Below are 288,358 nucleotides of genomic sequence, written 5' to 3'. Positions count from 1 at the left end.
CCACAGTGTAGAAGTACTCTGTTACAAGTAAAAGTCCTCCATTCAAATAAGTATCTAAAAGCACTTAAAGGGGACCTATCATGCAAAATGCACTTTTTTATGTCTTTTATACATAAATATGTGTCCCCGGTGTGTCGGGGAACTCAGCAGCGTCAGAAAATGAAATCCTTTCTCTTTTCCTCCGTACCCAAATCTTTTAAAAAACGGGGGTACAACGAGCGGATACAGATTTGCTGCCGATATGACGTGAAATTGGAGAGACAGCAAGCGCATTTCGTGGCATCTGCAGGCAGTGGCAAGTCCTTCCGGCATATGCCACAGAGGCCGCTACTCTGTGGTATCTGTGGCAAGTCCTTCCGGCATATGCCACAGATGCCACAACTTGCCGAGGCATCTGCCGCTGCTCAACGGGAGTTGCCACAAGATGCCAGAGTAAGAGAAGGTTTACGGTAGCTGCCACTCGCCTTCCGTGGCAAATGCTGCTATTTAAACCTGTATTTATCGTGTAAAATGCCGCTGTTTTGGCATGACTTTATCGAACTGATCTGTACACAGGACTGATTATCTGTACACAGGACTGATGGTCCGATCTCTATTTTTTTTTAAACATTATCATTTCTATTCAATTTTACTTGGAGCATGGTTTGCTAAAATAAACAAACGTGCTATATTTATGATGAAATATTGGCGAGTGAGGGTTGCAACGCCCTTGGCAATTTTCGCTTCTCGAGGGGAGTTTCCACTGCTTGCTACGATAAACCAGGTGTATGACTAGTAAAGACAAATAATTAACAAATACATATCTGTATTGACACAGCAACGTGTACACTGGTGTTATTAGACTTGGCTACAGACTTAGGGCAGCTGTAACTGATTGCAGTTGCCACTGATAGTGAGATGCTAAGGTTTACTTTATAAATTAGGCAAAGGACTTATATTTGCCCCATGCCTTCAGCAGCAGCAGGCCATTCACTTTGATTTGATCCAGTTATGAAATGTCATAATTTCGACAATAAAGAAATGCTACATAAATGTTATCTTGCACGTTTTATCGAACCATCTCCGTTTCTAACTTTCAATATATTTAAAAAGAGATCTCTCTCTCATCTGCGTGCGGGGGCGGGGCCTCACAGACATGCTGCTGCGCTGTGCACACAGTTCTGCCGGTAATGAATATTAGGATACAATTTGTGAGGAAACTTTTCCACCAATAATTCCAATATGTATTCCAAAATGTATTCACTTCAGGTTTACGAAAGTAACTGTATTCGAATTAGTTGTTTTTCAAATGTAACGCGAGCTGAATACAGTTAGGCTACTTGGTTTTTGTATTCTGATTACGTAACGCCGTTACATGTATTCAGTTACAACCCAACCCTGTGCACAGATCATCAGTCCTGTGTACAGATCAGTTCGATAAAGTCATGCCAAAACAGCGACATTTTACACGATAAATACGGGTTTAAATAGCAGCATTTGCCACGGAAGGCGAGTGGCAGCTACCGTAAACGTTCTCTTACTCTGGCATCTTGTGGCAACTGCCGTTGAGCAGCGGCAGATGCCTCGGCAAGTTGTGGCATCTGTGGCATATGCCGGAAGTACTTGCCACAGCTACCACAGAGTAGCGGCCTCTGTGGCATATGCCGGAAGTACTTGCCACAGCTACCACAGAGTAGTGGCCTCTGTGGCATATGCCGGAAGGACTTGCCACTGCCTGCAGATGCCACGAAATGAGCCAGGGGCCCATTCCAATAGTCCATTTAGCTTAGGAACCTTCCTAACCAAGTGAAATGACCCGGAAGTACGTCACTAGCAGCCATGATAAGTGCCATTCCAATTCTCCAAATGAAAGGAAAGGAGGTTTCAAACTTCCTTTATAACCTCCTTTAGCTTAGGAACCACTGGACCTCCCTAACCGAAAGGAGAGGAGAAAATGCTGCCTCACAATGCATTGCAGCCGCAGCATTTGCCGTCACTCAACAGTCGGCCGTTCACGGACACAAACGATAATGGGAGAAATTATATCATGAAAGTTACGGTGCTTATTACGCATTTTAAAACGTAGGCTATGTGGTAAGTTGCCAAAGTGCTTTGTTTTGAACGTTCATCAGTATTATAATCAAAAAGAGAAATATGAACATTAGTTTTTACTGAAATGATCAAATAAAGTCAACATTTCACTGAGCTGTGTGGGGTTGTTCAACTTTTAAAAGATGTTTGAATGGTGATATACACAGTGATAGGTGTTAAGGACTAACGTTTATAATAAATACATTTGTATTGATTTTAAGATATTTTCATAGTTCATACGTATTGGGATCATTTGTATTAATGTGGACCGGAGGGAGAGGGTGATGAGCATAAGTTTCATTTTTTCAATTTTTATTTCAATTCCAACTTTGGTCATGAAGAATATGTTTCTCTGTTGTCCCCGTTCATAAAGCAAAGCAACAGCATCAGAGCACGGTGCAGAGTCTCTAGATGAGTTTACAGTAGTCCCTCGTTCTTATTATACATTCATGTTGTAGTCCGCTGTATAGAAAACTGTAGTTTCCATAGTTTCCCCACAGCAGCAGACGCACATTCATGACGTCCGCTGGCGCATCATAAACATGTCGGATAGTGAAAGTGCATTCGGATTCTCTAAGCACCGCAGTCTCTTCTAAATCTTTTTGAATTCTCCTATCCACTATCCCTTAACCCCGTGACGTTTCACTCAGAGGTCAAGGAATAGGAGATAGGGTTAGAATTTAGGAGCTAATTTTTGGATTATCGGAACGCAACCCAGGCCCTACTGTGAAATTGGCGGCGGACCCACAGCACTATCAGAATCAATGCCTGACGTGTTTTGGACGTAATCTCGTCTTTGTTTACATTAGCAAGCCTCGCTAACACTCAGAGCTAACCTGTACTGTAGAGCACATGTGTTTAAAAAGCAGGAAATAAAGAAAGGAACCTTGTGGTAAACCCGCAAGAGAAACAGAATTTGAGCTCCATACTGTTTCAGAAATAATCTTTGATGTGGTTTAGAACAGGATGGCGTTTTATCACAGCAGAATTTAACTTTATCTCCGGTAGAATTCTGATCAGGCAGTTGCCTCTTTTTTTCTTTTTCTTTTTTAAACTAAGGACCAAAAATCCACGTTTCTCAAGGCTTTTCCCGTTCTAGCTCCGTGCTAGAGCTTTTCTTGTTCGGAACCGGTTCTTCGGTTCAGCTCCCGCTCTGTTCACACCGCTCAGAGCCCGACAGGTGCTGCGTCATTGCGTCATCGTTTGCGTCATTACGTAACCGTTTGCGTGCCTGCTTCAGAAAGCCAAACCGCGCGGAACCCCCTCACATCGACAACAACAACAACAATGGCCGATTGTATTGAAGCGCTATTTTCCAATATAGCATAATAGCTCCCCTTTAAAGTAAAAAGGAAAGGTACACGTCATGCAGAAAGGGCCATTTCATAATGATGAAGACCAATTATTGCATTATAATCATTAATAGATTATTGGGTTAATCACTCTTAATCTTTGCAGCTAGAAAAGGAAAATATATTTTGAATAACTTTAAAAACTGCTTTTTTATATATAATAATACATCATATATTATTTGAATACATTTTGTATTCATACTCAGAGCCTGTAAAGTAACTAGTAGAAGGGTCGAAAATAAATGAAGTCGACTTAAAAGTAGGTGCCTTTGAATTGAAGTGAAGTACAAATTAAACGTAATAAAAAGTATGAAATCTTCAAGTAAATTAACTCAATAATGTATTTAAGTACAGAACTTGAGTAAATATACTTAGTTACTTTCCACCATTGTTAATAATTGAGCAGGAAGTGTACATACAAATATATCATCCTTCTTCTTTCCTGCTTTATCAAGCAGGTGAATAATTCACCCCAGCAGCCGTTTAATCATGTGAGTTTATTTAACCTTTCAGAGACGCCCTGCAGCCAACAGGTCGGTGTCATAGGTGTGTGTACACTGCAGGGAAAGGCATGCGCTAAGTGAGTGTGCGTATAGAATTAGAGTCAGCAGCGAATCCTGTTTACATTCACACGGCCCACTCCCATACGCTCTGTAGTCAGGTATAGATCAAGATAATGTCCCCTCCCTTCTTTCCTTTGTTGCTTTTAATCAGCTTTACCTTGAGTTTTATGGCTTTAATGACACAACACGTAATACAACTCGCCTCGGATGACATTGCATCGAAATAATTCATAATGTCAGAAATGCAGATTTGCCACAGGTGACACACTTGCAGATTTGCACATCTCAAAACATTCTCTTGCACTATTTTACTTGTTTTATTTGTTTTATGTCCTATATATATTCATGTTGCATTTGGAGGAGCCTGTGACTTAAGTTTTTCATTGCCATGTCTACACTGTATGTGCCCATGACAATAAAGCCTTGAATCTTGAATCTTAAACAGAGGATAAACTATGGAGATGCTATTGAACCAGAGACGGGGCAGTCTGTCTGTCTTATAGGTAATTGTTTTATATAGCATAAGCTGGTGTACGCTATTTTATTGTGTTTCCTGTTATCAAAGTAGAAAGTGGTAGGTTTGAGGTCCTTCTGGTTAACAGTTGGGCAGTTAATATGTCTAGGGCTTTTATTTTGAAAGGTAAGAATGGATTTAGTATAGCTGGCTAAAGTGTATGTTCTTGACTTCGAAGCCTCCATGTGTTTGTTTTTTGTTGCTTCCTGTTTCCTGATAGCGTGATTTGCTAATGCTTTTGCAAAAGTTCCAGAAAAAATACATTAGTGTTATGTTAGTTTTTTCTTGCAGTAATATTTGCATTTTGTGGGGCAGTATTCATGGAAAGATAACAGTTTGAAAACTACATTGAAGTAAAAAGGCCTTAAAAGTCTCTTGAACACCCCTCACGTCATCGTCACTCCACCTGTTCTCCACACAGCGTCCATTTTGTGCCGAAACAGCAACTGTTGTGCCGCAGGGGGATTGAAATCCCTCTGAAAGCGGCCCGCCGACCTTCTCCATATGAGAGGTGTTTATGGCAGCAGGTTGGAGTTTAGGCACTTGAGCTATGTGACCCCTCCTGATCCCACACTCGTATTTAAAAACACTCCCTTCATTCCTCGGGCCAGCACCCCGACCTTCACTAATCCGTGGTTTGAAATCTTAGATTGTGGGAATACACCAAACAAATGTCCATCTTTCATCTTCGAGCGAGTCTCACAGTGTAAAAGTCTCAAAGGCTCTTGTGGTTTGATGGTGATAAATGTGTGGCTTCAGATGATTTCCCAGGAAATATGTGAATGCAACAACTGCTCATGTCTCTCCATGGATCCCTTTGTTCTATTTCAATCAGTCCGCGAGCTGGCAGGCGCTACCTGGAAAAATTAAGAGAGTCTGATTGAAACGTCCTCTACTGAGCCACTACATTACATGATGTCAGGCAGTTGTTGCCAGATAGTGAGTTCAGGACCTTTGGCTCCCATACTCTTGACCACTTTTGAGACAAGGCCTCCTCTGTTGGTGCAGCGGCTCTGCTTGATGAGAGCAGACTTCAGCTGCTGATAACGCTGACTCGAGTCATGTGTTTCAGGATGAAAGCAGACACACTGAGGGCAAAGTTAAAAGTGGAGATCTCCGGATTCCTGTTGCTTTGATTTTGGTGACATCTGTGGAGCTAAACGGTCATTGCCGTGGTGTTTTTTCACAGCATTTCCCAGAAATCACTTGTAGTAAAGTGCTTTTATTTCCATTTGATGTGGAGATTAAACATTTGGAAATGATTTATAAGACTTAATGTTCCTTAGTCTGTATTGTACCAACAGAAAAAGTTATTTAGCCTGTTTTAAGAGGCCTTATTTTGCATATTTGTATTTTGTTCCTCTACTGTGACATGTCTCCATGCTTTAATGTTCAAAAAGCTCTTCATTTTTCTCGTACTGCCTGTGCTGCAGCACCTCTTTTAACCCTCTGTCTGAAACCAGAGCCCAGTCTGCTCTGATTGGATAGCTGGCTGGCTGTGTTGTGATTGGTCAACAGCGTAGAGATTTCTCGCCCCTTAGCCTATGACGTACAATGTCTAAAGTTGCCGACTGCTTGCCAAAAGCCTTCACCGTAGCAATTCTCTTAGAAAAAAAGCTTACTGTACATGACAGCTACTGTGTTTTTATCAGTTCTGCTGCCCTGAAGTGGCCAAAAAAAGCTTTACGTTTTTGTACCTTTTTCACAGAGGCTTCCCTGTTAGGTTGCATAGAAGAGAAATCATCCAATACAAAAAGTAATTTGTGTCTAACGCTGTTACGTTTCTAAAATTGAGTTTGAATTACAGTTATCAAATTGTGTCTTCTCCTCGAGAGCTTTTGTTTGTTGGTTGAGGGTCATGGTTAGGTGAGGCAGGTAAAAAAGGGTTATGTGGGAAATCCTTGGCTTCACCACAATTAATATCAATTACAAATAAGATAAACGAAAAAAACATTGGGAGAGTCTTGTCTATCTGTTAATATATTTTAACAGTGTCGTTCGGACATGTTGTCTTTGTTTCTTTTGTTAACAAATTAAAGCCAGTCAGCTTTTCTCTTCTTCCTTTATTTCACTAATGATAAGGGTGTCAGTATTATTTTTGTGTTATTAGATCGGAAATGTACTCAAATCAAATCAAAATGGCGTTTTATTTTTACCTGAGATGATCCAGACATTTGCAGCAATGCTGTCTGCAGACTCTCTAGGGCAGGGGTGTCAAACTCAAGGCTCATTTTATGTGGCCCCACAAGAGCTTATAAAGAATATAATATGTTTATTATACGGTTACATGCCGATTTACAGAACAGAAGCATGTTGCCCATAAACTACATGTCCCCCAATGCATCTCAAATTTGCCTTTTTTCTCAGAATTTTACAATTTTTCTTCAAAATATTCTTTTTTTTCAGAACCTGACTTTTTTTTTCAAAATGTCATTTATTATTATTTTATTTTGACTTTTTTTCCAGAATGTGGCTTTTCTTTTTAAATCATTTTGTGACATTCTCACTGAAGAGACTTGCAATTATTTTCCCTAGACTTCTGCTTTCAGACGTAGTTAATTATTAAGTTATTACCCTGTCCGATAATAATCCAATGCAGAGGCAATAATGTAATATAATACATTATTTTATATATATTACTTATTTATATATGTATTTGTATATAGTCTTATATATAAAACTGGCCCTTTGAGTGCAACCATGATGCTAATGTGACCCGAGATGAAATTGAGTTTGACACCCCTGCTCTAGGGGGAAAATGAAGAAGGACCACCAAAACCGCCCCAGAAAATATTACAATGCAAAAAGACAAGCGTTCAAAGCTCACACCAACACAAGAGTGAACTTGGGATATTGTTTTAAAAAACGCTAACTGATAAATCATACTCATGCTCATATTCAGTGACATGTAACGTCTATGACGGTTTCGGCAACCGACTCCGAGAGTGACGGTCGGAGTCTTGCAATGTTCCTTAGATGGAAAAAGGCCGATTTGGTCACAGACTTGACGTGGGAGTGGAAGGAGAGGGTGGAGTCGAGGATGACACCCAGGCTTCAGGAGATGGAGCAGCTGTCAACCTCGAGGATGAAGTCACCAACCTTCTGGAGCAGCGCCTTGGGTGCCAAAACCATGAGCTCTGTTTTCCTGCTGTTTAGTTTGAGATAGTTGCATGACATCCAGGAGGGGGCCAAGCACAGAGCCCTGGGGTACACCGTGGTGGACTGGATATATAGGCTATAATGTCCGAATAGAGAATCTACCTACACCTGAAGAATGCTTATTGTACTTTTATCCATGTTGAGAGGGAATGACACACAGCACAGGCACAATCTGGCAGTGGGGTGCACTGACGCTGATAGTGGATCAATAAGTAGGTGGACAGCGCGTGGTGCTGAAATAGCCAATATGCGGTTTGTGGTGTGAAAAAAATAACACCAGCTCACTAAATCATTCAAACGTAATGTTTACTTATATGTGAACAGTAACAAAATCGGAGAAAGCCGCTTGATCCTGGAGGGCGAGGGGTGGTGGTGCATATGCTGCCACCCCAGTTGGCAGCTTTGTTTTGAACGAAAAGTTGATTCAAAACGCACTAAAGCTTTGGATCTTAATAAGCTTGTGAGCAGTGGCGGACTGGCCATCTGTAGAATCACAGAACGGCACCGCACGCATTCGAACGTGTCACATGTTTTAACAATCAATTACTTAAATAAGCCTTTGAATATGTTCCGGCCTGCCATCTAGTGGCTCAGAAAATAATTGGCCCAAGGCCAAACTTAATTGCCGACCCCTGGTCTATGTAGTGCTCTTATTGGTTAGCGCTCCAACACATTTTACGTGATAGGCTAAGGGGCGGGACATCTCTAAGCGGTTGACCAATCACAACAGAGCCGGCCAGCTAACCAATCAGTGCAGACTGAGCTCTGGTTTCAGACAGAGGGTCTTTTTTTTTGTATGAGAAAAATAAAGAGCTTTTTGAACATTAACGCATGGAGACATGTCACAGCAGAGGCACTAAATACCTATCTGAACCTGAACATTTGCATAATATGACCTCTTTAAGTAACATTTTGCATGCAGAGTATCTCTACACTGTGGACTTACTACTTTTATCTAATTAAAGATCCGATTACTTCTGTAAACACCCGCTGAGGAAAAAGCCCAGGGAGGCTCACGTACAGGAACGTTTCAACACAGCTATGGTTCTGTGTTCCTCAACCGCAGATTCCCTTATCATGCAGCTAAATGAGATGTTTGCTTCACCTCTCTCTGCTTTGACAGGCCCTTTATGATAATATTGTCGAGTAGTGCTGGGCAGTGTTAGTTACTGAAAACCAGTAACTAGTTACCATTACTAGTTACTTCATTTCAAAAGTAACTCAGTTACTTTACTAGTTACTTACAAAGATGTAATGCGTTACTGTGAAAAGTCAAGTTTTTGTTACTTACAAAAATGTCTCCCAATAATGCCCTTATAGCTTTAATTTCAGTACTGTTATTGCATTGGAGAATAATACAATCTGTTGATCAACTTGACATGCATTATATGCAATCTGGATTGCATCGATATTAGCTGGCTTTCCATTTTTGTATATTCTTTCTCCAGGTAGTTGGAAAAAGTGTTCCGTCCCATATGCCGTGTGCCGCCCGGACTTGGTATCATGCTAACTAGCTCCCTGAAAGCGGGTGACTCCACTGTAGCAATAGCCTGCATGTGTTCTACAACATACCGTGCAATGGCTTTATCGACTTTTCCCTGGCTAGCAGTCCCTTGGTTAAAATCCAGCCGCTGTTGCTTAGGTGGAGGTGGAGTGGCGTCGGCTGAGTCTCTGTGGTCTTAGCTACTAGCTTCGTCCCAGCATGTTGTTTTTGCAGATGTTTTAAGAGATTTGAATGACTGGTTTGGGCAGTAGATAGGATCTTTGACCCGCCAAGACACAACTTACATTTAACTAAAACGTTCTTTTCTTTGTGCTCGACAAAAGTGAAATAGTGAGAATATCTCCAGGTGGAGAAACTAGACTTGAGCTCCGCCGCCGCCATGATAGTCTTGTTAGTAAACAACACAAACACGCCCACAGCGCGTCTCCGCATGTGACACAGGAAGTATCTAAGTACATTTACTCAAGTACAGTACTCATCTCTGTTCGCCTGGCTGTTGACTATATAAAAAAAACGAACGGAGTAACGCACCATGTAGTAACGGTAACTGCGTTACTGAATAAAAAAACCAATGCGTTAGAGTACTAGTTACTGCCAACAATAACGGCGTTACGCGTTACTGTGTACCGCGTTAGTCCCAACACTGGTGCTGGGTAACGTACCCTGGCAACATGAAGACACACATCTGAAACACAAGTAGAGGTGCTAGTAGAGAGAGTTCTCTTTAAAAAGTGCGACCCTCAGGATGTGAGAAGTGGGAGAAGACAAGAAAGTGGGCCGTCTTTAACCCGAGTCACGTCTGGAGACGATTACATTTAGAAATGTATCTGACTCTTTCAAGAAGCTTCAGTGAAATGCAATTTGTATCATTTCTTATGGCATGCAAGTAAATCAAGGCTGCCTACGCCGAACACAGGAATCTTTCATAACTGACTACAGTGTGAGGTCGGGGGGTCGATCACTCATAGCCCATCACGCTTTAAACTCTGTGTTTATGTGCCGGGTTAAACGCTCCACCGGGGATTCATCATTGATTCCTTATATGTTTAAGTGGAAATACAGCTTTATTTTCTTTGGAAGAAGGCTAAGAGAAATGTGTATTTTCCTAAATAACTAGTTTATTATTTTACCATCTAGCTCTATTCTTTGTGATAGATTTTTTTAAATGTATTGTCAAGTCGATTGGGATAATGCTTCATGGTGATTCATTCTGCACTTTAAATTAATGTATTGATTTCTGCCACCTGCTTTAGGATGTCTATTCAACATGTGATCATAATTATGGAAATGTAGTTCGGAAGTAAAACAGGATTTGGATTGGATTCATTTAGATTTAATTTGTAATTTAAAATCCCTAAACTGCATTGTTTTTTAATATACGTTTTTAGGAGGAACCCAGAGAATTTGGATCTGACAATAATCTTGATATAATATGATGGTTACAACACTGTTGAAATCCAATTTCATCAGTCAACATAACCTTTAATCATGTGTTAGGTTAGGGTGAGGTTGGTAAATATACAGGCAGGTGAAAGACTTATCTGAATAAACAAAGAGAACATGTCATTAATAATGTGATTATTATTTTCTGTTGTCAATCATATTTCAGATTTAACTGCCTAAATATGGAAATATATTAGTCTAAAAATGGTTGCATCTCTTAATGACACAGTGAACCCCAGCCATGTCCAGCAACTTAAAACCATTCTAAAACATATGAAAGCATTTCAAAATCTGTACTTCCTTCCCACAGATCACCTGATAAATAATGACCTGTCCCATCAGTGTTTGTTTGATGGTTAAACTCCATTATTTAATAACAATCCACATTGCATTTTACATTACAGAAAAGCCATACAATGAGGTTTAAAAAGCCAATGCACTGAATACATTTAACAAAAAGCCACATCTATGTGCGATTAAAGACACAGCTGTAGTAGGATATCTGAAGGTCATTACAAGGTCCCCTTGTTATACTTTCTATGAAAACACGTTTCATCACAAAAAAACAGGAATCAAATCTGCAGAGGAATTTCTTTGTTTTCCATTTTAACATCTTTAAATTACTTAAAATTGTCAAAGAAGTTATTCAAGTAGGATATGACATGTTAAAACACCAGCTAATTGCTGAAACTCAATAGACCTCTGCAGGGTTTAACACTGAGTTTTGAAAAGATGAATCTAAAAAAGTCTTGTCATTTGCGTAACAGATTCCAGGTCGAGGCAGATAACAGACAACATTTTTTATAATCAGATTACAGCTGCTTTTCCTTTTCCGTGGCCTCAGCTACTCCCCAGATGTGGTGTCCAAACAAACGCTGCTTTTAGATCCGACAGTGTGATCACCGGGGGAATTTCATTAGAGGGAGACCTTCATGACTGAAGCTGATAACAGCAGAGGAGGAAGGAGGGGAAGGAGGAGAAAGAGGGTACTGTGTTTTACCAAAGACAGTTGTTATCTGTGTAGGAGAGAAGAGAGGGCAGCAATGAAAGGAGAAGATGAAAAATGAAGAAGAGGGTAAAAGAAGAAGGGATGGAAGGAGGCTCTGGGAAAAGAGGAGAGAAGGGGATAGGAATGGAAACGAGAGGGGCAGTAGGGGAAGAATGAGAGGATAGGTAAGGAAAGCAACAGAAAGGAAAGGCAGGAAATGGTAAGAGGAAAAGGAGAGAATAGTAGGGGAGTAGTATGAAAATAAGAGAGGAAGGAGTAGGGAGGGAGGAGACGAGAATAGGGAGGATGGGGAGAAGGCTGTGGAGTGGAAAACATAGTGGGGGATGGTGGGTAAAGGAGGAAATAAGGAAGTGGAGAAAATGAATAAGAGGAGAGCAAAGGAAAGCGGAAAGAAAGGGTTGGAGAGGATGGAGGAAAAAAGGATTAGGGGAAAGGAACGGGGAGATGAGGAACAAGGAAAGGATGTAGAGGAAACAGAGCAGGTGGGAAAAGTAGACCATAGACATAAAAGAGTGGAAAAGGGGGACGTGGGAAAAAGGGTGAGGAGTGAAACGATGGTTATCTCTCAGCTGGAACATCTGCAGCCTCTCTCAGATGCTCTGATAACCTGCTAACAGTCTGCAGGTCAGCTTCATGCAGATCAACAAAGACGCACCTTGTCTGAAGACACACCAGCTCACAGTTAAGAAACCTGCTCCTCTGTGGTCTGATGGGAACGGAGGAAGCTGGTCAGATAGGAGCTCCTGTGTTCAAGGTGATGAGTGAAACCTCCGGGACACATTCCTCTCAGATGCTCTGAAGATGAGCTATTAATCGAGTTATTTGACCCTTTTATCATGCTCTAAGTGTTGCCTTGTAAAGATTAATGTAAGATGATGTTTTTAGGCTTAAGATGCCTTGGAGATCTGATTAAGAATATAAAATGTCTCAGGAAAAGACACTTGGGGACAGAAAGACCCCATGAGCATGACGTCCTTATGACTAAAGGAATTCCAGATGGTGCTCAAGTGGAGGACACATCAGAGGAGACGCTATGGCTCATGAACGTCAGCAGCTCTGATTAAAAGCTATTCCGCATGGGGAACAAACGGCTGGCTTTGCCTTTCATGCCCGTTGCGTTTATCACATGGAATTGTTTGTATACAGTTGTTTTATTCTCCCCGAGTGTGTGTGCGTGTGTGTGTTAGCGAGAGATGAATGTAATTAAAGTTTTTTAATTAGACTGTGTTCTTTTCTGGGAAGCCTGTGGCAGCGCTGGGTGGAGCCAGAGTGGAGACAGGAGGTTTGTGGTCTGGCTGAGGGAACCACGCCGGCCAGGGTAATGGAAACCGGGTGTTCACTGTACACACACACATGAACATGAACACGTACACACACACACGCACTTGAGCCCACACACACACAGAGCGAAGCTGAAAAGGGAATAAACACACACAAAAAGCCACATAAAGTTATGCAGACATGAATTTGAATGCACAGCCCCCACAATGGTAATATATACCACACACACACACACACACACACACACACACACACACACACACACACACACACACACACACACACACACACACACACACACACATTCAAAAAGAGAAATTAATTCACGTGACCTGCATTATAGAACTCAGCCTGCTGACACGTAAATTCTCTAAATAGTGATGATGTGTGCATTTGCATGCACAAGCATGCGTGCAAGCTCATGCATAAAAACAAATAGACTTTTACACACACACACTCCTCCATACTGATTCACAATCCTCACGCACAGGCACGGATGAGCACAAGCAGAGCGGCTCATGCGTGAATGCACTCTCCCTCGCTGCCTGTCACTCACTCACGGATGTGCGTGCACACACAGAACTCATTATAGATGCATATAGTACACACACATACCATGTATACATCACTTCAGGGGACATTACATTGACTTACATGCATTTCCTGGAGACTTATCCTAACCTTAACCATAACCAACACATGCCTAACCCTAACCCTAACCCTAACCAAGTCTTCACCCTAAAATTAATGATTCCCCTTATGGGGACCTCGAATTTGTCCCCATAAGGGAGGCGAGTCCCCACACGTGACTGTGTAAACAGATTTAGGTCCCCACAAGTATAGTAATGCCACACACACACACACACACACACACACACACACACACACACACACACACTCTCTCCGATGCCTGGCACATACACATGAATGCACACTCTCACTCTCTCCACCATATCTACCCCCACAGTCATTGCACATGCATACACACGCACACACATGCGTGCACACACATATAAATGCGCTTAGCCACATGCTCCAGCACACACACAATAAGCCTTCTCAAATCCCTTGGCACGCACACACACACACACACCCAATATAATTCATGCACACATTACATGTCAAACCTCTCAACAAATAGAGTGTACACACCTAGGCAGTCACGACACCCATGCACACACACCCAGCCCCAATCAGTCTAACAAAGAGATACAAAACCATATCCTGCATCATTCACCGGCTTTAATGCACTCTCTCACACAGAGCAGGGCCAGGAAATGCAGAAAACAGATCTCAGGCATCTGACATCAGTGAGGGGAGGCCCTCCTTTTCCATCAGACACTGACGTCAGTATTCCACAAAAATGTTTCACCCCAAATTACAGACGATCAAATCCTTCCTCTGTTGACAGTTAAGAATAGATCAATCTTACATACATGCAGCATACAGGCTCTCCTGTGAGGACCCCTCCCCCCTCCCCCCTGTGTGGGCAAACTCTCAGGAACCGAGTAAAACAACTCTGTATCCCTGTCAATGCAAACAGAGAGGCTAAGAAGCCCCAATTCTTCACTGGCCCCGCTCCAACCACTGGAGTCAGATGTATGTAAATATATGGAAAACACTGAGGTGTGAGAGCGCATACATTTGACAGAGCCACCATATGTGCTTTTTCCAGTGATGCTTGCTTCTTTTGATAAACCCAGGTTACTCGTATCCCACTGAGCCGTCAGTGTGTATTCTTCTAGCCCTGGTCGGTCAACATCAGCAGGTCAAATTGGGCAGCAACAGGTCAATCACTATGAACAGGGCACCATCTAGTGTCGCATGCAGAGTATGAGAAGTTCTGTATTGACGGAATAACACAGCCACGTTGGGTGTGTGTGTCTGCTGGCTGTAACTCGCATGCAAAGTGTTTTTCCCCCTCATGAAACGCTGGGGTCACTGAGAGGTTAGTTTCACGTTGGAGTCGAAGTAAAGAGCTTAAACAGAGCTGAATAAACCCAAAGGTGCTGTGGACTTCCTGGTTTAGTGAGGTGGGGGGTGCTGGGCAGCAGATGTGACGTGTTTGCACGGTACGGGCTAATAAACAAACCAAAGCCTGCGGAACTGCTTCACTGGAGAGGAAGAAGGTTTTAACTAGAAGTAGCGATTCATTATTCAAAGCAGAGCTGCAACTATCATTTTCACTGTAACATTTATGATCTAATGCTGAAAAGCGCACACAATCAAAGACTTCAAATGTATGGTTTTGTCAAAATAACAGTCCTAACCCTTCAGATTTAGTGTAACATCCCATAACACAAAGAAAGGTAACAAATCAGTCATCAATGTACAACTTTAATTTTATAAATCCGTTATTATTAGAAGTGCAACAATTAAGTAAATGGATATAACATTGATTTGAAACTATTTAGATAAACGTCCAACACCTTTCTGACTTGGTTAAGCAAAACGAAACAGTTAACGATGTATGTTTTGGACAATTTAAACACCAAACATTTAATCAAGATCGATGATGGAAATGATCATAAACCACAGCCCGGGTTTTTATATAATGTTCCCAATTTTATTTTTGTTCTGCCCTTATGGTGTAGACACAACTAAACCAAACATGGAACCTTTACGTGCAGCGTCTCTAATAACTTCGTCTGGACTACTGTTCTAACTGTTCAAAGCTCAGAATGGAACTTTAATTCAACTTTTTTTAAATCCAGAAGGTTAAAAATGTGTTTTGCATTGACAGTATTGCTAAGGTGGGAAATTAAGTTTTAAGCAAACCTCCCACTTCAACCACAACAAGCCAAATAACATTTGACCCATCCAACCAAAAGTGGCAGCTGCAGGAGACTGATATCTTTGAACACGTGTTTTCTGCACACAATCCTTTATAGAGCAAACCATTCAAAGAGGCAGCTTTTGCTCCTCTTGTATACGTCTTCATTTGAGTCATAATGGAGAAGGTTAAGAAAGGAGAAGTTCTCCCGTGTTAACAGGTTGTGGCAGAGATATATGGTTGATACAAAAGTGAGTCTGCAGGGAACACATCCTGCTCAATGAGCTCTCCAACAAAAACCAAACTTTGCAAAAACAATAAAACACAGCAAATGGTGTTTATTGTCAAAGTGTAGGAGTAGGACAATGTTATATGTGCATATTCAATATTGTGTACTCTAATTGTGCAACAAACTAAGCTACAGTATATACAGACATCATTAACTGCTGATAGCTGGATGACAGTTATACTGTATAACAGTAAATCTAGTTGGCCGGCAGCTTGGGCAGGACAGCCTTTAGAGAAGACCCTCAGAGTGCCCAAGACTTTGGTATCATCTGCATCAAATGCAAAATGGTGACTCTTACTCTTACAGTGTAATATCAATCAATACAACTAAACACATCCATTTAACATCCACATGAATATACTCAATGCAACAAATGTTATCCAGAACAAACTCCCCCCCCCTCCCGCAATCCTTTTCTCTCCATAAAATCCAATAAAGGTTAAACAAACATTTAAATGTTACATATCCCATTAAAAGTAAGAGAATAATGTTATGAGACCCCCCCCCCCCCAAAGTCTAGATAGCAACGATGCTTTGTGAAAAATATATGTAGAGTGAACTAAACATTTACATGTTTTTACAGGTGGAAAGAAAACAATCGTTATAGACATAACTCTTTTCAATAATAATAATACAGTCCCACAGTCTTATGAACATGCTATGGTCTCATGTTACTCACTCCGATCACTGTCCATGTGACGCCAGGCCCTCAGCCTGTCACAGGGTTGTGGTTGTCAGTGTGTGTACATGTTTCTAAGGGTGTGTGTGCATCTGTATGTCAGTATGAGTGTGTTTTCAGGCTCAACAGTCCCCTGAGTTGTGCGAGTGTGGCCCGGTCTCCAATTTCCAGTCTCTCTGGTCGGTGGCCTCTGCCTGGCCTGATGTGGCGGGGGACTGGGTCATCTGTCTGCGGGGGTTTCCGCTGTGCATCGTGTTCCAGTGGCGCTTCAAGTCAGACGCTTTGATGAAGGCCTTTTCACACGAGCCGCAGTTGAACGGCCGCTCGCCCCGATGCTGCCTTTCGTGGTCTTTCAGGTGAGATTTGTGCTTGAAGGCCTTTTCGCACATTTGGCACGCAAAGGGCCTCTCGTTGCTGTGGACCCTCTCGTGCCTCTTGAGGTCGGGGCCCCTGATGAAGGCCTTGCCGCACACAACGCACCGGTGAGGCTTGAAGCCGGAGTGGATCTTCAGGTGCTCCTTGAGGTGGGCGGCGGTAGTGAAGGCTTTGGGGCAGTGCTCGCAGGCGTAGGGCCGGTTGGCCGTGAGAAGCCTCTCCTTTTTGGCGTTGTGGTCGATGGGCTTGGCCCCCGTGGTCTGGCAGGTGCCGTGGTCGCGGTGCCCGTAAAGCAGGTACTCCAGCTTCATGTCGCTGGAGGAAGTGGAGCCCCAGCCGTGGCTGTGAGGGTCTTTGCTCAGGTTGGCGTTGTAGTTGTGCGGCTGAGACACGTGCGAGCCCCCGGCGCTCATCCCATCCATCCCCTGGTCGTAGAAGCTGTTCTTCCTCACCTCCTCCATGGCCAGCTCCTTCAGGATGGCGTCCTGGGCTCGCAGCCCGTGGTCCCAGGAGCCTGGTTCTCCCGGGTCTTCATGTTGGTCAGCTCACGCTTCTGGGTGCACAGGTTATCCAGGAAGTTGATGCCCAGGATCTGTCCGGATGACATCATCATGTTGATGTCCTTCTTCCTCACTGCCAGCCTGGCTGTGTACATGTAATTGAGCACCTCTTCAAAGATGTCAGAGCGGATGAAGTCTAACTCCACGATGGAGTTGTCCTCTTCGGTCTGCTTCTTGAAGAGCTTTTTGAAGTAGTTGCTGCAGGCTGCCAAGACACAGCGGTGAGCCCTGAACTCTATGTTTTCCACCACCACCACCACATCACAGTGCTCACCTTCCATCCTCTGCTGGTTGAGCATCTTCAGGAAGGTGGCTTTGTGGTCATAGTCGATATATCTCATTAAATCAGACATGTTGCACTTCGAACTGGAGCAACCTGTGGAAGAAAAACAGAATAAAGTCAAATATGTTTGCCTTGCGCAATGAAGCGGCATGCATACACCGCGCACAGCTGAGGGGTGGAGCTCTGTTTGCATGCTTCTTATGATAATACATACAGGTTGGCTAGATAAGCAAACATTTATACACAATTATAATAGTTACTTGCAAACAATAATGCATTTTTCTTTTTGCAAATCGTACAAAAAAAAGGCAGAGCGTAAACAAAAGTAGCTAAATCAATCATGCAGAAAATATCTGGAAAAAAACACGAGAGGCCCGACAGCAGTAAAAGCCGCAGTTACGCTAATAAAACATATACACGGCAACAGAAACAAACAGACGCACTTTGTTTAACTTCAGTAACGCGTTTTAGCCGCTCGGATCGCGTGACAGTCGCGTCGCGTGCAGAATGGATAACCTTATCAGGAATATTTCACATTTCACTGCGCCCAGCCATTTTGGTCAGCAGCAAGCCTCCATTGGCATGTTTCTTTAAAAGCAGTTCGCAAACAAGCGGAAAACACGGGCGGCGGCGAACAAAACGGCGTAACGAAAACGCGCCGTGTGGTTTTCCTGAGCCGTCCAAAGCCACAAAGTAGAAAATAGGAAATGTTAATACCCGAAAGCACTGAACGCGATCCCTGTGTTGTCACGCAAGGCAGTCGACGACGATCCAGAGCTGTCGTTTTTCCTCTTCCTCCTCTTGTTGTGACTTTAGGGTTGCACAGGAAGCGCCGCGTCGCTCTGCCGCCACCTGCCGCACCGGAGCGAGAACTCCAACGAGATCTTCTATTCACGAGAGGATGAGTCACTCACAGGATGCTTCATTTTAGATTCTGCATAAAAACTAATTAAATTATATTCAACGGTTTAAGTGTCATATGATATGCACACAAGCTGCAGTGTAGAAACGGTGATGAAAATATGATGTCCCGAGCTCCTCCAACAATGCAAAAATAGTAATATAAGATTTAAAGATCCCATGTAGCCTAATGCTTTTCCGGTTATTACCTGTCCCCTTTTGTGTTAGGTTTTTATGCATGTAAACGGTCTGCAGAGTCAAAAACCCTCAAAGTACACCCTGTAGCGAGTAAAACTCTAGGGGGGGGGGGGGGGGGGGGGGGGGGGCAGAGAGTGAATACCGGTGAATACACATACTATACAGAGATGCTGTATGTGAAACCAATGTGAGTTTGGAAAATTGCACAGTATACATCCATTTTAGTAGACCTCAACAATGGAATTATGATCAGTAGAAATGGCCATGACATGGGACCTTTAAACAATAAAACAAAAAAAGGAAGGAGAAGTCTGTATACACGTAAAATGAAATTAAACACGGTTTATTATGGTGATAAATATTTAGATAAAGAAAGAAATTGCTAGATGACATTCTGCATCAAACCAAATATAAAATGGTCTGTCACTATTTTATCTAAATATAACCCATTAAGTAAATCACAAATAAATTAAACGTTTTATTTCAGTTGTTGACAGCAAATGTACTTGACTGAAGAACAAAGTGTGATTCATATTATTTTATGATTGCACATTTTGATTTAGCCTTTAAAGACTTAAATAAATTGAAATTGGAAGGTGTAATAGTAAATAACAAACTTTTCAATCTCATTAGAAACATTTAAAAGTGATGAGACTAATTTCCCCTTTTTTATATCCTATCTGCAAAACATTTCTTATATGTAATTTAAAGACTTTGTTACTGCTTGTCTTGCAACAATAATAAATGCATATTACTGACAACATACCTAATTAACTATTTTAGATTTGCATTTGATCTATTGGTGGTTTAATCTCTAATGCACATACCCTACATGTGCTTAAATTATCAACACAAATACAGTAAGTCCCCATATACTCAGTTTTTGGAAATAGGTTCGTCAAATGAAATAAAGATGACTGATATTAATTTTGTTCTGACTTTTTTCTTGATCCACATCTTAATGAACATATTTATTATCCAACAAGTACCATTATCCTTTTAACCTATGGACTTGTGCACATCTTTGGTCAATAAAGTACATTCCTGCTCAATCCTGTAGAGCACTTCTGATATACAAAGCATTTATATCAAAGCATCTGTTGTATTTTTCACATTTTCTATCATTATTTTATTTTACATTATACCGCTTTGTATTTATCTTTGTCCTCTAAATCACCAAGACAAATTCCATTCAAGTGCAAACCTCTGATTCATATATGTACATTGATCATTATCTTACCAGCAACAGAAACAGAGTGAGAGCTCTTCCTGTGTTCAGCTCTTTGATCCTCGCGGGCACACACGCACGTACACAGCAGGCGGAGCTCTGCAGCCCACGTGCCTTCACCATAATTACCTATAGCTTAATTACCCGAGGGCGCTTCAAACAGAACAATTAAGCGATCCGAGCATTTCGTTTAATGAATAATAGACGGACTGCGATTTCCAAATTCAACCCCCTTCCATTAATATCATGATTTATTTAAAAAATGATGTCTGAGTTTATAGATTATAATAATCACATGTTGTACATCAGGTTATTTCAGTGCCTGAGGATAAGAAAACTGCTCATGCTCCAACAGTTAGGTTGTTCTAGATTTGAGCTTATTTGGAGTTGATTCAAATATGAACAAAATAGACTACTTTAAAATGACTCAGTGCCACATATCATTGCTTTTTAAATCATAATATGAATCCATGGTATTTCATGGATTCTTATTAAAAAAGGTCACAACTGGTTAGTGAAATTAGCAATTATCCCTCAAAACTAACTGACTCTTAAAAAAGTATTAATACTCAATCAATGGGTCCAACGGTGACAAGTTTTGGTACTGTGGTAAACATTTTATTATTTGAGAAGGAAACGGCAAAGTAAAAACAAATGCATTTTCCACTTTTATTTCACCACTTTGAGGAAAACATGGCTGTACAGGAACACATCTTGGTTATTCAGATACAGTTGGACAGATGAGGGAGGCGTAAAGTTGACATGTTCGAGGTGGGCGGGGGCGGGGTTACAGATCTCTCTTGGCTTTGCTTCTAATTTGGGCAGCGCTCGGCAGTCTGAGCCCTTTTCCTCTCAGTCACACAAACCTGGGACTTGCGTGGCAGCCGATCATCGACCCTGTGAACATTCAACGCCCCCGCGCAGGCGCATTACTATTTCTTTCACCGAAATATTGATTCCTTGGCGTTTGCCAAAACAGACCCTATTTTAGGTGGAATCAATAAATTAGAAAACAATTAAAATGCTGAAATTATCTTTAAAAAAGAAAAATGCAATTCAAGTAGACGTGAGAAAAAAATCAACCGTGAAAGATAATTTGCTATTCTCCTAGGAAAGCTTTGATATGTACAGAACCGGGCCGTAGTGATTTCTGTAGTGGCAAACCTGGAAATCATCATGTTGTTGGAGTGAGGCGATGCTTGCTGGCAAATGAACGTGGCACTTCTACAGCAAGGTTAAATAGTGTATGCTCCGTATACAGCCTACAGCGATTTCTGGAGTGATGGCTTTATTTCATAAATAAAACGTCGCTACAATAATTATTCTCAATAATCATAACAATGCATCAAAGTCATAAGGCAGTGAAAGCAAACCGTTTGCTTGCCGCGCACACAGGGATTCGGCGTGCAGGCGGGATCGAGAACCATTTTTTATTTTTTTTTAATCGGACGGCTTTCAGTATAATCTTGCCGTTTGTTTGATAATGCAACGTTGCGTCCTTCTCATGCAAGATGCATTCATGTATTTTGCAGGTGATGGTTGCGACAAGCGGAGAGCTGCAGCATTCGGAGAGTAGGAGCCGTTCTAGTCTTCTGAGAGTCTCGGAGTATTATGTTGGAGGTGGATTCTGGGAGGTTGAACAGAAAACAGCCCTCAGTGTTACTCCTAGAAGAACAGAGAAACAGCAGTGAGTACATCATGAATATTTAATCACAGATGACCCTTCAGCCACAGTGCAAGCTGCCAAAGACAGGAAAAGACCCTGATAAATGTTTATGGCAATGTTACCACCATAAACAGAGGGACTACAGAGTCACAGCAATGCACACACAACATAGATACACACAGGCTTCAGGATGAGGTTGAAACTAACACACTAAATAACTATGCTCCCAGTGGGTCTACTATTCTACTGCCAATTCACAGCCGAGGAATAAAGCATCATTCTCTTATCTCCTACTATGCGCTTTGAATTGTAATAGTAGCCTACTAGTAAACCATGCTTTAAAAATCCCAATGAATCTCATATGTGGCCTTCATAAAATAAAAAGATTTGGAGAATTTGCTGCTCAACATGGAGGGATTCTAAATTTCAGCACTTTATGCAAAATATAATTATTCTTTTATTTTAAACAATTGGAAATGTAGTTTATCTGATGGATGTGTTAAGTTATATAGACTTTGAGATTAGTTAGGGTTATTCATAAATGTTATGTGATGCAAGGGATATACTGAATCATGTGGCAAAAGAATAAATGTATTTAAACCGGATATTAAACGTATAGATGTGATTGACTGTGCAGCTTTCGAACCCACTGTAAAGCCCTCATTACTTGAGTATCATTGCGTAATTCAGTAAACTAACGACACCTCTTGGCTGGCATCTTATATGTTTTGTATCATTTATTTTTTTAATTAGAAGTTCTGTATTTTTAAAACAGGGATGTTGTTCCATAAATATAGTATTTCTGCTGATGAATTATTATCATGAGTGATCAGTTCGGGATGCTGACAGCCTGATGAAGGGAAGATGGCTTGAAATGTTTGGTTAATAAAGCTTGGTATGCTGAAGACGTGCTTTCATTTTGAAGGACTTGGAGCTCACGCAGGTCAGCACCTCGCTGCGTGTTTGTTCTCAAAGCAAGAAATTGTTTGATTTAAATGTTTACTCTTGACTACTTAAATGTTGTTTCTGATACCCTTGATCCCCAACACACTGTGTGCATCTACGGTGGACACGCATCCAAATGAACAGAAAAACACATTCAGCATCCTGTTAATAGTGGTAGAAAAAGGAGTTCTGACAGAAATCAGACACGACTGAGAGCAAGGCCGCAGAAACAAAGCCAAGCATTCCCATGTGGTGAGTCACACAAGTACACACATGCATGCCCTTCATCCCAAACCCTGCGCCTTGGGATCTCTTAAGTTAAGAGCGAATGAAATAACAAGCTTCAGAGCCAAAAAGGTGAATTAGAATAAACTGGACAAACCCAGTTTCCAGAGAAAAGGAGGCGAGGGTTTAACAACATGCTGTGGTGCCATGGAATGAGAGGGTCCCTCACGCAGCTGCCACACCTGAAATAATCCTCACTACACTGCCAGCGGGCAAGTTGAAACACAAATGGCTGCATTTGTGAAGTTTTCAGTAACACAGGCAGAAGGACTGCTGACCTATCATCCCCCCACCACAGAAAGGAAGAATGCAACTGAAAAGAGCCATATGTCACAAATAGTTTGAAACACAAGTGTCCTAAAGAGACAGTTTTAACTCTCAGATTCATTTTGCTCATATTATTGGTATACGTGGCCATGTATGGATCTGCCCAGGTAAGGAATAGGATTTCTCTTGTTTGGACTGAGTTGAAAAAAAGACTAAAGCTTGTCTTTGTTCACTCGAGATCAGATTTCAGTCGATACGCTCCTCACTGTCTGCAGACAGACAGTGAGGAGCAGGAGCCGGTTCTGCCGGTATTTAATCGCTCATCACTGTCGGGGCCCTTTGTGAGGAGACACAATGTAAACAAAACAATGTCGATCAATGTTTTTACAGAATATTGCATGACATGCAGGTACATCGTTTTCAACCTTACTAGTTTTTTTCTGTACTGTAAACACGTCTCCAGTTCCCACATGGTCTTATTTAGGGAAGCAGGTTTTACATGATTTGGTTAGTTTGTTTTAGAAAGCGACAACCCTATTGTCTGAACATAGGTGGGGGGGGGGGGGGGGGGGGATTATCCATGTTACATGGTCTGTCTACACAGCAGCTCTCTCTAAAAAGAAGCATTGTTTCTTTCCAGCAGGGGGCAGTGTTGCAGTCGTATTACAGGAGATTGCATGAGACTGCCAGGAGCATTGCTGTAAAGCGTTTTAAGCCTTGTCATTAGAGTGGAGACTATAATATCCGGTGTGCACATCAGCTGACCTTTTCCCTGCAGGGGGGGTGAAGCTGGGATGACAACAGCATGATGCATTAGCTGTGAGTGCTACAGGAGCAGGGCTGTCTGCAGCAGGAGGAAGAAGTGCTGATGGGAAAAGCAGCATGCCCAAGAATGGAGACCAGCTTGAAAAAGACCAGATTACAAACGGAGAGCCGGGACCAGGACTGGGACCTAGTGTTCTTACCTGGGTCAGTCCTCCCCCTCCTCTGGCGTGATCTCTGTCTCTTTATGAACCACTACTTTGGTCACTGACATGTCAGGATGCTGTTCTTTAGCCTCCTTTATGGCCTGAGCCAGAGCCTACATACGGGAGGGTGCAGTGCCAGAAGGGGTCACCAGGGGGAGACAGAAAATGGGGAAGGCGGGAGGGAGGGAGGGAGCGGGGATGTTTGATTGTGAGTCAATATGCCAACAGGGAAGCCACTTTTAGTTACATTTGTCATACTTCAGTATTTGTTAATGTCACATCACAAGTTAATGTTTCGTCTAAGTACTGTACTGTGCTCGCAAAGTATAAGATAACGTCCTGAGGGCTCACGGACATTTTACTAACATATTTCTTGTCCTCTTATTGACTGAGAAATACAGTAAAGATACAGAAGTATAAAGGAGGAACGTCATGGAAACTGACTGACCTCATCGTGGTCGATGTCTGAGTCTCCCGTGATGACGATCCTTTTCTCAATTCTCGTCTCCGATATTCCTCCTTTCACCATCTGGACAAGAGAGAGGAGAAAGACCACTTTAAAAATCAATGTATACATAAAAGATATGGAAACAAATATCATCGTTAAGCCTTATTAAACAAAGTTAAGTAGTACTACAATAATATACTTTTCAAGTCTAAATCCTTGAATGTAAATCCTTACACTGAAATGTGTAACTTTTGTTTAATTCATTCAAAGATCGGTTAAGCAGTTTAAAAGCAAACACTAACTGGTTGCAGCAATTGAGAATATATTTTTGGTTTTCCTATCTACCTTTAGCTTCTTTGCTGTTGGACAGAAAGGAAAGGCAATGTAGGAGTGATCTTGAGAACTTATAGTGGGTATTTTAAAATATTTTCCGCAATAAAAGGACGTTTGTTTCTGGATATTTCACAAGTTAACACAACTTTAATACGGACGTCTCAGGGGGCTGACAATGTGTCTCAAAGAGCACACACACTGCAGTCGTGTTTGCGGATTCAAGTGTGAAGAAACCAGGAGGGACAATAGACGACCTCTGACCTTTGTGATGTGTGTGGTTGTCGTGGTGCTGGTGGTTTCCGAGGTGATGGTCTGAGCACTCAGCAACACCCCAGGGTCTACGTCACCGTTAGTTTCACCCTGTTGATAAGACAAACACTCATTTTATATTTATACTCCAGATAAACAAACTACTATCTACTACAATCAGCGTATTGAATAGCCCGCGTTAAGGAGCCACTACAGGAAAGGGGAAACAGAGCATGATAGGCCCTCTTTAATATTATACACACAAACATATTCATTATGCTATACTAACTGCACTTTATTTTGTTATTATTTAACGAATGTATGCATTCTGCGTGTCTTTGTTGTTTGTTGTCTATTCTGAATGTTTTGATGGCACTTTAAAAAGAGTAGCTTTGCTCTTCTCGTTGTACTTGTATAATGAGAATAAATGCTTCTATTCTATTCTATTAAACAGTAAAAGTGAATATTGACGATACATTCAACAAGACACAAACATGACTTTAACTTAATGCTCATCATGCTATATGAATAAGCAATTAATACGAATCAATGATTGTTTCAGGGCAAATCAGATAGTATTCTTTCATTAATTTAATGTCAAATGACAGTAGCTTTAATTTCGTACCTCTGCAGACTCATAGGTGATAGTTTTTGTCTCTGTGTGGACAACAGGCACCTCTTTGGTTCCCACCTCGATGACATCGAGACTCTGATGGGCAAAAAGGGAAACACCGGGCACAAATGAATGCATGCACCAAAACCATCTATGCTTATTTAGCCGTCATGTCTGACACAAAGTGTTGCTGTAGGTGTTCACTGTACGCCTTTGTACTAAAAATATCCCCACACTGTTATACAAGAAATGTAATTGACAGAAATAAAAGCCGCATGCTAATGAAGTAAGCCAAAGGCCATCATTGAAGGGCTTACATCTCTAAACGAGCATGCAGTCATGCATTAGTCCCTGACCCAGTGAAGGAGTGGATGCTGGAGAATGCAAATCACAAGGTTTCGATCAAGAGTGAGCACCACATCATATTAGCAGGTCCCCCGAACAAACTATGAAGTTAGACGGGTATATCCATGCTTTTTGGTCGAGTTTTGGCCGTGATTATTAGTTGCAGATTGTGCCGGCAGGAGGGGAAGGTGGAGGTGAAGTTACAGGAGGAGGCTGAGCTGGAGCCGAAGCAGCGTTACCTCCCACTGGGACACGGCTGGCGGAGGCACGTCGTGTGGGCGGGACTCCTGCTCTGGTTCCTCTGATTCACGATTCTTCAATAGTTCAGCTTCATCTATTTCTTCTGGCGTCACAGTATCTTCTCTTACTTCTGAAAGCTTTTCGTCATCACAGTCGTCGGCCAGTTTCACATTCAGCTCTTCTTCATGTTCTTCCTTCTTTTCATCCATCTCTTCCTCTTCTGAGCTGTCCGCCTGTGCGTAGTGGAATTTATCTTTATCAAAGGACAGCGTTTTCACGATGTCTGGAAACATCTCTCGTTCTTCCTCCTGTGCATGTGAACATTCATCCTTCTCTTCATCCACTTCCTCAACACCATTGTCTACATCTGTTGGGAGCTTGTCTTCCTCGAAGTACTGCACTTCATTGGAGAACTTGACTCTCTTGCCATCTACTTCTGTGTGCTTTCCCTCCCGTTCATTTTTACTTTCTAACTCTTCTTCCAAAGCCTCCAAACTACTTTCTGCTTCACCGGGTTCGTCCTCTTTCAAGGTCAGTTTCTCTTCTTTTTCGCAATCTCTGATGTAGACAGGATCGTTTTCCTGATTTGACATCGACGCCTCCTCCTCCACTCCTGCATCCTCTCCCTCCTCCTCTAAGACCTCCTCATTTCCCTTTTCTGCCGCTGGGGTCGGCTCTGGAGACTCTGTTGAAGCCCTACTGCCACAAACACTCTCATCTAACCCTACATGTGCTGCCTCTGTCTGATGTCCTGCTACCAGCTCCACAGATGCACACTTTTGGAGCTGTTCAGTGCTTGAAATATCATTTTTTCCCGGTGCATCTTCCAGACTATAGTCACTAATATCCTCGTGCAACACAACTACATAATCTCCCCCCCCCTCGGCTGTAGTTTGCTCTGCCTCTGAGGTCTGGATATTCACCGTTGGCCCCGTCGACTCGGCTGGTGCTGCCTCCGTCTCCGTGGCAACGACCGCCTCCTCCTGCGGTTCAGCGGATGTCTGTGAATGATAATTGAACCATTAGATTATGTTTTTTCTCCAGTGTGACAAAAATAAAACCCATTCAATACACAGGGCAGGTTTCACATCTCACCTGATAGAGAAAAGGGTTAAGTGGGTTATTATTAGGGATGTAACAATACGCATGATTGGATATAACTCGAGATACTGGATTCACGATTTTCTCACAGATGTGTTTTAAACAATGAGATTGAAGACTGAAAATGTATAAGTGACAAACCTACAGAATCTTTTACTATATTTTCTTCAAATTATAGAACATCCTTTTATTTTTGAGGTAGAACTATGCAAAGTAAAAAATGTTTCCTTTGTTAAAGTGAAAATATATTTTGTCTGTAACATAAAAAAAACTAGATTGCAAATTTGTGTAGTTTATTTTCTGATTAATCTAAACTAAAATGCTGCCAAATGTCCCAATTAAAACATGATGGCACATCCTCAATGTATACATCTTCACCTGCATACTCTGCATGTCTCTGCATCTTGATACAGATGGTGACACGCATGATGAAACAACTCAAAAGAAAAATCCATTAACATTTGAGTTGATTTGAATCGTTGCATTTTTGTATTGCAAATTGACTGTCTTGTGAAGTATTGTTACATTCCTTTGTATTATACATTTTCAGATTTGTACTATAAATTGACACACAATAGGCACACATATTTAAAGACAATTAAAGTTTCAGTTACACAAAAAAACAATGCAATGTAAAAATCTGCGAGGACCAGAGAGGAGGGGTCACCTTTTCAGAGGAGGAAACCCATCCCAGCGTAGACTGACGGTACAGAGGGATGGACACAGACAGACAGGAAAAGAGAGGACAGTCAAAAGTCACAGTGAACACCAGACACGGAGCAAAAGGAACGAGGGTGGAGAAATAAAGGGTTGGAAAAAGGGAATATTATGGATTGTATGGAATACCGGTGTTTAACAGCAAATATCCTCTAATCTGCTGGATTATGGCAAAAATCATAATCTCGATTATTTGGGTCAATAATTGTAATTGTGATTATTAAATGCGATTATTCATTGACTTTGAAAACATCTATTTATTGGAGAATTTTTTTTTGAACAGCATGTTCTGAACAGTTGATTACCCTGAACTTAAAGTATAATTCAACTGGAAGAAAAAGGGAAAAAAAGTAATATAAATTAAAAAAAAAAAATCGTTTTATTTCGATTACGTTGTTTTCGTAATCGTTGCAAGTCATAATCGTAATCGCGATTAAAATACGATTGAGCAGCCCTAGTAGACCCATACAATGTGTTTTCTGACATGTTAGAGGGGCAGAGGGGGTTTTGGAAGATGAGGTGGGGAAAAGCTGCAGTGATGGCACTTAGCCAAGAGCTATGAAGTCACTGCTTTCAGCAAACAGATAAGAGCTGAAAGAAAGAAATGGTGCAGCGGAGCAAAACTGTGGGAAAACAAACCCATCTCTTTCCTTATCAGCTGCGGGAGCCAGCTGCTGAGGCAAGGTGAGCTGTTTTTAGCTGTCAACAAACTCAAAAACAAACCCAAAACAAAAGAAGCAGCGGGCCCGATTGCAACAGAAACCGGCGGTTTGGCGAGAGAGTAAACGCTGGGTGTTAAGGTTAGCCATGCAGAGCGTTTGGTTACACTGTTGTTAGTCTGGTTTGGCTGCTGCTGGAGGGAAGGCAATGGGGAAGGCTGAGGGAGGTGTTGATGGTGGAGGGATGGAGGGAGGCAGCCAAACCCAGTTGTTGTTTTTAGCTTTTATACAGTACCACTGCTAAGGACGTAGGAGAGGATTCAGAAATGGTAATCAGGCCGGACTTTGACTGCTTCGTTTGGGCCTCTTCGAAGAAATCTATCTGCTCCGCTTGGGCCTCTTCGAAGAACTCTGACTGCTCCGTTTGGGCTTCTTCGAAGAACTCTGTCTGCTCCGTTTCGACCTCTTCGAAGAACTCTGACTTCTTCGTTTGGGCCTCTTTGAAGAAATCTGTCTGCTCCGTTTCGACCTCTTCGAAGAACTCTGACTTCTTCGTTTGGACCTCTTCGAAGAACTCTGACCTTTTCGTTTGGACCTCTTCGAAGAACTCTGACCTTTTCGTTTGGACCTCTTCGAAGGACTTTGACTGCTCTGTTTGGCCCGCTTTAAAGATGAATATGTCTGCTTCCTGGTTTATGCCGTTAGTCATCTCTTTTACTCCATTTGTCACACTGATGACCTCTGAAGCCTCGGTCTTCACCTCCTCAGATATCCAGGATGCCATGGCCTTTTTAGGCGAGTCGATACCTTTAATCTGAGTCATGTCTTCAGTTTTTATCTCGATCCTCAGGCGCTGCATCTTGTCTTCTGCATCTATACCTACAGAAGTGTCTTCTTTTATGGTTTCTTTCTCTTTAGATGCAGATAGCATTTCATTCTCCTCAGCTTCATCCTCTTCAGGAATGATGGGCTCCTCTTCTTCATCAACAGGACTCATCTCTTTGCCCTCTGTGTCCTCTGCATCTTTCAAAATAATGAGCATCCCTTTCTTGTCACTGATGGCCTGGGACACTTCCTGTCTGACAGCTCCGGGGCTGACCTTCAGCTCCGCCCTCTCCGACAGCTCCTCCTGAGAGTCGGGGGTTTTCTCGTCCACCTCCCTGAGGGTCCCGTCCATGAAGACGTCGTCGTCCATCGTGGTTGACAGACTAAGACAGCGAGGCCCTGAGGAAGTGGCCAAATCTGTCGCCATACTATCCACCACGTATTTCACCAGATATCTTGCCGCCTGAGGAGACACTTGGCTTATTGGACATGGGTCGTTCAAGTTAATAGACAGAGGGCATCACAAAGGCCAAGACAGCGAAGGTAATCTCAAGAGACTATTTATCAAGAGATGGCACACATATTAATACTTGGACAAAGGTGCACTGTTTGGATGTAGCGTTTAACCTTGTTTCTCTGTCTTAACTTAAATACAAAGACAGTCCATAAAAAGATCAGTGTTACTTACATTTATTTTGGAACCTTTATGACCATACAATGTCTTCTTCTTGATTTTAAAGTTATATTTAATATGATTTATATCAGATATGTATTTTTAGGACTAGAATTATTCTAAAAAGCGATAGACCGATGAGAAAAAGCTGAATTAAGCACAACAATGGGAAAACTATAAATGTGAAGTAGTGTAGCTTTTAAAAAAGGCCTCAAAACCCATCTTTTCAATAGAGCCTTTGCCTCGACCTTTTTACCATCCTTTTATTTTATTTCTATTGTTTGTTTTTTATTGCTTTTTCAATAATTCTACCGTGTTGTGTAATGTTTATTTATACTGTTCATGCTCACTGCTTGTAGCACCTCTGGATTTGAAATCAAATATGAAGTGCTTTATAAATTAAACCCATTATTATTATTATTAGTGAAAATACCAAAAACTGTGCCAGTGTCCAGATACGTCTGGAGCTAGGTACAAACAGAGGGCAAAACACAACACCACATTCACAAAATACAAGTTTTCTTCCATGTGAAACAAAGAATGGAAGAAGTTTACCTCAGCGAGTTTAGGTTCCACCTCCCCTTTTGTCTCTTCTCCTGCAGGCAGCTCGTCTTGAGTCTAAAGGAGGAAGACATTTAAAAATTATGAATAAGTTCACACACATTGATACAGGCCGTGTCCAGTGAAAATTATTAATAAGTTCACACAAATTGATACAGGCCGTGTCCAGTGTGACCACATGATCAAATGGACATCCAGATCCTGAAACCCTTCCAGGAGACTAGCATCTTGTTATTTCAGTAATTAGTCGTCAGAGGATTTGCCGCTCATTTGTCCTGCGTTAGTTCGTCAGATTATGTTCGACAACACAAGAAGAAACTCTAATAAAGCTGCTCCTAACTCCAGCATGTCATGATGTCACTAAGCACAACAATCGTATTATTGATTAATGACTGCATCAACCAAGACAACAAGAGATAAATAAATATGTAAATAAGCTCCTAATGTTGAGAAATGGAGAGGAACCATATGACGGTCGTAACTTTAAATGACTCCCCAGATAAAAGTCTCAAGTGCTTCATTGATATGCACTAGAGACATTTGGAATATAAAATATATTGCACCAGGACTCATTTTGACGTAGAAAATATATCTCTCCAGCCCCGTTATGATTACTGAATTTACTGCACTATGACTCGTTATGCAAACACTGGGGATGGATGTGTTTGTTTTGGTAAAGGTCTCCTTGGTGATGTCATGCTTCACACACAAACACGCCGTCATTCAGTCGGCTTCAGCAGCTTACGTCCTCCGGCTCCAGCGGCACTATCATCGGGGGTTCGTCCGCTCTGGGTGAGCGTGCCGGGGACGAGGAGAGTCTCTTCTCCCATTCGGTCAGGCCCGAAGAAGTGTCCCCCGTCTCCAGGAAGGAGCGCTTCAGCTCGCTGATGTTGGTCTGGTGCTTGACCATCTCTTCCGGAGGCGAGGCGTCCTAGAGTAACCGGTCAACCATGACACAAGGAGATGAGGCCAGGAGAAGCGCGAAGGGGAACGACGGCCATGCTTTATGTACGCAACGATAGCTTGCAATAACCAATGATTTACCATAAAAACGTTGGGAAGCATAAAATGCAGCTCGGAAAAAGTCTTGATAAATTAATGCAGACTTTAATGAATTGCATTTTAAGCTTCATTATTCACGTTCAATGTCCACAGTACGCACAGCAACACTATGGCACAATGTTCACTTGCATGGCAGCTGTAACTAAGAGAGACGCAGCTTGTGCTTAAATGCTAAGAGAGCATTTAGGACCAGCTTAATCCAATGAAAATGAAGGATTTCATGCATAGTTTACAAGTTTAGTTAAGCACAACACTCCCAAATCTCATTAGAAGTTAAGACCTCTGCAAACTGACTTAATGCAGTTTGATTTGTGTCACTTTATTGATCAGAAAAGTTAATTTGGATGCTCACAGCAGAAATCTGTTAGATAAAAACTTACTAAACTATTCACACAGGGACTCCAGAAGAATCCAACACTGGCAGAGCTACTGGTATGTTAGACCTATTTGTTATCAGTTAGGATCCTTTAAAGGAAGAGTACCTGCATGCACATTTCAGTCATGCATCTTACCAACCTCTAGCATCAGATTACTATGCTTGATAAATAGGTTTTCCCCTTTTACTCGTCTTATGAAACTATACTGTAAAGACAAAAGAGGGGAGATGAATTGTAGTTAAAAGGTGTTTTGTATAGTTCATTTAGACTTGTTGCTGTGGAGATATTGGGAGCTTTGTCTTCAACTATATGCCAACAAATGATATGATGACACAACTCACTGTTAAAGCAAATGAGAAAAAACCTTGAACAAATGTGAAATCTGACTCATGGGTTCAGCAATGGGAAAAGAAACATGAAACCATCATTTACAAACAATGAGCTGGAATGGCTTTACAGCAGCAGTTTGTGAAGTGAAATCAGGCAAGAGCGAATTGTCAGTCTGGTGTGTGGTGTGATGGTGAGCAACAGAAGGGGCAGCAAGCAAGCCAGCGGATGGAGAGAGGACACAAAGCGACTGATGTCTGAGCGGCTCAGTGCATCTGGAGGCGGGGATGGAGTGATGCACTGAGCAGGGCCATGAAGCGAGCCCAGTGTACCTGAGTGGGCATCTCAGAGTCCTCATCTGCGTCCGACTGACAGGCAGCAAAGAGAGGAGGACAGAGAGTGTTATTAAAAGAGAGGAAACACAGAACGGTGAATCAGGGGAAAGAGAAAGTGAGCAACAAGAATTGGCAAGCAGAGAAATAAGAGAGGGTAAGAAGGGTGGTGGGATTCAATAGAGTAAAGCATTTTGTGACAGAAATTCGCTAAACCCCTGTCCAGTAGCATACGCAACCGTGACTAGGCACTTCAGGCCTGTCAAGCTTTACATTTCTCCACAGAGGTATTATAACAGGGATGCTTTCCAAAAGCAAAAGCGTGAGGTGCTGTAACGATACCCCGCCATCTTTAAGCCTGTGCAGCTAATTAGTTTACCACCCACAGCCGAGTGTTGCTTTCAAAGCCAAGGAGTCAACCAGCAGCTAAACTGCATATGTTTCTGGGGTTATGCTATGTTAAAAAAATACTAAAACAATGTCCTAATGTTTTACTGGGTGGAGGCCAGTCCTTGTTGCTATTAGAGGATAACATAGCGGCTCTATGCTGCTCATTATTGTAAGGATTGTCTTGTCTTGTTATTCAGGGAAATGTACACCAGAGCCCAATGTTACCAGAGATAGCATTACATCTGCAGTCTTTTCTCTAAATACCTTTGACTTGAACCCTTTTTAAGTAAACATTTTTAAAGTTTAGACCAATAAGTGTGGAAGCTGAGCATCAACTTATGTTGGTAAAATGAAATTATAGGCTGATCCAACAGTTTAAAAATGTATTGAATGTATTTAGCGTGCTATCAAAGGCGTATTTCAAAACCCTTTCACTAGATTCTCACAACAAAATGGAAGCTTGACAGGTGAAGAAACTACAGGGGTGAGGTTTAGGAAATAGTATATAGAGAACATAAGTGGAACAGCCTGGGATTCACAACATGACTTTGGCTTGTTAATAAGAAAGCTAGCCAATGGAATAGACATTCAAATACATATACAGTGTGTTTAAAAATATAAAAGAGAAAGGAAAGATCGAAATAGGCATATCAAGATGCATTGCATGCATCACATGCAGAAGTACACACATTCTCCTTATTGTTTCAATAAGCATTACATCTCTGATTCAGCAACACTTTATTCCTCTGCTCCATCAGTACTTGGTTCATGCCTTAAGTATGACGTCTTCCCTTAATGTACAAACCTCTGTGGCAGTCATATCTCCATCAAAGGCAAAGTCGGTTTGTTCGCTGTCAGTCTGCGTTCACAAACCGACCAAAAACCGTTCCGATTGGCAAGCAAGAAAACAACAAGAACCCAAACTGTAAACCCTTTAAGATGCATTGATCGTCAACAGAGATTCTTCATAACCACAGATGGAACGAATGGAAATGCTCAGGCTGTTTCTGGAAGCTACACACATATATCAGACAACCTGCAGATACGGTTAGGAAAAGAACAAAAGAAAGAAAGAAAGAATAAAAAGCAAATGAAAAGTAAGCAAGCAAAACAGACTCAGAGGAAGTTGAAACCTTCGGTCAGTCACTTGGACATCTAAAAGTCATATATCATTGGATTTGGATACGGTTGAATCCTGGTATATTTTTCTAGGTAAAGCATTCTCTGTGTTGTCGCTGGTCAAATTGGATTTGACGAACAGTAACCTGACTTTCAGGCCCTCCTCCCTCCTCTCCATGCATGTTGACACTGAGGATGATTTGGATGCATCTAACTGTCACCGTCTCTCTGCAACCCAGCATGCATTACTCTTTGATACAAAAGGGTGTCGCTTGAGGGACAAAAAAACATCTCTGCACTTTATAGTGGGCTAATTTTAGCCCTTTTCAGCAGAAGTTCTATTTAAATCATTCATTTCAATTTGTGCTGCTTTGCTTGACTCGGATAGTAATGCAGAGAGACTGAGTGCATGGTAACATGGAGGTGTTTTCATGCAGCTGGTGGAGCTCTTAACAGTCATGAAGGTTGATGAGAACACTGATATGGGTTAGGCACAAAGCTTAAATGTTTGTTTTTAATATAAGGCTTGGTGAGAGATTAGTGACTAAATGAAGACAGGTGAGTTCTTCAAATCCTCATTATATCTCTATCAAATGTTAAAATATGTTTACAAAGAACTGCAACATGACAGTGATATTAATTAATGGTGATTTGTTAGTGATGATGCATACTGTACAGCAAATGTTGTCAATGTATAAATGAGTAGTCAAATGTCAGACTTATGTTATTAAAAACTGCTTAATATTTGTGTCTAACCCTTTAATTAAAAAAGGTAGAGTAAATGCAAGCTGGTTACATATGAAACTATGACACTTGCAACTACATCTCTGTGTGATGCAGATGAGGATGTTCCTACAGGATTGTGGAGAGTGAGACGGGACAGAGATGAGGTTCTGAAAGTAGGACAACTGACAGACACTGGGACACACACAGTCTCCAGGTCGGCGAGATACAGGACGGGATAAGGGTTCTACTGTTTAATGAACTATCAGTCTAAGCCAGAGGCGGGCCCTGGAACAAACGTACGCACACACACCTCCTCCTCCTCTTCCTCTGAACTGTCATGGTCATGGTAGCCGTGGGCTATGGATGCGGTCAGGGAGGCTGCCTTGGGCTCCAGGTAGCAGAGGCACAGCGCCAGGGGGAAGGAGAGGGAGATGGCGTACGGGACGGAAAACGAAGTGGACAGCAGGAAGAAGAAGATGAAGAGGAAGCAGGGGATGAGCGAGGGTGACTTAATGGGCATGAAGTTCTGCGCGCACATGGGGAGGAAGCGCATCTCAGACAGATCGGGGAAGGAGATGTATCCGTCCTCGTCCAGGTAGGAGGACAGGTCGGGCAGGTGCAGGGAGAAGGAGAACAGCATGCCGCCGCGCCTCTTGCCCTGCTCCAGCCTCTGCTTTCGGGCAGAGAGCAGCAGCACCTGCTCGTCCAGCAGCGCGGCTTTACGGTCGTCGAGGGCTTGGCGGCGGCGGCAACTGTCGCTGCTCTTGGCCGGACTGACCGACGACGCCCGTTTGCGCGCGCCCTCCCTGCGCCTCCGCCGTACTTTGGTGGATGAAACGGGAGATGAGGGGAGGGAGAGCTCGGAGCGGAGGGGGTCACTCGAGTAAACATGAGGGGAGCACTGATGGAGGGAAAATGTCAACGAAGGGATGACGTGTGTGCGTAAATGGAGTGGAGCGAGAAAGGGGAAGAGACGAATACGCATGAGCACACACACGAGTGTATTGTGGGGTCAAAGGAAAGACAAGAAAAGAAAATCTAATTAGTAAAGCGCACACAAGATGAGAAGAAGCACTCTAGTCTGCTGCAGAGGGTTAAGCTGAAAGCAACTGGGAAATTATCATCAGCCATTAAAAAGTCTATTAAGAAAGAAAAATATTTTAAAAGATTGCAGCAACAACCTGGTGGCATATGACACATTTCATCTCTTTGAACCAAACACAATCAAAGCCTCTTAAAGCTTTTTTATCCACATGAAACGCAGCCCTGAGCCTGTTAGACAGCGCGTTACCTTTGTGTCGTGTCTGAGCGGTGTGGAGGGCTCTGGCGTCGCTGCAGCCATCTGAGCGTCTTCCTGCTCCGCCTTCTCTTCCTCTGCCTTCTTCTCCGTCACTGCGGCGATGATGTCTCCCGTGGCGATGACTTTGGAAACCCCGTCAGCAGCGCTGTCCTTCATCAGAGTCTCATGGCTCTCCGTGATGGGTGCTGCGGGACAGGAAGATGGATGTGACACGTTTTTAAATGTCGTTTTTTTTAAGTCAAAGGAAAAATGTGAGCGGTGGAATAAAGCGTTTGGTTTTTTCCTGCACATTGTTGTTATAATACCTATTGACAGTGCACCACAAAAGTGTGCCAGATATTTGATCTTTGCAGGCTTTTAGACAAAGCACATTTTTCTTTCTTTTTGAAGAAATAAAAAGAGGAAAGAATTCAGAGTTCTTACAAAAGGCTTCTGTCATTTTTGCACGTCAGAAAAAGTACTGTAGCAGCAGTTTTCTTTTAGTGAGAAAAAAAGTGTCCCTTAAAGGTCTCCTATTATACTGTTTTCCATCAATATATTATAGGTCTCATATATATACAAAACATGTCTCCGAAGTGTTTGGCTCGAAATACCAAACAGATCATTGCAGCATTACCCATAATCCCCTCTGTTTCAGCCCTGTTTCAAAAGTGCCGATTCTCTGTCTGTTACTTTAGATGAAAATAAGGAGCCCCTCCCCCTCTGAGAGACATTTGGTTAAGGCAAGGCAAGTTTATTTATATAGCACCTTTTAGCACGTGACAATTCAAAGTGAACACAACAAGAACACAATGGTGCTCTAGGAGGAGATTCAGGTGATAAGGTTGGGGGAAGGGGGGGTTACCTTGGTTGGCGATTGGCTAATGGTTAACCAGTTGAGCCCCAAGCCTGTTTTTCAGGCCTCAGGCTCAAAAACGACATGCCCAGAACAAATGACTATATCTTCACTTCTAAAAAGGGGTAAATTAATGATAAACCTGTGAGTTGGATGCAGAAGAGTCAGAATAAATATAGAATTTTTTTATTTTAAAGTAAATTCAGATTGAACATAGTAAAAAAATGTAAATGATAGTGTCTTGTCCAAATAAAAACCATTACTTATAGTGAAAACCACCCTTGAATGATGGGATAGTAGACTAAAAGCTTTAGGAATCCAAACTATAACATATAATAAGTACCCTGTATCAAGATTGATGCAAAACAAGTGACATTTGACCTTTTTAGAGAGGTTTAGCAAAAAGAAACCCACTTCTGGGGTCATTTGGGTGGATTTGCCATATCTCTGGAACCCATCGGTCGATTTTGATGATATACCCCTATTTTGAACCGTTAGAGCCAATAGAATCGAGGGGAGGTTCCTAAAATCCATCTAAACATTGCCATTGAGGAGTGAGAGTGATGCGCACGCAGTTTGCCCAAAACCGGAAGCTGGGTTGTAGCTATCATAGCAGCTAATAGGATATCTCTGTTTTTGACAAAAATGGAATGATGGATTATCAGTAATCATTTCAAAGTGACACAGACACATTGGATTAACCTATGGATTAACCTTCAGCAGCGTTTTTATCGTTTGAATGCCATTGAACACAACTTTTGATCAGAAAAACAGCAAAGGGAAGACATATTTGCCGTTTTGGCTCCGTAAAGCTAAATTGTGTCTTGTCTGGTTTCGCTGCCTGAGTTTCGCACAGTGATGATACTTATACCTTTAGAATCTGTGTAATCTTAGCTTTTATCTGATATCTGTTTGTGCAGATCCGATAAGTAATAAAGTATTTCTATCGTGAGTTCTGTGCTAAGTGCGTTAGAATTTTTTCGCTCAGGGCTAATTCAGAGGCTTGCCATTACCCTTGTGTTTTGTTTAGCTAAAAATGGTTCATATCGTCAGTTAGCTGAGTTTCTTCCCGTTAAGTGGGTATGACACATTCATAGTTTGTCAAATTTTAAGAAGCCCTCAGACGCGGTTTCTTGCAAGATGTTGCGTTTTGCCCCGGGTCCCGGGGGCTTAACTGGTTACACAAGCCAAAAAAAAGTGGCCAAAATCTGAACAGCTCATTTTCAGACAGGTTTTTATATAAATAGATCAGGACAAAAAGTGAGTGAATCTTTTTTCCTAAAATGTTCAGAGTCTCTTTACACAGAGGGGACACATGTTTATGTATAAAATACATGAAAAAGTGGATTTCGCATTATAGGTGACCTTTAACAAGTTCAGAAAACCCACAATAAACAATAATCTAAAATTAAGAACATCACAAATGTAAAAGGTGTGCAGTAAACCGGAATAAACTGAATAAAGGCTACTTGGGTGGCACTTTAGCCGGCAATTAATGAAACCTCTCAGCTGCTCCTCACCTCCGTCTAAGCTGCGAGACATGTTGTAGCGTTTGCTGGCGGAGCGTTCGAACAGTGGCGCCAGTCTTTGGATCTGAGAGCTCGCCCTGCGGGTCTGAGCCTGCGTTCTGCCGCTGTAACGAAACTTAGAGCCGAGGCTCATGAACTTCTTCGGTGGTGCTTCGGGGGATACAAGCCTGTCACAAGGTACAAACATTCACATTAATCAAAACTGAAATAACACAGATTTAAGCTGCACAATGTAAAACATAACATTTCCTACTCATTTGAATATTCTCAAGAGGGCCCTCAGGCATGGCTCGTTTTTTAAAAAGAGCTTTAGGGAGCTGTTTTTTTGCTTAAAGAAGCAAAAAGATAGATTAAAAGTTGCCAAAATGACAACAACTTACAGTCCAAACACTGTTTCTATTACACTACAAATAAATCACCTATTGGGATTATCAGTAAACATATCTTTACAGAACTAACATGGCAGTTACCAATAAACAAGAAAATATTGCAAAGTTGTTCTGTTAGCGAGTCCAGTTATGGACACGATACTGTCTCTTTTGTGCCAAGGGAGATGTTTTGTAATCACTTATCGGTAGTGAACATACACCTGACACCAGAACAAGTCAATATAATGGCATTTATGGAAAATTAGATGTTATTTTCAAAATGATAAGATACCTACAGCAGTTTCAAAGTTATTTTCTACCCCAGTCAAAGACCCTCTGTTTTTCTTACCTGAAGAAGGTGTGGTGCTCCACACAGACCTTCCACAGCCGCTTTGCAGCGCGATGATTTGGGAGCTTGAAACCAATTGTGCTTTCAAACTGCTCAAACTGCAAAAGAGACAAAACACCTTCACATTCACTACACACTATTTTAGTATATTTTATTAATATAAATGACATTGTTTCTAAGTAATATCTTCAAAATGTAAATCTTCAAAAAAGTAACTCCTTGTTTCCAACACATTTAATTATCCCCGAATCCATATTCCTATCCAATTCTAATGCTTTACTGAATTATAACAGCTGTACAGTGCCAATAAAGTTGATTTAAGTTGACATTATTAACTTGACTTAACGGTCAGGACATTCTATACAGGAATAGGAAGTTTAGAACTTGCTTAGTTTATTCTGCATGTCTTGACATCCATATAATGCATGGAGGAACAGTTATTTCCGACACTTTTAGGTTCTTACCTCGCCAGGACGGATTTTGATGTAGAAGTTGTTCCTCTTGTAGGAGATCTTGAGGATTTTGGGCCAGGCGAACCTGTTGATCCGCAACCTGTCCCTGTAGATGAGCAAGCCACTAGAACAGACTCCCAACATAATCTCCACGCCTTCAGAGTCCTGGGAACAAGAGACAACACAAAAAAGAACATTAGTTTAAGGAACTTCATTCAAAATGTGTACTTTTGAAGACACAGCATCCCTGAAGAAGCCACTGTCCAAAATATTACTTTTCTTTTTGCGTTCAGCGCAACGTAAACTTTACTAAACTCTACAGGAAACACAGGAGATCCAGGCGCCAGTGCACAGCAGGGTAAAGTCAAATTTAACAGAGCCAAGTTTGTGATAATAACAGGGTAAAGCAGGCAGGTGGCGAGTGGAATCAGGCACATGGTACTCTAATCTTCTCTATGCAGGCTGCGGTGACGCACTGTGTGGCTGAAAGCAACAGTGCAGACTTATGAAATGGTGGAAGAAGCACAAAAGGATGCTCTTCGCTGCGCAAAGCATGAGATGAGCAGGTGAAACCAATGGTGACGCTTCCAGAGGGAAGTCCAAAGCAGGAACAATCAGTCTTAATGGGATGTTTAAATAACATCTTGGTATGTAACCATGCACGAGTAGAAACCACACACGCACACACACACACACACACACACGCAGGTAAGCACATGAGATGCAGCCTCTTACCTCTCCCTCAGCTGGAGCCAAGCTCTCATTGAGACTCCCTACCAACTTTGCATTTAATGAGAGAGGAGAGAAGACAAAGAGGGATGCTGGTCTGACATGTACATATTTTTCTTGTGTATCAAAACTGACTCACACATCAAACACCGAGCATTGATGTCTACTCAGTTTGATCGAGGGCGCCTCCTCATCTCTGTCATCTCCATTTTTCTGATCTGTGGAAGCAATATCCTTTCCATCGCTCACATCTACCCCCATTTTGACTTTCAAAGCGCTTTTGATAACCGATTCATATCTAGACTGATGATGACTGTAATTTTCTTTTATGATGACGGCGGTCCTGTAGTTGTAATCCAGCGCTCTCTTTTGATTGCCCGTGTTCTGACTCGTTTGATCCCATCTGGCCGGCGGATTACAAACGGCCAGACGGAAAATCATTCAAGTCGAGCTGCCCCCCCCCCCTCTTTACCCCCTGATTCCACAGAGGCAGTAGTGACATAATGTCAGTCAATCAGCGACACACAGCAGTGGCATGTTAAACTGAGGCATTATTGTGGCAGCTGGCATGTTTGTGAAGCAGCGGTGTTGTGGAGGCAAGCGTCACGGTTTACTGCGTGAGTGGAATGCATTAGTTTCATTTTGTGTTAAAAAACTACAAACATTTAAGTTTATCAAATCAATTGCACACTTTTGAAATGAATCTTTGGAACACAAACCATCACATACGGAGGAGGATTAGGGACACGAGTGACTTTTATTTTTTAGTTCAGTGAAAAGTCACAATAGTGAGAAAAGTCAGAATTCTGAAATTTGTATTTGTTTGAATTCAACACACTTAGTAAAAAAACTATTCTTTTTCAACAAGTGGGATCAGCCATCAATAAACCTTATTTCCTATCACTAGATATTTCATTTTTAAGTGAAAGACAATACCTTTAGGGGTAGATTATTTCTATATGAGGAGTAAGAAGCTTGTAGTGACTCGTTACCTTAGCGTGGTGAAGATCCACGCCGTACATGGACAGCTTCTTGGCATTTTCCAGGAAGTGTATCTCAGCTTCGGCAGGTGTCATCGCCCTGATAGAGCAAACAGATCAGGGTAAATACGATTAGTTATAGCAAATAAAAAGCTTTCAGACCAATGTGAATATGCAACTCTTAAGAGGTAGAGTCCGATAAGATATCGGACTCTACCCACCTCCCATTTTCCCTCTGCTGGTCTATGGCCTTGTAAAGGGTAACGGGGTACATAGTCGCTTAGATAAGCGGGGGAGTGCATCTGACGAAGAGATAGGTTGGTGTGCTCCCTATCTCTGTTTCTTGTCCTATATCTAATAGAACTGCTCGGGTCTTGATAGATTGAGTGGGGAAGTTCATGAGATCTTTCTAGAGGGTTATCAAGAATAACTTTTATCCAATGACCTTTTCCCTCTCTGTCTGTGTCTGTGTATTCTCTTGTTCCGATTAACCCAGCCAAATCTTTTTTCTTGTTTTGCATCTATATCTACGCCGGGATCCGGAGTCGAGGCTGATCCTCTTGCTGTAGTCCTGTGTCTTGGATCCTCTATTCTGAGTTCTGGATTAAGTCGTGGACTTCGGGTCGTGGCTGAACCTGTCTCTGCGGTCCTGCCTTGGGTCTCGCCATGCTGCTTCCCTGATGGCTTCCACAGGATTGAAGCTGACATCCTCATGGATTCATCTTCTTATTACAGACACATGCATTTCCTAACATTCAGTCTATGCTGTAAAATGTATTATCTCTTCGATTTACACACGGCATCTATTGCACGTCTGTCCGTCCTGGGAGAGGGATCCCTCCTCTGTTGCTCTCCCTGAGGTTTCTCCCATTGTTTCCCCTTAAACTGTGGGTTTTCTCCGGAAGTTTTTCCTTGTACGATGTGAGGGTCTAAGGACAGAGGGTCTAAGGACAGAGGGTGTCGTTTTTCTCATACTGATATTCTGAACAATCTGTGCTGTGGTATTTGCTGTAAAGTGTCTCTACTGTAGGCTATTTTTATTTTATGTACAGCACTTTGGCTCGACCAAAAATCTTTATAAATGTGCTATATAAATAAAACCTGATTTGATTTGAAGATATAAAAACGGGGATAAATCAGAGATTAATTGTATAAAAGCTTTTGGAAAATGTTTTTTTTTTTTTATGGATGCTTTTAACCAAAGCAAAAAACAGAGTACTTTGAGTACATCTGTTTTAGCATAGCGGAGTCTTTGGAGAGACATTAATCTTTGCACTGTCATTGCCTTCCTCTATCCAGTGGGCTACACAGGACGGCATCAAATTACCCACAAATCATTGTAATACAGGGACAATGAAGGGCTCAGACAAAATACAGCCAGCTATAAACATCAAAAGGAAAACACAAATCCAACGTCTGGAGACACGCAGTCTTTCAGGACAGATTATTATTCCAGGCTGTAAACATTCCCACAGGTAGACTGTGAGAATCGGGCTGAAAATGCCTTTATTTTACGTATGGAAAAGGTTCACACGTGTGCAACAATGGCTTATTTGTTCTCAAATTGTTCAATCATTGTTAATAAAGGTTGAGTGGTGTACAAATCTTTAAAAAGAGATGCAGGATTATCATTACAATCTAATTATAACAATGTTTAGGGTTTGTTTGCCTACATGTAGTTATCATGCCACTACCAACTTCATCAAACCAGCATAGCTCAGATGAAGCAGAAAACCTCCACTTTTAGAGTTTTAAAATGTGATCTTGGTTATTTAGTCAAGGTATTTCATTGATTTACACATTGATCCATCCCTACATCAAAACATGTTAGAAATCAACACAACAACTGTTTAGTAAAAGGTTGCCAAGACTCACTTGTAGGTCTTGTGGAGCTCCATGACCTTCTCCTCCAGCTCTTTGGTTTGGTTTGGTGCGAAGCGCAGTTCACTGATGTAGTCGCTGCCTAACTCCTCTGGGTCGTAGTCTCCCAGCTCAGACTGCACTGTGTAGGACCCGAGCACCGTGTGGGTGGCGAAGGAGCAGGGCAGCCGGCCCGACACCACATCATCCCTCAGCTGCAGACACAGGTAGTACCTGAGAGAGGAAAACTAAATGGTTATTGTTGAGCCTTATTAATACTACTTGCTGGCATAATCTGTTATGTTACCTTACTAGACTAAATACTGAGCCATCCCTTTGACTCTAATAATTAGATTCAAAGTGCACTAATAAGAATTTTTAACCAGGGAAACTATTTAAAGTGGACCTATCATGCCGTCTTTCAGGTTTATATTTGCATTTTGTGAGATGCTTCCATCCTTTCATGTTCAAAAAGCTCTTTATTTTTCTCATACTGCTGCAGCACCTCTTTTCACCCTCTGTCTGAAACCAGAGCCCAGTCTGCTCTGATTGGTTAGCTGGACGCTCTGTTGTGATTGGTCAACCACTTAGAGATGTCCCGCCCCTTAACCTCCCGTACAATGTGTTGGAGAGCTAGCCAATAGAAGCGTGAGTTTAACATAGTGACGACACTTTGTTACAGAAGTAAACAAAGCAGTCCAATGGAGGCATTTCAGTCAGGGGGGGAAGTGTGTGGGAAAGAAACTCCCCCTGGAGGGAACAGTGGGATTTTAGCCTCTGAAGACAATTGACATGCACACAAACCCACAGGAAAACGAAAGGCCCAAAAACCACCATTAGGAAGCAAACGCCCAGCAGCCATCACATATTCTCCTAAATGAGTCGCTCACTGACCTTGTGATGTCCTCAGTGAGCTGTGCGGGGTCTGGAGGGTAAAACTTGACGTTGAAAGCAAAGTTCCAGGGACCGGCTGAGAGGCAGAGAGAACATTAAATGATCAGCATTTTATAATTGCATACTCCTCATTTAGCCATTCAGGACAAAATACTTGAGTGGCTTTATTAGATTACTCACTCCTGATCTGCTTCTTCAGCTCCTTGTTAGGGTCTATCCAGTTCTGCAACACACAAGCACAGACGCATGAATCATCACAAAATTGAAAGCAAATTACTAATAACCATTTTCCGTTTCTTTTAAATGACTTGCTAAATTAGATTTTATAGACAGACTTTACAGCCTCAGTCATTCTGCTTTTATTCTTCTTCTTAAAAACGGATTCTTAACTTTTCTTTTACCTTCTGATTCTCTACATCTCTGTATGTGACGCCGAAGTAGTCCCTCTCCATCAGATTGAGGTGGTCGCATACTTTATCAAAGAGCACGTGACCCTTGGCTCGTTTCTGTGAGAAAGACATAAGAAACATTTAAAACAGGGAACGCTTGGAAGTATTTCAATAATTACACATTCAAGTCCACATTAAGGACTTTTGAATCTTAACAACTTACAACTAGATTATCTGGGATCAGAAAAATGAAAAAAAATGGGTGGACATATTGATAAAACTACACCATATTCAATATTATCAACAAAAAACAACCTAAAATAAAAAAGCAAGACAACATAACTGTTTTGTGTCATGATGTTGATTCCAATGGCATCAACAAATAGCACAATCAATAACTCAAAGCCAGCTTCTGCCAAACAGCCACATGAAATACCAAATAGACTGTATAAAAACAGCGTCATGACGCAGCAGTATCACAGAGCCTCTCCTTCGATAGCTGAACCTCAGAGGTATTGCAGCTACTTTTGACAAACTGGGCCACTCTGTATCCATTCCTTCTATAAAAAGCACGGTAGTATAAATACACACTCAAATTCCCTGAGCTCAAGGCGAACAATTAGCAATGTGAATGCTTAAAACCGATCGATAGCTGAGTGCCGGATGTCATCGGCTGCAGCTCTGCCGTCTGCTCCACTGGAGGCAGTCTGACTCTCAGGAGATATTTTATGGTCATGGTGTTTGGCACAAGACAAACGCCTTCCTCCTGCACAGAGACAAAGCTCCTCACGTCTGGATTCTTTCAAAACCTCTGCCACAGATTATTCTAGCAGCAGGAGCAGAAACACACCTGAGCATCTGTCAGATTCATATGTAGTCGGTGACAGTCTTATCTAATATTTTAGAAGATTTCCTCAAACATGTTGGTCAAGTATGTTTCTTAAAGGTCACCTATTATGCAAAATCCACTTTTTTTATGTATCTTATACATAAACATCCCCAGACACAAAGTAGCAGACAGAGAATCAGCACTTTTGAAACAGAGGGGATTATGGGATGCTGCAATGATCTGTTTGGTATTTGGAGCTGTGTGGGATTTTGAACAGAGCCATAAAGCTGCTGGTGGCAGAGAATTAATCCCGCCTAACATTTCTGAGGGAATTAACACACACACACACACACACACACACACACACCACAACACACACACACCACACACACACCACACACACCACACACACACACACACACACCACACACACACACACACACACACACACACACACACACACACACACACACACACACACACCACACACACACCACACACACACACACACACACACACACACACACACACACACACACACACACACACACACACACACACACACACACACACACACACACACCACACACACAACACACACACACACACACACACACAACACACACACACACACACACACACACACACACACACACACACACACACACACACACACACACACACACATATTCTATTTCTCCTGCGGTACTTTATGAAATCAGAAGGAAATTGGAATGAAATGTGATCAACATCAATTTCAAGATTATTATTAATTTTAGAAACAACCTGAGTAGTTGCAGTGCATTTGGAGATGTACAATGTTTATTTTTATTATGATAAAAATGTAAGACCAATTTTAAAGTCAATATTGAGAAAAAGCCAAATCTTATTCTACACTTACTGAAGTAATTGATTACATGACTAATTGTAGCATGAATCTAATTAGAAGACAACATGCATTGCCATTTACTCTAGATGTAGGGATTTATAACAACAACACTGTGGGATGTTCTGTCTCCCTGCACTGAGGCAGAACAACCTCTGAAGCGGAGGAGGTTCAGCTGTAGGAAGAGGAGGACAATATTACTGCAGACATTTTTCCCACAGGAAATTGAGCTGAGCTGGAAATACGAGGTCAGGTGGATAAAAATGTCAAATCTTGACACTATGGAGCGGTTTAAAATGGGATTGGGAAGAGAAGAACTCTCTGGCAATTATCCCGAGGACCTTCTGACCTCAATTGTATCGCTGTGTCAAACACTGTAAGCTGCTCTCTCAGCTGTTTGGATATTTGGTACCACTTTACAATAAGACTAAGGGTTTATAAATGGTTTGTAATTCATTTATTAATTAGGTTGTGAGCACTTTATAAATCATTAATAAGCTTTTATAAGACATGAGATAAACAGGGCAACTGTGACCGGTTGCTTGCCAAATAGTGAGCCCACATTTATCTGTACTCATAAACCTTATTAGAAATGTTAGTAACTCGTAAATAAATGGTCATAAAGAGATGCCAAGAAACATCAAGATGGAAGGGGGGAATCAACTCAGTGAACAACAGATACCAAGGATGCTGGCTGATGAAGAAGACGAAGTAAGCTAGGTAGCCAATATAAGGCTTAGTCATCTTGCCAAATAGTGAGCCTGTGTTGATGTTAGAACTGGTTTATAAATGGTTCTTAAGGATTAATAAAGTGTTTACAACCTAATTCATAACCTAATTATAAACCCTTTATAAGGGTAGTCTTATTGTAAAGTGGTACTGGATATTTTAATGTCAAATGTTTTTGTTGTATTGCCTTATAAGAAGCTATGGCAACGTCTCTGGTACGCAATCAACTAATTAGCCACATTTTCGCTTCCTTTTTCATTGTTCCTTCATCAGTGAAGACGTGGTCTCTGTGATTGCGAGTATTGTTCCAGGACCAGCATCATCCAGGTGCGACTCGTGCTCTCTGCATCACCGGCACAGCTTGATTTCCTATTATCACTCTTTATAAAAATGTTCCTGATTGTCACGAGTCGCGGCCGTGTGAACAAATCTGAAGAAATTGCTTTTCAGACAGTGCTGTGTGACTCACATGAAAGTCTTTCTTAATGTTCCCTCAGCAGGACTGCATTTACTCACTTCTTCTATCCTGGGATTGCTTCTCTATTACACTGCAATCCTGACGGAGGGTCTGCACACTCAACTCTCAGTTCTCTTTCATTGTATTCTTCAATAGTTATGTTTCCACCAGCCGTATCTTCCCACACAAAGGAATTGAGGTCTTCTTTAGATTAACATTGTATATATTTATTTTAATTCCACTACGTATTTTGGATTTTTTGGATTGTGCACACAACTAGTCTTACTAAATATAGTTTAATTAAACGTTTTATCTATAAAATATAACATTACATTGCATTTAGCTGACGCTTTTATCCAAAGCGACTTACAATAAGTAATATTGGTAATATAAATAAATGGTAATAAAAGAGAAGCAAAATGTCCCACTGCCAATGATTTTTTGTAATTAACCTCATTGCATATCAGTTTGTGTGTGACATGTTTCATAAAGTGACTTAAATGTAATGTATTATTATTAAAATGTACAATTATTATGTTATTACTGCACATAGGTTTATATCTGAATACTGTGGGGGAAACTTCTGTGTAGCAATGCAGTGGGAGTCACCGACTCATGAAGGAGAAAGAGTTTCGGAAATAAAATTCCTTGGAGTAATCATAGACAATAATTTAAGTTGGAAACCACATATAAGCTACATCAAAGCCAAAATATCCAAATCAATAGCAATTCTGAATAAAGCCAAATACCTAATTAATCAAGCTTCTTTGTTTATGCTGTACTGCTCCTTCATACTTCCATACATGATGTATTGTGTGGAAGTTTGGGGGAACACATATAAAACAAATACACATCCTATCTTCATCCTGCAAAAAAGAGCCATACGAGTTATACATAAAACTACGTACAGAGAACCAACAAATACATTATTCATCAAACTAAAAGACCTGGTTGACTATAAAACTATTCAAATGATGTTCAAAGCTGCAAATCAACAATTACCTCATAATATCCAGGGACTTCTCACATGGAGAGAAAGCATGCACATGTTGAGAGGAAACTGCATTTTCAAAAAACCAACAGGCAGGAACAGGGAGACAGAACACAGAGCACAGCAGCCAAGGTTACAGGTGCGTGTGCTCAGTCATGACAGTTTGAACTCAAAGTTATGGACCTTGGAAAATATTTCCCCAACAAATACAATTAAAAGATATTAAGTTTACAAAGACATACAATTAGAAACTGGTGCAACTAGTGAACATGAGTTTTGTAATTGTTTTGATGATTTATGATGTTGACATAAAACAAATAAAAGGACTTATGAAGAGAATGGGAGCTTTAAGTTTAGCAACAGGTTTCTATTTTTTATAAGAACATTTTTTGAATATCTCAAGTTTTCTGGACAGATGAATACATATGTATATGTTTCTTTGCTCCTTCCTCATGCTCTCATCTCCTCTAAGGCCCTAGCCACACAAGGACGATAACGGTCATATCCGCTACAGTTCTCTATCATATAGACCAGTGGTTCTCAAACTTTTTTCAATAATGTACCCCCTTTGAAAAGAAAATTCAGCCACGTACCCCCTGATCAGCGCAAACACAATTTGTTAAGGAAAAAAAGCCTATATAAAGAGGTACAGTACAGCGCTGCACCATCAGTGTCTGATTTATTAAAACAACAACATTGTAACTGATAAACACTTAAATGCTACATTTCAAATGTTTACAATCCATCACTAAATGCATGGCAAACCAATTTTAGCATCATGCAATAACACTGAGACGACATTAGCTGCATTGAACTCATCTTTTTAATAAGTTGTACTTACAATGTAGTGAGACACATGGGCTTGTCATTCTGACAGGGAGGCAAACTGCAGTTATTACACTTCGCGTTTTGAAATATGTGTAACTCTGTTCATATAAAACCCACGCTGCTCAAACTTACGTTACTTTTCCTAAAATTGGTATATTTATTTATTTTGGGGCGTGGGGAACGAAGAGAACAAAATATATGAGCATTTTATGAGCATGGGATTTTGACCCCTCATTTAAACGTGCATAATGCATACTTTGCGGCCACAAGCCATTGCCAAGCAACGCTTATTGTTTAGGTGTCCTTTGATAAGCATGTAGTCAAATAATTTAACTACAACTAGCTAGATCTGATAGATTTGGACATAAACGCGAGTGAAGTATAACCGGACGCGAGAGAGAGATCAGATCAGATCAGCTGCTGCTGACGGAGAACACGCAGCTCTGCATGATCACAGCTCCGCCCGCTGTGACGGACCGTTGAGTGGAGCAAAATTAAATACACTAAGAGTTAGACCTAACCCACTTAGTTAGTTACTCTGGAACTAGCTAAACTAGTTATAAATATATGTATTCTTTACTGTCGGGTCACTTATTACAGGTTCAGCGAGCTGCACGAGACTGACGGGCTGTCAGGAGAGGGAGAGGAAAAGAGAGCACCACGTTTTCCCATTTTATTATCCAGACTTACTGTAAACCTTTGAATAAAGTTGTTAATCTACTATTAGTAGTTTGTTTAAATACATTACTTATGTTGTTTTTTTTCATTAACATAAAATAAATCTCACGTACCCCCTGCAGTACTCCAACGTACCCCTAGGGGTCCGCGTACCCCCATTTGAGAACCACTGATATAGACGGTTCGGCCACACGAGGCATGGACATGGAAACGCATAAAACGATAACGGGTGCCAAGGTTGGGTAGATCTGCAAATGAAACGGTCTGGGGGGGCAAACGGCTTCGTGTTTACGCCTATACGATCATTTCCTGATAACGATGACGCCATAGCCCCGCCTCTCCCCACCTCTCCTGCTCAGAGATCAGCTGCTGGGCTGTCAGGAGAGGGGGAGGAAAAGAGAGGCTCTGTATTTTATTCTTATATTATTATATAGTCGTTATCAATTTGTTTTAAAGCTCAATAAATAACAAAGACGACCTCTGACCGGCACTTTTCAAATTTTGTCCGGAAGATTTAAACTTTAACGGACATGTTGACCGGCGAAAAAAAATCTAACTGAAAATCTGCCGCACGGTCCCCTTGTTCCTTGGAAGAGGCGGAGAGGTGGGTGTTTGTCATCTGCTGGTGGCAAACCGAAGATATCTACAGCAGGAGCAAACGCTTGCCTCGAGGAAGGAGAAAAAGAGCCAGAGCGTCCACAGCGGAGAATAAACAGAAGGGCAACCATGGCAACCATGCGTGGGAAGTCTTCTTCGCTGCTTTTGTGGCAGGAGTACAGCGCCACTTACAGGCCCGGCATATGTACTACAGCGTCTCCAGCGGTCTCATGTGAACGGACATGTTTCTGGTGCCTGTTGCGTGTGGACGGAAGACTTTTTTGATATCGATTTAGGTCCATTTGCGTTAACGTCCTGGTGTGGCTGCAGCCTAAAAGCACTGTAATCCACGCTCAGTATTCCTCATGTCATGGTGTCAGTGTGAGGGTGAGATCTGTGCCAGAGGAGATTACAGGACAAACAGATGGGACATGGATTCAATTGTCTCATTCAATTGCTATTAGACACACTTATTTAGTGTAAAGCCGATGTTTGGATGTCTGCAGTGTGATTTGTAAGAGAGGGTCACATTACCAGAGATTAGTCACTTTAGTTAAAGTTATAAGGATAAACCCCTTGGGGTGTGTGATGTGGATTTGAAAAGGGGCCCCTAATAGATTCAATGATAATTAGGAAGGTTGTTGTGTTCAAAAAGGCAGATTGTAGATTTTCTGTCCAGGATAATTGAAACTATTTATTTAGATAATTCAGGAATCTCACTTTCAAATGAAAAATAAATGAAAAAGTTGTTTAACTAATTATATTTAATAACGTAATTTAATAAAAAATACTTTTTACTAACCAGATTAAGTTGCTTTCTGCTGTTATACCATTAAAAAGCCACAATCAATACATGGTATTTAATTTGTTCAATTGCAGATGAAGAGTTTTTGGAGCTTGACGGGGACTAAAAGCTTTTGATGAATTAATCTTTCTATTTATTTTTACAAGTCAATCTCTTAAAACGTAATACATAAAAAATATATTAATATATAATGTGCATTTTCAAGTGAAAGCAGGTTTTAAGTGAGTGATTTGAATCGTTTTTTTATTTCATTTTACATTCAGATAAACACACATATTGTAAGTAAATATATGAAATATTGGTAATGAAAACAAATCACTGCCAAGCAAAGTCTTTCCTAGCTTAGCCTAAATATGCTTTTGTACACTTCCTGCTTTATTTTATTCCTCTCAAACTCAGAAAACACACATTATCTTGTTGTACTTTGGTTGTGTAAAATCAAACTGTAAAAAACTAAAAAGATGGATCACTGTATGGATCAAACTGAAAATGACTGCAAACTATAATATACAATTCGTTGTGACACCAAATAATGAGTTATAAACAAGTATACAGAACAATTATTATTGCTGTTGTAAATGCCTATTGCTTGAATCTTTATGTGTAGTTATTTCACATCTTTTAGATTCATGAGTTCCCCACCTTTTGGCCATTTGAATGGCAATAAGTCCAAAGTGACCCCTAGTTCCAGACTCTGCCACAGCGGGACCCCAATCGGCATGCCAACACACAGAGAGTCAATGACACTGATTCCCTCCAACAAATGCTCCCATTTCACATTCTGAACTGTCTGGGACTAATCCCCCCCCCCCCCCCCCCCCGTCCAAACCCCTGGTGGGGAGGAATCTGCTCCGAAGAGATTTCAGGAGGAGGGTCTGGTACTCCTTGCTTTCTGTGTGCATACAAGTTGAAACTAATACTTTGAGAAGTGTCTCAACTTTCTATTGCAAACGAGGGAAATATGTCAAAGTTAAATGTCAAATAAGGTCACTATTCAGATTTATTCCTTCATAATTCATAATTCATAAAGTTCTAGAGAAAGAATGACTGTTGAAAGCAGAAAGAAGCTTTTATGTTGGGGAGCTGTGGCACTCATTTACAACAAAAATACATTTTCCTTGACGTGCATGCGCGGGGATATTTTGGAATCCTCGACGGTAAAAACTATAGATAATCAGAGTGTTTGTTCCACTCAAGGCTCACAGTGCTGTTTTTTTGGGGGAAAAAACTATAATTATTAAGCTACTTAACATAAAATAAAACCACCAAATCCTTATGAGATGGATTATTAAACGGGCCCTATTATGCTAATGTTCAGGTTCATATTTTGTATCTGTGCCTCTACTGTGGAATGATTACATGCTTTAATTTTCAAAAAGCTATTTTTCTCATACTGCCTGTGCTGCAGCACCTCTTTTCAGCCTCCGTCTGAAACCAGAGCCCAGTCTGCTCTGATTGGTTAGCTGGCCGGCTCTGTTGCGATTGGTCAACCACATAGAGATGGCTATGATGTACAATTCGTTAGAGCGCTAGCCAACAGAGGTGTGAGTGTTACATAGTGATGTGACTGTTACAGAAGTAAACCAAAAAGTCCAAAGGAGGCATTCCAGGCAAGGGGGGAGTGTGTGGGAGTAAAGAAACTCTGTGATTTCAGCCTTCCAGACCATTTACATGCACAGAAACCTATAGAGCACCCCAAAAAGCACAATAAGAACCCTTTAAAATAGCACACTGGCTGCCACTCTCTAGTGACATTCGTACCTATCTTGATCTTTTGTTACATTGGCCAGAAAATAACAAATCCATCAAACACTTGACCCTCCTCTCTGATTTTAACACATCGTGATTAACATGCTCCAATTCTTCTTTCTGCAACTCACCCCATTTCCATATTTAATTTTGACCACTTTAGGATGAAAGCCACACAGCTGGGGTGGCGGAGTTGGGCGCTACACATTTACAACACAAAGACACATGTTTTTCCACTGATTATTCCTTTTCCTCATTGGGTTTATTTCAGGATTGCGGATGAGCTTTGAAGTACGAACTAAACATTTAAGAAACGTTATAGGAATACTTTTTTTCTCTCAAGACTACACAGAGAAGCTTTGGAGGAAAAACAAATCCCACAAAGCAATTTGGCACAAAGCAAATTTGCAGTGAAATCCATGAAATCCCGACTTCTAAGAAGGGCGGTCAAAATAGCAGATTTGTATGATATTTGAATTCAACAGGCCTGGTATCATAAGACTGATACACACAGAAGTAATCCGAGCAGCAGAAGGAGAACGCTGTTATCTGTTTAGCTCCTTATGGCAGGCTCTTTGTGGGATACATTCATATTTAATGCTGAAATCAAAAGTTCTGGTCATCTGTCAAACATCATTTTAATATTTTTTAGTGTTTATCGAAAATGTACTTTTCCATGGACCCCTTCCCCCTTTTTGCAAAGAAAGGTGCTTATGCTTTAACTTTGTGGTCACGGAGCATAATAAGTAAATAAGTATGCCTTCAGACTTCTGAATAAACAAGCCAAACTGCCACTGAAATTAGAAAAGTGAATAAAGAGGCCAATTTAAATTAGTTTCATCCTGAAAAAAAAGGTGAATTTGCCCTTTGCACATTATATCTGAAGCATTCTTCTAACCCATTACACAAAGCTCCCCCTAATGGTCGCGGTTAAATGGACTGGATCGAACTACCAACATTCCAGGTAATGAAAGAATAATGTATTTTAAATTAGCATTGATGAAACAATCATTAACATTTCATTCAAAGTCTAATTTACAGACTGATGCTGTGCTGCGGCATTCCTGCAAGGCAATTGGAAAGGCCAAGTATGCTGCATAACATTTAATTTCTCACAAGTATCGCTGCAACAAATGATTCATTTAACTGTCGATTCACCTGTCAAGTACTGTCTCGATTAAAAAAAGTGTTGTTTGGTGTATAACATTTTCTAAAATGGTGAGAAAATGTCAATTAGTGTTTCCCAAAGCCCAAAATGAACTCTTCAATGGTCGTTTTTGTGCATAAATCAAAGATATTCAGTTTAATGTCATGAAGGACCAAAGAAACATTTAATAAGATGTAACCTTTTATTCTTGAAAATACTCTGATTGATGAAACTTTATTACAGACTCAGGGTCCAGATAAAAGACATTACATAGATAATGTAATAATGATTCATGAGTTATCCAAGTAGTTGGCGATAAAGAACATTTGCAGCTTTAATCTCAAGTTAAATGCGTTTGTATATCAGTTTACACAGATGTACTATTGCCATATTTCCCTTTAAGCATTTACGACCCTCTTGCAAAATATTCATCTTAAATCTTAAAAAGAGAACTCTGAAATAAATAACCCAAATAAATGAATAAATCCAAAATATAAACAAAGTACATATCAAGTAAGTTTCGCAGCAGTTATGGAGTCTTTAGCTCATGTATTTAAATAAGTGTGTTTGATGTTTGTTAAAATGTGTGTATACCTAAATGAATCAATATATGCGTGTGAAGTTGTACACGGTTTGTACTACTTATCATTCAATAAAACAAATATGTTTTTTTTCCTCTCACCTCCACGTTGACTGAGAAGTCGGAGCCGTCCAGCATGGTGACTTTGCACTGCATGATCTTCACCCCTTTCAGAGGAGACCTGGACAGACGGCTGGTGGACGACTGATGGGACACCTGGTCGTCCTCCTGCGTCTCCTGAGAGGAACCATTAACAGCTATTAGTCGAGTGATGCATTTACATTATTACATTATTACACTTTTCCACATGATTATTGCACTGGACATTTTCTCTGCATGTATTTTTGTTGCATGATTGAAAATATGCTGCTTTTAGGTTGAAAGTGTTCACAGAGCAGAAATGATAAATACCTCCTGTTCAACATTTATTTTTCCCCCAACTGCCTCTGACTACTTAGTGTAGTTGTCTGAGACAAAACCAGCAGTTCAGTCACATGTCCAGACCCTAAATATAGAGACTGGGACCCTGAGTGAATTTAATCGGGTCCCACTGAGAGGAGCTGGAGGTGTGCTGCCATTTTGTCTTAAACTGAGAAAATCCAATTTTCCACTTGGCTGAAAAACAAAGCCCTTCCCGACTGACTTCATGCAAGAAAAGAGATCTTCAGCTTCAAGACGTTTTTCATTCTTCCCCCTACACAAAGTGGATTCGATCCCCTGGCATTTTCATTTGTAAATTTGACATTTCTTATCTTGTTTCCAGGCTATATCCATCACATTGTACCTAATCTAGGTAGCTCATGCAGACCAACTCTCCCTTTTGATCCGTTCAGAAAAAAATTACAGGACCTTAGAAACTGAGAACTAAAGTGACAGTATAATTTTAGATTTAATGTAGCTAGAATTTGCATTAAATACCAAAGGATGTATTAAAAAATGTGCAGATGATTTGTGACAAATAAGAAATTATCCCCTCAGATATGAACAGAGTTGACAGTTTTACTACTTTTGTATGTGTGCAACCTGTTGGACTAGAGAAATCTCAGTTAGAGCTAGTGTCTCACAGGAAACACAGACAGTGTTGTGTCAGCTTGCTGTGATTTCTCTCAGTCTTGTTCACACATCTCGGACAATGCCAAGCATCATCCTCAGTGTGACGCTGTGAGGGTGTTTAATGTGGATACATGTGAAAAGTAAAAAGTATAGATGCACATAATGAAAACACCCGAGGGCCCTGGCAGCTCAGCAGGTAGAAGGTGTAGCATTGAGACCGAGTTATTGCTTTATTTCCCGACTCTCTTATGTTCAAAATACAGAAGAAATGTCCCCCCTTCTTTCCTTTGTCTCTCTTTCAAATACAAGCAACAGTGCTTTCTTGTGTGCCATGCTGGTGTCATGACTTTGGGGTACACTATATAACAAATATGAATCGACAAGAAATGTGACCCCCTTAAGATACCATTCTATAGTCATGCATCATAGTGGGTCATATTGATAAAATATATGGGTTATTTCAAATCACAACATCAACTTGTATCTTAATAAAATAAATGTTCATAAAACTAAATCAAACAGGATATTTGTAAATAAAACAACTAGACAGGAATGTCTGTTTTTGGCCTTATCCAATTAAAGAAACATTGAAAAAAAAATCCTATACTTAATCACAGTCCTGCAAAAAATCCTGTGAATCTAATAAAGTCCTAAGGCAGTTGTGACCCGATACAACCAGGACCATTAATAAGTAAGTTACCCCAGTACAGCACACATTTCTATAATCTCAAGGTAATATATCTTCTTTATCAGACAGCTCAAGTCATGTGAAGCTTTAATAACTACCAGCATTTTAATATATGTATGTTTGTGTTGCATTACTCAGCAAAAGTGATAATTAATCTATCCATCACCCCGCCCTGCGTCTGATGCTCTCTCATTACAGCCCATCATGATTCACGAGTAACTCATGCTCTATTTCTCCTCTTCATTAAACAATTCCATGTTTTTTGCACCTCGTGGTGAGAGCCACACTGCTGGGTCTGAGGGGTTATGAGCTCAAACATGTGAAAGATCATAAGGCAAAATCTCTTAAAAACTTGTTTCCACATCTGGCTGGCGTGACTTTTGACCTTTTGATATTGGGCTGTAAATGATAGAAATCAAGTTTCAACTGAATCCAATGTTGATCTAGTTTATACATGCTTAAGATGTCACGCCATTGTAAAAATGATAAAATAGAACAACTCGGAGCTAATCCCTACTACTCCATGCGGTCTGAATACCTTCATATACTGAACAGATACATTTCTTACAAACATATGGAAATTAAAGTTATTTCGTACTCTCTGGGTTATAGAGAAGCTTCAAGCTAGTGCAGGTCATTCAAACTTCAATATATGAAGAGATTTGTTTGGGATAAAACTGCACCTTGAACTAAATCAGTACCATACTTACTTACTTGTTTGCCTGTCCTTATTTGACTACCCTCCCTCATACTGTAAAGCGTCTTTGAGTTGTGAAAAGCGCTATATAAATAAAATGAATTATTATTATTATTACCCTTTTTGTAACTGCCAGAAAATTGCAGGCCAATACGTTTGCATACACAGCTTTTAACACTGTAGTAAATAATGTAAAAAGCATGATTCTGCCTCAAGTTGTAGACAGTCCCCATGCAGTTTTGAAGCCCTGGAGGTTCATTCTTCAGAGAGATTAGATAGTGAGCCCTGAACGTTGTACGGGCAAAGCACTTTGTGTTCAGATTACATCAGTGTCTGCTTGGGATGTCTGAAAGTTAACATGGACAGGCTGTAGTCGACACGCCTCCTTGTAACACAGACCTTTGCATTTCAAAGGTTTTTTTTTTAACTTATCTATAAAATAATATTAAAATATATACTATAGTCCACCAGCCTGCAGGAGGATCATGTTTTAAGTAGAATTACAAATAATCACAAAATTCAGTTTGTGTGCAATGTGTGTGTTGGGAAAACGGCATTGCTTTAAAAACAGTAAACAATAATGACTTGGACATATTTTTACTCTCAAACTATTTAAAAATAGTTAACCATGCCAGGCTCTCCCAGAACAATTAAGCTTTGCAGACATTTGGTTTGCAGATATACAATCGATGATGAGTGGTCTTAAACATTCAGAAAAACTAAATGCTCATTTCATAGCCCTACATCTCAAACCATGAACCACTAAAAGCCCTGAGGTTTTTCTTCAGTGACTCCAGTAGTTTACTCGTTCCTCCCGCAGCATGAAAGTGAATCTGTTCAATCAGCTGACCTAACACTTTTTTCCAACCCATTAACTGAACAACAGCACGGAGTACTGAGAGAAAGACGAGTTCACTCAACAATAGATGCATCTGCTGAGTAAACGTCATTGTGAACACTGAGGTCATGTAGTCCATATTTATTTTGTTCATTTCCATTTTTCACACAAAGACACAATTCATTCAGGAGTGGGAAGAATGGCCTGTATGTTTTCTCTAATTCAAGCTAATCTGAAGGAAGCTGTACATAAGGAACCCTGAATTAACATTACAAAAGTGCTTTAAAAGAAAGAAATGAACGATAAAATATGTGTGTTGAAAGTGTTGCATTGGATTGTATCTGTCAATAAGTACTGCAAGATTAAGAAAAGATAACTAATTGTGATATTTCTACTGATATTGTGATTCAGTACGACATACAACAATAGAGGAATTTACATTTTTGTTGCATTATTATTATTATTATTATAATAATTAAAAAGAAATTGAAACTATCATGGTTTGATTTTTGAAGAGGATCTGTGCCAAACAAATATGTTTGAATATACACTACCAGTCAAAAGTTTGGACACACCTCCTCATTCGAATTTTTTTATTATTAGAATTTTTTCTACATTGTAGATTTATACTGAAGACCTCAAAACTATAAAAGAACACGTGGATTTTTAACACTTTTTTGTTAACTAGATAATTCCATATGTGTTCTTTCAAACAAAACACATTGAGTAAGAAGGTGTGTCCAAACGTTTGACTGGTACTGTATTTCTTTAAAAAAAAAAAAAAGGATGTAGGCCGGGATAATTCTGTAGAATACAATTCATTCATAATGGTATTTTAACACATACAGTATACAGCCTTTAACAATTATTGTGCTTCCTGCGATTTGAATATTGCACCACATAATGAAAACATGCCCTAGTGTCAGAGGCCACTGTCTGGCTCTATCCTCCTTCTGTAGGCTCAGATATTTTAAAGGCTGACCTGCTCTTTCCGGGCGGGGGTGCTGTGTCCGGCGGCAGCGGGGAGCTCTGATTGGTTCTCAGGCTCGACAGGTTCGGCGGCTGCTTTGGCTTTCCCCTTCTCCTTGTTCTCCTGCGGCTGCTTGGCCTCCGAGTCTGCGCCTGATTCAGTTGTCATGGTTAATCACGCTGGAGTGGGGGAAAGAGGGAAAAAGGGATGAGTCAGCTGACTTGTTATGAATTGATGTACTGTCGCTTTGCAGCCCAGTGTAACGAGAAGCTCCTCTCTGATGCGTACGCAGAGATGAGGATATTGTTTGACAGCAGAGTAAGAAATGAAATGAATGTAAGTGGCGTTTGCGCACTCAAGTCCCGTTCTCAATAATGTCAGCAGCTGATAATGGAAAGTGCCTAGATGGCTAATGCCCTGACATCCACAATATACTGTGTGTCATTTCACATAAACTAGAGACGCCAAACGCTCACACCAGGGGCTGCAACCATCATTATCATTTTCTCTGTCAAAATCTTCCCCAATCCATGCTTATGTCTTGCTTGATCCAAAATACAAAGGAATAATAGGTTTATAAATAGTAAATATAATCGAAAATCAGCAAATGATATCATTAGGCTATTGAGAAGCCTCAACCAGACAATATTCAGCATTTTTCAAAGGATCTAAACTAAAAGTACACTTATGAGTAAAATATTAAATAAGCAATTGCTTCAGCTCTTGCAGAACATCAAACATCAAACATCAATTAAACAAATCCTGAAAATATGAGGAATAGCGTTCTCCTCTATATTGCTCCAGTCTCTATGCAAAGTATTTACAAACAAGTATCCAAAGTATCTGAACAGCTCGAGTAGCCTTTCATAGCATGACCTTCTCCCTCTTGCAATAGCAGCATACGAGCTTCAGATGACATACCAAGGGCCTGAAACTAGGTAATGAGGGGAAACATGTATCGGCCGGTTTTGCCAAGCGAATATGACAGATAGGACGGATCTCACTGGGGGCCCCTGTGCTAAACCCACAGGCTTAGACTCTGGGATGCAGGGTTAGCAGGGCGGGGCTACCAGTGTCTGGGCCCCTGCTGCCTGTGGTCAGTAGTATGGATGCCTGTCATTCTGCTGTTGGCCTGATTCTGCCTGACTTCTATTTATAGAGCCGTGTTTACTCCGGGGTGGGAAGATCGCTGACTTCCAGCCGGGGACAGCAGCCTCTGGATCCACAAACTGTGGGCTGAGGTGATCCCCAAAACTTCAGACATTTGAACTAAGTTATTTGCCCTACTTGTATAGGTTTGTTCCGTTGCCATATATTCATTCATTTTCATATATTCATCAGTTTTAGTCTAACATACTAGACTTATAGAAATGTATTTATTAGGATAAACCCCTTGAGATGCACCATTTTGTTTTCAAGGGGGTCCCGACAAAAGCAACGTCTTACAGACATACATGAACAAAATAACAGAAAGCAAAGCATGACAAACCACGTACAGTCTGTTAAGTAAAATTCATGAAGTAATATATACAATCATTACAATTTGATAGACAGTAGTTACTAATAGATCAGTTTCATTAATAACAAGAGCAATCGTGTCAAGTAAAATTAGTGTGGCAAGACTGCTATTTTTATATATTAATTGTTGTGCCTTTTTCATTTTGAGTATATGAATATATACATACAATATATTTATATAATTTCAATCTTTGGGACGGTGAGAAACGGCATTTCGGTCCCCCTGTTCGTACCACATACACAGAGAGAAATAAAGTTGACTTTACTGAAAACTACAACTTTTGAGAGACAATGGATAACTTAAAAAATGAAGCATAATGGAAAAAACACGCATTTTGAAACACATCAAGCAAGAATTTGCTTTTTGGGGGGGGGGGGGAGATATTTTGTTAAGTGTAATAAGAAACCTGTCTCAGTCAGAAAGCTTGATCACTAAATGTGCCCCCACAGAGAGGAACATAACTGGATGGATGCACAGCTGGAGTCCATGCTCTCATCAGGCACCCATGTTGTTATGTTAAATCTGACACTCTGTGACATATGCATTGATAAAAAATACTTGAATGTGAACAGAAATCAAGGTTTTGTAGTCTCCGATAAAGCGCCACAGTTATGATTATGAGCTTATAAAACAAACATAACATCTTGATTAAATATAATTAGGTTTTACAGCTTAATAAAATGCAGAATGATACAAAATTTAAGTAGGGAATTTTGTGTTTGAACGCCAAATGGTAATTCGTCTGCACTAATGAGCACTTGGTTTGATTTCAAATGGAATACATTTAAATTGATTTACAATATAAAGCCAAATCAAGCTTTGCCAAGTAACAAAAACAACTTCAGAAGAGAAAGATTTGAATGATTAAATGGATCACAATTATGTTGACTCATAAAAGCTGTAAATCGTGACTTTCTGCATTTCGGCACTTTCTTTCAAAGGTCATGTACGTAAAGGGGTCACTGAACGCAACATGCTGATTAAACTCTTTCTAATGTTCAACTTCAATAACTTGCGATAAAACTGCTGTAAAGATGAGCTAATCTAGATCAGAGTAGCAGAAATGTGAATGAAGCGATGAAGTCAAAAGATCCAAATTCCAACCCTCCACGTTTTTCCAAGTGTGGATAACTAACGGTAAAAGACCACTCGGCCAAATTCACAGGAGCCCTCTTTCAAAAGCGCTCAGCTATACTTTGTTGTGTCATGTGTGGCAGAGTTGAGGAGCGGCTCAGTAATCAGCTGACACATGATGTCTGCACACAGCTAACCTTGGCTTCTCTTAACCCCCCATATGAAACAGGAACTATGGTAGGAGGGGAGGAAAGGAACATCTTAGCACCATAGAAATGGAGGAAGAATACGTTCAGTCACTGGTGACAGGCACTCTTCACAGGGCCACACAACAGCCCACACAGTGGCCTTGTGTGTGGCCCTCACCATGGACTGGCACATACATTATGCATTCAGAAAGCTGTATTCACAACTCATTTAGTGTCCCGATAGTATACAGGAGCGGTGGATGATTGCACCGATATCGCCTTATCATATTGGCAATAAGAAACAGCTAGAGAAAAAGTGTTTCATATCTTAACATCTCTCAAACTTTTGAAGAAATAAACACCCGCTTTGCTGCTCTATTGCAGAACAATCTTGGGTAACAGATATTAATTTTCCTAGGTCATGAAAGCTTTGACTTTTGCTGACAGAAACAGCTGGTGTTTGGTACGTTTTTGGCAGCAAAAATCCCCAGACACATAAGAAGTAGGGATGGATTCAGATCCAGCATTGACACCAAAACAAATATTGAAATCCCTCCTAGCCCTTACAAGTGCAAGTAACTGCAGGCTAAGATAACAACAACTGGACAGATGTCTAATCACCTTTTGTTGGATGAGCAGTCACAAACGCAGCAGTTTTTGCAGTTCTATAATGTTCACTAGCTTTAACTACAGTATAAAAATAAGAAGCTGCTACATATAGGTTTTCCATTTCACTATGATATTAAAAATAAGGGGAGAAACAGAAAAAAAAAGTCTTATTTATTCGAAATTCTGGGTATTTTGTAGACTGGGAACCAGATCCAAAACAAAAGCAGCTATCTGAGCCCATCCCTAAAAGGAAGTAGGTCTTCTGCATATGGTTCTTGCATCAGTTCAGTGGAAGCAGTAGCAGCCACCAGACTGAAGAGACAAAAGCAAAGAATGCTGACACACTCAAACCTTGCCCACAAAACAACACTATAACCACACTTTTTGTAAAAGATGTCATCAAATGTATCTCTAAGAAAACCACATAAACACAGCGTTTCACTCGAGTGTGTCCTGATGGAAAACAGGTTTTTCCTCAGTTGCACTTACAGATACAAACTGATATTCTAAGAGGAAGGACAAGCAGAAACCATACATCAGCAAAATAACAATTATTCTTTTAACATAGCACGCCTTTTTCTTCTTTCCAATATAAATCAAGGTAACCCTGAATTGAATCAAACCCACTGTCCGCCACTAAACAAACCAATTTAATCAGAACATCCCATTTAGAAGGACTTGTGAGATTGAAGTGGATATTTATGTGCAAGCTCAGCAAAGGTTTATTAGCAAGTAGCTACATTACATCATTGATCATGGACACTAAAGCTGTGCATCTGCCCCCATGCATGCAAACTTCCATTTTTAAGGTCCATTTGTGATTGTAACGCATACTGTTGGAAAGTGGCCTGTGCACATGGACACACACTCTCAGGAGGATGAGGGGCCGCCATCTGTGCAGAGTGCTATTAGCCGGAGTACACCACAGCTGGGCCCATCCCTGTCACCCCTGCCCCCACAACCATAATACCCCTGGGGGCTTAAGGAGGTTACACAGAGGGGAATAGTTGGCGTTTTTTGACACGTCCTGGCCCATCCCCAGTGGGCTTGTAGTATATGATGCGACCCCTCTATATGCTACGGGGCTGACAGCTGTCTCACACACACACACACAAACCCAGACACTGTAACAGGATAGCATGTAGCTGGGCATGCCACTCAGTTGGGACACCTCTGCTGAGGAGCTTTACATCCCCAAAGTGCTTTCAAACGCCTTTTTTTCAAAAACAACAAACACAATTATTGATGGTTCTTATTATGAAAAGGTAATCCATTGTAGGCATCTCCTTTTTAAATATTTATAGTCATTTATCACTTACATAATATGTGAGGCATACAGTGAATGCTTTAAAATGCAGTGACTCATGACAAATGCAACATTAAATCAGCTCTGTCTGCATGCATAGAGTGCCACAATAATGGCAAATGGTGGTAATAAGTTGTGCTGTCCCAACAATCTTCTGAAAAATAATATGCACACATCGTTGCTAAAATAATAAATAATTACCTGTACTCATAATAAATAATCTTGATGGTTGTTTATTTTGAATAAATAGCATGATTTTTCTTTTTTTATCATTGAAGTCATTCCTTTTTCTTTTAACAGCTTCTTGTTGGTCCTTCAAAATAAGACACAATAAGTCAGACTTAAGGAAACCCGCAGTCGTAGAATAAAGTTAAGAAGGTAAAACAAGAAAGACTGGAATTGATCGCGCCAAAATGTAACTGGATTGAAGAGTAGAGAAGGTGGAACAAATTTGACAGCCACCAACATGTTTTTACCTGATCTTCAGTCCACTCAAACTGGTGAAGCAAGCAACACGAGGAACTAGTTATTAGTCTGACGCTCTAGTGAGAATCAATGTTGCCCACTGAAAAAAACGCAACAAGTGACTGACCTTCCCAACAAGATACTAATAGACATTCTGACAAAGCTGATAAGGGCATACAGTAAGACATGTACAAAATGTTTCAGCTTAGTACAGTGTAGTCCTGTCCTTAAGAATTCAAGAAATATAAACAACCCAGATCTGTTTCTACCTCAGTGTTCAGCCAGAACATTCTCCGGCTCTGGTGCAGAACAAACTAAGCAGTTCTGGCAGGAAATATTTCAATTACAGAGAAAACAAAACAGTCTACCAATCAATAATGCAACCCACTAAAGAACATCGTTCAAACTTAGGAAATTCCTACCGACAGTGACTCAGCAAAACATCCAAGAGCTGAGGATTTGTGATATTGGCTATTGCTAATAGAGACTAACTTAATGAAGCTTCTGTGTTTATTCACGTAGTTTTAGAGAGGCATCAAGTCCCCTTAAGATTCTTTATAAAGAGATATGTTTCAGTAATTTAGCAAACTCTTAGAAATATAGACAAATAAGTTAAAACAATACAATCTAACAGGACCACAACAGCTTCCAAAATGATCAAAACGTTGAATCAACGTCTCTCTAATCGATTTGAAAGAAAAACGGAACATAGTAAACCTTAAAGTAGGATTTATTGTCTCATAAGACTGCAATAGTGTAAGCCTTGTATCGGAGGAAATTGGCAACTGACTCCATAAGCCATTGATCCAATCCACTGCTAAACTGATGGTAATTATTTTCCATAAAAACAGTCTCATACCAGCTAGAACAAGTAGCCATTTCATTTTCAAAAAAGTTTAACCCTTTTAGACTGAAACCAGACAAGACACAACACCACTCAACTGCGGGACTTGAGGAAGGCAGACCAATCACATGAAGGTGACTCCAAGCTGAGAGCATATTTTGCCGAGGAGGCCATAAATCCTGTCGGCTTGCTGGGTTTACATTCTTAGCATTACTGTCACCGGCAGCGAGGCACTCAGGGATACAGAAGACAGACCAGCTAACCCATTGTTATCCTTACTTGACTGTGCACTTCAATATTCAACAAGATTCTTCGTTGCCATGAATTCTTACAAGACCAGAGTTGGTTTCCTTGAAAGCCTGGCACAAGCATAAACAATAACAGCTGGAAAACACCTGAAATACATGTATGTCTGGAGTTAGCATCAATCAATCCAGCTGTACAACCTTCTTTAACAGAGGGAAAATCCCCTGTTAATGTAAAAGATTAAAACTAATTCCCAGTAGCTTGACGAAGAGCTAATAGCGTCTTATGCAGTGGCTGGGATGGGCCAATAGGGATTCATTTTATGAGATTAGCTAATCATTAAATCAGCTGTGATTTGATTACTGATAATGTTCACACAAGAGCATAATGTTTAAATTGGTTGTTGACATCTGTTCAGACATGCCTACATTACTCTCACCTGTATACTTATTGGTTCTTTGGAAGTACTCCAACGTAGCCTTAGGTATATACTGTATTCAATAGAATTAGGCCTGCCACTAATGTTTATCACTAATTCCTTGAAGCGTTAGTTGACATATTCAAAGGTCTTGTTATATCAAACCAACCATAGAACATTTTTTATATTTAGTCATATATAAAAGAAGACAAATATACGTAGGAAATAAAGATATTCTGAAAAGTAGGGCTGACTTCGACAAAAAACTTAAGTCAACAAACACTCATATGATCTGGTTGACTAACATATTAGTTTCTCCAAAGATGTGCTTGTTTTCCTGGATATAAGCCACACAACAAAGCATAACATTGCTGAAAAATCAATTGTAGTAGTCGACTCAGCAGCCCTAACAGAGGCTGTTGCTCTTTTGCTTTATACAAGTCCACTGTGTCATTGTGCATTTCTATTATCAGTCAATAAGTTGCTTGTTTTGGATGAGAAGCAGTGACCCTTGTTGACTTTTTACTAAGAAAAATCAATAAAAGAAGATTCTCCCTTTTACCTGTACTGTGCATGACCCCATCGTGTCTCTGTGGTGCTCAGTGGTAGGTTTACTGTCACCTAATCCTATTATTTGCAGTGTTTCCTTATCAAGGGCTTAAGGAAAGAGGGTGTCATATGTTCTAGAAATCCAAAAACCCTCCAAGACATGTGATTTTGGGCTGATGAAATAAAGCCCATTACAACCTTACTTAGACCTGCAAAGCTACACTATTCAAAGAGAATGTGAGTTTTGTAGTTAGATCTAGATCTTCAGCATGTATCAAACAATAACATCAGTTAATTTTCAGTAAATGTGGGACAGAAAGACAACTATATCAATGTTTGACCACACTGTTATAAGTCAATGTAGGCATCAAGAGATACACTCTCAGTGATTAAACTATGAAAGCCTCGCCTGCAAACAAGGCCCCTGATGTTGCTGCCTTTCAATGCTACTGCAACAACAGCTTACTGTGCATCTTAATCAAATTGTCAAGTCAGACTCCGGCCATTGCATTCCGTTGTGGGGATGCTAAAAGCGGATCCAGACCGTGTCCTCCTGCCCCTTAACCACGCCTACCGCACTGCAGATCAAAAACACCAAAGTATGTCGTCTTAACCTTCCGACAATTTAACAATTGTAATCCATTAACTGTCCTCAAATGTAACCGTGTTTGCTTGGGACTCAGCGCATGTCCTTGAGTGATGAAAACACGGCAGATTCTCGGTTGGGAAAAGCATTTCTGTCGTTTAGTTTTCACCCATTTTGCACTTTCTGCCTCGAAACCGGAGCATGTTAGCCTACTGTACCTAAAGCGGCTTGTTGCTTTGAAATACCCGACTTTTAGCTCCAAAAACCAGCATCTGCAGGCAAGCCCATTCAACGTTAAAAACCCACGTCGCTACAATGTTACACACCGAAACGTTACAATGCAAAACAACGGGATAGAAAAGGTTATGACCGATGTTTCTGACACGGTTAGCACAGTCTTTTCCGCCTGGTTGAATACAGTAGAAGTGTTTTTTAAATGTTAATTATCTGTCATCGGCCGCGGGTGTTGTGGCCATAAGACCCGAATATGTCAAGAGAGGAAATAAGACGGAGCAAACCGGGAAGCGTGCATCTCATGTTAGGCAGCCTAGAGGTAAGATTATACGAGAAAAGCAGCAAAAGAAAAGGTTTATTACCAGGTAAACCGTCCCTCGTTCGGCTGGTTATGCGAGTTGCATTCGCAGTGGGCTTCTGTTTCCTGACAGCGGTGCTACTCTGCTGCAGTTCCCCCCTACACCAGCCTATCACACTGCTCTATGCAGCTGAGCAGAATTGTGGGATATCAGGACAGCCTGGCACAACCCCAAAACATATACACACACACACACACACACACACACACACACACACACACACACACACACACACACACACACACACACACACACACACACACACACACACACACACACACACACACACACACACACACACACACACACACACACACACACACACACACACACACACACACACACACACACACACACACACACACACACACACACACACACACACACACACACACACACACACACACACACACACACACACACACACACACACACACACACACACACACACACACACGGCAATTAATGGCACGAGGTTTGTCGTTTTACTGGGAAAAAGGCAGCGCGAGTGAAATGAGGTTGAATGAAACTGAATTATGGAGTGCGTTTATTTATAAACTATACTCAGGTAGAGTTTTGAGATAAATGAGCTTTACTAGAGTATGCAACTGCGTATTGATGAATCATTGTCATTCATCCAGCTATGCCCAGCCCACATTGGATTACAGTACACCATTAGAGCAGAAACAACGCGTCATTTGATCATAATGAGCCATGTAATTTCACATATTCTCTCGTTCTTATGATTGTGAGGATTGCTGCTTAAGTTATCAGCATATTTAACAATGATGAAAATAATCATTATGAACAGCAGCAATGGATGCCACATTCATGTAACTTAAGCTATAGAAAAAAGTATTGTTGTATTGCTCTTCCCTGCAAGTGTCTAGCTAGCCACAAAGCTACCCTGCATTTTTCACCATCAAGCCCCAATGAAATATAATGAGTTTACAGTAGATGCTATAGATTAAGCTACTTCAAAGTATACAAAAGTAGATCAACTGTGCTCACCTTGGACCAGCCCCAACATAAAGATGCTTCTCAAAGACTTGCAAACTGTAGGTACCTTGTCTGGAGCTCTTATTAATATTCCTCCTATTGAAAAACCTAATCCAAGACATATTAAAACGAGCCAATATATGGAGCACCAAACACACGGACAAACATCTGCTGCCCTCCTCGAGCTTGTGGTTATTCATGCACAAATACAGACATAAAAGTTTTTAATTAGTGTCTGGGTTATTCCCTCTGGGGCTTTGAGGGTTTGCCTCCCGCCTCTCAGTGGGAACTTGACCCAACTGGGTCACCGATTTGACTTTTATTTCATCCAATTGCTTTCATGCACAAGTAGTATACCACATGCTAACACTTACAGGACATTATGCAAATATAAACACACAGTCAAGCTCAGTACGGAGAATTGTTTTGGTCGTACAGTCGTGCATGGATTCCCTAAATGGGGACAGACACACTGCAGGCTTTACTGATAGCAAAGGGTACATTTAATGACGCACACACACAGTGCAACTCTTATGTACAGCAGCCCCACATCTGGCTCCTCATTCAGCCTCTAGCTAATTGAAACACAGCTCGTAAAAACAAGCTTGATGACCACAACAATGCATGTTTGACATTGAATACATATCGTTCACATTACAATCCGAGTTAAATTAGCTACTCTCCTAAAAACACCAACTTTACGAGCCACCACCAGTGCGAGAGCGAGGTTAAGAGCTGCGCTGGCTCAACAATAGATGTAACACAATATTCCTGTAACCCTCGATGCTGGGAGGAACAATAATATCCGAGGAGGGCTGTCGGGAGGAGTTTTTTCACTGGGTAATAACACATGGCAGTGCAGAGTCTAATGTGATAGCTCCAGTAACCATAAAAGGTTTAAGAATGTGTTTTTTGCTGCGGCGACAATAAGAGGAGAGGCAGCCTTACAGGTGCAATGATCCCTATAGTGAAAGACCTTGTGATCTATGAATTTTACACACTGTTATTCCACTTCCTTCTTAATTTCTTGGTTTTAAAACACAGACATAATTGTACTATCATATCTTGGCTTGAGTCCCAATGTATTAACACAACATGTCTCTGTTAAAATACACACTGTGCATTAGGCACTAACAACTAACTGTGATGTCTGCACAGCCAAACAATAGTTATCTGTATTTAGAGCAGGAGTCTGGCGCAGTATTGTCGTGACCAGACTGATCGTCTGAGACATTGCTCATCATGGTCCGCCTGGCAAGGGGGAGGTGACTGTGCGCCTGTAATGCAGTAAACAATCTGGCCAGAAAGTATTACACACTAGCTTTACTCCAAAAGGAAAAACTGATGTTAACAAACTGGAATTGTTAAACGTGTCTGATAGCAGTGGACCTTATAAATGAGTAATTTTCCCTAATTCTACTTCAGATATTACGTCAGGGCAAAAGACAGACAAGAGACCAAAGGCAGCATTTACTAACAGATTTAGTAAACCCTGAACTAATGCAATATAACCAGTTGCAGAATTGGTAGCAAGGGGTGAACAAAATGCAGTGGAGCACCAACAAAGTGTTATAGTCTGTAGGCCAGCCGACAGTATACAGCACAGCATGGCTTCTTTTTACTTTAAAGGCCACCCTAGTGGGCCCTTTTTAAAAGTCTACACTGAAATGGCATCTAAGAAAGCACTTATGCAAACTTTGGGGCACCAAGGTTGATTAATAATCCACCAGTAAACAAGAACCTAAAAGCAGAGATCTAAATTGAGTTTATTGTGATGGTAGAAATGTGATCTTGTGCATAACGGTTCATAAATAAATACAGTAAGAAGAATGTATACACAAATGTAGACATCTTAAGAAAGCTATTGTTAAAACTATAACAACATCAAAAATATTAAAACATACTCTATTCAAACTTTAAATGATAAAGATCAAGGTGTAATATAAAACAGGAAGCATGCAACAGCTTTGCATAGTGACCAAGTTTAATGCTGACGAGTTGTATTGTTTCCTGTCTGATGCAAGTCAAAAGGCATTGAACTTTGCTTTCACATGTTTTGAGATACAGTCTTATGTTGATAATGACATACTTCTCCACTGCACAGGAAGGGCTATGTGTATTTGGCTGACATATGACTTATGGGAAGTTAAAACAAAATGAAATGGTGTTACAGATATTTGACACTTTAAGGAAATGTTGGCAATAAAAATGAAATCAGACCCACACCTCCTGAGAGTTATGTGCCATTCTGAGTTTTTACTGTCTGAGTTCTCCCTCTCTGTATGTATAGTGACTTGCAGATAAGTGTCAGAGCTAATCTGTGACTCCTCAAAGTCTCCAGAACAGCCCTTGGTCAGCAGAATGATTAATACCACGAAAGACCGACAACATGTGATCTCTGGACTCTACTCAGCTTATGTGGCTGCTTAACTCCTCACTTTTTTCTGCTGCGTACAGACACTTAGTTCCTGTGCAGCTCATCTGCTCTGAAGCTTGACTTTGAACTGGTGTAGCCTTGAATTCCAATGTGTTTTCTCAATTATTAGCAGAAATGGGGAAGTTCAAAGTTATATTTCCCTTTTCACACAAAGATTATTAGAAATAGTACCAGTGAAAAGTGAAGTTGAATTATACTGAGCTCCTGAAAAGTGGGAGGGAAAAAACATTTTAATCAGCAAATCCCTGTGAGTATGAATACTTGTATACCAGTGGCGAACCGTCAGGGCCTTCAAGGTATTCAGAGAATACCCTGGAACACTCAGATAAAACGGCGGGGGGTGTGTGTGTGTCTAAAGAAGGTCCAGTTGTGATAGACACGGTTCGCCACTGTTGTATACACTCAGTCTGTAACATGAGTAACCTTATGAACCTCATTACAGTAATCCAATTTAAAGTGCTGCGGTCAGAACAAGCAGGCTAGCACTTCATCAATCCATAATTATATTGAAGCATGTCTCTAACAATACATGGTAAATCACCCATGTGATCTAATTAGAAATAACTAAAAAGCAAGTCCAGGCCAGCATACCCCATCGTCCCCGGGGTCCGGAAGAAAGTAATTACTGATCAAAAAGATTTTAGATGTTGTAAATTACATTTATTCAGGCTATGTTATTCTGAAAAAAAGTTATTTCTATAACAAGAGCACTCTCAGGCAATATTTTAAGTTATAAAAAGTCACATTGTCCAATATAGGAATGCACTATAGAGCATGGAGACTTACTGTTCATCATCACATTGAATACTGTTTGACAAACTGGTCGTTTGCTTGTGCCACAAACCTGAAACCCATAGAACAGCTGTACAAGAGAGCTATCAAGGTGTTTGACAGAAAGCCACATTCATACCACCACTGTGCCATCCTTGAAAAACACAATTTCTTGAGCTTTGACAATTTTAAGTCTTTTAAAAGTATGTGCTTTATTTATAAATGTTTACATGGACTGCCCCCCCCCCCCCCCCCCTTAGGGGAATTCATCCACAAAAGAGACACTGGACGCTACACTAGGTCAGAAACCAGAGGAGACTGTGAAGTCCACCGCAGACGGACCACTTTTGGACAAAATGTCCTCTCCATTAAAGGCAGCTCACTCTGGAATAGCCTCCCAACTGAGATACAGGATTGTCCCACTCTCAATAGTTTTGAAGGTCAACTCAAAGAATGGTTGAGAAACAAACAGACGTGCAATCACCGCTAAATGCACTTTAACACAGGGGTATCTTCTCTTGCACTTTATATGTCGTTGCTGCTATAGTGTACTACCATGTCATAAATACTTGTGTATGCTGCTCTTGCTCTTTTGCATATCATGTATTTGTCTTTGCCATATGTATAAATGTCGTGTTCTTAAATGTTTTGTGAGGGACTGCGGATGGAAATTAGCTCCAAGCTAAAATACGGCATATTTACATTTTCTTGTTTTAAGTGTTCATTAATGTGCATTGTCCCCGCTAAATAAACGATTAAATGAAAATGAAGATATGAATTGCCATTTTTTTGTATCACACTTTGAACTCAATGAACTCAAAGTGAATTGGCTCCAGCTAAGCCTTCTTCTTCGTCTCCAACTAACAAAAGCTACTGTCCCCTGCTGTCCAGCTCTACTCGGCTGTAACACTTCACTCCCAAAGGGCTGCAGGTCAGCAAGCATACATGCCAAGAGAGGCTGATTTTGACACCTCAAACTGGGCCAGTCAAATCAACCCCCTGTCTCGCGCACACCATAATCACACTACACCGTACAATTAGAAAAGTCGGTCTTTTCATTTTTTGTTTCCTTTCATGTAAAGCCAAAGGGACATTCTGCATAATAAGAGGAACATGGTATTTATACTAAGATACTGGTGAGCTGTTCTTCTTGTTTTTTGCATGAGGAAAGTAATCTAATCTTGAGGAACCATAAATGCGGATTGTAAAGGCTAATAATTGTGCCCTGCAAGTGATTGCGGAGCAGGCATTTTTAGATAAAAGCAGGGGCAGCACATGTGAAGCGTGTGGTTTGGTAGACGAAGAAAACTACAGCATTGTAAAGAAAAGTTTTTTTTTTTATGGGTATCAGCCTTTTAGCTAAGGAGAGTCATTTAAATAGTTTTATTACATAAATACCAAACTAGAGTTAAGGTAAATAGTGTCACCTCTACAAAGCTCGCATCTTGTTCACAATGTGTTCATTTAAAAAGCATGTTTTTATGTGTTGGGTTTTATTTTTTTTCTGCTTCCATTTGTATTCTATAGCTATGGATATATCACAGTTTCATATTTTCATTTGTTATCTGTTGAATGAGTGAGTTGTTTTTACTAGTATTGTCTGTTTCATCTTTGAAGTACTTTAAGACAAACTCCAACCAGCCACATTAACAGCAATAAAGAACCTCCCACATATCAATACCATTATTATTATTATACTAGAGCTGAAAACAAAATAAACTTCAGCAAGAAAAATTGTAAATCCAAAGCCTGAATGTTCATAGCAAAATAGAGTCCTCCTGTATTGTTATTTTTCGTCAGGAAACAAAAGCACATCTTTGGAGGAATTCAAGCCATTGTGATGCGAACCCTCTTCTGTCCACTATAAATACCCTGTGACTGTCAAGGTGCCATGCCAGGAGCCGCAGCTTGATAAGGCAGCTCTCCAGAGAACAGGCAATGTTCGGAGATAACCAAACTCCCAACAAGCTTATCTCTCCACTCTACAAGATTGAGTCATACTTGTTATCTCTGCCCACCCCCGAAGGCTGTGGTGATTGTAAGCAGCACTGCTCTCACGTGTCCAGTTCCGCTCACTTCAATAAAGCAAGAAATCTGCATCTGTGGTTTCATTTGCATTTTATGATTCATGCTGATGCTCCTGATGTTATGTCATAGGAGGTTTAACATGAGGAATAATGGTATGAGTGGAAGTATATTTAGTATCGACCACAAAAAAATCTATTTGTATACTATGAAGCTAAAACAATTAAGCTTTTAATTAATCAATACAGATTAAATCAATCAGAACCTACTGTGATAACTGATGAATTGTTTCACTTATTTATCAAGCAAAAGTGTCAGAAATCACTGATTATTGAATGTGACTATTTGATGCCTTTGTTTATCGTATTTTTAAATAAAAAGAATGATTTGGGATTGGTATCAAAAGAACACATTTGAAGATGTTAACATGGGAGATTGTGAGGGGATTTTTTCCCCCCATTTTATAGATTGTATCGACAAATCAAATAATCAATAACATTGAGAAAACAATGATTTATTGAAGGGTGTAGATGTAATTCACTTTAAATATTGTGTTTTCCTCAAAGCACAACAATATGAACAAAGTTATTAAATTAAAAATAAATAATATATTAATTAAAATAATGTGATTTATGTAAAAAAAACGATTTGTGGGAAATAAAAAAAAGGTTAATATCTTTTACTTTTATTGTTAAAAGTTAGTTGATATAATGCAGAAATGTCTACTGGTCTACCTTCTGATCGTAAAGTGTGATGTGTAGGCATGTGGTGGGTGTAATGTAATAATTCTGCCCTGTCTACATAATTGACTCCAACCTTTGTATGTCTTATCACAATTAATGATAATGCCAGAGATTGGCAGACCATTTCATAAACCTTTAACCTATATTCCTGACTCATATGTATGTCAAAATGAGTCATAGCATCACGGAAATAATGTCTTCTCCTCAAGTACAGCGCAAGCCCCATTGATCATGAAGTCGTCTGACAGTAGTATTGTTTTAAATCCCTAAGATGAAAAGGCAGAGATAGTCCGTATCGATGGCAACACTACATCAAAACAACAGGAGGAAATCTGTCTGTAGCAGAACGAGCCATAACTATGAACATGAATGAATGACCTTGAGCCACACAAAGACGCTTTCATCTCGTTATCTCGACAGTAAGGAATGAAATAACATTAAAAGTGGAATTCCTAAGCAGAATACATTCCTTGTTTCTGAGCAAAGGTCATCAGGGTCGCGAGATTTTCTCTAGTGTAGGTCATCAAAAAAGGCCTGTTAATGTCCATATGTTATACCTGATGAAAAGGAAAGTTTTTGTATATGCCGCATTCAAGTCAAGTCAAGATTTTTGGAATTTCCCAGATGCTTGCCCATAATTACAACCTTCCTGTGTTCCAGTGGCCCGGCTTGGAAAAACCAGGAAAGAACCATGGTTGCCAGCAACATTTAAATACACTTACCCCTTCTCACAGCTGCTATCACGTCATTTACAGTGTAGTGAGTGCCACTTTCCATTTTGAATTTACAGCTATTTAGTTACTTCTTTGCACCAATAAAGCTACTTTTATCAGAATCTCATGACAGGCTGCTTGGTCACTGTCTAGAGTTTAATGTCTTCACACTTTTTTTTTAACTTGGATGTAGTCGTGAATATTTATAATGGACATTATTGTAATAATCTAAGTGAAAACAATGTAAAAAGAGGTAGCTTGTAGAGAATGAAGCCCAGAATATGCAGCTTTAAAAAGGGGGCTGCCCACTTGTATTGTTGGAGAAATCACTTGTTTTGCAGTGCATACGAGTTGTTTAGCTTTTTGAGAAGAGTTTTGACATAATTAAGACCAATCAACAAGAAACCAAATACTGGGAATCTACTGTCATTCATTATAAGTCTTGAAAACTTATATACAGGCAATTCCACATTATATAAGCTTAATATGGAAGGGCATAACACTACCTCTCACTTTCTGTATGGTGTGACATAAAGTACACGTTGTATACTCAAGTTAAAGACCAGTTAGTCAGTCATGGTGACAGCAAAAGCACTAACTCAGCAAATGCCTCCAATCATCCACTCGTGAACACTTGAAACGTGCACTACTGTACACACCACCACCGGCTACTGAAGGTGACAAGGCCATTGCACTTTGCCCAGCCTTATCTCCCTTCCTGCACATTCACCTTCATCTTTCAACCTGTTAAAACTACTGAACTCTGAGAACGACCATGTAGGCATATAAAAAGCAAAAGTCCATCTTAAAAATATAAAATCAATCTTCATTACAGTCAAATGGACATTAAGTATTACCAGAAAAATGACCATGCAGTAAAGTTGAACTATACCTCCTACAGTTAAGAGTCTATGAAAGGGAGTCTTAAGACAAAGAGCCCTTAATACTTCATTGATTCATGCACATTTCTATTTTGGGGAGAATATGAGCGGAAACACATGCTGTGATGACTTCCCATTTCCGAACTGTCTGCCTGTGCCCAGCAAGCTTTCGATCAGGTGTGTGTGTGTGTGTGTGTGTGTGTGTGTGTGTGTGTGTGAGAGAGAGAGAGAGAGAGAGAGAGAGTGTGTGTCTGTGTGTATTAGGGACTGCTTACTCAGCAATAGCAAAAAGAAATAAGTTAAGAAGACGCCTTTAAAAAAGTTAGTATAGACCTCATTGACATGTCACATAATAAGCATTTTGCAAAGGGCCTCAAACCAAATGTCACATATACATTTAAATAGAACAGTTTTGTTTTGTAACTTTATAACCACAAAAGCAAAGGTTGGCTCCTGTTACACCAAGCTTTGGTACAAGTTAACCCAGTAGTTAAAATAATGAGGTAATGCAACATTTGTGATCTAGCTCCCCTTAAAATGACCCTATGGACTTAATCTGGAGCAGCTAAAACGGATGTGTCTTTTAATAAACACAGTCTGACATGTGTCTTTATTTGTGTAAACTGCCTCAGTGTTTTTGTATCATGTATCCCGCTTTAAAAATTGGTCATAAACAAGTACTCACCATTTCACAATCCGGGAAAGTCACCAGGAGAGCAGCAGGTCACAGCGTGTAGGAATCCCCGGTGTTCAAAACAAGACACAAATGGAAAATGAAACAAAACATGAACTGAAATGATACATTAACGTGTCAGTGAATGGAAACTACCTGTAAAACAGTGTTAACAGCCGCTAAATCTGACGTAATGCTGTATAAATCATGCAAAACGCAAGTTAATATACAGTCCAGTAACCGTATTGATATAGTGAAGTTCAAGCGCAGAAAACAAGTGAAACACTTTACCTGATTTTTATAAGAAGTTAAAAACTCCTTTAACAGCAGAGCAGTGTGTGAGTTTACCGGAGACCCGCCGTGGGGATTGTCCAGTTAAAAAGGAATAGACACCTGTAAGCGCCTGCTTTGGAAAACATTCCCAGACCAGATAACCCCGCCCCTCCTGCCTCAGAAAAACGGCCCGTATAGTACTCTGAAACAGACACGCCCAGCATGACGACACCAGCAGCATACAGTCCCAGTGCCACCTGGTGGAGGCTTTTCAGAAAGAAGGGGTATGTTTGATAATAATCTGTGTCACATGACCACCAGATGGCCTCGTTAGGCTGAGCTACATTGAGATGCTTCATGATAGCAGAGGTTCCTAAAGGATGACTTTTTAACTGAACTAGCAATGTTGACAATATCTACCACAAATAAGTAATCTGAAAGTCAGTGGTGGTGGAACATATTCAGATGATTTACATAAATATAGGCTACAACATTACCAGTAAAAGTGATGAAATAAAACGGAAAGTATACAGTTAGCGAGCATATAGTATCCTATTAGATTCATTTACAGATGTTTAAATCAGCATTCAGATAGTCAAGGTTGAGTTTATTGAACTATTTGTATTTAGTCTTATACTATTGAGTAGTTTAAACCTGTAACAAACATTATCACATAGTCTACACTCAGTTGACATTTTATTAGTTACACTAAGCTTAAACTAAAGCTGTCCGATGTGGCAGTCTTGCAATAGATCCTTTCATTCTGCATGAAGATTATACAGTTCAGTTTTGGTAGTAAATATTTTATGTTGATTCAACTTTATGTTACTGCTTCATTAAGGTATAAACTATTGTTAGACCTAAGCTATATTTACCTTATTAGTAGGCCTACTTAAGTGTATTTTGCGTTTTAGCCTGCAGTAACTACATTTTGAATACATGTATTGGAGTTAAAAGTGCATTTTTTCCAATTGAATTATATTTGGTAGAAGTATAAAATAGCATACATGTAAGTAAGTTAAGTAATCTCGAAAATAAATTTAACGGGAATACATTTACTAAGTATGTGTATCAAGTGTTTACGTAACAAACTTGGTGTGATATGCAGATGAGGCACATACAAACAGGTCATAAAAGAGAACAACCTTAATAAATCATGCAGAAACACAATGAATGCAAATGTTTACAAGTCACAAAGGGTAAAAAACACATGTGAATCACACAGTATGTTTTTGCCTTCACAGACACCAGATTAGAAGTCCAATGGTACACTTTTGGAGTAGTTTTCACTTTTATGTATTCAGCTGGGTTTTCAGTGGGTGTAATGGCTTCTAACACATTATCGCTCTTCGACATTAACACCTGGAAGCTGCCGAAGCGTAATCTGCCGGCAACTTTGCAGATCCACTAGAGCGGTTGGCCTTGCTCGAGGCCATCTTGTTGGTACACTTTTCCAACCCTGACTTACACAGGGAATTGGTCTGACAAATTTCCGGTAACAAGAATATGTCTCTGACCTTTAGGACACCACTGCCAAAATCCATCATCCATCTGAATCAGCAGATAAGCCTCTGCTGATATGATATATGTTGTATTACTTGAAGGAAGCTCATTATTAAAAAGACAGTTGTAAACGTCACTTATAGGTCAGTAAGCACAGACAGTGTAACATCAATACCACTGCAGTCTTTCCCAGTAATGAGAAGTGCAGAAAACAAAATCTATACCATCTGCAGGTACGCCACACACTTAATCAATCAGAGTCCCACAGCTTTTCATCTTTTCATTTAATTTTTCTTAAACTATATGGAGCAAACAAACAAACTTTTTTGCAATGGCTGTATTTTATCTTATATCACACAAGGAAACCTGTGAGACCCGACAGGAGGTGTTACAGTTAATTGTATTCAACCATGAATGCTTCATATAAACAAGTGTGAACATTGGGAAGACCTTGTCATCAAGGTCCCGCTCCTAAACCAAACGTCTACCTGAGATTCAATTCAGTTCACCTATGTACGTGGTATTCACATAACAATGTAGAGAAACAATTCTAGACTATTTAGTTTTCTGTGGCATGTTTTAATGCTACAGGACAACATGTCAGACAGTAGTTCTCAGTGACAGTTTTGGCAATACTACAAGCTACAATGTTTGCCCTACTGTTATAGAAAAGAAAAGTTAAAATCCATTAGATCATATTTTCTTTTTTTGATACAAATCTTTACTAAATCTTCTTACAAGTCTTTAGTATTGCTCTTGCTACATTGAAAAAATAGAAAAATTACATCTGAATATTGAGCTGTGGATGTGGTATTTATAAAGAGCTGTGCTCTTGAGTGTTCATGGCTATGTTTCAATAGTCCTTAGCTGCTTTCTCTCCACGTTTACGTCCCTCTTTAACGGCCAGCTTCCCATCAGCAACCAGAGAAGAAGGTACCAAGCAAAGAACAAGACATCAAAACGTTTTCAGAGGCTCATCAGCAGAAACATTTATCTATGATTCTGCAGAGGTGCTGGGTGTCACCAGATCGTCCTCTCCCTGAGCGTCTCCCTCTGCTGCTGTGTCCGCTGCTACTTCCTGTTCGATGGCCACTAAAGAAGTGTCTATGTCGGGGGCTTCGAAGGACTCCCCCCCCAGGTCAGCCAGTTTGATGTAGCCCTTACTGTTGGAGCGCTCCAGACGAGGGCAGCTGAAGCGTCTGGCCCTGTCGCCCTGACGACCCCCAGACACCGACAGGCTGCAGCGGCGCACCGGCCTGGGCTGATCTGTAAGGGAGGTTAGCGACAGCTGTGACCCTATCGCCCTGGCAACAGGTGACGGAGGAAACAGCTGGGTCCACTGTCCTTGATCCTCAGCCTGCGGCACCCCCTGTGGGTCAGACATATCCATGGTTATGTCCTTGTGGCTCTGATGGGGCAGTGGGGGTGGATCTGCCGCCGAGGCGTCCTTCTGCTCGCCATCAGTCTGGCTGCTGCTGGCTTGTACTTCCTCAGTTTCCACAACCGTCTCAATAACCACCTCCTCCTCCGAGTGTCCCTCTGCCTCCGCTCGCTGGGACTCCACCTCACAGTTGTTCAGTTTGATCACAGGGAGGGTGAAAGCGTTCACAGAGGAGGTGACGATGGAGGTGGTCTCCCACTGTCGGGGCTGCGGAGCCTGCTCGCTGCTATTGCTGTAGTCCTTGTAGATGCTGTAGACCGTTTCGGTGAAGGTCTGAACATCTCTCGACCAGCTCTGAGGCCTGCTGGCCAACGACGGGCGTCTGAACACATCATCGCCGCTCACCTCGCCCTGTAAAGCGAGTCCAGTGGAGGGCCAGGAGCCGCGAGTAAGCATCCCGCTAGCAGGGAACGTCCCCGACGGGCCCTCAGCACTCCTCGACTGAGTGTAGTTCACCAAACCATTAAGAGGCGAGTACTCCTTCGACCGTATGCTGTGTAGATCTATGACGGTGGAGTAGATATCCCTCAGGTTGATTATTTTGGTTTTCTTGTCTCGGTTTTCATGGAGGACTGCATTGGCGCAGATGAAGAGGAAAATGCCGATTCCCATCACCAGTGGCCCGAACACTTTCAGATTGTCCGAGTACAGGTAATTATTCAGGAAGTCACACAGGAAGCCACAGTTACGGGAGGAGTTGGGGGTGCTGCTGTTAGAATGGCTCTGGTTTAATAAAGTTGTCTGTACTGATGGAGGGCTATCATGGGTCAAGTTAGAGGGAGCAGGTGGACTTTTGGAGTAGCTCATCCTGTTGGATTGGTATCCTCCTGTTCGGCGGCGCTCCTGGTACTGCTGCTGGCTCTGACTGGGCCAGTATCCCAGCACCGCCATGGAAATCCCCACCATGAGAACCGCAACTCCCACAGCAGCAACAAAACCGGCCGGCGAGCACAGATTGAGCTTCCCTTTTACCACCACCACGTCGTTCTTCTTCTTTTTCTTGGATTTCCGCTTCCTTTTGTTTTCCGCCCGGTTTTTTGAGCGGAGGGAGTCCTGGCGCCTGTTCATGCGCAACAGGCCACCTGTGGCTATCATGGTGGAGATTGGACAGCAGGCTTGTCACTCAACCTGGCGGGACACAGAAGAGACAAGAGAGAGCGTCGGGTTAATGATTTACAGGATAAGAAGGTTCAGACATTTAAAGCTGCAGAGTTAATATGTTCATTTCACCAAGAGATTACACATTTAATCCAGGTTTATAATACATACAAGGCTGGATTATCAACCAGGCAGAGCTTTCAACCACCCCTCAGGGACCATGACACCCCCAAGTTCATTGTGTGACAATTAGTCATGTAATATACACCACTAAAATAAAATGTTAACTTAATAGTTGAGCGCTTTAAAGCTCAGGTGGGAAATGTAACCTAGAAAAAAAAATCCCTTTTTGCTAGATACGAAGAGCAATGGGTCCAACATGAACGCATATATTTGTGCCACCGTTAAAGTTTGGGTATTTACATTATAAATTGCTCAGGTACGTTCTAGCACCAATCATGACTTAGCAACATTTAAATATTTGGACATTCAGTGGATTGTTCGTAAATCTGTTCAGATGAAACAGCGCCCACAGAGTCCTGATGAAGCAGTTTCTGAAGACTTAAAACCTAGAGAAGTTTTTTCAGTTTGTGTTTTGTGCTTTTTTTGTCATAAATATTTAAATGTTATAGAAAAATACAAGCCAAGTTTGGAGAGTTTTTAATATTCCAACGTGGGAATAGTTGCTGGTATCAAGGCAAAATGGATTAGAAGGAAATATTACATTGCATGTCATTTGTTAGACGCTTTTATCCAAAGCGACTTACATAGATTCAGTACTGTGGACAATCCCCACAGGGGCAATTTGGGGTGAAGTGTCTTGCCCAGGGACACAACGACATGCTGACTGCAGTGGGACTCAAACTTGCTATCCCCTGATTCGAAGTCCAGCACACTGAGCCACAGTCGACCAAATATGAGGGCATAGCATCTAAAAGCAGGTTAAACATATATCCAATAATATCCTACATGTAGATTTAACCAAAGAAGAAGAAGATGCAACATTAGTAATGAGATGGTCAGTAAAACAACAAAAACATCTATCTACTGCTAAATCTATAAAAACAATGATGTAAGCGAAACAGAGACAAATAGCAAAGTTGACAGCAGAGTGCTATTTATCTATATTCAGCTGTGCCGGTGCGATATCAGCCTATGAAAATGTAATGTGTCCAGACAGGAGGCCAGCAGGCATGTTCTCTCCACCTCACTCTCGCTTCCTTACTCTCTTTTCCTTTCTGCCTCTCGCACCAACCTCTCCTACCAACACTCTGCCTCCTGCCGTCTGACCAAATCTACTTCACCATCGACAAAACAGAGCCGTGCTTCAAGATGACAGTGTCCTTCACAAACAGAACATCACATTATAAGATATTTGTTTACACAACAACTGAAATGTATTTATTTAGTATACAGTGTGGAAACAAAAACAAAGAAAACAGAATGACAAAAACCAAATCAAGTCACAATACAACCAAAATAAAAGACTACAACAATGTAAGATATACATTTGGACATAACCACTATATGGCCACAGAGAAGCCATGAGCAAATAAGTTTGCATAGCAATACAATAAAAATAAAAACATAGTGTTTTGTGCGTGTCAAATTATCAATAGCACGTACAATTCACAGCAAAATAAGAATACAAAGCATTGTTAAACATTTGAAAGGAATGTAAGACTCGTATGGTTGGTGGTAAATTGTGCCTGAAGGAGCTTTGAACATAAATGGCCTTTTACCTACTGCTTTGGATGAGGGAGTGGAATAAAAGTATTATACTGTAGGACCTCAAATTAAATGGGGAGGTCTGTGGTAATAACTGTAGATAATGCGGATAGTTTTGATGTTGACACTTAAACAATTATGTGTTGAAGCCAATCACAATCATAGCATCTCTACCCTATAAGATGTTTTCTGATTATGCAGCACAATGGGCGAAGCTGCGGTCCAAAGGGCAATGAAGCCACCAACACTCATCATGATTAAAGACATCTGCTGATGAGTTCCAGCCACATGTGGTGAAAGATAATCGGGGGATAAGGCTGATTAGTTACACAGACTTCAGCATTCCCTACTTGATTCTGCTGGTAGCTAGGTATTTAATTGGACTAATTAGGCCTAATTGTGTATGATTTAGGGCTTAGGTTCATGAATAACTTATTGCACAAATTCCCCTCAGAGCAGCCATTATTGAGACGTTTACAAAGGTTGCTCTGGATGTTGCCCTCACAACCCTAACAGTCAAAAAAATAATGATGATGGAGCTCCTTGACATCCCCTTTTGAGTTAGGCTATTACAGGCAGTTCTGGAGGAAAGTGGAACATTGAGCTCTTCACCTGAGCTTCAGCAAACACCACACCGGTGCTCAGCTGCTGTTTATAGCGACTTTCTCAGTTTATCACATCCACATAGCCACTCAAATGCCTCCCGGGCGAGAGAAAGTCAACCACTAAAACTGATACGCGTGGGCGGACCTCTCTCTATGTTTGGAAAGAGAAGGGCAGCAGAACCGTGGACGAGACGTGGGTGTGGACATGTCAGTGGTTGTCTGTGGTGGTGCTGAGCAGGAAGCTGCCAACTCCGTTTGTCCACTAAAAAGCTGCTCGTCTGGCAGGATGGAGACTAGGAAGGAGGCCCGTTTAAACGCTCAGTCCGTCCAAGCTGCGGGGGCGCATATTTTTCGCGCAATGTTGCATGAGTAATCGACTGTTGACATTACAACGCATCTGTTTCCCTTCTGTTGGACAAACCCGTGAAGCAAACATACGAGATGCTGTGGAGGTGCCCTGAAAATGTCCAGAACCACAGCGACGCGATCTCTCTCCAGCACAAAGCCAAACACTGTTTTTCTTTAGGTTCACATGGTGCAGACAAAATGACAAACATCCACACCTCTTCCACGGCCTGACGAAGCCCATGCTTTCAACTAACGCTACAACTAGCGGTGGGGTGAAATCTACACCTTTATTCTAACGATTAAATGATAACTAATTATAAATCGGTGTTTAATTGCAACAACAAAGCCATAAAAAGTTTAAGTAGATCTAAAATATTGCTATTTTTCCATTCCAAATCATGTTTTACTTTATGTATCTCGCCTATTATATATGATGCAGCTCATATCTAATGCAGACAGACATATCTCCATTAAACGGCAACAAAATCATATTTTTTACCTTACGGATAAAAGTGAAAAGGAATGGAGTGCGCATTGAAGTCCATCGCCTTCCTTACATCAAAACTATTGCCTTTCGGTTTATTCTAGATAGAAAATAGGCTACTCCTCAACTAAACCTATCTGTTACACAATTAAAGACTCCATAAACCCTGGCTCGATACAGCCTGTTAGGAGTCTAGTAGGAAATAAAAAAGAAGCCCGGATATGCAGCTGGGGGAAAAGACGATGGATGAGAAAAAAGATAAAACAGCGTGGTCTCTTACCAGAAATTGTGCCTCGATAATCAAGCATCTTCAAAGGCGCACTCCTCGTTCAGCTACATGTCGTCGTGCGCCACTTTGGTGCCGAGTGTGGAAGAGTGCTTTCCAGCTGAACGCGGACTCACAATAGACCGGCAGGGGCGGGCCAACTGCATTTCCATTGGTGGTGATTATTGGGCAACGTGAAAAAAAACAACCGAGGGCTGCTGAGGACATTAATCATACTCTTTATTATCTACTCCTACCGCTTCCAGATATTTTTGGGCAAAAATAATCAGTAACCTGCAGAATTCAACTTGATTCTCTTTTATACAGATGCCAGTTGCATTTGGTGTAAAATGATTGCAGAATGGTCTTGTAATTAGTGTTGCAGCAATGAAAAATGCATGCACAGGGTATCTATTTACATATGCATAGGCTGAGAAATATGTGGAATATACAATGTTTGAATAATTTAGTGTTTTATGAGTTTCAAATTGCACATACAGTGTAGGTAAGGTGGGAAATAAATATATTTAAATTCAACAACATCATCTTTTACACCATATTCCTCTCCCCACCTTTCCCCCCTGGGGTGCGTTGCTATGATTGCTTGTATGCTGAGTCCCCATGTTCAACAAAATGAGATATGACAGAGTCCAGATGTGTTCCAGTGATATGTGAGAGCAGAGATATCAGCCGTACACTGGCAGGAAGGGGAGCCTGAATTGCAAAGCTGATGCTCCAGAGAGCTGACTGTGAATTTATGACCCAGAAATGTGTTTTGTTTATGGCATGAATTAGAAGCAACAGAGAAAATAGTGGTGCATGATGCAGCATTGGAGTCAAAGTAGACACGGACTTTGGGAATAATCCCTGGGTTTAATCCATGGGGTTAACCAGTGCTGTGTAGGTCTGTGGGCCTGGAGCAGATTTAAGTAGGCTATAGCTTTAAGCTTTACAGGAAGAAAACTGACACACAGCAGATGTTTCTGAGCTTCTGACAGGAGCTTAAACTATCTTAAAACTCTGTTACAGCGAAATAATATTTCAAATGATGTTGTTCTAAGATGTCTATAAGAGAAAGGCACCAGACACTATTCCAAAATTAGTGACTGAGATTGGTCATTTAAACAGCCTGTTGAAAAAAGATTAAATATATATTCTACTGAATATAGTGCTGGTGGAAGATTAACTGTCCTGTCTAAATGTCCTTGTACGGTTATCTATTTAAATAGCTGCTGAGAAGCAACTCAGTGCCAACAATCTTAAATTTAATATCATTTTATACATTAGACTTTCTAAATATAAACTTGGAAATAACCTCAATTTTAGCTTCAGAATCGCACCACATTCCCAGCAGTACCACTCATCTGCACCCCCACCATCTCATATTCAAGAGGTTACTTTCCCTCAACAACTCTTGATTCCAATCACTAATCAGTTCGAGAGCATACTCACAGATTTACAACAAGTTTAGCCTGACATCATTTCTACTTCCTCTGTGTTTCAAACTATTTCACTTTGCCACCCACAAACCAGGTCTTGGATTCTCTGTTGACAATGTGCTTTGTGCCAAAGACATTTCTGCTTAATTAATAGATAATATTAAATAGGAGGAAACACAACTTAAATGAATTAGTCTCCACACAATGTAGGGCGATTGCGAAATAATCAGGTTATTGGCAAAGACGCTGCTATGCTAAAATATTCACATTATTGCCATCTAATTGTAATGCTGAGTAAAGTGAAAGAGTCCTGGATTATTGCAGAAGCTGCAAAAAAAAGACATTCATTTCTGCAGACTTCACAACTTGGCCTAATGACTTTACCGTTTCATATTTAATAATTTATTATCAAAACATCCCCAGGTAATTAAGCTCACCTAAAGCATTGACGAAGTGGGTATTCAGAATATGAAGAAACGAGAAAATATTAGTAGGAAAGACAGAGTAAGAGTGACTGGAGTGATTCTGAGCTTTTGTCAAGTCACACTCGACTAATACTAAGTCTTTCATCTTTGGGATGGGTATTCCCGGCCAAGCTGCAGCAGTAATTCAATAATTCAATTTAATCCTCAGTGATCATATCATATCTGTCACAGTTATTTAAGACACCACTCTCCCGTCCTGTCTGCCTTGAATAATGTGTCTCCCATACACAGTTCCTATACCATTTTATGGTGCTCATCAAAGTGTCGATCATCACTCGCACATCCAACTGCAAGGTGACGGCACAGTATGGCTCACATAGTGTCAAAAATAGTTGATCACCTTCTGAAATCTACCCGTCTTTTTTTCTGACTGTTCTGTATCTGCACAGCTGGAACATGAGAAGGCATTGGTTTTGCCCTCTAGCTTATTTTACTTGTCAGACACTCTCTCTGTGTGCAGTATGGTGGTTCACAGCTAAGCGAAATATCTGAAGCAACATCAGGAGCTGCAGGCGGCTCATTTAATTTCTTAAGCCTGGGCCGGACTGGCTGATTGCTGGATGGTGAAACTTTGGAAAAAGGGCTCCAAGTGAGATCAACGCCCTCCAGGAAATATCATTACTGTCCTGTTTTGATGCAGGAGTCAGAGGGCTTTAGAGTTAAAGAGATACAAGCCGTGCTCCATTTTGAGGCCTAAGAAATAAAGACACAGTAACTGAGAGCTGTTACAGATTTAAGGGGACCATCCGTTAAACTAAAAACAAGTTCTCTGCTATGAGTTACTGTGGAGTGAAAAATCTGCTTTCTGACACTATTGACGTGCAAGCAGTGCAATCAGAAAAAGGCTTTCATTACTTTTATGTTTTCCTTACTGCCAACAAATCAAATAAAAGGACCAACACCCCACAATGCATTGGTCTCTCAATATGATAAGATGTGGCATGTAGACTGGGGCCCATTGCTCCCTGCACCATTACTCTTTAAAAATAATGTCAACGTTTTATTTTTAAAGAATGCTTAGTAATTGTCTCAAGCTACTGGGCATTGTAGTTTTAGTAAAAAGCTACTCTAACAGGAATGGATATAATATTTTAAAAAGGGACTATATCCAGCTGCGGATTGATACACATTTGGGCTAGGGAGTATTTAGTCGACAAAAAAAACAACCTACAGTGACCTTGTGCATCATAATGAAGGAACATGTAACCCAGTGCAACAGTGATGTTTGTTGATGGTTTATAGAAATTAATGGAGCTCTGTAGCTTAGATGAATAGGACATGTCAAGCTTTCGGAAACACAGACAATATTGTCAGTGTGACTTAGTTTTTTTTATGGCATTTGTTGACATAAATACAAATATATAATATTACCAAACCTATCCTTTATCCCACATTTGTTTTACCTCAAATATTTTACAACCTGGATGCTAGAACTCCATACATTTCCCAAAGGATCACACTATGGACATAAATCACCACATATGCTATCAGTGCGCAAAATAGGGTCATGAAAAAAACTATAAATAAATCATTATTCTTCACCTAACCAACATTCTAAAGAATAAACCGAAATGAATCAAACACACTCACATCAATCTGTTGACCTCCCGTTATGGGCCGAAGCTCCACAATGATCCTAATCTTGCCCAATGGCAACCCAACAGCAGAATGGAGGACCTCCTCATAAATCACACCCAACTAACCATCGCATGCACCATCGCTGCTCGGGTACCTCAGGGAAAACACATGCTTGTTTGATGAATGACCATTAGGGATGCTTTCTGGTTGTGGCTAATGAGATGAGATGACCGTGTTGCGACTGATACAGGCCATGGAGACATATGGCATTTCTGCACCATGTATTATGTTCGGCAGCTTGCTACATCACGTGGAGCAACTGGAAATGGAACAAACCCCAGGTTTGAGCAAATACACGGACCAGTAAACAACAACAACAGAGAAATAATCATTGTGTGGTAGTGGGGGGGGGCTGAGAGTGGAGAGCAACTGGTGGACACTTGCTCCCAGCAGGTAGCCTGTTCCCATTGGTGACCTTGTTTCATTCCCACGGTCGCATATCATCAGCTGGTAACACTAATGGGAATTCATGGGTCAAATAAACATGTTGCTGTATTGGAAGATTGCCCCTCATGGAGAACTCGGACACCTCTTAAGTTGTGCGAAAGTGTGCCAAAATAAAATGTATAAATTATCTTATTCCTCAACTTTCTCTGAAGATGCTTATGAGGAGGATAATAAACCGTAATGAGCAGAGTCTGCATTATGACAAGAACGGCGACTAATTACAAACCTGAACATCAAAATCTGTGTTCCTCCTAAACTGCAGGATCATGAGCAGCTACAAAGAAATAGTTGTTTCCACTGTTTAGCTTCATGGCCACATTTCGCAGTGCAGCGAGGCAGTTGTGCAATCAGAGCTGATACTCAGGGTTTGTAAGATACAAGCTTCATGGGATCTCAGTAAGAAAAGTCTTCTTTGATCTCCCATCCCAGATAATATAGGTCATCTCTTCAGGGAGAGACAACAAAGACCAAATGAGGCAGAAAATAACATTCAACCCACCTCGGTGGAGCAAGAGGCAAATAGTCCCTCCGCTGCTTTACGGACCACAACAAATAGCCCCATAGAGGTATTTTAAGGGTCTTGATCTTTGGTATTTTTACCACAACGGTCCATCAGCGTGTGAGCCTACAGGAGAAAAAAGCATTTTTGTAAAATAAATTAGGAAATAATGCATCTGTCATTTCCTCTTCTGCTGCCTGCATGTGGAGCCTGTTCAGACTGGGTATCCATGGCAACCGTTTTATAATGCCTCGCGAAACACCTTAGAAGAGGTTTCTTTTATCTGTGGTGGGACAGGGGCAGTGGAGAATCAAATGAAAGGGCAGAAGTGATAGCTGACGGGGTTTGTACACAGGATATTTTTGTATAGCTTCTGAGACTCGCCCCCCCCACCCACTGAAAATACGTGACTTGCAAAATGGCATAGGATGTGGGGGGAAACAGAAAATAGCTCACCCTGAGAAACAAGAGGAAATATGATGACATAAGAGATTGTGAGTTTTTGCAGCAGGGCCCAGGAAAACCCTCTTTTTTTGGGTTGCATAGTTAGAGATTTCACCACCATTTCTCGTGATTCAGTAGGACGTGCTGTCACTGACGTTCACTGTACAGGAGAGCATGGTCTGCAAGTCCTGGAGGACGAGTCCAGTCATGTGGAACTCAGCAGGCGTGAGCATGATGGGAGGGGAGGAACAGCCAGCTGGGGATCTGCAGGGAAGAGCCAGAGCCAGAGCCAGAGCCAGGAGCTGACAGGCCAATCAGGGCAGAGCGCAGGCCTCATCCATGCATGCTAATCAGAGGAGCCCGGGCCGAGGGCATCTGCAGGGGTTCATTGCCATGGATACAGCAGCAGTCGCACAGTATTACCTGAGCAGGTGAACCAAGTGGAAGGAACGGGTGTCTTTGGCTGCGTGACCTTCACTTACGTCACGGCTTCTCTTGACTGTCTAACGCTGCAGGGTGACAAAGCAAAAATATTGACATTTTCTCGGTAGATAAAGCATTCGTTGATTAATGAAGAAACACACACATGAATATATTTCCATTGTTCTGTCTAAAGAAGCTGGCTAGAAAGTAAAGAACATTGGGAACATTGGGTCTGAAAACGAGAGGAAAACAGCAACACAGACTTAACTCGATGACTTTGGCTAAATAAGTCGTTCATCATTTCAGCACGAAGTGGATTTTTGGCCAGTTTGTCTCTTTCACAGCTCTAATCCTAATTGTATTTTCACAGTCTGACACACATGGACTATAGGTGGGTTGATGGGAGACCAGAATGTTTTTTGTTTTGGATAATCATAATGCTAAGTGAGTGACATTCTCCCACAACAAGGCCCCCCCTGACACTCACTCTTACCACCTTCACAGATGCCATGCATTACATAAGTGCAGATTATGTGAGAAAATCTTGTTCATTTTATAACTATGAACAGTACACACCTCTCTGTATATTTTGCACACTTCTGTTCAACGCTTTTAAATTCTGAACAGCTTTCCACTTTAAACTCAAATATTTGTATTTTTATGAGCATTTTCTTATACATTAAAAGTTATTTAATATTAATATATGAATTGCTTAGTTTTCTGTATATTTATATGTTGTGTAAATATTTCTCTTTGTTTGTGTATACTCTAATTGTTTTTATTTTAAATTAATAACTTTATTATTATTTATTTATTTATTATTATATATTATTAATTGCTTAGTTTTTAAATGTGTATCTTATGTGTACATTTGTATCTCTATTTTTCAATGTTCTAATAGTTGTTTTAATTGTTTTTATAATAGCTTTATTTGTTGGTATTTTACTTAATTCCTCTTACTGTGTTTATATGAACCATATCCACCAAAACTAATTGTATAAACCTACTTGGCAATAAATCTGATTCTTATTCAACAACATCAGTAAATGTAAATGTGGCTGCTGAGATAAAGGACTTCATTTGGCTTTTGAGAGTCATGCTGTGCATTTGACAATATGGACTATCCCCAAAATGATTTGCTTATTCATCTGAGTGACAACACAATCCTTTTCAGTGCATATGTTTAGCACATTAATGACTTATCTCCATCACACTCCCAGCTGTGTAGCAACTGGCTGAAAACGTATTTCCAATCAAAAGGGGTTTCATCTCGGTGGTCGACCTAACACAACCACTTTTGACTGCTTTTATCCGGAGTATCTTTGAGGTCATTCATCTTTTTATATGCTAATATTTTAATCAGCATTTCCCAATGAATTAAGGCTTGGCTGGGCTCGCACTCATTTGTGTTATCGGTCAAATTAACCTTTTCTGCTGGAAGGACAGTCGAAAAACTCTCCTCTTGTATTCAGAAGATAGCAGTTTATCCTCTGTAAATTGACTGAGTGATATGACTTGAGTAACGACATGCCTTTGGGGTTTCGGATTAGAAAATTCAGTTTAACCTTCAAGTTATATCATTCGTATCAGACCCAGGGAATAAAACAAATTAACCACAAATATGATTGTGACATCCCTTCAATACACAGGCAGCATTATGGAGATCAAATAAATATTGGTTATGCGTTATTCTCTTGTCTTTTCAGGGTAAGGGAGAAGTCACAGATCTCATCGGTACGCAATGTGTTTCATAATGGATCTTCTGTACTAAAGAGAAAGTAAGGGATAGGAAGAGACACAAAGTAAATGAGAGTAAAGTTTGAACAAGAGAGCAAAACTTATATAGGGCAATGTAATTAGCAGAGAAGCAAAACAAACATCAAAGGAGAGAATTATTTTCAGTCTGTTTATGAACAATTTTAAACCTACTTTAATTGAGTTTCACGCAACTTGGAGTAGCTAAACAAACTGTAAACATGACTCTGACAAATCATCATCCCATAAAGCTGATAAGGCAAAGGTTGTGTCAAACAGTTGAAACATCCAGCAGATACAGAATACTGACATCTATTGGTGTTGTGTTTCTGGATAGCTGATGAATTGTAAGTCGTCAAGCTCTGTTATTGGTCTGCAGGGAAATATCTGGCTCTTCAGCTGCTAAATCCTCGTCATGTTCCCCAGCTAACTGTATCCGTCTGCAGTTTGGTGCTTGGCTGTTAGTGTGTTCGTTTTTTGTCAGATCTTCCGCTGAACAGTTGCCTGCTGCGTCTAGAAATGATGCTGATGAGAGTGGCAAGAGTCCAAAACCGGGACTTTAACTAATTTAGCTAAAATATGCTGAAAGAAAGTGAACTGCGGCGTCAGAAGATCTCGTCTCGATCAATCTCTACGAGCCACTTCTTCACATACACTTAATTATTTAAGTATTGATTAGAGCAGCTATCATATATTACCATACTACTGCAACGCTTACTTAGGCATTTGTATTCCCTGAGGACCTTAGGCCATCGGCAAAAGCCCTCCATCCCCCCAGTCTGTCGATCCAGTGGCTGCCATGACAGCCGCTAAACCCTAATCTCTTCTTCTGCACTTCTTCTGCAGCATGTTGTAGGTATTCCTCTCTCTCTTGCCAAATTGGTTTCATGTGAATGCCTGCTTGATGATTAATGTAGTTTATTTTTTAAGTGTGTATCCTACCCAGTGTTGTGCTAGTTACTGAAAACCAGTAACTAGTTACCATTACTAGTTACTTCATGTCAAAAGTAACTCAGTTACTTTACTAGTTACCTACACCCAAAGTAATGCGTTACTATAAAAAAGTAACGTTTTTGTTACTTGCAAAAAGGGCTCCCATTCATGCCCTTATAGCCTTCATTTCAGTACTGTTATTGCATTGGAGAATAATACAATCTGTTGATCAACTTGACATGCATTATATGCAATCTGGATTGCATCGATATTAGCTGGCTTTCCATTTTTGTATATTCTTTCTCCAGGTAGTTGGAAAAAGTGTTCCGTCCCATATGCCGTGTGCCGCCCGGACATGCTATCATGCTAACTAGCTCCCTGAAAGCGAGTGACTCCACTGTAGCAATAGCCTGCATGTGTTCTACAACATACCGTGCAATGGCTTTATCGACTTTTCCCTGTCTAGCAGTCCCTTGGTTAAAATCCAGCCGCTGTTGCTTAGGTGGAGGTGGAGTGGCGTCGGCTGAGTCTCTGTGGTCTTAGCTACTAGCTTCGTCCCAGCATGTTGTTTTTGCAGATGTTTTAAGAGATTTGAATTGCTGTTTTGGGCAGTAGATAAGATCTTTGACCCGCCAAGACACAACTTACATTTAACAGAAACTTTCTTTTCTTTGTGCTCGACAAAAGTGAAATAGTGAGAATATCTCCAGGTGGAGAAACTAGACTTGAGCTCCGCCGCCGCCATGATAGTCTTGTTAGTAAACAACACAAACACGCCCACAGCCCGTCTCCGCATGTGATACAGGAAGTATCTAAGTACATTTACTCAAGTAGGCTACTGTACTTAAGTACAGTTCTCATCTCTGTTCGCCTGGCTGTTGACTATATACAAAAACTAACACAGTAACGGAGTAACGTGCCATGTAGTAACGGTAACGGAGTTACTGAATGTAAAAAGTAATGCGTTAGAGTATTAGTTACTACCAAAAATAACGGCGTTACAGTAACGTGTTACTGTGTGATGCGTTTGTCCCAACACTGTCTGCAGTTTGGTGCTTGGCTGTTAGTGTCAGTGGCGTAGCCAGGAATTATTGTGTGGGTGGGCCTGGATAAATGTAGGTGGGCCAGGGGGAGACATATTAAGCGTGAGGTCTGAGCTGAAACTTCATTAATGATTTTAATGATTTTTGAATGCACTAATAGAACATAAGCATAAATTAGCAGTGAAAACAAAAAATATAGGCACGGCGGCCTCAAAATGTGTGTAAAACTGACATCCACATAGGGATGGGTATCGTTAAGGCTTTAACGGTACTACTACTTTTATCGATAGCGCTTATGTTTATGCTCCAGGTTCAGTACCAACCACATCATAAAGTACGCGGACGATACAACAGTGGTGGGACTCATCAGGGACAACAACAAACAGGCCTACAGGGAGGAGGTGAAACATCTGACAGACTGGTGTAACACTGACAACCTGATCCTGAATGTCGATAAAACAAGAGATCATTGTCGACTTCAGGAACAAAAAGCACTGTCACCCACCACTCCACATCAACGGCACAGCAGTAAAGACTACAGACAGCACCAAGTTCCTGGGGGTGCATATCACAAGCAGTCTGACCTGGTCCACTCACACGACATCACTATTTAAGAAGGCACAGCAGCGCCTACACTTCCTGCACAGCTCCCCCTTCCTATCCTCACCACGTTCTACAGAGGAACCATAGAGAGCGTGCTGACCATCTCCATCTGGTCGAGAGACTGCAACGCCAAAGACCGGAAATCTCTGCAGAGAGTGGTCAGGACAGCAGAGAAGATCATCTGAGTTTCTCTCCCTCCCATCAGAGACACCGCTCAGAAACGCTGCCTGACAAAAGCCCAGAACATGTTTAAAGACCCCACTCATCCTCACCATGCTCTGTTCTCCCTGCTGCCCTCCGGCAAGAGGTTCCGCAGCATTAAGAGCAGAACAGCCAGATTCTGCAATAGCTTTTCCCCCATGCCATCAGACTGCTGAACAGCAAGTAGACCAGTAACATAAAGATTACATTACGCTGTGTAAAGAGCACTTGTTATATAGTATGTCTATTTTATTTATATGTATAGTAAGTCTTTATATTTTAAACGCACACTTTATCTTTAATTTGATCAGCACCACGTCACTATTATTTATTTATATGTACAATTTTAGCAAGTTGTTATATTATCCTGTTCCTGTAAGCCAGTACAACGACATTTCGTTTTAATAGTACACTCTGTGTCTTGTTGAAATGACAATAAAGTATGTCTATGTCTTATCCTGTCCTTTAACATTACTTTTATCGGTTCTTTTGGAGAGAAAAAATAAGGTAAACTAACTAAACAAATTGTGAACAAAACTAACATTGCTTTTTATTTCAATTAAATACATAATATTTCACATCAAAAGAAACAACAATGTTTTAACAAATCGTATTAAATAATGTGATGACAGAATTTTAAACAGAATAGCTGAAACTTTAACAAAATAAAGAGTAACTCAGTTACCTCTAATCATTAACCCATGTTTGTATAATGTAGTTAACTCTGTGTGTTGCTGCTAGCATACATAACATACCTGACGTGGAAACGTTACTCGTGGATGGGGCTACAGAGCTACTAGAGAGACAGAGGAACCCGGTGCATTTCTCCGTCTGAATGTGGAGCACTTTTGCTAAATGTTTAGACAAATTGCTCGTGTTACCGCCCTTAAATGCTAAACTCTTATTCCACTTTTGGTAACAAGTATTGTCCACATCGACACGGCTATAGTTTAACCACACCTCGGAGCGCGTTCTCTCCGCCATCTCCTCCGTGTGTGTGTGTTGCTGCATGTAGCAGCTGCGTGTGTGTAAACTGCCCCGCCCCCTCGCTCATTCACTCACGGCAAAAATTACTTTACTTACTATAAAAACTCACGGTAAAAAAATGCACTCCCTATTCCATTGTCATGAAGGTGGAATCTAACTATATCCAGAATACGTTTTATTGGATCCAGGCTAGAAACATGTTTATTTCTGCTGTAAAGTTGGGCATTTTAACATGGGGGTCTATGGGAATTGCTCCTTTTTGCATCCATCCCCTGACGGCCACTAGATGAACTGCAGTTTGTGGAACTTCCTTCTGGGCTTCCCGGCTCTGCGCTATGAAGCGCTGATTGGCTGTGGGTGGGCCAGACGTGCATGTGGGTGGGCCCAGGCCCACCGGGCCCACCCACAGCTACGCCACTGGTTAGTGTGTTCGTTTTTTGTCAGATCTTTCGCTGAACAGTTGCCTGCTGCGTCTAGAAATGATGCTGATGAGAGTGGCAAGAGTCCAAAACCGGGACTTTAACTAATTTAGCTAAAATATGCTAAAAGAAAGTGAACTACGGCGTCAGAAGATCTCGTCTCGATCAATCTCTACGAGCCACTTCTTCACATACACTTAATTATTTAAGTATTGATTAGAGCAGCTATCATATATTACCATACTACTGCAACGCTTACTTAGGCCTTTGTATTCCCTGAGGACCTTAGGCCATCGGCAAAAGCCCTCCATCCCCCCAGTCTGTCGATCCAGTGGCTGCCATGACAGCCGCTAAACCCTAATCTCTTTTTCTGCACTTCTTCTGCAGCATGTTGTAGGTATTCCTCTCTCTCTTGCCAAATTGGTTTCATGTGAATGCCTGCTTGATGATTAATGTAGTTTATTTTTGAAGTGTGTATCCTACCCAGATCTATTTCTTTCTCTTGGTGAAACAGGATGGTGTTGGCTTCTGTCCGTCTCAGTCTGCTGGTATGAAATTCTGCAACAGATACACTGTCAGAGCAGCGGGAGTTGGTTGGGCTTGCCATGCGGAGAGCAGCTTGTACATGACTCCATATTTGTTTAGTCCCATGTGGTATGAGACTGTAAACCTGGACAACAAGATGAATGGACAACAAATTAAGTCAAATACTGTATACAGGAAACTAGAAATGCTGGAAGGTCTGGTATAGCAACCCCAACGCTTAACAAACAAACATGCTAGAAACAGGAGCTAGGGCATTGCAGTGCTCCAACCGACAAATACATTTGAATTTCTCTGCAGGAACCTGTGACAGGAAGCTTCACATTACTTTGGATATATTTTTAGCCAAGCTTGCAGTGTGGCTCCAGGGATGATAATGTCAGTCTGCTGGTCGGTCTACTGCTTTGGTTCTTGTATACAACTACAACCATTGGATGGGTTGATTTTGTGTGGCCATATGATGCTTCCTTGTAGTCTGTTATATAGGTTTTTGTGCGTGTAAATGGTCTGCAAAAGCTACAATCACAATGTCCGCTCGAGAGGGAGTTTCTCTCCCCCTGCCTGAAACACATCCATTGGACTTCTTCGTTTGCATCCTGAACATAGTGACATCACTTTGTCACACTGGCGCTTCTATTGGCTAGCACCCCAACACATTGTACGTGATAGGCTAAGGGGCAGGACATCTCTAAGCGGTTGTCAAATCACAACAGAGCTGGCCAGCTAACCAATCAGAGCAGACTGGGCTCTGGTTTCAGACAGAGGGTGAAAAGAACAGGCAGTATGAGAGAAATAAAGAGCTTTTTGAACATTAAAGCATGGAGACATGTCAATGTTGAACCACAAAATACAAATATGAACCTGAAAAGGAGCATAATTTTACAAAGTGGCTGCGGCATGTAAATTCCGACTTAACAACAACACATATGTCTAACCTTAGTGGTCAACTTGTTATCATTTCCTGGAAAACAAGCCAAAAAAAGCACATTTTATCACAGTAGTGGTGATGATCCACACTGCCGACCATTATGAGAGCAGGCACCAGACATGGTGTACTGTTATCACCTTCTGCTGCAGGGGGAGTGGGAGACAGAAATATGGAGAGAGCCGGTGGAGGTGAGGAAAAAACAACAAACAAAGCTGCCTGTACGACGACTGGCCTCAGTCCAAATGGTCCAGGGAGAGTGCCTACTCATCACTTCCCCAGGAACACACTCAGAGCGCTGGAGGGTGGCAGGACAATGACAGATTGACTCTTTTGTTTTAACTACATTATCGACAAAGACAGTTGCTTATGTGCTTTGACTGTGCTTTATGTTAATGCTCATGGTGCCCTTGGTGTGCAGCGTCAACTCTTCACCATATAAATGGATTTTCTGTATAAAAATCAATGAACTAGAAGTCTGTAGCTGTTTAGCCTGCAACTTTACTGTTGTGGTTCACTCTCACTACAACATGGCTTTGTTTATTGGCCGTTGAGGGCAGCTTTTTCAGAAAGAACGCCCTAAAAACCGAATGTATCCTGCTTTACGCCAAATGAAAGACAGACAAAGTAAGAGACTAGCTGGTGAACATAGTGGATCATTAAATGGATAAAGAGCCTGATATTTCCCTAAGGAGACATGAGCAGTTAAAAGAGAGTTAACTTAGCATTAACACGCAGCAGGTAGAAAGGAACACAACTCTCAGAAAATGCTAATGTTGCTCTCCAATTGCAGGATGAGTAAATATGCAACTGTTTGGTAGAAAGTTCACTATATCAATTAAAAAAGGGGGTGATGTGTCCATTTACTGTTATTGCAGATTTAAAGAGTCTTAAACACCGTAAGCTTTACAGAAAATACACTTAGTTTTTGCTGAGGTTGGTAATTATTTTTTTAATTGTATTTAATCTTTATTTAACCAGATAAAAAAAAGCATTGAGATAAAGTCTCATTTACAATGCTGACCTGGCCAAGAAGGCAGCAACGTTACACATAACACAAACATATAAAATACAGAGGATATAACTAAGAAAACAAAAGACGAAAAAGCAGTCACTACATTGTGCACATTAGGACAGTAAGAAAGGTACACTACTTATTACTGCAAGAGCAGCTGGTGGTAAGGACTTCAGACAACTTCAATTTAAAACATGCTATAGAGACAAGTGCCCTCAGTTTTAGGCTTGATTGAAGGTCATTCCAAGACCAAGGACCATAATAAAAAAGACTCCTGGAGAAAATCTGGCACATATGGATATAGTGGAAGCTTACCTAAAATGGCTTTATACATTAATAAAAACCAATGATGCATCCTACGCATACTAAGTGAGGACCATCCAGTTAGGCTATACAGTGTGCAATGACGAGTCCTATAGGGTGCATTTGATATATAACGCAGTGCAGCATGGTACAGTGGGTCAGGTTTGGCCAAAACAGTGGGACAGGCACATCTATAAATGGTATCACCGTAGTCCAGCTGGGACAGGAATAAGCCAGAGACCAACCTTTTACGGGATGAAGTTGAAAAACAACATTTAAGTCTGAAAAGGAAGCCAAGAGTGAATTTCAATTTATTAGTTAGAACTTCAATGTGGTGTTTGAAGTTCAGATTACTGTCCAACCAACAACCCAGGTATTTGTAGGTATCGACAAACTCAACAGAGACGCCATCAAGGGTGTCAATGGAGAGGCAAGAGGACGCTGACTTGGGAGCAAAAAGCATTGCTTTGGTTTTCTTACTGTTCAATAGCAGTTTGGAATCAAGAAGTGCATGCTGCAGCGTAAGTATAAGAAGTATAACAATATATTATTTAACAGTGTTTTATACACGTTTTCAATGTTTCTGTTCTGTATCTTATTTTAACCTTAAACCATGTCACTATCCTTTAGTTTTTGCAGTTTCTTTGAACTTTTAAACGGGTTTAAGCTTGTCACTGGAATATAATTGTTCCTGCAGCATTGTCACGAACACACAGGATGATCACTGGCACAGAGTATATTAAAACAGCTTAAATTGTTTAAAGCACGGTGACTGAAATATTTCAGCGACTTCATTCCCTTTTAAAAATAATCTCAGCGATGGTTTATTGAAATAGGCTGTCGGTGAAATGAAGTCAGTGTCGTGTTTGTGGGTCCTTTAATGAGGGCGCTCACTCAGTCAACAACTAAGTGCTCTTCACATTTAAATGATGCATCGTTGTTACAGAGGGACCAGCTGTGTGACTGCTAGACAAAAAGCCTGTGAGCATCATTATATAACAGCCATCAGCAGCCCCTTAAAGGTTGGAAATATCAATCAGTTAAAACTGTTGACAGTCAAATCTGACCCTGGCATCAGTATGTGTCTCAAATTGCAATGCATCAAATGTTTCCGACTCATTTCTCATTACTTGTCTTTAGCTGAAGGAGATCAGTTCCTCTGCTGCAGTTTGTCCATCAGTGATGGATTTGTCTGAACAGCTCCTTATAGAAGAAGCTCCTGAGGGCATATCCCACTGAGGGGCGGGCGATGGTAACACCAGATGCTGTCAGACATGCTTCAAGGCAGAATGTCCGAGGACCTCCCTGCAGCCTGACATGATAAGAAGAGATGGCCGACACGTACGTTGGATAGTTGGATGTGGAGTATTGAGCCCTGCAGGTCCTAATGATGGACGAGAGAGCATGAGGATGGAGATCAGATGGAGGGTAGGGAAAGCGTAGAGCAGCTTTATCCACTATGGAAATAATTACTCCAGGGGTCTGAAGACAAGGCTGAAAGAAGGATCTAATCTTATGTCATTTTCTTCTCTTAAGGGCCTGTTAGATGCTGAGGTTTGGCTTTACATGTCCAATCTTGAGTGTGGTTGTCATGTGAGCTGTCTTATCTGGAAACTAAAATGAGAAAATAAGCAAAGTTATATCACAACACTTTAACTCTCGGCTGGGGTGAATGTATTGATGAGATCAGAAAGCACATGGAAAGAGACTTATAACTCATTAATAAATGATGATGCGTGTGAAGCATGTGGCTTATTCGTCACTGAAGCCAATAAAACATGGCAGAGGAAAACATTAGATCTGTTTGGAGGACAAGGAGAGTACCATATTCCTCAATGTACAACATTCCTCTTCAATGGTTCATTGAAGCAGCTGCTAATCTCAAATCCGTCAACTCCTAATGTTGGCTGATGGGAACTTACATTCATTTGCATTTTCTTGAGCTGATTTTGTGAATATTTAGATATATTGTGCACTGCATTTGGATGAACAATTGACAAGTTAGGTCCTACTTTTAAATAAGAAGGACTTTTATCCAGTCAGTGGATGGCACGTTTGACTAAGTTGCAACAAAAAATATTTCCTAAAGTATTCCCCATCTTCTTGACCTTCAGACAGACCAGAGAGAGGAGCTTTAACACAGAGGGGTCATGCCATGAGACCTCCACAAACTCCAGTGTCAAATAACAGGATGATGGACAGTGGCGCTTTTACTAGACCTCTAACAAGTTATTCCCATTGGACGACAAGGAGGAAGCAACACACCAACAAAGACGTCCTTTAAAAATACAAAGATGACGCTCCTCCCATGTTGTGAGATATTGAGCTAAATGTATTTTATTCCACGTCTGAGCAGGTAAACAGCAGATCCCACAAACATCCATCACCATGCACAACCCCTGTGCCCTCAGAGTGAGGTTAACACATGTCAGGAGGAAGTAGTCCCAGCACCGCCATCATCTCACAAGCAAAGCCCAGCGGGTGAAACAACCTTCACCCTTTGATTGGCCCCATAATACGCTACAAGGTTAACATCTAAGAGACTGTTATGTAATGTACCATTTTGCAGTGAAGTATTTATTATCCCACCATGTAAGAAAAGCTGCAGGGACAATGGAATATGTTCACGCTGTGGCTCATGTTTCTTTTTTATTTAGATGCTATGCGTAAATAATGAATCTGGGAGGTTACCCACATTTGCAAAATGTTCAAACCTATTTACACGTGGTAGCTATATGAGTAGTTCAATTTTTTGGGAGGAATTGATCCCAGAGCGGCTCCCAGTCTCCTCCATCTCTAACATGATAGAAATGTATGAAAAAAAAAAGCTTTAATTATTATTAAAAACAGTGCCCCAGCCAGTCTGATAATAGTCTGATTGGTTATGGAGAATCCAAAGAACCAACTGTCAGCTTGTCAATTTGCACAATTCCTTCTCCAATGTAAAATGGAAACAGTATTTTGGTGGTACTGGCCCTTTAAACACCTTTCCTTTAAAAAAATGTCCACTCTATTTTAAAGTGGAGCTAGCCTTGCTGTCCTTGTTGCTTTCACGACTCATCGCTGCAAACACGCTGTATGACTGCACAAAACCACTGATCCTAACAAAGTGAGTCAGCTGCAGAGTCCACCTCAGGTTAGTCAGCCATGTCTCCCCAACATACACCATCTCTATGTAGCGCCTAATTAGCACCTGATGAGCTCGCCGCACATCTAAGCCCAGCACCGCCACTCCAGATCTGGATATAGAAACACCATCCTGACATCCACCTTCTCCCCCTTCTGCTCCTTTTGTCTGCTCCCCATGTTGCGAGTGGCTAAACACAGGCGAGCTCGGCTCAATATAATGCGTTGGAAGATAAAGGGTCTGACTCCCTGCCATGCCAAATCCATCCAGAACGCTATTACGGTGCCATGGCAACAGATGAAGACATGCAGGCCTCTCCGGATGGGGGCACCGCCGGTTCACTCGTCTTCTCTGCTAGACTGAGTGGCAGGAAAGCTCCACGGGGCTGCTATGGCAACAGACTGATCATTATGCAGAGAGGGGCTGTTGGCTGCCACGGCAACATGGGGGCAGAGTCGTCAGAAATTAGATTTACTTTGAAGACGACTTGACCTTCGGGCAGATCCCCAATATTGTCTTGCATCTTGAGGATTTTTGACATGATGGGGATTGATATTCCGACACCAGCGTTTATGCATGTGCGTGTTAGTGCATACATGTTTTTGCTTGATGGAAATACTAAAAAAAACCAGGGGAGAAGTGATTAAAAAGGCCAGTCATACACCAAACTAGGCTATCCACTTGTGGGTTGACTAAGCTTGCAACTTCTAAAATATGTAGTCTTAAACTACTGAAATATGCAGGCCACAGCTGTACCCAGGAACGCTGTTTCTCAGGCCTGTCTCATGCAGCCTCTAATCGAGAGTATACTACAGCGCCAGCAAACTGTGACAATGCAATCACATTAAACTGTCAGGGGGAACAATGTCAGGAGAGCACAGACATCTTACTCTCTCCTCTCCTCCATCTGCATGAAAATGGAGGAGATATGAGATATCGATTCGCCTCAGATGTGAGGGCTCGACAGGGGCGCTTTTTGTATGTTGAGCTGCTGGACCATTGATTGATCGGTCGCTCCGCCTTGGCAAGCGCTCGATGGCTGAAATTGAAAGCAAATACGCTGGATTTTTCAGAAGTCAGCTCAAAACATCTGCTGCATCATTCTCCAGGAGAAAAACTAGCATACAGAAGTATAAGCTATATCAAATCCTCATCAAAACTACAGATATTTAAACAAATTCAGATCGTGTAAAGATGATGAATCTAATCACACGAATTCCACTCTGTTGAATATTAAAATACACAGAATGGAAAGCCACATGAGGGCAAGTGAACAAGATGTCTAATTGTGCTGTCACAGATTCACAGTTCATTCTGTTCAATTGTTTCAGGGAAAAAAAGAGTGTGAGTGAGGGTTGGTAAATAGATGAAGGCAGGCAGAGGGAAAGAGAGAGGGAACAAAGATAATCCGGTCCCTGGAGATGGACACAGGCTGTTGTGCTCCAGTTGCTTCAGCTACCCCTTGACCTGTGTGTAGATCCGCAGTTGTCTTGTGTTGCATATGTGTGTGTGTGTGTGTGTGTGTGTGTGTGTGTGAGAATCCGCAGTGGTGTATGTGAGAGTGCTGGAGGGTACTTTTAGAGGAGGCTGGAGGCTGCAATTTCAGCGAGCACCTTGATTATGAGAAAGTACACCGCTTAGTGTTTCATCGGCAATCGCGGAGTCATTAATAATTCATTGGCTATTTCATTGCATTGTTACATCAGAGGAGACTGAGTGTGAGAAAATATGATGCTCATCAATTAAACATGCATATTCAAGATAGAGACAAATTAAAAGGCTAACATACATCTATCTGAGATACACATTGAGAAGTGTGTGATTATTAGCATTAGAAAACATACTTTAAATTGTATGAAATATCTGCTTTTATACTCATCATCACCTTCATTATCCAATCATTTAACTCATTTCAGAACTCTAATTTATTTCCCGGTTTAATGAAATATTATCTTTGGGGAATAACATGTTAATTACTTCATTTGAATATGAGCGTGCCAGTGGAGATTTAGGACAAATTGGGAGTATAACAGAGTGAAGAGGGTTCTACTAGCTGCTGTTGCCTTGAGCTGACATCGTGCGTGTGCGTGTGTATGTGTGTGCGTGTGTGTAAGCTGCTGCTCTGCGCTGCCATCTCCTGGACATGGGATGCGCCACAAACAGAATTGATGCATCTGCAGCAGTAACCTTGCTCTGCTCTATTGCATCTCATAAAAAATGTATGCCCTAATGTAATACCTACCATTTTGGAAAATGTGAAACTTGATTCTCGCAAAATGATCGAACCCACTGTCAAATTACATTAGAGGTTATGGAATAAAGCTATGAGAATTAGTTTGTTTTTTGTATTTATATTTTTGAATGTGTGTTTAGTTAGGGTTGTTCTGAGGGCCTGTGTTCCTTTAGAGCAGCTTTGATTCTTTTAATGATGCGTTTCCTTCTTGAGAATGTTTTGAGTATTATAACATTTTGAATGTGGTCTTTTAGTGTCTCTTTGTGGTCTTTCTGTGTCTCTAAGATGTTGGTTTGCATCTTGAGGATGTTTTGTCTAATTTGTATTTCTAGTTGTTTTCATTATGTTGTATTCATCACGAGACTTTTTCAGGTTGTTTTGTATCTCTTTTGGTCATTTTAAGTTTCATTGTGGTTGTTCTGCATCGTTTGAGTTTCTTTTTGATATTCATGTATTTTTGCCGACACTGCTCTGCACAGATATTATACTAAATACTACATCACATTGAACAAAATATGCCCACCAGGTCTCCCTGGGCCTTTGCTTGGTAGGAGTGTTCAGTAATCCATCCATGCATACAGCAAATCATTTATTTACACGGTTTTCTAAACATCATTAGGAAAACAAATGTATCTGTGTTTGTGCCTGAAGCCCAGCTGAATAAGAGGAGGACTCAGAAATAAACTAATGCACTTTCTTGGCTTTTGATTATTATTTTTTGCATACAAGTGGTACAAATCTCAGTTAAGGGTTGCATTAGGCACACATTGTTCTGTGTTTGTGAGTCCAGATGTTGTCCCTGTGCTTCTGGACTTTGTCTCAGGGAACATCTGGAGTAAACTCACCCAGCAGCAGCAGCAGAGCGGCTCCCAGTCTCCCCAGTCTCCTCCATCTCCCTCACTCCAACTCCTCCACTCCCCCGGTGTCCTTGTGTGAACAGAGAAATAATTCAGTCTTGCAATGAAATATGAAACCTTCCCTGGTGCCACAGCGCCTGCAGCTCTGACCAACTGGAACACAGTGTGATGGGAAAAGATGAGGCCTCAGCTTCATGAAGATGTGCCAGAGATTCCTTCCTCTGTCCAAGAGGGATTCTTCAAGGCCCTGCTGCAGCCTGGAGAGACAGACCGTGCAATAAGGGCTAACACAAGCCTAAAATTACATTTTTTAAGAATTAGGATGCCAAGAGCTCAGTCCGTCATGGATCTTTTAATATGCAATGCAGGCAAAGATGGAAATTGTGCACATAGTGAGTTGTTAATAAGTTGCCAAGTCCGAGGGTTTATATCTGGGACTATTAACTGTAGAATTGCAAAAAAAGATGCACAGTGCATGCATAATGTATGCCCAATTAAAACACCTTTATTTCATTATTTCTCTGCATAATACCAACGGAAAAGCTTTTTTACACTGACCTCTTGTGGTCAAAAGCTTCAAGTGTGCTGCGGCTGTAGCCACACTTTGTCTTTCTTTACATTGTTTCAAAGCAGAATCTAATTAGATCCCACTGCTGTACTCACTTTTAATTAATGCATGTTCCAGATTAAAAAACCCTAGAAATGTATTGATAAAAGGAATACAGTACCCCTAAAATGATAACGTGTATATCAATTACTCCACCAGTGTTATCTTTAATTTTTGGAGAAAATTAACACAGGTGAAGATTATGCCTCTGCAATCTTGACACCGTTTACGTAAAGGTGTTTTAAGTAGAAAGATTTAAGCAAAAATGCTCACACCGTCCCATATTTTAACAGGTATGCAACTCAGCTTGGTCTTGACAAAGAAAATGTATCTTTAGGAAGTAGTGAACTAGGTTGTATGAGAGTTTGTAAACAGATGTTTTGCGGCCTCAATTCATCACTTTTTAGTTTTTTCTCAATAATTCAGGTAAATAAGAGTGAGTAAATGATATACAAATTATCACTTTGTGGGTGAAGTATTCCTTTATCAACAGCTACAGTAGAAGAACAGAAGTTGTCCATTAAACTAGTTATTGAAGATACTGTGTGCAGTTCCAACACTGCCCACAGGGAGGTAAGAGTTTACACAAAAGTGGTGATAGCTAATTTGCTGAATCATTGCTAAAAGAAGTAATATGAAGATAGTATTTGCATCTCAGTATACTGGAACTTTTAATAGTTATATTTGTGGGCCAGTAGTCAATAATTATATCTCTGCACCTATAGATTCCCGTTAAAATTAAGCTTGATGTCGACTTCCGGGCATCTACTAATAAAATATATTACGAGCACCTCATGTATGGAGACCTAAAATAGGTTAACAGTAACATTACAATGTTTTGAACACAGTCTCATGAGTGCAACTGAATGAATAATGTTACATTTACTGGGTCATTCGCTTCTGTGCATGAGTTGGTGTAGGAACAGGTTACTCCACCAGGGGGAAACACACCCCCATAAATCAGAGGGCAGAGATCTGCCAAATGGCTCTAAAATTGAGATTCAACGGATTTACTTTTTTGCAAATACTTTTCATTTGAATGGACAAAATATGTATACATAATGTGTTCTCCACTATGTTTAGACTTGGTAAATACAACTTGGTAAATACAACTTCTTCATGTAACATTTTTTGCAGAAAATAATGTAAGACTTGTAGTAATGGAGTCTCACTCTTTTGTTTCCTGAGGTGTTCCTCCTTTATACTGCATCACATACTTTTAATTGACAAAATGAGAATGGCGTTTATCAAAAGCACACTTAAAAACCAAATAGATGTGGTACATAAAATATATATGGATACATGTTGTGAAACTCAAACAAACAATATTCAGTCACGCTACAAGATATCACTGACAACATATTTAGTTCTATAAATGTATCCAATTCAAACCAGACAGTCAACCATCCTCTACATTTAACAGTAAACTGTTATATTCCTATATTAGAATCATAGTTGTCAGCTTAAAAATGTTAGAATCGTTTTTGTGTTTTTAAATGACAAAAAGCATATTTTGAGTACAACTGTTCAACATTATCATACATCATACTATCTCTAAATCTCTTCTTAAATCTGCTTATTAGAAGACATTTGACATGACTTACGATATTTTACCCGTTTTAACCTATGGTTTTAACGTTGCTGTCCAATCAGGGTCCATCTTGTCACTGTTCAGCCTGTGAAAACTTATATTTTAAAATCATTGAACAAATATAGCTTCATACCAACTATATCCAATTACAAAGTGTATGCAAGACATCATTCGTATAATAGTACAACAGCTTGGTTGAAGAGATAAATCATGAACGGTTTAATACTGAGGCGCCTGTAAAAAGTGTAAACATGGAGCTGTGTGTTATTCCTCATCTCTCCAACAGATGTCGCCCTAATGCCATCTATTCCAACTTCACTCAGACAGGAGGAATCAACACATAATCCAATGTTCATATTGTAGATACATTTATAGAATATCTTTTTTCTTTACAATGGAATCGATCTGTCACACAAGATGACAACAAAAAGAAAAAAGAGATCACACGTTACAGTCAATAACCCAAACCTATAGAACATATGATTGTCACTTACTGCGAGTCACAAAAAAAGTACATACTGTGAATAAATAATCTACAGAAATATGTACAATATGCACAACGAGAATTCAAATGGGAGTGCAAATAAAGCTTTGGATCCCTGTACAGGAAATAAGGTAAGCAGATGTAGACTGAGCCAGCTGTCCCCAACACACAGTATGAAGCAATAATCATCGATTTACAGGACATTTAGTAACATTTAGGCTTTGAGCTCCTGCATTAAATGACTTTTCAAAGTAAAAAAGAAAATAGAGAATAAAATCAACACATTATGTACAGTGTATCGCATTCCACAGAGTATTTAACGCTTATCGTCCAATGAGGATCAAGGCAACAACCACGGGACTACAGGCGGCTGAGAGAGAGCGATGCAGAGAGAAAGAAGGATCCAGAGAGAGGCGGCTCACTGCAGAGCAGAAAAAAACAACTTAATTGTGCTCCTGCTGGGTTCCTCAGCCGATACTGACAGAAACAGGCTGCGATATTTAACACTGTACAACTCTGTTACCTTCCCCATTTACACTGACAAGAAGGAAAAGGGGGAGCTGGTCAAAGGAGCTGCATGTATGGTTGTGTGTGTACCTCGCTCCTGTCCAGTTAGCAACACATACACACACACTTAGCACAATGCACACATGTGAGCTGCAGTCTGCTGTATTGTAATGTTGTCCCAATTTTAAAGTCTCTGGTGGGTTCAGCAGCTCCGAGTTACCCAGAGTTCAAGTACTCCAGCGCCACTTCATAGCAAAACTTGTACTGGTCCTAAGAGAAAAGAGGAAACACACCAACATGTTAGAGATGTGTATAGTGGGACAAACAAAAAACGGCATCTGGGCCCCTATAAGGGTCCCAAGCTACATGATGCTCTGATGGAGCACACTAGCAATATGATCCTCCCCCTTCTGTACAATCTATGCTGTACAGTTATACTGGAGATTTAAGGCCCGTAATTAGGTATCAGAGCAGGGTCTTTTTCATCTTAGCAGATCTTAATAAAGTTGTTTTAAACTATTTATACATTACCAAAGTTACAATTGATCAAATTTGGGAATAGTGCTAATGCTGATAACAGGAGTAGTGGGGGTTTCCAAAATAGGTCAGTTGCCTGTTTAAGTATCCAAACATTGAGATGTACAAACCAATACAAAAATGAAAAGGGACCAAAAAAAACTACAAAAAAAACTAACAAAATGACTCACTAAACACTAAGCTTTTGACATTTTCCCTGCAATTTTTGGTCAATCAATTAAATATTATGAAGGGAATTAAAGACACACAAATCTACAATATAAAATATCATTAAAAAAACCTGCCAAATATTATATGTTAATATTTCTATGAAAGGATTCACCTGCTGTGATCCCCAAATTGTTGAGATGCATAATATCTTAATACAGGAACATGTAAAGTCTACGCACTTGTTAACACCAATAAAGCACAATTTAGGGAACTTAAAGGGGCATTCCACCAATGTCTCATATGACGGTAAATACAATCATTGCAGGTGAGTATGACAATGATGAACAGATGTATTGTGGAAATGTTGGATATAAGCATGTATGGATCTTCACCCATAACAAGGACTAAAAGTCAGGATGTCTTCTTTCTTTTTTTCTTTAATATGTATTTTGTGAATCGCTGGAATACCCTCTTTGAATACCAAATGAAATACACTCTTTATAGGTGAGACAGAAGTGTTGTTGCATTGCTCCTCACCAGCAGGTCCACCATGTTGGGTTTGTTGTTCCTCAGTGTTTTGACAGCGTGGAAAACATCCACAGAGCGCTGGTGCTGGAGCATCTCACACACAATGCTGATGGCACAGAAAGTCCCACTTCGACCGCCTCCGTTCCTAAAGTTGTCAAAAAGGAACTAAGCATTAGAAAACCACTTTTTATTTAACTTCAATACAGAAAAGTTAAAGCTGAGAGGGGTGAGGAAGAGCTTCTGATGCAGTGGAGCTCTTCAGTCAGTAGGTGGAGATGTTTCATTTTTAATGACGTAAAGAAGTGGAATTCTTTGCCGAATTATTTAAAGGGCTGTAAGAACATTTTACATGTTTAAAGAAAGCGTAATTAGACAGTATGAAGTTGACTTTGGATTGTGTTCTGGTTTTATGTTTCAGTATTTATAAGCAACTGTGACTGAAAGACTATTGCTTTTATTTTACTTTTTTATGGTTATTTCATTATTTTGTTTTTGTAATTTTTTTTAAGAAGGGGCAGGTAAAATAAAATGTTCTTCTCCCTGCTCCTTTATGCTATAAAAAACAACCAGTATAAGTGTACATGTTTTGTAAAGTGTACATGTTTGGTTTTAAAATAACTGCCATGTGTGGAATAAACAAATGAATAAATGTCAGCACTGTCTTCCCTGTGTAGTGGTAACTTACAGGCAGTGGACCACAGTGCGCCCCTCGCCTCCATCGTACTCCTCCTGCCACTTGTCCACCTGTCGGATGAGCTTCAGGAAGGAGCGCTTGGACATGGGCGTGTCTCTGTACATGGGCCAGCCCAGGAACTGGAACTGCTGCACCATCCGGTATCCGTCCTGAGGCTGAAAGGAAGGACACACTGGTTACTCCAGGTTAACACAAAGTAGGATAGGGGGGCCGTGGTGGGGGTTAATCGCTGGCGTGCAAAGATGCAATCAGACTGTAAAGATGCAGCTAAGCTAAGCCTCGGTGGCAACAGGAGATGGATAAGGGCCCGAGGAGTCAATGAAGAGATGTGAGAGCAGATAGACGGTCTGATAGATGGGGACACTCACAGCTGGAGACGGAGAGTTAACATCTGAGCTGCAGACACTCTAAATCACACTCAGACATATGGATCAATAACTCTTGTCAGTGATCATGTGTGATTAGATGCTTTTCCACTTAACATGGTGGTGAATGCCTCTGCCGACCAGACGCTGTTATTACACACTCATATGAGGAGTTAAGAAGCTTAGGCAGGTGACGCTGGGATGATTTTCGTGCACTAAATGTCTGCTAGCTCAAAATTAAAAGGGTCAGACGTAGTGAAATCTCGCCATGCAGATTGTTTTGGTTTTATTTGCCGAAGATACGACATATGCATCTCCGAGATCTCTTCCTCCACTCCTATAAAAAGGGAATCTGGTTCGAGCTGGTCACATGATTAATAAATAAAATGTAAAAGCCTGTTTAACAACTTGTCTTTCCTTAATCAGTGTGCTTGTTGCTCTGGATGGTCGACACTCTGTCGACAGCTTTCATAGGGACTTCCTTAGAAAGCACTTCTAATAAAAACTGTTCACAGCAAGGTCTACCAATCTGGGGGCCATTTGTGGCATCTTGTTCCCCCACCAAGGGAAACAAGATGAATCTGAGCAGTCACAGGATGATTAAAAGGATTACAAAAAAAACTCTATTAATGATCAATCTTAGTAGGGAAAGTTTTAGGTTGAGCCGTTTGACAAATACAAAAAAATTGGAGTCAATATCTCCAAACTTGGACAAATAAAACTCAACCAATTTACATGTCTGGATAAGTGTAAGTGAATGTGTTCTGTTATTCGGCTTGACTGAGCCTTTCAGGTAGGTTCCCTGTCCAACCATGAGGTGTTTAATTGACGAAACACTCAACTTCTTCCTTTTTAACTATGTGTAACATTTCCAAAGCCTGTAAAAGACATGTGAGTGTGACTGGAGCGCTCACACCTAGGTCCAATCAGCAGAGCAGTGCGGAGTTAAAGCACAGCGGCATCGGCACAGCTTGAATGGACAGGCCGGCGAATGCGTGGGACGTGTGCCGACACTCAATAAATTGGCTGTTGTTATCACCACAGTAGAAAAACAAGTTATAAAAGTTGCAAAAAATGGGCAGTAAAGCAAAAAACATGATCACATAAATGTAGTGTTTGCTGTCCCCCCCCCTCTATTTGAAGTTTGACCCTCCTGTGTCACCGTACCCGTGCTGCGTTGTAGATCCGAAATATTCTGCTGATGATGTCCTCCTCCAAGTCAGCGGAGACGAACTCCACCTGGATGGGTCCGTGGCGATGGACTCCGTTTTCTGGCCAGTACTGTGGGCACAACTAAACAAAATAGGCACGTACACACACACACAGACGCACACATTCACACACACACACACACACACACACACACACACACACACACACACACACACACACACACACACACACACACACACACACACACACACACACACACACACACACACACACACACACACACACACACACACACACACACACACACACACACACACACACACACACACACACACACACACACACACACACACACACACACACACACACACACACACACACACACGGAAAACAAAGAAAACGGGAAATGATTCATTAGTTTCAGAATCCAATGACATAACAGTGACAATGATTTCAGCTTCTTACATGTGGATGTACAATACAACAGGTTTAGGTGAGATTACAAAGTGTGAGGACATGAATCACAAGAACAAGAGGCAGAGAGAGAGAGAGAGAGAAAGTGAAGTGCTTTCTTTAAAAAAAGATATCATGAATTGCTTCCTCACAGGAGAACATTCAGACAAAAGCTGAAATACATATTTAAAGGACCAAACATTAAACTCAGATGTGTTCTCAATGCTCTATAGAGCTTTTTTCTCCAATCAACTGAACCTTTTTAAAGAAAGCAAACAAATAGAAAAACCTTGACTAATTGTTCTCATCTCTGCAAAAAGGTTTTGTTAAAACAACTTCTTTGTGAGCTGAGAGAAAATCTGAGAATCTGCTCTGAACAGAAAATGTAATCAGCATTTTATTTGTCTTAAACGATAAATAGACAATATGTTGTCACCTTCACACTGGATAACTGTATTTGTTCACTTTCTTTTAGAATTGTAGAATACAGTTAGAATCTGGAGTTGTCTACCTATTAGAAAGTATTAGAAAAATAAAAAGTAATTTAAAAAGCAGAACTCGATTGTTATTGACTGCTCCGGCAGCAGTTTTGAAGAGTGCAGCGGGAGAAATGACCCCCTGCGACAGCATCATAAGAGCTGAAAAAACTCCCCCATTTCCGCTCGTCAGGAGAAAAAGCCCAGTTAAGAACATGCACCTGCGGAGCCGAACCATCGGCCTCGCAGCAATAAACCTGAGCAGCGGAAGCGTTCACGCACAGATGGACAGATTGTGCAGACAGACATGCAGAGTCATGAACAAACAAGGGGGAAAAGAGAGCGCCTGAGAAGAATGCAAATAACAGGCCTGAGCACACGCACATAAATGGACCCCCAAATATACGCTTTGTGTCTGGAACACATTTACAGTCTGTGTGGCATCACTTTCCAGTTCCCTTTGAGAGCCTGTCAGAGTTTGACAAAGTCAACAGATGCAAAAACAAAAGATGCTGATGGAGAAGATAGTAAGCCTCCCTCGTCTCCATCTCCCCCTTCCTCCCTTCCCACCTGTGCTGTTTCCTTAGCTGGCTGACTGGCTGCCTACAGTGAGAATATTGAATGAAAGGCCTTCTCTATGCATCCAGTCAGTCAGTCACCTAGGGAAAGGGGATTTGGATGGGGAGAGCGAGCCGGGCTTCAGGCTTTGATCCGCAGGTGTTATGACAGAGCCTCGGGCTGAGGAATCTGGATAGTCTCTTCCTCAGGCCTGTCTCTCCGTCTACCTGCGCTTTCATGGCTTCCACTCTGCCGCATCCACCTCATTTCAAACAACCACTGTATATTTGAAATATATCTTTTTCCAGCGCAATGTTTTTTTTAACCCCTGGGTTCATACTGGAAGAAAACAATCTAAAAAAGAAATATCTCTCTGAATCCAGCTCCCACGCTGTCCTTTTCTTTGACTTTATATGATGCAGTCTTGTGATGAAAGGAACTGCTTCATGTGTTTGTCAGTGCGCTCCTTGCCATATCCCTTGAGGATTGCTTTATTTATTGTATGTGTGTTTATGCCCATGTATCAGGTCGGGTTTACCTGTGCTGGGTCCACGTCGTTGAGCATCACTATGGACGTGCAGTGGTAATCCAGCACCAGTCTCCAGAAGTCCTTCACTGTGTTCGGTAAAGGGTGCTGGGTCACGATGAATGCAGACGGCTGCTTGTAACTCTGGGGGAAAATAGAGGAAAAGCAAAAGAAAGATTTGAAACCCTGTCGCTAAATACGCCTCATGCATATTATATTGTAAGAAAGCTGACAATTTACCAAGAATAAACCCCATCCCTATTTTAAAATGACCTCCATCCTTTAACCTCCTTTACACTGAGTGCTGTTTTCTAATGGAGATTCCGTGTCTCGGGAGATTCTATCAGGACGCTGCACTTTTAATGTGGTTCCTGGATGGTGGTGACAGAGGATCCTGTACCCAAAGGGTCATGTGCTCAATCCAAGCAGGAGCCAAAAAGTCCATCACTGGACCCACGCTTTGTCAAGGTGCTCTTTGTGAGGTCCACCCTGAAGACATTTAACACTTTAAAATTGCTATTCATTGCTTAAAGGCTTTTTTTTGTGTGTTGTCCTGTGGTGCTTTCCACTTACTATGACAGATAGCGCAGCTGTTCATTTAGGACGTGTCAAAGTCAGAAGTAGGGCCAAGTAAAACTACATGGCATTTTCCATTGAAAGCAATGTTGGTGAATAACACAATACCACCTCAACAGTGGCGGCGCCAGAGTATTTTTGTTGGGTAAGCTATGGTAGGGCTAACAGTGGTGGGGCTCAAGTCAGTATTTGCAATGTAATTACATACACGCTATATCGCCCCCCCTTGACAGTGAAACGCCACACTTGTGGTTTAGATTATTTCCCTGTCTCAATCAAAATGGAACTGTATGAAATAAAACGGCACATTTGTCTTGTAGTAAATAAAAAGGGATCACTGTGAACGTATGATAGTACACATTGAGTATCCAATGGGGATACTGAATGGCGGTTCCGATCGATCTCAATGAGTAATCCATGACGCAGACCCAATGTTTCGTTGCTCTGATTGGCTTAGGTCTATTCAAATTGCATTCGGAGGCATTCTGATCTGACATATATATGATATTATAACGCCAGAGAATTTCCACACCTTTTAGTGTATAAAACTACTTAGATTATTCCTTGCACCCCTCTTCTAGCATAAGCCCGAATGGTCTCAACCATATTGCATCAGTCAGTAACGTGCACTTGTTGTTACAGCAGGATCAGTTTGTGTGTTGTGGACACGACCCATATATTTTCGCAAGCCGTGTTCTCAACATTTAGCATTTTGTTTATTATTTAATTGAATTTGCTTACTTAAAGATCATTTTTCATGGTGGGGCTAAGGTGGGGCTAGCCATTTCTTGGTATGGCTGTAGCCTTACGCTGGCGCCGCCACTGCACCTCAAGGTCTATTCATCTATCAGATATATAATCAGTCCAACTTTGTTACATGATTTTCATTTGCAGATGGAGTTTTCGGTTGTCATGAAATCAGAATAGTATGTATTTAACTTAAAAGCAAAAAGTGAAATCTAACAAACCATAGATTTTAGAGCTTTGAAATGACCTCAACTCAACTGGCCCTATTATGCTTTTTTATACTCGCCATATATTTGTTATTAACATCTCCACTTGTATAAGAACACTTGTAAGAACAATACATTAAACCTTGTTTGTAAATGATTTGTATTTGTAGGAAGGTGGGAGGCTGGTAAGTGGGCGGAAGAACTATTTCATATGACAGATATTGTTGTTTCTTGTCTTGTGATGTTGTCTCTTTACATCTCACTCTACAACCTGAGGTGCATTGGTGTGCATGTGGGAACTTAAAGTACTAAACTGAAGTAAAGTTAAAGCCTCAAGGTTACAGTTCTGCCTTAAGGAGCAGCATTGCCTCTTGTATAAGACGCTGAAACACCAATGTGAGCACTTACAGTAGCCTTAATATCCCGTGATGTGTTCCATTAGCTATCAAAGGCAAAATACCTGCTTTGACATCACTGAATAGCGTTTGACAAGGAAAGCAACATGTGGGAACGTTTTAGCTCACTCAGCTGCAATTTCATGCCTTGTGTCAATTTACCCCTTTAAAATCACAGGGATTCAGTTAGCAAGACTACAATGCTCCTTTTAATGACTCCGTGGAGTGAATAATCCTAAAAGGTTAATCGGTCCTTTAAATTCTTAATCAGGATCCCCATTAGCACTAGCATTGGCTATTCTTCCTGGGGTCCTCACACACACACAAAACATACATAAAACAGTTCATAATTTCATGCAATTACAGTTCTATGAAGTGAACTGTTTAGCCATCATACTGTAAGGCCAAACAAAAGAATACAAATAATTATACTTAATAATACATACAGTTCAATTTTACTTTATAATACTGAGATCATTTTTTAGCAACCTTTTGAAATGTACTTGAGAATTTTCCTGAATGATATGGACAGGTAAAGAATTCCAGCTGACCATGGCTCTGTCCATGACTGTTTTCTGTCCCATATTTGATTTAGATTGCGGTAATAAAACAAATATCGACTCTTACATCCATGAGCGCGGCGTTGATGTAGTTGGAGCTCTCCCCGTCGATGGTGATGAGGAAGGGGAGGCAGCGGTCTGGAGGAAGGACGTCCATGCAGCGGTTCTTCTCGTGGTTCCTGGGCAGCAGGGCGATGCTGCAGTCCTCCACCCGCAGCGTGGGCGTCACCATGTTCAGAGTCTGTCAGGGACGAAGAAGAATCACACACCGTCAGAGCGGCGCAGGAAGGTAGGTGCTCGGTTCTTGGGTGTGCTAATTATCTCCCAATATGGTAATTAACAATACAATTCTTTAATCAGTTACATTAGCGATAGCTCTTACTCCCCTGATGCGACTGTGATGAAACTTAAGGGGGGGCGATGCATCTCATATAACACTGATTGGTCCGAGGAGGGGTTCTACTATTACAGATTAAAGCAAGGTGATACATTTGCTTCTGAACAAAGGTGGGAAGTAGTGGAGTACAGAAAAAAGTACATTGTTCTGTAACAGTACATTACTCTACGACTTTTTACTTTTACTTCTTACATTTTAACACAAATACCTGTACTTTGTACTTCTTATATTTTCAAAACAGGTTTGTTACTTTAGTTTGAATGTGTGTTTGGTGGACGTGATCATTATTATTATTTAGAGTCATATTATTTTAGAGTCCTATTGATTTGAACACGATCCGTGTAGCCATCACTGAGGCTTCTCTAAAGAAGAGGGACCAATGAAAACGTTGTCATGTTGCCGTTGTTCAGCATGGAAACATTCATTAGATAACAATGACATTATTGTTCTATTGATATAAAGGGAGGTCAGGTACTCTTTAAAACAGCTGGTAGTTATGGGTACTTTTTACTTAAGTACATTTCAAAGCCCATACTTCTTTACTTTTACTTGAGTAAAGAAGTTTAGTCAGTACTTCTACTTTCATCAGAGTATTTTTTAAACACGAGTATCTGTACTTCTACTTGAGTAAAGGATGTGTGTACTTTTGCCATCTCTGCTTCTGATTCGCACAGATTGGTCTGCGCCCTTCGTCAAGAGATAACATGTTAATTGTTGTTTTGAACTTCTTCTACTCCTGAGATATTGCTTTATTAGGGATTTGCATACAAAGTTTAAATCTCCTCACCCTGAACTCCTCTTTAATGGGGCTGGAGTTGGTCTGGGGGTCCAGGCGGTTCATGTCGTAGTAGACGGAGCGCAGCTGACTGGCAGGGATGGTGGTGTCGCCACAGAGACACGCCTCCAAGATGGCGTCGTGGATGAAGACATACTGCTCCTGCAAAAAACAGCATCCTCATTGCGGATCTATAAGACTTCTTACTACGGCAAAAGAGACCGTTTTTTTTTTACCAAGCAGAAGCGGCAGAAATGCATCACTGTTTCTCTGCCTTTTTACCAGAAGTATTCAATGACCTTTCCGTGACCTTACCATGATTATTCGTTTCCCCTGAGGCAGTTTCTATGACTAATATTTGTCATTGTCTGTGTTCAAAGGTTACATTACATAATTTTGCATATTCTTGGTACAAAGCTGATTTCATTCTGTTATAAAACCCAGACTTTCATGACATTTTTATAAACCTTAGAGGCCTGGAAGAAGGCTTTTCAGAAATGCAATGACCTTTTTCAGTTTTTGAGGACCACGTCAAACTGTGGTGACCTTGGTCAGGTCAAAACCTCAACGGGTTTTTGCAAATGATTTTTGTCCAGGCTTAAAACAAGGCTGACGTTTACACACAAAACGAAAAACACCCTGCTTTCCGAACTTCCTGCAGAGCAAAACTGGAAATCGCAACACTTTTCCTCCTCCTCGCATCAGTCACTCAAGCAGTGGACGTGGTGACACAGCTTGAGGCTTGATGCAAATCTCTTCTGAAGTGACATTTCCAGCTGACACTCCCTTGTCACTTCGGACCAAAATCCGCACACTTGCACAGGGGTCACTGATTTACAGATTTACGGGGAAACATGTGTTGCCATTTGTTAAGTCGGGTGCAGAACCTGAACTGCTGACCCGAGTGTTTCACTAGCTGAGGCTGGGTCGGCGGCAACACGGCTCTCAAACAGGAATCAACAGATTGATAGATCCTATCTGAGCTCATAAACTATAAACAACAACAAGGCTTTTCATTTCCGCGGACAGATTAAACCACGTTGGAGGGTTAGTGTCTGGCCGCGGGCTCAACAGCCGTGCCAACAAGCCTGAAACACCTGCGAGGGGAAACGCACACACACACTTTGAAGGTCACTGAATTTGAGGAGAGTGACTCAGGGTGAACAACATTTGGTCTCCAGTTACTCAAATCCCAATTCGGACATCAACGATGAAGCATTTGCCCATTAAGTCCAATGACGCCTGTGATTTAGAGGGAATTACGGTGAAATGGAGCATCCAACGAGACTGTGGACACCTCCAGATGGCCCGTGTTCACGAAAGCAAGTCCATTGGGTAGCCCACACTAGTATAAAGATGGAGGATGAGCTAGGGGTGTTTTCAGACGCCAATACCAGCTAAATTATCTCATTTACCAGCATTTAAACCTTTTTTGATTATAGCATGTAATGCCAAGCACTTGTGTTTAGCTTCCTGGGAAATAGTTGGGGTGTTCTATAAATGCCTTATGTGAGAAGTCATACATCTTATATTTAAAATAGGTTAAAACAAGAACTGAGAGCATTTACAGACGTCACATGGAGGTCAGTTATAATGTGGACAGTTTGTTATATAATAAAATATATTCCTACTAAAAAATGCACTTGAACTGGCACTTGAAAATGACTGATGGCGAAAAATTTAAACTAATTATACTGAATTTTAAAAGATAATGGGCATCATCAGTCACTGGCAAACTGGAAAAAAATCCCTACAGATTGGATCACTTAGTCTGCAGATATATTGACTAATAAATGTCAGGTAATGATTTATTTTCCCTGAATAAAAAAATACAAAGAAGCTTCTTTCTTTGCTTTTGTTCTGGAGCACCAGAGGAGCGGTAATGTTTAGTAATCCTCGCAGAATCTAGTTAATCCACATTTGATAGCAACAGCCTGCCGTTCTGAATCCTCACTCTTCCTTTCACTCATGGAGAGTCACAGTGGGACAGATGCACCGTACCTCAGTCTGCACCATGTTGACCCTCCGTGAGCGCAGCTCCCTCACACAGTTGTAGATATCGACCACCCCCTCTCTCTCCGCCATGTCGAGCATGATGTCGATGACGATGAAGCAGCCGGTCCGCCCCGCCCCGGCACTGCAGGGAAACACACATTGGACACTTCAGCGGTGCCATAGAAACCACCGTTAAAATATTTGAAGTTTTGTCCCTGTACTTGAAGTCAGCAATTCTTTTTTTCTTAGAGACTACTGAAAACTAATGTGCGCAAATATACTTTGGAAGACAAAATGATTGTTCCTACAAACAAGAAGACTGACAATTAAAGGTGGGGTAGGTAAGTTTCAGAAACCGGCTCGAGATACACTTTTTGTTATATTCCATGGAATGCTCTTAACATCCCGATAGCAATGAATATCTTAAGTGCTTTGACAACAAATCCATAAAAAAATGTCATCTGTGGAAGCCGTAATACTGTAAAAAGTACAACCAATCCGTTTAGCCGGCCCGGCTAAATGGATTGGATTGCCGCCCTGTCTGTCAGCCTTCCATCTCGTGCACGCACAAATGTATCTCGTGCCCTCATTGGGCGTGCCGTCATTGGGCGTGCATTGCAGCAGTACTTCAATGACTCGCCAGCAACAGGCGGCCACTTTCACCAGTCTGCTGACGTCATGTGCGCGTTCATGTGTGTTGGAGGAGGTGCTCTGTAAGGAAGTCTGAAGGAAGGGGCGGATTCTTTTCGGCTGTGTACTTTCAAATTTTAGTGCACTGAGTTTCTGAAACTTACCTACCCCACCTTTAAGGTATGTTATGGTGGAAATAGTGTTTCTTACAACATATTAGCTATGATCTACATTTATGCACAGGTCTACTCTCCACATAGCTGAGAACTACAGATTAGATTTTGTTTTAAGTTATTTTGCAGGAGTGCCTTTATTCCAGATGCAGCGTTGAAAGGGGGAGACAAAGGGGAGGATATTGTCTTAAGATTTCGCAGGCTGGAGACGTTACTTCGTACTTTGCTTATCTTGTGGCCCCAACTGCTAATGTTTAAAATCTGAGGCCTTAAAAAACTGTGGAGAGTAACATCAACTACCTAGTAGGACAGAGAACATGTATACACTGACAGGTGAGACAGAGGATAACCTAAAGTATGAAACAGAGTGGTCTTTGCAGTGCACACCAACCTGCAGTGGACCACCATGGGCCCAGCGTTGGTCAGGGTCTTGGACTTGACTCTCCTAATGAATCCCAGCAGGCCCGTGGCGTGATAGGGAACCCCGTGGTCTGGCCAGCCCGTGAAGTGAAACTGTCGGATCTCCCGAATCTCATGAGCCCCTCTCTGAGGAGCAGAGTCATCATGTTAAACACACACAGCAGAGCAGTGTTTGGAGAGAACAGCAGATACAGTGTGCAGACGATGCGAGAGGTCCTTCTTCAGCAAATACAGACTCAGATTGAATACAAACACACACTTCATGGACAAAATCGAGCAGCAACGTTTTCATTATCTGACAGCAAACAGGATGTTCAAGGCTGCCAAAACCTTTTCTTGACCTTTAGTACAGTAGCATTTCTCTAGTCACGCCTCCACTCCAGGAACACAGGATTATGTTGTTACATCTATAAACTTTTATATATATCTAATATATGTTTGCAGTTTAAAGTGGACCTATCATGCTATATTTGAAACATATTGTAGGGCCATACCTATACAAAACATGTCTGTGAAGTTTTTTTTTCAAAATACCAAACAGATCACCCATTGTAGCCATGCCTCTTACTGCTCATACCCCTCTTTTGAAGCCCTGTTAGAGAAACGCAGATCTTGGGTCCTTAGCTTGAAAAAAAAAATAAGGAGGCGGAGCTAATGCCTGATCAGAATTCTACCAGAGATAAAGTAAAATTCTGCTGTGATAAAACGCCATCCTGTTTAAACCACGTCACACACATTTCTGAAATAGTATGGAGCTCAAATGCTTTTTCTCTTGCAGGTTTATCACAAGGTGAGTTCCTTTTTTATGTCCTGCTTTTCAAACACAGCGTTAGCGAGGCTTGCTAATATAAACAAAGATGTCCAAAACACGTCAGGCATTGTTTCTGATAGCAACTTTCTGTGGGTCCGCTGCCGATTTGACATCAGATTGGATGGACACGTCAGAACGGCAGCAAATCTGTATCCACTCGTTGTTCCCCCGTTTTTAAAAGATTTGGGTACGGAGGAAAAGAGAGAGGGTTTTATTTTCTGACGCTGCGTGAGTTCCCTGACGCACCGGGGACACATATTTATGTATAAAAGACATCACAAAGTGCATTTTGCATGATAGGTCCCCTTTAAGTAAGTTTGAATTTAGATTCAATTTATAGGTGGATTCTATCTGTTGCTTTGGGTTATAAAGAGACACACTTAACTATAACGTGATTGTAAACTAAAGAACTGTTTGTACTTCAACATTTAAAGTAGGGTCTGAATTGGTTCCATTGGTTTAAATTGAATAAGACAAAGTGATCATTACATGCTGTCCTTACTTAGCAACTGTCACCTGCATTGTTCACATGGTCTGTTTCTTTTTACATCCTCAAGGTACTATGTCTGATTTTTAAATTGATTACATCATCTTTCATATTAATCTGAAGGCAGGCATTTTCGTTTGAACAGTGTTGGCGAAATTTGTTAAAATCTTTGTGTTGCTTCCTACCCATTCGTCTCAGTGTGAAGCTGCAGGCCTTTCTGCCAGCGATACAATGCACATACCAATACCATCCAATATTCAAGTGTGTTATATAAGTTAAAAAAAGGCAAGGCCTTGCAGCAAATCATAGCGTTTATTTGCTAGTTTATTATTTTCAAGCGATATTAGACGAGACATTTGGCAGCACAAGTAATATTGCCATGACCTTGTTTAGTAAGTTTTTATAAAATAAACATAAGAGGGAACAGAATAAAGTACTTTTCAAAACAAGTCAAGGTAGCAGAGAACATTTTAAAGAGGTACTTATGAAATAAGCACCCAGAACTTCTTGAACCTAACTGCACAATAGGAAAGGGTTAAGGTCTGGAGCACATGGAGAATGTTGAGTAAAATCTCTTAGTGGACAAAAGACGTTAAAAAGTGTACCTTCTCCACAGCGAAGGTCCTGATGACATACTCCGACAGCAGCTCAGTCTCTATCAGCGTCACCTTGATGTCTCTGTAGATCTCAGTGTCATCGGGCCAGTACTTACAGCACTTCACCTGAGAGTGACAGAAGCAAGTGTTTCATAAGCACATGCACACAATACTGTTTACTAATTGCAATGCATTTAAACAAGCTATTTCATATTAGAATGTCTGCACGCTATCATTTTCCCATAAAGGTGATTGTCACCCTGCATTTGCCACCTGATATGTCAGTGTCTGAGACATTTCTCTGAAGCCAAGATGAGATTTGCTTCGTATTAGTTTCAACCCCTGGTCAAGGACCTGCTGTAAATGGGAATCTTGCGTATAGACGGTGAGCTCATTCTCACATTATTACTTTTTCATTCCCACATCGATAATGTGAAAATGAGTGTAAAAGTAGACTGTGGAGAAGCTGGAAGAGAGGAGAATAGACGCTGAGGGACGGGGTGAGATTTGTCCACCTTAAGTTTTTGACTACCAGTACGGAGAAAAAGGACAAAACATTAAAAAGACGATGTTCTACAATTGGATGAGGGAGATATAATGACAATCCAATAACGAGATGAAATAATAAACTCTCAGCTGTTTTAAAACAGATTTCCCAACAGAAATCTAAAACATCCCACTGGAAATATTACTCGTATTAGGTATCATAACAGTGTAAAATTACCATGTCCCCCCCTCCCTCTTCCACCCCCCCCCGTTCAATTAAACTGTTGATACTGAAGGAGTAAGGCTGGTAATAGAGATTGAGATCATGGAGGTATATCAGAGAATGATAATTTTTGATGAGGGATAAATGTGACATCAGCCACAACTAGATTCAATTTTCATTTCTGGAGTCTACGAGCGCTGATTAGGAATGAAATGAGATTTTGGTTTGTGGAGTGACACAGACTTTCAGGTCCTTCTCTCTGACACCCCAATGACTAATCCCCGAGGACAATCACAAATCCACCGTCCGCTTCCAGCCAGATTGAATTAGGCAAAAGCCATTACCTTATTAGATCACTCTGAATCAGGCGCCTGTTTTTTTGGGGGGGATTCAGCCATTGGGCTAAATTATGCCAGCATACACACAGATGTTCTTTTTTTTGTGGGTCCACTTACTGTATGTGTATTTTTTTCTTTTTTCATGGCACTTGAACTCATTCTCTCTCATTGGAAAAGAAGCACAAGGTAGCATCACCTCAACACACACACACAAACAACCTTACAAACAAAATCTCTCATACATCAAAGTACGCCGAGCGCCGCCCCTGTGTGTGAGCCAGCGGGGTACACAGGCTGCGTGTGCCAGGATTTCCCAGAGTTCATCAGCAACTGTGCCGAGCAGATGGCCCACTGTGATATGGCGGAGTGGTTTTATGAGGCCCCTCCGAGGAGCCACCGTCACTATGACCAACTGTGCCTACCGCCCGCCATTGGACAAGGATCATATAACAGACGGTTAGGGGGCCGGGGCCGGGGCCCTCGGAGGACGCTCCGCAGCTAAGCAGGTGTGGAGAAGGTGTGGGGCGGGCCGGGCTCGGCTACTGTAGAGGAACGGCCTAATGAGGTACCTAGAGATGGTCCCATGAATCATTATCAGCTCTGCAACATTTAAGCCCCCACCAAATATGCACATCAGCGGAATCAAGGTGTGCCTGTGTTTAAAGGGGCTTTCAGAGTGAATGTGCTTAACATTCTTGGAGTGAAAATCCCCTGGCAGTCAAAGCATTACACTCTACGCTAAGACCTTCATGTTCTCTTGATTATAACCTAACCATGAGGAACTACAGTGCGACTTAAGTGGAACAAATTAGGACTGAAGTAGGGCTCTTTTTTTCTTTCTTTGAGGCAGACCACAACAAAAAAAGGGAGTCAAGGTTCTACGATTAGTTCGAACACTATGAAGCATCTTTACCACTCACTAGCAGTCCTCTTTTGTCCAATGAGGATAACATTAAGGGATATTTCTGGTAGGAGCTGCTGGCTATGACAGCGGAGTATAATCTCATGTTATAGAGCCACTCAGATGAAACAGTACTCAGTTGCCTGGATGCCTCTCTGGTAATGAAGGCCATCAATCAGTTTCTTCTCAATGATCAGATGGATGGAAAAAGAGCTGGCGGCATGCGAGACCTGCCACACACACACACACACACACACACACACACACACACACACACACACACACACACACACACACACACACACACACACACACACACACACACACACACACACACACACACACACACACACACACACACACACACACACACACACACACACACACACACACACACACACACACACACACACACACACACACACACACACACACACACACACACACACACACACACACACACACACACACACACACACACACACACACACACACACACACACACACACACACACACACACACACACACACACACAACACACACACACACACACACACACACACACACACACACACACACACACACACACACACACACACACACACACACACACACAAACACACAAAGGCACTTAAAAAAAAGATGGCTGCGTTTGCCTTGAGATACAATCAGGCTGTCAGCCGTCCGGGGGAAAGGTAATCTTATTTGAGATCAGCAGTTGGAGTGAACATCTAATTAATGAATACCCACCCTGCCCACTTCCACCAGGTTGGTCACCATGACGATCGCCGCCGTGTTCTCCTGCCACACCATCCTCCAAAAGTCAAACACCGTCTCCTGCATGGGGCCTTTAAAAAAAAGAGAAGAGAGTATTTGTGAGTTAGTAAATTGCACTTACAGTCCTTTTATTACATCATGTGTTGATCCTAGTCCCATTTTATAGTGTCCTTTGCAACATAAGCCATTTTTTTCTTTTTGGGCTAAATCCAGTCATTCTGTCCTCTTGACCTATTTAACATCTGAGTTTCTAGATGTATACTCTGTCATGGTGCATTGTATTTGGATTAACTACAGGAGGTTTCTTTAATCTGTCAATACATACACTTTATGGCCAAAATATTCGGACTCACAGACAGAGTACTTTGCTACCTGAATATTTGAATTTCAATTAAGATTGTTGAAATGTTATTTCAGAGACAACATTTTTCAATATTTTGAAACATGGCTGAGTTTGCTCCCATTCAGCCAAAAGAGCAACATAGAAGCAACATTTTATTTAAATATCACTGTAGGTAGGATAGTGTTGATATTTCAATTAAATGGAACTTAAGGTGGTTGTCCGACTCTTTCAAAAAGGCCCACACCAAACAAAACTAAATAATGTATGAGTGTTGCCACACATCTTACAATACTGGCTAAAAGTGAAAATTATCCATAGAGCCAGGGATAACAGTTTATAAACAGTAATACACTGAATTTTCAATCTACACAACTCTCCCTGGATTAATCTTATGATTCACATCATGTTTAATTTAACGCATTATTCATCACTTCCTTTAAAAAATACTATTTGTATGTATTATTCACTTCACTGATGTTTTTTATGCAGTGGCGACATGTTCACTGTTCACATGTTGCTTCCGTCTTCAGAGGCAGAAAGAGAAACAGATCAACTTGCACACAATAAACACACACGGGATTTCAAGGTATTACAGTGCTGCAGCAACAATGCAGTTTACAGAGCATTTTCCCTTCTTGGATGGGGCATTGAAAACCATGTCAAACCAGATTTATTTATAGTGCTTCCAATAACAGATTCATAGCAAAGTGCTTACTCTACAGCGGAGGGTTTAACTACAGATTAAAACAAGTGAGTGTAAATAAATCACACATTTAAAGATGAGGCTAAAGCCTGTGTGTGTGTGCTAGAATCCACTTCAAGACAATGGTACTTGCGTACCATGCTGCAAATGGATCTGGCCCTTCGTACATCCAGGACATGGTTAAACCGTACACCCCAGCGCGTGCACTACGCTCTGCATCAGCCAAACAGCTCGCTGCACCCGCACTGCGAGGGGGACCCAAGTTCCCATCAGCAAAAACACGTGGGTTTGCTATCCTGGCTCACAAATGGTGGAATGAGCTCCCCATTGACATCAGGACAGCAGATAGCTTGCACACCTTCCGGCGCAGACTGAAAACTCATCTCTTTCGACTCCACTTCGAGCGATAGAATTACTAACAAAGCACTTATATACTAATAAAGGACTGGCTTATCTAAAGCCAGTTGAGTAGCACTTGAAATGTCTTTGCTCTATGAAACCTGATGTACTTATATGATTCTGTTTTCTTCAAGTTTGCATCTTGTTGGTCGAATGCACTTATTGTAAGTCGCTTTGGATAAAAGCGTCAGCTAAATGCAATTTAATGGAATGTGTGTGTGTGTGTGTGTGTGTGTGTGTGTGTGTGTGTGTGTGTGTGTGTGTGTGTGTGTGTGTGTGTGTGTGTGTGTGTGTGTGTGTGTGTGTGTGTGTGTGTGTGTGTGTGTGCATGGTAAAGCTCAAAGTAATTACCACTACACCTCATCTGCTCAACACCAACCTTTCCACTGAACCAGACCCTACCGTGTCTGCTGAACATCAAAATAAATGAGCAGCGAGCCATTGAATGCCTCCAATATTTAAAACTCCACTGAGCAATAATTGTGCATTGATAGGATTTTAATTATTATTCTGGTTAATTAGAATTATTAATATTGGTTTTAATCAAGCACCAAGTGGAGAAAAAAAATTACTTCTGACAAATTAATTAGTGAATGCAAATCTCTGCAGTTGTGCATTCTCCTGCGATGGGCCAAATTACCTGGAGACATGACAAATTATTCACACACACACAGACACGGCACAGACACAACTTTCAGTCATCACTGTAATTATTTGATAAATAAATTAAATAACCTTTAGGCCCTTTGTATCCTGTTAAAAAACAGGTCATGTAAATCAATTGAGTTATTTTTACAGGCTTTTGGCGGACAGCGTTTGGTCAGTCTCCAAGTTATGATTTAAAATTCAATACTTTTTTTATTGTCATTTAAAGGGCACACAAGGAATTGTACGAGAACATTTTTACATACTTTAATGTTAAAAAAAACTATTATTTTTCCCATCCGGTCTTTCAAAATATTACCGCATCACGTCAGTCTGAAAGGCTGCATTTTGATGCCTGTCTCTTTAAGCCCCATCTTAAATATACCCTTTAAAAGAAACAAACACATCTTAGTTTTGATGCATTGAAATGTTGATTAACATGCATCAGGAATGTTGCAATCAGAGTCTTTTAGAAAATTAAACATTAGGCCACATGGAAGCCTTTATGAATAATACAACTTACTGTGGAATATGACTGAAATACAATGGTTCGTTTACTGCTTAAACGGGACACATATGTCCCACTGTCTTCACTTATTTGCATGTATAGCACTTTGGCTCGACCAAAAATCGTATTTAAAATGTGCTATATAAATAAAACCTGATTTGATTTGATTCAAACATTGACTGATATATGCTGTTTTCATAGAGGTAAGAAGACATTTGCTCTTACTCTTCTCAAAATTAAGGAGTTAGGGTTATCTTCTATAGCTAGTAGTTAAAACTACAACATTATGACGGATCTCAAACTAGGGATGTTTGTATCTCTATCATGTCCAATTAGCAAATCAAGGTAAAGCACTCTTAAAAAAAGCTTTGTTGCATATAAACAGTATTTAATCTTTTGATCATTCAGTGGAGAAGTTATGAGACACCAGTTGCAGCAGCTCCAGCATCCTTTCCCATTATTGAAGTGTTTGTGTTCCTTATTGGGTTTCGTCTTCTGCAACAACCTAATTTCCCTCAGGGGATCAACAAAGTGCCATCACCATTTTAATGACTCGATTGATCAACCCATGTTTTGATTTGCTTTCTGTGGTGCCTAAACTGTTTTTTAACGGTCTATCCTCCAACTGTACTCAAGCACAGCCTCATGCAACATAGTTTAAATCAATTTCTGCCAAACTGTGCAGTGAAATTTGAGAGACTTCTTGCAGAATAAAAAGATAAATGACTCCAAATGATCCCCACAATCATGTCTCTGCAGCCAGCCCATTTTATCTGGAGACATTTAGCAGAGAATAACAGTTGTTTTTTTGTTAAATTAAGAATTGAACTTCTGCTCACTTATTTCCATCCCAAATTGGATAGCTCAACATTTTGGAACAAAACTCAATATCTTCCATTTTTATTCCCACATTTCGCGCTTTGTCTCGATTGTAACTGTAAGACCTCAATCTCCAATTCCAGTCACTACCAGCCTCTCCAATAACTGATTGAACCACCCACTCTGCTTCCTCCTACACTTGTCCCCGAAGGGAGGAAACGCACTGCTGAGAAGTTTGCGAGAGGAAGACTGAGAAGCAGGACAGCTGGTGTGTAGGACTTCAGGAATACAATAACACTTGGCATTGTGTGGCAAATCATCCAATGTGAGGCTCCTGCCAAGCTTCAGCCAGCCAATTTATGTTCGCATATACATGAATAGATGCAAAATAGGTGAAGAGCAGACGGTAAGTAGTGCTGAACTTGATGACAAGTTAGGAAGCGAGTGAGTTTGGCACCTGATGAATTGGTTTATATGAAAAAAATGGTCACAAACAAAAAAAATGGTGACGACAAGAAGGAAATTGATATCTATAAGGCTCATTCTCTACTTTTTCAATCATTAATGTAAGAGAATATTTTAATCTGATCTGTTTATAGAGTTTCCTATAGTTTCTTAGATTCTGTGATACTGCAAACATGTGTTTGACTTATCAGTCAAAGACTCCTCTGTAAGTTAAGGTCACAGGTCAAACGCTTCTCCCATATCCTGTGGGGGGAAGGTTTCAGGCTTGTCTGCGTTTCCTTGAGACAAATAGTTTATTGTCTCCCATTTGCTATTGATTAGGTAAACGCGGGCTTCTGTGAGCCTGCCTCTCCTCATGTTGATGCGTGTTGGGTCTATTCTGGGGCAGAGATCATGATGGTGGAGCACAGGACAGTGTGAAACTAAGTGATCTCCCCGGCCGTATTAATGTACTGTGATCAATAAAACTCTCAGTGCTTTGGCTAAACGACGTTCCAGACTCCTTCATTCTACCTCAACATTGCAACAACAGAAGTTTATCTTCACAATTAACATAGAATGACATTAGAACAGACCTTTCCATTCAACTCTAGATAGCATGATAATCAGAGTGGCGGCCATTTGTATGTGTTTGGTACGCATTGCAAAGAACTACGACTGTTGAAGTGGGGTACTCCGTAAATCAACTTGCTAAAATTAGCTTACCACTCGCCTACTTACTTAGGTTTTGCAGCAATTGCAAGTACTTTCGTAAAGTGTAGTACAAAGAATAGAGTTGCGTCTTTAGCGCATAATCACCATTTCATTGCCTCCAGAGGGGAATTAAGGTGCTGAATTTCATTGCTTTATATTTTCTACTGAATGTGACAAACCTCACAGCCCCACTGACATGTTTTGTCACCATAACAACAATTGCCATTTCTACAACGAGCACCGACTGAAACACAAACAATAGTGATGATCAGAGTGAAATTGGATTTGTTTCTATGAAAGAAATAGAATGACAGTTCAAATCAGGACAGTATGGTCAGAGTGGTAGCAATTTTTATGTGTACCTTTGCAAAGAACTATGATCATTGCATAGGGCTCGAATTTAGATAAAGTAGCTGATTCACTGAGGTTAGGTTTTAAGCAAGGAGAGGCTTTTGTGCACTATCTCCAATGCCTTACAGCTGAGAGGAATTAAGGATTAAGTCACTTCATATTTCTTCATGTTTTCTATTGAATGTGACACTTTTGGGCTGACATGTCTTCTCACCACAACTAACAGCAATTGCCATTCGTACAACAGGCATGACATTTGCCCTTTTAAGTTTTTCAAGGAAGAAATTGGTTTGAGAGATCACTCGAGGAACTATGCGGTGAGAGCACTGTTTCTACGAGCTGCGTGAAGTCTAGTTGAAGAAGTTTGGAGGAGGCACTTCACAGAGGAAGTACACCAGTAGAAGCTTCACTTCCAGCTGTCAGAGTGCTGATGCTGCTGTAGCCGACGCTGTGTTTTGGGACCGGGCCTGTTCCTCCTCAGAAGCGATGAGTGTGACAGCTGTAGAAGTCCCCCAGCCAGGTACGCCAACTCCCGATCAACGTGCGCGCAAACACACTCAGATAAACACACAGGCGCTGTGTTCCCTCTTGCCCATTAATATTACATGCAGCAGACTCTGGCATAATGTACACTCACTTATCATTGATTTGCTCTCTCTCTCTCTTTTCCATCTCCAACCCCCCGCCCCCGGTGGGCTTTGAGATGTTAACCTGTAAATAATAAAACTTTTGCGATGCTGGTGACATTTGGTGCTTGTGAAGGAGGGGCGGGAAGAGCGGAGAAGACCAGAGGGGGAACGCTTGATGAAATTGAACCCTTCGCCGCATCATGAATATTTTCCACATCACCAGGAGGATGCAGGGACTTATCGGAGCCGTTTGCACCCCGGCTTCAGTGTAATTCACAGTCTACACCAGGAGGAAGCTCATGTCTGATCGGTATTTAAATGATCCGCAGGACATAAAAATGGACAGAGGCAAGGCGGCAAACTGGGAGGGCTGGGCTGCATGCACGCGCTCAATTTCGCTAAGTAGGTGAGCTGTGGCTGGCGTTGAATTACTGTCAGTTGTGGTATTCCTCCAGCAAAAAAAAAAATCCCTGGATGAGAGAATGACCTACATAATGAGTAGCGGAACTGAGGTGATGAGGCTTTTATGGAGTGACAGCTGTTCTACCTGCCGTTGTCACCTTGACGGAGCAAAGGGACTCATCAATAAAACCCAAAGTAATGAGTGTCATTGTAGTTTATAGCATAAGAGAACAGGGACAACGTTACGCCACCCGTCTGCCATATTAAGCACATCCTCAACCACCCCCACAACCAATTTATGGGTAATATATTTTAGCTTATCCAGCACTATTGGGGGTGTCATCACTTTCTGAGCTACCGCTGGTCCCAATGGGCATGAGTTGAAGTGTCACTCACTGAAAAACTTTACTGGGGAAAGAGAAGAGACTACTTCCTAAACATTTTTTTCGCCAACTGTGCCAATGCCCAGGTGCTTTTTTCAGGTGCTACAGTATGCATTTTTTCTGACTGAGAGAGACTCGTCTGTGTGCGCGCTCCTATCATCTCTGCCAGCAGACTGAGCCTTCCTTCTTGTCAGTCTGCTGGAGCCGATGATGAATTATAAAAGCGCCCGCTCTCCCAGAGAATACAGATGTTTCCATACACACACACAACTCCCCTCTTCTGTACTGGATGGCTTTACAGAGGGCTAGCGATACTGTTGTTGGCACTTATTATGCAAGCTCAACGAGAAAACAGGCCCTAATTAATTTGAATGGAAACACGTTTGGCTTCTTGTGCTTTCCATCTTGGAGAGGGCTTCTGTGACAGCTGATCTCCATATGAATATTTTGAAATGGAATATGCCATGCTCTTAATGACTTTAGGATAATTATAGAAGTCAACGTAATCCAGTTAAAATGGGTGAATGTGCCGCTTGGGTTAGAGGAGAGGGTTGGCACTTGACGGACGGCTTAGTTTTGAAGGGTGACTCTGTGGTCAGTGTATATCAGGTGCTGAGCATACAGGCAGACACACTGAGCGGCCACTGCCTGATTGGTATGCCATCTCTTCCTGAAGTAAGAGCAAACAGAGGGTTGTTTTAATTGAGACACTGAGGAAGAGAGGCAATGCACTAATAAACAGGTAATTATGCAACTCCCAGCTCCACCAAAGCAGATTGTGAATCCATTAAGGCCTCTTCGCAAAAACGCCTCTTCCTTTTTTTCCTCCCTCCACTGATTTTTTTTTTTCTCCTCTAAAGTGGTACGCAAAATCCCCATGCACGCAGCCCCCGTTGTGTGGGAGTGAGGCTCTCAACGCAAAATTCATAACAATTAACCATCAATCAGACTTAACCTCTAAGGTCACGGTAAGTGCTCCTCGCGCTGCGAATCTGCCGGCCAGATTAACACAGTGACAAAATGTGCCTGTACATGTCGGCTAATCCATTTATTTATTCAGCTTTCTCCCAGACTGCCTGATTAATCGCTCCCACACCACCGATGGAAGGGAAGAGACAGAGGGGGAGAGGAAGCGTGCTGTTCTGTTCGCACAGAGGTCCGTAAGTGTGTGTGTGAGTGTGTGTGAGTGCACTGAGCGGTACCAGATTCCCCGAACACACACTTGACTGAGCATCAAAGACGAGTTTTCAAGAGCGTATGTAAACAACGATGGGGATGTTCGGAGAGACACCTGCACACATCCATCCGCCCCAAACACACTTAAATTCTCCCCGCCTTCTCAATACAACCCAGAGTGCATTGCAGTTCTTGCAAAGTTGTATTCTTACCTTGAGTGGCGATGTAGTGATTTGGCCTGTGGTAGCCCTGAGAACAGACAAAGTGAGAGAAGAGTCAGTTTGTCTTCCTACTCGTCAAAGACAAGCTGTTTTGGGGACATACGTTACATCTTAAAAATCACACATTTGTCTGTTTTCTGACGGTGCAGGTTGACCCTTTTCATGCAAACTCACTTTATTTGTACATCACAAACCACAGAACATATTTCAACTTCATGGGAGACCAGTTAGCAGCTGTTGCTTATTTTAGATGTCACGTTTTTGCAGCAAACATTGACTTCACTGGTGCTCCACCTTAAGAGGAATCATTGAGAAATGTGTGCGCCGCGCTCAAGAAACAGTGTGCATTGTCAGGCTGCCAGCTGTTTGCTACTGTACACCAATTCACTTCTTTGTTTGAACATCTGACGGAGGAAAATGTTAGCTTGTGATGGATGCATCTGGATACAGGAAGAACAAACACTCTCCATCACACACTATATGCAGCACACCTCTGGAGTAAGCAGCCAAAGTGTTGATAATCCCCAAGATACAACTAACAGCACTGATCTTCACAATAGGCCCCTAGTCTCACGGATTACTCTAATCCCTTCAAGTTTTATTTGTCCAATTCCTTGTCTTCTCTCCAGAGATATGAGGCAGGAAACAAAACATTAGGACTTAAAGGCTCTTCCCCGGCCCTGCCTCCTCTTGATTGTCTCCCCCCCCCCCCCCGACCCCCCTCCACACACCCCTGCTGCTCTGCTTATCTCACTCATATTCAATTTAACTTGGACTGTGATTAACACTCCTCCAATGAAGGGAGAAAGACACAAAGGATATTTCCCTCACTCTCTCTCTCTCATCCACGGCTCTTTCAGCTCATTCAACTGTCCTCCATTTTTAATGACTTCTTTATCTCTGGACTGAGGAGGAGATTTGTTTGTGCTTTCATGTAAGTTCTGTCAAGTAAAGTGGAGGCCCAGTACGCCCGACGGATTAGAGGGGGGAGAGTCTGGAAGAAAGGAGTGCCCTGACAGGGACTGTCAGGTGAGTAGAGCTCACTATAAATGGACTTTTAAGACGCATGTTACATTGGCTGCATAACAGTGTTTCTTCATGGTCAAGACACAGAAGAAAATGCAGAAAAGTCCATGTTGAAATTATTAATTGAACAGGCTTTGTTTTCAGGGATGTGTGATTTACTAAAGGGGAATTCAATATGTGCTATGCTCTCTGTATTTTGCTGCATTGCTTATCACAATTATCATTAACATTAATTCTTTCCAGCAACAGCGGGACACAGAATGTCTAAAATAAGCAGCATGGAGTGCTTTTGCCTGTGGGCATGAATTTGTATTTCCAGTCTGAATATCATTAGATAGCCCACTTTTTTTGAAAATCTAGGGTACTGTCTCCATCACCTACAATAGAAAATACATTTATATAACACTTAATAAAATATAAATGCTTATTATGTTCACTGCAAAGAGTAACATCCTAATGCTACACAGAAGTTACACGGAGGAGCAACGCAGGTTAAGTAAAAGGGCAAAGTGAGAACTTGCCCTTAGGCCCCGGACCCTTAGGGGCCGCTGAGAGCCCCAGATTTATTGAGCGTCAGCTGTTTCTGGTAATTTATGGCATTTCTTTGCGATTATGCACAATCAATGCACCATGTAAACTTAAACGATAAGGGCCTTAAGGTGGATTCTGCATTATAAGCTGTCCTCTCTGCCCATGGTGGTTCTCTCGTTTTTCTTGCCTCTGGATATTTGTTACAGGCTTCAAATTAAGTCCGAGTAGAAAAAATGTCAATGCTCAGCCGTGATCCGTGATGACAGACAGTAGGATTAGGATACTTAAGATAAAGTAGTAGATTTATTGAAGGGGTTATAAACCAAAAAGGTAGACCGCCACTTTGTCAAATGTACACTGTGCATATTTGTGAATTAAAGTGTGTACTGGTTTGGGTAAATGATCATTAACAGTGAGTCAGTGAGTTTGCCAAAACAGATACAAAACAAGACCATAAACCAGTGATCATGCTTTAGTGTCAGGAGTATTGCAGTAACACAATGTGTTAATGGAGAGCATTTCACAGATACATCTGGCATTACAATGTTGCATTAGCAATTAACAGTTAAGTTCAATAAAAGCAAAATTGCAAACATGGTTCCTTCTTATGTTGATAAAAAGTATTGCTAATAATAATTTGTTGTACATAAATGTCATCATAGGGAGACAGGGCTACGGTTACCTGAGGGGATTAATTTATGTGCACATGGTAAACTCAGTAGCACGTCCCTGCATTGTTTTACTACACAGTGCACAACCCCGGAAACCCTCTTTGTGCCCCGTGTGCACACAAACACAACTCTGCAGACAACAGGCTATTACACTGAGTTTCTCTGCCTCCTGAATGCTTATGAAAATGCTCAATCAGCTGCAGAGAAAAGAAACATATCCCAGCAGCTCTGCTTACTCGTACATGACTCGAAATAATCGTCAGTATAATAACAAACACTGTGGGAAATGTTCTACACATAAGAGTTTATTGGGCAGGACAGGCTTCTAGATGGGTTAAAAAGCTTTCTGAAGAGCAAAAACATCATTACCCATCTGCCTGCATTTCTACTAAGTACTTTTTCAATGAAGCTGGCAGAGCAGCGGAAATCCTTTTCAATCAGAGCCCTCTTTAATATGCGTGTATTCTTATCTTATAATGGGGCGCTCTCTATTGTGAGAGTCTTCTCCGCAGCGCCCCTTTTCGCAGCATAATGGGCCATAAACTGAATAGTGGGGAAAGGTAAATAATTTAAACCCCCTGCATTCACCGTGGCACACCTAGCATTATGAATTTATGTTTGAAAGCGTAACAAGAGATTACAAATTACCGCATTAGAGGGGCGGGAGAGTAGAAGATGGGGAGACAGAGTTAGAGTTCTCTCCTGAGCAGAAACCACTTAGAGAGTCAGGTACATCACCAAGCCATTACACATGGAGTGGAAGCATCTGCTCAGAGAGGCTGCTGTGATTGGTCACATCCTGCTATTAACACTACGATCAACAGCAAATCAGGTCAGACCACAGCTTCGGTATTGTGTGAGTTAAGTGGGTTGGATCGGTTTTCAACTAAAGGCATGTCTCACGCCACTGTTTAATGACTTTTACTTACTGTAGAGTCACACAAGTGCATGTTAGCGCTGTGCTGCAAGTACTCTCCTGAGGTAAGATGTATAACGAAACCTCTGTAGATAACTGCTGAGTCTACTTTGAATCACTAGTCTGTGCGTGAGGGGTTTTCAGTGTCTAACAGAAGCAAATGAAGACTTTGAGATTGGAGACCGTTAGTTTCTTTTAACCACGATCCATACAACTTTACCAATTAGTTGCCTCACTGAACCTCGGCTACAGAGGTAGAAAATAAAAAAATGAATCATTTTTGTGTCACAAATATTGTCTGTTATTGAAAGCAAAGACAAATGACCTGTCATTTAGGTATGAAGAGTTTTCACTTTCACTTAATTGATAAAAAATGTTATTATAATTATCATGTAAATAAAGCAGAAGACTTATGGTAGCCATACTAATGTTGTTATTTTATGCAATTTCCATTAAGCTGCTTGTGATTGTGACGTTTGAGGCACTGTATTGTGCTCTCTGTGTATCTTTTTTCAGTTTTATACATCCATAACAAAGCTAATTAATCATCCATGGAAACTCTTCCCCTTTTCTCCTCATTCTTTCAGCGTTCATGCTGTTGTTCAAAGCAAAGTCCAAAACTATAACCTCAGTATCCCCCGTGTGCTGGTTTGCCTTTTTTCTCTCCCAGCGCTGTCAGCCTCTGATCTTCATTCCTCTTAATATATCCAATGAAAAGAGTGATACAGCAGCCCTCTAAAGTTGAATATAAAGGCACTGTGTGTGTGTGTGTGTGTGTGTGTGTGTGTGTGTGTGTGTGTGTGTGTGTGTGTGTGTGTGTGTCTGGTTCTGTATGTGTGTGTGTGATGGGCAGGCAGAGCTTTGTCCCTCGGGCCCCTGCGACGGCGGCACCAGCGCCCTCTCTCTCCCCAAGAGGAAGCGCATTGACCTTTGCGTTGGTGGCCCTGGCTGGTGTGTGTACTTACATCAACGTAATTTGCATTAATGTAATCGGAGCTCTGTTCCCCCTCCAGGGCCTGCAGCCTGACACGGGAGTGATCATCTGGAAGAGAGGCAGAAGAAGAAACCAGCGTTGAATTAATCATATTAACGAGGGCATCAGGAGAAGAAATGCGGGAGAGGAACAGGGAGGGAAACAGAAAGTGGTGATGGAGGAGTGATCAGACTGGCATTATGCTGCGGTGCAGATAAAAACAGGCTGTAGAAAAGCATTGTGGCTGATGAATGGCTGTTGTCATGTGACCTGAGCCTGTAGCACAAACACAATAATGCTGCTTAAGTTTAAAACCGGATATGAAAATAGCAAAAACTTAAAATTAAACCTATATTTTTGGAGCCTTGACTTTACAGCTCGATGAAAAACCTATTTCTGATTAAGATCAGCAGTGAGAATGGTTATGATAGGCCAAACTGCAAAACAATTATTTGGAATAAGGACAAATATATATGGTGACATGGATTTGTGAAATAGGATCCATGCCTCGACTCTGGACTATATTTATATATTTTGTGTCATTCATTTCAATCTTTATTTCGAACTGATTAAATTAGTGGTAATTTAAATATCATTTGCATTCTTAAGTAAATTCAAAGTAATCTTTTTCTAGTTTTCTTTTCTTATAGCAGCGCTCAGGGAGAGTTAGCTGAACTGTCCAATCAGGGTAAATCACCCAATTTGCATTACAGCTCAACTGTTGAGACAATATTGGATTGGCAATATGAATAAATAGTGATATTCAATTCAAATTCATTTTTATAAACATTGCAGAGGCTACATCTTATGTGCCATTTGCTGCACGGATTATTTCTCATAACTGAAAAGACACTGCGGGAAGATGAATATAAAAGTAGATTGGAAAGGTCAAAGCTGCTCTCGTTGGCTGATAATAAAACTCTGTTTGAGCAGCTTATAGTTATCCAGAGTCACAAGCCTGGCCAATAAATCAGCCGGAAGAATGGGAACGGCACACACAAATTCATGAGCGCTCAGGAGGTGCTTTGTACACACATGCAATAATATTCCCATATCGGTTCTTCATGCGGTTCTCATCCTTCTTGGCAGAGTCCCATGGCGCAGACTGTCCTTCAAAAAAGCTCTGAAAAGACAGAAAACAGAGAACAGAGAGGGCGAGATGAAATATGGTGTCATGTGTGAGCACTCTAAATGATAACCAGGCTAAAGAACACAGTCTCCCTTTTGCAGATCTACAAAAAAAGGAATGGAGCATTGGCAACAGAAAAGGAAGACACAGGGAGAGATATATCCACATCATTACTGGACGTGAAACACCGGGAGGGTGGAGGAACCTGGGGAGCTGTGTCAAACAGTGAGGGCCATTAGGGCAGAGGCAGCGGGTGTCACGCTCAAACCTCTCCCCCTGTTGCTCTGTCTGTCTGTCTGTCTGTCTGTCTGTCTGTCTGTCTGTCTGTCTGTCTGTCTCACTGTCTGTCTCACTGTCTGTCTCACTGTCTGTCTCACTGTCTGTCTCACTGTCTGTCTCACTGTCTGTCTCACTGTCTGTCTCACTGTCTCATCTGAAGAACTCAATCAACTCGTCGCAGGGAAAAATAAAGCCAGCTCATCGTCTGCAGATCAAAAAACTGCTCCGCTCAGATTACCCTCATGAAATATGTATCATCTCTCGCTGGGGAGATTTCCATTCTGATGGCACACCAGGCACAATTAAACCAAATTATGAAAATACATCTCCACTGCCAGTCCACCGCTGTTCAGCAAGGGTGGGGTGGGGGGTGGCTCCGAGCAGGCTAGCCGGGACAACAACATGTTATTGTTCTGGCTTTTTGATAGTCAGCTAATGCACATTTAAAAACTCTGCTAATACATTAGACTGCAGCCCATCTGCAAGTAAAGATTGGCGAGCATTTATCGGAGGTTAAACAGATTGTTTGCAGAGCTCCTTTTAATACTGATAGCCGGTCTGAGAGAGCGGGAGGCATTGTCTTCAATCAGTGTTCTGGGACTTGATGGTTTCATTCATCTCAGAGCTACAGCAGGCCGTTTGCCTAGCAAATAAAAGGCCTTTCAGACACCGCACAAGGACACGTTCCTGTACTAAATCCTAAGGATTAGTGATTTCCCTGAGAAACAGCTTCAATATGCTAAAAATATGTCCCATCTTTCCAGAGAAGATGGAAGAATGTCTCAGAGATGGATTATATGGGCCTCTCCTCCCGTGGCAGTATGTCTTGAGTAAGTGCACGGGCCAATGTCGCTCCCTCTGTCACTCTGAAGGATACAGGTCTAATATCAAGCATGTGAAGACAAATCATCTTCGAGCCGAGAGGCGTTATTGGGCTACTTTATAATAGTTCTCCCTTAAAATGAGTGACCCTGCCTGTCTCAGACGCAATGGTCTCATTCCTTAGGCTGTTTGGAGGCTGGATTCAGAAAAATAAATTATACCGATAAAGTAGTTAGTGTCCCAAGAGGGAGAGATTATATGAAGGCTCGATTTTAAAGCTTTATACCCACACTGGGAATAATTGGCTGCCTAAAATTCATCAGACTGTAATTGAAAAACAACGGCTGGCTCCATCTGTAAAAAACTATTTTGCAGAAAAGGTCAGTGTTGTACTTCATTCTCGTGCATCTGCAGGTAGCATTTCAGGCATCCACTAATTATTCCCATTGGCTCAGATCCAACGTGGTGTGTTTTTAATTACAGACTACCTGCTGTACTCCAGTCCCAGCACAGTCCGTCTGTTTCTTTGACCATAACCACTTACTGTTAGTGAAAAGCATGAGACTTTCTCTGAATTCAATCACTATGGGAAAACCAACATACAGTAAAGCCACAACAGAGCACTTGACAAACGATACACACCATGTGAAAAAGGATGGTAACAAAAAGAAGCAGCCGAGTTAGTGCGCTGCTTCTGAATGAATAATTTACTGTGAAGAAAAGGAGTCTCATATGTATAGTTTTTGTAGTATGGAGCCAATTGAAGCAACACATCCCACTTAAAATAGCTGAAAACAAGTACAATTCAATGACAACATAACATCTATAAAAGCAGTTGAAACCTGTTTAACATTTACAGTTTGCTAACTTAAACTGCGTGTGAACGTGCAGAAGAATTTGGACATGCAAAAAACGGTCTTATAGTTTTTTTCTTTTTATAAAACATGACTTTATAAAGCTTTTGAGAAGTATACAAGATAGAAGAGTTTGAAAAGTGGGATGTGTTGTTCAGTGTGCCTTTTTCATGGTGTTTTCCAATTACCAGTCATATCATCTGTTTGGTCCAAATTGCTAATTCATTTTTGGGATTTGGTGAGTTTGGCTCTGTGCTAATGAAACAAACCAATGAATATGTAGACCCACACCTACATTTGTAATTAACTAGTTCAGTGTAAAATGCTACTTACAATCTTACAAAATATATAATTAATAATTTTGGAGTTATTCCAACTGGTGTTGCTTTTGAAAAGCTTTTATAAAGAAACATGAGCTGTTGTGTATTCATAGATATCATATATTCTGAAAAAAACTTAAAAGTAAAATAATAATGTCACTGTTTCACACATTTCATCATCTGTACACTTCCAAAGGCTTTGGTAATAACTTTGCATAGCTTCTGTTGGTACAGTAAATGCCCTTTTCAGATTAGATCATAAAAGTGAGAAGATGTAATCCCACAGGGCCTTAAGAAAACAGCCAACAAGCACCATATATCAGGTTTGTGATATCATCTACATATAAAAAAACTATAAATAACCAAAAGTATAGGCTTACCTCGTTTATCTGATCCAAAGTTAACGTACAGAATAACAAGAAGAAGCATGGGTCGGAGAGAGATATGGCACAGTGTAAGTCAACAGGTTTAGAGGTGCAAGGGGCTCCAATCTCATCATCAATAAGAAACGTTAAAAAAGGGCATTAACCTTAAGACAGATTGATAAAGAGAAGACAGCAACACAACATACAGACGACTCGCTGTAGCAAAGTGAGAATGAGCCCCTCAGCTAAGTGATGAAAGGGGACGGGGCCAATAGTTTGTTGTGGCTTCCTTTTGATTGACTTTAATGCATCCTTGCAATGCCGGCCGCGTGAACCCAAAACATCTTTATCCATAATGGATTAGGCCCAGAGGGCAGCCCACAGCACTTCAGTTCCTCAGTGATCTGATGCTGCAGGTAGCAATGGGAGGCAGCATTATTTAATTCTGAAGTCATGAGGGGGAAAGTGGGCAGTTAATTACTGATAAATCTGGCCCACACATAGTGAAAATAAGCAGGGAGGGGGATGATGAGAGTCAGAGGGAAGCAAGGAAATAAGGTGAAGATAAGTATATTAGAAAAAAAGGGATGAAGCAAGAGAGAGGACTTCAGAGGAACAGGCAATATGTTCAGGAACAAATAGATGTAATGGAAAAAAAGGAGAAGGGGAAGGTGATGAAGAAAGACAGATAATGTAAGAATAAAAATTGCTATCAGAGAGAAAGACTAGTGTGATGTCAGATTGAAAGACAGGATTTGCTTGAAGCCAGTGTGTGACAGCGTGGCATCAGGGTGAGAGGCAGGCTGCTGTGGAGCGGAGGGATCGAGAGGAGGCTGGAGGGCCGCCAAGCCCTTCCAGCCTCCCGCACTAATGAGAGGAAATGAGAGTGATGCTCTTCTGGGGCGAAATCTTTTGTTTTGGTGTCAGCGAGAGGCCTGGTGTCAGATTACCAATGCTGTTGTGTGACAACAGTCTTAAGATAGCAGCAGGCAGCCTGATTGGACCCGATTCAGATGAAGGATGGGACATGGCTAACACACAGCTAGCTACAACAGCTGCGTATGTTGAAGACACTTTTCTGTCGTTTGGGGGGGATTTTGCATTTCACGTTGGGCTACAGCTGAGTCTCTGAGGGGGGACTGGGACAGCAGCATTTGACACAAACACACGCACCGCTGCAAACAACAAGGAACGGATGAACAACAAAAGGAATCACACCGTAAACACACTGAGACGGGGTACATTCATAATTTATCATAAAAGTCCATCTGGGGAGAAACAAAACTGTTCTGCTGTGAGGTGCAAAAACAGAGAAAGAGACAGAGACGGGCCACATGAAGCCTCGGATCAGATCAGTGGTGGAAGAAGTACTCAAGATACTTTTTAAGTAAAAGTAAAGGTCCTGCATTCAAAATCTCACTTAAGTAAAACTAAAAAAGGATCAGATAAATGTACCTAAAGTATAAAAAGTAAGAGTAATCATTGTGCAGGAAAATTGCCTTTATGTGTGTATATAATCATGTGTATACTGTATGTGACATTCACATTTCTAGATAATATTGTTGCATTAAGTAGCGTTTTACTGTTATAGACAAACAAAGTTGACTTTTTGTAAAATATAAAAATAATTAAACTCTTTTTGGACTTAAAGAGTTTAATTTTTAGAGTAGTTCATTTTAGCTGTTAAATGAATGTAGTGGTGTATGATTCAATATATTCCCTTTTAACTGTAGTGGAGTAGTAATGTACTTACTTCCTACCTCTGATAAGACTTAAAAACATTTCCACTCAAGGATTTCCGTAGAGAACATACAAGTCTATCACGGGGCTTTATTTGTGTTTGCAACCTTAATAGTGGGGGGTGACAGCTGGGTTGCGTCCTACCTCGTACTCCTCCTTGAAGCCGTAGCCCTCGGAGCATTTCATCTGGGTGATGTGCTGCAGGAGGTCGGCCACGCGGATGGCCGGGTGCAGCTTACCCGTCTGGTACGGTATATCCACCGGCTCACGCTTCCTCAGAGAGTGAGTGTGAGACTGCACCAAACTGCTGGTGTCGCTGCCCATGTTCTGGCTCTCGTCTGCGGGACACAAACACAGGGGCAGGCCGGAGCAGGTCAGCAGGGAGAGGTGGGAGCTGGATGATTTATCAGTATATTGTTATCAGATACACGTGGATGACATAATGCTTAACGCAGTATATTTCAGCCGTATTTTACGAGTTAATTGACAAGAGTTTTTGTTGCCTTGTCCATCTTCTACCAAATCATATCTCAGTTACAACTGTTCCCATTAACAGATGGCACATTATCTAATTTACTGCTAAGCATTATGTCACCACCCTCCAGATTGACAAACAACTTTTAACTAGTAATCTGTTTGTTATGGATGGTCACAACAACACAACATCATTGAGTAATAGGATGAATCATGTGGTGGGAAGGTTCAGGTCCATCTGTCCATCTGTGTGGCTGGAAAATATTCAATACTACAGCTCATAGCCGGGAACATACGAGGCCGTTTAAGTAAAGCACTTACTATTAACATCTAACACGGCTACTGTCAGAATAAGAGGAGTCAGCGGCCCTCGACTGCAGGAAACAGTAAAGAGCCATTGTAAAATCCACATGAAGATGCTGTAAAACAAGTTTACTCCTTTTTTTTAATTCTTTTTTTTACTGGCACTACAGTATGCTGGTTTGGGCAGCAGCTCTTATTGAGTCGTTCCAGCTCTTTCATACTGTAATCCAGTGAGTGGCAGACATGAGGCACAGATGATGTGGGGAGCCAGCGGACGATGGAGGGTGTCCAGAAACATGGAGGAGGAGGAGGATGTGAGGGGGGTGCGGTGGGCCACAGTGAGCATGTCGCAGCAGGCAGCGTCAGAAGCATCACACAATCACAGCGCCGATTCAAACCCCCTGCCACCCGTTTGTTCCCCGATAAATGAAAAAAAAAATCAAACCAAAAGAATAACTTAAAACAGGAGGGAAGCGGAGATGGGAGGAGAATGCATGGGGTGATGCTGCCATGGCGCACTGTACGCACTTTGACCATGCTAGGCTAACGGTGGCTTGGTGGCACGGTACGGAGGGTGGTGAGATGCTAACATGTCCACTGGTCATGCAATAAATGTCAAAATGTCCATGTCAGAAGCAGCCTCTCACTTTTGGCTTGCTTTATGAGTAAAAACACCACCTCCTTCCCCCAACCCAGGGCCCACTTGGGAAAACTTACCATTAATGGGCACTTTTTAGATAGCAGATACATAAGAGGTTACGTATGTAAAGAAAAAGAGAGGAGAAGAGAGAGGAGAGAGGGGATAAGCAACAATACAGCATGAGAACCTGTTACAGTAGTTTTAGAGCTACGCTACAGGGCAAGATCACATGCCTGCTCAGTCCAAAGTGGTAGAAAGCCTAAGTCAAAGGGAGGGATGTTGGGATGGATGGGGCAATTTCAACAGTGCAAGACAAAAGTAAAAGAACAAAACAAGGAAGTCATGGATTTCAGGGGAGAAAATAATGGTGATATACGGGTCATCTTTTGGAACAAGCTGTTATTGTTTTGAATCTGTGACTTGCATATTTGAATGACGCCAATAGATTTTTGAGTATCCTGACATTTGAATGTCTTTCTCTAATTGCTATAATTATATTTGCGTGTGGTACTGGTGACACCTGTATTTATGCCTTTTTTTTGTGTGCAATAAAATCAAAAACATTACCAATGTTCTAATTCGTTTTGATCATTAACCTCAACTGATGAGACAATGATGTGGCTGACTGTCACAATTGAAAGCATGTAACCTTTCCTGGCTGCGGTAATTTCATGTTAATTGTTTCATGCTTCATTACATTTGGAAATAACGTAAGCAGCTGTCACATCAGCGATGATGAAATGCCCTGCTTTGAGTTGCACTTGTTTGGAGAAAGAGGAAAAATACGCCTTCACTAAGTTGTGCACTTGGAACTGCAGTTATGGTGCTTGTGTTGAAGCTGGAGTTGCTTATTGCATCTGCTTGGCCTTGAGTATTTCATTATTACAGTTCTAGTGCCCCACTTAGTAGCTACATTTCGTGCTCCGCTGTTATAAAAAGCATCTGCTCGTTTAAGACACTGCACTTTGGGCTGCTGTGCGTATTCAACAAAGGCCGGTAATAATTAACAGAAGAACAAAATGCTTTTTTGTAATTCTATTTTATCACGGAACAAGACGTGGCAAAAACCGAAAACCAAAACAAGTAGGTCACTAGCAGTTAGCCAAAGGCAGGGGGAGCGACATTAAAAAGAATAATAGAAAAGGTTGTTGTTTTGGAGGGAGGGAGGGGAGTTCAATGCGTAGTGAGGGAGAGAGGGGGAGGGGGGGAGGGCAGCTAATGCAAGACTTTATATGTTCAGACTGAATGCATCCTGGTTTTTTTTGTGTGAGGGGGGGCCAAGAGAGAGTGTTTTTCTGTGTCCCCTTCACTGTTTACTTTCTGTTTGTGTCTCAGTGCAGCTGCTAGGGCTTCAGCACACTGTAGCCTTGGCACTGGGGCAAACTATCCCCCACCCCTTCAAGCCAACCCCCACCCCCCCCATAAACACTCCCCCACATCCAGTCCACATGTCTGTCCATGCATATGAGAGGTCAAACACGTATGTGACATCACACGCACGACACGCAATGCGGATGGGATGGAGTGAAGCCAGCCTCAGCCCAGGAGAGCCCCTCTTTGACGGGGAGGGGGGGGGGGGGAGAGGGAGGGAGGGGAGGATGGAGGAGGGAGGATGTGGGGATGGGGGGGGGGGGGGGGGGGGGAGAAGCAGCAGGCAGGTATGAAGGTGAGGAAGCCATCTCTAGTAAAAAAAGAGCCAACCAAAACCATAAGTGGGAAAAACAATAATCTGTAGATAAGTCTTCAAAACAGCGATCTTATAAATGTAATGCATTGTTATTTTCTTCAAGGTAAATAAGAATACATAATCAACAGCAATGGGAAAAGGAAATGTGTCTCACCTAAGATGGCAGTTGGCACAAAGGGATCTGCTCATACCCCCATAACAAGTGCAGAAGTTGGAGGAGGAAAGAGAGTTGCAGTGAATAAAAGCCAAGAAAAACAACAATAACAAAAACAAGACAGTTCGTTGGTTTCCTGCCAAGCAGCCATAACAACAAACTTATCATATTTTCCATAAGAGCTAAACACCAAGTTCAGTTGATTATAAATCTAGCTGCCCTCTGCTCCATCTGATCAATGAGCTGTGATCTGATTACACAAGGCACGCAATTATGATTGGCTTTTTTCTGGAGAAATTAAAGTCATGATTGAATAGCTAAATGCAAAATGAACTAAAACACGTTTGGTTAAAACTGGAGATGTAGCAGAGTGTAAAACCCATCCAAAGTCAATTTATCTACCTTCTCATTTGTGAAATTGTTTCCTAATGTATTAAAAAACCTACATTCATTCACACCACACATTACTTTATTAGTATGCAATTTACATAACAAAGGCTCTTACCGGGAACATAAAACTAATTAACACTTATTTGGTAATATTGTCTCTTATTCATTTATCCTGACAGCCTAGGTTTCATGATGACTGAATTGAACACCTTCTATAGCGAACACTTCTCTGTTGACAGACAGCATTATCAGAGGAAATACTGCGTGTTTACCTGGGTAGTAGGAGTTGGGGGGGATTGAAGTACTGAGAGTGTTGGCTTTAGGCAGAGTGAAGGAGGAGGGGGGTGATCCGACTAGAGAAGGAGAAAAGAAAACAACACAAGAGGATCAATAGTCTGGTATCGCTTAGTGGTGGAGGTAGTATTCAAAACGTATACCTTAAGGAACGAAAACAATACCACGATGAACAAGAATGTCAATTATATTATCATTACCTTCGCTCAAGGAGGTAATGTTTGTTTGTTTAAAACTTGGTGGCACGGGCTAAAGAAGAATCTGCTATATTCTGGAGTATCTGAATCCCAAATTATTATTATTGTAAGAGAGACGTTTTTCTTCTTCTTCTCCTCGTTACAACTTACTCTATGGTTAATGTTATTTTTTTAAATAATACATGTTATTTATATATATCGCTTTTCCTGGTGCTCAAAGCGCTTGAGCCCATAAACACAACTCCATTGACCTTGGTGGCGACAGTAGAAATCTTGAGACCTTGTCAGAATAAACAAATATTGCAATGATAATGGAAATGCATGGGTGATGGAATTTAAACCACTTATTCAAAAGATATAACAAATATTCAATTTTGATATTTTTGACAATGTTATTGTGTTGCATGAACACACATATTTGACTGTGAGGTAGTGTGGCCTTCTCTCAATCGGAGAGTTGTGGGTTCGATCCCGGCCCTACAGTCAACAGGTCAGACCAAACAGGGCTTCTTAGTGACCGAGAAGTAGATAACCGTCTGTAGAGGATATTAAAGATGATGTTCCTGAAGAGAAGAGATCTTTTATCTCAATGAGACTTTCCTGGGTAAATAACGGTCAAATAAATAAATAACATGTCAATGAGTTCCTCCAGATGGCATGGCCAACAGTGTGTGAATGTGTGTGAATGTTAGCTTCCTTGCACACATTGCTCTGTATGAATGGGATGTGAATGGGTGAAGGATGACTTGTACATGTAAAGAGCTTTGAGGAGTTGTAATGTTTGGATAAAACGCAGTATAAATACAGTCCATTAACCACATGTTACAGGACAATCATATGATTTGTAGGTTCAAATTTAACATGCGAAAAGTAATGTACATAAGTTAAAGGTGGGGTAGGTAATTTTGGAGAAACCAGCTGGAGTGCGTTAGAATTTGAAAATACACAGCCGGAAAAAATCTGCCACTTCCTTACAGAGCCCCTCCTCCAACACACACGAACGCGCACATGACCAATGAGGGCACGAGATAAGATTGTGCACGGATGGAAGGCTGACAGGCAGGTAGGCCATCTAGTTACTTTAGCCGGGCCGGCTAAAATGATTGGTCGTGCTTTTTACAGTACTACGGCTTCCACAGATGAGATATTTTTAATGGATTTGTTGTCAAAGCACTTTAGATATTCATTGCTATCGGGATGTTAAGAGCATTCCATGGAATATAACAAAAAGTGTATCTCGAGCCGGTTTCTCAAACTTACCTACCTCACCTTTAAGTAGATGTAAAGTAAAAATGAATACAATGGAGCATAAATGTAATGCAGTTGAATAAATATAATGTAGCATACAGTAGAATGGAAAATGCTCAGGTATAGTTGAAGTATATGAAAACTAAATAAATACTAAAATTGACGTACTAAAGTAGAGCACAATTCAAAAGCACACCAGTCAAAGCTCGTCACTGCTCATGTGTCATATACAGATCCAACTTCCATGCTAATAGAGTTAAGGTCACGAGTGCAGTATGTTCAGGACTATAATCTGTCTGCCATGGTGTTTAGAGCCCAAATGACACGATCGACAGGCATATAAAGTCATGGAGACATCAGGGGGCTTAGGAACGGCGTTAAAGGCATCACTCTGGGTACAAAAGTAATGCATTTAAATCATTTGCAGTGGCAGACAGAGGGCCAGACAGTTAATCAAGGTCAGAGCATCTTTGGGGCTCATCCCCCTGCAGGGGTGTATAGACAGAAGCTGCTGTGGAGTTTTAATCTGATGGTTTTGACTGGGATTATACCAGGTCAAGCCCTGGGTGCAGATTTAGCTGAGCTGTCCATCAACAAAGCATTACGTTTAACCTGGGACGTAGGAAATGAATAGGTTATCGCACACATCTAGTGTGTGTTGTGTGCTTTCTCCTTGAATTGGAAACAGAAAGTGCTGAGTTCAGGAACTTGGAGTTTGTGTTTACTGTTCAATTTAAAGTCTGGTTAGGGATCGAAGTAGCCTGGATTATATTGATTTTTGAAGACTCCTTAGAGATTGCTAATAAGTGTTTGCAATTTGAATGCAGCTATACCAGTTGAGTCATAGTGCAGTGCCGTTATAAGCAACACTAATGTTATTATCATGAATATTATTTTCATGTTGAAACTGTGGTATTGATTAATCAACATGCCTAATAACACTCATTTTCTAAAAACTCCATCAAATAATTATTTTTGGGCCGCATAACTTATCCAATTCATGTAAATAGATAAAGAAATGAATTATGTTTTAGTATAATTAGGCTTAAAATAATAACATTTGAAAATGATAAACAGAAATGGTCACAAGAAGTTTGGAGTAAACCAACATTGAGAAAGTAATTTACCATCCAGAGCACGGTGTCACCTGTGACCTGAGCAGAGAGCAGAGGTCTGTCTGAGCTCAGTGGAGAGGTTTCTTGCCTCTGGCGGTGGAAACCGGACACTTCCACTCAATTTCAGAGGAAAATAGAAAGTGTCACCTGTGTGATCTAAGAGAGGTCGGAAACTAAATGCACTTTTTGTTCTATTGTCCTTTATATCACATTCTTAGATACAGGCGTTACATTGAAATGTCTGCCGAATGTCCTGATTTATTTGTTTTTCTATGCCTGATCAATGTAGGTACCTGTTTACAGACAAAATGTAAAATGCCTGGGAGACACTTTATGTTTGATGTGTTAAAGGCACAGTCTGTGTCTCAGATGTGCGATTAATAGCTGTGATGTCTAAGGAGATGGATTGTGTTCATAAGTGCTTTGTTGTTGCATGCATAAAGGTGTATTTCATCTGTTCTATCAAACTATGTTATTGCTCTGTTTGTTATGTGTGTAGTGTTTTGTCAGCCCAGGTGGGCTGGGTACTTAATGTGCATAATAGCTTACTGACTATTAAAACATATCTGAGTTTAAAGGTGGGGTAGGTAAGTTTGAGAAACCGGCTCGAGATACACTTTTTGTTATATTCCATGGAATGCTCTTAACATCCCGATAGCAATGAATATCTTAAGTGCTTTGACAAAACATTTCATCTGTGGAAGCCGTAGCGCTGTAAAAAGCACGACCAATCATTTTAGCCGGCCCGGCTAAAGTAACTGGATGGCCTACCTGCCTGTCAGCCTTCCATCTGTGCACAAACTTATCTCGTGCCCTCATTGGTCATGTGCGCGTTCGTGTGTGTTGGAGGAGGGGCTCTGTAAGGAAGTGGCAGATTTTTTCCGGCTGTGTATTTTCAAATTCTAGCGCACTCGAGCTTGTTTCTCCAAAAGTACCTACCCCACCTTTAACTTACTTTCAATAAAAATATAGATAATTATAGGAAAGGCAAAAAAAGGGACGGAAAACTCTTGAGATTTTGAGAAAAGGGATGAATCTCTTGTTTAAGAAAAAAGTTAAATCTGTTAAACTAATACGAAGAAGCCCATTCCCTATTGGCTAACACGAGCACTGGTAATAACTGGTAGATTTTCCAAAGCTACAAATTCAGTTTAAAATAGTTTGCACTGGCTGAATAGAGTCAAACACAGAAAAACAAAGACATTTAGACGGCTCTCCATTAAAAACCCATTTATGAAACTGGATGTGGTAAATGACCAAAAAGGGCGAATAGATAAACACTCAAATCATAGGATAATAGGAAACAGTCACATGGTCTCACGATGAGTTTTGATACAGTACCTATTGTTTTGCAGATTTGGATGTTTTTTGTGGGGGAGTCAATGATGAGGATTTATTATCAACTTGGTTTTTTTCCTGAATATGTTCCCCCAGAAACTCCACAGTTCACTTGGAAGAGGACCAAGAATCAAATGTAAAGGTTGTTCCAGTGGGAATATTTGGTGTGCAGCCAACTCTGATTTCCTTCTCACCTGACCAAACCAAATAAATTGCTTCCACCATGCTATGTGTGTGTGTGTGTGTGTGTGTGTGTGTGTGTGTGTGTGTGTGTGTGTGTGTGTGTGTGTGTGTGTGTGTGTGTGTGTGAAAGCCAGGTAGGCCGATGCAGGGCCATCTTACCTCGCCCGTTGAGAGTAAGCGCACACTCGCTGCGCCCGTTGAGCGTTAGCGCGCATTCACTTCGTCCATTCAGCGTTAGCGCACATTCACTTCGTCCATTCAGTGTGAGCGCACACTCGCTGCGGCCGTTGAGTGTGAGCGCACACTCGCTGCGTGTGTTCAGCGTGTGGTTGTGTGTGTCCATGAAGGACAGGGCCTCGTCACAGTTGGTGCCCTGCTCCGTGTAGCTCTTGTCCATGGAGTTGACCATCACTGTCATCTCCTGGCGGGTGCTGTTCAAAGTCTCCTTACGCTTCTTGGCCAATTTCCTTTAGAAGAAATAAAAAAACATCAATCAGACCAAAGCAACAATGACTGCTCCTGAATTGATCTGATATGACGCAGGGGGGGGGATGACTCAGATGTAATGAAATGGCTAATGTTTCCTGGGTTGCGGTCACATTAGGTTTTATTATTCGGCTTTTTCAAGCAGTGCCACATAAATCCTTGAAAGTGTGGAAAGGTGTGACACCCTAGCCCAAATACATCAGGGGCCCTGATGATTTAAAATTAGCTATAGGATTTTGGGGGCGGGAGAATACAGGCTGCTGAACGGTGAACTGAAACAGTCAACCTGCTTTTATTGACCTACTTTGAGCTGATGTGCTGGAGCCTACAAGCAATCTGCTCCAGATCAAACACCATTAGAGCATTGTGTAGGGAGTGAACGCACAGGGAAGCGCACACAAGCACAGATCAACGTGTACTGTATGCATAACAAGACTGCAGATGGATTCTAAGTTTGTGAAAGCAGATGCCGAGCTCACCTGTCCTGGCTTCACTTTACTGACTGTGAATAACTGGATCAGACAAGATTTTGACCTTTCCCCGATAAAGCTGTCCACACTCAGTTCTTTATTCATGAACTTTTCCCCCCTTTGTACACCAGCGAGACTTTAAGGTCTTGTGGCCAGGGCTCGCTGTTTGTCCCTGGTCAAAACACACATGCAAGGGTCATAATGAGCTTCTGTTGTTGCTGGAGCTGCCTTCATATAGATATTAGACGGATAAGAGTATGATGTTCTGTTTTAGCATTTGCATGAAATCATGTACACAGGATATTTATTATTTATAACTTGTATGATTTCTCTCATACGTTTTCTATGATCTAATGTTACAGTATTCTTACTGTTACAAACGGAGTGCACTAAATGTATATCGCAATAGTTGAAGATCACCACAAAGTGTTGCAAAAGCCTATTAACTTGATTAAAAAACGATTACACTTAAAATGAATAACTGTACTAACTCAGTACGTTGTCCCTGAAACACTACATGGAATATATTAAATATCGACATTAGGGGTGTAACGGTATCCGTATTCGTCCCGTACCGTCACGGTTCGGACGTCACGGTTCGGCACATGCAGTCACGCGACGAATACGCCTTTTTTTTTACGAGTGGGAGAAAAGTCTGTCATTCAGGGCAGTATCCACTACACTATATATAATGGTAACACACGCCAAACATGCTAAATCACATCAGAAGGCATCACCCAGATTGGCCAATCACCGGAGCCCGGGAAAAGGCAGCAGCAGCTGATCCCCGCTGCTTTTATAAACCAATAGACATGAGAGCCGTGAGACCAAAATAAATAACGGAAGCTTTTGGCATATGTTTTTCAACGACTTTGCGCTCTTGAAACACTTTCTTATTATTTATGATGTAATATTTTCAAGACATTCTTTTTAGCTTTACAGCTTGATGAAACCTTTTTGTTTGACATCAGCCATTATAGATAATATGGCCATCTGAGTGTGTGGTTTGTTTTTAACTGTTTAATACAGTTCATTATTCAAAAAAGAGTTATTTATTTTTAAACTGAAACTTGCTCTACTGTTCAAACATAAATAACAACAAACCTGGAATTATGCATTTGGGACTTTTTTGTTGCTTTTTCTTGTTGAACTGAACCGAACCGTGACCTCCAAACCGAGGTACGAACCGAACCGTGACTTCTGTGAACCGTTACACCCCTAATCGACATACATTATTATGTGTAAGACTATAATACATTTGATTAAAGTCTGCTCAACAGTAGATGCTACATTACATGACAGTCTTAGTTTATTACTGCTTGTATTATTTCATTTTAATGCAACTACACAGCAAGAGATATTACAAAAAGATCATTCTGATTCTTGTTATAATAATGAAGATCTATTTATATAAAATAATGAAGGAAGGCAAACTGAAAAATGACTGCATACATTGCATTATGCTGCAAAATGAGAAACCTCAAATATTTTAAAAGTTGGACTTTTGAGTCTAAACACGTTTGCTGGGTTTCTCAACCTTTGACCCTGAACTGTACTAAGACTGAATCCCTGAAGGGGTGCTGTTCTGAAGCCGACCTTTAACCTTCCAGAAATCACCACTTGCATAATAAAATGTCCCCAGGATGATAAATAATGCTTCTCATTATCACTCCGAGGAGTTAACCCACTACAGTGTATTTCCAGAGACATCAGAAAAATGGCAAACAGCTTGAGCAGCAACACTGTAAGCTGTAGCGGTGTCTGATGTCTGCGGCTGCTCTGTAGCTGGAGGGGAGTGAGCGGAGTGAGAATTAACTATGGCAGCCCTCACACTGATCCCCGCACTTTGTTACTCTCTGTGTGACCCCTCTGCCTATTTGAATTGCAGTCTCTCTCACGGACAACTGCGATCTAATGATGCACTCCTGCTGCTTTGTTTTCGCAAATCTACTCTGTTTATTCAATTTTGTCGCTGTCTGGTGCCATATGGCAACAAGCCCCCGCTGCCTTCAAACAGTCATTTGCTCTGAAGGCCGCGACGTGAGGCTAATAGTGGATCCGTTCTTCAGAACGCAAAGTGACAAAGTAGTGACATTTTCATCTGCCGGACTCACTTTGTCTTTAAATCTGCAATTAGAGTCGGAAACAAAATGGCAATCTTGTCTCTTTTTTTACGATATAGCTTCATATTGTCAAAGGGAGGAGTGAGGAGGGGAGGGGGGGGCTGTATGTACCCGAGGCAATCTTAAGACTGATTCAGCACTCATGGAGAAGACTATTAGGAACAACTATAATCCATGTTTTAAAACTGTATCACTGTTCCTGTTTCCGCGTCTGTTAGGATTTTGATTCTCTTTCCTGGCCTGTGTAGCTGCTGAAGAATGAGCGTTGGAGATAATCGAGGCTGCACAGACACCAGTGCCAAAATGAGGAAAGCACCAGCAATAGTGGGATGTTTGCAAGGCACCGTGGGTGTTAGATGAAGATTAATTGGCATGCTATTCTCTCCTCATTTGTAAGAGGGGAAAATGTAATGATAGATGACTATATTACTGGCTCTGATGTGCTGACAGAGATAGTACGAGGAAGTGTGGAGTTGAGTGTTTGTGCATCTTGATGAATGTGACCATTTATCATATCCCCGGATAGTTGGAGTAAAAACTGCACATTGAAAGATTCCAACAAGAAATGTACAGGACTGATTGCTTGCAGGCATGCCCGACAATAAAATCACAAATGTCTGTGAGCAGCAGTGAATGTGCATATGAAGGAAGAGGCAGACAGATGGCAGAGGTGTTTGTAGAAGTAAAGACCGAGCTAACACTGCAGGTAACTATATTAGGCAACTCTCATTAGAGGGTTTGTCTGCAGGCCGTACATGACAGTCGTGGCAGATCTAGGATCCAAGTGAGCAGAGCTCCGAACTCTGTGAGTGCAGCTACAACAGAAAGGAAGCCGCGTGAGTTGTGTGTCTGCGCCTGTTTGCCAGAATCTCAGTTCTGCAGGAGGTGATGCCGCTGCAACTTCTAAAAGCTTCAAAACCTTAGGCTCAGCATGGTGGGCCTCATTTCTGCACTGGCACAGCCTAAACCTTGTGACACAGAGACAAAGAAGGCTTCATTAGAGGATCCACACACACCCACAGCATTTGTGTGTGTGTTAGATGAGTGACACGCAGCTGGGAGGGGCAACAGAAGCGTCTTTGATTCGCGCAGTGGGGGCACTTCAGTGGTTGTTTGCACTGTGTCTCAATTCAAACATGTCTCCATCTTTCACACATTCTTTCCTGTCTATCAATCATATTTCTATCTCAGTCCTATTCATTTACTTTAGCAGGAGAAACATCCGCAACAATGATAGAAACTATGTCTGAATGCAGACTATTCAGTGACAGGGAAATCGTTTATCTGCCAAATGATTGCTTTCATCGATTCTGTACACATTTGTATTTTTTCACACAAACACTGAAGTGAAGTTTGTTCTTCATAACTCATGTTTAATTCACTTTTTGAAGATAGGAATTAGTTGTACTAAAAAATACCACAGAGAGAGATCAGAAATAACATTAACACAATAACACTCTCAACTCAGGGAGTTTCATCTCACAGGCAATAAGACTGTTGAACACCTGAACTGTTGAAACAACATCCCTAATATTCATCTGGCTGCTACTTAAACATTATTTAAAAAGTATTTACCTATATATCCTATTTCAATAACTTGCATAGTTACTCTTATTTCACTTTTTCAAAACTATTTTGCTCTATATTTTTTCTGTGCATTTGTGTTTTGTGTTGCTCTGTTGGAGAAGCCTGTGACACAAGATGTCCATCGGCATAACTACACTGTAGCTATGTTCGTTTGACTAAATAAAGAACCTTGAAAAATGCTGTTTTTGGTTAAAGCAAAAGCCTTATGTTCAGATATTGTAAATAACATTTTAGGGTGCATTCACACCTAATAGTCCGCTCTCTGGTGCTCACCAGACCACAGTTTGTTACATTGTTTCATTTTCCAGAAGGTTCGGTTTGCGTTCACAGGGCAAAACTCAAACGGACTATAAACTTTAAACACAAGTCATGTGCTCGGAAATGCTGTTCAACCATTGGTAAGACATTAAGGGGGTACAAACACAAATCCCTGCAATTTCTAGCGGAGCCTCCGCCATGGAGCATCGGCACTTTCGGCAGGTTATTCTCATGCTGCTGTTAATCTGGAGATCAATACACACTAGCGGCCCGCGCATATGATTTATATAATCAGACAACGTGCTTTAAAAAACATTATTACATGGCTTTGTTGAATACTCGATTCTGATTGGTCAATTCAGAACACGTGACACGTTGTTAACCCAGAACAGACAGACCGCTGTCAAGGATTTATTGACCGTTGTTAAGGACGCTCACATCTGCACAAAGAAGTCCGTTCGATTTAACTGTATACAGTTTGGCTGAAAAGCAAACTGCATGTTTTTTAACTGACAAGACAAGAGCGACAAGAAAACAGCGGAGAAGTAACGGGCAGAAACCCTCCTTTTTACGCAACGGTCCAGACATAGACATCAGACGGCGACACATATTCAATTGCCAGTTACTTTGGCATTAGGGCAGGGATATCTAGATACTTTCCAAGGTTTGACATAATGAATTGTGCTACTTTTAAAGCAAGCAACGATGTTTTCAAATCTGTAATCAAAAAGCTCCTCAAAAACGCTATCGAAGCAGTTCCTGCCGTTGCTACGTTAGTTCAAACAGTAACAACGGACTATTTTTCTTAGCGGATGCATGACAATTGAAATCAATACATACAACTATTTTTTAAATCAATAAAATCATTTTCTAAATCCATAAAAGCATTTCAATTAATATTGGGAGTCATGTTGTTACTTTGTTGAGAATGTGGCCATGTGATAAGCGGGATAATGTGCATGCCTTCATGCCGATCTAGATCCCTCCGCGTCGGGCTCCTGATCAGCCTGTCGGTGTTCTTTTCCCCATAATGACCGCGCCGCTGCACATTATCCATGAGAGACGTTCTGCAGTAAGGAGGGGTGTTTCACCGACGACAAGTGTTCTTACTTTTATGTAGGCTAGTTGACGGAGAATTTTTACTTTTCACTGTTCAACACTTCATTCTGCTCCTCTTTAACTAAACAACCGCGGATGTCTTGAAAGACTCTTTCGCTAAATATTTTGAAGATATCCGCGTTCTTGTGACACGTAAATACTACGCTTCCTATGTTTTGGTGCGGATCGCGTTCACACCAGCAATGAACCGCTCCAGAGTTCACGAGCAAGCGCTCCGAGACCACCTATTTTAGCGGACCAGAATCCGGTTGTTTAGTTCACTTAAGAGGTCTCGGATTGTGTTCACACCGACCCAAATGAACCGCACCAAGCGGCTAAACGCACCAGGGTTCGATTCAACCGGACTATACAAGGCAGGTGTGAACGCACCCTTAGAGTTACCTTTAGAAAGACATTGATTTTTTACATTTTGTATCTGTTAAAGTACTTTTCTTTTTAATGTATTTTCCTATTTCGGCAGTTCAAGACAAACTTACAAGAAAACGTTTTTAGTCTCAGATTTCCTTGTTCCTATATTTAATTATATTCATGTTATTTAATGATCATTAAATATACTTCATTTAGATTTAAATCAAGAAATAAAATGAACTGCATTTAATATAATGTTTTCTTTTAATAAGAAAAAAAACATTATACATATTTTACAAAATATATATTATACATATTGTATTGTGCTAATAATGTCCACTGTTTTTTTTATACAATTACAATAGCCTGTCTCTGAATCCCATTATACATATAAATAGTTAAGTAAGTAGCAAGAGTGCCAAAGTGTAACAGATAGACACTTTGTAAATGACAATTCATTTTAAAACGTATGCACTGAAACTCTATCACTCCAAGAATGAGACCCCTTCGCCCTGCTCGAGCTGCTCTTCCTCTCTTCCCCTCCTCATCAACATTCAGAGCTCGTAGGTGCAAAAATCTGCAAAGCTTGTACCAATTAATGTGATTCTTGCTGCATGTTCGGCTTGTAGGTATAATGAAGGTGTTTGCCCTGAGCACATTGTGTTATACATGGTGCGTTTAGTAGGCCTCCCATGAATGATGATTTACACATCTGTGTGTTTCCGGTAAAAAGGAAGCAATTTAAGCCATTTTTTCTATTCTCGATATATCACTGCATGAGTTCAGTGAATAACAGCAGCTAGTGGCATACAGGTTTGTTTACCATCAGACCCACTCAATGAAATGTATGCACTCATCACACCATCAGGGATTTAGGATATCAATGACCACCTGCCAGATGGATACGGACTGGTCTCTCCTGAACAAAATCACTTCCTCTGAGCTGATTCAATAAAACAGCAGGCAGAAACCTCAAAACATAACACCAATATTTATAGACTAAATTCACGAGTAGATATGTTGTGAAAACATGGCTTCAAATTTGTATAATATATCTATCAATGTAATCATACTTTCTTTGCTGTCAGGCATGGTACATTAAAAACAAGACCCTGTAACTGGAGTGTACCTAAGGGCCTTTCATGTGATCATTTGAAAATCAACTGAGTAAATAATGTACCAATTACACAGAGCAACAACATTCTGAAGTAAATGCAACTCAATAAATCAGTCTAAGTCTAACATAGGTCTTCCCATTTTTACAGAGCTTTAAATAGAGTTTTAGCTCATTGTTTAGCTATCCAGCGCCCAACTTCATGGTTTCTGGTTCGTTGTTTTCAGCCTCAACAGGCAGCTGTAAAAGCTATACAAATCCACAGTACACCTTCTCTGCACCAAACAGCAGATACACAAACTACCTGCTCACCAAGTAAAGCATTTAGCATCTATAGATCCAGTCATTTCACTCAGAAAGCGGTAGGGACCAAAAACAGAACAAAAAGAGATGGGTTATTGGACTTACTTTGCCAGGTGGCCAACAACACAACAACAAATGAATAATAATGTTGCTCCATAACTGCCAGATCGATGACATGCCAATCCTCAAACTTCTATTTTGGCCACCACTGCCCAAATGTGACTTTTAAGAGAGTGATAACTTTAAATCCTATTTGAAAAGATTAATAAAATCTTGGTTAATAGAAGACATCTACACAGTCGGATCACATACCTGAGGTTTAAGGAGCACGTGACAAGCCTGACCAATCAGTCACAGAGTGATACAGTAAGTGTGCTCGTGTTTAACATGCCTGCTTGATGGATGAATCGAACTCTCTCAGGAATAAAAACCCAATCGCATCCCTTGCCCCGTGCTATTGATCCCCCTCCTGTCCCCAGCAGCAGGAGACGGGCGGCCGGTATACGGACACCTGATTAAAGAACGATCATATATTTGATCACACATGTAACTGCATCTCTAATGAGTGCTCTGACTGATGTTGTGTTGCGAGCTAGGCCCCGCAGCCACCTCTGGCAATGTACCCAAAGTGCATATTTTGGCGACTGCAGGATGTTCTCATGCCTTTAAAAGACTTTGATGAATGCATAAGAGCATTAATGGGGTTCATCAATCATTGAGCTGTTGTAATCTCATGAAGGCTGTCAGCAGAACTGCAGATAACCCTTAATTTGGTCATATAAACTTTGGGTTTAGGAAGTTATATGTGTTAATAATTAGTCTTCTAGCGCCCCGAAAGAAGTAACAATATCATTATAATGACTTAACTTTAAGCAACACTTTGGTGGGAACCTTTCTAACTCGGCCTTAACACCTCAAGGTGCAAATCTTCCTTCCAATTAGCTTACATGCTCTTGTGGCTTCAAATTAATGCTACTAGGGCTGCACGATATTGCAAAAAACTGACATTGCGATTTTTTCCCCCTGTACGATATATATTGCGATATGAAAACATACAGGAATTGAAGAAAATACAGTTTTTTGTCCGCAAACCATCCTTTCTTGAACTTTAATGCTATAAAATTGGTATTTTTTAAACTATATTTAACCGGATGATGGATTTTAGTCACGGACGTCTGGATCTTAAGTTATCAGAGCAACAAGCTGAGCTAGCTCGGTTAGCAGCGCCGAACTGCCCTGGAGAAACACAGGAAACTACTTTATTCAGTGTTTTTACCTTTAATGTCCGGGTAGAGATTTGATTGTGATTGGTGGTTTGCTGTGCATGCAGAGCCAGCATGTCACTCACTCAAGTACCCCTGACATGAGAGCCGCGCAAGTTTTCCTTTTGTAGCAAGCAGCAAAATAATTGTAACATGACTTGTTTGAGTTAATTTGCCTTTTTTTAAATCGCACGTCCACGCGATGTGAATATCGCGCATGCGCATATCACGATTATCGTCACGGCACATCGTGCAGCCCTAAATGCTACTGCACATAGACAGATATAAAGAAAACATGTGAGGATGGGGGGTTGTTGTATTGAAATGGACATCCTTGCTCACTCCAGCATCATTTTCAACGTCAATTTCTCACGATGTAAATCAATATTTACTGTTAATTACCTCGTAGAGAAATAATTGGTAATGCAGGCCTAGCGATGAACATCCAGATGTATTTAGCTGAAAAGTGTTGTATTACACTCTTAATTTACAGAGGTGAAAATAACACATGACATATACAGTAATTATATAATTTCTCCTGAAACCATTTGCTTGCAGTGCGCAAAATATCCATACGTCTACAATTAACAGCACCATTAGAGGACTAGGGGAATAACAGTTGATCAAGACGTCATTGAATTTGTTATCAACTGCTATACAACACCTTCGAGCCACTCATAAATTAATTGTTCAAATAGGCATCTTGCATGTAAATATGTTTTGATTTTACATCATAGGAGTCGTGCCGAAGGAAACATTGCTGGTTACAGAGATCCAGAAGTCTTAGGTAATTTATTTATTTCCAATTTCTCAAAGCCGAGTTTTTAATTATCCATTATTATTTGCTGCAGTCATGGCACATTTTCAAATGGAAATCATTACTCCTTCAGCTTACATTACTGTATATTATGTTGATATCCTGTCAGCTTTTGGAGCGGAGTCACAACATTCGCAACCCCTCGAATTCATTTTGACGGGAGAATGCAGGGAAGCGTCGACGTTGTGCTGTTCATGTCACATACATTCATTTTTGAAGGCACCCATTTTGGCTTAAGCGTTCAAATGCATCCTGTAACGTGTTAGCAGCCGAATATCCAATTTGGCTAACCTAAGACCTGTCAATCAAAGCAAACGCGCCTCCAGACAAATCCGTCTAAGGCATTACAGTATGTCCTTCAAATGGAGGAATACTTTTCCAAATAATTATTAAAACACTTGTTTGAAAACTAGCTTTATCTCTCCATCTTCTTGTGAAAAATTGACTTGTTATTGTAGAAACTATCATCTCCTCTTTATGCAAATATTTGTACCCATTTGCTGTTAAAAAAATAAATCCCCAAAAACTGATATTTTGATTGTTTCACTGACAACCTCATCTCTTCCTGCTTAACTCGGCCAATGTGCGCGCTTAGCTTTGATGACACCACTTCTCCAAAGTCACCGGGGCTTTCCATCCAATGCAGCTGTGATCTAAGATGAGTGACACGCGGAGTATTCAGAGTAGTATTATCTCCAGGTGTATTCTGAGAAGTTCTTTGATGTGAGGCAGCCTCCATTCACTGCTCTGATCACAGCCATCTCAAGACAGATTAGTCGGCATCCATCACAAAGAGCGTACGAGGGGAGCCTGTGAGCTAAAGCAGTGAAGCCAGAGCCGCAGAATAAGCTTCTTTACCATTCAGAGGTGTGACTTGGAACCACGTGTCCTATTAAGAGCGAGTATAGGAGTGCTACGGCTATTGTCTTATGATGTTGGAGACCTCTATATAGAAAGGAGGTTATCCTGGGATCCGGGGAAATGTATTTTCAGCTAAAGACACAACTCCACCCTCACCATAGAATTGATGGGATGGACGTGCAATAACCCAAAAACATGCTCAAGAAAATAAAACTAAAAAGCATGAGATGTTTTCATGATGAAAGATGGAGTAGGGGTAGGGAACGACTTCACATTGTCACATGCATGGAGCCACATTGGTAGGATCAACACGTTCGCTCATGCTTATCATGGCCAATCCTAGACTTATTTACTGCATTTCTGAGTGTATACACAAGTGTGCAAAGAGAGAGAATTTGGACAAGCTTATTGAGGCACTAAACCATAGATTCACTGCGATAAGCACTTCAAAAACTCTTACTTTGACAAGTCAACAGAGATGAAATCATCGGAGGCCAATGAAAAATTCACACTCAGTAAAAATGCAGTAGCTCCTGCATTGATTTTTTCCGCCTTTGAAGACATGAGTTGGGCAGCCGTACAATCATTAAGGCAGTGTAGTTCATAGCTGTTGATGAACAAACTCCTTAAAGTCGAACAGACATTATGTTTGCAGTATTTTCAGTGGCAGGTTAATGCTGTGGGGGTGTAGCTGCGTCTGCGTGCTTTCGTCAGAAGTCGTGCCAATGTGACATACAGTATGATGTGATACGCTCATCATGGAGGTGGCGTCCTCCGTTCCTCCAGCAGAGATTACAGTGAGGTCTCTGTAATGGCTCTGAGCAGGAGGAGGATGACATGGCTCTTTGCATGCATGGGAAACAGCGTGAGGGTGAGAAGCATGGCACTAACATTACACAAAGTGGTTACTTACAGGTAGTAAGTGTAGGAGTGATAGGTTCTTCTGCCGAGTGGGGTGGTGGTAGGATTTAAGCAGTGGAGGAGGGGAGGGGATGGAATGAAAAGGAAAGAAAAAGTAAAAATATATTAATGTTTGAAAAAAGAGTAGAAATGAACAAAATCAGATATGGTGGCATACGTGGAGGTACACTAGTGAACATGAGGGCAAAGGTGATCGCTTGGAGTCATGTCATGCTTTGTTGGGTGGGGGGGGGGGGCTCAGTACAATACGGTCAGAATTCTAATTATATTGATATTGAGATTATTGATATGTGATGGGAAATCAAGAGCAGCCACGCTGTCAGTAAAACTCCTCTTTTGTGAACACATCATTTTATACATCTATAAGGAATTACCATATCTGACCTCCCAGGTTGAAACTTAATGAGTGCTTTGAATGTCTAAACACAACTCCGATTCCCTGTTGGCAACAGTAAATTACACGAAATTCAACCAATGAAGTCATCTCCATCTCTGGTTTGATTAAGGCTAATTGAAAACAATTCCATTACAGAGTGCTGCTTTTCACACCCACCCACTGATCACTGTGCTATACACAGAAGATGAAGAATATTATATTACTGTCAAAAATAAACACGGTACATGGTGATTGTATTAGTACACATCTATGCCTCCGCACTCTACTTCACTGTTGTTTACTATTTAATTCAACACACGCTATCCAACTCCAACGGAAAGTACAGTAAATTAAAGTTAATGCAAACTAAGTTTTACTGGAATTTTTTTCTTTTTTCCTCGCCTAACTAGAGCAATCTATGCAGAACCTGACAGTGTTATTTCAAGCTTTGCTGTGGACAAAGGGGGTTGATATTTGCTGAGCTTGAGCTCCCCTGATGGCTGGGATATGTACTGAGGACCTCTCTCCAGTATGGGGTCCAGGCTAATGTAAACGTAGCCTTCAGCTATGTGGCCATCCTCTTTCTTTTGAGCCTTTTCATCATATTTTCTTTCTTATCTCCTCCCCCGCCTCCCTCCAAACCACAGGCCTCAACACATTATTTCCTATTCCCATCCTAATGTCATTGAAGCGCTGCACATTTGTTTGAGGGTGCCGTGGAAACGGATTAATTTTTCATGGCACACTGTATCTCATGGCTGTAAACAGCCTTAATGGGGCGTATCAACATGATCACATTAATTATTTACCACGACACTGACAATACTACCATTTGAGGGAGAAATATACAAAATGATGAAACCGAAGCTACGTATTTTTCTGCAAGTTATTTCAAGCTCTTCCAGAAATGTGAAATAGTATTTCAACAAGTACAAAGGAAAGGCTTACCTTTTCTTCATGAGTAGTACCACTCCTAAGAAGATGATGACGAAGAGGAGGATGCCGGCGATGACTCCGGCGATCTTCACCGTGTGGTCCGTTTGCTTCTCCGGCTCCACAGCGTCAGGTTTGTGCGTGGCTGCTCCTGAAAAACATCACAATGCCATAAAGATCAAACAGAGAAAGTGCAATTAATCGGGCAGACTATGAAACAGATCCAATCATTATTTGCTTTTGTTCGACACCAACCAAACGGGAGAGTGCATATCCATACTTTTAGCATTTCAAATCAAGTTTTATTTATATAGCACATTTTTAAAACGATTTTTGGTCGAGCCAAAGTGCAGTACATATAATAATTACCTTACAGTAAGGACACTTTACAGCAAAATATCAGTATGAGAAAACGACACCCTCATTTCCTCATTGATTCGACTATGTGTAGGAGTGAGGTGGATTCATCAATACTCTGATATTCTGTGGCATTCTGTGGACCATAAATATCAATACACATTTATTGGCTCAGAGTAGTGTTTGTTTCTAAAAGTAAGTGACTCCCTATTGTCCTGAAGACTCCACCTTCTGCTCCGTCCTCAGTGGACATCTGCGCTCTGAGGATCAAGCTGCACTGCGAGAGATAAGTGCGCATCATCTTTACCCTTGGTTAATCATGTTTGGGGCAAACGGTTGCTGGGCTATACAAAATGTAGGAGATAATACCCAAGAAGATAAAAAAGCCTGAAATAACCAACACATTAAATATCAGCTTGGGAGGAGATAGGGAGACACAACGGGAGACACAAAGAGAGAGAGGGGAGCGTCTTGTTTTAACACCGTATGCTCCCTGCGAAGTGATAAGAAGCACTTGGAGGAAAACAACGTCCCTGGAATGACAACTGTCCACCTGAACAACACCATTATTCCCTGTCACTGGGGGTACATTCAGAATGATGAATTGTTATGTCAGACCAATCTGTTAGAGCGGGTTTACTCTCAGCGTCGCCGTTTTCTCTCGCTATCAAAAAGGTAAATATCTATCCCGGGCTGGCTGTGACATATTGTTCTCGCACTGGTGTGCTCTTATCAACAGCCAGGCCTTTTATTTAGATACAACTTTTTAAACCAGAGAGGTGGAGGATTTTCAAGACAGGTGACATATTAACAATTATGTCTGGACAGATGGAGAAGATTTTATCTAAATATACTGTTACAGGCTAATCTTACAGAAATGCTGTCAGGGACAAATCCCCATTTGAGATGCGAGTGCTGTATGTTCGCTGCCACAAGTCAATACTCTTCCATTCTAGCCTGCAGATTACTTTCTTTCTTTTTTACACACAAGGAGAAACTGAGCAGAATTGTAATAGGCGCGACACTCTTGAAAACTCTCCGGAGCTTTATGACATGCACTTCAGCATCCTTTTGTGTGTTTACAGTTGTCGCGACTGCAGCAAACAACACCTACCACTACCAGCACTTAATTTCCCAAAAATAATGAGAAATATTCATGAAAGGGGATTCACTCCTGTCAAAAAGCTCCAACACATCAAATACAAAAATCACACCTCAAACAGGTCTTTCATGTCCAGTAATGCTGAGGAGATGAAGGTAGAAGACAATGTCTTTGATTTAATCACTGTGTTTATTGTCCTGCTATTTGCATAGAATCAATCACACACGTGCAATATGCCACTTGTTTGTTTTCCTGTTGAAGGAATCATCAGGATTGCTGCCTCATTAAACACGTAGTGGGTCAAACCAAGTTGTGGACAGAATACTTGAGATGCTCAGAGTATGTTTTTGGAAAGCAGCAGGTCTGACCTGTTAGTTGGCTGTCCCCAGCTGCTGGGGCGATGCGGATGTACGGCGTTGTGAGCTGAGTCACAAGTATGGCGGCTGAGTAGAGTCAGTGGATCCAGGATAGCATGCAGTAGAGAGAGACAGAGAAAAAGAGACAGGCCACACTGAAGCTGAAAAACAGCCACACCAACATTTCCCTTCATCATGCAACATTACAATATTAGAAGGCATTTCACAATTTACTTTGCCATGTTAGCAAAAGCAATTTCCCACATATCTCTCCGGGCCATACGTAGTGCATTAACATGTGTCCCTTCAGGTGAGAAATTACCTATATATGATTCTGCTACCTCTGTTACCTCTGTGTCATTTCATTTAAACTATTGAGCCATGTAGAGATATCTGGAGCTCCACATGAAATCCATAGTGGAGGTGCAAAATATACAAGATTGTCAGAGCATGTGACAGGATCTCTCACGGCCCAGAATGTGGCGCGACTGGGGCTCCCTCCGGCCTTATCAATTCTGCTCCTGGATCAATGGTGCTTAGACTTCATTGGCTGTAATGTGTGGAGCAGGACGTACAGGCAGCATAGCTAAGTACCTACAGACCTCAATGGGCACATAGGCTGTCTCCGAGTCATGGAAAAAACATCTACTTGGTCAATATATTGATGTGAAGACTCACATTTTTAGTCTTTAAGACATTTGTAAAGGGTAACACATTAAACATCACCAATAAACCTAATGAGGTGTGCGAGATGTGACTGTTGGTTCATATAAAGTTCATGTTAATTTTGTTAGTTCTCAGAAATCATGCGCAAAGGATGTTAAGATCTATCCCTACCTTTGGTGGCTACTCGAACGCAGTCGATTTTAGTCTCCTGTGCAAATAAGACAAATGAAAGGGAAGAAAGCGAAGCAGAGTTTAATATGACACACACTTGCAACAACACCTTTCTAAGAACACGGGTTACAACAAAACAGCTCGGTCAGTTCCACGCTGTCTCCTATCATCTGTTGAGCTCAATGACTGACACAAAACGCAGTTAGGCGAGAAGGCCTACAGCACAGATTAGTGGGGCTGAGCTGCTGATTTGTCAGCCAACAGCGATCTGTCGGCAGCCCGCGGCTCAAGGTGGTCAGCCACTGTGGAGAAACCAGAGCCCTGTGACAAGCGACACCAACCCAGCATGCGGCGCTCCAAAATGACACGTCAGGGAGCCTTTCTGAATATGTAATGCAGTTTGAGCTCTCACAACAGCCTTCAACAACATACAAAAAAAAAGAAACGCGGCTCTCGCTGCTGGCAGAGAAGTTTGTTGTCAACAATGGTCTGTTGAACAGGAAAAAGGACACAGAGAGGAACGGAAAGGGAATGAGTACAACACAAAAGACATGAGAGATGTGTCCCTGGATTTGACCCAGCCAAGCTGTCCAATGAGCAGTGAGCACACATGGGAGGGACAGCATTTAGAGGCCATGAGAGGCATAATGAAGATGATCCTCGGTGCGTGTGTATTCACATTACTGCCGCTTTTAAGCTGTCAGATGGTGCTTTTGTTTAAAACAACATTAGAAGTTATATTAGATTTTTATTTGAATAGAACACAAAAACTATACATGGATGGCACTCACCTTCTCCAAGTGCTAATTTAGTCTAAGAGGACCAAAGAAATCACTCTAACATGGTTAGACATTAATTAAAGCTTGCAGTATATGACAGTAATGGCTTCATGAAAGAGAGTGCATTTGGCCAGTGTAAAACAAAGCATTGAATGTGGAAATTTCATCAGAAATGTCCATCACAGAAACAGAGCTTTCTGCTGTGTCAACGAGGGGCTCTTCCATTCTGTGTGTGCGAGGAAGAGCACTATCAGCCTCTTCACATCGCTCACCAGTTCAACTTGGAAAGTTTCAGGCCGCCAGTGCTTCTCTCTCAAGAGCAAACTCGCTAATTGGATTCAGCCCGGCCTCACGTTACTTCTATTGCCTTCTTAAAGACGTGACGGTGTTTCTCAAGGAGGCTGTTTATGGTGATTCTAATTCAGGACCATAATCGGTTGGGCTCTTGAAGTCGCCATTGAGCTGTCGGCTGTGTCTCCGCGGAGGGAGGGCTCCTCCGAGTGCCACTCGAAGACAGAGGCTGCGACCTGTGAGATCGGTAACCCCGTTGTCGTTTCCTGCCTTCCACACTTAACTGCCGCTGGGACAACTGCCTCTCCTAAATGCCATTGATCAAATGCTCGTCTGGTTTTCGGCATACAGCTCCATAGGAAGAGGCAGGAGAACGGGGCCACGGTAATGGAGGCAGAGCGCATGTCAACGCACACAGCTCTGTATTCAATGCTTGACCCTGCTGCAGCTTATTAAGAGTGGAGACAGTGCTGTTGGTACAGCCCACCAGAGGACTGACACATCTATCAGAGGCCAAATGCAATTGTGCTGCTGTGTGCATGTGTCTGCCTCTTTGTAGAGTCAGGGACTTCTCTACTCAGCCCCTTTCAGGAGCCCAGTCCATCAATCTGACAGCCGTTCAGTCTCCTTAACCCACCATCATATTTAGCATTGTTTTGTGTATACTTTAAAGTGGATATGCAAAGGATTTAAAAAGAAAAGGCGATGTTTGACTAGGCAGAAGGTTAGAGTCAGTCCTCTATAAGACACTAGAAAACAATACTACTTTCAATTCTGTGGCATTTGTTTATTCTGATGTTAGTGCTTGAGGTTTATTAAATTAAGTAAACAAATTAGACGTTTCTCGACTATGCTAATCCAATAGTCAAGTTGCAGAGGTAGATTATATGCCTATTAGCACGGTACCGTAAGAGACGCTGCCAACAATAAACTGTCAACCCGGGAATTCAACACTCAGCATGTAAAGTGTTATTTTTTGCCTCCGTTTGTCCTCTTTGCAATTATATTTTCTTTTATAACCAGCAGTGGAAGAATTATTTATATACCTGTACATTTATAAAAGTACTAATTGTAACTTACTTAAATCCTAAATTATTTAAACATAATGTGTTTAAACGTCTCAAAATGTATTCCTTATAGAGAGTAGAATAATATGTATGTGTCATATAACTGCATAATTGATAAATAACACAAAAGCAGATTTTTATGGTCCAAAGGGATTCTGCTTGTTTACACTACTCAATCGTTTAAACTGATCAAGTCTTGCTTTTTAAAATCTTTAAATGCCAAATAAATGTAGTATAATAACAACAATATTCCCCTTTAAAATGTAGTCGAGTAGAAGTACAATGCATCAGAAAATGGAAATAATAAAGTCAAGTATTGCAGTTAGATTCTTGGTTAGCCTCCTTTCTACCACTAGTTGTAAGGAAAACAGAATGGTCATACTGTATTTTTGAGTCCTATTTAGAAACACCATGCTCGTGTTAAGTGCCTCTTCATCTGAACTGCATGAATAAAATACATGTTTTAGAAGCACCCACCCCGTTGGCAGTGCTGACAGCCTGGTAGTAGATGCTGTAGCTCTTTTGAGGCAGCAGAGCGGCGTTCCAGTAGCCGTTGTAGGTCTTGTTGTCCCCCACAGTGAAGGGCTGGGGCGAGTGGATGCCGCCGGCGGGGAACTGAGCGGTGAAGTAGTACTGGGAGTTTAGGAGCGTGGCGTTCTGGAAGTGAATGGGAACTGGGTAGCAGCGCAGGATTTCTGCTGTGCCTCGTGCTCTGCGTGGACGTTCCTCCTCCACCACCACCTGGTACGCACTGCAAACAGGAGAAACTGAATTAAAAGACTCCAATGGGCCAGACAAGGGTTTCAAGAACGCTGTTGGCAATGCAGGCATACTTTTTTGGTTTGTAAGGAAGGATTACAAAGTGTTGTATGGTTTCTTTATGACCGGCACATTAACGCATGTTGCTGAGCTCCAAATCTCTAGAAATATATTTATTTAAACGTGAGATATTTGACAGATAATGACTTTCTCATCTAGTAATTTCAGATTTGCATTTCAAAGTTTGACATTTTGAGACATTTTGTTGTATGCCAGTTAAAAGACCAGTTTCTAGCTTTTTGATTAGCTCAAGCATTGCTATACACAAGTAGTTATAGATAGAGTAAGTGCATGAAAACTAATAGAATCCCAAGGATATACCCTTAAAAATACAGTGCAGGATAAATGAGCAGTGACACCGGACCGGGCCTGACATTATTTGCATTTCCATTATTCAACAACTGAAAAGGTTACCGGCTCCTTCCATTTCCTCTCCCTCCGTGCCTTGTGTTCAACTCGATCAAAACTGCAGCCCTCTGTGCCTCTGACAGAGATGACATTGTCTCTGAACCGGCCACTTAGCTGGAGGGGAGACTGACTGTCTTATACACTTTCATGTTAGTATGCATCTCGCATCCACCTGTTAAATCTATTGAGTCACTGTGAGAGACAAAGAGTCTGTTTACAGCTGCCACGCAGGATAACCAGCCATGATTGGGAACTAGTGTTCCATTTCAAAAGGGAGTCATGCAAACAACAAGTTATTATTACAGAAGACGGAGCAAAGTTAAACGGCTCACTGAATTATTCCATGAAAAATGTGTGAATGAATACAAATGAATACTATGATGTGAAATTCACATTGTTCTCTGGTTTTGAAAGCTGAATCCTGATTTTTTTGGATATTTAATTGTCATGATATATTTACAAATAAAAAGATAATGAATAAGTAATAAGCATATTGTTGAATTGAATTTCTTTATTTAAAGTTACCATGTGGATTTTTCGACCATTACCCATTTTTGGAGATTGGGTGGGGGGTTTTTGTTTGTATGAAGTACATAGGACGCACATGAAAGCGCAAAGACGCAGGTTTTCAAAGTCTGGCGGCTCCGCACATGAGGAAGAAAATGCCTTCAAAATGTTTGTAAGACCACAAGGACCCATTTCTGTATCTGTATAAATTCGTTTTTAAAAAGGGCTATGCACTTGTTCTTAAAAATAGTTTTCCAATTACTTGTCTATTTTACAAATGGCCTTTTCAATCATTGCGATTCATATTTTTCTAATCATTCCTTTCATTGCCATATACAAGTAACAATGGGTCGGGTTTGGCAGGATGTAGAGCTTCGATGACCATGTACCTTTTCCTTTGCCAACATTATTAGAAACAACAAAGAAGAAGAAATGTGCACTGCAGTGGCTGTTCTCTTAAGCTCCGTAGTCACAGTACAAACAGCCCTGGAGATGATCAATTGTTCCCCGCGGTGGGTACTGGATGATTAAGTGTCCCCTTGTGTGTACAGCATGTGCTCTTTAACCCTATAGTTTATCATAAGGTGCTTGCCGTGTCATTAGAAAAATCCCCCTTTGCTCTGGGTGGGTGTGTCCCAATTCCTCAGAGCTCTCCTATTTAGTGCCGGGAAGGGATGTGATGAAATATTTAATCCTGCCGAGAGTCTGCAGGAGAAATCAGCCCTTAATTACTGTCTCCTATTGAGAGCAGAGGTCAAAGGGCAGGAGCTGACGGTACGTGGGAGCCCCTTAAGTAGCTGCAGAGCGCCAGAGAAATCAGTGAGGAGGCCTCAGCCAAAACACTGTAGATCTGATGTGGGCAATGATGAAGGATCTTTCGAGTGATATCTGCTGTCAATCATAGAGCTGTACCAATAGGTTTTACATATACACTTTTAAGGATCCTAAGAAAGAGGCTATGTTTTTTATTCAGTGACGCCGTATTGAAATGATAGCCCAATGTTCTGTTTTTGCTTTGTTGTAGCATTGCACACTTACCAATAGCTTGCACATATTGGTATTTTATATTCCAAATCAATCTGCAGATAGTGAAACTAAAACAAGAGCTGGTTCCCTCCTGGGGGGCTTCTAAGGATATGATGATGTGGCTGTGCCATGACTTAATGAAAGACACAGTGTGAATGGTTCTGCTTTTCCTCGGGCACAATACCAAGTGCCATAGGCTATGAGGCTCCAAGGGGTAAGAAGTGTGGAAATCTACACCACTGCTTCCGTTTCGCAGAATATTTACTGCGGCAGGAAACTAAAGACTAGCACACAATGAATTTGCAATTTAATAACAATGTTCGGTTGAACTTTGTAAGTGATTGCGACAATAACACCACAAGGCACCTTTTAGCAGCAAATTGCTGTATGCAAGCACTTGCTTTTTTTTGTTTTTGTTGTTGTTTTATTGCCTGTCCTTGTTTGTCTACCCTTCCCCAAATGTAAAGCGTCTTTGGGTTCGAGAAAAGCGCTATAAAAATACTATTTATTATTACTTACACTGTGTTTGAAAATCATAATAGTTTCACCTCAATTGCTTACAACATGTAAAGTGAATTTAAAATGCAATTATCTCCTTTTTTCGTGATTACTGCTGTCATGTTAATGTGCCGTTGAGCAGATGACACCTTGTCACCTCATGCTGAGTTCACAATCTACATTATGAGTCATTTTGACAGACCAGAGTCATTTAGTCATTTTCCTGATTTAGTGTGACATGAATGAGCAATGAAAAAACAACAAACAACAGATGAGCACCAATAGCTTGATATCAAGAACAAAACAAATACTTTGAAGCTGTTTCATTTGATCCGATAGCAAATAGACGATCACATGATCCGGTGGTAGAAGTACTTAGATCGTTTATAGAAATAAGTAGCAATATCTTAGTGTATATACATACTTCAATATAAGTAAAGGTTTTGCATTAATATTATGCTACATTTCAGTTTTATACTTCTATTTTGTGTTCAAAAAGGTCTTTACTTTTCTCATACTGCCTCTCAGTCTGCTCTGACTAGCTGGCTGGCTCTGTTGTGATTGGTCAACCGCTTAGAGATGTCCCGCCCCTAAGTTTATCACATACAATTTGTTGAGTGCTAGCCAATAAAAGCGAGAGTGATGTGTGATAGTGATGTCATAATAATTCCTTACATTTATTATAGCGCTTTTCCAGATGCTCAAAGCGCTTTACAAATACACATTACACATATCATACATGTAATGGTCATGTACTGTGGACAATACCCACAGGAGCAAGTTCAGGTGAAGTGTCTTGCCCAAGGACACAACGGCTTTACAGACGCAGCAGCGGCGGGTTTCACCCCTTGATCTGATGATCATTGCACAGCGCACTGCGCCACACCGTCTATCTTCACGCCTCGAGGTCATCGAGGCGCTTTTACAAGTACACATTAGTGTCATACATGTACTGTGGACAATACCCACTGGAGCAAATCCGGGTGAAGTGTCTTGCCCAAGGACACAACGGCCTGACGCAGTGGCGGCAGGAGCGGGTTTCGAACTGGAGTTCCCCAGCACCCCTTGATCTGATGATCAGATGCACAGACCACTGTGCCACCCGTCCCATAATGTTACGGAAGCAAACAATTTAGTCTTATTTTGGCTGTTCAGGCGGGGGGGGGGGGGGACCATTTGCACTCACACAAACGTATATAAACTTACTACAGGAAAGGGAAACCCAAAAAAGTAATAGGGCCCCTTTATGTAAAGTATTTGAGTAATGTACATTTTTCTACTATAATTTCCTTAAATATGCCCGAAATACAAGATCTGTTAGCACTGCTCTGAGGCTAATCCACAGTGTTGCTAGACACGTGATGAACAGGTTCAGCTCAATGCTAGGTACTGGTAACAGCCAACTAAACCTTTAGTTCACAAATTAAAAGAAAAACCTCAGGAGAGGAAACCCACCGCTCACACGCCTCTGTGAAAGGTGCATAATTGTATTTAATTCAAAAATTGCTGAAATCCTCAACCTCTCTCCCCGAGCAGAAGATGGAAAGACAAAGGGAGGAGAGAGGAATGAAGAGTGTACGAGCAGAATGGTATAAGGTGTCTGCCAGAGGGCTTGCAGGGAAGACCTGTATTCCTGCAGAAGCGGTGCAACCTGAGCTGACACCAATTAGGCCTCCTCCAGCCTCGCTGCCCAATAGATTTCAGCTCTGCCGCCATATGACGCCAACCAATTATGGCGGATTGACTCGGAATCGACTGGATAGTGACCTGAAACTCAGATTTATTTTTCATGAGGGCTGATAGGGGAGAACTCCGGGCTGTTTGAGTCGATGAGGGAAGGGGTATGGGGAGCATTTCAATCACTGTCTCTCTCTCTAATGCTAATCGGTTGGCTCTATATGCCTACATGTCTGATTTAAGAGCGGTTGTAAGTAACACACTTCTCCTGACCCAGCATCCTTCTTCCATGAGTCTGCCTTCTTTATATTTCCCTGGTGTCCATAAAGCTATAAAGCAAACAAATTAGAAAATGCAATAGATTACGTTTGCCATTAAAGTCGTAAAAAGCAACGAGTTGTGTCACGTTAAGGCACAGCTATTAGCGTTTGCCATGCCGTGATCAAAGAAAGTTAGTGCTTATTTTAAGACTGTAGAAAATCACTTAACTGATTTCAGGCCATGGTTGGGCACAGATAATCTGATGCTACAGGGTACAAACTACAGAGGAACTCGGTTTCCTCAATATAATACTTTCAACGCCAGAAGCTGCTGTATTTTGCTGTTTATGTATATGTGTTAAAGCTTGCCCAAGGCAAAGGTTATGTCAGAATAAGAGAGAAGGGCTGATTTAGTGGTTTGAACGATAAGGAAAGCATCTCAAATCAGTTATTTCTTCAGAAGCATGTGAATATTTATTTTGATGCCATGGAGGAGGCGAATTTCCCTGACGAGGGGCCATTGCAAACATTAGTTAAACACGACATGACTGATAGACAGTTCACTAATCCTCTTAAAGGAACAGTGTCCCCTCTGGTAAAAATTGTTCCCGGCTGCGTGTGTCGTCCCCGGAGATTAGAAAGCCAAATCCAAGTTGGAAATGTTATACCGATTAGCAATTATACGAAAAAATGAAGAATTGACTTCCTCCCTCAGCAGTGACAACGTCTGCCTAGAAATATGATTTGACTTCAGCATGACTGCAGGATGATGAAGTGAAACGGACATTTGTCATCTGTTACGTCTTGATTTTTTTATGAGCTACCGCTATCGTGTGATCTTGCAGTGAGTTCCCCTTCCTGTATTACAGCAAAACATCTGCTGCTCGAAACTCAAATGTCTGGAGCTCTATTACCTCGCAAACCCAATCAGTGTGCAAGATTGCGTTATCAAATCAAGCCTCATGCTGCTTTGCTCTGTGGCGCTGCAGATCAGTGTTCTCCCTTGTCAAATCACTACTTCTTATGGGCTTTAAAACTGATTTCATAAAGTGTTCAATTTCAAAATGAGCCTCCCACCACTCTAGAAAAGTGATGGCTTCTCTTGAAACATGGCAGCACAACATTATATCTAACTATGGTGTGGAATTGTATTGTTCGTCAAAATGCTCAAAAGATCATCTATGTTTTAGAGTTTTTAGACTTATGGGACTCTTTCCAGTATTCTAGCTCAAGAAACAATTTGGAAAACATCTCGTTATATGCGTCTAAAACGTCGTAGCGATGCTTTTTTCAAACCTCCAATCCAAAAGAAGATTAAATATGTTGTAATTTTTGGAGCTGTGGAAATTCAGGAGGCCAAAATATAATCATTTTTGGCCACACAGCAGATCCCAACAGACTTGCCACACTCCTCTGAATGAAAGCTACTTTATAGTCACCTTAAATGTTCAAAGGCATCGCGTGTCACTCGAGGTGGAGGTGGAAAAAAACCTTCAAAAGCCTGCTCGTATCTCGTTTTAGGCCTGCATCATAATCTCTCCTGTTTGCTGCCCTCCACCACCTCTTTTCTTTTGCAATTCATATTTTTTCCAGACATCAGGCGCGCACATGAAGGCAGCATATCGACCTTTGTGTCCTGCGAGATTTAAGACAGAGGGAGGAGGTGTGGAAAAAAACCGTGTATCTGAAAACCCCTAAAGTTTAGACGTGGGGAGGCTCTGCTGTGATCAAAGCGCGCCTACATTCGTTTTGAGTTGTTCTTTTTGCCATGTGCTGAACCTCCACTAATGAATGGTTAGATTTTTGTAATGGATCATCTTGAGAGATTCATAAAACATATATGATGCTCAAAATAAATTTATCAAAAACACATTATTTTCTCTTTATATCATAAAAAACAAGCTCCGTCACTGAAACAGTTAACCCTTAGATGCACGAGTGACTGGACCCTACACTCTTCCATAAGTGGGTCAAAAAGGACCCGTATTAGAATAATATGCGTTTTTGTTTTTGGAGGGCGACTGTGGCTGCGAGGGAGTGCGGTCGTCTTTCAACCAGAAGGTTGTGGGTTCGATCCCAGCCCATGCAGTCAACATGTCGATGTATCCTTGGGCAAGATACTTAACCCTGAGTTGCCCCCGATGGCCAACGGTGTATGAATGTTAGTTCCTAGAGTAAGGTACACTGCTCTGTATGAATGGGTGTGAATGAGTGAATGACATGTAGTATGTAAAGCGCTTTGAGGGGTCTTAAAGACTTGATAAAGCGCTATACAAGTAGTCCAGTTAAGAATTTATGCCATTTTGGATAAGAAAAATCACTTGTATAATATTAAGTATTATATTTTGGTTCACACTAGAAATATGTTATATTTAACTATTTATAATTTGAAATTTTTTTTACATTTTGAAAAAAAAAACGAAATTCCATAGAAAATGCATTTTTGACCCACTTATGGAAGCTTGGGGTAGTAATACAAAAACGACGATTTCTTAAAATGTATCAAATGTCAATTTAAAATTTGAATGGCATGATATCCAAAACATGTTTTTTGAGGAATAGCTGGAATATGAAATGATAAAAAAATGTAATTACAAAGATACTCTAAGTCTAAGAAAACCACCTCACCGGGTCAAAAGATACCCACTTATGCATCTAAGGGTTAAGAGGTGGATCTTGAACTTGAGGTCACATCTCCAAAGACGCATCTCTGTCATCTGGTGTCATCTTCCAACGGTACACAAAAGAGGAACCCAGCATGCTAATTAATGGAAGCTCCGATTCACGACACTCCGTTAATTATAATTAGGGGTTTGTAATTAGCCCACTGAAAGAATGGCAGCATGAATAAGGCCTTCTGAATTGTACCTGCGAGGAGATTAAAAAGCGATCACTCTGTCTTTCTTGCTCAGGCCTCTCTCCATTTGGCGCCGGGGCATTAATCTGGGCAGCTGCACATACGGTAAACATGAGCTGACAAGCCTGACTAAAGATCTCCAGGCTGTAATCTTTAAAGGACTCAGATGAGGTGATGGTGTAAAATTGAGTTTTACAGGGAGCACTAGCGTTTATCACTCCTCATATGATGGGGTTAACCCCCTCTTTTAGGGTCCCTCTGTTGTGCTATTTTGAGCTTTTCTTCTTTCCTTTAATATTGGCATAGACAGTGCACTACTGCTAACTCTCGTGTTTGACTTAGGGAGGATGTAGAAAGGTATATCCTTATGTGTGCTTTAAGTTGAAAGGATTCATTTTCATCTTTGAAAATGTGTTTGCCAAAAGATAAGATCGATACCACACTCTTATCTGTTAAATATGAAGGTGAATCTGTCTACCAGCACCCCTGAAGCGAGCTAACGGCCCGTCCACAGGGCGGCGTGCGTTGAAGCTTCAACGCTTCTGCCCATTCACTTTGAATGGGGTGACGTCACACTTTGCCGAACTGCATTGTGCTCACGGTACTTCGCTTCAAAAGTTGAGCAATGTTCAACTTTTGAAGCTTCGGCGGAAGTGCCAGCCAATCGAATCATATGCCAGTACAAGCTCTAGCCAATCAAACCGCTGCTTATGTGTCTGGGGCGGGAGAGTCATGTGATTGGTTGTTGGTCGAATTTCAGAGACGCCCAACGGCAAGCTTCAACGCACGCCGCCGTGTGGACGCTGCGTAATTAACATGTCTTGTTTGTGCTGATAGGCTGATTTCCTGTAGATAGGTCTGAAAGAGTATTTCAGACCTATCTTCAAAAAAGGGACATTTATATTTTTCCCCAAAATCTTCCTTCTTCAAACTATTCCTGTAATGTGTAGAGTTCATTTGTACTCCAAATTTGTTATTCCTTATTTATTCAATAATGCCTTTTTTCGGATAAAATAACTTTCTTGATATACGAGAACATTTTATTTTAAATTGTAGTTCTTATAGGTGCTATACAAAGAAACATTTGAGGTGCAATACAACTAGATGTAAGGTTTTGGTACAGAAAAATATACCTGAATAATTTAATTTAAGGCTGTTCAGATTCGGCGGCCGATCGATCGGAGCATCCCTAATATTAATATCAATGGCTGACAAGGAAAACACATTTGAACCACAAAATGCTAATAAACAGGAAGGATAAGCTTGAATTCTAGGCTGCATTGACAGAATAAGCGTAACAGCTAATACTGACGAACAAAAAGATCATGAAGAAAGCAGTTTTGCTCCCAGAAGCCAACGGTGGCCTTAGGTAAACCACAAATGATGACATTTGCCCAACAGCTTGGCATTTCCTGTACACAGTACAGCTGCACTGCTTCCCTAATAATGAGTAACAAATGCAGCATCAAGCAGGCAGAATTCCTTCGTTTCGCAGAAAGCCTGTGGTGGCTCGAGGTGGGCAGCCCGCTACATAAAAGACTTGTAAAAGGAAAGAGATCCTGAAGCTAGACTTGGCTGCACCGGGTTTTGTTCTCATCTTCAAAGGGATGTGCTTATTTTTTCACAGGATCAAAATGCACAAACAAATAAATCTGAGAAAATGAGAAGCGTACAGTAAGCTACTGAATATCCTGGCAATTTCCCTGCACGGTGGGGTATTGATAACACAAGCTCTTTGATAATTGCTGTTGCTGATGGTGGTTCCTCGTAATGTGCTGTTTTGATGTTGTGTGTGGTTGGTGTGTGTGTGTGTGTGTGTGTGTGTGTGTGTGTGTGTGTGTGTGTGTGTGTGTGTGTGTGTGTGTGTGTGTGTGTGTGTGTGTGTGTGTGTGTGTGTGTGTGTGTGTGTGTGTGTGTGTGTGAGTTCTGATTGTGAAAGCTTACCTCACGGGGGCCCCTCTGCTCTGGGCAGGTTTGAGCAGTACAGTGACGGTGCTGTCCGTTTGGTTCAGAGAGGTCTCCTGGTCATACGCCGGCATGGAAGGAGCTAAGGAGAAAAAACATGATGGGGTCTTAACTACACTGCAATGCAAAGGTTCAAAACAGTTCAATTTATGTCTGCACCATGTTGTATAATGAGTCATTCAGCTCGGCAGTAAACAGAAATAAAAAAAAATTGCTGCCAATTTTCTCAGTTTTACACTGAGCACTTACTGCCTTTTCCCTTTACAGCACCATCATTTAATCATTAAGTAGAGCAATAACAGAGGAGTGAAACATTTGCTGCTGTCACATATTCACAGCATATTTCCAAAATAAATGCTTTGAAGATGTGAACATAGATCTCAATATAAAAATGTGCAAACTAAGAAAAATTGCCAACACGCCTCACGGTCATGATCTAAATCAAACCATGTAAACTATGGCACATTTTGTCTTTTAACAATTGGACAATGGATTTTAAATTATTTTAATTTCCAGAGAGAATAGGGGAGGGGATTCATATTCAACAAAACAGCACCAGAATTGAATCAAGTAGAGCAATAACTGAATCAAATAAGAAAAATAAATATATTACCAGGCTTTGTTTAATACTCCATCCTGATTGGTCAATTACAGAATTATGTGGTCTGTTATTTCTGAACAGTTGCTATGGACGCAGTTCTGATCATAGACTCCAGTGGACATAAAAACGTATTTTTTTAAACAATATAATGTGTTAAAATAATTGATTTATTCAGCAATGTTGGTTGATTTCACAATAATGACCCCCTCGCTTTACTTTAATCTTTAACCCTCCGGACAATGCAAGTGAAATGAGTGCTTTCTTTCTTTGTTCCAGTTATAATCAAGTTCCATTTTCCCTCCTCACATTTGGACCTAAATAACTCCAGCGGCAGTAAGTGCTCCACTACTTATTCCACTTCATCCACACACTGAGTGGCCATGCTTTTGACCCGACTGACCTGAGATCTTGGTGGTGAACTGGGTGATGATGGGGGGGCCGTAGCCCTTGGCGGTGCTGGCGCGCAGGGTGAAGGAGTAAGTGGAGCCGGGGTAGAGGCCTGTGAACATGTGGGTGGTCTCGTTGCCCAACTTCACTACTTTCCCACTCTGGTTGGAGAGGTCAAGCTCGGGGTCAAAGGAGCTCACTGCCTTGTAGGAGATCTAGGAAGGAAGGAAGGAAATGATGAATATTCTGATGGTGACCTCTGGTACTCTGCACTGAGACGGAACTGTATGCATGCAAATAAATAGTTTGATGTTTTATTTTACGAGGCATCCAAAAGGCTAGGCCAGCTTAAGCTATTCCACTCATGCTAATTTATAGTTTTGTTCACATTAATTATATAATTATAAAAAAGTAAACTTATGAACATAATCGTAAAAATTGATATATATTTTTTTAAACATCGTCTTTATTGATTTTTCCAATACAAAAACACAACATAAAATGAGGGCGAGAGAAATAAAGTAAAATAAAGGATGTGGAGGGGTTGTTAGAAAGCTTTTAGAGTCATAAACACATACATTAATCATAGAGAGATACAGAGTACCCACAATGTTCCTTATGCACTATTGTTTACATGCACATCATTCATAAAAGTGAATTTAAAAAAAGGCCTCTGCAGCATTTTGATCCATTGTTCCACTTTCCCCTCTGCTCTATTCAAAATTCCTACAGAAAGCCACAACATAATTCTTCTTATTGCAGAGTCTTATGTTCCTGCCTTCTTTAGGGAGCTAAAACCAGATGATTGACAGCGGCAAAACATATTTACTTGCCATCAAACTCAGCTTTTGTTTGATGGCGTTGAAAATCATCTTAGCTCAACGGTAGATATGCCATCTGTGCACCATGACATGGATGCTGGTGCTGCTGTATGCAGCTAGCTATATTTTAGTTTTGGTATTTTGAACTTTCTATTAACTATTCAGTATTTTTGTTTTTTCTTTGAGATTATTTCTGCTGGGGGATGGTAGGAAAGGAGGGGATTCATTTGCACAATTATTTGTGTTATGATGAAGAATTGCAAAATTGTAAGAAACAAACAACAAAAAAGAGTCTTACAGTATGTTATACTATTACATGTTAGACGCTTTTATCCAAAGGGACTTACATATTCAATACTGTGGACAATCCCCAAAGGAGCAATTTGGGGTGAAGTGTCTTGCCCAGGGACACAACAACATGCTGACTGCAGCGGGGTTTGAACCTGTGCCCCCCTGATCCCAAAACCAACGGATTATTCTACTGTGCCACAGCCTCCCTACTACTTCTACTTCTTTGTGTATATGCTTATTAAAAAACTACCGAAGCTATACTGAGTTTATTACAGCTAAATGTAAATGCAATAGTATCTGCAGTACTAATGACGTTACCTCATCCTCAGCTGTTCTTCGTGTTTAAAACTAAATGGTAAACGTAAGCGGGCTAACCATAGACAGATGGTTAACATGTTAAACACTATACCTGCTTAACATCAGCATGCTAGCATTTTAATTGGAGCATGTTAGCATGAAGACATTTAACAAGCAACTGTAGACTCTCAGTATTGTCTTGTAATACACTAGGCATGATTTATGACATACTCATATGACAAGTGAACTTTTGGAAAAAAACATTGATTTTTTGTTATAATGTAGTCCAAAACAGAACAGTTTTTAATTAGTTTATCTGTCTCTGCTGTTCTTTTCAGTAAAGCCAAATGCCACTTTAAAAAGTCTTATGTTGAGATAAGTAGCTCTCTTTTTTTTCTGTGCGAGCTTCTGACTTTATGTCAACAAGACTTTAAGCTGGCATTTCAAAAAAAATCAGCGAGGTATAAAAAGGTCTGTGGATAGGAGTTGTTTCATAACAGCCGTTAGTCTCTACTGTAAAAGCCAAAGCTGACGCAAGCCTGTGGTTTAAAGGAGAGAGGAAATACACTTAATGTATTCCTTCCCAATTAATAAACACAGGGGGCTCTGGAGGGAGGCATTAAGGTGAGTGTTTTTTCTTTCTAATATCCATTTTGAATAACTGTAAAGTCCCACTTTAAGAAAATGCCTCTGCTGGTAAAGGAAAACCTCCATTATAATTCCAATTAAGAAAACACAAAAGGACTTAGGAGTGCTGCATAATTTGTGTCCATCAAGTTTTGAAATGCTTCGAGGCCTTCTCATTTAGTCTTTGTCTGGGAAATGAGTCTGTGATGCCAAATCCTATATCATAACATTTCAGGGAGAGGAATTTGAAATGACTTTTCAACAGTGGGCACATGGACAGGTTTTAACAATTATAATGGAGCTGACAGGAACAATTATGAAGAATATTTTAGCAAATTAATTTGAGCTGGCTTGTAACTATTACTCAATCTGCTGTATTAGGCTTTTCAAATCACATCGGCTTACATTTTTCTATCCGAGGCAGGAAATTGTTGAATTTATTCAGCATTCATAAAATATAAATGCCTGCATAATCTCCAGCACCTTTGCTCGTAGAATATTGAAGGAAGCCAACTGTTGATGAGGGATACTGTGTACTCTGTTCTCATAAAATAAAATGGAAGAGAAAACTCACCTAAAGTCTGCTTGATACTTCTATTCATAGAAGATTTCTAACCTTTTCAGATAGACCTATGGTAAATATTAATAATCTAAATGTAAGTTATATGAAAAGGCTGCATGTTTTATAAGAATGTTTCTCTAAAGGGAAATTGCATGATACAAAATAACCTTTCTGGGAAAAAAATGAATATTTTTGTTGTGATTTCCCTACAAAAGATAATGTTATTTTCAGCTAACAACAACATCAATAAAATAAAATGCTTACTCCCAAACATTACAAAATATGACTGATAAACAAGGAATATGTGGAGAACCTGCAGCATGCCTTTAAAGAGAAACAGGCTCGTGTCAGTCTGTCAATGAAATGGCTCTCGAAGAGATTGGTCAGAAAGGAGTGGAGCTGAAATCTCTTTGATATCAGGCCTTGTCAGACGTATTTCACTTTGAGTCCTTTGATAATGTCAAATCAAAGCAAGGTCTTGACTTATAAGAAGCAACTTCTGGGGAATACCGGCAGAATGGTTTATTTGTCTAAACCAGAGAGAGTCAGACTGTAGCGGTGTGAAGGGGACACACCTGACATGCTGCTGCTCGCTATACCTCATTTGTTAGGATGATATTAGTCTTATTTTAAAACAAAGCTGATTCAATATAATGTCAGGATGTTTTGTAATATTTAGAAAACCTATAATGATGCTTTACTGTATATAAACACCAGATATTTAAGGTACTGCTGACATCTCTATCCATGTATGGGCCCCCATTGAGCACAACAAATATTACAAATGTAATATAATGAATAACTATTTCCCTATCTTTCCAAATCGTAAAGAGGACATATTCTTTAAATGGTCAAAAAGGTATTTATATAGAAGCGTGAATGTTACATAGTGATGTCATAATGTTAGGGAAGTAAACAAAGGAGTCCAATGGAGGTGTTTCAGGCAGGGGGGGGGGGGGGAGGGAGAGAAACTCTCTTTGTAGGGAACTTTGGATTTTAGCATTAGCAGACCATTGACATACACAACAACCTATAAAACCCACTAAAGGAAAGGGAAAACTCCAAAAAGCATATTTTCAATGTGCCCAGTGTCTCCCTTCTAACATTATATATAAATCCTTTTCTCCCATAAAGCAAACAAACTAAACTAGCTTTTACCATTCATACCCCTAATTGATAATGGTTCACATAAACTGAAAACTTCGGACTGAAATTAATAACCAAGCAGACACAAAACAGCACTGTTAATGTTTGCAACAGGGCCTCGTGAAAAATGTGTTATTCGAGGATTATTTGTGACTTATAGCTCACTTCAACTCGGCACATTACAATACTGTAAAGACTTGCACAGAGAGAAGTGATTGCTGCAGCGTAGGAATATAATAGCCTGTAGTGGGTATTTTATAAAGTGAAACACATTTGCCTCAACGTAAATATGAGTGAACCTGACAAAGCGGCATTGCAAACCACGCCATTTGCTCTGAAGGCTTTTCCTTGTACCATGACATTTTAAATAGATAAACAACTGAAACATGTTGCTCTAAAAGTGATTAAGTGTGTGGTAAACCTACCGTTTTTATAAACATTGTTTTCCTGCATGCTGTCGGCACCTCTAAGTGCTGCACACAGTACACAATACACGCTTGATACACACTGCCTTGTTATTCGGAGGACTTTAAGACTTTCTGGCCTGGATTGAAATGTCTGTGCCGAAACAAGAGTAAGTCATATTTCATTCATCTGATAACAAGGCAGTGGATAGAGCAACCTATATTGCATCTCTTTTACTATTCAATCTGCGCTCGTCGTATGAAGAACAGCCCGGTCAATGATTGCTAACCTAGTCAAAATAGCAAGCGTGAGCAAAGGGCGAACAAGAGGGAGAATCAACAGAGGAGAATCAATCTTTGGGAAAAGCTGGAGGATTACTTCCACCTTAAGCTGGTTAAGATCAATGTGTACATATACCGTGTGTGTGTGTGTGTGTGTGTGTGTGTGTGTGTGTGTGTGTGTGTGTGTGTGTGTGTGTGTGTGTGTGTGTGTGTGTGTGTGTGTGTGTGTGTGTGTGTGTGAAGACTGTTTCTATTATTCAAGACTCAATGCAGCTCCGAGACAAGAGTGGAAAGGGCCGTTTGGAGCCTTATGTCAACATTTGCCGGGTGCTGAATCGTGATATGTGTTCCAGAGATTGTGTTTTCTTTAGAGGTCGCTCATGTGTCGAAGGACTGAAGTTCTTGGCAGATTGAAGATGATTCTCTCCTGGTTAAATGATGAACTACTGTGAAACACACTTGGGTGGAAAGGAAAACTGAAGCTTTGGTTTATACTGTAGTGAAACCCGTGACTTAAGCAAACCTAACTGAGAGATTTCGTTTTGTAAGCTGTTCCACAAACATGGATCTTATGTGATTCAAACAGTTAAGGTTTACACTTAATGGCTTTAAAACACAGGCCTGTGACTTCAAGAACAAATAACTGAGACATTTAAAAAGGTGAATTGTGTAAGATATGCCCATCATTTTAATTAAAACTGACTTGACTAAGTTTATTATATACCGTTTTGGAAATGAAACCTGACCATTAATTCTTTTTATTTAATATGCAAGACGTTTATTTTTCATTTGCCTTTCATCTGCCTTTTATCTGTACCTTGCTCATGTGACGCTGTTAATTCCCCAACTGTGGGACGAATACAAGGTTCTGATTCATTCTGATCTAAAGCAATAAGATGTCCATGGTACCTTAGTCACACCTTATCTAAACTAGTTTGAGGAACACAACTTCCTAAAAATAAGCTGAATAACTTTTAATATGCGTGCTGTAACTGGTAATCTCCCTTTATGAAATACTGTTCCCCAACTAGCATATTAACATAAAACCTAGCACAAGCCAACAAAAGGAATCACATGATAATACAATCTATTTGAACATTTCTCTTGACAGCTCTGTACACTACTGCCCATATGCACATGATCCATAGAGAGGAGAAACAAACAGCCTCATATTGGAAGTCTGTTTTCCACTCTAAAGCTGTTCAACAGTTAGCTAACCCTGGAGCTAGAGTACCTCAAACTGAACGATGATCCCGTAGGTGTGCGCCGGCTCTCTCCACTTCAGGATGATCTTCTCCTCATAGGCACTGCCCTGAATGGACTCCAGAGGAATAGCCCCTGGCACTGTGGAACAAATAATCAGAGACGTTTCTTAAAACTGGTGACAGAGTAGAATTGTTCAGGGTGTAGAAAAAGCAAACACAGTAGGACCCTTGTGAATTCATATTATGGATATTTCTTTCATCTTCTGTGCATAATTTTCAAGGCAAGTCAAATGTTTAAAAAAACAAGTTCATACTTTGCAGCTTCAGTGTTTTCCTTTATGATTTAAACAGCCCAGCAGTTCGTGTTGATGTGCATAAAACAATCAATACAAGCTCTTCAAGGACCTAGTACACAAATGGCCGTGAGCCAAAGTCAAACACAGCTTAATAGGACTTTGTGAGATTTATCGCGTCATTGTCACTCAAAACACTCTCCCTGACATGTTTAACAGCAAAACACTTTCCTACACTGGAAATCTGTTGCAAACAAAGATGAACGAGTAACCTCTGGGGAATAGTAGGAATTGTAATCTTTCTGCTGTTTACTCGAGCAGGAATATACTGCCAAAGAAATGTGGTCCTTTAACCTCTCGTGTGAATTGCTTTCATTCTGTAAGCGAAACAGAATGATGGGGAGATGTCCACACACACCATGTATACATCACTTCAGGGGACATTACATTGACTTACATGCATTTTCTGGAGACTTATCCTAACCTTAACCAACACATGCCTAACCCTTACTCTAACCCTAAACCTAACCAAGTCTTCACCCTAAAATTAATGATTCCCCTCATGGGGACCTCCAATTTGTCCCCATAAGGGAAGCCAGTCTATACACACACACACACACACACACACACACACACACACACACACACACACACACACACACACACACACACACACACACACACACACACACACACACAACACACACACACACCACACACACACACACACCACACACACACACACACACACACACACACACACACACACACCACACACACACACACACACACACACACACACACACACACACACACACACACACACACACACACACACACACACACACACACCACACACACACACACACACACACACACACACACACACACACACACCACACACACACACCAATACACACACACCTCTCTTTTCATCAGCTGAGCCCGTTTGTTATCTGGAGGCCGGGGCTCCTTGAGACTTCTTTAGAGTTCATTTCCTGTGTCTGCTGATGCAACACGGTTGATCTTTCATCTTTGAAGGAGGTGAAACAACCAGACGACATAGAAGATTTTCATTTGACTCGTGCACCCCTTGAAGATATTTGGAGAATCCAGAAATGTACCTTTTGTGCAAGCTTCTTATGATCAGGTGAGAGTTATCCACCGATGTTTGAGATCAAAATGTCACAAATGTTCAAATAAAGGTGAGTTTTTCTGCTATGCTTTTTTCCTTCCTCTAAAATAAGGTAAATATAAATAATATACATTTAATTTCCAAAATGTAATATTTTAAATATTGTAGTTTTAATGTATTTGAATCTTGGGTTGTTTGTTTGCTTTCCTTATATTAGCAGATAACTTAGGATCAATTTAGCTAAATCTCTTTCAGCCAAACCTAGAAAATATGGAACAAACGGAAAGGAAATTATTATTTTAATCCAATATTTTAAGTGTTTTTATCTGGAAATCGCCTACCTCACCATCTCGGCCTGCCTGAATAAGGTCTGTTGTGTTTTTTGCGAAACATTAAATATGCAATTTATACAGGATTAAATCATAATGTTAGTAAGAAATAGCTACATTTTAATTTCACAGTCAGCAACCTGTGTTTTCTCCTGAATTACACTAACCTGTCCTTTCAATTGTATACATTAGCCTGGTTCTCTGTTCTTACATTGTTGACACAACATTATAGTTCTCCAGTGAAATGACTGTATTCTAAACAGTAAGGGTTTCTGGGTTGCTGTGTGGGTTAGATATTTGGTTATATCTGTTATACCTGCAGCCCTTTGCTCTATGACTGCCCTCTCAATCTATCTGTTCTTTCAAACAAAGGCAGAAAAGCTCTCGTGTAATTCTTCCCTGACCTGTACAGGAAGTAACCTTGCATCACTCTTACCATCCTCATCAGTCTGAACCTCCAGCTCCGTGCTCTCCTTGACCCCCTCTGGATTGCGCAGCACCATCTTGACACTGAGGTTAGTGAAGGGTGTCAGGTTGTGGATGGTGTGCTGAGGATCGCGGCTCTGGGTGTCATAGACCACCTCCTCGCGGGTCTCCTCCTTGGTGGCCACCTTGGAGCGGTACTGGACGGTCAGGTTGTAGCTGTAGCAGCGGGTCACGTTGTAGCCCAGAGGCACCCAGCGCAACGTCACCTGTTTGGATTGGATGTCCCCAACTTCCAGCTTTTGTGGGCCGTGCATGGGCTCTGGTGGGGTGGACAGAGAGAGACGAGCGTGAGCATGCATACAGATAATCAATTAAGCCATATGAAAGGAGAAGCTTGTGCAAGACAGTTTCAACAAAATCAAGGACATTATTAAAGGTCTTTGCCAGGGCACAGGGAAGGTGATGTGTTCCTTTGGGTTGAAGAAAATCCACCACCAGACTTTTTTTTTTGTCGAATTGAAATACCATTTACTCTGTTTGGGATTCACATTCCCAGAAAAATATTTTAGAAATTTCAAAGCCACAGCCTGATACCGAGCATTGCCACATCCCATCACCGTTGCTAACTTGGTCTCACAGTGGCGACTCACACCAGGACAGCTCAGGTCTGTTGGTGGAAACCCTCAGCAGGAGGTGTATCATCCCTTCAGAGCGTGCCGTTCCTCTGCCTTGTCCTCTGCCTTTCCCCATCTCACCCAGTGGCGGTCTGCTATTAGCGCCACAGTGATACAGAGTCAGCCAGCCTGCCAATCCAGGCAGAGCACAACCCCCACTGCCATCCTATCACCTCTAATCACAAATACTCTGTCTCCTTGCCTTTTCTCTTCAACTTTCTCCATTTTCTCCTCTCTCTTTCCCATCTTTTCTCCACCTCTTTTCTCTCCATTCCCCCTCCTCATTTCCTCTCCCTTTCTGTGGCTCCACCATTTCTATTTCCCGCTCTCTTTCTTCTCTCTCTCTACTTCCCGTCTATTTTACTCTCTCTCTCTTCCTCTCTTGCTCTCCTACCTATGGGAGGAAAGCAGCCCAAGCAAGAGGTAATGGGATCAATTTCCATTCCAGGTTAAATTCGCAGTCCATTTCTCTGGAACTTAACACTTTACCACCTATTAGGAAGAGCCGGGGCTCAATTTCCCCGTTCCCCAGGAGACACAGTCCAGCAATTCAGAAGCAGCAACAGCAGCCATGTTTAACATTCAGGAGGTGCATGGGGCTAGACTGGACTGGAGCTCCAGCATTCTGTTCATTTTTTACAAAGGACTTGACAAACAAGCAAGAATCTATATGAATAAAACAGTTGGCATCCTATGAATGTGATCCCCACTTGCATTTACAAGACAACCCATATAAAATATCATTTCCAGCTGATCAAGTTTTATTGGGAATCTTTAAAAAAATGTACTGGAATGATTAACAACGAGATTAAGTTTCTTGTGTTGCTAGTAAAATGCTACAAGACAGGAATGAATGGAAATGTGAAGCTTGTACAATGGAGAGGATAATGTAGGAAGAAGAACAGTGAGGGAAAATAAATGTGGCTGCTTGTTGAATGAAAGATGGAACATTTTCAGATTTCATTAGGAGATGAAATAGCATTAGGAGGGTCAGAAAGAGGCGGACAGAGAATTGGATGTTAATGTGAAGCCTACAGTACATGAGCATAGAAAAAGGGAAAACATGTTTAAAAAAAGTGTCAGGAAGGGCAAACATCTTTCCAAAAATGATAAAGGAAAAGACAGAGAAGATGTTATTGTATTTCACAGAGTTGGAAAAACGACTACTAAAATCCTATCTATTGGGTTTTATAAAAGCAAACCTATTCTACTGGCTAAGAGTCCATTAAAGCTTTAATAAAACTGCGTAACATTGTTAAATCTTTTGAAAATGCTAGGTGTACTCCATTGATAGTGTGTAATCATTTGCATAGACTTTATTAGTACTGACCTCAAATGATTGTTAGAATTGAATACAAATGTTAAACTTTGGCATGAAATAGTATGTTCGAAACCTATCTTCAAAAGGAATACATATTCAGGATTAACGCTAACAGACAGTAAATAAGCCACGTCAACTATAGGAGAAAAGTATGTTTGAGTACGGGGATAAATGTATTGGTTCAAAAAAAGTGAGCTGCTATTTTAAACAAATGTCTTCACACTTTCGCAATAAGATATTCCAACACAGAACTGGAGAAAATTGGCGATGGACAGGCATCTTCAAATATGTTGCAATGTTAGAAAAAGCTGTCCAGAAAATAAAAGTTTAAACCCCTTTTATTTGCGGAACTATCTGTTGGCCGCACACAGTAGGCAATGGTTACACTAAAAGCACAGAGAATTGCAGTGTGGCCAGGCAAAGAAATCAAATTAAACCAGATGCTCTCAAAGTGACAAATGCACCAAAGTGTGAATCTCAAGAAGACGTGAACGAGCGGATGGGAGGAAAGTCTCATTTCTGGAGCGTTCGAGGAGAATGTCACACTTCCATCTTTGTGGAACATCACAGATAATGTCCACTGTACGCTAATTCTAGCCAATGGAGGGACGCCAACAAGAATCTGAATCACTTGTGGATAATATAATTGTGGAGAAGAATAGATCATGCCACATACAGTAAAGGAGGAAAATCAAAATAGGATTATGTTAAAACAAATGCAAATAGTGTAATGTAATGTGAGAATGTATGTGAACAGAGGAACTTATATGATTGCAAACAAACTATTTATAATATCTGTGGAACAACAAGAGGGGTGGGATGGGGGGGGAAGTAGGGCAAGCGGCTCCTTGCTCTTATTGATTTTTCTGCATTTATATGTGTATGATTTATACTTGTATGTTTGTATCATCTTGTGAATATGGCAAATGTATTCAATTGTGAATAATATCAATGTGGAGAGAAATCGCCCATGCCACATATGGATAAATTAATTATTTAGCTTTAAATGGAATTCATTTGTCTTTTTGGGCCTTAAAGAGCCCCTTTCATGCTTTTGGCGGGTTACCTTTCTTTAGTATGTTATCTAGGTTTTTGTGCATTTAAATCATCTACAAAGTCTAAAATACAAAGTTTCCTCCAGAGAGGGTTTCTCTCCCACACTCCCATAGTGACATCATTATGTAACAGTCGCACCTAAATTGGCTAGCGCTCCAACACATTGTTCGTGATAGGCTGAGGGGCGGGAGATCTCTAAGCAGACAGAGGGTGAAACGAGGTGCTGCAGCACAGGCAGTAGGAGAGAAATAAAGAGCTTTTTGAACATTAAAGTGGACCTATCATGCTATATTTGAAACATATATTGTAGGGCCATACCTATATAAAACATGTCTGCAAAGTCTTTTTTTCAAAATACAGATCATGAATTTTAGCCTTGCCTCATTTCGCTCTTTTTTAGCCCTGTTTTTGCAAGGGCTGAATCGGTGAGATGTCTTCTTCGCTGCTTTTGTGGCAGACTACAGCGCCACCTACAGGCCTGGCATATGTACTACAGCGTCTCCAGCACTTTCGAACGGCAATGGCCGTGGCTGTCTCCTCCTGATAGGTGGAGAGTTGCCCATATCAAATCAAGTTTTATTTATATAGCACATTTATAAACGATTTTTGGTCGAGCCAAAGTGCTGTACATATAATAAAAATAGCCTACAGTAGAGACACTTTACAGCAAATACAACAGCACAGATTGTTCAGAATATCAGTATGAGAAAAACGACACGGTATAGGTCGGATATAGGCGGAGCTCCTCGTTTCTGACGTCAGAGAATTTTCAAATCTGGATCAGTCTGTATCAGATCCGTTGCGGCCCCGTTTTTAGAGATTTGGGTATGGAGGAAAAGAGAGAGGGTTGTGTTTTCTGACACTTGGTGAGTTCTCTGACACACCGGGGACACATATTCATGTATAAAAGATGTACAAAAGTGTATTTTGCATGATAGGTCCACTTTAAAACATGTTAACAAAATAGAAATATGACCCTGAAAAGGAGCAGAATACAGCCCCTGTAAACATATTTTTGCTGGTGCACCAACAGTGGTAGTGAAGGAACATAAAAGAATATTGACCATTTAATAAACAGCTCCTTTGACTATTCTATACCCACTCCCTGCAGTTTTGTTGAGAAAGGGCTAATTGTTTGTTACCCCATTGGCTCCCTGTAGTGCAAATGCCAGCTGTCTGAGGGAGGCAGTAAAATGTGAGGATCTGTGACGGACGCCCAATCAGAACTTGTGCCCCATGACTCAGAATGACATCATCTGTTTTCCTGAACAACAAGGTGCCTCATCCATTTCAGAGAATGGTCATGGTTGACTTTGAAGGAAAATAAAAAGCAAACACACCCTGTACCCTCCTCCACCGCTTAATCTCAAATGAATGGGTCGCGCTGAATGGCTGATATCCTTTATAAACCTTTCCGTGTATAGATGGGAGGCCGTGCAGCCATTTTCAAATAGGCCCCATGAATGACAGCTGATGAGATGAGCCTATTATCCCAGTCTTCTGTGACTGCTAGTTTAGTGTTATTGACCGAGCAGTAAGAGGCTAAGTATCAAAAGCACAAGCACAAATCACAACAAGGAATAACAGGGCTATCTCTTGAAATCCATACCATTTTTTTATTTTACAATCCGCAAAAGCTATCACACACTGGGGGGGGTGACCGTACTGAAAATATGACTCTAATATCTCTCCAGTATGGCAGATATTTCTAGTGGAATAGAGTTATAATAATGCTTATGAAAGCATCCCTTGGAGCAGGATATTACTGAGGTCTATCTTATGCCAGGGCACACAGAAGGAGTTCCAGTGAGAGCCGGATTGATATTCCAAGCGGTGAACAAATTATCACCTGCCCCACACTCACCGGTGTAATTGAATAATTTGAATTTGACATTTACATAGAACTATTAGTGATTTTTTTGTCATTACAGCATGACATTTAAATAATGTTTTTAGGAATGATCAGCACATTATTGCGTCTTGTCAATTTGAAAGGGCCCTGCATACACGGTACTGCAGCTGTAGCGATAACATGATTTCCCCCAAACATGACACAAAAACAAACAAATAACCGCATGTTGCAGCCTTCTGTCCTAGAGGAGGCTTCAAATGGTGTACTTAGCCCCTGGGTAGAGCGAGACATTAGTCCTGGATGAAAGGAAACAAATTGGGCATGTCCGGAGCACAGCCACTTTACTGCAAGACAAGTGTGTGTGTGTGTGTGTGTGTGTGTGTGTGTGTGTGTGTGTGTGTGTGTGTGTGTGTGTGTGTGTGTGTGTGTGTGTGCGCACGCTTGAGGGGGGACAATGTGTGTTTACGGTCTGATGCGAGTGTCCATACGCATGCACAGCAGTGCAGATCTGGTTCCTCAGCATCTTACCGGCTATATGTACAGAAGAACGATTTACTTATCAGATCTTCCTCAGGCTTCGCAGTGTACGAGTCATTCAGAAAGCCGTGATCTTTATCAGATCCACATCGATTAAGAGCAGAAAAGCCTGCTGCTGACATACGCTTCCATCTCCCTGCTCTGCAAACAGAACCGAGAGGGTGTGGGGAGGAAGAAAGGACTACTTCTCCAATGATTAGAAACCACTGTCAAGTCAATGCGGCTCCTGAGACTGGGTGCTATCTCATCAGGATGAAATGGCGCTCAGGTTATGGAGGAGGGGGGGGGGGGGGGGAAGCTTGGCTGTTTGGTGATGAAAAAAGAGAAATGCCTCGACTTTCACACGATGGCATGTAGACTGTCGGATTCCTTGCTGGAGAGTGGCAGCCGGGTCTCGTCACACTCAGGTGCCTTCGTTGTAGACAGTAGCAAAACAACATGACAACGGCGAAGATTAAATTCTGGTCAGAGGGCTGTTTTCATGTAAAGTGGTCCATTCCAGGCAGCGAGGCCTGGTATTGCCATCACTTATCTCTCCATTGCTGTGTGTTATTCACTGTGTTCTGTTTGAGCTGGGTGGGCGGGGAGGCGAGCACATTTGTTTGCCTCTTTCTATTACATCTCAGTGATAGCACTGAGGCCATTGAGGTAATGACATGGGTTTTACACTTAGGAAATCATTTTCATATCCCGCAGAAGCGAGCCGTAATGATAGCTTTTGATAACCGACAATCAAAGCTCCATCACCCTCCTAGAGTGCTCCTCTATGCAATCCTCTGTAGGAAGAGAAAGGGAAGGGAGGGAGGGTTAAGAGGGGAGAGATGGAGGGAGTCAATGTGTGGGTGGATAGGTGGGTGGAGAGATTGGAGAAAGAAAGCTAAGACAGAGGAGGGGGAGGGGGAGAAGTGCCAAGGTTTTTGTTCATCAAATGCAACAAGTCAAACCGGGCCTTGGGGTTGACGCGTGTACACATGTTATAATTGATAGCACTTTAAAAGGCACTGTACACGGACCTCTTGTGTTCCAACGTCACCCTGCACAGCCATTACAAAGTCAGAGACAAATGCCCACACGCTCGGGACACACACATACACACAGACACTTTGCCCATACACCTTGGAGGCGTGGATAATCACAAGGATTTATTGAATGGTGGTGGTCGCTCCTCACTCTATCAAGTCCTTCTTTATAGGCCCCGTGATAAATGAGACTGCCATGATGGGTGAGGATGAGGGGCGGAGGGGCCTACAACGTGCTGGATCGAATTGAAACCACAGAATGAGCCCCGGTGCTGGGCTGCCACCTTGTCTGATGAACCCCCTGAAGCTGTAGGGGTGGAGATGAATGGCCGAACGCCTTCCTTCTCACAGCACTGAATAGAAAGGGAGAGCCAAAACATGAGGGGGGGGGGGGGGGGGGGGGGGGGAGTGAGACAGACCTCAGCAGCACGGGAGGATGATAGATGACACGACCCAACAATGTCAAGTCATACCAAGTCAGTGCCCATATTTGTTCATGATTGACCATCCTACTGTATGCTGCCTTAAAAAAGCTAATCTGTGTAAATGCAGTGAATATGCTTTGAACCAAGGGGTCATTTTTCCTCACCCCCCCTCTTTTATTGGCCCTTTTTTTTTATTGCAATTTTGACCATGATCTGAGCTAAAAGGAAATTCATGTTACGAAAAGGTTCTCTTTGGAAAACTAGTCCTTTTATGATACGGACACAAATCAAATTAACTGTTTGATACTAGTTTTTTTAAAATTGGATTATTGAGAGAATATCTACAGTTTTATTTATTAACAAGTTGAAGTATATTCTCAGTTGACATTGGATTAATGTTACTGGAGAGAGTAGGTTTTGCATATTTTAGAAGTAAATATATGATGCATGTTTGTGAGTGATTTATGACACTGGTGCGAAGTGTGCAATTCTGTTCATGCAGAATGCATCAATCAAGTGCTGGTGGTTTGAAAACAAAGAAGCAAGTAGTTTGCCACTCGCAACACAAAAGCATCCACTTACATGCCTGATAATCCAAACATACTGTATATTTAGATAGAAATCAGTTAGTTCATGAATTAATAATGACTTACTCCCATCATGTTTTGCATATACTGGGAGAGCCCAGTAAAGCCTAAAGGGGTTCTACAGTTTATTAATCATGAAGGCATCATTTAGTGGGGTGGAGATGAAGTAAGTACCATGATGCAAACCACAGCAGCGATGGACTTAAACGGGCCCTATTATGCTAATTTCCAGATTCATATTGTGTGCCTCTACTGTGAACTGTTTACATGCTTTAATGTTTCAAAAGTGCTTCATTTTGCATTTCTGGCTCGCTCTGTTGTGATTGGTTAACCGCTTAGAGATGTCCCGCCCCAGTGTGCTGGAGCACTAGCCAAAAGAACCACCAGTGTTATATAGTGATGTCACCAAGTAAACAAAGGAGTCCAATGGAGGCGTCTCGGTTGGAGGGGGGGAGAAAGTTTGGGATTTTAGCCATTTATAAAAACACACAACAGGAAAGGTGAACACCAAAATGCACATTACGGCTTCCAGGTGATAGTGCTTGCCATTGCTAAATTGCTTTTTTCCAAATACCAAATCATTAAAAAAAAATTGCACTTGTCGATTGCAGTATTGAAAAATAAAATTTAGAAAATGGTTAGTGGAATAAGTAACAGGGTATACAATGTCAGAGGGAAGTAGTTTCTGCCGCTCACTGACCATTTAGAGGGATTAAAAGAACAAACCTAGCAAGTCTTCCTGAGGGGCAAAAGGTGAGCCCACCAACCGGATGAAAACAAATGGACAGCCAGTTGATGGGAAGAGTGGAGGCAGCGGAGGTGGAACTGGTTAAATCAATCTTTCATTTTGTTTCCACCAATATGCTGTGCGGTGATTGGGGTCAGAGTGACAGGCAGGAATGACCCCATCCTCCCCCATCCGTCTTAACACACACACACACACACACACACACACACACACACACACACACACACACACACACCCATCTTTACTGTTAGACAGGCTTTGTCTTTCGTGTTCAGGTTCCCTGGGAAAATGCCTGTGGTTAGGGCTTACACACAGGAAGAACACAAGCCCTCATTTACCGACCGGCTCGCAATCTGTACAGGAGCAGTGGGAGGTTACCAAGGTGATTCTTCAACTTCAACTCTCCCCAGATGGCCCGTGTGGCGTTGTCATTTGTCGCCAAAAACCTGCATGTGTCGCATTCAACTCAGGGTGTTACCGAGAGTGTAAATCAAAGTGAGCCGCTTGACTTTGTGAAATGGTTGCTGCGTTTTCTGAGCCACCTACTTAGGAGATATATGGGATCCAAGATCTAGCTATCTAGGTGGGGGGAATTCGGGATATAAATCCAAACCTTACTGACATTCCTGTCCTTTAGTTGAGGAGGAGACGGGAGAAATAGTCTTGAGTTATACAATCAGACTGAATGAGTGCTTCCTGGACGCCTAGCAAGGGGAATGGGACATCTATAATTCAGCAAAAGGATGGAGAAAATCTGTGACAAAAATTACAGCAGATAGACCATGAATAATTAAAGACAAGGAATAGAAACATTTAAAGACCTTGAGAAGCACTTCAGTTCAAATTTTTAAACAGCAGAAAAAAAAGAACTTGCCAAGCCTGACTAAACTACAGCTATGCATCACTCTCTTGAGGCTTAAGAGCTGAGGTTACAAACAACCTCGATGATAATTGTTTGTGAGGATCTGAAGATGCAGCTCTAGAGTAGGAAGAGAATACGTTTACGAGCATGTCACCAGAGTATCGTTTGAGCACATCTGTTCTCAAAGTCTCAATTCCGTCGTGTTTTGGGAACGGATAGATGGAGGGATAGAGAAGAGTGAAATAATAATAATAATGAAACGGCTATAAATGCAGTCTCTCTCACTCTATGTCTATCTCTTTTCCGACAGAAGTTTGAAGATGTGTCCTTGAGAAAAATGCAATCTACCTTTTGCAGAGCCAATATCATAGAACACAATTCACCATTATACTTCCAGCTGGCTGTGATAAAAAAAAGACTTTTATTGTGGTCCTCCTATAACCTTCCTGCACACCAAAAACTCAATCTGTTTTTCTCCCACTGACAAAGGAACACAAATTCAATGGGCCTCAAACCAAGGCTTTTCATTCGCCTTGCCTCAGACGGTATATAACCCCCTATAGGTCTCATGACTGCCAGCTATTGTAGGTGACAAACCAGACCAATGTTATCTGAGATGGTGAGGTGGCTTTCTTTTCAAGCCTTGAGGCAACAATAGCATTAATTAGATACATCAAACCTAGCAAACAGTGTCCTTTCAGACCCACAGAGACAGATCTGCTCAATCTCAGCTGTAGCAAAAGAAAGGGAGCATCATAAAGGGATAGAGCTCGGCTAGCTGCCCTGTAGACATGCATCAAGCTATAGAGGGGATCAACAAGCAGTTATAGCTGACAGATCATCAATCTACCTGTTAATCAAATGGTAAAGCTTGGTTGGACAACATCGGTAAAGGTAAAATGTGCTGGCTCTGTGTGTGACTCAAAGTAAGGTAAGATGTTGCCTGTTACCTGGTTGGCAGGTTAGGAATAACATGCCATACATTTCTAGCAACAGTATTTATTGTCAACCTGTACTGTACTTCAGTCCTTGGACTTTCACTCCACTTCTTGTATTCTTTAACTCTGCAGTTGTAGTATACTATAAAAGCAAGGATATTAACAATCTAACCTAATCGTGCTTAAAGTAAGGCATTAAAGGTCCCATGTCATGGCCATTTCCACTGATCATAATTCCATTGTTGAGGTCTACTAGAATAGATTTATACTGTGCAATTTTCCAAAATCACATTGGTTTCGCATACAGCATCTCTGTAAAGTATGTGTATTCAGCAGTATTCACTCTCTCCACTAAACGGCTCGTTGCAGCTCTTGCCCCCCCCTCCCTGTGAGCCCAGTGTGCTCCGATTGGTCGGGACCAGTCGGGACGTTGTGAATCAGGCTGAGCTCCGTGGAGGTGTGATTTCCTTGTTTAGCGATACACAGCGAAACAGCCAAACTCACCCTGAGCACACACAAAGTCACAGCCGAAGTAAAAACAATAAGTGTGGCTTGATATTGAGTAAGAAAAAGGTTGATAAACGCTGTGAGAATGGGTCTGCAGAGAGAATGGGTCTGCAGAGAGAATTTCACCGCGATCCCAACTGTCTGTTATCAGCCAGGGAGGAGAGATCAGCAGAGCTGCCTGCACTGAGTGTGTGAGGAAGTCCGTGGATTGGTCAATTTGGACCAATCAGCGGGGGCTTAACGTAACGGCTCCGCGGACGTAACGTAACGGCTCCACGGATTGGTCCATTTCGTTCCGGGTACGGATGACATCATGCGTACCCGGAAGAATCAAATGGACAGTGACGTCTCTCCAACGAGGCGTTTTGGGGACGTATTTTCTGTGTTAGAGTTTTACTCGCTACAGGGTGTACTTTGAGGGTTTTGACTCTGCACACCGTTTACATGCATAAAAACCTCCATAACACACAAGGAGACGGGTAATAACCGGAAAAGCATGACATGGGACCTTTAAATGTGGTTTTCAATCAAATAAACGGTCTACTGATTTGTTATTAAAAATGTGTTCGAACTACATATATATCAATATGATAAGGTGATCTTGATATGATGAAACATCTCAAGGGATTTCTATGAATAACACAGATGGGCACAGGGCTGCTTTCATCATTTAGTAAATGTATTTGGTTCCATGTAGAATAACTTCCTCACAGTAAATTGCACCAAGAATGTACTGCTCACACCTTATGCAGCAGAACCTATACAGGTATGAATTATACTAAGTGACACAAGGTACAGAAGAATGGTTTTAGATATTATTCTAGCCATGGTGAAAATTACAGTAAGACTTAATTCCAAAGTTACCCTCTGTAACCTTTGGCTGTTATACTGTACATTTTCATTAAGGTCTTTAATGCACATACTGTACAAAGAGAGCAACAAATTAGTTTAGATGCAGCCAGTTTTTGATATGTTAAGGATCCACAGACACCTATTGCACAGTGCTTTCCGAATGCATGTATTCATTTGAAAACCTATACCTGACGACAAATTACCTTTCATCAAGTCGTGTAGATGTATAAATAATGTGCTTTTCTGAAAACAAGTCCGCAGGATCTCTTTTCGGTATGCTGGTAAATCATCTTAACATTCACTAAAGCAACATTCACACTTGTCCTTCAAGTTGTTATGTCACTGAGACAAATTATTGTACTTGGAAGATTAAGGTATTTTACCACAACAACCATGTTCACGTTGCTAGACATTCTCATTTGCATGAAAACAGACCTGCCCTTTGGACAAACTCACCAGGAGGCTAAATGTAAATAACCAACCTTGGTGTGGGAGAACATAATTGCGCAGCTCCTCCCTACCCTCCACTGTTACAAACGAGTGTTTAATGTGAGGGCTGATTCCTGATTAATGCTCATTTCCCCAGTGTTTAATAGCACTCTGTGCAACAGAACGGCAAAGCAAAAACAAACAGATGAGACTACTCCCACGTGGTGCCGGAGCGCAGATGGAGACAACTTATAGATGGAGATGTGGACTTGGCAAGGGTGGGAGTCGGAGCAGGTGTTTGGACGCAGCATGGACAGCATGTTGCTCTGTTTTTAAAGCGCCTGAGAGCTAGCAGCCAGCAGAGGCCATAGGGTGCAGACACGTGCACCCCTTACTCTGGCTTAATCAACTTCAAATGGCTGTCTAATCATTTTAAGTTGATGATATAGGTTTTAAAGCATATAAATAGTCTACAAAAGCCAACATCCTGAAGTTCCATCCAGAGGGAGATTCTATCCAACACACGCCGCCCGCAACGCCTCGATTGGACTCCTTTTTTTGTACTTCTGGTACTGAGTGACATCACTATGTAACGCTCAGGCATATATTGGCTAGTGGTCCAACACATTTTACGTGATAAGGGGTGGGACATCTCTAAGCGGTTAACCAATCACAACAGAGCCGGCCAGCTAACCAATCAGAGCAGACTGGGCTTTGGTTTCAGACAGAGGGTGAAAAGAGGTGCTGCAGCACAGGCAGTATGAGACAAATAAAGAGCTTTTTGAACATTAAAGCATGGAGACATTAGTAGAGGCACAAAATAAAAATATGAGCCACAACATTAGCATAAAATGGCCCCCTTTTAAGTGTCCAAGGTAACCGTCTTTAACAGAAGTGGGTTGAATACACCCATGTGGGAATACGTGTTCCACTGGAGTAACACAATGTTGAAAGTATTTGCTTTTCTCAAAGGTTTTGTCAATCCATATTCAAAATGTGTCTGTGACCCTCTGAACTCAAAGCAGATTGCAATGTGAAGATACTGGAAAACACTTTTCCACACCGATCTAAAGTACAGCTCAGACTGCTGAGAAGTTGTTTAAGGCTTGCTTATCTGCCGTCCTAGTGTGGGCTGGAAATGGTTTCTCAGTGTGAGATGGTTTCTCAATAGAGTTGCTGAAATGCAGGGTACCCTGCTGTGATCCTAAGGCACCACCTGATAAAACTGTGTCTTCCTTCAAGTAGCACTTATCAAGCGTGGAGAACTCAAGTGGTAAACAACTTCACACGGACACAGATTTCACATGGAAGACGAGCGCAGTTACCAAAAGCTTTTCTGTTTTAGATCCAAATGTTTGCCGGGTAATTTTGGCCAGTAGGAAATGGGAATAATAACTAATGTTAACAGGCTGTGAAATTCAACATCCACCGACGGAAGACATGAGCATACACAGAAGCCAAATGTTGTTTGAATCATTCTGAAAACCCTTGAAACCCACAAATAACCCCCTCGAGCAATCACAGAGCCTTGATAGGACATTCTTTTGATGTTCACTAGAAAAAGTAATAGCAGTGCCTCATTGGAAAGAAAACCTTTCAAAAGCTGCCCCGTTCTTCCTCCTGCTTCTGAATTGAAATGGCGGCGGCATGCATTATACATTCCCTATTTTATAGAAGATTGAATTAAAACATACTTTGTCATCAGAAACATTGCTCAGTTTGCGAAGTGACCAAGGCATGGCTATGAATAATTATATGAGAGACATTGCTCTAAACTGGCCACAGATTGCCATTAGTGCCTCCAGACAGCAGTGCAGGGAGAGGGGGAGCGAGACTTTGGCCCTGCCTGTATCAACAGTGATGTATCACACAGCCCTGTGAGTCTTAACCGTTCAATTAGGAGCTCTGCAGAGGCCCTGCCTGTCAGTGGCAAAGACCAGCAGAGCTGCTTCCTCAAACACACTTCAGGAGTCGGGGGCCATCAATCTCCCCGACTGCGACCGGCGGGGTGGCCGAGGGTTAGGACCCCCGTAGAAGCTGGGCCCGACTCAGAAAGGCTGCACAGGTAGTGCCATTCATCCCTATCAGCCCGGGTGAAAATGAATGAGCTCATGACCTTCACAGTGGGGAGAGGGGGTTACACCCTGGGCTGCGAGGGGAGAAAATCCCATTTTCATCAGCGTTTCTCTGGACACCACACGGCATTAGCCTGGGAAAATGCTGAGGCTAGGCTAGTTTTGTTCCCCGAGTTGGCACCCTAGTGCGGCATGGGAATTTAGCTGGTTAATGTTGTGAGAAGGGCAATTTGTACAATATCATCAGGCACTCTCAAAGTGTTTATGTACATGTTTGAGATTGAAAAGCCCATCGTATATCAGCAATGTAACGATCCAAATTTAAAAAGGTGCCACTCTGTCGCACACATGATATCAATCTGTGTTGCTGATGAATTAGGAAACTCGCAGGAACTTCAGAATGAGAATTAAGATTGAATAAAAGTATTTATAAAGTCAACCATGTGGCAGGGCGGTTTCAAGATCTACTGTATGTCTGGAGAAAGCCATAAATCATATCAATTATGTTGATACACAGATGTTCCCAACACTAAGGGATGTGTTGAAAGAGTTTACTTAAACTTGTTATTATTCCACTGGTTTATAGGTATGTATTTGCAGTTATTCTGCTATGCCTAAACAGTATGCACAGGTGCTCAGCTAGAATTCATTACTTCAAAAGACTAATTATGTCCATATGCCAACAATCTTAATGAAGATCTATAGGTGGAAACAATGGAGAGGGCTTTGTCTACTATATAAAAAACCATTACCAAAGTAAAATGGCAATGATATATGTTGGGCAATTGCAAGCTGCAGTTATTTACTTTAAACGCAATGAGACTTTAGAGGAAACACAATGGAGTTTTACCAACAATGGAGCCCTGATGGCCATTTATTGTAAGCAGGGGGTGATTTGTTAAAGTGGGAATCTTTTTGAATGTTTCGTTTTCAAAAGTAAACTAGGGATTGTGCAAACGCAAATACAACAAACCTAAGGCAATACTAATAAAATAATAATTAACCGCTAAATGAATGGAAGGCTTGAACTGCTAAAAAAATTTCAGACATTTTACAAATTCAATTGAATCTCTCTTTTTCGCTTATTTGTTTTCTCTTGTACAAGAGAGGAGTTCTGTTGGAACAGTTCAAATAGCTGACAGTAAAAGTTGTTTTTTATTCTTTATCACATTTGCTAATTATCTTCCAACAGTGATTCTCAAACTTTTTTCAATCGTGTACCCCCTTTGAAAAAACAATTCAGCCAAGTACCCCCTGATCAGCACAAAAACGATTTGTTAGGGAAAAAATGCCTATATAAAGAGGTACAGCAAATGCCTATATAAAGAGGTACAGCAAATGCCTATATAAAGAGGTACAGCAAATGCCTATATAAAGAGGTACAGCAAATGCCTATATAAAGAGGTACAGCACACACAGAAACACTTAAATGCTACATTTCAAATGTTTACAATCCATCACTAAATTCATGGCAATCCCATTTTAACATCATGCAATAACACTAAGACGACATTGCATTGAACTGATCTTTTTAATAAGTTGTACTTTCAATTTAGTGAGAAACATTGGCTTGTGCTTCACTGAGGATCTTCGTCATTCTGACAGGGAGGCAAACTGCAGTTATTACACTTCGCTTTTTGAAATATGTGTAACTCTGTTAATATAAAACCCACACTGCTAAAACTTCGTTATTTTCCTAAAATTGTTTTTTTTCTTTTTGTTCATTAACATAAAAATAAATCTCACGTACCCCCTGCATTACTCCGCGTACCCCCATTTGAGAACCACTGTTCTAACGGATATCAAAAGCTCCAAATCCTGCTCTTCCCTGGGCAGCATGTTTGATGTGTGATTGACAGGTCATTAATTATCAAGCCAGAGTTCAGAGAGAGCTGCTCGCCAACTCGTGTTGTTTTGCAAGGTCTGTTACAAAAGTAATTCTGAATGGACTGTCTAAAATAAAACTCAGAAGAAATGTATTTGCAACGAGAAAGAATCAAGTGGAATTTGCAACAGCTGTGAACACACATGAATCCCCATGTTAGTGCATTGACACACAAACAACCTTACAAAAACTTGACCTTCATGACAATTCTCAGCCACCTAGAACCCACTGACAGGGCGACAAAGCATCGTACAGAGAAGGGGATTGAAGGGTCGATTCAAAAGCAGATTTCATTAGAGAATACAAAAGCAGCTCTTACTTTGGTTATAATAGACCGTTTCTACCAATGGATTGTGAATTAGCAGGAGTACCTAAATTATTACCGGTTTACCCGTTACTTGTGGTATTCTTTAGGGTGGGTTTTCAAAGTTAATTTAGCTCATACATACAGTCAGACCCGGCGGCAGACATACGTCTCTGGGCGGGCATTTGATTTACCAGGGCGGGCCCACCCCGAAACTTACATTTCCCGGGAAATCTCGAGATTTGTCAAGGGGGGGGGGGGGGGGGGGGGGGGTTAGGTTGCCATAAGGCTGTTGACGGTCTTATTATAGGCTACATCCATTGGTTGGTTTTGTGGCATATTTGTAACGCTGTGCCAACTTGGGCAAGCACGCAGGCAAACTTGAGCACACACAGGGTGGAGAGGTGGAGTAAGGTTGAGCGATGGAGAGAAAGGGAGAGAGAGAGATTGAGTGAGGCAGAGAGGATGTGCAGCGGTCTGCTTGCGCACAGAGCAGGAGTTTGTGAGAGAGCCGGCTTGAGAGTCAATTTCTCTTCAAAATAGAATTGATTGCCAGCCTCCCTTGTCCCTGGCTGGCTTGCTAGCTCGTTGGTAACGTAACTGATGTCTTCTAATGTGCCTGCATCTGGCGCTGAGTTGCCATATTCCTTTCAAGTGTATAAGTGTGAACCACTTCCTGATATCCATTGTTGCAGATAAATATAAATGATAATAGCCAAACTAACCTACTGTAGCAAGCGTAAACTGACAGGCTGCTGTGCCGCATCTCACTCAAAAATCCACACGACTCAACCCAGCGAAAAACCAGTCTCGCGCGCAGCCTTTCATTCAGAATTTCATAGCAAAATTAAAAAAATGATATTAAACTAATCTTTCAACATAGTTTAAAACAAAAATAAATATTAGGACAAAGCCCTACAAATAACAATAAACATAATCAGTGGCGGCTCCAGAGTGTTTTTGTTGGGTAATCTATGGTAGGGCTAACCCATACAGTGCATGGTGGGGCTCAAGTCAGTATTTGCAATGTAATTACATACACGCTCCCCTTGACAGTGAAACGCCACGCGTGAGGTTTAGATTATTTCCCTGTCTCAATCCAAATTGAACTGTATGAAATAAAAAGGCACATTTGTGTTGTAGTAAATAAAAAGGACGATCAGCTGGAGCCAATCCTGCAATTTCTCCACAGGTGAAAGAGTTGACATGCTGACAACCTAACCCCTGCAGGGGGGTCTGGGGGGATTCTCCCCCATGAAATACTAACATAAAATACACATTCTGGTACTCTCTTGAGAAGAAAAATAAATAAATCTATTACTACACGACATATTTAAAAAAAATGAATGCCATTTTAGTTTTCTGTTACTTTGTTCTGAAAGCTGAACCTGCTGCTCCTCACAGAGAGAAGAGGGAAGAGGCTGTGAATTACTTTACTTTGTGGATAAGGGTGGATAGCCCCCATTGTTCTGTGTGTCAAAATGAAAGACAGCCCACACACCTATCAATCATCAAACCGTGGGGTCTTATTTCATTACGTGTTGATTTCTATCAACACGTAATGTTGCATCGATGTAGGCCTATAGAGATGTACTACAGCAAAAGTATTCTCCGTCGGGACTTCCTGCAACAACACCACGCCGTTATCGTGATTCTGATTGGCCAGAAGACATTATCAAAGATGTTCTATTGAGAAGACGATCACTACGTGACAAAAGTTTTCAAACCGTTTCTAGTCTTCGGTATTTACTGCCGTCTGTGCAATTTACTCCGCGCGAGTTGGCGGACTTTATTTAGCTTACTTTAAAATCATTTTTCATGTTGGGGCTAAGCCATTTCTTGGTATGGCTGTAGCCTACCCCAGTATACCCTGGCGCCGCCACTGAACATAATAATAAAACAATTAAAATGTTGTATTCAGCCCCGATTAAAACAGCGGACCCAAATCCTGGATGGGCGGGCCCGGCCCCATGGGGCCCGCCCATGACGCCGGGTCTGCATACAGTCCAGGCTGTTGGATGTTAACTTCATGCCAAAGGCAATGGCACACTGCATGTGTTGACATAGCAACCTCAGCTAAATACAAATGTTCTCTACAATACTGGTACGCACTGTAACTCTGGAATAAACCTTGGTACTCAAGATGATAACTAAAACGGCACTCTTGAGTGAGCCGACCTTTACCAAGGCTGTGCCATAGATTTAAACTAATGTGGCCTATCACCCAAGTTTCATTGACAATCTTGTGGTTGTCTGTGTTGACAATCAGACAAAACATAACCTTCATTGCAGATAGATTTAGGTTCAACATATTTGAAAATAAGTGGATGAATGACTTTGGTGTTTCTGTTTAATTCTCGCTCAAAGCTTAAGAACACAGTGTGGGTGTGATACAGTATAACACGCAACTACAACATGATGTCTGTACAGTTCTTTAAGCCTGTTCTTGTGCCACTGAGAAACAACATAATGTACAAGTTCTCTCAAATCCCAGCGGTGCTTTGTAAGTAATGGTGTGTTTGACCTCACCTGCACATCTGGTCCTGGCCCTCAGAGGGGGTCCGGGTGCTCCGGTGCCTCCCTCCAGAGGTCTGGTCAGCAGAACACTGATCTCGTACTCTGTGTCAGGGTCCAGGTGGCCGATCTTGTGTGTGGTCTTGTCTACGGGCTGCAGGTCGTACATGGTGCCGGAAACAGTGCGGTACTCCACCTCCCTGTCGGTGATGGGACCGTCCCCGTTGATGGAGTTGGCGTTGAGCTGGATCCAAAGGTAGGTGGCTCCGACGGCAGTCAGCTGGGGGGGGTGCGATGGGCACTGGGGGCTCTTGTGAAACAAAAAGATTTGATTGATGTTAAAAAAAAAACATTGGGGAAAACAATCAATTGATTTTTTATTTGTGTAAAAAGCAGTGACATTCCAAAAAAAAAAACGTAAAGACATTTTTTTACCAAGCAAGCAAGGTACTCAAAATCAATTACTTCTTTCGAACAATCAACAGAATCTAAATTCTTCTGCAGCAAATTAAGAACATAATTCATGTTTCCCAATTATCGAGGTATTCAAGAAGAGCCAGTAGCAATCAATAGCTCCAGCATTGTGGGGGAATCTCATCAGCAGTAGTACAATGACTAGAGTCACAAACACCTAGGCAAGTGCTACTTCTATTCAACAATGTATTGATTTAAATCTATAGGAATAGTCGCTGTTAATTGACCATTACTTTACTTGTCATATATTTTATCTGGTTTAATCTCTCAATTCATGACTGTTGTGGTATTTTGTCATTCTGAAAAGGTAAAAATAATTGATGGGGAAGCCCAAATCACAGCTATGTTAAAGGGGAGAGTTGGAGTTTAGCCTGAGCAGACCATTTACATGCACACAACAACCTATATAGCACACTATAGGGAAAACACCAAAAAGCTTAACAGTGCTTCTTTAACTTAGTTTTACAACATCTTCAATCTGGCTTTTACTGTGTGATTGTTTTTGTATTATTTGACTTTAACTATATATTTATTTGTTGTTCCTTTCACTATATCTGTAAAGCGTCTTTGAGCACCTGTAAAAGCTCGATCAAAATTAATCTATAATTATTATAATTATAACATGATTCAGTCTCTAACAAATGTCTCAGTAAATATATTGTAAATGTCATTGTGAAAGCAAATTTCAAATACCAAAGAGCTGAATATGAATGGAATATGAATTCCTTGTTTTGTTTATCTCGTGAACTCGCACAATGACACACGTGTTATGCGCATCGCTGTTCAAAACCAAGGCAAAACTAGACAAAGAGCGAATTTCAGAGATGTAGTGACAGAAACACAATGATTGCACTTCAATTCAAACAGTTTCAAAGCGTTTTGTCATCTGTGCTGCAGCCTTTTGTGTCAAACAGACTCGCTGTACAAATGTGATTTCTGGTCACCTTTACAAATGGATTAAACTTACACAATTACTACAAATTGTGATATTTCACAATAGTAAACTGCCTATGGTTTTTAATTAAGATAACTCTTTCCATACTCTATTTGCTAACATCTGAAAGCAATTTGTGAACATTTTAGTTCTTCTTTAGGTTTAACTCTAGACAAAGGGATGCTGCAGGAACATTTGAGGTTAGGATAAACTTCTAACATCTAAAAGATGAATTCTATATTTCTATCTTCACTTTTTAAAGTCACATTTGACAAAGATGGTTGTTCCACCATTGCCATTTTAAAATAAGGACATCTTCACTATCTATTATCTAACCAGCATGTCTTTCATGTCTCCTAGTGCAACCAGAAACCCACAGTCAAAGTGTTGCTTAGGAATCTACCCTTGTCATGTACTACAATAGCTTCGTGTCCCAGAGGCCACGGTGAGTAGCTCTAATGAGCACACACGTGTAACAGAATAATACCATTAGTCGTCTGGCTGCTTCTTGTGGAGTTGTCATGGAGAGGGAGAAGTCTCCAGGCACATTAGGGCTGTTGTCCTATAGAGAATTGAAGGATCTCCCCCAGCAGATTGTTACCGTACGCTGACCTCAGTTGCCAGTCCCTAAACTCCCACTAATCCAAACTCCCAGTGTTGTTGTCAAACATCACCTCAAGCGAACCAGCTTATCCCACAGGACTTCTCTGGACACGCAGTCTGGATGCTGGAGCCAGACAAAAGGATGACGAGATCTAAAATCTGGCTTCAACCATTGGCTTGTTTTGATGGTCTTTTGTGGTCTGTTTTGTTTTAAAGGGATTTAACTGAATTAAGTGGCAATATGCTCAGATTAGTGAAACAACTACTGTAAAAGCAGCACAGGCTCACTGTCAGGCCCTCCCTCGTAGTAAAATGGGTCCATTAAAAATACTGGGGTTGTAATGGTGCTTGGCATTTGTAATATTTTAAAACATCCAAAAGAATAAATGTAAGAAATGTTTTTTCTCAATTTCTGCTTCAGAAAACAAAGACCTCAGCTTTTTTTGTAATTGTTCGGCTTTTATTATTTCTCTTGAAAAAGCAGATGGGATGTGCGATTAGAAGACAGCATGTCATTTATTTTTTTGCTTGATAAGCATCTTTATACTTCAAAGAACCAAATTAAAAGTAAGAAGTTTGTCATTTGAAAAAAAGGTCCTAACATAAGGAGGCGGAGAGGGCCATGTAGGTTGTTACCAGATTTTATTGACACATTTGTCAACACATTCATTTTATGCTAACACCCTGTGATGCAAAATGTGACAAAGATTTTAGCTGCTGACTAAGACGTGACTGATTCAGAGGGTGAGAAACTTAGCAACTTGGCAACATAATAATATTAAAATTCACAAGTAAAAGTTGCAGTTAAGTATCAAGTAAGAGCCATTCAAATTGAATCAACACTCCTTTACTATAGAGAAATGCTTTTCACTTTTATGCATAGATGCCCCTGCTGCCAAGCAATCCTATTTTTCACTTGAGACCATTTATGTAACAATACAACTAAGCAGAATTTTGCATTATAGGCATTTCATTTAACTTTGGAAAGTTATTGCTTGACAAAGGCAACAGTGGCTTACAGTGATGAAATAATTCCTGTAGGTGCAGTAATCCTCTGTTCAACAGCCATGGCCGACGCACTGGAAATAACGGATTACCGGTATGAAATACTCTCAAGTGCTGGAACACTTTGGGATATTAACAACTCAATTCCCAGTGTGTTTAAGCCTCACGAGGCAGCCTCGCAGCAGTTGGGCCCTGGAAAGGTCTACCAACTGATCTCCATGCTGGCTGGAGATGGCTGACAGCGCGCAGATGACGGTGGCGGCCGTACGAGAGGGTCAGCGAGCAGCTGTTGTCATGATGTTGACCAGACAGGCAAGCGGCCTGGCGACAGCTGCGCTCTCCTCTACCGCCGCACCTGCCTGCCAGAATGCAAGCATGCACACTCATGCACACTCATGCACATGCAACGAAAAACAGTCACACTGCCATGCATTGCACATGGTCCTCATACTTAGTGGCAAAGACATACTGAGAACCAACATACTGCGACTGCCACTGTGACTCATTTATTTGTATGCTCATGAAAGCAAGGTGGTGACTTGACTTTGCTTGTTTCGTTAACCTACTGTACAGTCTAAAACCCAAATATGTTAAATTGACAATAATATTAGCCAGAGAATCCTCCTATTTTATAAGATGATGCAAGTAAGTCATTATAATATATATATGTATAAGATATATATATAATAATAATATATTATAAGACTTTGGTAAATGGCCACCCATTTCCCATCCTCCACACAGAAGGCAATAATAAGAACAGCCCCTCTGCTGTGTTGTTAGATTGGTTGGACCTGCATTTTTATGAATCCTTCTTTCATTTGCTCATTACTCCCACTGAGACGCTCTTGCTGAGATGCAAGAGGTCCTCATTACGTTGTTGTAGGAATTGATCCTGTCCTGATAGGAAAGAGCAGAGGTGGTACCAGGAAAATGACAAGCTTGACTGGTCGGCCTTCGATTTCTTGGTGGCTATTCTCATTAGTGCTGACACGGCCGCACCTCGTCAGCCTTGAGTTAGGAGCACAGCCCAGAATACTGTGTTGGAGCACAGCGAAAAGCTTTGCGGGCTCCAGGTGATTCTAACCAGGCCAAGAAAGGAGCCAGCTCTTGGACAGAGAGTAATTATCGCCCTTTCAGAACCACTGGCTGCACTACAGGAGAGCCCATCACAAGGGGGATAAGGGGGCTGCACTGGCGCAATCCGTATGGCGCTCAGGAAATACATGCAGCGCACTTCAACACGGGCGCATAAATCTGACTGAATACTGGCATGAAAGGCAGAAATGATTATCTGGGATAATCAAGCATTCACTCTCTCCGCATGTTGAAGAAAAAGGTAGTGTATGGTGGGGGGGGGGGGGGAACGAGCCGCTGTGTGACTGTAGCCGGCTCATAATCCACAGAACCCACTCCGCGGTCACTCTTCTAAAAACGAGGCACGGAAGCGGTGAATACACATTTAAGGAGGATTTACGACTCAGACACATTGCTGGGAGGGTTGAGCACTTGTTTTATGACTGGTACGATAAGAGGACATATCAGCCTTTTTTTTTATGTGTGACACTTATAACCGTGAAAACGCCTCTTTTTTTCTTGCTGCGACGAGTTGGCTTATGCCGGAGTCATCGAGGTGTGACATCTCTGCAGAACTTAAAGCGAGATGCATTAAAAGATTTGATGAATCCTTGAATCGAGATAACTATTTTAAATATTTATGACAAAGGCTCTCTACACTTTACTGGTTTGTATTGTATACAAATAAATGCAGTAACATGTTGAAAGCAGCGATCAGCAAAAACATTGCCGTCTGGCGAGTATGTGTAAGTGCGAGTGATTGTGTTGCTGAATTTATGCACGAGTGTGGTTTTGAGTGCCTCCAGTGTGTCAGTAAATTTTCTTTGAGTACACCACTGAAACCCACTGATACACTCAGGCAGAGAGACTTTATCTCCCTCTTCACTCTGCTCTGTCTGGGCCCGGCCATTCTCACATGATTGACAGACCTCGATCTGGACAGCCAGGATTAAACCTATCAATCACAGAAAGCTTGGAGACAAAAAAAAAAAGAATGGAAAAAAATCGGGGCAGTAAATTCAATTGAAAGCACAGGGAGAAAATTGAGGTGAAGAAATATAGAAGGCCATTACCGGGCTATAGGGCTGTAGGAAAGTGAGGCCTTGCTGGATTTAGTTTCAGACGACTCCATAAATTCATATCAAATGACTGCAGGAGTGAAATATCAGAGAGGTTACTGTAAAACCCTTTGTGATCTTTTAGGTGGAATTGTGCTCACTCAAGGACAGCCTTTACAGGGTAAGTATTAAAGTCCTCTAAATAACAAATCAACATAAAAAGCGTGTATTTTTAGTATCGCCTTAGAGGACGAACACAGAGCACTTCCTGTTTATCTCCTGTTGACTTTGCTGTGTGTGTAGAGGTCATGTGGATGGAAAAGCATTCATGCTGTCTGTGCCGAGTTGGTTCTGATAGGCTTTGTTTTTGTTTTCTCTCTGCTCTGGGACCAATACTCACGTTTTATGGTTAGTTCGCCATAATTGGACACTCCAACCCCTTTGTCTGAGTGGACGATGCAGCGGTAGCGGCCCGAGTCACCCTTGGTTGTGTTCTCTACATCAAAAGTGCCAATGAAGCGCCGGTTGTTCCAAGGTTTTGTGGCTTTCATCGGAGCCTCCCGTCCACCGATGCCCTGTTTGGAACCGAGACAAAGACACAAGTGAGCCCACAAAATGGAAAGGTTTAATAAGCAAAGTGGCCACACACACCACACACACCACACACACACACACACACACACACACACACACACACACACACACACACACACACACCACACACACACACACACACACACACACACACAAGCACACACACACACACACACACACTCACACACACACACACACACACTACACACACACACACCACTACACCACACCACACACACACACACCACACACACACCACACACACACACACACACAGCACACACACACACACACACACACACACACACACACACACACACACACACACACACACACACACCCACACACAACACACACACACACAACACACACACACACACAACACACACACACACACACACACACACACACACAACACACACACACACACACACACACACACACAACACACACACACACACACACACACACACACACACACCACACACACACCTCCCCAGCTGTCACCCCTCACAGCAGGCAGATGGGGGACATTGTTCATTGGAAATATTTCTTCATTACTGTCATCGGGGGACTTCACTTAATGTTTGTTTTCCAGCTCCTGTGCTAATGAGGACGTGTTTGTTAAAATGATGGAGTACCTGGCAGAGGACCTTTACCCAGAGTCATGCTCCCACTGATCACATGTGTGACAGTGTGCTTACCAGCAGAGCCGGCGGGGTTATGTCTGCCAGATGCACTACCTTTGCTGCTCAGAACAAGGTCAATTCAAGACTGCTGTGCAGCTCAGTTTTGCCGGATATAGTACACGGTTTTCCACAGAGCCAACATCTATATAGGTTAAGACCATACTGCGGTGATCTAAAACAACTGTAATCCCCTTCCCCCCAGACACAGAGGCCTCTGTAAATCTGGGAACAGGTGAAAACACAAGGGCAATATAAAGCAATGTGGGATTTGTCTTATGATTTAACTAAAAAAGCCACTTGTTTTTCCTCAAACCAACTTTTAAAAGTGAGTATTGTTATTAGTAGAAATTCTATACTTTGTCCATTGTACACGATTAAGTGTCTCATGCAGGGCCGCCCCTCCCTACAGGCCAATCACGCAGGCTGCATGGGGCCCCGCCTTGCGCAGGGGGCCCCGCCCAGAGGGCCTCAGCTGCTGTGCGCAGTTCTCCGCTCAGTTCTCCGCGCACCCCCCCCCCTTCCCGCTGACACGCAAGAGTGAGAGGTGACAAGGGGAGCACGTCTGTAACCCGACACCTTGCAATAAATCAACATCTGACCAATCACGGCTTTGATACGGCCACTAGTGCAGGTGAAGAGATGTCGGTGAAAAGACAGTTTCAGTCCGGCGCAAGCAAGAGGGGAAAAAAACAAAACATGAAGAAACTAGAGCATCACTCGAAGGTGGGTTATTGTATGAGTCAAATGTACAACTTGCAAATGTTGTATAAGTCAAATTGCCAATTGCCATATTAAAACATCAGCTGCAATTCACGCCATGAAGAAGGCAGTCTCTGCAGAATATAGGCTAATGGAGATGCAGTTATTTCCAGCATTCTTTATTTAACATTCATTTAAGTATGTTATGCCTTTTATCTGCTAATGTACAGGAGGAAGAGTGATACACTGTCTGTCTATTGGCTTACATCACAGTTAAAGTTTACAGCCTAAAAAACATGGAGCATTTTTTCCCCTTTTATTAATTTTTATGTCAATTTGCACATTTCATGGTGATGCTCAGCCTCTCCCCTTAACTCCTAACAGTCATCATCATGTCAACCACAACACAGATAAATACTGATAGAAATGTGTGTGTATAGTTGTTGATACATTGCTGACAGAGGGAACTACATTTGAATACAGATTTAAGAAATATCAGTTTTTGATCATGTCATCAGCATGTTTTGTCTTGACTATTACAACTATATTATAATACAATAATATAGTATTTATATTATTGAATTGATTATGATTATTATTAGTAGTAGAAGTAGTTTATTTGCATTAATTATATTGTAATCTTTTTGAGGCTAGTATTTGGCAGGAAATGCTGACGTATTCACCTGTAAACGCATACATGTACATTTACCATTTACCTCACTGTATAAAAAAGTAACTGTGATAATAATAATAAATAGGAATTATATTTGCAAAGTAGCCTACTTTGTTTCCAAAAACATTTTTTTTACTCATATCGGTGGGGGGGGGGCCTCATCTCACAATGTCGCTTGGGGCCCCAAGTTGGCCAGGGGCGGCCCTGGTCCCATGGCACCTCTTTTTCACTGCCACCTTGTCAGTCGTTTCCTCGTATCATTTATCATTTAGAGCTGTGGTGAAACTGCTAACCAGAAGTATGTTTGAGGTAACTGCATTTTAAATAGACAGTTGTCAGCCAATCAGGAAGATGTACTGTCTATGGTTGTGGTGAAACTGGTTTACATTTGGCTCTATGTAATTAGGGTTAAACATATTATAAATAACAAAATAGCTCTTGCCTCATTCTTATGCTACGCTCTTCTTTTACCCAACCATGTGATCCATACACTTTGAGTTGTTGAACTAGTGCAATTATCTCTACAGTGTTATGGGTTGTTAGCGTCGGCATTCATTTTATTTTCCAGTAAAGATATTTCCCCCTTAAATCAGATCTTGAACTTATCAGGGTTCCTACAGTATACATTTTTCAAATAAAAATGTACTTGTTTTTTCAGATGCAAGTTTAAGACGACACTGATTTTGCCCTGACAATAACCAAACTTTGATTTACCCATTGTTGCTAAACACTCAACACAGACTAGGGATGCATATCGTTGACTTTTTTACGATACCGATACCACTGAACGATACCGATACATATCGTGATACTTTGAAAATGTATCATCCCACAATTACTCCCATGAAGCACTTTACGATATAGTTAACATGTCAAATGAATATTAAATTCAATTGTGGGACTTCTTGGACCTTTTAGTACTGAACAAACAATGAAAGATACATAAGAAATATGAAGAAAACCGATTATGGAATATCTTTTATAACACCCGCCATCAGGTGTGCCGCGTGAATAGCACATCTTGTCAATGCAAACAGACCGTTATAATTCATGTTAAACCTGAGATTCGACTAGAGAACAAATACATAATTGAATAATGGTCATGAGATCACAACAAATCTCATCTTTAAAATCAACATTTACCTTCACTGGTGAGAGAAAACAAATCCCATCACAGTCCTTTTTAATGGGACTTTTACCTTTCTAGTATTGAACAAACAATGAAAAATACATAAAATATGAAGAAAACGATTATGCAATCTAATTTATAACACCCGCCATCACGGGCCACAGACTCACTTTTTTTTTTTAAAGTATCGAAACCGGATCTGATTTCGGTACGGTATACCGTAGCCACCAGTAACCGGTATTTCGGTAATACCGGATACCGGTATGCATCCCTAACACAGACAGTTGAACATTGTAAGAAAATAGCTAACTCAATACTCTGGAAACATAAAGCCCATCCCATCAAGCCTTCAAATTATTACAAATCCAATTCCATACTTTGTCATACTGCGTGGGAACCCCATCTTATGCATTATCATGACTTATTTGAGAGCTTGCTAAATTAAATAGCATATGCTACATTTCTAATATGCCGATTTACAGTGGAAATAAGCCTGCAGCCTTCTTAGACAACAGCACTGAGGATCATACGATTACATATTCAGACAGTAGGGTCTGTTCAGAGAGGCACGTTCGTTTCCAGAGGGCACACTTATAATACTGATCCCACTCTCTGATTTAGTCTTTGATTTAGAGTGTAAGTTAAAGCATGAAAATGGATCTCACCTGAAGCCAGAGGCGGAAATTGTCCCTTTTGCGTCCATTGACAGTGCAGTGAAAAGATGCCGTCTGTCCAGCGTTGACTTCCACTCCCTTTATGGTCAGGAAGTGAGGTGTGTTCACTGGGAGAAAAAATACAAATATTGATCAGCTGCAGAAAAGTCATTTAAGAGTCAATGCTGAGTTGCAGCATTGCTTCATCAAATAGATTTAATCACTAAAAATGTGGTGCTTGTGTCTGCATCAAGCTCCATGCTCCCGTGTCTTATGCCAAGATTTCTATGCAAAATGTTTGAATGGATATTGCTCTTTATTGTACTTTCTGATACCAACATCGCTTTGTGCGGAAGATATCCACCAAAATCATTGATGAGACACCAGAGGCCATCGTGCACCGACCAAAAACACTGTCTTTAAAATGCATCCTTTCATAGATTCAGGGTATTTTTTTCCCAAAGCATTATTCTCTTCTCAGACTGTGCTCATTATCAGTATGCACACTGACTGGGATAGTGCATAGAAAGTAACTTATGTAGAACATGTTTGATTAGCACCGCTATTCTGCATAGAAAAATAGGGCAATTCAATGGAACGACCTTGATTCAAAACATAACCAAATCTCTAAAGAATTGGCAAAAGCTAATTCTATCACTTTCATCATCAAGACTTTCATTTCTACTTAATATTTTACAAGCCCGTCTTTGAACCTCCTTTATAACTTTGTCCTGTCAATCCATCCAGTGCCAAAAGAGACAAATCTATTTTTCTCATCACTAATGTCTTCTTTAATGATGCAAAGAAGAGGCAGACCACCCAGTGGCATAATCACACCTTTGTGCTAGATATTCCACATGGTCGTATAAATAGAAAATGAATTGGCTGCGCTCCACCGACGAGTCTCTCTGATCACTCAAATAAACCCTACTGCCAATGAGCGGGTTATTGATCCAAGCACACTTTCACACATTTAAACATTGATCACGTCGCAAGGCCTCATTGATTTACTCAAATACATTTATATGCAACACCTATCGCTATTTAAATCCATTTTATTGACATAACATTTGTAGGAATTCAGCTGCTTTCTAATGGTTACCAGGTCATTAGCGCCTCACAATCAGAGCTTGATACTTTGGCTATGACGGGTAAAGTATAAATCAATTAATGAAAACCCGTGTGGTATTGATTTAGACTTAGACTGTAGAGTGTGAAAATCTCTTTGTATAAGATTAAGAAGAGCCATATGAAGTAGCATGACTCAAGGTACTCAAAAGCATTGACATGACATATCCTGAAGATCCCTTTTCCTTGTTTTCTAACAGCAGCAGACTATCCCAAAAGCTGAAGCGGAAAAAATCTAAATATGCGGCTGATTACATGTTCATTAGCTCCGCAGCGCACTCTAAAGTATATTCAGCGAGGGAAGCAGAACTCTGAACATCTGAAAGAGGAGATGCTGCACTGAATATCCTTGAGGGAGGAGAAACATTGTGGAATCCAAACACAAGCAGCAGCAAGTGTATTTGTTTTTTCATCCCTTTTTACGCTATTTCTCCCATATCTCGAACGATAGATTTAACACAGCCACTCCAACATTATATCCTGAGCACACTTCAGCATGTCGGCTCATAAATCTTCAGGAGCTATCAGGAGGGAGGTTTACACTTTGGATTGACTGTAGCATACTGTTTGAAGGCCCTTTGTTTGACTGGGAGGCCTTGAATATAACGGCGATACAGGTATTTGGGAGGGTGTCATGGAAAGGACAATGAATGTTTGATGATATTCTTTTATGGTGAAGGGAAAAAAGGACTTACTGCACTGGTGGCCCTGGACCACGACGTCTTTGATGGCCAGCAAGCCACGCTGCCCTGAGGTTACGGCTTCAAACACAATCTGAGGAGGAGAGAGGACATTCATAACACCAATGATAAATGAGCAGATGTCTTCAAATGGCACTTGAGTGAGGCTGCCCGTGTGCAAAGGGAAGTCCAGCTCCCGCTAATGCGATCTGCTCTTAGCTGGGCCGCAGCTGGTCACACAGCTGCGGGCCACTGACGTTATTTCCACAATATGTCACAGTTGAAAGGTGCTATGACATGCAAGTGTTAAATTAAGTTTGAGCCCCGAGACGTTTAGCACACAGTCGGTGACAAACACATAGTGGGGAGAGACACGGTTGAGATATCATTCACTAATCAGTTATTCAGGTGCTTTTACCCCGAAACAATGCAGGTGAATGGGATTTTACTTGTGCATTGTATGACATGAACATTCCCATTCTTATACCCTTCTTTAGGTTTATCTGTAAGTCCCTTAAACGTTCTTAAAACGTAATAGCTAGACTAGACTAAAGCATAATATGTAAACCTGTTTGTTGTTCTGCAGTGATGTCAAATCCAAAGCAATTACATATGCAAACAGGAAGTCAATGCTGCATTACAAGCTGTGATCCAAATAAAATAGTTAAGTTATAACGTAATTAATGGTCAAGCTTAAGTCAGCTAGCTCAGTTTTTCACTTAACGGTAAACAATTGTTTTGTGGTGCTACTGGTTTTAATTTTAAATATCTTATTAGCTAAATAAATTATAACTAGGCAACATTTTAACTTATACAACTGGTGCAAGTGACTCTTGGTTATTACCTACATTATTTTGTTATTGTTCACAGTATTTTAAGCACTACTTTTTAAATGGGCTCCAAAATAACCTGTGACTAGCATATAAATCTCAAAGGAAAACGCCTCAAACCAAAAATATAAAAATAAAAACATATCTTTGCATGCACGGATGCCACTAGATTTAAGTGTGAACATATGTGAACGTATGCTTGTTGCATTCAACAGATGCTCTGTGTCTAGTGTTACATGTCTGACATGTTTGTTGCTATCTCTGACAACAGAAATCTGAAATCAACTACAACTGTGCCAAGTAGGACTACCATGAGTCTATTTTAAGGGCCAACATTTGCTGCAAAACAAATGGTCGTAATCCCGACAGAGGGCGTGTCCCAGCAGAATGTCAGAGTTATGTACTCGCTGGTCTGCACTGTGTTAAAAAAGGAAAAAGAATGCCAGTCCCTTCCCAAACCCAGGGTGTGGTACAGACCCATTACGCCACACACACACACACACTCACTACACATGTTTCGCATGCCATTACTCACTAAATATACGCCTATATCTCCCAGTGAATGGTATATATTAATGGACATTTTCTGTATATGGTCTCACACAGACACAGATGTTCTGCTAGCCGTAGCTAGGCTGCACACACTTACATCTCTGAGATTCCTTTTGTAGCCGGGGAATGTGGAGGAGGAGATAGTTACCATTGTCATCAGGGAGGCAGGATGCCTTCAGATAAGGCTGTCTAATTATACATTTCTTTTTTTGTCTCATGAAATATGAAAGTGAATGTCTTGGGTGCCAATTATGGCCTCATTACAGGCTAATTTAAAGGAAATTAAAAGGCCAACCACTCCATATATCACCACCAGACAAATGAACTAGCCCCCACTCTCTAATTGAAATCCTTTGTTTGTGCAACAGACATCAGTCAGCTTGCCTAATAGCTGTGATATAATTGATTCTAACATCAATGATAGTGCAGTGCATAATTGGGCCTGACCCACAGACTGAAAATATTCACATGGGACGAAAGCTGTTGGTGTCACGGGAAAGTTCACTGTTCTCATTTGCCGGCGAGACACGTGGTGACCCCACATTGAATGTCTACGTCACCGCTCTGGCTATCCCTGAGGGACTTGGCTAAGTACTACATTGCAGCAGGATTGATTAGCTCTGCCAATGGCTCTACTGTATTGAAATCAAGACGGATGAGGACATTTGGGTTTTTCTCTCATCAGGATTAATATTGGGTGTTCGTCTTATGCACATAGTACATATTTTTGAGCGATGTGCAGAAACTATTTAGACACATTTCATTTATTAAAAGTTAAAGTTTTTGCCAGTGTTCAGCAGCTTTGGAAATGCATGACAATCTCAATTAAAAGTTTTAGGGATGACCTGACAGAAGAGTAATTATGAAAGGCTGAGGGGCTCATGACGACTAAAATACTTACCGGTAATTAAAAAATAATTTCCCAGTATCAGGTGGCTTCCCTTTGACGATAGCGTAGGTTACCGTGCAATTAAAGATACCTATAATTAGTGCCATGTTGTTAATTAGTGACAATTTCAAGCATTGGTCTCTCTTTTCTCTACTGAGAGTGGCGCTAATAGCATTAGCATCCTCACATTTACCAATGTTGTCACTTTGGGTCTGGAACAATTACAAAGAGAGACAGACCTTCCACTGGGGGCTAAGAGGCAACAGCTGCTGGGAATTTCCCTGAGCACACATTACAAATCATTGCGGGCTGAGATGCTCAACCCATGTACAGAACTCTGCAGAAACCCACTGTGAACAACATGTCAACAAATATGCAAGCGTCACTAAACTTAACATGGATTTCAAAAGCAGAACACTATGTGTAAAAGGTGTAGCTTGCTTGGTTTTGGCAAAGTTACGGTCAGTGTTATATAAACAAAAAATATAAAGAAAAGATTAATTTCCCTATTTTTTTTAATGGTTTCAGTGATGGCTAGAGCTTGGACTTGTGCATGTTGCTTTAGCCACTGAGGTCTGCACAGGATAAATCTGAAAAAACTTTATCCAGATAAGCTTTCCATCATTATGTCTGGCAAGGGTCAAAATCCTGTTGCCTTCCCCCTCTCCTCTCTTCCTTTTGTCCATGTGCCTCTCATTAAGGCTCCTATCTTGCATTCAGCAGTGAGAAAGCTCAGCGGTGTACCTTGTTAACCAAGTTATCAGGGTTGGCTATGATGAGAAAGCAGGAGAACTCCCCTCAGCTCCACTGTGCTCAGGCCATAATGAAATAATTCACCAAGGGAACATCTCCCATTGGGAGGTTAAGGGGTCTCTCTGCATCAATTAACATTTGGTGGACTCGTGGAACAAGCCCCAGCGAAGACTAATAGCCAAGCAAGTGTGAAATCACCTTGCCCCTACCAGCAGTCATGTGCATTGGAAAGTGAAAATGAGTTTTCAGAATTGGAAAAAGAGAACAGGCTCAGATGGCAGGGAGAGAGAACAGATTGCCATGGATACAGCGTTAGCCCCAGAAATCAATAATCGTAGGTGTTTTGAATAGGCCATTGTGCAATTGTTTGGACATTCTCAAATAATACATTTTTTCTTGCTCCACCCGGCGAGGCAGGCTTTAATGACTTTGGCTTGGTAATAAAGGGCTTAGCAACGTAGTTTTGTGATGACACATTATGCAAAGAGAAGAATGTGGGATCACTCTGGGTTTCCTCACCTGGTAGAAGTTGGGCCAGTAGGTGCTGACGGCCAGCTCCACCTGTCCCCAGGAGCGGGTGGCCGAGCCGGACACGTTCCACACCGGCATCCCCATGGGACTGTTGTTCTCCTTGATGTAGACGTTCAGGTGTCCTGGGTGGCTGTTGTCTCTGCCTCCTATGTAGTAGTGGAAGGTAACGCAGTGGGTATCATTCTCCCTCAGCTGGGGTGTCAGCAGCAGAGCCTTCTGCCCTGCAAAGCGTCCCGACGTATTCATCATCATGAAGGCCGAACCTGCAACACGGACAAGGCAATTTTATGCAACAAGCAGTTTGAAAATAGATGTAGAAAAAAGTCCTGCAATAATCCCATTTACAACTCTAAACCCATTTACCTAGCGATGAAAGTATGGGGAAATCATTTTTTTTAAAGAACTAATTATTACGATTAAGAAATGTAATTAGTCGTGATATTGATGATACAGTATATCATTACCGGGATAGAAAAGCCTTGAAGCACCTGCATTTCATGTTACAACCACTGAGTTTCTGAAGAAAAACGTTTGATAATTATGTGTTTATGTTGATAATCTTAGACCTTTAATGGTTTTGGTAACCTGGGGAATACAGTCATTTGACAGTCTGTGTCTGTGTGTAAAACTGGTGTAATACCAGTGTAATGACGGTGTAATATGGGTGTAACATTGATGTTATATGGGTGTAATATGGGTCTAATAACAGTATAACATTACATGGGTATAATATGGGTGTAATATTGCTGTAACATGGGTGTAATATGGGTGTAATAGTGTAAAAGTAGTATTATCGGTGTATTACAGGTGCTTGTGAGTTCCAAATTGTCAACCAGGAGGTGGAAGAAAAATAACAAATGAATGTAATGTATCTTTAAATAAAGATGCCAAAAACTAAAGTGGTACAGTTCTGTTTAATCCTTGGCAACATTACTTGGATCGGTTGGTGTTTTGAAGCAGGTGGTAATTTTACATAACAGAAAGATGTCCAGGACAAAAATCTGTTTATTCAAAGCAATCGGGTCCTTGGGTTTAACTAAATAAAAGGACGTAATATCATAAAAAATATGCAGAAAGAAGGTAAATGACAGTGCTGAGACATTTTCTATTAGCACTGGGGATTCAAGCAGGTGCCCCATAATGAGAAAATGCTCTTACGCTTGGATTGATAGAACCTCTAATTTAATTTTTCCATCATTTATCTAAATACAAAGACCAAAAAGCGACTTATCGTAAAAATGCAGGGTGTTTTATGAGGGGTGCTTTTTCCCCCTCAATGACTGAGAGAAGGGAAATGATGAGAAATCAATAAGTTTAAATCTATTTGCCAAGCCAGCCCCATTTGGATTTTATCGCTTCGGTTCAATATTAAAGGTTAATCTAATTATCTCCCCTCTTGCCAATAAAACACAAGTGAGAATTATTATATTGGCAAGCTTTCAAGGAGATGCAGAACACATTCTATTTGTCATCATCCTATTTAGCTTGGCTCGGTAATGAGATAGCACAAATCGTAACAGCATTTGAGACACGGCCAAAAAGATTCAGTTTCTACTTCCGTTTTTTTGGAAAGTGTGGTAATGACTGGAAGGCACATTTTGCTTAGAGGTGAGACAAACAACCTGTTAGCAAATAGCTCTGCTCCCCTGCATGGGAGGCAGAGCAGAACGGTGGTGGATGCGAATCTTCTTCATTAAATGTAACATCTGGTGATTCACTCAGATATGGTGTTAAAAAGGGTGAATTACGTTGACTAAATCAGCAGGCTTGGTCCCCCAGTGTGCCAACCAAACAGCCTCTCACAAAACCCTATTTGTTCCTTCAATGACTCGAGCTTGCCCACTTGTCTTGTTGTGCTGCACTTGTAACGCTCACCAATTCCATCTGTCTCCAGCTTCAGATAACGAGTGGGGGTTCTGTCATGTTTACACAATGAAACAGGAGGAGAGGGAGCAGAGGAGGAGGAGGAGGAGCAGTGAGTTGTGATGACACCGAGTCAGCCTCCACAGCTTTTTTTGTCAGGTGGTAGCAAGTTGTTGTTTAAAAGGATCTTAACGTGTTTTCGATCGCATCATATGGGGGGCATACACAAGAAGCTCACATAATTGAAACAGAAGTAAAAGCATGACCACAAACCAGAGAAACTATATGATACTGCAGGTGAACCTGTGCATCCTAAGTGTGCATTATTGTATCATGTAGAAATGGAATACAGATTATGTGAGTGATAAAGTGTGCTTTAATTCAACCTTTTATGGGTAAGCTTACATTTGGCTTGGATCATTTCTTATTGAACAATAAGAAATGTGTCCAAAATGAATTATGAAGTTATTATGAAATGCATTCAAGAACTAATGTACTACTGTATATATATTGTAACATACAATATATATGTTTAGTGTATCAGTGTGCTGCTTTTCCCTTTAATTTCCTATGTTTATATACATTTTTGTATTCAATTATTTTAAATCTTTTCATTATTTCTTTTACTAAATATTTGTGTTATTTATTTAATTATTTTTCTCTCAAATGGCGCAGCATGAAACCTGATATCCCCCAGGATAGATAAAGTCTTCTAAATCCCCATCACTTTCAATTAAATCTCATTGTCTTTTGTTGTCATGGAGATAGCTCAGTGCCATCACATGACTTAAGCATGGAACACTGGAACTACAAAACTACTGCCATGACAACTGAATGGTTCCAACATTCCATGCTTGGATCACATGATGACAACTGAGATCTCTGCTGCGTTCACACCGGACGCGATGCGAATATTCGCTCGGGGGCTACAACAACAAAATGAACATATATTACCGTGATTAAAAATGGTAATACACGTTTCAAAATGATGCCGAAGTAACAACATACTGATACCGGTTAGTAAAACCCATGATTTAATGCTTTGACCTTTTAAAATGCTTGTTTTCTGAATGAAGATCGGATCGACCAGGCTAAGCAAACGTTGTATACTGTATGCTCCGTCCACACTCGCAACAACGGCCTACAGACATAAATAAACCAGCGACTGTATTCGCCATTACACAGACAGTCTGTGGTTTGTACTTGTTTCACTTTTGTCTAGTTTCTGAACAGATATGAGGAGCTGTGAGCTCTGAGTGCTACCAGCTAATGGCTGATGTTTTAGTTTTGCGGTTCTACGTCAGTGACGGCAGGCTGAGATCCTCACCGCTGATTGGCTACCGCGAGATCGCGTCACGGGAATTTGGCGCTCGAGTTGAAAAAATTGTCGCTCGAGCGGTTGTCGCGGCCCCCTCCAATCGCGCCGCGACATTCGCATCAACCGCTTCATGCTCGCCGTCGGATCGAATTCGCGTCTGTCCACGTCTCTGCATTGACTTTACATGTAATCGCGCCGCCCCCAAACATCACATCGCATCGCGTCCGGTGTGAACGCAGCATTACAGATGTCAGTAGTTACATGTACTCTTTGCATGTAGTAAAGTATATATATATATATTTTTTTTAATATAAATTGTACTTCTGGGTAGTTGATTTGTGGCTACATTTGAGATGATATGAAATAAAAGATATGTACTCTTACACCCTTAGCCTACATTGGGCTATACACTTCACACCACATTTAGCTATAAATCACTTTTATATTCAGCTGAGCTCAAACGCATGACAGGGATTTTCAGACAGCGAGAGATAAGATAAGCCGTCCAGCCAATCATAGCATCCTAGATATAATGGAAATGTGGCCGTACCATCTCCAGAAGCCCCATCAAAAGACTACAGTTCAAGATCATGGCAGAAGATGTCTCCTTCAGATGAGGCTCATGCACATCTCTGACCCAACATCCAGACCAGGCTCCAGGTCATAAAGCTACTCACTACTTCTTTACGAGCTCTTACTCAATAAGTTATTTGTACTTAACTTGAGTCAATACAATTCTAAAGAAGCAATACCTTTAATTGAGTACTATTTGTATTTACTCTAACCTCCACTGACTAGTACATTATGCTTGTGGCTGTCCTGTGGTATAGATCGCCCTGCACAGCATGATCACTCCGTTATGATCCACTGTTGTTCTCCCGGAGCTTTTTAATCTATTATTCACTTTCAGTTTGTCTCAAGTGTTGAGGCGCTAATTATTTCTGAGGCTGTGCAGGAAGTTGTGTAAGGTACAAGCAGAAGGGCAGGAGATGAGTCGACTTTGAGACACTCGTTTGTCCAACCTCAATCAGGTGCCTTGATATGAGGGCTGCAAGGTCTCTTTAATAACTTTCCGCCATCTGCTCAGGTGCCCAGAACACTTTTTTCCCTTTGAGGCGTCAGCAATGATGTGATGTGAACCAGCACTAATAATCAGGTGATGAATAGTTCAGTTGTAGCTCATGTTACAAAGACAAAGGATGCTGGCACTAGGCGTTCTTCCTATGATTAAAACAGGCCGTTTACTTTTCATTGCAAAGCAGCCATGTTGTGACAGTGTTGCACAGGAGATTCATGCATAGCACCGCTCTTTGTTGGTAATTAAAGATGAAAATATCATATCCCTCAAGCAGCTTTTGTACATTTTTTTACTACTGCGTTGGTGAATTATTAATAGTACAATAGGTACCCTAAGTAAGTTGTCACTTCTAGTTTAATAAAGCTCAGAGGCTGTTAATATTAAAATGCATGATTGCAATACATGTAAATATTACAACATTTCTTCCTCGCTGCCAGGCAGGTTGCAATGACACTCCTGTCACCAAGCTGCGGCCTTCAAACCGTCCTGCTTTGGATCAGTGAGCTCAAACACAACAAGGGGGCTTTCTTGTCCTCATTATTGACCACCATAAAACATAAAAATGTATTATTTCAAGCGACAGCGCATTGTGCTGCCGCTGTCATCGTCTAACAAGAGAGGAGAAGATGACACTGATTGTCAGTCATTTCTCTGCTCTTATAGTCTAATGACCACATACTCGGCAGGACCTGCTGCACCATGACAAGCTAATTAGCCAGTGAGACTAAGAGCAAATTATAATGACACTGTGTTAGCGCTGAGCTAATGTGCTAGTGATGCACACGGGTGTTTTCTCTCCCTCTACTCTTCCCTCTATCTCTTGCGCCTTAACAATAGCGGGTTGGACACCAATTAAAAATAGAGGGCTCTCGGCACACTCAAGGCCCATGTCTGCAACTCTGTAAAGGCCAGGGCTCGGCTATTGTCTGAGGTATTCAGAGGAACAGATTTATTATTATTCCAATGTAGGCCACCTTCACCTTCCATTACAATGACGGCTGAACATGGAGAACATGCAGACTGGTATGAAAAATGAATTAGCAAAGATGAAATGTTCCTGCTACAGACATTCATGTTGCCATTCTTCACAAATGAAGGGCACAGAGCTGAAATTGTATTATTTTCATTATGCTAGAATATTTTATTCATTATCACTAAGGTCACTGTGCCCAAATGAGGGCTTTTAGACAGAAATTGAATTTTCATCCACAAATGAGAAGTTGGAAAAATGGATTACATTTGGTTGTAGCCCTGAAAACGACAGGCCAATGGAAATTAATAGTGATAAAATAATAAATGGAGCTAACGTTATTTAAGTCGATTAAAATGAGCACGCTAACTCACATTTCTTAGAAAATTTGATTTTAAATATTTGTTAAAGGAAAATCATAATTTGACACTCAATTTCATTTGATAAACAACATGGACTCCAGTTTTTCATTTATTGTTCATTTATTTCCTATATAATTTCACTTGGAATGATTATGTTCATGGGAGTATGGAGGAGCTCCTCACATTTTATGGGATCCTTATCACATCTGGGTACAGCTCTGTTCCAAGAAGACACATGTACTGGTCACTTGACAGTGATGTACACAATGAAAGCATTTCAGATGCAATGCGGAGAAATCGCTTTGATTAAATAATGGCCTCAATTCATGTGGTTGACAACACAAAGATCACTGACGACCCATTTTTTAAAGTTAGACCCATCTTCTCCGAGCTCCAATCAGTCATACAAAGTCATGCCATTTCAGGAATGGCTGTCGGTGGATGAGAGTATGATCAGATATATGGTCGCCATGGATGTAATCAATTCACAAGAGGTAAACCAATACGCTTTGGTTACAAACTATGGAGCCTTGCCTCATCCAGGTTACATGCATCACATGGAGCCATATGGTGGATCCCACACTCTCCTCCCTGAGACGGGGTTAGGTCAGGGACCCAGTGTTGTACTTGGTCTTGCAGAGCAAACTCAGGTGCCTCAAGGTTGCAAGTTCATCCCTGACAACCTCTTCACTTCTCTTAGACTCCTTGATAAAATGACAAAAAGAAGATATGGGAGCTCTGGAACAATGAGGCAAAATCGTCTGTTTGATGTCTCATTCAAGCCCCAGAAAGAATTCATGAAGTTATCTCGAGGAACATCTGAGGTTTTGACCCAAGCAGACAAGTTGCTGGTCCGTGGAGAGACAATAATGTTGTCACAGTGGCAGCAAACATGGAGGAGAAATACAGTGAGACCTTTGTCAAGAGATGGAGCGACGTACATTTGACAAAGTCCCACAACCAAAATGCATCAACCTAAACAATGAGCATATGAGTGGTGTTGACCTTCATGACCAACAGGTATCAAGATACCATATCTCGATCAGGTCTAAGAAGTGGTGGTGGCCCATCTTTGCATGGTCTCTCAACAGTGCACTTGTGAACAGCCATTTATTTTACAGAGACATTATGGGAGGGACCATTGATCTGCTCACCTTCTCAAGGATAGTGGCGCAGTCACTTATGCAAAAGTTTGGCACAAAACCACTGAGCCAGGGCAGGAGATCTCTGCTGGCAGCTACTGTTGAACATCAGGCAAGATATGACAAATCATCTCACTGGCCAGTGGCCAATCAACACGATGCATCGGTTCCAGAGATGTCATCACTGTGACAAACACACTACCTATGCATGTGAGAAATGCTAAGCACCACTGCACATTGAGTGCTTCAAGATGTATCATGGACAGTAGAAAGGGCACTATAAGTGAATGCAAAGAGGATGTAATAGCTATAAAAAAAACAAAGCAGACCCAATAAAGGCTGTGGAGATGAAGTACAAAGGACAAGTCCATGACAAAGGGGAAATGTCCAAAATGACTGGAATGTTTTGGAAAAGAAGTTCAAGTTAATCAATCAGTATATTGTAGTTCAAAATAGTGATGCACAAACTAATCGTGCACTTGGTTCTAAAGCCAATGATATATATATATATATTGCATTTTTGTTCAGTGTAGGACACCTATTCTACATGCTACCTTTTCTAAATGTTACCTTTTATGTTCAATGTGAATGAATCACACAACTGGCTGTACAGTGGTTTGTGAATGTTGCACTAAAATATCAGAAAGACAATGTTACAAATATTGAATTGCACTAAAGTAAAAGTTCAAATTTTACAACAGATGTATAATATTCATGTTTCAATTAGTGCTGTCAAAATTATCGCGTTAACGGCGGTAATTAATTTTTTGAATTAATTGCGTTAAAATATTTAACGCATTTAACGCATTTAACATGTGCAGAATGGCCCGCCCCATACATGCCAGGGTGGCAGCGCCAGGGTATGGCTGGGGTAGGCTACACCCATACCAAGAAATGGCTTAGCCCCACCATGAAAAATGATGTTAACGCAAGCAAAATAAAGTCTGCCAACTCGCGCGGAGTAAATTGCACAGACAGCAGTTAGTAAGATTGATTTCAGTAGCCACGGTTTTGAAAACTTTTGTCACGTAGTGATCGTCTTCTCAATAGAACATCTTTGATAACGGCGTGGTGTTGTTGCAGGAAGTCCCGACGGAGAATACTTTTGCTGTAGTACAGGGGTGCACTGTGCACATAACTGGTACGCAGGTTATGTGCGTAATCTGAAATGCGTACCGTCACTTGTGTCACAAAGCGCATTTGCGTACCGACGTACTTGTGAAGCTTTTCCAGAAGGCGGTTAGATCACCGGACGACAGAGTCGGTCTCCGTGTGCACAGACAGGGCTGCTGTTAACGTCGGTCTGTACAACGGAATTGTGCCAAAACTACGCCAACCGGCTGCGGAGGGAGACTCTTTCCCTCCCCCCCCCCCCCTTCACTGGAGAATTGCGCTAAAACAGCTGATCACAACGTTCACACTCTGTGGTCACGAAGTACTCCACTAGCCGCCGCCCCCCCCCCTCTGTCGACTTTCCTGAAGTACTCCCCCGTTGATAGAAATCAACAGGTAATTAATTAAGACCCCACGGTTTGATGATTGATAGGTGTGTGGGTTGTCTTTCATTTTGACACGCAGAAAAATGTTATAATAAACATAGATACTGTATGTTAAATGGATATATCCGCCTTCTTTCATTTAATTTCCATTCCCACAACAATATACATAAATAAATGGCATATTTTGGACATAGTTCGAAAGGTGATTAATCATGATTAATTAATTTTTAAGCTGTGATTAATCTGATTAAAAATTGTAATCGTTTGACAGCCCTAGTTTCAATACATGTTGCACTAAAATAGAAATGTTGAAAAACGTTAATGGTTGTTCATATTGGTATTGCATCAGGAATTTTGATGTGTAAAAAGTCTAACTAGAATTTGATGGGGATTGCCAGTGACAGAGTTTTAAATGTGTAGATAACTAGGCTGGGATGTATACAAATGTGGATGACTGCATTGGAGAAGTATGCTAATTCAATGTATTTTCACGGCAACACATAATCCCACCGGTGACAATTGTGACCGGCCATAAAACATAACATTTCAACTACTTTTCCATGAGTTTTTTTAAAACAATGATTGATTTTTTCAAAGGGTTACTTTGACACAAGATTTGGATATTTTCATGTCTGGGAAAAATGTGGGATTAAATGGGTTGAATGTAAACATATTCAGTTCTTGTTAAAATATATTTTGGTAGCATTTCTATACATTTGTCTATCGTTGATTTGTCTTCACTCAAATAAACAAAACCATAACAAATGTTTAGCTGTAGCTGGAAATTGAGCTATCCAAAATGAATGGTTTAATGTTATAATGAGCCATCTAGATAAAAACCATCAAGGCTACCATTAGGTTAATCTTTTCACCTGTTACCTACAATCGACTGGCGATTGTAACCAATTAAGCACTAAATGACCTCATGAGATGGTTTTCTAGCACCTAATTATTCTGTTGCCGGCCTTTTATATAGCAGCAATGGGTCTTCAGCCAAATGTTACTTTAACTACTCTATTAACCAGAGGACACAGGCACAAAGTAATAACTATAATCCATTCAGACAAAGTCATGTACAGTATGAAATCCTGCATATGAGACCATCAAACTCAATTTAGAAATGACAACTTTTCAGTACAATAATGTGACGATACTTAATTTCTATTTCCTGATTTCCAGCAATAAAGTCTCATGTCTTTAGAGTCTTTTTGTAATCACTGCAGAAAGTAGGAGATGGTTGGAAGAGTAGATTGATAACAGTGACCCGAGTCGTTTGAAGATACTACTCAAATACATTTATTTCATAGCACCTATTATGTATTTCCCTTAAAAAAGGCACAGAAAATGTTACTCGTGCACAATAAGGAAGATGGTTAAGTGGCTCCATTTGTACATTTTCTTTTTTCCCTTGGTTCCTTTTCTTTAAAATGATACTAGAGTCGTCTTAATGGGAATATAGTCTGATGTAATTTAGTTAGTTTATACAAATAGGGTACTGTCTAATCCTAATCATCAAAGTCTATAGGCTGAAGGTATTTAGATTAATTATCAGTTGAGTGATGGTCTGAGCGGAGGATATCATTTGCAATAATGACTAGCGCTCATTATTTCTCCTCCATTCAGGTCCTGAACTCTGTGAAAATCATTATGTGAGGGAAATCAGAATGAAGGGGCGCTCTTTAAACCCAAACCCTCCAGGTCTCATTTGCTAATAAAATTCACAGAGGTCACCACCGCAGAAAAGCACGGCTGCCGCTTCGGAAATGTCAATGAAGACAGGGCTATTCTCACTGTCTGCCACCAATCAAAAAATGCTCTCGCTGTGAGGGTTAGGCTGTTAATGTGAACAGCCGCGGCCTCCTCTCAATTTCCTAGAACTTTCCCTGTGTCCCTTTAAACATGAAAGGATGCTGATAAAGTAACATGGAATAAGTTTGGGCTCTATAAAGAAAGACCTGCCAGGATTCTTTGATGGTGTCAAACAGATTCACCCATAAACCATCCATCATGCGGACCCAATTCAGCCCTGTCTTTTTAGTCAGGTGGAACAACTGACCCTTATTATGTTCCCTGACAGCATCCTTTGTTACTGCGTGTCAATCAACAGCAATTCTTAATGGCTTAATATGTCATCTTAATATGCAGGACGCACTATTGGCGCTCCGCTGCAATAAATGGGTCATATAATGGCCCATTTGTCTGATACAAACCCATTACACAACAGAGAGTGTTCATGCGAGTCACCTAAAGCTGCATCATTAGCCTTAATTGTACGTACCATGCAAACTAATGGGAACATATACAGTATGCAAATATGTCCTCCATCATGACAGTAAAGTGTGCCGTCATAATCCTGTTTATAGTAATGGATGCAATCCTGTTTGCTAACGCCACACAGAACGCCACATACATGCTAAAATTGAAAAATCGCAGTCTCTCATCCCCAGGAATTAATTCACGGATTGATCAGACGTTATCATTTGCTGTTCAGTTTTGTCCCCTAATCATATAATGGATGACTCTTTAACCTCACAACCTTGCCAACACTGTGCAAGGTGTGATTTTCACACAAAGTTGCGAATGGCTCAAAAAGCAATTAGCTTATTTTCAGACGATATTGCCCCTCCCTCCTCAAGAGCAAATCCCATCTTTTGCTGATGTGATTTAAATTCTGATTACATTTCTGACGTCCTTCAGTCAGTCGGTGTTCTCTCCTCTCATATTTTAAGTGTCTATCCTTCTCCTCTTTCGTTTGAACAGCACATACAGAGCCGTAAACAATACTCGCTGTACATGTAAGTTTGAGGGGCTTTGAGAATGAATGACCTCCTGATTGAAATGATCAAAAAGGTGATCAGTTTGACTTGAAGAATGATTCCTTATCCATATGCAGCAGCCACACTTAAAGAAAGGCACCCTTCTGGGTTCAAGAGTGAGCTGCATTAGCATGAACGCATTATGAACCCGAGAAGAAAGAACCAGATTGCTGTTATATGTTCTATGAAGAACCTCATTCTGCCAATCCTTCACTATTGTCTAGGTGTCATTATCGACCAAGGGCGTGCCATCAGAACAAACGCGCTACGCAACAAAAACATTCTATTTCTCTCCCACAACATATTTAGAGCAGACATTAACAGCGCAACAATAAGTCATTTAGCAGGAGCTGCTTGTGTCGAGCATAATACAAAAAAACCTAATTAATCTGTTAGAAGACCTTCTTTCCCCTCCTCCTGCCATTATTCCCCAGAACGAGTCCCAGGGGAGAGTCAGGGAGCAGCAGCCTATGCTGGCACCATCCGTGACTCCATCCGAGGGGAGGCAGCCTCTGCACCAGCTGGGGCTGACGGCATCTGGACACCCCATGCAGCACCAAACTGCAAACTTCCTAATAAAGTCAGCTTCACCCATTCTTCTTTTACAATAATGCACCAACTTATAACAACAGAGGGCAGGATGGAAACCCAGAAATCAGTTCTTTGATTCACGCCTGGTAATTTTCCCCTCAAATAATTTGCATTCCAAGCCAACATCTGACATTTTGACAGAAGTGCGTCCAGCTCCTTTCTCCAAGGCTGAATGAGTGTCATCTTGGCTCGCATGGTTTTATTATCATTGTCCAGGGCAGATGAGGCTTGTTGGTAACAACGGGACTGACAGTGACAGCTCTGCCGGGGGTTACTCCAGTTGGCTCGGGAGGGGGAACACACTGGGGAGAGCCCGAGCGGAGCCTCAGAACAGGGCTGAGCCACCCTAAAGGAGCCAAAGCATGCAATCAGGGCTATGCGGATGGATAAACAAGACTACTCTCCGTCCAGACGTAGCAATTAGGTAGGGAGCGGATCGTCGTAAACAACCAAGAGTTTCATGCACCGCTTCTCTCTTCTTCGTGTGACCAGAGGGCTTGTTTTTCCTCGTTGCGTTTCATTTTGCTGCTTCCCTTTTATTTACACGTCAGGTTGGAATTGGGCCAGTTTGGTCTTTGGTTGCAATATTAGCCTTGCAGGATGAAGGAGAATCCTCAGATGGCTGACATCAAATTCTACACAAGGCCTCATGACTCTGTTCTGTACACGTAGCACAATGAAACGGCACCTTTATTTGGTATGTGTTTCTATTGATTTCACTAGCCTTTGATATATGATTCAGCAAGCAGATAAAAAGGTAGCAGCTTTCAAGTCTGAATGTTTTGAACCTCTAATAAAAAGGAGAGAATCATACTATTTCATAATTAAGATTAGCCTTTCTTTTTAAATAACTTGGATCAAGCCCAATTCTTTATACTTACAACTTCTTGGCTCTTAAAAAGGGACCCAATTATGCATTTTATTTTTTTTACTTTCCTATGGCTTGTTAGGTGCATGTAAATTGCTTCCAGAGGGAGATCGAGCTACAATATTGTTATGGTTGGGAAAGATTGTGGTCATTATTTAGTTATTTAGTTTAGGGACGGGTGGCGCAGTGGTCTGTGCATCTGATCATCAGATCAAGGGGTGCTGGGGAACTCCAGTTTGAAACCCGCTCCTGCCGCCACTGCGTCAGGCCGTTGTGTCCTTGGGCAAGACACTTCACCCGGATTTGCTCCTGTGGGTATTGTCCACAGTACATGTATGACACTAATGTGTACTTGTAAAAGCGCCTCGATGACTTCGAGGCGTGAAGATGGACGGTGTGGCGCAGTGCGCTGTGCAATGATCATCAGATCAAGGGGTGAAACCCGCCGCTGCTGCGTCTGTAAAGCCGTTGTGTCCTTGGGCAAGACACTTCACCTGAACTTGCTCCTGTGGGTATTGTCCACAGTACATGACCATTGCATGTATGATATGTGTAATGTGTATTTGTAAAGCGCTTTGAGCATCTGGAAAAGCGCTATAATAAATGTAAGGAATTATTATTATTATTATAATTATTATTGTTAGGGTTGGAAAACTAGAGCACTTGGTTATGGTGAGGGAAAGCTCATGGTAATGATTAATAAAAGTCTAACTTGAATTCTATGTCTGTTACAGAACACCAACTACTCAAACGTCATGCTATGCCAACCGGATCTCTTCATGTTTTCTTTCCACTTGACAGAACTCTGCTGCCCTGATCATCACCCGCACCAACTCATCACCCCCATTCTCACTCAGCTACACTGGCTTCCTGTACACTACCGTATTGACTACAAAAATCTTCTACTCACTTATAAAAGCTCTCCATAACCTTGCCCCCATCTACATCACCGACCTCCTTCAGGAGTACACCCCCTCCCGCACCCTCCGCTCTTCCTCCGTAGGACTTCTCACCGTCCCAAGCTCTCGCCTCAAAACCATGGGTGCTCGAGCTTTCAGCTGCTCCGCTCCCAGACTCTGGAACTCCCTGCCACTACATATCCGACAGTCTGACAACATTCAAAACCCAACTCAAAACCCACCTGTTCAAACTGGTATTTTGTTTATAAACTGTACCCTGTGTCCTTTTGTGTCCTTTTGTGTCCTTCTGTAGTCCATTTCCTGTTTGTCTTGTTTTACCCCGGCTGATATTTGACTAAATCCACTGTTTTAATTGTTCCCTATATTGCCCCTATGCTATGAAAGGCGCCCCCAAAAAAAAAGTATTATTATTTGTATTAGGAGGTGGTGTCAAGGATACTGGTATCTAACTGTTTAACCTATGGAAGGATTGGATTTGCCATGGAAACTCAGCCAGGTTTTAATCATAATTTAACACATTTACATTGACATTAAGAACAACCAGAAACTGCCTACAACCAATTTCAGAAGTGTTTGAGATGCCTTCTGTTCGGAACAATCTGTTCTGTGAGAATGATAAGGTCGTTTTGTCAAGATTCATAAGTACAGGTTGAGAGTGAGACAGCAATCAGAGGTGAGATAGCTTTTCCACCAGTGTGGCTTTCCCCTAAATGCATTTTCACCCATCAACCCTCTCTCCAGTCGCCCTAAAACAATTTCAACCGTCAAGCACACTACATTTTACATCCCTTTCACTGCGGTCAAAGAGGAGGGATTACAATTTTGCACGGCAGGTTGAGTGCTCACACTGAGAAATGGAGAAAGAGCTGCAACCTGTTAATTACGCACAATTCAAGTCGCACGGGTAGAAAACAACCCTATCTGAAGAGCACTCAGACGAGGAAGCCCAATCAGGGACACCTCTTAACCAGACACGGGATTTTAATCAGATATGTTAAATTTAGACCGTCGCACGAGGTGTTAATTTGTAGGTCAAGGCTTTCCCCCGAATTTGCTGTAACCTTTGCCCATCCTATGTGTCCGGACATTAATCAATTGCGATAGAAAAGCGCAGACACTTCCCCCTCCATGGAAAGTAATTTCTCGGGGGCGGTTCAACACGCATCATTCCGATGTACACGCAAACAGGTCTGGGCACAGGCTGCTTAAAATTAGTGCGGGCCTGCTAATTAATTCCCCCTCTGTCACTGGGGGCGCCCAGTGCAATCTATCTGTGATGCAGCCTTTGTGAGATTAGGCGTCAGATAGAGGAGGAAAACAATATCCATTAGTTTGCAACGCTACCTTTGTTATAACACAACAAGAACGTCATTCCATTAGTCTAATTCCTTAGACACTTGCTGATGTCCCTGCATTTCAAATCAGATGAAAAGCGATCAATGGAACATTAAAGAGACAAATTGTGTGCGACAGACACAAAATGCAGGGAAAGCATTTTAATGAATTTCAATATGTGAACGACAAAAAGGACTTCTTTAATTAAAATGGATATTTGTCTTTTGAAATCAAATGACGCTTTGTCTCTGGTTATGTGACCGTCCCATAGATCCTGTGTTATTTACTCAGGTAGAAAGCATGAATGTTGCATGAATGTTAATACAGAAGAAGGAACTAGTGTAGAAACTCTAGAGTAGAATGAAGTATTAGTAGATCAATATTTATTAGTCTCCGACACTAAATTGTTTGGATGCAGCCTTATAGTATATTTCATTTATATGGAGCCCTTAGCCTAGCCTAATTAGAAAAATGTCTCGTGTAAACGTCACATCATTAGATTGAACTGGCCATTCAGTGATGCATTTCATTCAGTGAAAACTATATGTAAAAGATAAGTGTCGTGCAAATGCTTTGTCAAATTAGTTTCCTGTTGGGAATATTGATAGAAATTGTGCGTGTAGCTCGCCTACTTGAGCAAAGGAATATTTACTTTATTTCAGAGGTCTTTATCATAGTGAATGTCTTGGTGGATGCCGTGTAACAATGACGAGTAGCTTAGCTTTGTATGACCAGTCAAAATGTATATCTGATATGTAGTTCCTCATTGGCATGGATACCTTTAACAACTGATTTGATTCCTATTTATAAAAAATGTAATAATACACATTTATATAGCAACTTTCATAACATTGAAAGCACCTCAAAGTGCTTAACAAGAGAAAAAGATCAACAACACAGTTATTACAAAAGAGAGGTATTAAAAACAGACATGAAAACAAGTATTAGAAAGGAAAAATAATTATGAGACCAGAAATAGATGGAATTAATTAAAAGCAATATCATAAAAGTGTGTTTTTAACTCTTATATCAATATAATGTTTGTCTTATTTATCATTTTTTTGCATGAAAATCATATACTTTAAAAGTATATATATTCAATATATAAATATGTATTAAGAAAACACCAAAAAGCTGCTTCACCATTCATTTTGTAATACATTGTTGGTAAATTGAGCAAGCCAGCAACTAAAGGAACAGTTTCAAACATGATCAAACCATTAATGACCTCAAAACAAGCAAAAATACATTTAAAATCAATTTGACACATTACAGGTAGCCAGTGCAAGGACCCTAGTATCCTACTCGTGTGAGACAATATTTATTTATTTGAAAATATTCTGTGCAGGATGCTGATTCTTACACAAAAGAAACAATGTCATATGTGCAGATTATTGCAGGATGTATTCTCTATACGAGGATGGAAATATTAGCTCGACTACACACAGCCAGTGTCATGGTCCTTACCTGAGGGCAGCCATGGATCCGATGAAGGCTTCTCTCTGGTATTGGCCTGCTCCCAGTCGAGGTCATCGTCTCTGCCTTGGCTGTACCCACATGCTGCCAGCGGCTTCTCAAAGTTACAATCACCTGAGACAAAAGGGAAGAATTGTATATGGTTATACAGTTTTTCCATTAACTTGCTGTTCAACTGAATGAATATATAAATTCAATTCTACCCTTTTTTTTTGTATACAACGGTATTCATAATTCAATATGCCAGACAATGAGATGCATTTAAGTGAGACAGAGTGAAGGATTACTTTAGTAGGCGAGGCACAACATACATTACCATCATTAGCAACACGGCAGTCCAATTTCACAATGACAAGTATGAAGTGTCTAAACTCTATCATCGTTAGGGATTATGTTCCAAAACTGCACCACCATCAGGGATAAATTGATTTATTTTCATTGCCGGCCACAGAACTTTGCTGTTCATGCGCCCTTACTCCACAGAGCCGCTCTAATCCTTTTTACAAGCTGCTTGCAAAATGACAGCAAGCAACCATTAGGGCCAGGCTTCAACCAGCCTCGGCGTGTGATCGATTAATACAAATACTCTTTTATTCCTCGCACCTTAAAGGCCACACAGAGAATGTGAGGGTTGAGCTTCCCCCCCCCCCCAAAGTGCTTTTCAATCCACTCATAAATCTACAAAAAAGGCATGTCAGAACAATATGTGGCAAGAAAGAAGTTCATACCGAATAAAAAACGAGAAGCATAAAGGTGGTTCTGACACAGGGAGAGGTTGTTCTCAGAGCACGCAGAGGACTTAGAGAAGAATTGGATGAAATAATATTATGCTGTGTCAGATACAGGATGTCATTGGTTCGTTGTTTATAACAGATGTAGCCTACTGATTATTATCCTGCTTCTTGCCAGAATCCAAATGTTAAATCTGAAAGTGTTTGCTTGTGCATTGCTAATAAGTTTCTAAACACAGATGACATACAAATTGCATTGCCCGTGGGAATGTTCCTTGAGCCAGAATCCATGCCAGGCCAAAACCAATATCTCATCTCTTACACGCTCCCTCTGACATTCTGCTGCAAAGGCTACGAGCTGGGGTTTTTGTTTTCCCATTTATCTCCCTGGTGACATTTACAGTACACGTGCAAATGAGTGGCCAAACGAGAAGAACACAGGATAATTAATATCCAGCTCCATAGGGCAGCTGCTAATGATATATTTGCTGCTTTGTCTGTTTTTTGAGGGGGTGGAAGAACGGAAAAAGGGAGTGATTGCTAAAGTAGCACGAGGAAAAGGTTGAGATATTGTGGAGAGGTTATCCAGAAATCCATTCCACATTACAATTAAAATCTTACCAAATCAACTTGTTAGGATGAGAAGCTAGTTATCTGCAAGCTAGGTGTCCTGCAGTGTGAAATATCAGAGATAAGCTAACAAGTAACAGCGAACAAATTCATAAAAACAAACCAAAAAGAGGGAGACGTTATTCACGAGAGATGAGCACATCAAACCAGAACAAAACACTTACTTGAAATGAACAAAAACAAACAGTTCAGACTCCAAGAGACATTTCCATGTGGCTCTGTTTAAGCTAAATATGTTGTTTTGCTAATGTGGTAGCCAGAGCTAATTGTTATGGTTGTGGGTGTTTGAGTTGGAAACTGTCAAGTTGTCAAAAACACTGAGTTTTTAGATGAACTCTGTAACACAATGTGTGCATGCTCATGTTGCTCTCAGCTATCTGTAATTTCAAAAACATTTAAAGCTAATTAGCAAATAGTTAGAAATCCTGTCATAGATAAAGCCCAGGTGTACATCATTTACTAAATTATGGAAGTCTTCTAGGAAAAGGCTTATGGTTGAATTAACACAGCACTCATAATCTGCTTTCTTCATATTTTTTTATTATGATGATAACACATTTTGAAAGCATGACTTTTACTTGAAGCCTATCTGTGCATTGTGGTATTGGCACTTTACCTTTTTTCATAAAAAACGTAATCACAGTACTGTGTAGGAGCCATGATCGCTGTTGATTGGTTGGTTTGGGTCACATGGGTATGGGTGGCACTCATTATAATCCTGTTCACCTGTGTGAGGTGTGAGTGTGTGGAAGAGAGGGTGACACGGGGCCGTTGTACTTTTTTGTTGATCGCAAGATTACAATTGCTTCGATTATAACAATGTATATGTCTGAGAACAGAGTTTTTTCATTAAACTACGAAACAGAGCTTTGGATATCAGCAAGTAGTTTTTTAGCGTGTCATACAACAGCAAACAGCCCCGGCCTCAGCCTCTCAGCGACTTAGTTTGTTTCCTGCTGTCGCTACATTTTCGTAGGTTTCCCTCTGTATACGTGTTCCCTTTGAGCTATTATGCTAAGCTCATTCGAATTATTGAACAGCTGTTAAATGCTATTGTATGATTTTGTGTGAGTTCGTTCATTCTGTAGAAGCAGTTAAGCAAGAGATCCACCTAGAACAGGGGTTCTCAAAGTGCGGCCCGCGGGCCAATGGCGGCCCTTGGAAATGTTTCTGGCGGCCCGCGATAGTTAATGTGACACGCTGAAATGCATGCGTTATATTTGAATCCTCCATGGTTCGTATCTAGTAAGAATTAGAATGGAATTTAAGAATGGTAAAACTGCGCCCCCTGGGTTGTCATTCCTAAATTATGAATGACAGCTTGTGGAAAGTTTGCTAGACTACTGGTTGCATGGCAACTAGGCATCTCGCGAGTTGCGGTTAAGCGGAAAATCTGTTGTAAGTTATCAGAATTAGAAACGGGAGTTAGCTAGCGATTTTAGCTAGTCACTGTCTGTAGATAATCCAACTTTGTGTCCTCTGTAAGTTCTTAATGTATACTGTATGTATAATTGGTTAGTACAATAAAGAAAGGATTTGTTTTGGAATTATTTCGTGTTCCGTTTTTTATTGGCCCTCACTCATCAAAACTTTGAGAACCCCTGACCTAGAAGGATAGCATGTAGCTTTTCTATGTACATTTTCTTTGATTAAATGTCCAACACTGCATAGGAAACCCTCATGATCAACCTTCTTCATCTACATGTCCTCAAAATGCTCTTTAGATCAAACCTTTCAGTTGGAGCTTTTTGTGACAACCACCACAAGTACATTTGTGGTTGTCCTCCACCTCCCTTGAGTGACTGTGTGAAACTCTAAGAACATGAAGAGGGTGCCGAAAAAGAGCATATACTTCATGTTGTCTCCCTAAATAAATACAAATGTTTGTGTTGCCAAGCTGCATTTTGGACAACATTAACTTGAGTCTTTGGCTGCAGCGTCACAGGGACTGGCTGAGTTCCATCAATATTTGGACTCAATAGTTCCAAGATCCTTTGCCCCGAGCCGCCCACCTTCTTTCTCACAGCATGCCTGAGCTCAAATGAATTCAAAGAGGTGGCTTTTATTATTGGTGTTTGATATTCAAATCGATGGCATTGGCGAGAAGCGAAATGTATTCCGAGTCAGTGGGTGATGGGAGTGGGAAAAGGAATTTGAACACAGTGGGCAGCAGAAAAAAGCCTTCAAAAGATGCACTTACCAGAGCCCAGTCGTTGTTTCATTCTTTTTTTAATATCCACTTAGTGTTGAAAATAAAAATCAGGAAAATGACAATGTTGAGATTTCAGTTCATCCTTTTGAGATATATCTGTTCTATTAATGATTGTGTTGTTGCTCAGGTTAACTATAACTATATTGCTATTATACAAAGATGTTATTTCACTGCTTAACTAGTTCAACCTGCAAATAATATCTAATCTCAAAATATCTCATTTTAAACAGACCAATTAAACATCCCGTCCATATTTGTATGCGTTTTTTTAAAACCACTTCTTAAAATCATATCATTACCTATGCTAATTAGGATTAACTAGCACATGCTTTCAGTTAGAACATTTTGTATTCATCACAGGTACTAATATGTCTGTTTTAAGAATCTGACAGACTTCTCTGAAGACCTTTCTCAAAACCAAATTCAAGAAACAACAAAAGGGAGATTTGGCTATTGAAGCCCTATGCTTTCTTATCGATTCCCTATGGATCTTGGAAGCAGTGGGTGAAAATCCATACTACTTTTTTTATCGACAATACAGAAATACAATTGGCATTCATTGCTCAAGTTAACTATTTTGACCATTAAAACAGGATAACTGGGTGAAGACGCAATTCATCAATATGCAGTGCTTTGATTGCAACAATAAACACTTGGTATAAGACTTCATAATTGGGAGGTTCTCCAATAACGCCTGCAACTTGTTATTGATCTGCTGTAAAACTGTTCTTCCCCAAGGTTAACTAAAAGCATCTTGTTTAACAGAGATTTCACAGCATCATAAGCTTTCTCAAATGTTTGACTTCATGATTGTGAGTGCCAAAAGAAAATTGTATCGCTGATCACATGTTGCAATACACGCCATCAAAACCGAGTCAAGAGACTGTACACATGCATGCAGATGAATGCATCAATCAATAGCAACATAATAGCCCTCCTCTCGGTAGGAGGTTTATATATCGCTGCCAGTGTGTGGCATAACCCCCATATAATCAGCCACGACAGCTGCTGAAATAGATATCCCAACGAGGGGCTGCCAACTCTCAGAAGGAGATTTAACTTTCAATAAAAGCTTCTATGAGGTGTGGGTAGTCTGGGACCACGGATGAATGTGCTCCTCCACCATGTCAACATCCCCCTTTCAAGAGAAGCAGGCAGCTTGAAGCTAAAAGGCGGCCCTAGATATGTCATGAAACAATTTATTCCTGAGCGAGAACACACAATAGTCTTTATATTCTCACGCAGAGTGCATTTCAAAGAAATCCATCCATCTTTTCCTGGACTGAGCCAGGGGCCAGAATCAATAACTCAACCCTTCAATGCTGGAGCCAATTTCTCCTAAAGATTTTCAAGTCAGACTTAAAAGGCCTTTTGTTATTGTACTTGTAACAAAAGTAAACTTTGAGCATTAAAAGCTGTGTGTGTGCGATTGAGTGTGTCAAAGGTTGGTACTGTAGGGGAGTGCTATTCACGCAGTCGTCTCTGAATGCCGGTGAGGGAAGGATTGTGAAGTTGGAAATAGAAAATTTAATAGGTTGAGGGGTAAGTGATTAAATGGAAAATAAGGTGTTTTGAAAATGTTAAGAGTAGAGCTCCTTGGTGAGTTTGTAACTGACATTGAGCACTTGTGTTTCGCAGCAGTTTTGTTTTTTGCAAATTTAAATGTTCTCTTCTCTTTCTGGTCCTCAACTTTATGTGTAATTTGGTTCATTTCTTGTTTTAAAGTAATAAGAATATGAAGTAATACAGGTTCCTGCAGAGAGAAGATCAATATCTCTCTTGTATCACGCTAGTTAGCTTAGCATTGCATATCAACTAAGAGTGTAAGGTTAGCCTGGCTCTGACTGAACGTAACAAAATCCAGCTATACCAGCGGCCATTAACAATATGTGTTGTAACTCGTTTTTTTTTAAAATTTGCCAAACAAATTGATGTGCAAAAATGAAAATTGGTGGTTTATTGGGTTCTCTTCAACAGGCTGAATGTGCAGTGACTTTCTGGAGTCCTTTCATCTCTGGGAGGTTTCAAGGCAACCCGCAGAGACTAGGAATTCAATATCAACCTTTGTGTATAAGTGTATAGTAAGTGTATTACCAAAATGTTTAACTATACTTTAAGCTTAATTGTTTTGCATTTGTTTGAAATGACATGATTGCAAAGTAAGACTGGAAAGTACAGAACAAAAACGTAGGACTTTGCCGATTCAGAACATAGTTGGCCCCTAAAGCCTCCAGGGCACCTGAATGATAATGACCAGCTTCTATGTAATTATTGGTTATTCTCAACCCAGTCATTTTGAGAAAGTTACATATCGTTACAAAGCAAGTAAATGAACAAAATGACCATTAGTGTGGTGTGCGCTTTAGCTCTTACGGCATTAGATAGAATTTCTTTCCTGTAAAGAAACTGAGCCCTTTTCCAGCATTGACACTGCTTCAGTCCCAGTGGCAGATATCATTGCTGCAAGACCTCCTTAGCCTCTCTGCCAATTCTGCAATTACCAGCCTTCCAACCTGTTCTGTCTGGCTAGGAAATCGCGGGTCTGCTCTTTGCTCCAATCTCCCTCAATGTCTCCACTTGTTTTAACAAACATCTTGTCTGCTGGCCTCCCTGCAGACTGAAACCACAAGGCAATCTTGCGTAATTTAAAACCGATGTCGACTATCTCCCTCCACCACCGCCAGTTTAGAGCTTCAGAATCCTGCAGCTAAGCCCCTTAGGGACTGATAGGTCTTTTCACTCTGGCCCTATTTCAGTTATCTATTGGCAGCTCCTGCCAAGACCCATCTCTGCACTGAATTGCATGTATATATACACTGACTATCTGTTTGGGGACTTTGAACTGAGGGAAGGGATTTAGACAATCAATCTCAATATCATTATCAATCACATCTTGCTGTTCACCGCATTGATTCAAAGGGATAATAAAGAAGTTGGAGTGGAGATTTCCACTGATAATCTGCCTGGCTGAGCCTTGCACTTGTCAGCAATGTTATGCAAAACAAAAACAGACAAATCACATCTTGTGTGACAGAATACATGATCAGAACAAAAATTGAATATTGCATTTGTTAGGTAAAACCACAGACTGTATACAAAAACTGTGGCAGATGTCTAATAATATATAAAGCTATGACGATTGTGCCAAGTTTCATTATTTGAAAAAAACCTTGTAGCTCCAAACCATCTCATTATAAAAGCCTCTTTGCCTTTCCTTTTTGTCCTGTCAACCAAATATCAAATTGATGAATGTGCTGTACAGCCGGAGTACAACATAGCTCCTGATCAAATCCACCCTTGTGCATGGTTAGATGTACATTGAAGATGACAGGCAGCCTTCTCTTTAGATATGCTAAACTTTGACAGATGATTTTCAAGCTACGTGTGCCAGAACAGGGCTTGACGTTCTCTTCCACTGCGCCTGTCAAGAACTTCCAGTAAATGACTTCAAATCCATCTCCATTCTGTATAACCTGCCAGGCACCAATTAAGATAAATATGGATTCTAACTCGGAGACATGGAAGACTCATTGTCATTTTTCGCTAAGCAATAAAAATGAGGCCTTCAGGTCCGTCTGCAGAGACATATCCTGCGGTGATAACACTGATAATTGTGCTAATTATTCTTTTAGCAGAAGTCCATTTTGAATCACAGCTTGCCAGAACTTTTCAGCAATGTTGAGGTCAAGTAATGTAGTTCAGAGGGCTCATTTATACGAAAAAAGCCAGAGCTCCCAAATGTGAAGATCAGATTTAATCAATTTTCTGAAGACTGAGAAAAGACCTCCTGCTGTGCTCTGTGTTTAGCTTGAAAAGATGTGGCTTAGGCGCATTCTGACTCTGACTTGACGGCAATAAGGCCGGCTAACAATGGCTTCTCCTCCTATTGTTCCCAGCACTCTCATTCTTGTATCCATCCAGAGAGAGAGCCACAGTGTCTGTCTCTCTGCCTCTGCCAGCCACAGAGAGAGAGGAAATAGGGCTGTTTCCTATTCCGCCTAATGCCTGTTGATATACTGAATGTCGGAGCGAAACTGGCTTGCTTGGCTCCCAATGTTCAACATGCCCCTAGAAAATGATATGGTGATTGAGCATAAAAGCTGCTCTATTGAATTCACTGCTTGCACAAGTTAAAGATACATTTCAACAGCAAGGTGAGGAACAGCTGGGGAGGAAAAAATGCTACAGGTTTGTTTGTCAAATATCAGAAATAAAAAAACAAAAGAAACATCCCACTGTGTGTTGATGTGCTCCTATTGTTGATGCGTATCCTGTGCTGTGCAGAATCAACTTGTGAAGATGGCTTAGTGGAATCAACCCTCTGAATTGATTCACAACACAGTAGAAGCTCAATACTATTCAATACTAGACAGGAAATTAAAACTTCCTCCTGCCTGGTCTTACATTTGATCCAGGTATGATGGGCCACTGGCCTGAGCTTCAATCAATGAAAGACAGAATAAAAAGAGGAGAAAACTCCGGAAAATGGATCCACACCTGGACAGGAAGCCTTCAGGAAGAGAAAAAAGGAATGAGAGCCTAGCCTGTGTTCAATGCTAAAATCCCCCCTAGCTCACTCCAATAGAAAACAACATCCCCATCCCACAGTGGATGACCCTTCAGACTGAACCCCTTCAATCCTCCCAAAACCTGCTAAGTCAGCAAACCTTTGAATTCTGCCCTAGAGTAACAAAAAAGGGATGAAATGCTAATGTCAGTATCAGTAGCTTTCCTCCCTGCTCCCCCCCCCCCCCCCCCCGAGTTTCCCAGAGCCTAATTTGTCAAACATGCAAGTAACAATGCCAGAAATTAGCCCATAGGGAAGTTTCCTCCAGGGGAGAGAATGATTATGTTTGATCGTGGAATAAACAAGAACATTAACATCCTTTGTTTGTTTTCTAGAAGTGGAACAAATGCATGTTTTTATGTGTGGAGGAGGGAATAATTCAAGGTTGAATGTCAAAGAATTAGGAAATCGCTAAAGCTAATTAGAAAATGTAGAAGAATAGGAGAGGTTGAATCAATCCCTCTTGAGAAGGAGAGAAAAATCTGGGCCACAAGGCAAAGCTTGCGCAGTCAGGCAGAATGATCAGCCTGATGAAGTATCATTACTTTGCTTTTGTGTCACGACATATCGTCAATCACAGAATGCAGAGCGTTTAATCCGCCGCCACCCACAGTCACGTTGGGGTTGGAAAGTCTGGCCAGCACACGACAGACGCAGGTGGAAGGTGGATCCCGGCCCAGGTGAAAGGTCACCGTTTGGATCTGAACGCTGCCTTGACCGGTGAGACTGAAGAGCTTTCAATCCTTCTGGGAGCTTTTTTCAAAAAGGGCCGTCTTAGGGTCTTCACCTGCACACTTCAAACACATTCAGACCCTTTGTTTCTCTGCCGAAACCCAATAAATCAGCTACCTGAAAGAAAAACCCGGTTGCCAGGCTTAATCCTCCTGGGTCAGGGGGAGCCCACTTTGAAAGCATGGGGCACACGAGGCTCCCTTTTTTCAAAACGTTCTTGCGTTTTCCAAGCTCTTGTTGTGCTTGGCAACAGGAGAGTCTGCAGACTGGTCAGTAAGAATCTGGAAACAAGTGGGAGGAATCTCATCTCACTGTGTTTAACTACAGCTCCAGTCCTTAGCCATGACATTTTAAGGCAATGTAGATAATTATACCAATAAGATCACCAACAGCCTTCACCATGACATTCTCTCCAATATAAAAGCAGCTAACAATATCACCCACATGATTGTGTCTGTGTAACCTACAGCAATTTATGCAACTGGCATTACAGTTAATTTCCAATGTGTCAATGAACTGCCCAGAATCACAGTTTATTAGCCATCAGTCTGTCTCTAATTGGGGATGCAACTATCCGAGGGTTAAGGAAAGTTTTGGGTAAATAAGGTGCCTGCTGTTATATATTTGTTATCGTACAATTCCCTCTGAGCAAATACACAACAAATGTCAAATTATTGTTTTAATGAGGTCGAAATCTGAGTCAATACAGATCTGGCGTTATGGATTGGTGTATCCCCATTTGTAATCTTTGTATCTATGGTAGAGATGCAGAAATAAGTGGTTGGTTAACACTATCGTACACAAGCTACAGTTGCTTTTACTCAAACTCATACAAATTCAACAGGGGCTGGATTTAAAGTATTTTCCTGCTAGTCCAAAACGATTTCCTAACATATTAATGTCCATTTTAAAAATACATATTGGAATTAGATAAATTATTCACAAATCATTTCAAAGCCGTTTCAAGGAAAAGCCATTACCTTTCAAATTCATTCAATCAAGTTAGGAATATCTTTACGACTCGATGCGTCTAACCCACTTTTAATATGATACTGCACAGAGGTGACCGGTACATGCATTAAGTGACAGAGTAACGAGAGACATATTAGTCTTTTCACTTGGTTTGTTATCTAGTCAGACAGTGAAGTGCATGGTATGAATAAGTCAAGGAAACAAAGGAATTCCCAGTCTCATTAATATTATTCATTTTTAAATCCAATTATTGTATGACTGCTCGTGACCTATTTCCTGATTTAAGTGTACTATCAAAACCAAACACATCATAGAGAGTGGAGAAACCTTTAAAGTTTTAGATGGATCTCAAGCTCCTGCAGGGTGCTCAGTCGGGAGACTTTGGTCTTCCAATCTTTTACCGCCTTCTGCCGTGTCCCCTGCAGGAGAATATTACGATCTAGCTTCTGTATCGTCCAGGTGAATGATCGCAGAGATTAGTCCGCAGCACACAAACTTCTGAGGCACAGCACCTCTCTGATCCCTCGTTACACCGCAGGTTTTTTCATTAACATCGTGAAGAACGTCCATATAAAGTCATAGTGGAAGCACATTATAGCTGGACATAGGAAGGAATTTATAATAGAAGAGGGCCAGTTGAGCAAATGTAACGATTAAAGCAAAAATTATCTGAAATGTTCAATAATTAAGAGTCGGAAAAAAGCCGTAAAAGTAGTAAAATAATCATCAATATGGATTTTTGTTCCTCTCCAGTATGTTGAGTATTAATTAAGTTGTCTAAAATCAACCAATCTTTCAAAAATAATAGCATAACTTTATCTAAATTAATATTATTATTTACTATTTTAATACTCAAGTAATCATTTAAGTTAGATTTCAAGAAAAAAAATGATAAAATATGACGGTTGCAGACTATTTAATGTGGAGATTTCCCGTTTTCCCACATTTGTATCATGTCTCTGAGCATTGGGCGCTGGTAGGACAAAAGAAGATATTTGAAGATGTTACCAAAAGGAGAGGAAAATAGTTATGGATATATTTTCCTCATAGAACAAAAAATAAATGTTCTGATAAAATGACAAATTGAGATTATTTAGATAATGAAATCTTGATAGCCCCAAACACCTACATCTATAAAGCCTTCCACTCAGACACCAACTAAGAAGACAAAAGGTCATACATATATGCAAAAAACACCTCTGTAAAAATATGTGCACTTGAATCATTGTGCATGTCTACTAATGACCACGACCATAACATAATTAGTATTGGTCTTCTTTTGTTGTCTTTATTAGGATCCCCATTAGCACTAGCATGAGCATTGGCTATTCTTCCTGGGGTCCTCACACACTCAAAACATACAACAAAATTAAAACAAAACATAATTTCATGCAATTTACAGTGAAATGAAGTGAAAACTAAAATGGTCATCCAATTAATTAAGTATTACTAACTTTAAAAGTCTAATTAGTCTGTTTCACTAAAGGGATACTTGAGACTTAACGTTTTTTAAGAGTTAAGTGTGATGCCTAAGTGCGGCTATTATAACTCAAACTGTTTCTGGGCGATAGAAACTCTTCAAAGGCCAGCATTGAAGACTACAAAAGTTAAAAAAAAAGATGATATTGAGCATTCCTAAAATAGTTTAATCACATGCGGTCAAATGCTAATTCACTGAGCAATTTGAAAACCGATGAGACACTTCAACTTTAAAAAAAAAAAGTAACGGCAGCAAAGATACTTAAAAATAGACGTAATGCATGCTTTCTCCTTCTGGGTTTGGTCAGTGCGCATGCTGCTGCATTTTGAATCATCTGCCTTTTATCTAAAGCTTTCTCTGGTAGATCGAAACAAAAGAAACTTGAACACGTCTGTAAATGGTAAAAGCAGAATATATACCTTGTGGGAGTTACTCAAAATAACTTTGTGACATTTACATTGTTAAATTAATGTGGCGCAGTGAAAAGAGTTTCTGGTCAACACGTCACGAACACTCTCTGGCGCTGTGAATACACTGTAGAACTCAGTTTCCATAATTACATACTGCTGGATATTCTGCATATAGTTAAGTAGCAGGCTTTCATACATCTCTGCAGTGAACGCAACTGCAGCCCTGAATTAAAGTATTGCTAAATAAAAGATATGTTAGTCATCAGTCACTTTATATTGTCTCTGCTGCAAATGTCACCTTTGTCACTTTCCAAAAATAGTGGGTGCATCTCTCAGCAAACACTGTGAGGGTGCTAAAATAGTTTGGCTAAAAGTTGTTGAGCTCAACTTTTTACTCACAGCTCCTGGAGCTTCGTAAAAACAGAGTGAACTGTCAATCGGTCCCTTAGGTCTTTCTAAAAGGTGTCATGATGCGAATGCCCACAGAGGTCATGATACTCCCAATTCTCCGGCAGTACAGGAAAACGTCTCATCCAGTCAAATGTCACTTTGAGCCCTCTGCTCTGCTTGACCACCCCAAAGGCTTTTCGGACTATATTGGTTTGGCCAGAAGAGCCGAATCAATCACAAAACAAGGAGAGCTGCCAAAGCCTTCTTTCACACCCCGACACTGCAACACTCACTGCCATGTTGAGGCTATTTTGACATGGTCTCAAATGTTACGGACATCAACAGGGACAGCATGCAAACGCTGCAGGGCGTGTGTCTGTCATGAATACGACCATGAGAAGATCGGAAAAATATCAAAACGGCAGAAGATGTTAAAAGATAAGAGATGAAATATTTAACGACACTTGGACCAAAGAATCTATTAAAATGTTTTAATGACTAATTTATGGCACACTCTATAACAACCAGAAAAGTTTTACTGTATGCGTAATGAGCTTCTTTATCTGAAGCGCTCCAACGTCAGGTTCAGTGAAGTTTACATCAAGTGGCGCTAATCCAGATGAGGGAGAAAGAAAATCTCTTTGATGGAACAGATCAACACATTGAACTAAAGCACAACACACACAAAGTTACCTCCAGGCAATGGGAGATTAGGGAGAGAGCGGGAGAAAGCTGGAAAGACTGAAGGAAAGGGGGGTGCAGTGGGGGGGGGGGCTCGACCCACCAAAAGCTGCCAGTGTCAAGATTGCTGACAAATCGACCACCTTCACAGGGCATCATCTTCAATGCTAATACTAAGTAGCACAAATCAGGCCTTAGCTTAAAAACGCATATTTTTCTTACATTGGTGAATGTGAATGACGTAGATACTAGACAGAGCGAGAGACAGAAACATTGACAGATTGATAAAGATGAGAAATTAAGAGAAAACGACTTTGCTAAACAACACTAAATGTTTTGAGTTTTATGACTCAAAACCTATGGAAATGTTGGTTGACAGCACTCGACCACAACCACTATACAACAAATATATGCATCCACTTACAAAAATATATATAATAATGCTTTACAATAAAAAAAATACAAGTTTTCCAAGATTTCATTATTGTTCTTGTTCCAAAGAAAACATGATAGAAGTATGGTATTTGATATCATCACGACTCTGGAAAAACCTTCAGAACAGCAACTTTCTGTATTTTTCAAAGATCACTGGATTGTGTTTCAAACCAAAATAGATGCTTAACGATGGGTCTTAAATGTAATGATAATTACATGTCATTTGTTAGACGCTTTTATCCAAAGCGACTTACATATATTCAGTCCTGTGGACAATCCCCACAGGAGCAATTTGGGGTGAAGTGTCTTGCCCAGGGACACAACGACATGCTGACTGCAGTGGGACTCGAACTTGCTATCCCCTGATTTGAAGTCCATCATACTATCCACTGAGCCACAGCCATAATACATAATACATCAGAGACACACAACGGGTAAGTCCCAACGCCTTACAAACACTTCATGTTGGTTTTTCTTTCTTTGGCCATCCATCCCTTGATTTATTTGATTTGAAGCAGCTTGGAAATAGTTGTCCTTCCTCTAGGTGTGGCAAGTCACACAGAAAGCAGTAAAAGGTACAGATGGTGGTGGGTGTACCTGTATGGTAATCCTCAGATGGCTTGAGTAAAGAGAGGATGAACAGAAAGATTCACATTGTTATGTATAAATAGCTATGAGGAACGTTTTTTTTTTTCCCAACTCCTTAGTTGGAGTCTGGAAGAAAACCAGGAAGTTATTCCCACTCGCGACGACCAAAACACAGCTTGTTTAGTTAACCTTGTTCAGCCCTCTTCCATATGGCAGGATGAATCTGAGAGTACACGGTGGTATAACACGAAATATGGTCAGCTGGATTCACAGTGGATATAACGCCAACATCCAGATGTTTAAGTGAAACACCGACAAGACATGTTATACTACGACCATCTGTAGTGCTAACCTCCCACTAGGGAAAACAAATGCTGGCTTTGGAAGAGTCTGAATTTGCATCTCCAGCTATTAAAACTGCACTTATTCCAAATACAAACATGGATCCTGCCGAGCACAAACATTGGAAACTTTTAACTAATATGTGCATGGATAAACCTATGCATGCACAAACAAACAATGCACCCAACACAAACTTATCCAACAGATTGAGAGTTGGCTCGCTTCCCACAGCTTCTTCATGACAAATCTGAAGATGATGATAACTGGCGCCTGGGAAAGCATTTGCTCCTTAAAAAGGAGAAATGTGAACATTCAGCTGTATTTCCAAAAAGCAGTGGCGAACCGTCAGGGCCTTCAAGGTATTCAGAGAATACCCTGGAACACTCAGATAAAACAAACAAAAAAATCGATTTAATTATATAAATAAAATGTATATAAAATGAATAAATTATTATCGTATCCGTGTTGATGATCTGTAATATTACGTGTTACGTTGATTTGTTTGTCCTTCTCCGACCATGCTCTGCGCATTTCAGTGGTTTTGTGTTAGAAAAGAAAGCAACCAATCAGATCTTGTTCTGGGTCTCTGGGTAGAATATCCTTCAACAAGGTATTCTACATCCTTGATTGGATGCCCTGGCCGTTGCACTGAATGAGAGCGTACGTTTGGACTGACAGTTTGATCAACCAATCATATATTGATTTGTAGCTAATGGGCGTATTCTTTCAGAGTTCCCCTCGGCTCCAGGGTATTCTAGAAGGCCCGCTAGTTAACTGGCTCGAGGCAGAGGATCTAGATGAATGCGACGAAGCAATTCATGCCGTTTTATTGTTTTTAACGTTGAAATGACAAGTGCAACAGGTGAAGATGAAGTTGTTGCGGAATTGTTGTGAGTACCCTTTTCAAGACGACAATTCAGTGAAAAGACGGACATTATAATGCAGCGGAGGGGGGGGGGTGTGTCTACAGAACAAAGTCTTCATTTTTTGTAAAGCACTTTGAATTGCCTTGTGTTGAAAAGTGCTATATAAATAAACTTGCCTTGCCTTACAGAAGGTCCAGTTGTGATAGACACGGTTCGCCACTGCCAAAAAGATACAGGCATAAATGTATTATCCATCTTGAGCGTAAAATTAACAAGCTGTGCTTCATTTTGACATCCACAAGCTTTCATTTTCTAATGATTGAGGTGAGAAGTTGCAAAGTAAGCGTTAAATGTAGTACTGGATCATTGTTGTGGTTTGTGCCTCCAGCTTCAGCTCTTAATGAAATAGATGTGTGAAACTTTTCAAGAGGCATCTTCCATTTCACACACACATTTCATTAACCTATAGTTCATTCATTATGGCTGTGGGTGTGGAGGAAAGTAGCAGCCCGAGATATAATTGTGTTATTGGGGTTGTAGGGCTGTGCCTAATTACTGGCTGAGAACACAACACAGGCACTTAGACATCAGTCTGATGGAACAAACCACAATGGCTTTTGACAAGAGCTGTCCTCCCTGCAGTTTCAGGATAAGACATGATAGCACAGTAATTCATGACTCATAACAGCATCACATCATCTCCATAGCATGGAATTTGACATAAGGACGTTGAAATAAGTCGACAAGTTTTCTACATGCTCAACTGAAAGACCAGATATGACAGCGAGCAGCTAAAACTGGAGAAATGTTTTAAAAGAAGTAAACATTTAGAGTTATTTAAATCACCACGTTTAGGAAATCCACAGCAATTTGTCGTGGTGACGCTGCTGTAACAGAGTGGTTATGAGAACATGCACAGAGTCATCCGGCTCCGGGCCACAGAGCCCTCAAGGGTTTTATTTGAGCCGTTTGCACAAACCTTGATAACCTGAAACTGGGTCTCCTTGGCGATAGGATTTTAAGGCTCTATTATGCTTTTAAGAGGTTCCCCTTTCCTGTAGTGTGTTATTTAGATTTGTGTGCATGTAAATGGTCTGCAAAGGCTACAATCCCAAGGTTCCCTACAGAGGGAATTTCTCTCCCAAACTAAAAAGTAGAACTAAAACCTTAACCTTGTTAAAACCCAGAACATTACATATCTCCTGGATTTAGACAAGGTCAATGTGTGTTGCTTTTTTGAATATCGGACATGTTTACACTATACACCACACTATCAATACTCGGCACTTCAATAAAAATGGAATGCTTTACGTTAGATGGTGTGGGACTGTATCAAAGAAAGAAAGTAGGGCTAGTATGGCATATAGTATAAACCATACACAGTATTGTAGAGCATACTGATATACCACATTCAGTGCAAAGGAAGAATGAAAGGCCAGAAGCCTCAATATTTCAAACGACATTAATAATACATGTTCAACAACTTCAAATTCAGTTGAAGTTTCTATGTAGAAAAAAAATTCTATTTCTTTCAAAACTTAAAGCCTACATTGTGCTTATGAGTCTTTAAATGAGTCACAGCCCTTTTCATTCTATTCGTGTAAAATCAAAGTGCATGGCCTGTCATGAACAGCGCTTATCCCACAAGTCAGGTGAAGCCGAGACCGTTTCTGCCACCTGGCCTCCCTTATCTTGTGGCCAACACAATGTCTGACTCATTGCAGCTCTGAAAACTCCACATTTGGAGCTCGTTGAAAAGCGCTTTGGACGAGACATCCACAGCAGCATATTTCCCTCACAATCAAAGCTTTACAAAGGAAGAAAAGGAGAGGGCCGACGCTTGAGAGTTATCCTCATGAATATCTGGCAGGGTTTTTTTTTCTTTATCCTCCTGTCGACAGCTTATCTGATTCTTATAAAACCCATCCTTCACTCGTGTGTTTGTCTTTCATGGAATTGGCTGGAGATATCTTCTACACTCATTGACCTTGAGAATTGTTTTTTTAAAGTGTTTAACTGTCCTCAAATTCGAGAGTGAATCACTGAACAATCTATTAATTTATTTTTTTCCTAATGTAAAGGACAAATAAATGGGAAAAACGGTCATTAAAAACACTAAGATGTATCTCTCTGACAACACCTCTGCAAAGCTTACCAGCCCAACAGATTCTGGTGTTGAAAATTCAGGCTAGACTAGTTTATTTCCTCCCTGCCATTTTTATCTCGCTGTTCACATGCTGTTCAGCGTCCATTTATCCGTGGCAGAGGGCTTCTCCTTGGCAGGAGCAATCACTTTCAACAACAGTCCCCGCGAATCAGAGCGACGTGTCGCATCGTTCCAGTGACAACTAACGACTACCAATGTATCTGGGCTGGCTGCCAGAGCGCTGGGCTAGGAACAGCCGGGGGGGGGGGAGGTGGGGGCTGCACGAGGAGATGATGGTGGAGGTGGGGGCTGCACGCTCCAAGGAGACAGAGGTTTAATTCACATGTAGCAACATTAAAACCTCACATCACATCAGTCAATAAAGTTCCTTACACATCATGTTTCGTGAGATTAAAATCATCTGCATTGAGAAGCTGACTGATACTGTGTGTCCGGAGGCCGTAGTCACAGAGTACGATAACCCCGGCTGAGAGGGGGGGGGGGGGGGGGAGCAGAGACATGGGGGTCATCTGATTCATCCAACGGTCAAGCCCTCTTTCCCCTCCACTCCCTTCTGCTCATTTTGTATTCCCAAGGTCAGAGGGGTCCACAAAACTTTACATATATATTTGTTGGCTCAGAGACTGAGAAAATAAGCACACTATCACCATAAATAAACACTAATTGGTGGCTAATTTTCTTAGTTCTTGGCTGGTTGATTCATTGCCTCTGGGCTAGCATGAATTATTCATCCAAGTGGCAAAAACCTACAAGGCACCGCATTCATTATGCTATCATGCCGAGTAATTCCAAGGCACTGACGGCTAGTATTAGAATAATATGCATATTGGGTATTATTTTTTTTTTTCCTGGGGCATTGGCAGGCAGTAATAGCGCTTCCGTTGGCAGGGAGTGAGAGAGATGCTACAGCCCTCGTGGCTGACAAAACCCCCTTGTTTTGTCAGAGGATTGAGCGAGGAGGGGAACGAGTGTTTGGGCGCTGCCCTGGTGGAGAGAAAGGATTAAGCTGTGTGGTCGTGCTGCAGGGTGGCGCTCTGAGTAGCCAGGCTGTTATCATGTCAATCCTCCCTCCCGTGGTACCCAGATCCGCCCGGCCCCCGTGACTCCACCAGAAGCACCTGGCCGGGCCACAGGGAGCTCATCAGCCTCACCACCGCCCCCCCCCCCCCCCCCCTTGGGAGCAAGGCTGCATCGCACTTTCTGCAAAGTCTGGCTGACTGCGGAAGAAGGGCAACTCAAAGGCATATGTACTGTGAGGCTACAGGTTCTGTTTAAAAGGTCCCCTATTATACTGTTTTTCAACAATAGCTCAAAATACCAAACATCCCATAATCCCCTCTGTTTCAGCCCTGTTTCAAAAGTGCTGATTCTCTGTCTGTTACTTTAGATGAAAATAAGGAGCCCCTCCCCACGCCCCTCTGAGAGATTTGGTTAAAAAGATCACAATGGTGCTCTAGGAGGAGATTCAGGTGATAAGGGGGGGTACCTTGGTTGCTGATTGGCTAATGGTTACACAAGCCAAACAATCATTATGACATCATAAAGTGGCAAAATCTGATCAGCTCATTTTCAGGCAGGTTTTTATATAACTGGATCAGGACAAAAAGAGAGGGGGTCTTTTTTCATGAAACTTTAAGAATCTCTTTCCACAGAGGGGACATGTTGATGTATTAAAGACATGAAAAAGTGAATTTTGCATAATGGTGACCTTTTAAGCTTTCCTACCCCGCCATCACATCTAGATCCCCATGTTTTTTTGTGTCCACAAGTTTACGGCGACAGCAGCAGAGCGAGGGCGATGAGTCGGGCAATGCATGGTGAAACAGAAATGTCAGATCAGAGCAGGAAGAGACTGTTAAATGGCAGCAGGCGCCTGGCTGAGGTTTCCGTCTTCCCAAGTGTTCGCTGTCTCCGCAGATCTGTCTGTGTGCCGGAGATACCCAGCCTCCGGAGGCCCACGCCATGACCTCAGGCTATGGCAACATTAGGGTGAGGAGAACATGCCACGAACACGCCGGGGCTACAGCTGGATTTTCTCTACCATGTTGATAACTCAGCCAGGACTAGACGTTTCAAAACAAGGATTTACGTGGTGATTATCTGGTTAAAATAGTTTAAAGCTGGCATTATTCAAAGGTTGAAAAGTTAGATTGTAATGGTTATTTCTGTAGATGCAACCCGTTTCTTGATCTTTAAAATATAGACAGTGGGTAAAACAATACCTTTGTAAAAAAGTTTGACCTTTTCACCAAATTTAGAAACTAAAGTACATGTTTCAAACTGATTTTGGACTAAACAAGTTCCCTCCATATGCAAATCTCAAATATGGGGTTGTCATGTGCTGTAAGAAAAGTTGGGTTTTTTATATTTTATATTCACTCCACCAAAAATCACCAAATGGGCTGTCCAAATCATCATCTACAAATCATCCAAAAGCGATTGAAGCAATTGCTATTGTTTAAAATGTTAAACTGTACCTCCTTGTCTTTCAAGTGACAGATCCTTAAAATTACAAACCATCACGATCTTACCAAATTGATTTTGGAGGTTAACCCCTACTGGCAGGATAGGAGTCTGTAAAACCTTGTATATTATACCTCTCTCTCCCTCAGAGGAGGCAGTATGCACTGAGGACAAAAACATGGGATTATTGCAGCCCGTTAGCCATGCCTGGTATCATTTAAGAGATCTCCAGTCAATTTGTCATTGTTTTGGCACCAAAATTCACTCGTTTGTTTCAGACCTCGCAACAACAAAATGTGATCTGTCTAATAGAGCATGCATGTTTGGAGGAATTATCTGTATTGCAAGTGTTTTCCTCATTATACCGAGTATCAGAGTATGGGCTGCCAGATATTAGGGGGCATTAACATCATGCAGGCCCACTGAGGTGGAATACAGCCGTCTCTGAACGTCATTTTACATCACATTCATTTCAAGAAATTAGACAACAAAAGGGCTCTGTCAGGTGATTGGCTCTGTGCTGTGAGACTCTTCTCAATCTGTTGTAACAAGTTGCTACATCATGTGATTCGAGACATTTTGTATCCAAGGAGAATTATGTCTGGACACACAAATGAGGAAGGACAAGATTCCACATCCAACTGTTTCCTTGAAAATCATGCCTGCAAGACAGCTTCTGTTGACTTCCTCCTATGAGAGCAATAGTGTAGAAATATTAAATGTTAAGCAAATCTCTACATATTCCCAAGTACATGGAAAAGATGTTTAAAAACGTATTAACGGCCAACGGATAATATCCCTCCTGGAATAAGGGGATTGGCAGAATTGGAGCAACTTGGGCGAAACATTAATTAAGCGCAGGGTCTGAATGCTCCAGCTCTGCAGCCAGCAGATTGTCTGGCATTCAGTCCAACATCCTCGCAAAGGGCCTTAAAACAGGCCTCGATGCACACGTCGAAAATGTCAATGCCTATCTTTCCTATGATAACATATAGCGCTCTTTTTAAAAACATCAGCGATGCACGACCAAACTATTCAGACAACTCCATCTTTAACTCTCGGAGGGCAAATCTTACAAGCCATGACAGAAAGTCACACACTGCTAGAGTACAACAGTAATGAAAAATGGTGATGGAATCTAGATAAGAGGGATATCATAAATCCAGAGGCAGAAACCAAAGGTGAATTTTCAGAGTAAATGTCAGCTCCTCCCACAGGAGGATAAGCCTCTATGCCTCGCCACTGTCACCGCGTGAGTGTATTAGTATGAGATAAGGTGCGCACATCCGAGGGCGTCCCATTTAATTTCTGAAAATAGTACCCTTTTACAAGTGTGCACGATGAACTTCCACCTCGCCGTGCTACTTATAACGATTAGAATGCAATTTCAAAAATGGTCTTCTTCCACGACTCTAGATAATAGTCCAATGAACCCACAAAACAATGTGACCCACTCTGCTGACCCTCTTTGTGGAGGGGAAATTGCCTCTAATGACATGCTGTAGCACAGACGCATTAAAAAGATTTCTCTTTCAGCTTTGCCAATTGACACATCTTCAGAAAGAATTCTCCACATGCAATAAATATGGCACCCACTGTACCAGAGTCTGGCAAAAATCCATTTTCGCCCAGAGCAATAATCTTGCATCAGTCACTCTAAGTCACAGTGTCGTACCTTGTCGTACACAATTTGGAGGGTAAAATAACCTAATTTGTTCTATATTTTTGCAGTTAAGGAGATTATGTTCAAGACATATGCACAGCTGGGGCTGCAGCAGTACACTTGGGCATTTGAAATTAGGAACCATCAAAGTAAAACACGTAATTATCTCAGAGAAAATGAATGTGCATGAATGCATTAACAGAAATTAATAAAACTAATCCGAATCTTTCTCTCTTTTTTTTTTTAGTCAGGTGCTCCTGGAAAAGCTGGACAATCTCTGGGGATTTCTTTAATTAAAAATGTGACACTAAAGCTTAGACCTGGTTATTATTAATCTCACTCCACCTTCGTTTCATCTTCCAGCCAAAATCACAGATTTTTCTGTTGTCGCTGCCGAGGAAGGCGCCAATTACAACTCATACATAATCTCTTATGTATTTTTTCGCCTGCTTTGATCTCCCCATGTCGTCGAGGACAGCCGGATCACAGACTTGGGCTAGATCTGTCGCAGAAGGAGAGAAGTGAAGTAGAAAGACATCTGATTTGTTTTGGTGTTTGTCAGCCCATGAGCACAGAGGATGTTTGATCAGGTCATTACATGTGGGGGTCTAAAACAACATGGTCAAAGCACCCGGCTCTTTCATCGCGATCTTGTGGGACGGGTGAGCTTATCGCCTCTGATGTGAAGCAGTGGAGATAGAGGATAGACGGGGATTGGAACACCTTTTAGTCTCTGGATTAATCTTCCTTAAGCTGCGAAGCAATCGCTCCCTTACACAGTTCTTTAACTTAATGGAAACGCTGGCTATATGTTAAAGTGGTTTTTCATAATGAACTTTTAAATGGCTTGTATAATTCAGAATTTCACTGACAGATAATGATTGCTGCTAGAAAAGAAATGGGGCGAATAAGGCCCATCAGTATGAGCATGAGAGCGGCTGCGCAACACAACTCTTACTGTACCTCATTTGCTATTACTCAAACATAACATTTGAGTAGTCCCCTGTGGTCCTTTCCGGGGCATAAACACAGCTGGGGGCATGACAGATAGAGGCTGGCTGTACTCTGCCCCTCCTACCAACAGAGAAAGGTCAGCTTTGACACCCGGAAGCAGCCCTTAAGCTCTGGTTGACATAAGCAAGTCAAACTGGCTCTCTGTGAGGCGGCGTCAGATAGCCAGGGCGGGACAACCTGAGGCCGCGCCATCCAACACGCTGTAAAGGTTGGCTAATCCAAATGACAAACTAAACACATTAACACCCCTCCTGGTGCAGATATTTATCCAGGTTTTGAGATATGTGTGAAATGTCTGCGGCTTTCCTTTTTCTCTAGATAATCAATATTACACAACATATTCTGTATTACTTCTTTTAATAATGTGTTTTTTTCAAATGTAATGTCAGACGAATATTGATTTAAAAAAAGGCAATAAATAATATGTTATCAAGGCTGTACAATACTAGAAAAAACTGCTTTTTTCCCCCATCTGTAATATATTTTTTTAAAAACAGGATTGTATTATTATATTTTTTCAAATGTATGCTTAAGTGGCATGGGTGGCCATGAGAAGCAATTACTCGCCAATGTAATGCTAAAACATATTGTGATATCCACTCTAATGTTTCCAAGGCTGGAGCAGAAAAATCCTAAGTGTACATTTAGTAAGGTCGCATAATTTAACTTATTAATTTAAATTATCTCCTATAAAAACACTCACTGTAAGACCTCTTTTATCGAAAGCACAACTCCCTAATGTTACTCAAATACATGTAAAGAAAAACATGATAAAACCAGGAAAAAGGACACTACCAAGAACAAAATCCGCCAAGGTTCATCACTGCCAAGCCTAGTTCTTTGAGAGTGAGAAAAAAAGAGGAACATTTTCCAAGGTATAATGAAAATGGAGAAGATTGAAAGGGAAAACTCTGTTGAGGAGAACATGTGGTAACGGCAGCTATCTTTGCTCAACCAGCGGGGAGTTTCACATTTGCAGGTTTTTGATAAGAGTGTAGGTGTTCCCTCCTTCTGTGTGTTCTGCAAATGAGCATGACAGACTTAATTTAATGGTGTAAGGCCCCGGACCCGCTGTCTTCTCCTTACGCCTTGCCCGTCTAGTTCCTGCCTCCCTCATTCCCTCACGCTACGGTGTCACCAATTAGCCAGGGCCCAGGTTTCATTAAGGCATCGCTGCTGCTGCTGCCTGCCGCTTTCTGTCACAACCCTGATAATAAGCCTGGGCTGGGGCTGCTACCTGACACACAGGGACGAAGGAGGAAACCATAGCACACACACACACAGCACGAGATGCCAACACCAGCTACCACACACACATCCGGCTGCACACTTGTGGACTGCCGGACACATGTACTATAAACACAGTCTATGTGTTAATGTGGATAGACGCCTACACCCACGCATGATTGGCCGCAGATTATCTGTCAAGGCTTGAGCGTCTTTTGTTCAGATAATTATAGAAATGAAAGCTGAATGATGAAATGTAGAATAATAGAGAGCAGGGGGAAGAAATGCGAGAAAATTCAGCGTGTTGATCTCAAACTCAAGTCATGGTAGCCATGCCATTTTTTATGCATGAAACAATGAAATAAAACATGACCACCAAACCCAACAGATAAAAAGATATTTTAACCTGGAAATGTGCATTTTCTAGTTGGTGTATCATTGGAAAATGTTCTATAACAGGGCCAAATGATACTAAACTTATGGTACAAATACCACTCTAATGTACACCAACAGTCTTACGTTAACTTTGTCAAAATTGTATCATCTGCTAAATGTTTACAGATCATTATTGACCTTCGAAAAAACAAGTCCATTAAGAAACTGTTCTCCGCTATCAATGCAAGGACCTCAGTTTTTTAAGATGCAGACGAGTAGTGCACATGAACATTTTTAAATTTGAACAACTAAGAGTAAATAACAACTGGGAACACTGTTGACCATAGCATGAAGACTATGATATGAAATGACACCTAGTAAATGGACTCGAGTGTTTTCTCATCTGGCAAAATGTTGATTAAATCCAAGAGTATAGGATTGATGTTTGTCAGATCAGAGCCTGATTGTTTTTGAAGCTTGGTGTCATGAACAAATCTCTGTTGGTACCAAAAAAAACGTTGACATTCAACGCCCAGCCCTAATTATGTTCACACTCCGTATTTCTGAGTCCAGTCCCACAGCAGCATACTGTACACCGAGCGGTTTCCTCAGTACTTTCAGCGCAGCATCGCAGCCACTGCACTGCTACTCTGACAGTTTGGAGAAAGCACAGCAGGGGTGATGCCGGGGTGAGGTTTTCCCCAGGGAAAGTCACCTGGTGGGTTGAAGGGGAGAGATTTTCAGACCCACAGGTGCTGCTGAATATTAGTCTCACTGCGAGAAGTCTGGGCTCATGTGACTGAATTATTCATCCTCTGAAGCCGGGCCGTGTGCCTCTGCCTCTACAATCCTGATCTGCACTGTTTGATGCTGCTGCAACTTCCTAGCAACTCAAAAAGGCTGTGGAGCCAAAACTGACATGTCCAAGGCAGGCATGGGAGTATCAAAAAAATGCACAGATATTAACACTTAATTCTGCTCTCGTTCATATTCCAGAAAAGTTTGCCTAAAATTAACTTTTTTGCAGCAACATCCTGTCCATTAATGTCCATCTGTAGTTTAGTAAAGTTGAAGAAAAATGCCTTCAGTATGGTGCCGTTCTCGACTAGAGGAGATTATTTTATTTAATAAATGATTTAATTTAAGTCATCAGGCTGACATGGACATGAGGATGAATATAAGATCTGGCACTGAAATGATTTGTTGCCTCATCTAATGCGATGCAAAATAGAGTTTAATACATGCTCAGAAATGCTGCGTACTCTCAAAGGCAACCCAAGCAATTTGTTAAATGACTTGTAATATACACCTAACTGACTAAATGAGAAATGTGAGAGATATTGATTTTTTTTAATTGCTGTTAAGAGGTTGACTTGTTGCAAAGAATGAGAAATTCTTACACAAAAACTTCAAAACCTCACATTCTATAGAAGAGCCTGGCCAGTCGTCACATCCGGTGGAAGTTTTCTGCTGAAATGCAGGGAATTCTACACTTCAGGACAAAACAGCTGTGTCTCCTTGTGTTTTATACTAGCTAGCATCACGCTGACCGCTATAGTCTAACTATTTACGCAGTTTGTAGTACAATAACACATTTTAGAGCACAGTAGCCAACACCATAGCAAAATGGAAAAAAATGAAAACGATAAAATATGCTTTTAATGTGAATCTTGTCCCCTGCTCCTTATTATAAATGTCTATACTGCCGCCCTTCAGCTGAGGATCCTATTATGAATAATGCTCCATTTAGAGATCTATAGGGACGGCAAAAGGGAATTTCCCAGTTAGCCTTGGGAATTGCTCAAAGAATAGTAGAACAGGGAAAATATGTGTTTGCATTTGAGGACAACCATTGCTTCAGCAGTGGAAATAAAAAAGATATCCACTCTTGAAAATGATTCACATTGTGTTCAGAGACTTTTATTTGTAGTTCTTGAGGCTGTAGTGCAGAGAGACAATTGGATAAACTCCTTTTAAAGTTAAAAAAAGCAAACAAATTAAGACTTCACTTTAATAGCTTCCATGAGATATTTCAAAAAAAGTTAATTGTGTTGCAACTCGTTTATTTAGAGTGCTATTTGTCATGATACAGTGGCAGTGGAACTGATGATAACAATCCAGAAAATCCAACTGATGCTAGAGGCGTCCTACATTAATTACTCCTTTGCCCTGATACCAATAAGTCTAAGACATCACGTTGAACAGAAAGCATCCTCCCGGGTAGCGAACTACCATTACAATCAACTTGTCAGATTTGCACCGGTTTGTTTATTCAGATGTGCATTATTCCAAAAACATGTGTTTTGAACTTGTGTTTCCGTTCACAATGCACCCACACTTCTAATGACTCCTGTGCCCTATAATTTCTTAAGCGCGACAAAGTCTGATTACAGGGTGGGAGTCAAGCTTCAAGCCCAGCATCATCTTTTCCGCTTATTGTTTGTGTTTGCTCTTTCTTTAACAAGGGCCCTGCAGCTGTGCGTCTCAATAGTCGTTTTGGATGAAGCAGTGTTTAACACCAAAGTGATTTAGTACAACAGATCGCTGCGGTACAGCCCATGGCTACAGATTTGCAATGCATTGTTGGCTCGGAAACGCTGGCAAATTGAACAAGGACCGTGTTAAAAAAAACTGAGCGATGGACTGATTGTTTTTGATAGTCGAGCAGTTAGCCAAGATGTCCCCAGAAAAGCCATTAATGCACTTGTCTCGTCAGATTTCAGTGAGTTAAGAGACTGTCGCAAGGACAAGTACAAGTGAAGTGAGAATTTATGTTGCGATAAGACACACGGTTATAAATAGTGATTGACATTCAAGGAAAACCATCAGATAATTCCATTCCCACAAGCTGCTTCCAGTTTCAGGGCATAAAGAGGCTAGTCACATCATCATCCTCATTTACCAACAGTTCATCTTTTCTGCTACACTGACACCCCCCCTCTGGCTCCGACAGCTCCGAAGTGACCACCCTGTGCCGTGCGGAGCGTACAGTAATGCCATTAAACCTTTCCCTGGGGAATCAGTCACGCAGAGGTTTGAGCTTCGGGGCCAACACAAAAGAGACCCATTTGAAAATGAGCCAAGCCCAGCCTGAGGAGGTCAGAGGGCTGTTTACAGAACAACAGCCTCTTATCGGCTGTACGCTTCCCAGAGGAGTCTCCACCGCAAACAGATAACAGCCTGCAAATAGGCGCCAGAGTGTGACCGATAGGAGTATAATCAGGTACGTTCTGCTCTGCGAGGGAGAAGTGGAGGACAAGGGTGGATAATGGTGTACTCAACTGTTAGCGGTGAGATCCTATGCGAGAGGATACAGCTGCATTCAAAAGATAGAGAGAAGGTAAAGACAGTTGTGCAATATGTCCCTCTCTAAAGGCCATGAAAGTGTACATGATAGTTAATTTTTTCACGTCCTAATAACCGTTATTCAACACGACCACTGAGAGCTAATTCATCCCCGGGGAACGCTTCATTATTGAACAGTTAAATGGTCAATAAGTTCAGCCAAGGCAGCTTTTTAGCACAAGGGCAAATAGACGGGTGTAAAAGCCAATGCAAATAACCAGCACTCAAACAAGGGCCTAATGCATTAATGACTGCATGACGTGCGCTAATGTGACGGCAACAGATTCAGACTGACAGTAATGGAGAATTTTGCCGCTGGTTATACTCATAAGGCCCGGACTGGGAGAGGAGGAGGAGGAGGAGGAGGGGATGTACACCTGCCTACTGCCTAAGCCTTGACATAAGCCTAATAAATAACAGGAGACAAGGTGAAACAGTAGTAGCAGCTCCCCCTTCTCTTCCTCCTCCTCCTCTTCCTCCTCTCACTGCAACCACCTACACTGCCACCAGTTGTGTGAGAGCTGCAGCCTACAGACAGCTTCCTGGCACCACAGAGTCTCCTCCAAGTTAGCGAGTGCACTTGTCCCATGAAGGAGGCAACTTGAGTTATTCATGAAATGACACAAGTAACTTTGCACCTTCTCAGCGAGGTGTCTGCGGCGTCGAAAGCCGTGGCAGGAGCTTTATTTGACAGACTTGAAATTAAAGCTTCACGCTCGAGGTCAAGGCTATAAGCTCACCTGAGCCAAATATCAAAGTGTGCTCCATCAGAATCAATTTCAGTCCACATTTAACAACGGTTAAAGGTGACGATGGTGAATAGAAACTGATTGAACAGCGGGTTTTGAAGATAAAGAAGGAATGTGACGGGATCGGGGTCAATCTAATCTTTAGTGTTAAACCATTGGTGCAACTGCCAGTCATTGGACACATTTCAAATAAAAAAATGCTTTCAAAATGTTAATAAAAGTGAGCTGACATCGATACTGGTACGCAGAGATGAGGCCTTACAATACATTGAGCAGATGCACAGTAATGTCCCGATTTAAACTGCCTTTCCTACTCCTCCCCCGTTCCCCTCCCCCTCCTCGTCACCATTAATAACAATTGAGACCCTTGGAGCATTAATTAGTGAGATTTTCCTGCGTGCCTGGACTCTGAGCCACCTACAACGAATGCAGACTCCGGTAAACATGATGCGCTGCATAGTAAGTTGTTTTTCCACACAAGTTTTATTATTTTCCTCAGACATGCTGATGAGATCACAGAATTGTTCAGGCATGCCTTACAAACACACACACAAACACTTCCTCTCTCTTGCAAACACTCCCCTCTCTGTCTCTGTCTCTCACTCTCTCTCTCTCTTCATTAGGCAGCCCCCTGCGCTGGCCTGTGTGCGATTCATTAGCTTTTATCCTCTTCATTTGAAGAAGGAGCTGTGTATAATTAGAGCATCTCTGTTTGTCCAGCATCCTTCACACAGTCACATCTCAAGGCCAATTACCATTCCGTTACAGAGCTCCCGGATAACAGCCACATCAGCGGCCTCAAGAGCAAACTTCAAACTATTACCGCCTCTCAAGAATATAAATAAAATCACTTGGTAATCAACAGCTAATGATTGAATGTGGAGTGGCACTCCAGGGATATGAAGATGAACCATATTGGTAGACTTTGACTCACTTTCTTTTTGCTTTAAAGTGCCCGATATGCCAGCACTTAACCAATTTCCATACTTACAGTGCAGAGTGAGAGTAAAGCCGGTCGGATAAGGCACTAGAACCCCCCGTTGACAATTTACTAGCGGTATTTACTCGCGGTACCGAGGTGGGCGGGCGGTACCGAAGTGGGCCAGTCGAGAGTCCCGGGCTGATTTTTAGTCCCAGTCCGCCCCTGGTTGTAGCTCACGTGTAATGAGTAGACAGCATGTTAGTGGTCTTAAAGAGTAAAGGCCACATCAACATCTAACAGGTACAGTCTTATTTCAAAATACATTTACATTATGTGCTGCAAATTATAAGCTAACTAGTTAACCATCCACTCGCCTGCTGTGCCCTTCAATTGGGTTCTACATAGTGAAAGGGCTACACCTTAAGCACTGTTCATCTGCTTGAGTCTTAAAACACCTCCAGATTAAAGCTGAGAGTCAGGAAGACCTCAGTCATTTTAAATCCATGTGCTTCAGTGGAGAGACAACAAATAATGTGTCACTGTGCAAATAGACTGCACTTTCCATTGGTACCTTAAGCCAAGTTCTAATACCACTTTTATTAAATTTCAGTCAGAGGAAAAGGAAAACGAGATATAACATTAGATGTCACACAGATCCTTGATGGAAACTACTATTAACTAATGTGGCTTATGTGAGTAGAGTTGTGTCAAACTCTTTTAATTAAGTTTCTATAGGAGATTTCTCCTGAGCTCTAGTGATATTACCTTCTGCGTCCACAAATTGAAAAAGTAAACCCTTGCTTTCTCTTGCACTGCTATGCATCATCAATCTGTGAACATTTTCTCGGTAGTTATTCTGTGATGAGATATTGTTGACTTTTTCTGGCGTGTCGACTTCCTCAACCTCCCTTAACTGCTTCTTCAGTTGCTGATTTCCAACCATTTCCAAGAATGCCTCGTGGCAACTTCCAGAGAACAGATGCTGACTTCTCCCATCGAAACAAAGCTGTATAATGCGTCAAGCTGCGTGCCCTTCGCGCACAATGCAACATGTTTTGTTATTCTGATATAATAAGTCTAATGGGGATATCAAAACATTAGATATTCTCCTTGTATAGATTTCATTTCTCAGTTCTTGATCTTTCATTTAAAATTTTTAAAAAAGGCCAATAGTTTCTGACATTAGCTGCAGATGCTTGATAGCAGATATTGAAAGTAGGATGTTCTGGAAATATTTTAATGTCATAAAAATAACAATTTATGGCAACACTATGTATTTGATTGGGTGTTTAGGGTGGAATTTCCCTTTAAGTGCAATGTTGTTTGTTATTGGGTATAAAACTGAGATACACAGAAATCGAAAGGTCACATGTTAGAAAGCAGACAGCAGTGATTTTATTTTTCACTCATAGTATTACGATAGACTTCTCTACTCATGAAAATGGATAATACACTGTCAGTCTTGCACTTCAAACAAATACTCGGGTCAATACAGCAGCACTTAGTATTAGCAAGTTCTTAAAGTTATGTTTTAGAGTGACACACCCCACGTGTCTACCAGCTATGATCAGTCTAAAGACAGCCCTCAGCAGACCCTTTTCTCGGAAAGCACACATGTACCCGCAGTGTTTGAACAGCTTCAGTAAATCCATGCGTTTCCACCGCCTTCATTATCATCATAATAAAAGTGTCTGAAAAGCAAAGTTACAGAAGAATGTAGACACCTCACTTTCTGCTTTGTACTATCATCAATCACCATGGAGCGTTTTTTTTTCTCTGCCTCAACATTGGTTGAAGACATCGAGAAAAAGGGAAAAAAAGACATGCATATTTAATTTCATTCTCCACTGGCTCAAACAAAGAAAACTGCCACCCTTCAGGACACCTTTCGGGAAGTCTCTATTAAATCTCAGTTAGCTAGGGGGAAAAAGAAACATTTCATAAGTGAAAAACTTTATCTAAATTGTTGCCAGACTTCAAATGAAGTGCTGTTTATCTTCCCCAGCCGCCAATGTGTTGTTTTACTCCTTAGTCACCGCCTGGATGGCAATCAGGATCGGTCAACCAGCACGCTATCAGCAGCAGTCACTCTGCAATGACAAACTACAGCACTACACTCCAAGCATGGGCATTATTCTCTACACACGACTCGCCCCTATCAGAAAACAAGGCAGGTTTTATGGCTGCTGGAAAAGGTGGCAAACATAAAGCGCACAGCTCCCTGGAATTTAATGTGCTCGGGGAAAAGACAGAGTAGAGATATCAAAGGCCAGACCTTCTTGGAAGGAAAAAAAAAAGAAGCGGTTCCTCATAATGTATAAAACAGAAGCACTGGCCATACAACACGTGATTAATAGTGTAGTTTGCTTTCTCTCTGAACCTGGAGCATCCAGTGGGCATTGTGGATGCAACATGGGGGGGGAGTTCATTTATACCATGCCACTGAGAGCCCATAAGCAGGTGCATAAACAAGTTCACAAGAAGGAGACTAGATGAAACTGATACAGCGTGATACTGATTATGGAGTTTTTTTTATGCGTAAATTAAAAGACCACCAAAGGACTGTTTCTCTGTGATCCAATTGAGGCTGCACAGTCACAAGGCGCGCTGATGTAGACGGCTACTCTGGTTACCTCAGTGATCTAATTATCACATGAGCTGTTATCACATACTTTCCATAACAAATGTCCCGAACCACATGCACAGGCTCAAATGTTGCCCGCATCTCACCCATCCTTGTGTGGCTAATCCGTCACCTAGCCAGAGAGAGCAACACACATGCAATTGATTTTCCTCCTGGTTTACATATTTACACACACACTCATGCAATTAGGAGCGCATTTATCGATGGTTTGGGCACCGCTGGGAGCCCTACAGTGCAGCCCACTCCAATAAATCTCCCAGTCCTGAGGCTGCCAGCGGGCAAGATTGATGAACCTCAAACTAAAATGGACTGGGAATACTTTGAGCTGCAGGGTAAGAGTTCTCACTAATATTGACCCCTTTGCATTCTGCTTGATTAAAACAGTTTATTTATAATGAAACCTTTTAATATATAATCTGTAAGTCTCTAAATATGCCAGTACAAAGCAGTGATAAGAAAGTGGGGTTGCATAAATAAAACACAAATATGATTTATTTAGCAGTTAAGTTGTTTTGTTAAATCAGAGTGATGATCAAACGGACATTTTGACACAAAGTTTGCAAAGTGCATCTACATTGTGATCTATGTGTCTGACTCTCGGTCCTCCTTCATCATCTGGGTATCATATTATATGTGTGCCATGCTGCCCCCAACAGGCTCTCTGCAAAATGCATCAGTTGTATGTTGAATCCCACAGCATCCAGCTCTAACTGAAGCCACACTTCCCACAACAACTTCACCTCACACACAGCTTCCTCAGGGGCTAAGCAGGATTTTAAATCAAACACATTCATAGGGAGGCCATATTTTTGCAACAAGTTTTTAATGGAACTCTGATTGTATTGGCAGCATGGATCACCCTCAGACTGGGCATTCATTGTCTTTATTGATTGGCATGAATACAGGCTAATGTGCCTTTTTCCACATAGATAATGCCATTGTAAAGACAGAATAAATGTCCCTTTAGGGGCTACATTAGAATGTCTAGTCCCCTTGAGCCATCTATGGCCATTACAATGACTGTGAAAGTCTGCTCTATAATTTCACTAATTTAGTCAAATCCCTATCTGCTGCTAATGAACTTTTCTTTCTCCACAAAGCTTTGAATAGACTTATTCCAAATGAAGGTGCCCTTGTATGAATATCATTCATTCAGAGTAGGAGTGCAGTGTTTGTGTCTGAAGTGTGCAGCAACAATCAGTCATTCAGTGAAAGAACAAAGTCATCACATTTGCAGTGAAACTCCAAAGAAATGTTACGAAGCAAACACTTTTCAGAGAATTACAAAAGCTGTATTCTCAGTGCAAGGTCAGTTCAATTAAAAGTGTACTTGTATACAAGTTAATTTATTAATTAAAATAGCTTTTTCAATGGGGACCGCAAACAGAGAGCTCTACAAAATATGAACTATATATGCATGTACTGCAATGCAAGGCAGCTATAAAAGAGAAAAACAATAAAGAGAGGAAGAAATGTCGTATATAATTAACAGTATGAGGGATATGGCATTATGCATACAAGTATAACTCTTTCAGCACCTAACCAACCAAATTAGCTATAATTCAAATTGAGCATTTAAGGTAGGGAACTTCACTTTGAAGTGACTAACATTATGTCACTATGGTCAAAGGCAGGGACATTAAAAATTAAGTTCACTGGCAGTTCACGGAGAAAACAATGAGGAAATCTCAGTGTGGCTTATCGCCTCGCCGTGCAACCAATAGCGGACCAGCGGACAGTGAATCCCTTGAGGTTAATCACATTAGAAAGCAACTTATCAAGATAAAGTTAGACACAAAATAAACACATACACTAATTTAAACATGTGCCCATGTCAGCCGTGACAAGCGGCGGGGTTGATCCCGTAGAGGAACGCACCTGCTGGTTGCGCACGGCGGCACAAAAGGTGACAAACATTTCATGAGTGACAATGAAGCAGAGGCTAATGTGGCAAATGTGAGTGGAACTAATGTTAAGATCTGACTTATTGCCACCTCCATATAACTTAAATTACTTGCACGCTGACATATGCTCGAATTTACGCCACATACATTTGTTAAAACGAATTGTGACCACAAACATTAGGAAAAGCGATCTGAAATGCAAAATATCAGTTGTAAACTTAACATTTTGAGTAAAATATTAGACGAACTAGTAGAAAAACTGAGTTTAAGTCCTTTTCCCCTCAATTTCGTCTCTCGTTTTCGACATAAATCCGGACTGCGCAGTACGTGCAAACATTTCCAGGTAATTCTCCTTACCTTTAAAAACTTCCCCTTGCGCGGACAACAGCAGGGTTATTGCGGCAAACAAGCAATTGATAACTTTATCCATGTCGACACAGCCGTGGTAGCGTTAACCCCCAGCCGCGGGGTTAACTGGCAACTCTTCTGTCTTTTAACGTAACTTGAATCCTATACACTTTTGAGGAGTGTTCAATCTAAAGTGTCTTCTCCCTCTCCTCCGTCCCTGTGCTTGCTGGCGGGCTGTGAGGGGACTCTATCGCCGAACACGGCTGCTCCTTGCCGGCTTGCTCCACACTTGGAGGAGGAATGTGTGAGTGAGTCCTGATTCCGGAATTACGCGTGGATTGAGTGGTGGTCCGGCAGCTCCAGAGCAGCGGCTGTGATCAGCGCGCTGTGTGGCCGGTAGAGGGCGCGTGTGACAGGCGGAGGCATCTCCCGCACCTGACCGTCCTTCTATTGGCGTTTATTGGGACCAGCTGTGGAGACTGGAGCTGAGAGAAGTAGTGCAGTTAACCCGGGCCAGGTAAGAACCTGACATCATTCATTTAAAGTAGTGATACAAAGTTAATACTCAGAGATCAATCCGCCAAAAAACCGAGAGAAGAAGAAGAATGCTCAGAGATACTGCAAATGATCTCCTGACATAAGTATCTTATATTAACAACATTAAAAGGTTGTTTTAATGTTTATATTGCCCTTTAACATTGTGTGTTGCTGACAATTGCTCTACTTCCTCATGGTCTTGGGTTCTTAACCCCACTGTTGTATATGTAAACCTATAATTGCCAATGCTGGTATTTCAACTACTAATTTCTGTGAATACATATTTTATGAGGATCTTATTAAAGCTCTTCTCTTTGCCACAACTTGAATGTGAACATTAGCAAAGGGTGACTTCGACCTAAGAGCTCTAAATCCCTGTTATGACTTTACTGTTAAACCCCATTATTAAAAAAAACTAATAGACATATTTCGATTTTGGGATTAGCACTGTGGTGCTATTAAATATACCTTATGGTGAGATTATTCTTCAACTGCTGTCTCCAAGGTAAAACAAACACAAGCTTTAAACCTCATCTTTAAAACCCACCTGGAAAATAATTGCTTTAAAGGGCTTAGAGAAAATTAAAATGAACAATCCCATTATATTTAAGCATACTGCATCTGCTGATGTTGATCATGTGATGTGAAAATCCAGAAAAGGCCAATGGACCTTGTGGTGAAATTGTTTGGTCAACCAAATTGGACATTTTAAGACATTATCCTCCTATATCTAATATGACCTGTCATTGAGTGTACTGAAACAATGGCCTTTTTTCTTGGATAAGCACAAGTACATTTCTTAACAACGTCCACTGGAAGGTGATTTTATTCATTACAATACTGAATAGGCTATATAAGCCTTTTTCATGCTCAACAAGGCACCATATTTTAATTAATTCATATTTCCTTAAAGTCATTGCTGTTTTCTTAATCACACTTGTTCGTCCTCTCTGATCAGATTCAAGCATTGATCATATTAAAGGCAAACCCTGACTGACCTTCAAGAGGACTTCATTGGATGACCTGGCAAGACAAAGCCATGTCATCACACACATGTTTTTTTCAGCCTCAATGAATTAATTATGATGCCTTACTTAAATATATACAAATATTTGTCCAGAATTAGTCTTATCTGAGATGACAAGTGCAAACAACCTCAGTATATTCTCATAGCAATATCAAACAAAGAGATGGAGAAGCAACTAATGACAAAGTCAAACAATGTCATTCCCTTATTGTTTTTGCATGCATAAACACACATGGCGATTTCACTTGTACAGCAGTTTTCACGGCTAATTAAAATGCAGCCAGATTGACACGGGTCTACATTTAGTCTGAAAATGACCTTGCGTTGTCAAGGATATACGGATCCAGTTGTTGTTTTCCTTCATACAACAATGGCTGTAGCATTTCATAGAAGAGTCACATATGTTTTTGTGGTCTTAAGGTATTGTCTTGGCTGTTACCAGGAATGCATGAATACCAGCCTGAGCAGAGTTGTCATGGGACTTGACGAGAATGTTCACTCCTCCAATTGGATGGAAGAATGAATGGATAGCATCATTGTCTGCACTGGTGAATACAGAGAGAGAGAGACAGTAAGTGTGTTTGTGAGTGTGTGATTGAGGGCTGGCTCATGAAGACATGTTCAACAAATGTATAACAATATCCCACTCCAGTGTTTTCAAATCTACTCTCATAGAAATATCAGATGAACTCAAGTAGCCTTCTCCTCAATCAACACCATCCTCCTTGTACCAAATGTGTTTGATTGTAGTTATTTCAAACTGGATTTGGCATTAAGGTAGACATCGTTACTGCAGTTTCTTTATATTATTTAACTGTCAGTTTGGTCACATTTGAATTTGTAGGGCTATTCCTGACCTATATAAAATCTGATTATATGCCATGTATCCATTGCATTTAGTTAACAATTATAATTGTATTTTAACCATTCATCCATAACTATAAGCTAACAATGTTGACCAACTGGGCCTATCTGTTACATTTTATGCTAACTATTTAGACAAATTATCACTTGATAATTGTTTACTTATTTTAACCTTCTTTTTCAACCATTTATCCATTACTTTTAGCCACCTATCTACCAATTACTTTAAGATAATATGTGTTTACCTTTTTACCTACTACTTGGCTTACCATTTTGGATTTGTCTCCAGCTTGTTTAAGCACTTTTATCACATCATTGAGTTTTTAGGTGTTACAGACAACTCAATATATAATAAACCATTATTTGTATTTTGCCATATTGATTGAGCTTCAGAAGCACTCTACCCTTGTCTAGGAATCGCTGTATGTGATAGCAAAATCAAGCCCATCGAGCAGGTTGTTGTTGATTTTTTTTTTTTTACCCGGTAACCTTTCACAAGCTTACTTTCATCACAATCTCAAAGCAAGACACTGAAACGCTTTGACATTACTCTGATTGGATGAGAGGAAGTGCCTCTCAAAGAATCAAAAGACTCCATATGTAGGACTCAAAGGTTATGACAGTGGCCTATACTGTTTCAGTGACACACTGTTGTTGATTTCTAAACAACACCCTGAACTTTTGAATGGCTGATATTGACATTTCATCGTGGAGAGCCGCCACTAAATCCTTTCTTGCTCATATCACTCCCTGCAGGAACAGTTTGAATCAGTTAAACTTAGGAATGACAAGCTTAATAACACTTTGTTGTAATTGACATAAGTGGTAGTATAATGCTGTTTGTCAATAAATGCCAATCACATCATCCAACGTGAGGAGTCTCAGTGTGACTGAATAAATCACAGATTTTAAACTGCACTAAAGAAAGTCTCATTAAGCCTCTCCTCATGTGGCTGCCAAACAGCACAGATTTTAACATTTAATTCCATTGTGATTATCCCGTGCCTTGATTGTCAAAAGCTCAATACGAGATTGATTAGCTGTCCTTCATTATGGGAAGTCATGAAGCTGGTGCCAAACTGTTTTCCAAGCTCAGGCTTATGAATGCAAAATACCTTTGAATGAAGAACACGGGTGCCAATCTGTGCTCACCCAGTTGTTATATCTTGCAGTGTCTCATTATAAAGCAAAGTTATTGGAGCATGCAGCAATTAAATAGGATCAGCAAATGCTACAAAGCCTGCTAACTGCAGTCATGTGTGATCCCTGGTGTACAGCTGACCACTAGTGAGTGAATTTGTGAACGGTCCGTCCGTTCAGTGGAATAAGGTGATTTCCAGACTGCAAAGATTCACTTTAATTAATTGGGAGAGTGGTTTAAATTACTTCAGTGGAGGTCACTGTTTGGAAGTCAATAGTGGAACCTTGACTGTACTTTGGTTAGTAAATAAAATAAATAAACATTTAATTAAAGGTGGGGTAGGTAATTTTGGAGAAACCAGGGTTGCGGTCGGATAGTTTAAAAATCAGCTCCTAAATTCTAACCCTATCTCCTATTCCTTGACCTCTGAGTGAAACGTCACGGGGTTAAGGGATAGTGGATAGGAGAATTCAAAAGGACTTGTTTGAGGAGAAGAGACTGCGGTACTTTAGAGAATCCGAATGCACTTTCACTATCCGAGGTGTTTATGATGCGTCAGCGGACGTCATTGTGTGCGTCTGCTGCTGTGGGGAAACTATGGAAACTACAGGTTTCTATACAGCGGACTACAACATGGATGTTTAATAAGAACGAGGGACTCATCTAGAGACTCTGCACCGTGCTCTGATGCTGTTGCTTTGCTTTATGAACGTGGACAACAGAGAAACATATTCTTCATGACCAAAGTTGGAATTTAAATAAAAAATGAAAGTGAAACTTATGCTCATCGTCACCCTCTCCCTCCGGTCCACATTAATACAAATGATCCCAATACGTATGATTGTATGAACTATGAAAAGATCTTAAAATCAATACAAATGTATTTATTATAAACGTTAGTCCTTAACACCTATCACTGTGTAGTGTGTACCTCACCATTCAAACATCTTTTAAAAGTTGAACAAACCCCACACAGCTCAGTGAAATGTTGACTTTATTTGATCATTTCAGTAAAAACTAACGTTCATATTTCTCTTTTTGATTATAATACTGATGAACGTTCAAAACAAAGCACTTTTGGCAACTTACCACATACGTTTTAAAATGCTTAATAAGCACCGTAACTTTCATGATATAATTTCTCCATCATAATCGTTTGTTTCCGTGAACGGCCGACTGTTGTGTGACGCAAATGCTGCGGCTGCAATGCATTGTGGGGCAGCATTTTCTCCTCTCCTTTTGGTTAGGGAGGTCCAGTGGTTGATTGATTGATTGATTGAAAAGTTTATTAACAGCTTGTATATTGGGTACAGTACAGTACAGCTCAAAACATACAATTGTTAAGGGGATGCAGACCAGAGAAAGACTTTCGTCTTGTTTACATCAGGGTCCCCCATTTCCAATTCATCATGTAATTTAAGACATATAAGACATATTTGACATACAGATGGCTTATTTACAATTTACATACAGGTGTTTTTTTTACATACAGATTGCTTGTTTACAATTTTCATTTTAGATTTCGTTCTAATACATCCTAACCGGACATTTAAGACATACCAAGTCTACAGATATACAGTTAGTAACAGAGTCTAAAATGCGAGTATATACATAGATGGGGGGGGGGGGGGGGGGGAAGCTGTCCATTGAACGACAGGTTGAGATTTGTACCATTACCGGGGCCAGTTTTGCAATGCTCTCCCCCGAAGGTGCTCTTTAAGAGAGGTTTTGAAGGTAAGTATAGTTTTACTTTCCTTTACAGTTGTGGGAAGAGCGTTCCACCTTGATGTGGCATAATTGCGAAACGTGTATTCCCCCTTTTTTGTGCCAAATCTGGGTTTCACATGATTTGTGGAGCCCCCTCTGGTGTTATGATCATGGTATTCCTTGACCTTTGGGAATAATTTTGACATGTACATGGGTACCATAGAGGTGTAGTGGATCTTGTAGACCAGGCCCATTGCAAGTAGCTGTACTCTGTCGTCTACTCTAAGCCATCCTAGGTTGTCAAAGTGGGCAGAGGTGAGGTGGGTTCTAGATGAAAGGTCAAGCAGTAGTCTGACCAGTTTATTTTGCGATGTTTGAAGTTTTATTTTTAGGGCCTTGGAGGTGCTATGGTACCATGACGTGCAAGCATAGTCATAGTACCCTTGAATGAGTGCTCCTGCCAGAGTTTTCAGGGTGTTTTTGTTTACCAGAGAGGAGATCCGGTATAGGAATCTAGTTCTTTGATTGACTTTTTTTATTACATTGGATGCCATTTTGTCACCGGAGAGGTTTACCTCAAGAATAGATCCTAGGTATGTAATTTCCTTCTTACTTGTGACAATAATGTCGCCCACTGCAACTGAGAAGTCGTCGGATTTGCTGAGATTATGTTTCGAACCGAAGAGAATGGACTCTGTTTTACCCAGGTGTAATGATAATTTATTATCGGCGAGCCAGGTGCAGATTCTGCCGAGCTCGGATTAGGTTCCTAAACTAAAGGAGGTTATAAAGGAAGTTTGAAACCTCCTTTCCTATCATTCTAGAGAATTCGAACGGCACTCATCATGGCTGCCACTGAGGGACTTCCGGGTCATTTCACTCCGTTAGGAAGGTTCCTAAGCTAAATGGACTATTCGACTTCAGCCCAGCTCGAGTGCGCTAGAATTTGAAAAATACACAGCCGGAAGAAATCTGCTACTTCCTTACAGAGCCCCTCCTCCAACACACACGAACGCGCACATGACCAATGAGGGCACGAGATACATTTGTCCACAGATGGAAGGCTGACCGGCAGGTAGGCCATCCAGTTATTTTAGCCGGGCCGGCTCAGATGATTGGCCGTGCTTTTTACAACGCTACGGCTTCCAGAGATGAAATTTGTTGTCAAAGCAAAAAAAAAACTTTTCTCAAACGTACCTACCCCACCACCTTCAGGGGTCAGCAACCTTTACTATCTAAATATGTAAAAATGAAACCTGCTTGTTAGTGGGATGTATTTTCTTATTACTTTTTTTTGTATGCAAATGTATCACCACAGTTAAAGCATATATGGATAGGCAAAGCAATTCTCATACATTCTCCATATCACTTTCCTACTTCTGGTCTAGATAGTTGCTGATGGAATATGTGTTTGTATACTGTAAATATAATGGTCACCTGTCAAAAGAAGACAAGTCTTTGAATTGTTTTATCACCAAAATAGTAACAGCACTGAAACCTGAATTCAGGCCAACTGACTCACATTGATGCAATACCTTTTTAAGAGCTTCATTTGACATGTCCCAGGATCACTATCTGGGACAAAGACTTATTCTAGAGGGAATTCTCGTGTGCGTGTGTGTGTGTGTGTGTGTGTGAGCGTGAGCGCGTGTGCGTGTCAACAGAGGTCTCTTTTCTAGAAGACATTTAATTGTAAGTGGTTAAATATATTCATGACCTTTTTAAATGTGGTGACATTTTAAGTATTTTAGCAGGTTGACACACTACTGCTACATCTTACTATCAGCAACCTTGTGGTATAATATAAGAAATAGGTGTACAGATACAATAACATTATGTCATCACAACGTAAAGCTACACTACTGAAGTTTGACTACAAGCACCTTAATGTTAGTTGAAGTGTAAAATGCTTTGCAATAAAGCACTTAACACCGATTATCACAGTAAAAAAAAAGCTGATATATATAACAGTATGGAAAGTGTGTTCAAAATTGGAATTAATCAACCTTTTGTGCAATCCAATTAACGTTATCTTACTGTTGACGCTTAACATCATAAAACTCAAATATAATTTGGAAAACATCATTTTAAAATATTAGAAACTATTAGTCCTTGATTCCATTAAAAGTCGCGTAACGATATCAAGTAATAGTCCGGTATCCTATCCACTCACTATGCTAGTGAATTAAATACTTTCACAATACTTTCTTTGCTTTACAGTATGTATGATCGTTGCCGTGCTACAGTAAATGCATATCCAAATTGGCAATAGCTGCAGATATGTAACAAAATAATCCAAATGTCGATGTACAACCCCTCTGAGCTTTAATAGTGTTTATATTTGCTTCAAGTTATTTGAATTTAATTAAAATTGTTCCACAGTAGTCCACATTTTTTAGGACGCACTTTTCAATCATATCACTGTAAGTTTGTTTTCCATCGTTTGAAATCGTTTGTGTGACAACACGCGACAACCTCAGAGGAGCTGAACCCAGCAGGCAGCTCTGATCTGATGGAGTGGAACAACATTTAATCAGAGTATAAGTCCCTGTTGTGTTTTGTTTTATTATTTTGAAGATCTTAAGCCCCCCTCACCCGTTCTTTCCACTGACTTTCCACACCTGATCCCCATGACCTGAATCCAACAAAGGGTGGTGATGTGTAGCTGAGCGTACCCACGTGCCCCCTCACTGCAACAGGCCAAACAATGTCAACTGCCTGGTAATCATCTCCCAAATGTGACTTGTGAATTTGTACGTGAGCTGAGAGACTTATCCTGACCGCTTTGCTGTGGATTAACAAAGGTTTAGACACAGCAGTTAGTAGTTGTTTTATTATTCAATGCAGTTTTGACATTACATAAAAAACAGGAAATAATATTATTACTGGTCTTAGGTGATCATTGAATAATCAGTTTGTGGCAAGAGCAAGGACTCACAGCATGACTAGCATGTGCCAGGGATCAGGTCTGTGCCAACATCACATTATGACTCTTTTAGACACACACACACACACACACACACACACACACACACACACACACACACACACACACACACACACACACACACAGAGAGTAGTCCCTCACGTGGGCTTGAGGTAGTTATAGAGGGCACTGAGACCTCCTTGCAGTACCTCCTTGATAGGCTTGAGGAGGGGGTTGTGGATAATATGAAGTCCTTTATCCATCGGGTGGCAGGCCAACCTCCCGAGTCTGCTGAGTAGGTACAATTCCACTGGCACATTTTGCAGGTCATTGAAGTCAACATTGAGGAGTTCTAAAGACTCCAGGAAGCACAGCGTCTTGGGCAGTGAGTGGATACTGTTTCCCTCCACGATGAGGATCTTCAGATTAACTAAGTCCTGGATCTGGTCGGCGATGGTCTCCAGACGGTTGCAAGCCAGTTGAAGAAAAACCAGACCCTTCATGCTGTAGACGCAGGTGGGGATGTGAACGATGCGGTTGTGGCTGAGGTTGAGTTTGGTCAGATTGTGCATGGCTCCCAGGCTGTTGGGGAGGCCTGTGATCTGGTTGTTGGCCAGGCTGAGCACCTCCAGGCGGGTGCAGCGTCCCAGCTCCTCGGGGACTTCGCTCAGGCGGTTTCGACAGGCGAAGAGCACGCGCAGCTTCTTCAGGAGGCTGATCTCCACTGGTAGACTTGAAAGGTTGTTCCCCCACAAGTTGAGGATCACAAGATTGTCCAGAGCTCCCAGGGCAGGGGGCAGGGAGCTCAGGCAGTTCATGGACAAGTTTAGCTTCTGCACTTCCCGGAGCTCCCACAGTTCAGAGGGGGTCTCGACAAGCGCCCGCATGGCCAGGCTGAGGGTGTTGTAGCCAAAGTGAACCGTGGTGTGTTTGCGGAACCTCTCGGCAGCGGAGGACAGGCTGGGCTGGCCGTCTCTAGAAGAACTTTTGCTTCGTTGACGACCACTCCCCTCATTCAGCTCCTTGCTGGAGAAGCCGTGAGATTGCTTCCCACCCATCGTCCTCACAGTTGATTCTATCACCTATTCCAAGATGTCAGCATCCAATTAGCTGAATCACCACCAATGATAGGATTGGTAAGGGTAGCGGTTGTTGATTCAGGGTTCCTAAGCGAGGCACGCAGAACATGATCAGCGTTAAGGTTTGTTGTAGAACTCCTGATGTTTGGCAGCAGCTACACTGAATCCTCGCTGTGTTTTCCTCACTAAGTTGAGTTGCAGGCAGCTGTAACGGAGCACTATGGGGCTCGTGGTCTGTGTGTCCCAGACCTACTGCCTGTCTTACTGGATTTCAAACACCAGCTGGTCCTGTCACTTCACATGTCCACAGATAGCACCCTTCTCCCCACCCACTACCGGACGGCAGAGTTGGGGATTGGACGCTGGGTGAGCTCAATCAGATGAAGTCACTGCCATGATCTCATAACATAACACACCGAAATACACAGGCACACGTGGCACACATTATTCTGTTGGCTCGCCTGCTCTCTTCTCTGAGTGTATTACATTTTCACTTAAAATTGTTTAGATCTTTAACATACCATCTCTGGCTGACCATAATCTCACTTTTATTTTTCTCCTGTCGGCCCCCTGCACCTTTCTGCATGATCTCTCATCTCCAATGAAATATGGCACCAAGCCGACAGCCGTGAAAACACTGAATCATCTTTCAAAAAAGTAACGGTTCTTAAAGGTATTAGTGGAAACGTATGCACAGACATGCGCTGGTTTAATCTCAAGTGCAAAAGGACATGGAACATTCCACTGCGTTCCTAGAAAGCTCTACTGCTATTCAAAACTCATTCATGTGGCCCCAGGGAACAATCTCTCTTTAAAAGCAGACACTGTAGTGCATTTACATTTTTGAACTTGTCTTTCCCCGCAGCAAGTTACACACTGACAGTTCTGGAGTTTTGTAAGTATCTTTGTACAATTTACTGAAAGTTATTTGTTCCACCTGCTATTATAATTTGTCAGTATTTATTTCATATCTTCTGAATACTGTCTGCCTAATCAGCTCACTGCTGTAGGGGGGTGGAGATATCCCATCATGCATCTGTGGAGACGCAGGGTACCTAATGTTTCACAGGGCGGAACAGACAAACACATTCACACCTACATTGTATGGCATAAATCATATCTTTAAAAAAATAACCCTCCCCTGAAATTATCAAATTTCCTTTTTTGTTGTCAAAGAACTAAAAGGCAAAATAGCGATATATAGAGATATTTAGACAAAATAGAGAAATTTTCGTAACTTAGTTATCAAAATAGAGATATTTTGATAACTAAGTTACGAAAATTATAAAAAAAATATATCTTTTAAGACTCAATCTAGGAAATTAATGAAGTCTTGTACAGGGGCTGAAAATAAAATACCAAAACAATGTAAAGTAAAAGATTATAGATTGTTTTTTAGGTACATCTACTGAATATTTCCATTTCCATTGTGCTTTTACTTCTCAACAATTCAGAACAAGTCATTGAGAATTTTTGCAATAAAATGTCTAAAGTTTTCGAAACATTTCAATATCCATCCAAACCACACGTTTTTTTTATTTTTTTTATTTAACCTTTATTTAACGAGATATAAAAGCATTGAGATAAAATCTCATTTTCAATGCTGACCTGGCCAAGAAGGCAGCAATGTAACACATAACACAAACATATCAAATACAGAGAACATAACTAAGAAAACAAAAGACGAAAAAGCAGTCACTACATTGTGCACATTAGGACAGTAAGAAAGGTACACTACTTATTACTGCAAGAGCAGCTGGTGGTAAGGACTCAGGTGCTTCCTGCTGTGATGCAACAGTGCTCAACACTTATTCAAGTCAAGTATTTTCAGCACTAAATCATAACTTTATTCCATGGGATTGTACATGACAACCTTACAGGATCAACTCAGACAAATAAAAGATTCCAAAGCTCTTTCCAACAGGGAAGAAACCATGATAAACTCCAGAGCAACAGAAGAGAACACTCTTAAGGACAGACAGACATTCAATACATGTTTACAGTGCAGTGCACAGCATGAACAGAACAGCATGTACACTGAGCTGCTGTGTCAAACATACTGCACATTTTTACGTCTAAATATCGTTCACCTTGAGACTTAACTTCAGCTGTGTTTACATTATAATCCTGTCTTATTAAGGTTATGTTTTTTTCTTAAGTCTCTGAATACGATGTGCCCTTTTAACTGAACTTGGATGTATCTCTCTATCTCTATATATATTGATATAGATACATTTGATATTTGATATACTTTATTAATCCCCGTGGGGAAATTGTTTCTCTGCATTTGACCCATCCTGTGTTAGGAGCAGTGTGCTGCCATTTTGAACGGCGCCCGGGGAGCAGTGTAGGGAACGGTGCCTTGCTCAGGGACACCTCGGTAGCACTTGGTCTTGCCGGGACTTGAACTGGTGACCTTCCAGTTGCCAAGCCAAGTCCCTATCGACTTCGCCACCACAAGCACTTAACATGAACTTATATTTAAGTACAACAACATTACAGTGAATGCTAATCAATGTATTAAATGTGTGTATTGCTTATGCTGAAAAGAGAAACGTATTGTTCTCTGATCATGTAAAACCTTTAATAATGTAGTATTTTTGTCACATAAAGACAGAAATCGACTCTTGTATCTTAGAATAAACGCAATTATTCTTCGGATATGTATTGTTTCATACCAACAATCATTTTCCAGAAGGTGTCACTCGTGTATTTAACAAGCGTTTAGCAACAGGAGAGGTGTACATTCATGAGCCATAAACACTTTATATAAACGTTCGGGGTGTAAATGGGACCTTGGACTTGATCCACTTTTCTCAACAGCCTCACAGAGTCTGACCAGGACTTAGAGTGGCCTTAGTCATCATTCTTCTCCCAGTGCAGTAATCAAAGTACTTGGATGACAGTTAGCAGTGATATCCAGCTCTGGGGACTCAGTGGCTCTGCTGTGAGCACGGCTACATCAGCACTTATGACTGACAGGTTGAATCATGGGCTTGCTGAATTGGACACTGGAGATAGGGCTGTTTGGGGTGTATTGCCCATCCAGGCTGCTGCTTGTGCAGCATGTCTCATACAGAAATGTTTTAGTAAATGTTAACACCTTCATACCACAGTAACTTTGTTTGGAAAATGCTTTCTGACTGACACTTAATCACAAAGTCTTTATGCAACCCTCGCTCTGTGGAGCAGATCTAATGTTCTTGTGTGTATTTGCCACTGCTAATTTCACAAACAGCAGGATTGCTTCATCCTGTCATCCTTTATTTAAATCAAAAATTACACCCCAGCTGTAACAGAGTAGCCCCCCCTCCATTTTCAAACACATCACCGGAGTGGCAACACGAGGCTCAGAACACATGCTGTCAAATATGTAGGAAACCCATGGCTTCACATGCAATTTCCTCATTATGGGTTAACTGTAGCATTGTGATACCTGGAAAAAGCTGAGATGGACAGATGGAGGGAGGGGGTGGGCTGGAAGCTGGATATGGACAGTGAATAATGCTAATTTCTGTGAGAGATGTCATCATGACATACTTCTCCATAACACACCGTCGCCTAGCACTTTGTCATAATCCTGTGAGCCATGAATCTTCATTAAATGCTTCTTCTTTATCCCGTGCATGCTCCCCCCCCCCCATGAGTCTTTCTTTCTACCAGAGGAACAGATGGATGTGCGGAAACAGCTTGAGATTTAAATTACAAGAAAATGGGATTTACCATTCCTCCCGCATTCACACAACACCTTAATACGGTGTCCCATTAGCACCAAATGAGGATGAGTTATTCACTCTGAGAACAGTTACACCCTCAAGTCCTCAGGGTGACAAAAATGATCTCATTTGAGAAAGCTCATCTGGTTATGTGGCACAATAATGACTCTGGATGAGCTACCTTTAGAGACTCAAGTTCAAGATATATACCATTATTACTTGTTCATTACTGCGGAGGCTTCTGGCGATGACGGATGATATATGGCCCTGCTGCCACAGATTCTGCCGTAGGTGTCTCTCTCCTGAAATGTAAGGAGTACCTGCCAAGACCTGAAGCGCTTTAGAGTCTATATTGCAGACACATTACTCCCTGAAGCCAGCACTCTTATTGAAGAATATGTTTCCTCTTTAAACAAGACAAGATCAGGTCTAGGAAACAAGAAATATGCATTTTGCAGGCCTACTGAGTATCCCAAACAACATTAGCATCATGAAATGGGAGAGCGCATGTGAATGGGGTTGATGACGAGCCACCAGAGAAGGTAATCGTCTATTATTCAGCAGGTGCAGATGTGAATATTCACACCACTGGACACTTTCCATTTTTCCATTTGTGTACACAGACGCATCCACCCCGGCTAATGGAGTCTGTGGAAGCGGCTGTGCTTTTTAGTCAAAAATTGGGGATAAGTCACACATTTCAATTGCCATCTGGAAATTGGATGCAACATTGCTCTGTCCAAACCTCCAGGTGACAAAAAGCATCTACTCAGCAATGCAAATTAGTGGGGAGAAAATGTAAGGGAGTGTCCAACAAGTCAGCTTCGAGGCTCAATACAAGCCAAGAACATTTCATTTCAATGTTTCACATGTTCATTTATTCACCAGATTGGACACACTGAGGTTGCCCCTAGCTGGTTGTGCAAATTGTCAACATGGAAATGACTATATTTATCAAGGCGGTTTTAATATATTCAAGCCTATGTTGAAGATGGATTGGTTCTGAAAGAGCACATTCAAAACCATTCTGCATCTTCTTTGAATATTTGTCACCCCCTTATCAACTCTAACTGAAGCACCTCCGCTGTGTATCTTGTAATCTCTTTCCCCAGGCCACACGCTAGGTATCTGTAGTTAGATGTGTAGGGAGGCAGCCAGATTCATCTTGAGATAAACTGGGACAACATGATGAATAGATAATAAAGTCACCCAGGGGAGAGCACTATCCGGGTTAACTCCGCCGAATAAAGATACCATTTGTAATGATGGCTGGAATCAACAGGGAAGAGCAGTGAGCAAAACTAACTGGGCTCCAAAGTGACCAAATCAGTTCCGACTTTGCTGATGCAGCAGATGGGGAGCACAAACCAATTGTGGCTGTGACAACAACAAGCGGGGTGATGAAGTACCAGCGAGCAGCCTATCTGGGTCTCACCTGCTCACTGCCACTCCTACAGGCCACTGACTGCTACACACAAACAGTCGTACAGTGAGCGACGCTATAGAGTCATCTTGATCAGATAGTGTCGATGCTTTGCAATGGCAACAAGATTGATTCATTCATTTGGTCAGGGTCTGACTTCCTGACTCCCATGAAAGCTCAGCAGAGACCCAGGTGGACATTAATGAACTTCCCTTCTGAAGATGCATCAGATACACAGCTTGATGCCAACAGTGTCAGAAATTATTGGGGACAAATGGCAAAAATACCTCCAAATTCAACACAATCAATAGGGCCCACAAATGTGTGGTTTTGAATGTAAAAGCCTTTAAAATTCAAGATTTTTTTTTAAATGTTCGTAGTCGAAAAGATGTAATATGAATGGTCTGCAAAACAAGGCTTCTAAGGCAGACTAGTGAGTAGTGACCGTAATGACCCCAATAACATCAGTCATCTCATTTACTAGCTTGTTAGTAGCCACCTTTATTAAGACACGAAAAATCTTTGAAGATCAAAAATAGAGTATTTACGAACTTCTTTTATGTACAATAGTAGAACTGAATATCAAAACCTCTAAACCCCAGCCCTCATTTCAGGTGTTAAATCAAAAACGTGTTAAAAAAAACATTAACTTTGAGACGAGTGAACCAATAGGCGAACTAACTTCCAGGTTTTAGGATTTATACCAGCAGCACAAATAACACATTTGCCTCAGGGGGCTTAACAATTTTTACACTTCGCTGTGGGACACCCTCAATCTTTAGATCCTCAATTTTGATAAAGAAAACTCCTCCCAAGAAAACCTAAACTCACTGCTCCCAAAGAATAGACAGCTACGGTCCATAACACTGATAGGTGGCGATACTCATGGCAGCATGTATGATGCAAGCGACCAGCATTGGCGCAATCATAATTATTAGTTCAAAAAGTCCTGGTTCTGACCACTGAATTGCTTTCCATATCCCTATGTATTCTGATTATCAGTATCATAATCCTAAAGTACCAAGATCAGACTGTCTAGTTGAGCTTGGTAATGGTAGCAGCATTAGTTTGCATTATAAGGTTTGCCATGTAGGCAGTGTAGCATCAAAACAAAGAGTGTAGGAAGGAAGGAGCAGTCTCAATAGCCACAATGTTCATGTATAGTGTGTTACTTGAACTAGGCTTGGTGGTAGGTTAGCTTTTGTGGAGAACCTCATATTGAAAAGTTGTTTTGTTGACCGTGAATGACAGCATAGTTTCATAACAAGTTCCATCCCCGATGATTTCCTGCCCATGTCTACAAGAACTTGAAACAATGGGATCTGACAAGCTCTGTTCTAGAAATTAGGATGCTTGCCAGACCATCACTGCCAGCAAGCCATAAATGTTTCATGTGGTGCTGATATGGTAATCATTGGATCCCTACAATGACACCTTGTGAGAGTTGGATAACGATGGCTGTCTTTCAGGCTTCTGTGACTCTGGCCGTGGTCCAACAGCTGAGGCACAGCCTGAAGAGTGAATCAGCCAGTTAAAACGGCTCTGTTGCACCCAATAGGTGTATACAAATCTCAAAGATGAAGTAAATAAAGGTGCAATTGGTCTCCTCTAAGCATCTTACACAGCCTCTCTGATGCAAATGCATTCCTCTGAGTTAAATATGCATTGCGTTTCATGAGGTTTGCGAGTGGGTCCAGGTGCCTGTTGGTGGCACAGACCCAGCTGGAGGATGTGGCTGCCTCGCTCCGCTGGCGCTCAGGCTGGCATACTAACAGAGCCAGGGGTGCTTTCACAGGGAGTTGAAAGAGGCTGGCTCGGGCGCCACACACCCAGGGTTCAGACGCACGAGCTCCAGCTGCATGTCCATTAGCTCGCATAGCTAAAGAAATTGCAGATCCAAAGTGAATTTTTTCAAACTGGTCCGTGACAAGAATATCGATCTCATGACGCTTACATGCACCGCAATCACATCTGTCTTCTCTATGCACGCGAGATTCTCTGAGATTAATTGTTGGGGTGAAATAAAGGAATTTTCCAATCACAGGGGATGAAGCAATAAAAGGCCAACATGTCTAAAAGAGCTTAATGTATTATTGCTCTGAGGCTTGTGTAAGCCTTTTATTAAATTGAAACAATCTTGTCAGACACCTGTTGTTCTTGCAGGGGTATTTATTGTTGGCCTATGTCAGCACACTGTAATCCCTGGATAGTACATGGCTGTATTACTAGTGTGACCTATTCTTGGTCATCATAATTTCCTGAGTGTGTGTATGTGTGTGAGTAAGAGGGAGAGGCAGAGGGAAGTGACAGCGTTCATGTGCATGAGTGTGTATTTGTGTGTGTGTGTGTCCAGTGATTGCCGGCACCCTTCAGCCATTTCAGTTGAGATTTTTTTCTCTTTTTTTTTTTTGACACCCAATGTCATGTAGAACAAACCGCCTATTGCTGACACCAGTGATTTCTTGTCTCCAGTGCTGAGAAGTGTGTGTGGAGGCAAAACAGTTGGGTCTTACTGATGGAGACTTGGACATTTCTGTGATTAAGTGGTAATAGCCCGGGACGTGACAGGGAAACGGGGGACTTCATTGGTCACAGGGCAAGAAAACCTGCACACCCCCGGTTGTATGGGGCTATTTTTGAGAGAGTATATAATTACTTTTAGAGTTTTGCTCCAAAACTCTCTAAGCTGGCATTTAAACTGTGTGAAAAACTGTGTGAAAAAGCAAGAATACTCTGTTTTGCACACAGTATCATTGGTGAAGTAATTGACACACATGATCAACATTAGTGTTTAAAAGTAAAGAGGACTCTCATCTTTCCACCACCTTTGCCACGCCTGCATTGAATTCCTATTGGCTTTACCCACTAAT

At 41.1% G+C, this 288,358-nt stretch overlaps 5 protein-coding genes across 21 annotated transcripts; all 5 read right to left on the bottom strand.

The window, feature by feature from the left end:
* Positions 1–15,216: 15,216 nt before the first annotated feature.
* LOC117542224 (zinc finger and BTB domain-containing protein 14-like) lies at positions 15,217–18,693 on the bottom strand. The gene is given in 3 exon segments (XM_034209787.1): positions 15,217–17,525; positions 17,528–17,947; positions 18,572–18,693. Coding segments are annotated over 2 exon segments (1,164 nt in total). The 5' UTR covers positions 17,925–17,947; positions 18,572–18,693; the 3' UTR covers positions 15,217–16,758.
* A 2,083-nt stretch (positions 18,694–20,776) lies between these two features.
* On the bottom strand, positions 20,777–77,685 carry epb41l3b (erythrocyte membrane protein band 4.1-like 3b). 17 transcript variants are annotated; one of them, XM_034208322.1, is made up of 26 exons: positions 77,546–77,685; positions 59,628–59,767; positions 55,472–55,606; positions 45,106–45,210; positions 44,885–44,927; positions 44,705–44,780; positions 43,826–44,044; positions 41,963–42,050; positions 40,977–41,021; positions 40,254–40,406; positions 39,790–39,887; positions 39,064–39,239; positions 36,700–36,893; positions 35,719–36,309; positions 34,369–34,422; positions 33,174–33,209; positions 31,821–32,006; positions 31,070–31,132; positions 29,312–30,304; positions 28,308–28,340; positions 27,463–27,540; positions 25,967–26,050; positions 25,354–25,452; positions 24,760–24,840; positions 24,309–24,424; positions 20,777–21,845 (listed from the first exon to the last, which is right to left on the bottom strand). In XM_034208322.1, exons 3-25 carry the CDS (start codon positions 55,523–55,525, stop codon positions 24,314–24,316), a joined length of 3,660 nt encoding a protein of 1,219 aa, XP_034064213.1. In that variant the 5' UTR covers positions 55,526–55,606; positions 59,628–59,767; positions 77,546–77,685; the 3' UTR covers positions 20,777–21,845; positions 24,309–24,313. The 17 variants fall into 17 exon arrangements, with proteins under 17 accessions (XP_034064213.1, XP_034064175.1, XP_034064168.1 ...); XM_034208284.1 differs by lacking the exon at positions 77,546–77,685 and adding an exon at positions 77,267–77,470 and having other exon boundaries at positions 59,628–59,794; XM_034208277.1 differs by lacking the exon at positions 77,546–77,685 and adding an exon at positions 68,016–68,166 and having other exon boundaries at positions 59,628–59,794.
* Positions 77,686–78,697: 1,012 nt separating this feature from the next.
* LOC117542223 (transmembrane protein 200C) lies at positions 78,698–87,925 on the bottom strand. The gene is made up of 2 exons (XM_034209786.1): positions 85,015–87,925; positions 78,698–81,599 (listed from the first exon to the last, which is right to left on the bottom strand). Exon 2 carries the CDS (start codon positions 81,564–81,566, stop codon positions 80,025–80,027), a length of 1,542 nt encoding a protein of 513 aa, XP_034065677.1. The 5' UTR covers positions 81,567–81,599; positions 85,015–87,925; the 3' UTR covers positions 78,698–80,024.
* Positions 87,926–107,104: 19,179 nt separating this feature from the next.
* On the bottom strand, positions 107,105–271,509 carry LOC117541869 (receptor-type tyrosine-protein phosphatase mu-like). The gene is given in 36 exon segments (XM_034209138.1): positions 107,105–108,777; positions 109,732–109,867; positions 110,408–110,571; positions 111,949–112,074; positions 113,980–114,111; positions 116,519–116,692; positions 117,636–117,785; positions 119,625–119,760; positions 120,813–120,967; positions 122,745–122,861; positions 125,435–125,532; positions 133,190–133,226; positions 137,308–137,384; positions 138,351–138,438; positions 141,100–141,108; positions 142,969–143,162; positions 144,319–144,330; positions 146,083–146,109; positions 146,745–146,825; positions 151,007–151,314; positions 163,841–163,976; positions 165,653–165,727; positions 166,478–166,514; positions 169,092–169,365; positions 178,611–178,713; positions 179,633–179,834; positions 185,284–185,393; positions 187,448–187,756; positions 206,038–206,311; positions 206,313–206,332; positions 211,574–211,748; positions 215,623–215,738; positions 217,434–217,512; positions 220,962–221,236; positions 237,203–237,325; positions 271,078–271,509. Coding segments are annotated over 36 exon segments (4,656 nt in total). The 5' UTR covers positions 271,151–271,509; the 3' UTR covers positions 107,105–108,723.
* A 7,683-nt stretch (positions 271,510–279,192) lies between these two features.
* Positions 279,193–280,408, bottom strand: LOC117542215 (leucine-rich repeat-containing protein 30-like). The gene has a single exon (XM_034209777.1). The coding sequence runs from the start codon at positions 280,326–280,328 to the stop codon at positions 279,429–279,431; it is 900 nt and encodes a 299-aa protein (XP_034065668.1). The 5' UTR covers positions 280,329–280,408; the 3' UTR covers positions 279,193–279,428.
* Between the last annotated feature and the right edge of the window lie 7,950 nt (positions 280,409–288,358).

The sequence above is a fragment of the Gymnodraco acuticeps genome, unplaced genomic scaffold (assembly GCF_902827175.1).
Source record: "Gymnodraco acuticeps unplaced genomic scaffold, fGymAcu1.1, whole genome shotgun sequence".
Taxonomy (NCBI): domain Eukaryota; kingdom Metazoa; phylum Chordata; class Actinopteri; order Perciformes; family Bathydraconidae; genus Gymnodraco; species Gymnodraco acuticeps.
Note: the sequence above shows the minus strand (reverse complement) of the source record. Positions and strands in the feature narration are given on the sequence as shown.

Coding starts and splice junctions, on each gene's coding strand:
- LOC117542223 (XM_034209786.1), bottom strand. CDS start 81,566: ATGATAGCCACAGGTGGCCTGTTGCGCATGAACAGGCGCCAGGACTCC.
- LOC117542215 (XM_034209777.1), bottom strand. CDS start 280,328: ATGGGTGGGAAGCAATCTCACGGCTTCTCCAGCAAGGAGCTGAATGAG.
- epb41l3b (XM_034208284.1), bottom strand. CDS start 59,783: ATGACAACTGAATCAGGCGCAGACTCGGAGGCCAAGCAGCCGCAGGAG. Junction 44,928..45,105: donor GAGATGTAGAGAATCAGAAG/GTAAAAGAAAAG, acceptor TGTGTGTTGCAG/AACTGGATAGACCCTAACAA. Junction 39,888..40,253: donor TCAAAATCCGTCCTGGCGAG/GTAAGAACCTAA, acceptor TCTCTTTTGCAG/TTTGAGCAGTTTGAAAGCAC.